The 231,407-nt window shown below is 41.0% G+C and overlaps 13 protein-coding genes across 19 annotated transcripts; 8 read left to right on the forward strand and 5 right to left on the reverse strand.

Moving 5' to 3' along the window:
* Window positions 1–2,411: 2,411 nt before the first annotated feature.
* jam3a (junctional adhesion molecule 3a) lies at window positions 2,412–11,424 on the forward strand (the record flags this gene model as incomplete). The annotated part of the gene is given in 10 exon segments (XM_079165706.1): window positions 2,412–2,498; window positions 2,502–2,565; window positions 8,015–8,086; window positions 8,169–8,282; window positions 8,489–8,641; window positions 9,337–9,539; window positions 10,021–10,120; window positions 10,396–10,525; window positions 10,616–10,667; window positions 11,389–11,424. Coding segments are annotated over 10 exon segments (1,011 nt in total).
* Window positions 11,425–13,797: 2,373 nt separating this feature from the next.
* On the forward strand, window positions 13,798–19,395 carry LOC306700674 (vacuolar protein sorting-associated protein 26B-like). The gene is made up of 6 exons (XM_079165754.1): window positions 13,798–14,467; window positions 15,219–15,375; window positions 15,557–15,721; window positions 16,590–16,765; window positions 16,870–17,012; window positions 18,251–19,395. Exons 1-6 carry the CDS (start codon window positions 14,245–14,247, stop codon window positions 18,386–18,388), a joined length of 1,002 nt encoding a protein of 333 aa, XP_079021880.1. The 5' UTR covers window positions 13,798–14,244; the 3' UTR covers window positions 18,389–19,395.
* Window positions 19,396–20,275: 880 nt separating this feature from the next.
* thyn1 (thymocyte nuclear protein 1) lies at window positions 20,276–22,567 on the reverse strand. The gene is made up of 8 exons (XM_079166289.1): window positions 22,364–22,567; window positions 21,542–21,609; window positions 21,289–21,449; window positions 21,140–21,208; window positions 20,929–21,021; window positions 20,755–20,850; window positions 20,514–20,664; window positions 20,276–20,429 (listed from the first exon to the last, which is right to left on the reverse strand). Exons 2-8 carry the CDS (start codon window positions 21,585–21,587, stop codon window positions 20,383–20,385), a joined length of 663 nt encoding a protein of 220 aa, XP_079022415.1. The 5' UTR covers window positions 21,588–21,609; window positions 22,364–22,567; the 3' UTR covers window positions 20,276–20,382.
* A 743-nt stretch (window positions 22,568–23,310) lies between these two features.
* acad8 (acyl-CoA dehydrogenase family, member 8) lies at window positions 23,311–27,183 on the forward strand. Its single transcript, XM_079165701.1, has 11 exons — window positions 23,311–23,445; window positions 23,947–24,047; window positions 24,150–24,319; window positions 24,625–24,734; window positions 24,843–24,919; window positions 25,014–25,151; window positions 25,280–25,415; window positions 25,922–26,019; window positions 26,128–26,280; window positions 26,373–26,475; window positions 26,622–27,183. The coding sequence occupies exons 1-11, from the start codon at window positions 23,328–23,330 to the stop codon at window positions 26,675–26,677; spliced, it is 1,260 nt and encodes a 419-aa protein (XP_079021827.1). The 5' UTR covers window positions 23,311–23,327; the 3' UTR covers window positions 26,678–27,183.
* A 944-nt stretch (window positions 27,184–28,127) lies between these two features.
* Window positions 28,128–61,691, reverse strand: esamb (endothelial cell adhesion molecule b; the record flags this gene model as incomplete). The annotated part of the gene is made up of 8 exons (XM_079165857.1): window positions 28,128–28,599; window positions 29,651–29,780; window positions 29,882–30,004; window positions 32,896–32,940; window positions 34,438–34,593; window positions 35,046–35,247; window positions 36,410–36,555; window positions 61,637–61,691. 8 exons carry the CDS (start codon window positions 61,689–61,691, stop codon window positions 28,128–28,130), a joined length of 1,329 nt encoding a protein of 442 aa, XP_079021983.1.
* A 13,965-nt stretch (window positions 61,692–75,656) lies between these two features.
* LOC306701427 (roundabout homolog 2) lies at window positions 75,657–120,903 on the forward strand. The gene is made up of 26 exons (XM_079166731.1): window positions 75,657–75,769; window positions 84,617–84,943; window positions 94,411–94,568; window positions 95,943–96,063; window positions 96,141–96,279; window positions 97,643–97,770; window positions 100,732–100,856; window positions 102,402–102,573; window positions 103,502–103,707; window positions 105,572–105,653; window positions 105,863–106,031; window positions 108,284–108,450; window positions 108,784–108,905; window positions 109,108–109,324; window positions 109,864–109,982; window positions 112,579–112,756; window positions 113,561–113,773; window positions 114,779–114,821; window positions 114,907–115,046; window positions 115,143–115,427; window positions 116,333–116,471; window positions 117,803–118,125; window positions 118,887–119,003; window positions 119,715–119,894; window positions 120,228–120,349; window positions 120,871–120,903. Exons 1-26 carry the CDS (start codon window positions 75,715–75,717, stop codon window positions 120,880–120,882), a joined length of 4,059 nt encoding a protein of 1,352 aa, XP_079022857.1. The 5' UTR covers window positions 75,657–75,714; the 3' UTR covers window positions 120,883–120,903.
* Window positions 120,904–125,153: 4,250 nt separating this feature from the next.
* Window positions 125,154–128,668, forward strand: lim2.3 (lens intrinsic membrane protein 2.3; the record flags this gene model as incomplete). Its single annotated transcript, XM_079165858.1, has 6 exons — window positions 125,154–125,490; window positions 126,708–126,911; window positions 127,513–127,705; window positions 128,141–128,290; window positions 128,382–128,516; window positions 128,607–128,668. The coding sequence occupies exons 3-6, from the start codon at window positions 127,531–127,533 to the stop codon at window positions 128,666–128,668; spliced, it is 522 nt and encodes a 173-aa protein (XP_079021984.1). The 5' UTR covers window positions 125,154–125,490; window positions 126,708–126,911; window positions 127,513–127,530.
* A 1,364-nt stretch (window positions 128,669–130,032) lies between these two features.
* Window positions 130,033–135,470, reverse strand: hspa8b (heat shock protein family A (Hsp70) member 8b). The gene is made up of 9 exons (XM_079165988.1): window positions 135,335–135,470; window positions 133,500–133,709; window positions 133,205–133,410; window positions 132,629–132,781; window positions 131,582–132,137; window positions 131,284–131,486; window positions 130,995–131,193; window positions 130,667–130,899; window positions 130,033–130,558 (listed from the first exon to the last, which is right to left on the reverse strand). Exons 2-9 carry the CDS (start codon window positions 133,702–133,704, stop codon window positions 130,343–130,345), a joined length of 1,971 nt encoding a protein of 656 aa, XP_079022114.1. The 5' UTR covers window positions 133,705–133,709; window positions 135,335–135,470; the 3' UTR covers window positions 130,033–130,342.
* A 2,765-nt stretch (window positions 135,471–138,235) lies between these two features.
* Window positions 138,236–147,145, forward strand: LOC306701257 (zona pellucida-like domain-containing protein 1). 2 transcript variants are annotated; one of them, XM_079166515.1, is made up of 11 exons: window positions 138,236–138,360; window positions 143,456–143,571; window positions 143,661–143,887; window positions 144,084–144,268; window positions 144,357–144,429; window positions 144,518–144,615; window positions 144,701–144,781; window positions 144,938–145,109; window positions 145,234–145,333; window positions 146,657–146,686; window positions 146,783–147,145. In XM_079166515.1, coding segments are annotated over exons 1-11 (1,218 nt in total). In that variant the 5' UTR covers window positions 138,236–138,358; the 3' UTR covers window positions 146,917–147,145. The 2 variants fall into 2 exon arrangements, with proteins under 2 accessions (XP_079022641.1, XP_079022642.1); XM_079166516.1 differs by lacking the exon at window positions 138,236–138,360 and adding an exon at window positions 141,644–141,652.
* A 3,062-nt stretch (window positions 147,146–150,207) lies between these two features.
* On the reverse strand, window positions 150,208–166,295 carry sytl2b (synaptotagmin-like 2b). Of its 3 annotated transcripts, none has more exons than XM_079166174.1 (20): window positions 166,175–166,295; window positions 165,057–165,190; window positions 163,686–163,837; window positions 162,949–163,060; window positions 161,886–161,934; window positions 161,672–161,774; window positions 161,143–161,572; window positions 160,874–161,055; window positions 157,440–159,851; window positions 156,563–156,676; window positions 156,422–156,472; window positions 156,232–156,326; window positions 156,036–156,137; window positions 154,687–154,856; window positions 153,700–153,802; window positions 153,407–153,568; window positions 153,116–153,200; window positions 152,873–152,975; window positions 152,064–152,269; window positions 150,208–151,747 (listed from the first exon to the last, which is right to left on the reverse strand). In XM_079166174.1, the coding sequence occupies exons 2-20, from the start codon at window positions 165,155–165,157 to the stop codon at window positions 151,599–151,601; spliced, it is 4,881 nt and encodes a 1,626-aa protein (XP_079022300.1). In that variant the 5' UTR covers window positions 165,158–165,190; window positions 166,175–166,295; the 3' UTR covers window positions 150,208–151,598. The 3 variants fall into 3 exon arrangements, with proteins under 3 accessions (XP_079022300.1, XP_079022301.1, XP_079022299.1); XM_079166175.1 differs by having other exon boundaries at window positions 165,057–165,171; window positions 166,175–166,292; XM_079166173.1 differs by having other exon boundaries at window positions 165,057–165,168; window positions 166,175–166,288.
* Window positions 166,296–168,229: 1,934 nt separating this feature from the next.
* Window positions 168,230–185,260, reverse strand: picalmb (phosphatidylinositol binding clathrin assembly protein b). 4 transcript variants are annotated; one of them, XM_079166074.1, is made up of 23 exons: window positions 185,054–185,260; window positions 180,119–180,261; window positions 179,948–180,023; window positions 179,745–179,847; window positions 178,924–179,017; window positions 178,632–178,743; window positions 178,428–178,534; window positions 178,298–178,339; window positions 177,092–177,177; window positions 176,752–176,875; window positions 176,527–176,660; window positions 175,477–175,577; window positions 175,149–175,301; window positions 174,705–174,788; window positions 173,951–174,034; window positions 173,634–173,741; window positions 172,323–172,439; window positions 172,178–172,208; window positions 171,925–172,024; window positions 171,723–171,782; window positions 170,506–170,658; window positions 170,049–170,154; window positions 168,230–168,918 (listed from the first exon to the last, which is right to left on the reverse strand). In XM_079166074.1, the coding sequence occupies exons 1-22, from the start codon at window positions 185,181–185,183 to the stop codon at window positions 170,062–170,064; spliced, it is 2,235 nt and encodes a 744-aa protein (XP_079022200.1). In that variant the 5' UTR covers window positions 185,184–185,260; the 3' UTR covers window positions 168,230–168,918; window positions 170,049–170,061. The 4 variants fall into 4 exon arrangements, with proteins under 4 accessions (XP_079022200.1, XP_079022197.1, XP_079022199.1 ...); XM_079166071.1 differs by lacking the exons at window positions 174,705–174,788; window positions 175,149–175,301 and having other exon boundaries at window positions 170,554–170,658; XM_079166073.1 differs by lacking the exons at window positions 170,049–170,154; window positions 174,705–174,788; window positions 175,149–175,301 and having other exon boundaries at window positions 170,554–170,658.
* A 6,405-nt stretch (window positions 185,261–191,665) lies between these two features.
* On the forward strand, window positions 191,666–197,671 carry zpld1b (zona pellucida-like domain containing 1b; the record flags this gene model as incomplete). Its single annotated transcript, XM_079165644.1, has 10 exons — window positions 191,666–191,804; window positions 193,094–193,314; window positions 193,433–193,614; window positions 193,931–194,003; window positions 194,911–195,008; window positions 195,350–195,430; window positions 195,645–195,816; window positions 195,895–196,000; window positions 197,277–197,306; window positions 197,499–197,671. 10 exons carry the CDS (start codon window positions 191,666–191,668, stop codon window positions 197,669–197,671), a joined length of 1,275 nt encoding a protein of 424 aa, XP_079021770.1.
* A 3,059-nt stretch (window positions 197,672–200,730) lies between these two features.
* LOC306701170 (zona pellucida-like domain-containing protein 1) lies at window positions 200,731–204,686 on the forward strand (the record flags this gene model as incomplete). The annotated part of the gene is given in 12 exon segments (XM_079166424.1): window positions 200,731–200,827; window positions 201,153–201,257; window positions 201,260–201,369; window positions 201,708–201,886; window positions 201,992–202,064; window positions 202,186–202,283; window positions 202,676–202,756; window positions 203,070–203,081; window positions 203,083–203,236; window positions 203,326–203,419; window positions 204,405–204,425; window positions 204,592–204,686. Coding segments are annotated over 12 exon segments (1,119 nt in total).
* Window positions 204,687–231,407: the final 26,721 nt, after the last annotated feature.

Genomic DNA, 231,407 nt, shown 5'->3' on the forward strand with positions numbered 1-231,407 from the left:
AAATAAAATGAAGACAACTATAGAGTCCTCCATTGCTCTTTGTTCCCGATATTGTTCATATCTGGTTGACAAATAAAATCTGATTCTGATTGCTGATTCTATTGCATTTTTTTTGTCAACTAAATTGACCATGTTTTAAAATGGCCCCATTCGAGTTAACTTTAACACACTGCCAAGTAGGACAACATTTCTTTTGAAATTATGTATCATCATGAAATTGAAAGTTATCGATAGTAGAGGCTGCTCTTTAAGTTTGACTTGTTTCTACCTCCATAGGATGCGCTTGAAATAAGTTAGCTTCCTAGAGGACAAAGTCAGCTCTTCAGGTACAAGTTCTGAAATGGTATATTTGGTGCAACTATCAGGCTATTTCCGCCATATTTTAGAAAATATGAGCATTTGAAATTTGTATTACTTTCCATTCCTTGATCTTATCAAAATGTATCATTTAAATGTAGGAGAGATATCGCGGTTCCCGTGCAGGTCCATGAAGTGCTACAGGGTTCAAACAAAGATGGCCGCACCCTATTTGGGTGTGGCAACAACATGGTAGAAAAATCATGGGCTGTATTTATAAAGCTTCCATAGTGAAAAGAGTTGCTTGTAGTGATTTTAAAATGATTTCCTCTTACAGGTTTGGCAAGATCCTGGTAAAGATGAAAGTTAATTAAAAAAATCTTAGTATGTAAAAGAGCTTCTAAGGTGGAAAACTTTTCGAAGAAGGGAGGAGGAATTTTAAGAGGCTTCAGAGTTTCTTAAGAGGGAATAAATGGTGGAAAGACAAAGCGGTAGGAGAAATAATCTCCCTACGCTGAATGACAGTGAGTTAATAAAACGCTACAGATTAGATCATGCAGGGATAATCTTTGTGGTCGGCCTCATTAGAGATGCGCTCACATTTTCCACCCAGCGTAGTGACGCTTTAACGCCAGAAATGAAAGGGATCACAACACTAAAATATTTGGCAACTGGAAAAATGTCAGTGTTGGTTTATAGATTTACATGCCATGGCAGAAAGTCTCCTATTTGCCCCCCCCCATATGGCCAAATGCTTTCTATTTGTCCGACTGGAGCGCTGTATTCCACGGCAGAGCCATATGCCCAAGTACCTGTTTCTTCCCCATACCACCAGCAGGGGGTAAGTAAGCTGTGATGGTTTATTTGGAGTCCAAAAGCTTTTATTCAGAATTCCAAAAGTGAGTTGTGATTTTCCTCCCTGTGAGAATTCATAAAATAATATTTGTTTTCCGAACAACCACCGTCAAATAAACAAGCTACAAGTAAAAACATCAATGAATGGCATACCTGGAAGCCACAAGCTATGGTGACCAAACAATTCAGCCTTGTGTGATCATCCAGCCCGTAACCTGCAGGCAACCTGCGTCTGCAAATATGCCAGAGATAACATGAATTTATAACATCTACGAGGGAGACAGGTACAGCGTTTCATTTAGTCTGAAATAACGCTCCCTTACCAGTGACAACGAGGTAGTCCACCCAGCATTGTTCAGGTTTAGCACCAATTTAAGGGCAGCCTAACCCAGAAGTAAACAAGTTTCACCTTGTCAGGGGCTAAGCAATGAATTGCAACCAATCGTTATAGTTCATGTGTGACATCTCTTAAAAAAAAATTAAATTTCTAATAAAGAGACAGTTCTATTGTATATGTATGTAAATGGTATTTGTTGGATTGATCGAGAAAAATGTACCATTGTATTTAGGAACGTGTCCTGAAATGATTGAGGCTTTCAAACTAGATTGTAAGTAAGGGCCCCTCAACAAGATGGGATCAAGAGCAGATAATTAATCCAAGTTTTGTCTTATGGCTTTAATACTGTGTAGAATATTAACAAATAAACATGCAATGAATTGAATTATCACAACCTGCAAGGTGAACCCGGAGCCTTTGGAGCCGCAGGGCAGTTGTTGACCAAACCCAGTTGGTAATCCAGCCCTGGAGAAAGTGTTTTTCATTTTTTACAAACTATAGGACATAAACTAATTTGAATCTTTAGATAATTTGATTTTACTTTCCAATAAGACACAAAGTCTGCCGTTATAAATCGAAGTATGTAGCCTATTTCCATACAGTATAATTAAAACTTTTTACATTTATGAAACGTGTGATGCTCTTTTCAGACCACTAGCTGTTAACATCAAATGATATAGACATACATACAAGATAATAATATAATTAAAGACTTGAATTATATATATGTATATATAATTCAAGTCTTGCTTCTTTTTACATGGTTTTCTTCCAATATATATTTTATGAACATTGTTGAAGGGAGGCTAAATTCATAGGGTTTTTGTTTTTTTATCCTGGAAAAGGAGGAGTACATATTTGGCCCCGCCTACTGCCTGCCAGGCACGGTTGAGGGCGCAACCCTCCGCTCACGCTTGTAGCTATGGAAACTCGTCGATGGCAACATCCACCAGTCTGTCCTCCATCCTCATACCTCTCAGAGGTGCTGAGTGTGTGCAACTGTAACCGATAGATGAGACGCTGCAAGATGGCGATTCCGCGGCTCGTGGCTTGTTTTGTTCTGTACACCAGCTTAGGTAAGTTATCCTTCCTTTCCAACAATGCTATTGTGAAAACGTCGCTGTGCTGGGACGAGGTGCGGCAGCTGTGTAGCCTTAAAATCACAGCTGTACCGGAGCTGTCAATGCTAACGGTATAGACCACAGACGTTAGCTCGACACGAACAGGTTGTGAGATGTCAAGAAAGCTTTATCGTAATGCACGGTAGTATTTGGGAGGTTTCACCGTCAACGTTGTATTTCCCCCTTAACGGTAACGTCACGTTGCTGTTGTGAGAATTAATCCTGAAAAAAAAAATGACGTAGTTTTAAGAGCATCATTCACGTTTAATTTACGTCAACGGTGCCGTTATGCTATCCAGAGCCCGTTTACAACAAGCATAGTGTTAGCGTGAAGTGTCGCTGTATGAGAGAAACTAACCAACTCGCGACATCATGCTCGTGTGTTTATTTGTCACTGAGGAAAATGTCTATCCTTAAAAAAAAAAAAAAGAAAAGCAAAGCGTTACTTCGGGTGAAAGAAAAAAAGCAACCACATGGCAACATAACGGGACCTGTCGTGTCAGCCATGAGACAACGGGTATAAATCACAGGGCCTGCAAGAGCATCTCACATAACATGCATCTCCTGTACGTATTGAGCATGCAGCACATAGACTGTGAATAAACACAAATAACATGCATCTACTGTATGTATTGAGCATGCAGCACATAGACTGTGAATAAACACAAATAACATGCATCTACTGTATGTATTGAGCATGCAGCACATAGACTGAATAAATACAAATAACATGCATCTACTGTATGTATTGAGCATGCAGCACGTAGACTGTGAATAAACACAAATAACATGCATCTCCTGTACGTATTGAGCATGCAGCACATAGACTGTGAATAAACACAAATAACATGCATCTACTGTATGTATTGAGCATGCAGCACATAGACTGTGAATAAACACAAATAACATGCATCTACTGTATGTATTGAGCATGCAGCACATAGACTGAATAAATACAAATAACATGCATCTACTGTATGTATTGAGCATGCAGCACGTAGACTGTGAATAAACAGAAATAACATGCATCTACTGTATGTATTGAGCATGCAGCACGTAGACTGTGAATAAACACAAATAACATGCATCTACTGTATGTATTGAGCATGCAGCACGTAGACTGTGAATAAACAGCATCACCACTGACCCATACATTGAGTTCACACGAGTCAACTCTAGTGTCCAAATGCCATCTCACTCCCTGACCAACTGAATCACCATCCGAGAGTGTGTGAACTGACCTTTTGTGATCACGTACACTGATTGACGATGATGAGCGGGGTGCTATTAGTGTGTTGAAAATGAAGAGTGAGACATGGTGTTGTTGGAGATGACACACCTCATCATCATCTTTGCCCAACAACAACAACAACAACAACAACAGCTGGAGCTTTGGAGCTGATCAATGTAGCTGATGCTGGGCGATGTATCCACCCCTGGTGTGTGCACTCGGCGTGAGGTCACCCTGCTGTGGAAAATGTAAAATTGGCAGTGGAGTGAGTTATTTCCAAATGGCAGATTGCATTAGTAAGGGTTGAACTTTTGACCCCCACTCCTCTGCAAAACTTGTGAATCAAAATGACTAAGCGACCGACGACGCAGCGCTTCATTTATCATGTTCTAGACGGTGTGTTTTGGTTCTGAAGCCCTGTGGGTGAATGTAGCTCACCACCATAATAGCAGCAGGCATGATTCAAATGTTTAGTCTGAAATTCTGCCCTCCAGCTTTAGTCTGCCCTTAGGTTTAGATAATGAATAGGATTCATGTTGTTTAATTCATGCTTTATATGACTTGCACATTTACATTTAAATAATTGAGTTCAAAGTAAGACAAAATAAATGTTTTTGCATGAAGATTATCATGTTATTCCACACTGACAGTGTCGTATATATACTTCATCACCTTGTTCCTGCTGTTAATTGAAGCTGTATAATGTTACACTAGGGCTGCTATATATTTTTCTTGATTGATAGATGATTAGTTCTGGAGATCCATTCATGACACGATAAATCGATCTGCAGAATGATTCATCTATCAAGGACGTGTATTCAGATTGCTTGTTGCATTTGTTTTTATTAAAACTTGGACTCCACGCTCTGGAAGTCACATTTGTCTTAAACTCAGCATAGTCAGACATATTTAGGATCGTGGAAAATTGTTGATATCTCTTTGTTTATTTAGTCTAGGATCCTGCAGCGGAGGGCTTGTTTCCTCACCAGTGTCCTTTTAGTTGGCTACGATGGCTTTAGAAAACAGAACACAGTTCTCGTGACCCCTTTCTTACGTTTCCTCAACATGATTGTTTCACACTGATCTACTGGAGTGATTAGTTACAGTACACGTTCACTCCAGTGGTCCATGGTCCATACAGCTCGCTAACTCTGCCTTCAGCATATTTGCGGCGACTGCACTGGAATGTTTGGGAAAGACGCTTTTTATAGATGCACTGGTTCAACATTTATTTTGTTTTTGTTCCAGGGGTGGGGATGGGTAGCCGATTTCATATTTAGTGCATAAGAGGATTGCAGAACGTGGCCATTTAAGAGCACATTTCTCTCAGAACAGACTATAGACCTACTTTGTCTATTCATTACAAAAACACAGGGATTAGGAATGCGCCTGTGTTTGCTTTCCAGCAAGCGCTGAGATTATTTTCTCAAATAATTCAAAAATATTGTCTTCTTTTCAACCTACATTGTGTCACCGGGGGACCAACCATTGTTGTGTGGATGCTTTTATTCTAAGCTCTAAGTATTAGTAATTAGCTACACATTGTCATGTTAATTAACTGTGGTTATACTTTCCCACGGCCTACTTCTTTTTAAAAGAATCATGTCAAAGATGTGCCTGGTTGTGCAGTTGCTACACTATATATATATATCTTTTTCAATTTCTGTTCACTAAAGTGTGCATGCACCATTCTCTCAGTATGAGTTATTATTTGCTGTGAATAATAAGGACTGAAGACTGTATTTATGGAACAGTTTCTTATTTAGTAATATTTTGCCAAAGACAGAAGGGGGGAGGGGACATATTACAAAGGTCACCCCCAAGGCGTGTTTATCAGATTTCCCGAGTGCTTCAGCACAATTTAATTATTAAAGATAATTTCCTGTAAACGTAGAATAACACATTACACACTGCTATGTTGAAAGCCATGAAATGATGGGAGTTTTTTGTTGTTGTACTGTAGTGCGATACTTGTGCAGTGCAGTTGTAGCAGATTCGATCAAACGTCTGTATTTGAAAGCCTTAGCGCTGCAGGTTTCACTTTTGTCCCCCCCTCTTGTTTGTGAACTTGCTTCCGCCTCCACTGTAGAAAGACAGAGCTCCTCACTCCGTCTTGCATATGCCGAGGGAGCGTTTGTTGGTCGGAGCTCTCCGTGTGTCTCATGGGATGTCCAGTCACAGCTGGGCTATAAATAGCTCCTTGATGTACAGGGTGGGAAAGTCAGCAACAGAGACGGAAGCTGAGACCTGGAAGTCAAATCCCATCAGTGTCCGCAGCTGTGCTCGAGCCATGGCAGGACCCGCGTTTCCATCACTTTCAGGCCGAGCGTCGGCTATATGTTAGCCGGATAAATGTCGTAACGAGGCCGCTGTGAATAGACAGACAGTTAGTCAGAGTGCACGGGGCCTCCTGGCAAACAGGAGGGGGGGGATGTCTTGCGGTATTCAAGGCCCGCTCAGATAATTATCGTTATCTAATTTCAGCCTTCATTTGAAACCCCCCTCACACGGCCTCCACTGGGAGCGATAATGCCTTCATTACTCAGCAGGGGTGCTGTTAGTCGCATGTGTACCCGGCGATTATTGCATTTGGAAGCGGCAGAGACACAATGGGTTGAGTGGAGGGTACCAGTGGAAGGTGGAAACGTGCTTATTTGCCCTCAGCCTTTTAAATCACACACACTGTGGAATTATGTGTGCATTTGGCGTGGGTCATTTTTACATTTTCCTAATTTGTTGTTGCACACCCCCTCGCTCTTTGCTCACTTATTTTCCGCTCAAATTGACATTCTGCTGGCCCAAGTTTGACAAAACTGGTGAATTATGCCCCTTGCCATTACGAGCTGACATTTGCGAAATAACACCGATTGCTTTAAGGAGTGCACTCAAGCAAGGAACTTAAGTATATCTCATGTGTTGTTTGTGCCGGAGGGGAACAAGACGGTTGATTAAATATGCTTCGAATTTAAAGCACATTCCCACTGTCAAGTTATTTTTGTGCTCGTGATTTGTTTTGTTCAGGGATTTTGATAAATTATTTATCCTATACAACTCAGTGTTAATTAGTGTCACAGTTTAGCGAAGAAGCTCTTTCACTTAACTTGAAAAACAATTAAATAAATCCGAGCTCTTGTAATGTTTTAGGCTTTCTGCTCTAATGAGTGCCACATCGCTCACCAACTCCAGCTGTTCCTCAGAGGGACATTGTCACCCAAAAAGTGAGACCCAGTGAACTAGCGATGCAGATGTTCATGTTCTAACATCAGACAACCACGTCCAATCTGTGTCCGAGGGCATTGTCTCTACTTCTACCTCTCATTATATGAGTGTCTGTGGTTAAAGAAACTGATACCCCTGTGCGGTATAAATACATAACCCTCATGAAGTGCTCATAGATCATTTCAAACCCCTTATTTGTACATTGCTGCATGAAACTATCTTGAGATTTAACTTGTTTCAGGAGCGTTTTGCCTTCAGTCTCGGTCTTCATTAATTGAAACACATGCTCAGTTAGAACGGGGTCAGGGGATTCGTTTTTGGCCTTTAAAGACTCTGTGGTTGCCTTGCCGTGTATGATTATTGTCTTGCTGCATTGTCCTAAAACTGGAGGGACTCTGCATCAAAGTCCTCCCACGTTGGCTCTCCAGGGTGTGTCAAACAAAAAGAGCTGAAAGTCAGCACTTTAACTTCAGTCAGGTTTTCATTTAAAATGCAGAGCACAAGAGCAAAGCTGAAACTATAAACACATCTTTATTGCAGCAATTTAACATTTAAAACCTGCTCTCCCGTTCAATGATTCATCACCAGCCAAATTATTTAAAAAATAACCATTATAAAGGACCCAAATCAAATAGTATTTACTCTCAAGAGTCAGTTCTTTTCTTAAAGCCGATCCCGTGCAGCACACACATTCATTAAGAATGCATGTGAAAACACATTTTGGCCCCAGGTGTTAATCCTCTTAAACAGAAATGTGAAGTGATTAGTAAGAAACTCTGAATCAGATCCCAAGGCTGCCTGAGAGGTTCTATATTTATCACCCTAATCCACTGTTTATTAGGAAACATGCCCAGTTGATAATGTCCACTAATGAAATTGCTTGTGTTTTTGTGTGCCATCAGGGTTACTCAGCATTCAGTGTCTTGCTTCTTTTCTTTTTTTTTCTCCCTGCAGGTCACATCCCATCATCACTGGGGGTAATCCTCCGAACCACAGACAAGATTGTGTGGGCAAATGAGTTTGAGCGTAAGTTGCTGGAAAATCACTCTAACCTATTTAGCTAAAGTAGCTTTTCTTTTCCTGATGCGTTCTGTTTTTCCCCCCACAGCCATCGAACTGACCTGTTTAATAGAGTCCATCTCCACAAACAACCCGAGGATTGAATGGAAAAAGATTAAGAACGGTGTCCCCAGTTATGTGTACTTTCTAAACAGGATAGCAGGTAAACCGCTTGCAAACTCTCCCTTTTTTTAATACCCCGTCAACCAAAGTGATGTCTCAGGACTCGAGGCTTAGCTGAATGAATGGTACCTTAAGAGAACTTGGCATTGAATTCTGTTTTTCCCCGGACTGTGAAGTCCCACTGTGTATGTGAATGAGCAATTGTAAAGTGTTTTTTTTTTTTTTTTTCCCCTCTCTCTTGAAAAGGGGACTTGGAGCACAGAGCTCAGCTCAGAGAGCCGGCCAACATCATGATCTTTAACGCCACTCGGTCAGACACGGCAGAGTACCGCTGCGAGGTGGCCGCCATCGACGATCAAAGGGACTTTGATGAGATACTCATTAGTCTTGCAGTAAGAGGTACGGTGAGCTGGTACCACATGGGTCCGTGACTGAAGACTTATATATATATATATATATATATATATATATATATGAATATATATATTCAGTTTATACTAAAGGATTATCAGTTCATTTTACATTTATATTGAAGGGATAGTTTGACAGATTTTGCTGTCTTGCCAAAAAATCTACACCAATCTTACACCTGGGCCTTAAATATGAAACTGCAGCCAGCAGCCGATTAGCTTAGCTTAGCATAAAGGCTGGAAGCAGGTGAAAACAGCAAGGCCGACTTTAAATGGGCTTTTCTTTTTTTATTAATGTTTTTTTGTTTTGTAAATTCTTTGTTCATTTTTTTCTTCTTCTTTTTAATACTTCTTGATATTTAATGCTTTTGTTGTGACACACTTTGTTTTGAAAAGTGCTATGTTACTAAATCTTTACGTACCTACTTCCAGTGATTCGCATCATTATGATAAACTATATATATCATATGTAAAGGACAGGGACTGTATTGTGTGATTTCCTAAAATGTCTTACCATTCCTTTACTTCAGACTCTGCTAACCTATAATGACGATTTGCCATATTTAGACGGTTTATGCATCAAGTGATTGATTACATTATATATATATATATACGCATACATATAATTGATGACTAACAGTCAGTGGTTGCAGTAGCTTGATGTGTGCCTGTGTCTGTGTGCAGTGAAACCTGTGGTACCGCGGTGCAGCGTGCCGGAGGCGGTCACAGTTGGAACATCAACCGAGCTGCGATGTCTGGAGAACGAGGGCTTCCCTGCTTCTCAGTACCGCTGGTTCCACAACAGCGAGGAGCTTCCTCAGGACCCCAAGAACAGCCCCAAGTTGGTCAACTCTTCATATAGCATCAACCCTGACACTGGAGGCCTGGTAAGAAAGACACACGGTGTGACTTGTTTATTTTACAAAAACAAGCACTAAAGAAATGGCAACGAAGTTACTATGTTATTAGAAATCAACTTATCAGATTCTGCCTCAGTCAGATGTGGAAGAAGTAGTTGACATTCTGTTCTGTTTGTGCAGCTTATCTACAGTAATGTAAATGTGATTAAACAAATCCATGCGTGTAAAGATAGCCACAGGCGAAGCTAAACCTTAAACCAGCATATGAAAGAGGGATAATGTTGCATTCAAAGCCAAGGGGATGTGTTTATGGTGTACTTTAAAGACACGATAACAACCGTGGTACTAAACACATTTCCATATCATGAAATGTTACAACACATTGGAAGACAATCGGTCTTTAGGAAATGTCATAAGATCTGATCCACAGCCAAGCATCCTTCAGCATTTTGTTGACAACGCAGCAGTCTGTCATTGCACTGAAAAGTCTCTAAAAATGTCTACTCAGAAATTTCGAAGAGTGAGGAAGGAGGACGCAGGGGAGTACTACTGCCAGGCGAAGAATGATGCCGGACATGCACAGTGTCCTTCACAAATGATGGAAGTCTGTGAGTGTCTAAACGCCTGAGTCACTATTTTCTATCCAAGATATAAGAGTTTTATCTAAAGCTGTCTTACTTGTGTTGTGTAACGAGGTGTGTGTGTCATAATGGTATGAAGCTTCCTATCAGAAGAAAGCGTTTGATATCTTTACTTGAAGTGAAGATTTCAGCCCCATGTTAAATACATATAATCAAAATATACAAGTGCACAGATCATAATACTCGATATCTCCCATGCCGCCTAACTCTGTGAAGACAATCATCTCTGTGTCCTGTTGCAGATGACGTCGACATCCTCGGGATTTTCCTCAAGTCCTTTGGCGGAGTGACTGTTTTCTTCTGTTTGGCTGCTTTCATTTGTCATTCCCTTAAACGTGGATGCTTCTACAAAAAAGGCCACAATGAAAATAAGTGAGTACAATCTCTGAAGAACGAAAGAAGCAACATTTTGTAGGATTTTCGTATTTTATTGTGTCTTTTTTTTTAATCTGTTTATTTCAGCTACAATTGGCCAGCACAGAATGATGGTGTTGAATATGCCGATGCAGATGAGGTAAACAAAATCTTCAGAGCATACACAGTATTTGTTGCATGTCTTACTGTGAAGAAATGAAACTATTAAAGGATCTGTTGTGTAAAAACAACTTAACGAATTGAGTTCGAGGCGTTTACTTAGATTCAAGCAATAGTTTTATTTATCACAGAGATATTAGCCGAGCAGTTAAACGTGCACGGTCCTGACAGTTCCACTCCGATTGAGAGCAACGTGAAAAGGCGCTTGGACACGGCAGCGCGGTAAGTTTTGTTGGTTCTCCTTAAAGGAGCCATTGGTCAAAGTCAAGGTGCAGGCGGGATCGATTTTAGCAGAGCGACGGCCTGGTTGGAGCACTGAGCATATCCGCTCGCACCGGCTCTCGTCCGGGATCCTCCTTCGATGCGTCATCAGTGTGTGTGTATGTTGTGAAAGCCTAGCCTAACAGGCTCCAAAGTGTGTAATCTACGTTTTGCTATCCCAAGCTGTGGTACGTACTGTTCTCAGCTGGCAGTTTACTCCAAGATTTGATATCAGTGTACAGTTGCCCAAGCGTGGCCTTCAGAGTTACAGTTTTCTCATTCCTTTGTACAGGCGAGTGCTAGAACGCCCCGCTTGGAGTTTTAAACCTTCATAACCTGTAACTCGCAACTCCGCTAATTAGCACATAAAGCTCTGATTACATTTATTTACATAACAGATCAGTTGTGCATACATGTTTTATAATCCCTGTTTTTCACAGGGTCATTTTCGCCACAAGTCCTCATTCATCATTTGAGAGTGGAGACGGAGGACAAGACTAAACCAAGACAAGAGCAAAGAACTGTTGAGGTTAAATAGCTACAATGATTCTCCAGACGGTACAGTTCGAGGTGTAACATGGCACATTATTCTCTGATGCACATCAAAGTCAAATCAACAAACTTGCCAAAGTAATTTTGATATCATTTTGTGGCACTGTTTCATGTTTTTTTTAATATAAATCTTCTTCTCTGTTAGTGTTCACATTTTTTTACTCCATCTTGAGTTTATTTTAACTCATTTGCCACAATGTTTTTATTATAGAATAAAACCATTTCAAAGCTGTGGAATTTGATATTTGGCCCACGGTGTCGTTGCAAAAGATGCTGACATTCCTCTTTTGGACAAATCTTCTTTTATAACTCTTAAACTTTTTACTGAGTAAACTGAAATTGTTTGACAAAACTCATTTACGTTATGTTTGTTCATAAGATAAACATGTTCTTATTTTGTTTCACGTGGGGATAATTTGCAACAGTTTTTTGTACATACTGTAGTTTTACAGGCAATAAGCAGCAGACTGTAAAAGACTGACGAGCTCAGATTCATAAGGCACAATTTACCCACCTTTCTTATATTCACAGATAATAACAAGTCTATACAAGTACAGAGTAACCTGTGAGTTTGAACAACATATATCCCACTATGCTGCAAAGTCAATATGTACTATAAAGGTGGTGAAGTATGATTTTTAGAGTGCTGTTTCTGTGTATAAGTGACCTTCTATGCTTTACTAATTATTTTGTGAGTATTGGACATATTGTCCAGTTTTGACTCAGTATTTGATGTACATAAATACATACATCTTTGATCTTTTAATTTGCATATATTGCACTCCATACCTTATTGTAAATACTGCAATAAAACTGTTTGTTCGGAAATAAATTTACAGTATTTACTGTTCAGTGTGTATCTGCAGTGTTGAGCCTGTCATTTCAAACATGAGTGTCAATGATTTGTGTAACAACTCAGGAACTGTTGTAAAATGTCCACTGTTCATTTGATATTAATGCTATATGTTCATGTTATTTTGTTACGATTAAATACGTTTGAACTGTAAATGTTGTGGTTGTGTGTATTGTCAGATTGATTTTGAGAAAGGACTAGGAACTAATCATACAGCGGCAGTTTTAATGTGTGACAACATATATAACATTTCTATTCCACTACATTCTAGAGATAACTAGTACTATACTACATATGTTGACAGCTACTAATAACTCTATATGAAGATGCCATTTTACAAAAACTGTGATGAGCTACTAAAATATACATTATTATTAATATAAACTATAAAGCACATGAATACTTCTTCCACCAAACATATGCACTTTTGGTAAATACACTTAGTTTTCACCATAGACTGTGGTTTATACCAGTGGCCAAAAGTATAAAGAAGTTCAAATCAGCTTTACTTCAGCCAGCTACAGCAATAAAGCTGCTTAAAACCATCGGGAATTATAATATAATATTATAATATCAGATTAATAGGTGCAATTGAAAAAAGACTTAATATGCAGGAAGTCATCGTAATGGAATATGCTTTCCTTGTGGTGCCGCTGCTTACACTTTAGTAAATAACTTTACTCCCCGTTGCTTTCTAAATAAATAAAATAAATAAATTTGGTACTTTGTTTTCACCTTGGTTAGAAGAGTAGACAAAGCATTGAAAAACTCTCACTTCTGGTTTGGAACCAGAACAGTAGTAGTACATTATACATGGTATATATCATATGATATATATATATATATATTACATATCATATAATAGTACATTATATATAGTAATATATATTATATACATTATATATATATTATATAATAGTACATTATACATAGTGTATAATATATAGTATCTATACTATATATATATAATGTAATAGTACATTATATATAGTAATATATATTATATACATTATATATATATTATATAATAGTACATTATACATAGTATATATTATATTATATATATATATTATATATAGTATATATAGTATAGCCTTTGCCCAATGTCAGCTGGGATCAGCTCCCCGTGACCCTGAATAGGATAAGCAGTTTGGATGATGGAATGGAATGGAATATATAGTATATATATAATATAATAGTACATTATATATCGTAATATGTATAGTATATATATAATACAATAGTACATTATATAAAGTATATATTATATATAGTATACATATAATGTAATAGTACATTATATATAGTGATATATATATATATTATATACATTATATATATAGTATAGTAACAGTGGTTTGGAACTTCAACCCAAACACTTCTGGATTTTGGATTTTTATTTCGAAAAGCCCCACCCGGAAGTAGTTAACCCAATGCAGGTGGCGTACATCCTGGTTATTTGACAACATACACCGTCGTTTCTTACAGAAAACAAACATGTAATATACATTCACATAGCGAGGATTGTGACCGTTACGGAGCGTACTAGTGTGCACACGGTGTAACGTTAGACTATCTACTGTAAAAAGTCACCAGAAGAAGAAAAGAAACGGCTCATCTGCTGATGGACGTGTTATTGTTGCGTTTTCGCTGTGCCGTCGTGTTGCTATTTTGCTTGGTCGGTATGGACATGTAGCTAATGTGGAGCTATCTCTAAAACATCCAACATCGACTTTTTACACGTTTAATAGAGTATCTCGTGGTCCGACAGGGAACTGAGGTCGCACAACCTGCAGGCCTTAGTGTGTGTGTGTCTGTGTTGTTTTACTTTGAAACATTAGCAGGTTTTTTTACATTTTTTTATTAGTTTGCTAACAAGAGTTTACACAAGATGAGTTTCTTTAGTTTTGGACAAAGTGCAGAAGTTGATGTAGTCCTGAATGACGCGGAAACGAGGAAGAAGGCTGAGCACAAGACTGAAGATGGAAAGAAAGATAAATACTTTCTGTTCTATGACGGTGAGACAGTCAGTGGAAAGGTGAACGTGACGCTGAAGAACCCCGGCAAGAGGCTGGAGCACCAGGGCATCAAAGTAGAGTTTGTTGGACAAATAGGTAGGTGAACAAAAAAAATCAATATGTCGTACACAATAGAGACGTTTTTACATGTGTTCACCAAAGATTTCACAAGTTCACACAGAACAGTCTGGCCTCTGTTTATACCCATGTTATGGTGTTATGGTTCATATAATACACATTATTTGCTAATCCCTGGAGCCAGAGTGACATATTTGTTGTATGATGATGTGACATATTTTGGAAAGAACAAATTAACCGAGGAGATGTGTCATTTCTAGCTCGGGGAAACGGGTTAACAATGTGTTTTTTTTATGGTTTAGCAAACAGGGTAGTTAAAAGAGTCTTTGAGCACTCTGTTAAAACAACCCTCTTCACCCTGAGACTTGAATGTAATGGTCATACATGAGCGGCACCATCTGAACCACGGGCTCTCTTAAACACTATCAATAGTGGCCTGGGACCCTTCCCTTGACCGAGAGAGAAAGAGCAACACCCTCCCCAAAACATCTCAAAGTAACAGAACACTATTGAATAATCTACTAACAACTAAAATTGCAACAAACGTTTAAGGTGATACTCTAATTTAAACCCTAATATGTGAAAATGGCATAATCCTATTCAAATAAAGACCAAATATAAGTGGAATTAGCATTTGGCAGAATCATAGAAAACACAACAAATGATGGACAACATGGCCAGTTTGAATTAAAGTCCATCTCTGTACATCCGTCACACACTTAAATCGGCAACATCAGCACTTATTCTGCGTTTGCGTCTTTTCTTCCAGAGCTGTATTACGACAGAGGAAACCATCATGAGTTCGTTTCTCTGGTGAAAGATCTCGCAAGACCGGGTGAAATAACTCAGTCGCAGACCTTCGACTTTGAGTTCACTCATGTTGAAAAACCCTACGAGTCGTACACGGGCCAGAACGTCAAGCTACGGTAGGTTTAATCATTCGCTCCTCTCTGTTGGCAGTGAACTGAGGGACTTTAGGTGTCCCTCTGTAACCTTCAACATTTAAACTGAGCGTTTTGATGCTTAACGTTGCCCACATTTACTTTGAAGTGTGTGTTTTATGGCTTCGGTGTGATAATACTGTCTTCATTCTCTGTCTGTTTGCAGATATTTTCTGCGGGCCACGGTGATCAGACGACTGAATGACATCAGCAAAGAGACGGACATCGTGGTGCACACGTTGAGCACTTACCCTGAACTCAACTCCTCCATCAAGATGGAAGTAGGAATAGAAGATTGTCTCCACATCGAGTTTGAGTACAACAAGTCCAAGTAAGACTGGTGGGGCTGCAACAAACCGTTATTCTTTCATTAATAATCAATCCCTAGACATTTCTTTGTCAGTGATTTAACATTTTAATTTATATAATGTCAGAAAATAGCATAAAAAACAAAGTCCGTCACAATGTCACAGAGCTAATGGTGAGGTCTCCAGTTTGCTTGTGTTGCCTGACCAAAAAACTGAAATAATGTTCACATTATTATAATGATGAGAAGCAACAAAACCTCACTTTTGAGAAGCTGGAACCACAAAACGTTTAGTTTAACCATTAATGGACTGTCAATGAGTCTAATTTCCTCTTGATTGAACAATTGATGAACCAACTGAACATGGCAACATTCTCATTTTAAACCAAAGTTGTCAAAGTGAACAAGCGAGTAAGAAGCATCTTTTATGGCACTTTTCAGAACTGAATTTACAAAGTGTATTTTGAAGGAAGGACATCCATAAATCCCAGGTTTTATAATGGTAACACATTCAGTTATAAAAAAAATGAACCATATCCAGCCAAGAAGCATAATGAATGCAGCGTCTCTGAATGCCTTTTGGAAACATTGGCCTCGGTGTACTCGTGTAGAGCAATAGTGTGAGTGAGTCGAGCACAAACTGCAGTGAGACTCAGAGTTTAGAGCTGCAACTAACTGTTATCTACATCATTGATTCATTATTTGATTAACAAATCGCTGGATACATCAAATTAACAGTCTAAAACCCAGAGAATACTGCCATCTACTATCACAGAAGACAAAGAGAAACCATCAAATGCTGTCCAGTAGCCAAATACTAAAAAAGATATCAGTGCTCTGTTACTGAACGACTTCTCCTTTCTGCTCGTGTCTTCGTTTGTCCTCCGACAAGGTACCATCTGAAAGATGTTATTGTGGGAAAAATCTACTTCCTGCTGGTGAGGATTAAAATCAAACACATGGAGATCGACATCATCAAACGTGAGACGACGGGCACCGGCCCCAGTGTATACCACGAAAACGACACCATCGCCAAGTACGAGATCATGGACGGAGCTCCGGTCAGAGGTAAACGACTACCTACGCATGATTTCAGTCATTTTAATCACAAAACATCTAACTCACGATCTACTGAACATTATCCGACCTGACACGATTATTCCATGTTTCAGGAGAGTCCATTCCCATCCGGTTATTTCTGGCCGGCTATGATCTGACTCCCACCATGCGAGACATCAACAAGAAGTTCTCTGTGCGCTACTACCTGAACCTGGTTCTGATCGACGAGGAGGAGAGACGCTACTTCAAGCAGCAGGTAGGCTGCTGCAGGAACGAGGCCATGTGTAGTGATACTGCCTGGGATGTGTCACGGTCTCCTGAGGAAGAGACGGGAGAGAAACGTCAAGTGCAGTGAAATGATTGGACGAATGCTTGTGTCCCAATTCTATACTACAGTTCATACTAATACGCAGCTTTGAGGATGTGGTTTGAGTTTTGGACCGTAAGGCAATTACATTTGTGGAACACATTTATCTTTAAGTGAAATTGGCGGGGGGGGGGCATTTCAAAGGTGCAGTTTAATTATTGTGTGGCGCACATACTGCGTCATGTCCTGTCAGCATAGAATGGAAGGAAGTGGGTCGATTTTTGTATATTTACTGCAAAAAAAAAACAGCTGGTTCTGAAAGAAATAGTTGAATAATTCACAAAAATTCCGGCAATGCGTTAGTTGTTGGTATCATTTGTCGAGCAAAGAAAACGAGAAAGAAATTGAGAAAACAAGCAATTTGAAAATATCATTTTGGCTCTGGGAACATATTTTTCTCTTTTTACCAACCCTCTGACAATTGACACATATACATATATATATATATATATATATATATGTATATGTGTCAGGTGTAACTGATTGCATTGATAACGAGCGTGTTCTAGTGTTAGGTGATGTAGTTCCATGCTGCCTCACTGGTACACTTGATGGATTTAATCCCTCTTTAATGTTATGAGCATAAGCTTTGCTTTTCCTGCTACGACGAGTCAAACCAGGCTGTGAAAGAGTTCTGTTCACAGCAAAACATATGAGGTGGCCAAAGTTGAGATTTACTAAAGGAACATCCTTAAGGAAAAGAAAACACTGTCTGATGTGAAGTCCATTTGTAAACCTTTTCATAATCTATCCGAGTAATCTCGTTTTGTTTACGTATAATCCTAGTCAGTGTCACTCTTGGGATGTACAGTATAGCATCACTGTGATGATGAAGCTAAGAATAAGTATAGCAAATCATAAAGTTGCCAAATAAAAAAAATGAACAATAGATGACAGTAACCCCCTCTAGGTAATTATAGCATGCAGGAGTTTCTTATCGTCGGCAAAGGAGAGCATCTTGCTGACGATTTACAAACGTTACTAACGTGATTTTTTTATTTAAGTGGCCACTTACAAGAGCACCACCAGAATTACTGTCATGGTCTTGAGCTTTCCAAGTCAATAGACAGTAAAATAAAAAATAAAGCACACAACGTCTAAAACCCTCCGAACTCTTCCTTGTGCAGGAGATCACGCTGTGGAGGAAAGGGGACGTGGTGAGGAAGAGCATGTCTCACCAGGCGGCCATCGCCTCGCAGAGGTTCGAGGGCTCGGCCGCCTCGGAGAGCGCACTGGAACAGGCCGCCAGGGAGGAGAGCGGGTAGAGGTCTGCCGCCCGCCTGTCTCCTCTCACGAGAGTAATCGGCGTCCGCGTCGGGAGCCGCCCGTCAACTGTACATCATGTGGTGACGCAGCTGCTTTTTTTTTTTTTTTTTTAATTTGTAGCCGCTGCTGGTGAAGGGAGGAAGAAGGGAGACTGACATACAGTCATACATACAGTATGTGGACAATGCAAACCGTTTGCATGAGGCATTCGAAGTGGCTTCGGGCCGCTGGTCTCGTACTTCCTCATTAACGCATTTGTCTTTTCTTTATGGGAATCAAACTAATCATTCACTATGTCCACTGTGTTAAAACCTTCCATGTGTGAGATTCTGGAATTTTTAAGCCTTCTGTTGGTTACTTTAATTAACGCTTTTTTTTTTAGGATAAATTAATTTCTGATCTCGTAGTTAATGCGACTCGACTGTCATGAATTTTCAGAAATGTATCTCCAACATTCCACCTTTAACGAATGCATTCCTAACATTGTTGGTAGGTCAAGAAATCTGAGATCACTTTGCACTGCTTTATCTTGCTAAACACATTTTCTCTTTGTTTGTTTGTTTGTGTGTGTACAAAAAAAAAAAAATGATCGAAGCGGAAACTTCCCATTTTGAGGGCTTAAGTATTATCGCACGTGTTTTTTTGTGTTTTGATCTGTAAATAAGACCAGCTAAAACCTTTTATCCTGTTCCAGCTTGTGTACGTTGATGATACAGTACGCGGTGCCACAAGACCACCTTTCATGTTCACGGGCTTTGCCTCGGCATTCCAGTGGCTGTTAGGAGCGGGTGTTTGTATTAAGGTCTGATAGTATGAAGTCCACTGTATCCTCTTCATTAGAGACTTAAAAGTTGTGCCTCAGTGTATCAAGCAAATGGAATCCTCCTGCCTCTTTAACATGATTTTAGTCTTTTAACCAGAGAAAGAGTTACAGTAGAACTATCTTTTGCAAAATGCTAATTAATTATTCCTTGTCCCTGAAAGTCAAATAAATTGATGCCAAATGAAAAAAAAACAACAGAAGTCTGACTTGGTTGTTTTACAGCAATGAGTGAGAGTGATATTAATAAATACACCGACTACATCATACTAACACTGCTACGCACAGTACACGGCTGAGTTGTGTTGTCACTGAGCAATTTAACACTTGGCAGCTTTGAACATGAGTGACGAAGTCTTCACATTTTTTAAATACATGAGCATCATTGGGAGCTTCAAAGAGGCCAAGTGATTGGCTCCCAAATTGCTCTGCAACAATCACAAAACTGGAAACTCATAAAATGATTAATCAATCTGTCTTGACAAGAAATGTGCAGCTATTTGGCCGCACCGATAACCCAGAATTCAGCTGAGCAGAAAGAAGCCCGAGAACCATTTCACAACCACATAATACAGAAATATTTATATATATATATATATATATATATCTATATCTATCATAATGAAGAAATGCCTCTTTCAATAAAAATAAATGAAATACATTCATTCAGGTTCAGGAGCTGTGTTCTTAATATTCACTCCAGCTGAGAACGCTTCAAAATCCCCCTCAAATAGAAAAGACATCAAAGAAGACAGAGTTTCTGGCGAACAATATCTGCTGAAAGGAGGTTTCCTTTTAGTCGAGGAAGAATCAGAACGCCCCGAATCCCCCTGTATGAGGAAAGCAAAAGACAGCAAGGAAGTTTCAAAGGAGCCTGACGCATTTCTGGCAGAATTCTGCTCAAATGAGGTCTGCAGTAAGTCGAAGGAGGATCAGAAAGATGTGAGTGTGATTCCCCACCTCTCTCTTAAGGTGTGATGGAAGCAGGACTTTGCCATTTAAACATAAGGTGTCGAAGAAGCTTGCTCTGTACCGTTCAGAGACTGGATGCGAGCCATTATTTGACAAAAGCACATTTAATATTTGTGAACAAAAGAACGTAAACAATACAGTGCCGTGAACAAGGTCTCTGCTTCACGATTTCATCGTGTCAACAACATCTGGTCCAAATCCTCACAAAGGCTCTTCGTCTTCCAAACTCAGGACGAAGTCAAACTCCTCTGCAGAGGAAAAGAAGAACAGAGCGAGGGTTCAGAACCAGTAAACACTGACAGACGTCACAGAGGGAGGACGTCCTCACTCACCAGGGGTCAGGGGCTGCACAGAGAGCCGGGCCCTCGTAAACAGGGCCGCGTCCTTCAGGGGCCCCCCTGTGGCGCGATGCTGCAGGTGGTACTTCTTCAGCTCAGACAGAGGGAGAAACCGCTTCATCATTCTTTGATACTGGACATCTACCTGAGAGAGAAGAAAACAACATCAAACACCCCCCCCCATGCTCCATTGTTATCATCCTGCATTGTGCTTTTAACTCCTGAATGAGCTCACCATGCTCCATTTGGGGTTTTCCGCTTTACTGTTTGCATCAAAGTGGACATCTTTCTTGTCAAACTGCGTGTGGTCCACATAAGCTTCCTTCACGATCTAGAAAAAAAAAGGAAATACAGCGGATAATGATGCCTGTAGCTTTGTTTAAATCATCACAATATCAGCGTGACTTACTTTCATGAGTCCCGCTATCCCCGGTTCTTTGCAGTTGCTGTGGTAAAAGAAAGCCAACTGCCCGTCTTTCATCTGCCTCATGAAGTTGCGCGCCTGGATGATTCAGAGGAACGAAACAAGAAAGAAGAATTTGCACAGGGCCGGTGAGGAAAAAGTGCCTTATTTGAGGGAAACATCTTTTTCATTACAGGAGTCAGTTTTGTGGCTCTACCTGATAATTGCGGACGCCGTCCCAGCAACCAGTCTGATCCGGCGAAGCCTTCAGATCCTCTATCCCAAACTACAGAATGAGAACATCAGAGGGCGGCCCACTCACATTTAAAAAAACAACAACAAATAAACTGTGTTCAGGCTCTGTACCTTGACGTCGATGCCGTTCTCAAAGCGGCTCTCTGGCTCAGACTTCATCAGCCAGTGACAGAGCTGTGGACATTCTGAGCTCTCCTTATTTTTTGCAGACTCAGCAGGAGCTGCATCAGCTTTCCTCTTCCCGCCAGCCGCTTCGCCGTCATCGTCCTTGCCTGTCGTTGCAGCAATAATCTGATAATGATGAGTCCCTCAGAAAACGCCCAAACCAGACGAGAAGTTTCACTCTGCAACTTCGTTTGCTCACCTGAACTCGTTCTTTTACTCACTCTGGACCTCGTCTTTGGTGGCATCGCTCACAGTCTGTGAAGACACCTGTTCAAAACATCCACAACAGGGTTGATGATGTCAAACTATCTCATTCATGCAGAGGTAGCTTTCCTTAACATCTCGATGTGTATTATGTATATTTTTGCATCGATGTATTACAGAACTTTGATTCATCAGGTATTTGTTTTTGGATGGATTTGAAAAAAACTAAAGTAATTCCTGATTGGTCATTTTATCCATTAATAATTATTAAATGTATTTATTTAAAAAAATAAAGTCCCTGATCACAATATAGATTTGTACTTGCTTTAATACATTTCTGATCATGTTTAAGATATCAATTGTCTAGACTCTAGTCTTACATGTTTTTGTTTAATGTCTTATTTTAACAGTTAACAAATATTTTCAGTTTTAGAACCTAGAATAATAATAAGGAACATATTCATATTGAAGCTGGAAACAGAGGATGAGGACATTTCATATTGCTTTGTTTTTTTCAGTAGACATCTAAATTCAGTGGAATGACTTATATGATGTTTGATTAGAAGAATATAAACATTCGTTCAATACGTTGATGAAACAACAAAACTAAAACAAACTTTTCTTTTAGGTCCACTTGAAACTTTGAAGATAATTCTTCCTCTAAGCATCACCATGCACGGACATCAGAGACTAGTTAGCTATAAACCCTGAGCAGCACGTGTGAACTGAACGTGCCTCTCAATTTAAAGTAATGCAGATGAGGTTACACTGCAGCTCTGGTCAGTAGATAACCTCTTTAACGCAGATTAAAAAGTACCTGTAGCAGAGCTCCACAGGTAGGTGGACGACACGTGATGTCAACAAAGTTGTCGTTGCACTTGATTTGATTACCGTCTACTCCCGTCTACGTCCCGTAGAGAAGCTCAGGGAGGCGGCTGTGAAGAGCTCAGTAACGGAGACGAGGCGGTGAACCAGACGTACATTTAACACAACAACCGGCTGATGTTAGTCGTCTTCTGCCTTGAAGTGTCTCCGCTTTACGGCAGATTATAGGCGCGTGTGGCGCTTGGCTGCCTCACTGTGGTTGTGGTTGTGATCATCACTACATCTCATATAGATCCTGATTGCGTTGGTCCTTGGATAGACGGCCTGTGGTCAGAACAAAGCCAATGATGATGTTTTTTTTAGCACTTTGGCTTCTATATTCAATCTCTCCCAAAAGAGCTTGTAAGGAGTCAGTGTTCACTCTCAACATGGATCCCTTCCCCAAACAAGGTCATCCCTTCTTCTGAATACAGAGCACTGAAGCATCGATAGCAAATATATTATTACATCAGTAACCATTGTTTTGTTTTCCAAAGATGTTGTTTTTATACATATATATATATATATATGGTCACTATATGGACACTAATGTGATCATGTATATATGTATATATGTTTTATATTGCATTTATTTAATTAAATAAATACAATATAAAATATACATAAATGATCACATCAGTGACCATTGATTTGTTTTTCAATATATATATATATATATATATATATATATATATTGAAAGAGAGAGAGAGAGAGAGAGAGAATATAAAATCCTTTCTTCTTTTCTCATTGTCTTTATCATCACTACTGAAGAAAGAGAATCCTGATCCAGACTCCATACCAGCTGGTGGCGGTAATGCGCCATAATGTTCATTTCCAACCGCCGTAAAACACCAAAGAAGAAGAAGTGACGCTCGGCCGTTCTCTTTTAAACATCCGTACCGCTGTGGAGGTAAACATGGCGGCTGTCGGACCTCTGGGAAGAATCGCTCGACTGGGCTCCAGCATCTGCAGGAACCATCGTTTCCTTTCTAACAGAAGTCCACAGAGAAGAGGAATAGTTTCTTGTATCGACCGTAAGTCCCCAAAATAACACGAGTGAACAGTTAGCATCAGTTTAAACGACAGAGGATGTGTGTTATGAAAGAAAGTCTCAATGGCACCGGGTGACAAGTGAACGTGTTAGATAACCGCTGCTTGTACTCACTTCTTACTGCTCTCTAACACACACGCACACTTCTGACTTTGGATAAAACAAGATAAAGTAAACACACACACTGTCAGGGTTTATTTATTACGTTAATATTACGTTTACCTGTGACGTTGTTAGCTGTCATTGGCTAGCTTTGCACCGCCCCTCTCTTTAGGCAGGTTGTATGAAGTGTGAGGGAATTTGAGCAAACCTGAGTTTATTAATTTAATATTTCAAAAAATGATTCAAAATGTTGGACATATAAACACATCCTGTCACCTTTTTAGGATGTATTTCAAAGCACACCATGCACACACTACACCTGAATCTGTGCGTTCTTATATAATAATGTGGGACCATTGTGTTCTCTGCTCTTTGTTGACAGCTGCTCATGGACTCACAGATGAACAGAAGGAGTTTCAGGAAGTGGCCTTTAACTTCGCAGCCAATGAAATGGCTCCGCACATGGCCGAGTGGGACCAAAAGGTGTGTTGGAGCTCATGTGCGCTGTCGGTACTGTCACGTTAGAATGTCCAAATAGCTTAATAAGATCAACTGTAGGTATGTTCATTTGTTTTTGCCCCCCAGGAAATATTTCCAGTGGAGACCATGCGAAAGGCAGCCCAGTTGGGGTTTGGCGGGATCTACGTTCAGCCGGATGTCGGAGGAACGGGTCTTTCTCGGCTGGACACGTCCGTCATCTTTGAGGCCTTGTCCACGGGATGTGTCAGCACCACAGCTTACATCAGTATCCACAAGTACACACCCCCAATATCACACTAATGGCATGCACCTGCAATCAAAACAAGATGGAACGATTAATTATTAGGTTCTTGTTTTAAGTCAAGAGGATGGATTACTCTTCAATAAGTCCAAACTACATATAGTAGAACACAGTGATATGTTTGGCAATTCATCCATACAGATGATTTTTCTTTGCAGATATATTAAGTTTTTTGCTTTTTCATCTGGTGAAAATAAATGGGTAAATGAACTCCATTGTGACCACTTTCCACCATAATGGGAACTATATTAATAGCTGTGATGTATATTTTCTTTGCAGCATGTGTGCCTGGATGATAGACACCTTTGGCAACACTGAGCAGAGGGAGAGGTTCTGTCCAGACCTCTGTTCGATGGAAAAGTTTGCTTCCTATTGTCTCACTGAACCAGGTCGGTCTTTATATGGAAAACATTGAATAAGGAAAAAAAAACTCAGAAATGTATTGCAAATGAAAGTTTGTCAGTGCAGCCTATCAAACCTGTGCTCTGTGATTCCAGGCAGCGGCAGTGATGCTGCTTCCCTTCTGACCACCGCACAGCTGAAAGGAGACCGATACATCTTGAATGGTTCTAAGGTGACTGCAGCCCCGTTCATGCCTACGTTGCTGTGATTCCGCTCTTTTTAAACAGTGAGCCAGAAACGCGTGTCGTCTCTTTGTGACCCTGCAGGCCTTCATCAGTGGAGGAGGAGACACAGACGTCTACGTTGTGATGTGCAGAACGGGAGCTAAAGGAGCAAAAGGCATCTCCTGTGTGGTGGTAGAGAAAGGAACCCCGGGCCTCAGTTTTGGCAAAAAGGAAAAGAAGGTAGTTGTTCATCGTTGTTGGATTTAATAGTTTCGCTCTGTAGCTAGTGTTCGCAGGTAACCACTAGATGGCAGAAGTAAGTCACCGTCTCTCGGATTCAATCTTGAGTTTTTCAATCTGCTCTCCAGGTGGGTTGGAACTCGCAGCCGACCAGGGCGGTGATATTTGAGGATTGTGCCGTTCCGGTGGCCAACCTGCTCGGTGCGGAAGGGCAAGGATTCAACATGGCCATGAAAGGCCTGAATGGAGGCAGAATTAATATTGGTGAGGAAGGAACCACTACTCAAGTGTACTGTACTATAGTTAATGATACCCAGATGTGTGATGTATTCCCGTAGCTCGAGAAAATGATTGGAATCACACTAATCATGGAAATTATTAAATCAAAATGTGTTTTTCTTCAGAGGTGGGAATGAGCCGTTTGGCATCAGATGTGTGCATATTGCTTAAATGTGAAGGATGTTTGTAGGAAGCTGAGATTAAAGAGAAACCATGTAAGAAATGACAAATTCTTCCTCTTCATAAATTCAAAGTGTTATTCGAAAGCAGTAAAAGGCATCTTTGCTCTTGGTCTGGGATAAGCAGCATCTTATGGCAGCTTGAGTTCGCTAAAGTTAGCGCACTTTAGATACGTTAGCGCACTTTAGATACGTTCCTGTGTAACCCACATTACGAGTCAGTTTTCCAACTATATGAAGACCGACCCGCATTAACGTCGCCTGTTGTTGGTCCAAACGTCAGCCGCCTTTAAACAAACGCTCTTCCAACAGCGTCCTGTTCTCTTGGGGCGGCTCATGCCTGTGTGCAGCTAGCGAGGGATCATCTGTTGGTACGCAAGCAGTTTGGAGAGACGCTCTCCAACAACCAGGTAAGAAGCTCCTTTTAAGGATCCTACATTCAGGTATTTACAAACTGTTCATGCATGTTATCTTGAATTCTTCCTTCCCTCTCTCCCTGTGCGTGTTGATGCGAGTAGTATCTTCAGTTCAAGCTGGCAGAAATGGCCACCAAGTTGGTTGCGTCGCGCCTCTTGGTGCGTGAAGCTGCGACAGCGCTGCAGGGGAACCGGCCCGATGCCGTCTCGCTCTGCTCCATGGCCAAACTCTTTGCCACAGACGAGTGCTTTGACGTGAGTAATGCTGAGCAATGAAAGTAAGAGTCAAGAGAAGTTTGTCCTTATTTAATTTGTTCCCTATATTACTGCCTCGTCTTGCTCAACAGATCTGCAACCAGGCTCTTCAGATGCACGGTGGTTACGGTTACCTCAAAGACTACGCAGTGCAGCAGTTTGTCCGAGACATCAGAGTCCATCAGATCCTAGAGGGTGAGGCTGTCTGACTGTGTCCTCTTACTGTCTCGTGTATCAGATTTAATGACTCCCTTATATTTTAGGCAGCTGTCATGCTCTGTTTAGTAACAATTACAGTTTGTGTGACTCTTTTTATTCTTGTTTTTTTTTTCCCCCTAAAGGCACGAATGAGGTGATGAGGATGATCATTTCCCGAAATCTGCTGACAGAGTCGTGATAAGTCTTTCCCCTGGTTGCTCTCGTGACTTCAGTAGGGACCACATTGTAGTGGTCTTCATCTCTGGTCCGTTACTGTGTGACTGCTTTCCTGAAATGCCCTCCGCATCGTAGGCTTTGGGGTAAACCGGGAAATAAAACGTAGGTATTTCTAGAATAATTGTTTAATTTTTAGCGACACTGGCGGCATGGAAATCCACAAAATCACCTTTTTCATCTAAATGTTTTCATGTGCAGCTGCTTGTGTGGATACAAATCATTGTTTAAAAGGGTTGAACTCCAACATCAGTGTTAACACCTCGGAATGATTGCTCTTCTGTATATTACATATCTACCGGTATATCACATGCAGCTGTGCCTAAAGTGGCCTTTTAGATCTTATTTATATTCATAGTTACTGTATTGTTACATGACGTGTGTACTGCCACAGATAGAAATATATGGGTTCTGTATTATGTAATTAAAATGTAACACTCCAATTTAAATAATCTGTTTTCATAAAATGAATCCCACTCTACTGTGAATGATGTACATTTGATATGGATTGTTTGCGTGAGTGATACGTGAAGTTATTAGTCAGTCGCGTTAAACTCAAACACACCAGAACACTTTATTGAAAAATGATCAACAATCAAAACTGTATTAAAAGTGCTACATGTAGCCTTTCAGCCTCAATAACTCACCAACACATTATAGTATACTTACAAGAAAACCACAGACCATCTTCAGCAGGAGGGTTGGTCTAATATCATCCCAGCGAATAATGGCCTTGCATGTTTACAGTAATTATATCGTGTTATACCAAGCACCTTTGAACAGAATAGTAAGAAACCATTAACTTCAACACTATTTTCGGTTACATTCCAACTACCGTAACAGGCAACAGACTCCTAAATGTTCTCTCAGCAGACATCGACGTCATGGAACCAGACGGACAACCTCTACGTGAACAGAAGTGGGTCAAAAGAAAGCGACAAAATAAAAGGTGAAATACCTGAACTGTGATTTTGAACTAGTGCAGTTAGCCTGAGAGAAGTGACTGAAGAGTGATCCTTACACAGCCACACGGATGGAAATATAAAAGTGTATATATATATATATATATTTAGTTATATAAATGTCCAAAGCACAACTGTTTAGCAGGAACTGCAACAACTCTAAACTAGCTGTTCGTTATGGTTTGACAGCATCCAGACACACTGTGTTCAGTTCAAACAACTCTCTCAGAGTTTTATTTATATTGCAGAAAAAAAATCATAACGTTATTGGATATCCTTTTTTGAAAGTCTCTTTAAAAGAGTGGGAATAAAAATATATTTCTTACAAAAAGAAAAAAACTGAAATGAGCAAACCGAAGGGGCCCTGCGAGGCGTCTTCTTCTCCTCAGGCGTTGGTGGAGAAGGTGCTTTTCCATTTCAAGGCATTCTGTCCCTCCATGCGGAGCCGCTGTCCTACACCAGGGAGCCGGCTTGGCTCTGAGCAGGCACCATGACGGCTACAGCTCCCATGCGCGTCAGAGTGGAGGAGCTGATCTGTGGGGACACAGTGAGTGGGGGGGGCACCTGTGGCTGAGCCCCCTCAGTCCTGTTGGGGATGGCGACCACGGGGCTCCTCAGGAGCTGCGGGGGCCCCCCGTTTGTGCTGGGGGGTCGCTTGTGTTTGCGCGACGGGGTGCCCCCCGTGTTGTAACCGGGAAGCCCCTGTAGCGTGCTGGCTTCTCCGGGCCGCAGCTGGTAGGCGTTGATCACCGAGCCGGTGTCCGACGCCGACGTGGGCGAGTACGGGTAGTGGAAGTTGGGCGGGAGGGGGTCTCGGGGCTGCGGACTGGTGGCGATGGAGGACAGCGTGCCGTTCTTGGATATGATGTCCGAGCCGGTGTTGCTCTTCGCCCATGACACTCGCTTTGGCGCCTGAGCGTCCTCCCTGTGACACCGAGAGCAAAGCAACAAGAATTAATTTATTAATGACAATGAATCAAATCAAAAAATGACAACGAGGAAACAGGGCGACACACATTCAGCTTCAGTGTTTTACACTCGCATCGAGTTCTGAGAAAAAAGCACTTTTTTGTAGATTTCAGAATTACCTCATACAGTATTTATTACAGAATACACAATATGAGAGCAAAATATTTTGATACTACAAGTAAAACTAGTTATAGCACAATAAATATACTTTTAAATAGAAGTGCTGTGTGTAAATGTATTGTCAACAAAAGGAACTATCAAAAGTAAAAGTACTAATAAATAAAAAAATCTTATCAACTCCACAGCATAATTAATAAATGTAGAGGCATAGACTGCTGCTTTTGATTTAAAAAAGGGAACAATGCAAAAAGGGAACCGTGTGAGTGCTCGCCCTACTTATTATTGAATTCAATGGCTCGACGCGTCTGTCTGGTGGTGCCCTCAAGAAATAAAGTTATTTTAATATGATGGCAATGAGTACAGACACTTCACTTCCTTCTTTCTTTTTTGCCTTCTAATATAGAAAAACATAGAAATGCAGTACTCAAGTAAAGTGCAAGTATCTCAAAACGTCCATATATCACTTGAGTAAATGTACATTTTGATTGTCTTTCCAGCGCTGCAAATAAACAACTTGTATAGCACACACACACACACACACAGTCCACTTTATTAGGTACACTTGTACAATCGAATACACCTGTACTGCCTCAAAGTACTTCTACGATGCCACCGTCATAAATGTGTTACATCTGTTTTATCTTAGATCCAGAGGTATTTCTAATATTCTGCCCCACTCATGTATGTAAATAGAGGACAAAATAAACAACCTCTCCGTATAATGTAGTCCAGTACAGCAACACCTTTAACCTTTACACATCTCAATGTCACCAAAAGAACAGAACCTAATAAACTTGGTGAAGGTTATTGTTGTATTAAATTGCATTCGATTGTACAGGTGTACCTAATAAAGTGCCCACCCTACAGCGTATAGTTAAAACTCTCACTTGATCTCGTTGGCCATCTCCTCCTCAGTGTCCCCTCTCCTTCTCAGTACGAATATGAGGAAGAGCCCCATGGCCACCAGTCCCACTATCGACCCCAGTGTAGCCGCTGCAATCATGACTGCATTGGAAGCTGGGAGACGCATCACAGATCGGGGGTTAACACCGAATGGGAGTCACAGCTGTGTGATGAATACACGGGTGTGTAGCGGAGTAGAAATACTGTGTGCTTACAGGTGATAACCTCCAGGTTAATGGAGCAGCTGTCGGAGCCGGCGGTGTTGCTGGCTCGGCATATGTACTTCCCCGACATGCTCTTAGTGAGGTTGCTCAGCCTCAGGGTGCCGTGTCGCTCGTCTGCGAAACAAGCGCACAGTTACACACAAGTCCCAATCATATATTTATGTGATCTGTGCAAGAGGGCTTAGTAAAACTAGAAAATTATACAAGTCGACTACGCCACAATATCACACACTAGGGAGCTACTTTGCAAAAGTAACACACACAACTTTACTGCAAGTGTGCTGTGAAGATTATATCGAAACCTCTTATTGTTTATACAGGAAATTAAATACGTTTTTTTTTCTTTTTGAGAGTTCAGCTAGTTTTTGGCTGTGTTGGATTAACATTTTGACTCGGGTACATCTGCATGTTGGCGTGTTTGTTAATAATATAATATAGAATTGTGACGACCCCTCTGCTTGGTGCGTTCGGTGCGCTCTCTGTCTCCAGGCCTGCAGACCTTTGGGGGAGTAATCAGTGTGATTGGACACACCTGGTGTGCCTCATGCATGTGAGCCAGAGCAGCAGCAGTCTGTCGTTAGTGGGCAGATCTCCTCTCACCGCACATCTTTATGTGGTAGCTGTTGGTTCCTTTCTTTTGTTGCAGCACATTTCCACTCAAACACAACTGACTTTACCGATTCCTCCCATCTATTGGTTTGGCTCGTTTTGCTCCTTTTGTGGTGAATAAATTAATATATTCTTTAGTATAGCAGTGTGTCTGCTGTTTTTGTCCACCTCTAAGAGTCGCGCTGTGCAAAATGCATTAAATAAACACACTGATTCCTAATTCACTTATTGAAAAATGATTATATTTTCCTATTAATTTACAGATATAATTATGTATTGTGTAAAACAGAGTCATCTGTATCATTATACCATCAATGTGTGCAACATATCATGGCGATGTTGAGTCATTAGTTACTGCTAATAATCCAGAATTGAATCCACCATTGGCCCACATCCAGTACGTACAGTATGTAGTTTGGGATGGGTTCCCTGCAGAGGATTCCGCTACACAATAATGTTGGTCAGCAGTTTTAATATCTTCTCACTCCAAGGTTATGGCACAGCAGTAAGTGTGTGTGTGTGTGCATCTGTCTCAACTGGGTATTTCCATTCAACACAATCTGTTCCTCTTAGCACACGTGGCTTTCAAATGCTGCGTTGATGCAAACACAGGCTGCGAGAAATAAACAAGCTTTATGAGGGACTTATCGCAACAAATCCTCTCAAATCCAATCGTAGACGTCACATCCCAGCATGTCTTCATGCGATGTGTGTTTTTTGCTTTCGTGGGGAACGTGAGGAAAATGAGGTTGGGTGTGCGCCTGTTTTGCGGGATCACCCTTCTTATGTGTTGTTTGGGTGGGTTGGCGTCCGTGTCCGTGCACGTCTGGCACACTCTGAGTCAATCACTCAAATCATCCCGGACGAAAAGTCAAGGTTCACGTTGTGCCATCGAGCAACATTTTAATGCAAGAGACCACAACATCCTGAACAATCATTGTGGCCAAAGTTTGGGTGTTGGGTGGATTGAGCTTCTTGTTTTTTTTCTGCACCATCTGCCACCGCACCACCAGGAGCAAGGTTAAAGTAGGCAGGTGCACACACAAAGCACTGCCACCAGTAGAAGTGCAGTAAATCTCTACAATGAAAAAGTCAGAAAGTATTCGTTATAATTTGCTGCTGATGAGCATTACCCGTCTGTGTTGGTCTGATTAGTAAGTGTAATCGCACCCTAAAATGATTAAAAGTGAAAGTAGCTGGTATTCATAAACAGATCATCACTTTATTGTTAACCTTTTTGACCAGAGTATTAAAATCGTGCCTCAGATATCAAAACAAAAGTGGGTGCCAAATAAAACAGTGGCAGATGAGAGTGATATGCACTTATCCCTGTCCGATTATTTAATCCTCTGGCTCGAAAAACCAGCTGTGAAGAACCAAAACCCAATTGTGACAGATAAGCAGCTGGACCAAAATCAGCTGACTCGGAGCTTGGAGCGGGTTCAAGCCTGCGCAGCGATCGGATACAGAGGGTGCTACCTCATATCATGACGGGGGCGTTGCTCATAATGACGCCGCTGACGCTGCAAGGTCACCGACACATGACGCGTGATTAACGTATATGAAGCTCACGGTGGAGTCTGCTGCCTCACGTGACACCCAAACGTTCCGAGCTGCGGTGGATTAGTTTTCATGATTAATGTAAAAGACCACTCACAAAAAACAGAATGCGGTACCAATTTCTCTCATTTAATTTAGCTCGCTGTATGTACTGTACATACATGAGTGGTATTGATGCTCTAATTCTAATCCAACCAGTTAACTCTCAGCAAGAAATTAGCCTTTTTTCCAAAATGTCAAACTGTTCCTTTGAGTTATTATTTTCTGTCACCAATAAACTGATAGTTTCAGCCATATACGATGGACTTGTACTTTTATTATCTTATTATGTCCTCTGGTTGAAAAAGGATGACTGAATGGGACGACAGCTAATTCTAACACAACACACATACCACAAATATTAAGAACAAATTCAACCCTTCTTTTAATGTTCAAGTCTCATATTATTTTCATTATGGATTTTTATTTGCAATATGAAACAGCTGTTTCAGATTACAGCGGGGATGAACTGCTGCTATTCCTTGAGAGTTTTAACATCCACATTCTTTAATCAATGAATGTGCAAGGAGATAGTAAATGTTTAAGATTTAAGAACTTTTACATGGTTTGACAGCTAGGCTCAGCTTTTTTTTTCTTTTTGGATGTTAATCATAATCTTTTTATTTTTTTATTTAATCCTATAAGCATTCATACAAATTGGATTGATTTGTTTTCCGTCTACAGCTCAGTGGCTGTGATTTGAGGAGTGACATGTTGACTCCTCGGGATGTCACAGCCGGGAGGTGGGATGGGAGTTCAGGGAGATAAGTGGAAAATGTGTGAGTGAAAACCCTTACCCATGAACCCAAGGACAAGCATGGGCTGGGGACAGGCTCTCCATTCTTTTTGCAGAAGGAAAGATGGCAAAGAGAGAGTGAATGAGCATTAATGAGAGGTAGGGAAGGAGTGGTGCAAACAGGATGGGGAGGGGGGATGGAGTCAAGTCCCAAATCCAACTTATGCCTCTTAGAGGGGTTGATCAAGTAATGACATGGGGCTTGTTAGATTAGGTACCAAGGTCAACAGGAAATGAGAAGTGCCGAGAGAGGATCAGCAGAGAGGGAAAACAGAGAGAGAGAGAGATTGTTGAAAGAGATGAGAGTCATGCAGAGTCACAGAGAGAGCATACATCAGCGAGGGCGGATAAAAAGATGGGTTTGAACTCAAGTGTCCATGGCATGTAAGAGGGTGAAGACGCACATGGGCGTGTGTGTACTGCATTACAAAAAACCCCTGGGTCAATCAGAGGAAGTAGTTTTCATGTTTTGAGTCTCAGGACTTTTCTGCCATAAAGAGATAAAGGGCCAAAGATCAAAGCAGTTAAGTCAATACTCAATCAATCAGGCTAAGTCCCGCCGTTGTTCATAAACAGATGGTGCTCTCTTTGCAGCGTCATCTGGAAACAAACATCTCCCAAATAATGCAACAATGGAAGCATGCAGGAGCACAGCATGCACACTGGGAGAGGAGCATGCTGGGGTTTGAGTTGTCTCAATCTGTAAAGAGGATTTTGTGGCGTATGTTATGGCCTGACCAAGGATTGTCCTTAGTGCATCTATGAGGAAAGCCCACTGGAGAATGTGTCCATCTGCATGTAAGGTGTTAGGGACAGCAGGAAGGTGCGTGACATTTAGACCTGCACATAAACAGGCTCACAGATAATCTCTAGATTATTTTTGCTTCTGTTTGACACACATCTATGTTAACGAGGAAATGAGGCTGGCTGGCAATAACCTGACTAAAGACCGCCTTTTCTCTCCAAAAAACAACCCAATTAATCGGGTAGAAATGTGACTAACAAGCTTGCCTGAACAGGACACAATGAGCTGTAAGATTTGCCGCAGTTGTTGTGCAAGCGTTCTTCAACCCAAAAAACGAATGAAAATTGCAATTCTTTAAAATCTGCCTTTGTGCGCATTTAAAGTGCTTTCATGCAGAAGAGGTAAAAGTACATTTGTTCAGCCATAAGTAGTCTGTGTGGTCTAAGGGAACCAGCATTTAGTCTGATAGTCAAAACCCAGGGGGAATAAATCACGCCCTACACCACAGCTTGCTGCTCGTTAAGCTTAATTGCTGTGATAGTGTGGTAATGAGGGGATTTAAACGAGCCGTTTTTGTAGGGACTATTTCTATGACAGAAAAAAGTAAGAAAAATTAGTTGAATTACATGTTTTAATGCTGCAAGCAACACAACCCTACATTATATCTGGATGACTGCAGGGATATCACAACCTGTGCAAATAAAACTATACCAATAGATACGACTCAAAGCACTGTAAGTAAATGTGGTTTTTTTTGTAATTTGGATGAACTGACCAATGTGCTGAGAAAATACTCACTCTGCATTGGGGCGAAGAAGACCTCCGACATGGGTGCAGCCTTGGTCCATTTGTACTGCGGGACGGGTTTTCCATGACTGGACTTACAGCTCAGAGTCACGTTGCCCTTCACCACTGAGTTTCCTGTCATGGTGCACACTGGGGGAGAAGGAGGGACTGTCGAGAGAGACAGTCAGTCACACAGACAGACAGACAGATAGACGGACAGAGTGTTAACATAAGAACACAGTATCAATAAGCGTATAATTAACTTGTACATAAGGCTTTATTCCACTGCAAACAAAGTGGAGATTTTTTTTTTCCCGGGCTGCAGCCCTATTGCATAAAATTAAGAAAGAAGTTTTGATCCCACATTGTTTCCAGCTGTTGCTGGAGGATGACATAATGACTTCAGAGCCAAGTGAATCCCTAAACAGCAGATGAATAATATTTGGACATTGCTTGCTTTCATAAATACATATTTAACAGACCGGTCCGATCCAGAATCCTTTAAAGTATTTACTTTGCCTGAATTTCCCCCAATCCAAGGAAACTGTGTGAGCCGTGTGTCACGGACCGCTCTGATTAAATCTGACCTTTGAAGTTCCTCTGACGATGTGGTCCATTACCTTTGACATTTAGGTGCATTTGTCCGAAAATGCCAGAACTGCCGGGGATGATGACAGAGCATAAGTACTGCCCGGAGTCCGACTCCTGGGTGTTGTTGATGTAGATGGAGAGGTTGGCTGAGGGCATGGCCGCACTGAAGCCCACTCTTTTGGTGAACTCGTTCTGGCCGTGGCCGACTTCGCCTGCGCTGAAGTTTATCACCTGAACCGAAAGAAACACATCCAATGGTGACACTGCACATAGCATCATTGGCCCTGTTAATTATTAATACTCATAACTAGATCAACATTTCTGAGTCTGACACTTTTTATGAAATACAACACATTCTTAAAAGAAGGTGCTAGAGAGACTTTTCTCTCATTTGAGTGAAATATGTATACATGTATTTGTTTGTGGCCATATTAAGATGTGCAGATTAACCATATAACAGACATCAACGTCCTTCATGAAGATAATCCTGACGTACAGATGGTGGATGTGGAATTTTAGCCTGATTTTCTGTTTGAGATAAGCTTGCAGGCGTCAGACACTGAAATTGTTTAGATTATATTAATCATGCAAAAGACCCTACACACTCTGACTGACACACACACACACACACGTGCAAATATGTACAGTTTCACCAGCAATTCGTGTCACGTTTAGGAGGTGCACTTAAAAGAGATGAAATGTCATTAGTGGCATCCTTTCCTGAATGACATCCGTCTTTCCGGCCACTATGAATTAGATATCAGCAGTGCTGGCAATAAATCTAATCTCTACAGATCACTGGGTTGATCAGCATATATACTGCATATGTCATGCAGAACAAAATGACGTAAAATTCAGAGGCAACATATGCCTCGTAGTACTTGGCCTTGTTCATAAATAAGAATTCCTCAAACACATTTTTTAATTGATAGTACATAAAAGGTTACTAAAATAGCTTTGCTACTCTTTGCAAGGCTGCAACCAACAATTACGTTCTTTACCAATTTGCCAATTATTTTCTCAATGAATCTATCCCCCCAAAAATGGCAGGTGAAAAATCTTACTAATAGTTTAAACTCAAAGCTATTTTAAATTAAAATGATAGAAAACAGGAAAGCAGATCTTCACATTGGTAAAGCTAAACCAGAGAGATCTCTGGCAACAACTTAAACAATCAATCAATCGTCTAAATAGTTGTCCATTCATTGTTTTTAACTGTCATATGTCTTTGTTTTGAAGGTATAAGACTTCCATGATAGTAGTAGTAGGATCAGCAAACACACCGTTCTTTATATTAAACCCTTTAAAGAGGCTCTCCTTTCCTTCCTCCAAAGGTCAGAGCAGGGTCAGCTTAACAGCAGATCACTGCAGACTGATGCTTTGACCTTCTCACCTGCTTGGATTCTTTTCCCGTGAAGAGCCAAACCACAGAGTTTTTGGAAATGTCTGAGATGGGGCTGTACCAGGCATGTAACACCACCATCTGGCCCTTGACCACCTCCATCTGTCCTCTGGGGATCTCCACCTCCTTGGTGTCACCTGGAACAACAACAACAACAACAGAAACGGTTAATCACTGAGCTCATCCTGGGTCATGCTTCAATCGTATGGATAGAAATGTTTGTTTGTGTTTATTTTAGTTTTTTTAGATAAAACAATCAGTTTAAGAAAAGCAGCTAATCCTCACGTGTGTTACGTGTATTCCTTTTCAAAATCAAATGAAATATTGCAAAAACAAACCTAATTAATGACATGGAAGTTTACTGTAGATGTCTTTGTTGGAATGTGTGCATTTGTACAAAACTGATCAGACAGAAGAAAAACATAACGCAACATTGTAAATTGGAGAAAAAACAATAACTCAAATGAAATTCCTAACTGTGTCATCAGCCAATCGGATCAGTTCTAACCACCAACAACCTCAGGGTCAGTCGACTGCCCTTTGACATCTTGACATGTTGTTCTTTTTGCTTCTGTACGTTCAGCGACCCGAAACCAAGGAGGGCAGACTTATCACATCATATGGAAGCAGCCAAAGGAGACTTAAGAAGACACGTGCTTCAGTTGCACATTTAAATAAAGCTGCATTTGAATTGGATGATGATCTGATAAAGTACATCTTTATATCCATGCATTTTACAGATAATAAATGGTTCATTTAGCTGCAGAGGACGTAGACGTTTCCTAAGGTTCACCATTAGCTTTTACAGTATTGTATTCCAAAACTATACTGGTCTGCATGTCACATTCCGTTTGCTAAATTACTTCATTCTCAATTATTTTCCAGACACAAATAACGCTCAACACACAAAGCAAGTACATTTGATTTCAGCTTATCTTAAGGACAGAAAGTAAAGCGAGGGCAGTTTAGGTGAATGGATTATGAGACAAATAACCGTAATCATGTGGGCTTTAAGGACTTATGCCTGCAAATTCCAAGAAAGTACAAAGCAACTGACAAGAAAAATGCTTAATATTATTTTCATATTGGGAACATGAGCAACAAAAGGAAGGAATGAATGGAAGAAGACAAGATGTCCAACTCACAGGGTGTCCAATCACCCGACCCAGACAGTGGAAGCTGGATCAGCTGATCCCCGCAGTCGGTGTCCACTCGTGTCTCCAGTTTGATTGGTGAAAAGAAAACAATTGAGGCAAAGAAAATAGTATTCTTGCCACTAAATCCTTCCACGGCAGAAAACACAGTGAGAAGTGTCCTTCATGTGCTCGGATGGATATTTGGATAAAAGGAGAATACACAGAGGAAGAGAGGGAGCGTTATGATCCATGGACGGCTGGCCAGATGAAATCTCCACATCTGTTCAGCCAGTCACGCCTACCTTCTTTTCCACGCGGACAGCACGTAGAGGCAGGAGAATTAGGAGATTGGATGTGGGGCTGCGGAGTGTACATGCGAAGAGTAGAAAAGTGTGTATGTGTGATTTTAGGGCACTAGAGAAGGAAAAACTAGTTTTTTGACCTATAGGTTCGCTGCGTTGACTCTGTGCTTTTGTTATTCCTCCCGGGACAAAGTGACCCCGGCGCTGAGGAGCTCCTGTCCCTTATTTTCTGAATCTCTGAATCTGGTAAATCCTGCTGACTAATCCCGAAACAATCCCCGACTAAATCCTGTCACCTCACGTGAGCAAAAGAGCTCAGCGGGACATGGATATGATCTGACACATGGTCACTGCCATCACCATCATCATCATCATCATCATCATCATGGCCACAGCATTTACATTCAATAAACGAAGATTAGCAGAACGCTTTGCTTTACATTTAATCATTCATGTCATGCGACGCTTGTGGAGTCTGCACGGTACGAGTTTGAAATGAGGCATCCAACATGTGAGCAAAAGATGCACTTAATAAAAATACTTAATAAAAATTACTAATTATACAGTGGATACTGTGCGATAACCTTTTCTTTAAAAGTGCAGTCAAATTAGTCTTCCTTCCTACAACCCTGCCCCAGCACAACAGATGTTATGGTCACACTGTGGGTAATGAATACTTTGTTTTTGCAGAGCAATCGGACTACAAACAGTGTTTAAGAGAGGTGCTGCTTTTTGTAGTCATGTAATAGTGTACACAACATATGGATGGCACATAATTGGAATAGTGAAAATCCATGGCAATGCTTTCATCATCTACACATGAGAAGATGTCAAAGCCTGTGAGACATTAATCCATTCCTCTAATCATAAAACATGTCTTCATATCCAGCATTTCCTCATGTCACAGGACATGCCTGCGTGAGATTAATATCTTTATCATCACCATCGTTCCTGCAGTCGCCTGCTTTTCATGCATAATACATAGCAGCTCCATCTTTTTTTTTTCCAGATTTGAAACACAGTTTTTTCCTCACAAATCCTGTTAGCGCTCCAATTTCATCTCCAGGAGCTATTGTGATTGCTGTGAACCGGCGTACGTCTGCTGTAACAATTACGTAACGACACAGAGGGAAAAAGGCCATGCTTGGGATGAGGCTGCGATTGTGTCTACATGAGAGTAAATGCTATAAAGTGCTGCGCAGACGTCGCACGCCGATTAACATGCATTGTGTACTGGAGACACAATCAGAAGGGATCAGGTTCTTCTGTAGGTTGATGAGAGTTCTTCATATGAATGATATTCCATGATGAAGCCGGATAATGCCCCCATAGTCTCCTCACTCCAGACTATTCTTGTGCTTCTTTGACCGGGTTTATCCTCAAAACTGTGTCATTCATTTGTTTAATAAATGAAGGAAAATCTTCACTAATCCGTGGCTGTCTCCATCTGGGACGTGTGTGTGTGTGTGTGTGTGTGTGTGTGTTTGGCTGCAGACACAGACAGATAAAGGCGGTTCAAGATGTGGGTATGAAGTCAATTTAAATCCTTCAGAACAGGAAAAAAAACAAATAGCAAGAAGAAAATCAAAAGTTGCCAACAAAGAGGATGCAGATATGCTATGTAGCCTCAGTAAACTGTCCTAATTAATTTTTGCCAAAGGCGGTCATTCAGCCTAGCCACGCTTTGTATCTGCTAATTGGATTCTTCTCTTTAAAATAAACAGTAGTTTTTTGTTGTTTTTCTTTCCTGCAGGGCTTCCTGGCTTTGAGATATTGATGTAGTCTCCGCTGCAACAGCAATTAAAACGGCCAAGAACTGACCTGCAAAGACTAATCAAAGAAGAGTCGAGCCTGTCATGCCCGTCTGGAGCTGGGGCGCAATTAACAGATCACATGCGAGTCTGCTGTGGTGCCGTGAGTCGCCCATAGAGAGCAGCACACTCATGTGAGATCCCAGATAAAAGCACAGTGGAAATCTTCTTATCGCCAATAATCTCTGACTATATGACTCAAGGAAGCAATAAATTAAGCGTAAACTGAGGCAACACAGGTTGGCGGTGTAAATGAGGGTTTAGGGCAGGTGTATCCAAAAATAAACGAGCGTCTAGTTTATTGCTGAAGTACGTGTGATTTGCATGTCTAACAAGGCCATCTGATTGTGTTGTGATCGAACGAAGGATAAAAAAGTGAGTCCCTCTCTCGATGCCCTCGGGGAGCCTGTGTGAAGATAAAGTGATCCTCTTTAACCAGCCCCACTCTATCTCCCCGAGTAATCTCTGCCTCCACCCATCTCTCGCTCTCGTGCGAGTCCCTCACTGCAGCTTAAGCTTTAGCTGAGGCTCAGATTTACCCTCCATTTACACCTCTGCCCCTACACTTTTCTCCATCGATACAATGGGGTGGAACTGCCGCTTTACAAATGTCCTGATAATCTAGAGCAACGACGGCGCCGAGAGGTTAAAGGCCTGATGCACTTTTCAGCGTCCAAGTGATGCTGTAAAAGTCTCAACTTTGAAGTTACAGAAAGTGTTTCATGTCATAATACCTCTACAGACCTTGTATTTACTATCATATGTCATTTTCTGCGATATTGACCAATCCCGTGTTCTTGTTAGTAACACGGCTGATGTGCGCGGAACAATGCTCGTCTGATCTCTCCGGCGTGTTTCGTCTGTGCTGAGATGGGATCTGTGTCAGAGCAGCGAACAACAAAGTCTTAAAAAGGACCCCATAAACGCCGAGCTGTGCAAAAACAGACAAACATAATAATGAATTATTTAGGCGTCAGATTTCTTGTCCTCATTATAATCGTTCATTAGTCTTGATGATAGCTGGATGACCTTCGGTTTTGCTTTTATTAAGTGAAGAACAAGTGTTCCAGATTCGTTTGATTCAGAATGAGGACAGACGTGAACAAAGATTACGACTGAGCCAAAAAATAAATAAAACTAAAACGGGGTTATTGCCTGACTTTTTGACAGGCAGAATGAGGAGAAATATAGGACAACAAAATAGCCTTGTTGCTATAAAACCGCCTATTGGGCTAACCCTACAGGCTTCAAACAGATGGTGCTTCAATAATAAATATTTGGGGAAGGCTCCTTTAAATTGGATTACATTAGTGTAATCTCTGCAGCTATTTTAAACCATTTGGAGAGTGCTATCTCATCACAGTCGCTTTAATCCCCCTTAACTTTTGATTGTGTTTAAATTGATTCTCCTCGCACACATGGCTCCAAACTCCCACAACCTCCCTCTGGTTGCCGCCGCAAACTCATCAGCTTCCACACGCACACGCACACACACACGAGGGCACACCTCATTTGTATTTGTTGTTTACAGTGTCACCTTCAGGACACAGGAGATCTACCAGCCCACTCATGACAGGGAAGTGTCACTTTAAATCAGCGCTAGAACCGCTTTACTGAACTTCGTGGAAGGATTTCTGTGCGTCACTGACTTTATGGCCACGGTTCAGTTTGAGACTGAAGTAAAGGAAAAAAGAAGGTAAAACATTAGCATCTAGGTTGGTAAGGAGTACTGAACATGAAGTGAACATATATGCTTCTGGTTCTGTTAGTGATTCACATGCAGTTGTGAGAGACCTGAGGATGAATAAAGAGAAACCTCTTATTTTGAAGGGCTTGTAAAATCTCCTGAAGCGGTCAGTTTTCTTGACACAGAGGCTGATCATCAACAATAAAACGATGCTAGCCTACTTTGGATTAGGCCTCTGAGTTGCAGCCACCAACCTGCATTTTTTAAGGATATCATAACCGATCACAGACACTTGTCCTTCGATCGGTAGAAGACTGCTGCAGACTCATGGGGAAGAGCAAATATAAACTAACAAATCCATTATTAGAAACACAACGCAAGGAAACAAAATAAAAAAAGAACAACACAGATTATTCATTTCCTCACAGCCTCGGACCCACTGTTGTCTCTGCCTGCACCACAGTGGAAGGATGAGGCAAACGTTTCTCATAGCTGACACTATTTATAACCTTCATTTCCTGAACATTAAATCATCAGAAATACGATTACTTCCATCACAACCTCTTAATAATCATCTTTCCTGACAAACAAAGCAGAGACCACACATTTAGTTACAGCACAACTGTCTGAATGTGTCTCGTGTACTTTCCCTCAAGGAGTCCACGATAGTTCATCAACCTTTCAACGCACTTCCTGTTTGATCTCACGTCATGGTGTTTTCTTGCATGCACGATTCTGCAGGTAAAAGCCACGGAGGCGTGCGTGCTTGTGTTCATGCTGAACGCCTAACATGTCATCTTACAGCGCTAACATCCAGCACATGTAACTACAGTGCCCTCGGAGCTAAAAGGAAAAGTAGGAAACAGAGGAACCGGTTTCTAGTGAGCGAGGGAAGGAGGGAGAACACACACACACACACGCACACACACACACACACGGGATATAGGTGTTTATGTGGGAAAACAAGGGCTCTTATTGTGGTGCAACTTCTTTGAGTAAGTTGGGGGGAAAGTTTACATGTGGGTATTAATTCAACGCTGTGGGAAAAAACCCGTCTGACAGTGAAGCGGCTGAACAACAAGTAGCCGATGCCAGTGGCCCTTTTTATCCCAGCTGTCCATCACAAGCCCCACAGTGCTCTTCCTAACTCCCTTCCCCTCCCTCTCCAGCCGGCTCCTGGGTCCTCGTGGCAGGGAATGAAAGGCAAACTGAGAGCTTAAATGGGTCTGCAATGTTGCGCCACGACAGAGCCCACATCCACCCCGCCACCCCTCACACAGTCTCGGGTCTTTGAAGAAGATATTTATAAACCATTAGTGTGGCAGCGGGGCGAGGGTCGGCTGTTTTATCTCCCAGATCTGTCATGTGTTACCAAACACGCGGCGGGCTGCGCTGACAGAGTCACAGAGCGAGGGCCGATATGGCCGCTGCCGCACACGTCCAGGGTCGCACCCGGCGGCTGATGCCTCGCCGCTTCACTGCCTGTGGGACACGGGGAGGGCTCAACGCAGCGAGGCTGTAATTAAGAAGTGGAGTGATCTGATTTCAGATTTTCACTGAGCTCTCATCAGAGAGGAGATACAGCGTGAGGCTTATAATCTGTATACAACAACATCAAACACTCTAATGCTTCCCGAGTTCATCATGGGAGAGGTGAAGCGTACGAGTGCTTTTGGCATCAACGTGCAACATCTGGAGCGTTAAACAGCTCCCTGTGTGTGTTTTTAGGTGTCTGGTTACTGTCTGTTTATAAAGGAGTAGTTTGACTTATTTATTTTCTTGCCAAGTTAGATGAGATCAATACTACTCTCATATTCGTAGAAGAACACAGCCAGTTACCTTAGCTTAGCATAAAGACTGGAAACAGGTTGAAACAGCTCAATCCAAGAGACAACCAGACAACCATTGACACTGAAAGATTAAGAATCTTCAATTAACCTAAGTTGCATGTCTTTGGACTGCGGGAGGAAGCCGGAGACAACCCGCGGGGAGAACATGCCGAAGCCCCTCTTGCTGCGAGGTGACAGTGCTGTCCACTACGCCACCGTGCAGCCCTCAGCTGGACATTTTACGGTTAGAACTGGAATTACCGCCTCGTGGTTGTGTGCCTCCGCCAACCAGTCATGTTGCGGTTTACATCCATGTCTGTCCAAAATGTCAACACTTTATACTGTTGGACATTTGTGGGAAATGCTCATAGTTAGCATATTCATTCTTTAAGTCATGAGTTAAAACATGGTTTTGTGAGGTCACAGTGACTTTTGACGACTAAATTGTCATCAGTTCATCATTTTTGTCAAATTTGAAGAAATCCCAACAGTTGTTCCCGAAATATCACGCGTTCACGTGAATGGATCGGGCGGCCGGAGAACGCAAACATAATGTGTCCGGTCACGGCTGTCGCCTGCGTACTTGTGAGCGCTGTTTGGTGGACGCGTCATGGAGACGCTGATTCTGAATTACTTCAAAGCTAATTTGGGATTTCTGTTTGGCAATTTCAGTTGAGACATACACGCCAACACCCTTCAGTATTTACCCGTCATCAGTACCGGTCTGGTAGCCTAACAATTGTCATTTTAACACTTTTGTACAACCAAAACACACAAGATATATATTGTTAGTGAGCTTTAGAGCTGATAGTAGGCATATTTGGGGTTTTTTGGACAGTCGGGCTAGCTGTTTCCAAGGGGGACAGCTAAGCTAACCAAATCCTGGATGTAGCGTCATGTTTATCCAACACTTATGGGAGTTGTATCAAATCTTCTTATCCAACTCAAAGCAAATAAGTATATTTAAAAAACGCCAAACTTTTGATTTCAGGCCATTAACAGGGACAGAGAATTAACCAGACACTCTAAACTCTCGTCTAGTCTTGTGCCCGTGTGTAAAAACCATCAGTTCCCACAGCCAGAGCTCCTCCCAAAGCCCATGGTATAGATTTTATAAAGTGAAATCCATACAACTTACTTTGAGGTTACTAATCAATATGATTCAGCAGGGTTCTTTTCATGGATTGAGCCATCTGTTGTAAACCTGATTTTCAGAGCTTTTGTCTGCTGAGAGTGGTGGGAATGAAGTAAAACCATAAAGTTGTGGGTTCAGAAACCAAAACAATAAGCGGAAATACTAAAGCTAAGGGGGTGTCGGACGATAAATCTCTGTGCGTTTGTCACTACAAACGATGCTTTATAAAGTACACATTAATTTGATCCAGCGTTAATGTAACGATGTGTTCATGCAACTATCTTAAAAATCTGATATCCTGAGACTCAAAAATGAAACTAAGGTGTTTCATGAGATGAAAATACATTTAAGGCTGGATTTGTGGACTCATAAGACCTCTGCTTCTATTTTTCTTTATTCCAAATTATTTCTAAATACCAAACAGTTTTTATTGAGAAAGAAAATCTGTCTCAATAAAAATATTTTAAAATATTTAAAAAAAAATCTGTTTTCAATTTAAGTTCAGAAAGTAAAACACAGCATTGTAAAGATTGTTTTTTTTAAATTAATAATATAATATAGTGTATATAATATGGTCCCTTTGGAGTCTACTACTCTAAACCAGGTCTTGATCACATTGAAACTACAGTGAAGTACATGTTCACCGTACATCTTTACCTTGAGCACAGAGATGAGGTTATTAATAATTAACATTACCTGGTGCAGAAGCCATTACATATGAGAAATCAATATTTAAAAAAAAAATCCTAATTATAGACTTCACTGCACATCTAATAGAGCAGGGGGGGAGGAGCCTTTATATTATGTGACGTCTTTAGAAGAACAATAGCCTTAAAGTTAGAGATGCTGAGTGCTTTGCGATGAAATCAGGACTCGGGGCTCAGATGGTCAGTAGAGTCGTGCTGGCTCTCATCTCCACCGTACGTTACATCCAACACCCCTGATACACACCCATGAACCCACACGCCCACCTACAGTAGGTGAAGGTGTTCTCATTAAAAGGTGAACGCTGCAGCTGTGAGGCAATAGAGACCAGAGGAGAGAGCTTAGCCCGTCATGTCTCCCACCTGAGCCGCTGCTCTGCTCTCCGCTTTACTCCGAGGACACATTAACGGGGTCAAGTCCATTTTGACGGAGAGATCCATGACTTTGAAAGCTTAGGAGACCCCAAAATATCCTAATAACGTGATGTTGTATTAATGATTTTATTGCTCTGAAATGTTATCGCTGTGTTAATCGTTTGTTGGACTGAATGTGGCCTGAGCCCTAATGTTTACCGTAACAGATATCTGCTGTGAGACTTGCCATCCATACAATGGAGGAGTAATGGTGCTCAAAACTGTTAATTGAATATTACGTCTGAAGATCTCAACCGAAATACAGACGCAATGTCCCAGTTACATTGGATCTTCAACGGTTACTTTACCTTTTTCCCCCCCATTTCACCCAAATGACACAGCTGGTACAGCTACCTCAGTGCAACAAACTGCACATTAACACACACGTACAGTAGCTAAAATCGCAGCTGCATGGTTACCCAATAAAAGTGAAATAAAAAGATATTTTCCCAACCAGGTTAGCAGATATCCGTTTCTGCAATGGTTAGACTTGGGAGTCAGAAACATCTGGGTTGGCAGCTGAAAATATTATGAGATGCCATAAGAGCAACTATTATGCAGTTATGGTACAAAAAGTACCATATGGTACTGCAGTGTCCGCGTTACCAGCCAGCTACAGCCATGTGTGACGTTTTACCGCTGAGCCAAGTGGGCTGTAGATTGTGTGTTTGGCACGCTCGCAAATCACAGGCATGATTAATGTGGCGCAGTGATATTGTACAAGTCATTTCGCTCTTGCTCTTACTTCCCCTGCTGTGCATTACCGCGCTAATGTGACATTTTATTGATCCCCGTAGGGAAATGTTCTCTTGCCAGCGCGGCCTAAGTGCTGGGTCAGTAACAGCAGAGCGGCCGTGCGAGCCGGTGAAGATTCAGTGTTGTGTGGAAGGAGGTTTGCCGACACGGGGGCTCAAACCGGTGGCTTGTGGTTGGAGGACGGTCACCAAACTCAATATGCTGCCTGATGACTGTTGTTTCCACTTCAGCATGCTTCCCAACAAAGAGAACATAAGACTCATATGGACCATCTCATTTATACAATCACAAATCTTTCACACTTTCTATTTCCAACAAATTAAACAAAATGAGGCACAATATAGAGAGAAACAGCAATGGTACACAACAGGAGAGATAAGCCGAGTCGCATCCAACACAATGGAGAGCGGCGGTAATTGAACCGAGGTGAGAGGGCTGTAATCAACATGGATTATATCAAAAGTGTAAAAGGGATTTGATGGCTCCCAAACCCCGACATGATGGATTTAGCGAGGGAGGCTTTTAAGGCCTCTCGAGGGTCTGCTTGTGAATACATTATTAACTGTGCTTTTGTAAAAGTGCTCCCTTCAGTGTTTAGATAGCAGCTCCCCTGAGACGGACTGTGTGCCGCCTCTGTGGACTGGTCAGAGACACACGTAGGAGATTTATTTGGTGTAATCCTCTTGGGCTACTTTACTTTTCTCCACATTAAGATAAAACGCCGGTGTCTTACTGACTTGTGGAGGCCCGGAAACAAACTAGGTAAATGAATGGAACACTCCGGTCTGATCAGCAGCAATATGAAGTGTATTTCATTTTATTGAGATATGATACGCTGCCTCAATAAATTAAATGTGTCAGTAACAGAGAGTATGGAAAACTAGTGAGTACTGAGTAGGGCTGCACAATTCATTGACATTTTATTGAAATCCCAAGATGGCTGACTGCAATTTTCAAATCGCAGGAGGCAAAATATTTAAGATGAAATATTTGATGTCATGAAGATCCCATACCAGTGCTAGAACAGCTACTTCCTTCATTGATTTCGGACACAGCCACCATTTGTTTCCGGAGCTGTTTATGGAAGAAGCTAACGAGCGTGACGTCTCTCTTCTTACTCATCGCTGTAGAGTTGCCCATGAGCGGTACCGACCCAGCAGGCCGTATGGATCGGGTAGCAAGGGACACGTGTCGCGGAAACGAGCTGATAAATGAAATGATAACGTGAGATCATTATGTGATATGAATGATATGTGAATCCTCTAGCCCTATGTTTGTGTTAATTAATATCGTTGGATAGATGAATCTCATTTTGAACCCAATTTGAAAGGTGGATGGAGAAATAACTTTAAAATCCACTTGTCAAGGTTGCTCTGGTGTCCTTTTTATTTAATGTGTTTAAACTTCACGGATCACATAAATCAAATGAACTGCAGGACCATGTTGGGGCTAGGGAGTGTGTTATCTGGTTATAAAAACACTTTACATGTAAACAAATACTCCACAATACGTATCTGACTGCCTCCTCTAAATCTGTGCTTGTTAAGATCTGTGTGGACTGTCGGCAGTAAGGGGTTAAGCCTTTAATTCTGCCACAGTTCAACAGAGCATTGATTGGTGTGGATGGATGAGGCCACTGATGGAGGCGAAAGTCGTGTTTGTTGTGGAGGAGGCGATTATGGATGGAGAGGTAAACGTGGGGGGCGTTTGTGTGCAGACAAAATAAAAAACGTCATTTTGTGCAACAGTCGTTTAAATGCATGCGAGAGCTGTGAGGACGAATGTACTCCGGAGTGTTCAGGCACACGGTGTCGTTACAGGCACATTTCTGGCGCGTGTTGCCCTTTAACCTCTCTGCTCCAGAGACTCCTTTCCCCCAGTGGCGTCCATCCGCAGCAGCCTCGCGGATAAAACCATCACCGTTTCTTAGGTCAGGTCGCTAAGCCGCCTCTCTCTACGCTCTAATCTTATTATCAGCCCAAGCTGGCTTAAGCAGGGAGGGAGACAGGATAGACAAAAGTCGCACACAAGAAGACATCGTGATGTGACCACTGTGCTTCGACTCACGAGACAATCGCATTATGCTGTAGTAGACCGACAGACCTGGTAGTAATGGGCATGGCGACTGTGTGTCTGGTCATGAGGGCTGTGAACTATTCAATAAATCACTATCGTGTAAAACCACAATGTTTCCCTGCATAATACTGTGTTGTTGGTTTGAAACCTCAAATTAACTCATTTATGTGGAATCAATAGAGTTCTGTAACTTGGGAAATCGAGAGTTAAACGGCGTCTACAAGTAGTCCATAAAAAGCCAGCTTTACATTCATGTTTCATATTGTCAGTTATCAAATGGCTGAAATAAAAATTTAAAAAGCAGTAATTGCTAAATCAAAATCTGAAAAATCAAATGCAACTGCTTTACTGTTTCAGATATTTGGGTTGTGTCTCTTTATGTTTACACAAAAGCACAAAGAGCATAAATAGTAAAACTTTTGGATTGTGCTGCAGCTTATACAGTATGCATGATCAAAACGCAGCATGTGCTGGTTAAAAGGGAGTCAGAGACTTTTATCAACTCCCACATATTAGGTTGCAGCTGGTTTGACCCTCAGGCTTGTGCTGTGAAACACTAACGTGGTGAAAACGGTCTCACCTTTGTTTTAAAGCCATTTCAGAGAAGGAAGAGAGGCGCGCTCCTCAGGGCACAGACCATCGTCGCTGCCTTCAGCTAAACCAATTAGGTCTAAGTGTTACACAGCTGTTGTCCCGTCACCCACCAGCTCTCTCAGAAGAAGTATAAATACACCAGGAACTGATAGAAGGATTCCCTTTTATATATATATATATATATATATATATATATATGTTTTGAGTACAGAAAGCTTAAGGCCTTACTCTACTTCAACCCTCCTCCTCCTATATTAAACGACCTATCCAGATATTCCTTTTTGGACAGGACTAGTTTATATTTTAACTGCATCAGATGATTCTCACTCAAAATGGCTACTGTATTTGTGGAACAGATGATTATTATGTGTTGCTCTCTATAAGGGGAATGGATATCCAGAGACAGAAAACTGGTGGGCTGACAACAAGCAACGCCAGCCAAAGTTTAAACAGGAGTCAACTGATTTTAAAGAGTCACAGGCATAGAAGGGCAGAAACTTGTAAATTGATTCTACTGAGTAGCTTTTCAAAAACTTATATTTCTTGCATTTTCCTTGACTCTTCGATTTATGCTTTTAAAATAAAAAATAGTATTGCACAAAACACTGAATTGTAGTACTGCTGGGAAAGTCCTTTAATCATGTCGCTCTATAATTTGTGGGACTGCAGCAGTTTTCACTCATTTTCTCATTTCAAATCAGCGAGGACACAAGAGTGCACTGATTAGAAGATCTAAATGCACGGCGGCCGTTGCCAGGATTCTACTTAAGACTCCAGCAGGGTGTCTGTCCACACTTTGTCCTTCTTTTGGGTAATTAGTCCGTTTCAGCGCGGAGGAGAACACATAAATAATGGAATAGTGTCTTAAATGCTACAAAAACCAGGCGGTGTTTTAGTCTGAATCATTGATTAATCACAAATTGACTTGCTGCAATATGAAAATGGAGCACTGGTAATTTTAAAGAGCATGAAGAGCTATTTTCTTGCCGTGATATATGTCTGTGATAAGGTTATTTGCAGCAACTTTATTCTTTTAAGCCGTTAAAAGATGTTTACGTCTGCTTTGTTATGGGTCAAAATCGTGGCTCTAAGGCTCATTCTGAAAAACACAAGTGTGAAAAATGTTTCACTTTTATCTCTCATCTGCAGGCATTTCTTTAATGAACTGAAAGAACGACAACAATCCTGTAGTCTGTATTTACAATTATAGCTAGCATTGTGTATTTTACACTGTACCATCAGAAAGCTTTATATGAAATACAGTTAACTGCAATTAACAGCAAGCACATTAAAGATAAGATGTGACAAAACATCACTTTTATGTTTATCAACTGAAAAAGAAACCACAAGTTCCCAGAACCCCAGAGGAAGTCTTTAAAGAGCTCGTTTCTTCCAATCGTTAGATCATAAGTGGAAGATATTCAAGACACAAAACAGGAAAAACTACCAATCAACACATTTGAGAGGCTGGAAATATTAATAAAGATTAGAATAATATAGATTTCTACTTGATTAATGACTGAAATGATTAACACTGTACTAATCAATACGTTTTTATTAATGGATCAAGTGACACAACATGTATGGAAGCGGAGTCGCTCGTAGTGATAAACTCACAGAGTCTTTCAGCTCGTTGCTTTGGCGTTACCGACCCCAACGCTAAAATGTTCTGGCTGACGCTCTTTCTCTATTTAAAAAGGAAAAGGTAAACCTGCTGTGCCCGACCTGCTCGGACGGCGACTCCCTGGTGAACAGAATGCAGCATTTCGCCGCCACAGAGCCGGATACTCCTCTCAGGAGTCGGTGGAGACCAAAAACAGAGCTAAAAGTACAGTTAATGTAGTATTTGGAAATGATTTGCTGGAACACTAACTCAATCTTTAATTAAAGTTGATTTGGCGGATTACCAATTAATGGTGCTTTAGTTGCTGGCCATGGATGGATTATTTGTCGTTTCCGTTCCATACGTCTTCACAGACTCCAAATACAGAAGACTTTTTGAAAGCTTTGAGGGAGTTCTTCTGATCTTGTAATCTCATACACGCTTAAGATAAGACTAAAGGGGCTCAGCAAAGATCTATTACATGTTCACAATCTAAACTTGGTAAACATACTTAGTACACTGCTTGGTCCTTTGAAAACATCAGTAGCTCTGCTGAGAGAAGTCAGTGTCGGCAACCTTCTCATCCCCAATCATCCTCTGACGGCCGTCACATGCTCCGTACTTAGGTGGCTGGACACTATGCTGCTGGTGTAACATTTGTCACGGTATGTATTCCTCAATACTCTGAAACTAGACGTGTTGCGTGGACCTTCAATATCTTGACTGTCGAGTAAAGACGGGCTGAAGACAATGTACTCCGTAGGTGCAGGTTTCAGGGCCGTCATTTCGCCTCCTCACAGGTTTCTGAGACGATTCCGTATTTCTCTCTCGGCAGACTTGATACCGGAGAAAGTTTAGGACTTCCTCCTGAAATGAAGCCCATTTGAAGTCTGAGCTCTGCCGGTAAAGAGGTGCCATGGTTACTGGGCTTATCAGGTGTGAGCAGGTTTCTTAGAAGCAGCTGTGTTCGCCAGAGCAATTTAGAGGACCAACCAATCTCCGCTGGAAATAGAAATGAGCAAATTCTACTCCTGAAAAAAAACCTCTATGAGGCCAGACTCGCTCCATAGACCCTAATATATGTAACGTAATGCATGACTGCCTGCTGACACATGGCTGACACAGATACAGGAAAGTGCTTCACAAAGCAGTTCATTCTTTTGGTTAATTTAATTTCAGAATTGCTAAATATGACATTATTTTAAAAAAAGGCTGTTTTCAGCACACGTGTGACTATTTCAGGGTTGTTTATAAAACTGATGATTCAAACAGCTTTGCCACCCATTGACTGTGTAAGCAAATTGTCTGTTAACACACTCTAAAATGATTTAGTCAGACGTTTATATGTACTTGGTGCCAAAGATTGTAATGGAGTTTAAATGGAGCTGCGTTTGTGAAAACATCACGACGTGTTTATGTTCGGTCTGTTGTATGCTAACGGTTACTAAACCACTTCTGAGCTATGTTTAATGGAATAGCTTTTACATTGATATTGAATAAAGCTTGAATGTCAAACAAAACAAAAATGTCATTAGGAAATAAAATAGTCCTCAAATAAAGTCCTATAAAATCAGTCATGAAGACCACATGGATAACATTAAAGACCGTGTTAGAAATGCACTGGTTGTACTGGTGCGTAATGTGCATGTGTATGTGAGTCAAGTAAGTGACCAACTGATGAAGTTGTTAAAAAAAATCCTCCAACAAAAACATCTCTCTCAAACAATTCTTGCTGCAGGAAGTAGGACGACTGCTGCACATGTATTTTGGGAAAAGCGTGAATCAAGGACACCCCAGGCTAAGAAAGTGTGTTAGTGACGACATGAATAACAGTCGCAGGATAAATAACTGACTACATCTCACTGAACTCCCACATAATCTGTAAACTACAGTTCCATGTAGAAAACACTGTTTGATGCAAAATGCAAAAACCTGTTTTTTATTAAATGCAGCAGCCTCTGTGTGTGTTGTATAATATAGTTCTGTTGATCACTAAATCAAGAAGAAGTAAACGTATCCTTTACTTGAGGGTAGAAACCAAACTAATATGGTTCTCACATGGACAGGACTCCAGTCGTTTAACATTAGGAATGATGGTGAGGAGAAGCCTCCCATGTCACACTAATGACATCTGGAGCGGCTTAGAAGCAGGAGCCACCTGTTTCACCTCTGTCCTTACTCTTCTCAGTCATCCCAAAGAGCCAATTATTCCAGCGTTTGACACATCACCGAGTTTATAAAACGCAGGTCGGCCTCGTGTTCCGCTCGGTAGGTTCTTTCTATTTTGAGCGTCAACATCCCCAAAGGTATTAATTCTAATGGCAATCGCCTCACCACCAGAGGGGCCAAATAGAGTGAAAATATGAGCCGCAGAGTAAATTGATGTTACAGCTGCAATAAACACTTGAGGGCTGAAAAAAAAAGGAAGCGAGGGGATTTAGAGAAAGCACAAAAGCCACCGCCTGAGGGTTTGATGGAGGCTGTACACACACGGTGAACACATGATGTCCAGCAGCACATTAAGTCTTTATGCCACATTCATCTTTAACGGCTTATTAACGTTTCGTGTAGGTTTGTTTGGACTTTTATGCATTAATGGCCCTAAAATGAAATAAGGAAATGTTCTATCTCCAAAGTCACTCTGTAGCTTGGTTCTATAAAGGTTCTACCTGTTCTAAAGAAACAATCAGTGCTCAGAATGAAGAAAGGAGAACCAATCAAGTTCTCCCTCTTTACCGTGTCACCCCCCCTGCTCTGTGACTGGGCTTAAAAAAAAAGCAGAAAGAAATCTTGAAATGTTGCTCAAAATGTATGAAAACATGAATGACAGTGATGCAAATGTCAACTAAGTTGACCGTTTTGGCAGCGCACCAGTTGTTATCAGCTGTGGCATGCCAGTCGGCTTAGCCTGATAAGTCAAGCTCAATGGATAACACTTTGTGTCAAACTGTGTGCCGTTCTACTGATACACTTCAAACACTTAATGTGCAACGGCATCTTCTAAATGTGTAAGTTAGCTATTATTTTAGTTTTTTCCTGCTGTACCGAAAACAAATCGAACCGTGACCCCAAATCCAATGTACACCAAAGTAGGGGGGTGGGGGGGTGGGGATTGATGCTTAGATGCATCGTGATTCTCTCTCCGATTATGACTCGATGCAGAAAACTCAATAATTGGAAATTTCAAACTCAATTCTCAACGTTATGATCGCCTGTAACAATTCTGTGACACCGGGCTGTCCGTTCCTTACCGCTGCCCCTGAACGCAACAGATGTAATACGCGTGCTTCTTGTTTATTTTCTACACCAGGCTAAATACCAGCGGAGTTTTAGTGAGCTTGAGTATTGAACGAGTTTCGCTTCTTCCTCCGCCCAACTCGGAGAGGGCGAAGCCAATCACAAAGTAGATTCACACTTTTTTTTTTGCCAATGATCAGTCATTGAGAATCATACACACACAACGTTCATCTCAAGTTAAAGCTAACGTCATGGAGTCACAGAGGAAAGCGGGTCGGATAGAAGTAACACGCTGTACGTGAACCAGAATATAATGTCACTGTAACCGCGCACGTTATCCCTGTATGTATAGTTTTACCACATGTTCCAGAAAGCATTATTTCTGTATGAGAGCTGAATGCTCATTGCCTATAACAAAGGGGTTTGTTTGAAGAGAAGTCTGTATTATTTATTTGTAAATGAGGGCAGCTCAGAACATAGTAAATGATGTGTTTTTACTACGAGGATGCTGCTACAGGCCCGGTGTTGTTTATTTTCCTGTTAGTTCTCTTTGCAATGCTTGGAAACATTACCCTCCTTTGACACATCTCTTCTATTTGCTATTGATATTGAATTAATAAAAGATAATGGAGGTTAATTCATTTGTTTTTTAATTGCAAATATGCAGTGTTTTCAAAATAACATAGTCCCAGTGAGAAAATAAATCATGGATATATTTGATGCATCAAGAAGACTCGATAATCGTTTTATAATCGCATCGTAGCCCTCTGAATCGGAATCAAATCGTGAGGTGCCAGAGATTCACACCTCGACACCAAACCGTGACTTTTGTTCACCGTTCCACCCCTAGCCACAATGCTAGAATGCTAGCTTTCTAATGTTAACTTTCACAGCTCATTCTACTGGTTGCTAGCAAGAATTCATTATATTATCACTAAATTAAGTTACTGTGGCATCTACAGAAATGACTGAAACATAGGACAAAAAGCAAACAGAAAAACATTGTGTCTACAGTCAGGCATGCTCATAATGACAATGCTAGCAATTCATCCCCTGAGGACCACGTCATTTTGGTGCCAAAGATAAAGTCCGAGGGTCATTAAAATCGATCTACTAGGGACCCTGAATGTCTTCAGCAAATTTCAGGGCAATCCATCCAATAGATATTCAGATATTTCACTGGGGAACATGAATGTCTAAACAAAATTATATTCAATAATTGTTGACACATTTCAGTCCAAACCAAAGCAGTGAACCAACCGACACTGCCATGGAGAACAATGTGATATGATTTTGAGATTATATACAGTTTATTCAAAGCGCCTTTAGGATGCCTGGAAGGAAGGAAGGAAGGAAGGAAGGAAGGAAGGAAGGAAGGAGGGAGGGAATCTTCTAATTTTAAGGGCATAAGGAAAACTGTTTCATAAAAGTAAATCAAAGGGCAAGCTTTCCTTGAAGAGTGAATGAGAGGGAGAAACATTCCAGAGACACACTTTTAATCTGTGAGGAGGGTGTGTTGCCTCGCCACCGCAGGATTGACCCGAGGGACCTTCTTTAGCCTCAACCGACCACGCCTGAAGCCTGTGAGGCCAGGTTACACCTCAAACCAGATGACACCATTAATCTGGCCACAACCCCCCCCCCCCCCCCCTCCTTCTCCTCCTCCCCCCTCCATCTGGCGAGACGGTCGAGCAACAAGAGAAGAGAAAGGACCGAGGATGCTTCTCACTCCTCTACGAATATTAATCTCTCATCTCTGCGCTCCAATTCTGTCCTTTCACAAACCCCACCAGCTTCACAGGGCTATCACCTAGCATTTTAAAACTAACCTATCAGGAATACAGCATGGCAGAAAACCCATCCAACCCTGTGACATCCCCTTTTGCTTCACTGTAATAGCCGAACGGGACTCTAATCCTCCAGCGTCTGAGAGGGAAACTCATCTGCTGCCACCAGTTCCTACCTGCACTACAAAGTCAAAAGAATAAAAGGGAGTTTTTTTCTATACAGACCAGCAGTTTTCACGCATTGTACCCCTGAAAATCTATCTTCCTCTTTGGATAAAAGCAAACATTTTAAAATGCTGATGAAACGGGTTTTTTTTAACAAGTCATATTGCTTTAAAAAGGAAAAGAGCCTCTGCCAGAGTGTGGCAACCTCTCGCAATAACAATCAACGCTTCTTTTCAGTTAAAAGAACTGATTAATTGTGATGAGTCGTCTGAAAATGAATTCCAGCAGTGTAACACTGCTTTCACCAGCATTAATAAGACGTCTTTGTCTCAAACCGCAGGATAAATGTCCCTTGGCCAATCAAATGCCGCTGGAGACGGTAGTTAGCGGCCTTGCTTTGTGTTTGTATGCCTGGTCTCTGAAGTTCACACAGGTTTCTACCCAGAGCAACGGTCTCATTTAAAGAGGGGCCGTACCTCATTAGTGGGTGCCATTTTCCCAGGGTGCACCTCGTCTAAATCATCTAGACCCGCGCCCACGCCTGGGGTGTAAATGACTCCTCCGCTGCATCATTTATGGGCTCGGATCAACGGGGACATCAACCTATGGCTAGCAGACGCAAACACACTTCCTTTGGAGGCTTTTTCCTTTTTTACGCAACGCTTGTGATTCAGACACTGTGAGACTAAAGAGCAAAATGACGGTCTAACTGGGTGAGTGGGAAGATTTTTAAAAAGTGTCCTGATAGACAAACCGGACTGGACACCGGCGGCCACATCATTAGCCACATGAAGATGGAGCGTGGGTGGAGAGGTGACAAGAGGAGACGCTTACCCGTCAGGCTGCAGCACCAGCAGCTTGTATGTTTAAGGTTAATTATACCGCAACCTGCAGGTAGGCTTTAAGGTGGATTTAATCAACTAAATGAACAGAATATAAAGTCAATACAAAGTGTGCTTGATAGTCATACAAATCGCAATTGAAGTAAGTTTTGCAGCTCTAGGTTTACTAATGATTCCTGCTGAGAGGATCCATCTCTTGCGTGTCTGTGACGATATATTGCCCCTTAAACACTGAAGGAGTATCTAAAGATGCCGACATCACAATCAGAGAAACAGTCTGGACTGCTGAAAATAAAACGTTAACATCTGAGTGTTAATGTAAAACGCCTCACTGGAGACAAACCAACCATATGATAAGCATACATGAAACATTAACTCAGCATGAAATCAACAGTTAAAACATCATTTCAGTACTCAGCAGGCGCTACGTGGGTTTCCCTTGGTAGCTACTGCTGCTGCTGCTGGATGTACGCATGTCTAAATCAACTTGACTGTTTTCATACTCAGTATTTAAAGATGTCCGTATGTGCTGGTGTTTAAACAATTTATTTTCACTTCCTGTCACATTTCTCGATGTATTCGACAAGAGACGGCCATCTTTTCTTCCTCTAATCCATTTCTCCTGCAGATGAGATATTACTGCTGCTACAGACAACAAGTGGAGTTTTGCACGTTCTCCTGGTGCCAGCGTGGGTTTCCTGTCCTCCCACAAACAGATGCAGGTTAGGTCAATGGACACTCTTAATTGCCCGTGGGTGTGAATGGTTGTCTGTAAACTCACTAGCCTTATCTTGAGACCCTCAGCTCCTTTAAATCAATATTGAAGACTTTTCTGTTTGCTGCTGCCTTTAATTGAACCAGATTCAAGGATATTAATACATTTCTGCATTTTGCTACTACTGTATTTTACACAGCTTTTTAGTGTTTTAATGACTGTTCTTAATGTTTCAATCAATGTTCTTAATTGTTTTTAAATCTCCTTTTCTTTTGCCTTATGTTTTGATGCTTTTAATGGTTTTATGTGAAGCACTTTGAATTGTCTTGTTGTTGAAATGTGCTATACAAATAAACTTTGCCTTGCCTTGATATCATGCTGGAGACTGGCTAATTGGCAGAATTGATAACTCTCCTGCTCTGTTAAAGAACTTTTTTACAAAGATTTTTCACAAATGATGCCTCGTCTTCTGGAGAGAGTATTATTGGACTGTGTGTGTGTGTGTAGCAAATGACTAATGCAGCACATCGGCAAACATCAAAGCAAGCCATTCAGCAAGAAAAATGCTGATGACTCGGTGCGTCTGATGTGGGCGAAACATGGACGGTTCATTTAATTTGCATCAGCTAAAATGTGCAAAATTATTTTACCTTCATAACAGCAAAGAAAACACAACCTGCTGATACAAACGTAATAGGAACATTAATTAATTTTTACTGTAATTGTGATGGGAAATGCAGGACAATGGGAAATCTTGTCCCTCTAATAAACCTCAGGAGTTTATACAACTGACTGTAAATATCAGTGTCAACATGGTCGCACATCCATCAAAGTTAACTCCGCACATTCAGATTGTTTTAATCACCTGCCTCAAAGACACGTTAGCTCAATGAGCCGGCACGCAAAGCTCCAATAAACACCTGTCAACCTCCACTATTGTAGCTGTCACTGGGTGAATAAAGTTCAACGTGCAGCAGCTGTTGTGTGTAGGAACAAATAATTTTGCAGCGAGTGTGGCGAGCATGAGCCAATTAATTTGACCTGGTTTTACATAAGAGAAGCCTTAATGGGCTGCACCGGCTCTTTCTGCCTCTGTGCCCTCTGCAGGGGTCTCTCGGTGCGTTTGTGACACACACACACGCACACACACACACACAGTGGACCGGATCAATTAGGCTCCCACACACCGAGTAAAGTCTAACAAATGTAACCGCTCCGGAAACTGGTGGCAATTTACCAGTTTGAGTCAGAGAAGATAAATAAAGTGACTCACACGATGTACAGCGTCGTCGGGATGTTTTCTCAGCGGCAGATTGTTCCGGTGACGAGGAAACGAGATCACCAAAGTGTTCGTGTGAAGAAATAAACAGCACCTTTTCCACTACCAGGTGTGAAAATGAACACTGGTGTCATTCAGTGGCACCACCGGGGGGGGGGGGGGGGGGGGGGGTTCCACGGCTACCCTGATACAAATCGCTGGCCCCCCCGTCGTGACTCACATATGCATTACTTTTCTCTGTGTGGTGTTTTTAAACTGGAGTAGGCTTTTCCCCAGTAAATGTTTCGCTCCTACAATCAACGCGCTCCTTCAAAGTAAAGCTGTAGATGTGTCTTTTAAAAGTAAAAAGTACCACCAGCCTATTTGAAGAGCAATGAATCGCCAACACGTGCTGAGGGCCATTCACTCCGTCTCTCTCCCATCTTTTCCTGTCACCTCTTTACTGACTAGACCTTTTTTTGACCACCTTTGTAAATCCTCATTAATATTAAATTTAGCGACATTCCATACCTGGATTACATAAATAACAAAAACATTTCTATGACGACCGAGCAAACTCTATCTCACCCAAGTCACGTGAAAAAAACATTTATTTATCAAGCAGTAAAACTACAGTTACTTTTCTAGTTTACTAAAGCTCCTTCAAAAAACGACTATTGACCTGCTATTACACACAAACGTTGGTATCTAGAAGAACAAACACTCGAACATGTGCTCCTCCAGATATCTTCCTCATCTCTACATGTCTGAGACTCTTGATTGCCGGCCAAAGGGAAGCTTTGCACTAATAGTTCATTCTCATGCAGCCCTCTGCCGGGAACGCTGTTTGTTCCAACGCTGGATGACGGCCGAACAATTTCTTGTTTAGCTAATCACGCTGTAATCAGAATTACCCTAAGCTCTGTGAGTTATTCTGTCAAAAAAAACCAGGGATCTAGCTGGCTCGCAAACATCAGCTTACACCAGAGCCTAGTGGCCACCGTCTCATTACAAACCAGCCGTCACTGAACACAATCAGCAGAGGACATGACAGCATTTTAACAACCCGGCCAAAAGAGAAAGGCATTTTTACAAGAGTGTGTGTGTGTGTGTGTGTGTGTGTGTGTGTGTGTGTATATGTGTGTGTGTTTGTGTGTGTGTGTGGAGGGGGGGGTTTGGCATGAACTAATTCCACATTCAGACTGCTCGGAGCCAAATCACCTTGTCACTGTCCTCAGGCACATTTGGGCTATCTAATCGGCAGCAGTAATGTGTTTGTGTGGTACAACTAGAATGTGACTTATAACAACAGTCAGTTATAAAATGTTAAGCATCCATCTCAGAAGTGAAACAATCCTGCAGGCAGCCGAGTATTTAACGGATTTATTTTAGCGTTCAGTAGCCATTTAGCTACGGGTCTTGTCGTGGAAAGCCAGTGAGCTGCTCTGTTCCATCAATTACAGCTGGGTCTACGTTGCTCATGTGAAGTCGGTCGTGCGTTTACGGTTTTGTGCTGCAAGTCTCTTGGTTTGCTAATTATGACGATTCTGACAGGCAGGATTGTTTTGTTTTTGTTTTTTTCCAACAGGCTTAGCTGTTGTCAGAAATGTGAAAAGAAATCATGCAAATGTTAAAAAATCCATTCGATCTTCAGAACAGGAAGCAAGTGAAGCCGCAAAAAAAAAAAATGAGTTCATTCATTTGTTTCATTCCATTTAGCAGTTGCACCGCATCAAAGGACGGCTGATGTGATGTCACACCACAGTGGTTTCCATACAGAAGCCCATTAGAACAATGCAGAGAGTAAATCAGGTGTCTTCTGCATTGTTAAAGGAAATCATACACAACTTTCTCAGTATTTTCAGCACTGAAAAGTGAGTTATAGATGGACATAATGTCCCCTCTCTGTATTTTCCAATGCTGCTCCTCAGTGAAACCTGAGTTTGAACCAAACAAATCCTGACATAAAAGACGCCAGCTGTAACAATCTCTAATTTCCACACTAGAGGGAAGCCAGCATCGGGTCGGAAAAGATGCAGCAGCACGGTTTACAGAAGCAGGATTGGCCAATTCAGAAGAGCTTCAATGCAAATCTTTGAGTTCTGAATGATGCAGAACGAGTTGATAAGAAAGAGAGAAATTTAGAGTATTTAACACATCTCGTCAATATTGTTTGTGTTTGTCTGTGATTATGTAAAGTAATAGCTTCCAGCTGGCTCTTAGTTTTGGCTCCGAACTGAAATGCTTCCACTCCAAACAGACGTTCAAAAAGCGTTGACGAAACGCTTCCAGAACATTTGGTTTGTCTATTTTCTTTAACATTTGGTGTAAATTTGTGGCATTATTAATGAGTAATTCAATGTGTTATCAGTTTATCAAAGAATTCAAAGTCAATACACGATGCTTTGAACCCGCATGACCTACGTGACCCAAAATGTGACTGCTGGGATTGTCCAGAATTATTTTAAAGGGCATCCCAACTCTTTCAGGTATATTTTATGTTATTTCCAACCTCACAAGGGGCAATAACCATCAAAAAAAAGAGAGAAAAAGCTAACAACACGTCCTTGAAATATATGTCAGGGCATTCAACCATGCAACAACATTATGCCCTCTTAAGAAGAGTACTCTGCTGTGTGCTTAAAAGGAGACCGGTAAGATCCAAGAGCAGTAGCAGCAGCCACGGCAATAAAAAGTTACATATTTCATGAATTGTCAGCGTGCTTGTTCCTGCATTTAAATTCAAAATTTTGCTGGATGAAGAAAGGATGAAGAGGAGGCGAAGGAGGGGCTTTTCAGATTGACACATCGACAGACTAATCTGCTCCTACTGCTAATAATATGAATCTGAGCAATGCGTTTGAATACACTGTTAAAGGTCATGTAGCTACAGTACATGTAGTAGGCCACTTATTGTAGTGTGTCTTACATAATTGACTTAATTAATCGAAATTAACCCTTAAAACGCACACCAGCTTGTTCTTAAATTGACTAAGTTGGTTAAATGAGAAATTGTGTTGCTTTTCTTGACTTTTCTCGTGTAAATATGGTTCGAAACCCACTTTCCATGATACCAACAGACGGCCACCGAACTCCGGCTATACGCTCGCGGGCTCGCGGGCTGCCACCTGCAGCAGCACCTGCAGCACGCGGCCTAATTAGCTTACCTTGAAAAATCCATATTAACATCAGCGTGGCTCGAAGTCTTGTCTTTATCTCCATGGCGCAACATCCACCGGCTGCTCCAGCGCACACGGGAGCTCCTTTAAAAGTTGACACCGAACACACCTCTTCGCTCCTCTAACCGCGGTCTTAATTGTCTTTCGGGTGTGCAATTAACTGTCCGCAGTTAAACCGGCGCGGCGGCAACGTGTGCACGTGAAGCTTCCTCTCCTCTCCCTATCACGCAGACAGACAGCGGCTGACATCGCAGCGCGCGCCGGCAGCTCTACTCGCCTTCACTCCACAAACCTCTGGGAGCATTCAGGTTGTCTTTTTCCGTCCTCGTCTATGTTTAGTCAACGACTTGCTTCACTTTCTGCAGCTTGAGTGCGTGTCGCTCCCTCTCTCGTGCTGCTGTGAACTGTAGGGGCTTATCGACCCGCGTGAGCTGCTCTGTGACGCCCCCTGGCAACGAAAACCTCGACTGCACAAATAAATGTCCCCTAATAAGCAGGTGAACTTAACGCGATTAACAGGCAGAGTCCTAAAAATGACAGCATGTTATTTATTGACTGTGGGAGTGGTTCTGCCAACAAAAATCTGTACTATAGTACTATTACAGATTTATCTTTTTCTTTCTTCACTATTTTACACAATTATTACTGACAAACATGTTCATTCAATTCATTCAAGTTTGCATTGTTTCTGTGATTGGTCTTGTCTTTTTATACAGTGAATGATGTGAGTACAAAACTCACTCTTTTTCATTTCCTTAAGAAAATACTGGAAGAAAAGACTTGTTTTGATGACATGAGGACAATCATACTTTTGTTGGTTGCTGTCCTGTTTTCTCTCACCTTTTGTAATCAGTAATGTGTGAGTCAGAAACGGAGCCTAACGTGGCCCAGTATATAGGAAGAAGAACAAAGAACGGGCCACCACAGTGTGCTAAACACTCATACATGTGGGTGCTGTAAAGAGTGGATATTGTAAATTGTACTTGTATTATATTGTTCTGGAGCTGACAGTAGGCCTACTTTGGTATTACTTAAAGAAAATACACTGGTGCAAAGGGGCACCAAATCACCACAAAAAAAAGAAATAATAGGTAGCAGGTTACATTGTTGTGTTTCCTCTCTCAACAATGTGTTTGCAGATTTAAAGTTAGCTTTACAATGTGAAAAGGCACCTAAAACAACTTCACCGTCGCTGGAGGTTTTTCATGTCTGCAGGTGCTTCTTCAGTCCGAGTCCAAATCCCTCATCGTGTGTGAGATGTTGTTTGTTTATGTGTTTGCCCTGTGATAGTCTCACACATCCCCGCACAGGACAGATGAAAAGAAAAATGATAGAAGTGTGCTCTGTTGCTCTTATAGAGAGACTTATATATAAACCATTAAACCTGCTTTATGTGATTTTTCTGTCCACTTGGAAGCAGCTAAAACAATCCGTAAAAACAGCACCAACGTGTCATCATCTTTTAAGATGATATGGCAAAATTGTTAGCAAACACTTGCCAGCAGATGCAGAGAGTGTTTCTGGTCTCCTGGTGAAGTCCAGTATTCACTCTCCTTTTAGCTCCGTTTTGGTCTCCACCAACTCCTGAATGAATTATGTGGCTCTTTAACTGTTGTTCTCCAGCTCTGTCTCTAAATTTGTTTGCCCGTTGTTTGGCGCTGAGCAGGTAGTGTACAGTGAATTTTTAGATTTTTTTTTTTTCTTCCAAAACTGTGCTGCTTCTGGACCGTTGATGAGAGTGGTGAGACAGAACCAAAACAGTAAAGTTGTGGGCCATAAAACCAAAACAATGACATGAAAGACACTAAAACGCTCTGTCGAGCAGAGGGGAACGGAAGAGTCTGGTGGTACTGATTAAATTCTTAAATTGATAGGGGACTCTCTCTGCTAGAAAACTGTTAAACTTCAATCCATCTCTGTGACTTTGAAGTCAGCATCAAGGTGAAGCGATTCTGTGTTGATGGTGGCTTTAATTTGACTATTTTACGGGCACATATTGCATCCTATTTCATCTGCAAAACATCAAAATAATGAAAAACTCAGCCAGAACAACTCTAACATACACTTAGTTCCATATAAATGTAATGTCAACTCCATTATCATGCAGTACCTGATATATTACAAAGTGTAATTCGGAGCAGGAGCAGGAGTCACAGGTAGTGAAGTCTCACAGGAACACACTGTGCAGCCACTTAAACAAGAGAACAGGAGCTGCCGTGGGATTTGACATTGTAATGCTAGTCTCAGGTCCCGGCTCGGCTCAAAATAAATGGGTCATCGGGTGAAATATTAATGTAGGTGGGTCGATGTGTTGTATTTTTAATGCAATATAATGGATTTTTTGACATGATATTAAAGCTTCACATGTTTTCTGAGAGCACTACCTGCACCTTTGCATGCACTGAAGTTCACAGTTAAGCACCATGAAGTGGCGACGACCTCATTCAAACATGAAGATGTATTGTTAGTTCTTTTGTTTTTACCTAATCTAATTTATAATAGTTACTGTCTGACTGACTATTATAATCCTGATTTATTCATGTCGCTCTCATATATTGTTTTCAAATAAGGATAATAATAACTGGGTGCCTTACTGTGAGAAAGACCTATGGGATTAAAGGGATATCAACTTTGTTTAAGAGGAAATTACACTGTGCTGTATTTATTTTTAATTGCTGATTACCTATATTAATTATGGATTGCAGTTAAATGTTATTACTGGGTACTAGGGCAGGAAAATGGAGAAAACAAAGTAACAGTGTTGATATTGCAATCAAGTTAGATACAGTCCCTTGGGAAATTACAATGTAAAACTCCTACAATGCAGGTCTGTGGTGTTAGACTGCAGTGGTATGCATGGAAATAATATTGAAAATAAAGACCTGTACTCTCTTTTCTGTCAGGTCCAAGTGCCTCCAGTTACTCAGCTTCACAGTGATAAAGTCAAGCTCTGAGGAAATGGTGCAAAACAAACACTCTGAATGTTTTCTTCTGATCTCTACAGCCTTCGTAATGGAAGTGCAATAGACTCACCCTTGTCACTTTTTCTATTTCGGAGTAGTTTTTGTGTGTAGTAATAAAACTAAAACATAAACAGTAGCTGTAGGGCCCCTGTGTGTATCAAAATGTGACTTTTACATCTATATGTGTGTGTGAAAAATGTGTAAATCTTGTACATTACAAATTCGATGTCACTGCTAGCCGTGAATAATTGATTGCTTAAGTGTGAAAGAGGCAGCGATTGGAAACTGCACAGCTTGCATATGTTGAAGCCTCTCCGACCCTGTTCCCCATTCAATAAGCTACATTTCCAGCAGGTCAGGTATATTTTACCAAATTAATTCAGCAAAAAATGCTACAGACTACTTCCCCACCTGCCCTTTCATGCAAGGGCGCACATGATTTACTGCACAAAGGCGATAAGAAATGTCTGTGTGGTGGACTTCTTCAGTATCTCTGTGATTTGTGTCACTTTCAGCAGCTATCTATATGAGGAAAAACACTCCCCGCAGTCTTCCTGAATACATTCATTGTTAAAGTTCATGGAGATGCTGTTATCTTGCTGCCAGCTGGAGGAAGAGGAGCGTAGCCTTGACAGTCTACTACCTCTATGACTGGACTTCTTTGTGGAGATCATTTTCTACTCGTCGCACTTTGCTCCACTGTATTTTACAGCGTGTGAAGACATCAACATGATGGATTACTGTTATTTATACAAAGTGCAAAGAGATCAGATTTTTATTTTTTTGTATTCTTTTGTGCCATCTAGTGGTCGACACCTGAAGCACTGGTTCTCTACCCGCTTTTCTATTTCTATTTTTAGGGGTTGGTGTGCTGCAGGTAAAAACACTGCGAACAGGTCAGCAGTCCCTCGCAGGGCTAATTCAGAATGACAGACACTCATTCACACTCGTGCTTGTGTACCGGTTGGCAGCTTTGGTCTTCTCTCTTGACCTGCGTGGCTTTGGACAGAGGGAGGAAACACCCAGAGGAAATCCATGTGAGAGCACGAGAACTCGCAATGTCCTCTTAGAAAAGGCCACAGCAGGGAATCAAACATGTGCCGTTATTGTTAATTAACAGCCACCATGTTTACAGAGGGTACCACTGATTAGAATGAGAAATAGATAAAGAGAAAAAAAGAGGATCTTAATGTAAAGGGGAAAAAAATTAAGTATGTTATCAAATGCTGAGGTGGTTGGATTTTTTATTTAAGGGAAAAGTCATGTTATCAGGCATTGACACTTTAGTTCTGCTGCTTTTTAAAGGATATTGCTGCCGCAGTTCTCTATTTTTATCCTTGCCGATCAAATCCCCAAACCAACCATGTCTCTCACACACTATGTCTGTGTCATCCAGCCCCAAGAGTGTTTGTGCCTACAGAAAACCATCAGTTTTGCAGGAGGACTTCAGTTTGAAATGGGAAGTGACACCAAGTATTCATAGTGTGTGACCCCAGTATTCAGGTCCACCGTTATAGAAAATGATGGTGCTCAGGAGGAAATTGCTGTCAAGAAATTAAACTGGACTGACCTTGCTCTGTGAGGCTGTCCTTTGGCAAAGTGGGGCTTGAAGCTAACTGCTAACATCATTGCAATGCTAACGTACTTTGGTTGAGCAGGTGTAAGGTTTACCATGTCCCCCCATCTTAGCTAAGCATGCTAATATTTGCTAATTAGCACGGAACACGAAGCACAGCTGAGGCTGATGGGAATGTCATAGTTTTGTCATGGCTGAAAATACCAAATATATCAGGCTGCATTTTGGGGAAAATGTATAAAATGAGGAATAACACGGCTACAGTGTTCTCATCTGATTTAACAGTGTAAGCAAAGTGCTGTCTTGGCTTTGAACATTTTACTTTGTGCACAGTGAGCATCCACTAAGCAGCTTCAATAAAGTGCAGAAACAAGCACAAACATGTTTGTGATACTCAAATACAGAGAGTGAGAAATGTGTCTTCTAAGCTACTTGATGTGAAATTCAAGGGGACAATTAGGCGTTTCAGAGTCTAATTAATGTTTCTAGAAAATCTTATGCTCTAAATTAACACAGGATCTCAAAAAGGCGACAGAGCAAATATGGTGACGGTAGTTCGTTCTGAATCGATGCAAAATCTAATTTACAGTACATTTTTATGTCTTTCACGCCTTATTTTGGATTCCTTTACCAAATTTGGTAACACATCTTGTACACATTCTTGTGAAACAGCATCCGAATATAGTTTAGGTTTGCTGCTAGAGAAGCTGGTTTACATTGATAAGTGTTTTCTGACAAACCCTCACCACGCTGCAAGAATGAAGGTTATAATAATGATAATGATTAGATAATGTTTTTTTGGAAGGATGTGAGCCATTATGAAGGTTGACATTTAGATGAATGACATCAAAATCCACCTATACGAAATCTGAGCAAACGTAGTTACTTCAGTGACCTCTTAAATCATGTCTCTTGGTGAATACAGCAGCCGGGCCTGAAGCTTTTATTTCCCCCTGCATGGGGCATCTTGGACGCCTAAGCACGTAAAAAACCACCAGTGGCATGTAAGCAGAATAAAACAGAAGTAAATTAGAGATTTCAAAATGCCAAAGAAATAAAAGCATGAATCATTTCTGTACCCAGTGAAGTACCTGCATATCGTTTAAACCGAAATGTTCTCTCTCGAAATATCAAAGTTTATGGGTGACACGAGGCCTCACTGTGAAATCGGAGCTATTAGTTTGCTCTGGACGTTGACTGCTTCCTTCCTGCGTTTCCATTAAAAATGTAGGAATCACACTGACACGCTCATATTGTGCAGCAGCAAGACTCGCAGCAGTAAATAATCTCAGATGCTACTTGTGTGCGTGAGGCTGGATGTGTGCCACGTGTTTGGTGATGTGAGCCCTCTGTGTGAAGGGGCCTCCTGTCATTTATCGCTCTTTACCTTCATTACAAAAAGGAGATTAGATTTGGAATATGCAGCACAAGGAATATGAAGATGACCTTGGCTCGTTTGTTTTGTTGGGGTTTGTTTTCCAGGAGGAGATAATGCAATTCTGCTTGTGCAGCACAAAAACACCGATGACACAATTAATGAACTGCTCTTCCATGAGTTTGAATCTGCATTTTGGACAATTATTTTTCGTCAGAAGTAAACATCAATCCTTGCAGGCTGCTGTGTAACGTGACTCAGCAAGACCATCAGCTGCAGCTCTGCACCATCCTCGTCCCGTTTCTCTTCAGAGTGATTCTGATTCAATTCTTAATTGCCAATTTGCTTCACGCCAGCATTGCATCTGTTTTATGCTCTCTACGTTGATGCTGCGAATTACAACTGTTTTAGTAGCTCAGCACGAGAAAGAGCCTCAAACAAACCAACTGTTATGTGAGGAGTTTTATTTTCATCTGAGACACGCCATCCTGAAACTGAACCACGGTGTCTGTGAGAGCAAAATGTTTTTTTCTTCTGCAGCTGGATCAGGATTTAGCGACAACAAAACAAGCATGGGAAGATGTTGAAGATATGACAAATCACAGCTGAGCCTCGTCAATATCATTGTCCAGCTCAGACGAGACTCTTCTATTTTCAATAACAACAGCCAGAATGAGGTGCTGTGACTGGCCCTCTCATCCTGCATTTCATTCAGAAGAAGGTGCCTACAAGCTGAGAGAGATAATGAAAAAAGAAATAGGATGCATGTGGACAAAAAGATGTTTTGCTGTTGATATAATTCTGCATAAGATACAGTGCTGCAACACAGATGTTGCTCCACCAACACCTTTAAAGAGGCCCAAATGGCCCTTGTGTGTGTGTGAGTTTATGCCCCGCTCTGATTGTTGTCACCTGTCCCTCGTTAACCCTGCTGTCGCCTGTCCCTCGTTATCGCCCTCCTTTCATTGTGTATTTCGTCGATGCACTCCACTTTGTCTGTGCCAGTTTGTTCGATCTGTTTTTGTGTGCTTATCAGCTGTAAGGTACTTGTTTATGTCCCAGTGTTTATTTGACCATTGTTCAGTATCTTTTGACCTTGTCTTTGTTTTGGACCTGTGTGTCGGACACTGCCTTCGGTTGAAGACATTTTTATTAAACCTCTCTGTGTATCAAGTCCTTTGTCGGCTGGTGTCATTGTGCTGCTATCGATTGATAGTGGAGAGATGCATGTGGGAATAATCACCAACTTGTGACTCTATCATCTATAATGGTTCCGTAGAGCTGACTCTAACCCATTGATAAAAGTAAAAAAAGAAAATATATGTCAGTTGTGGTGAATTAAAACAAGTACAATACAAACATTTATGCCTCAAAACTGATGCTCATTTCTGTTAAAGACAATTAAGTGATTAATCATAGCAGCAATACCGTTTTAGTATTGATACTGAAATTCAGGCATAATTTTGGCAAAGATATTAAATGTTTTCAAATAATACCCACATAGTATCATTCTAAACCAGCCAGTGAACCAGGCAGGGTTGAATTGATTTGTCCAGAGACAGAGAAACTGTACACACAATGTGAATATTTGCTATTTCCTTTGTCTTTTAAGATATTAACTGCTTAATCCAGTTTACCTGCTTCTGTAACTTCTGAAGAAGCTTTGCGTTTGGGAGAAATCCTCTTTTGGATCTGTGTGATGATTGCACCAAGTGAAATATTCAAATCCAAATCTTTATCTTTTCATGGCTGCACAAATCAAGTCATTTGAATATGACAGTTTGGGCTATTGAACAATTTGAGGTGGGTACTATTTCTAGTTTCTGAATTTGTATGGCCCAAACCTATGGATTGATTCGGTAATTAAGCTAATTGTTGGTTTCATATTTTCTGTATGTACATTGTTTCCATGCACTTGGATTTGTCTAAATAGTGTTTATCTCCTGAATGTCTCCATTAGATACTGTTAAATACATTTTTATGGAGCAGACATTTGACATCTGGTGTGAGCAAGGTGGCCAACCTCCAGGCTAAAACTCAATTTAAAACCTGTATCAGTGCTGACACTTCTGCTGACCCATGCAGCTCTGATACGTCCCAGGAAAGATGTGCAGTTATGACATCAGACCAGCAGAGGACTCCCATGAGCCTCGACTGCAATCAGTCGCTGCTCTGAAAAAGGATCATTCTAAAAATGATCCTTTTTTCCTCCTCTGTCATCTATTCTTTTCAATACTCCTTTCATAAGCATAAGGTCATTGCAGATGTCCACAAATGAAACCAGCACATGTTACATGCAAGTACAAAACATGAGGAATGTTTCAATGCAATCCAATTCCAATAATGTCCTCACACAAACATTAGGCAGAGGCCAGACTTGTGACGTAATGCTGCAGAATAGATAAATGGGCTCTCGAGAACAAGTGGCAATTACATGAGGGATCTATTTGTACTGAGCAATCAGTGGCTGAAGATGTGGAAACCGAGAGGCCTTTTTTTCCTCTTCATTTCTGGATGATGTCGTTTAAAGTGGACCTCGTCTCAACCAATCTGTGTTTCACAATCCCACAAAACAAGTAATATTTTAATTCCCATGAAATGCATTTTCTCCTGAAACAACACATAGAACTATCAACAGCAAACGCAGCCGTCTGAAAATACATACATTATCATTGTGTAAATAACAAAGACACGTATCATAGCAGTACGTTGACAGATCATCCTGACTTGACAGACGTGAGAGAGGGTTGATGATTAATTCAGTCATTTAAAGTTGTGAATATGCATGCATACATAAGTCAATTGTGATTTACTGTGTTTGATCTTCCTGCTTTTGCTTACTGCATCTTGACAATACCAAACTTATAGAAGCCCATTTCTGCAAAAAAAAAAAAAGCTGTCAAGATCAAAAAATGGTCATTGTAAATCTTAATTATGTATATCAGAGTTATAAAATAAGAAATCAGATTTGGACTTACTAATTCTAGAGATAAAAAGTCAAAATTATGAAAAAGGAAGTCAGAAATGTAGTATAAGATTATGAGAATTTCACTTACAAAGTAAAAACTATAAACTAAAACATTCACATGAGATAAAAGTTAAAATGATGAGGTAGAAATTCATAATTTAGAAGTAGAAAGTCAAAAAGTGAAAGCATTACTGAGTTAAAGTTTTGATTTTGATCTATTCTCAACAAATATTGAGCACAATAAACCAGCAGAACGGCACTTCTGAAACAACTTTCCTTCTCTAGTGGAAACTGTCTTCGGAGCATAAATCTACATTTGGAAAAGAAAAAAAAAAAAATCAAAAGAGTTGAGGGGAACTGTAATATTTATCACCCAGCGTGCTGTACTGTAAGAAGCCTCATACAGGCTCATTATATTGGTTTATCAGATGCAGCAGGACTCGGGGCTCCTCAGGGCTCTTCCAGCTCTCTGCACAGATCTGTACAAACAACTCTTAGACAATGTGACACCGCCATTTAAGAGCCTGACTAAAGAGGGGCACTGTGTGCTCCCTCTGCTGGCAAGGCTCCAGAAAAGCATTAAAAAAAAGCGAAGCCTTCAAGCCAAATGTTGCAGCGATAGTAGCTGCTTACCTTCGCACTCTTGTGCATTGGATGTAAATGACTTGGTGCTGTTGGCTCTACGCTGCTGTGACTCTCGGCCTATAAATAAACTCCCCGGCCCTCCTGGCTATCTGAAGGTCCTTTGCACTTACTCACACACATATGCACACGCACCACTGGGAAACAAAAGCCCCGCTCATGTGACTAATGAAATTGCCGACAAGGTATGTTAGCAGGTCAACAGCTAAGACCCTCGACCATGTAAAGAGAGGTAGCAGGAGCTCAATTAGAAGCTGACGTATGGGAGTTATGGGAGTCTCTTTTTAAAGTGTTTGGGAGTTGTTTTTTGTCTAGTAATTGTTAAGACTGGTGCTGTGAGAGAGAAGCAATATGGAGTTTGTCATAATGAGATGGAGCCAGACGGTGTTCAGAGACACATAAGGTCAGAGCCGGGGGGGCGAGAGGCCAACAGCTGAATCTCACATTCTTCACCGCAGTCAGACAGACTGCCACATCCCACCATCTGTACCTCCCCTCCCTGTTCTGTCAACACACACACACACACACACACACACAAACACACACACAAACACACAAACACTAACCTACCGAAAGCTTGAATACTGTTAAATCCTAAGAGTCAGCCACACACATAAAAAGACAGAAAGAACAACAAATAAATAATTGAGCTGGCTTGAGCTGCAAATGTTTTCATGATTGTTCACAATGCTTTACAAATGCGTATGCTTTAAGGAATAGTTTTAGGGAACATGCGTCTTTGCTTTTTGCCGAGAGACTCCAGGGGTCGCTGCACCAGGCCAAGCTAAAGCCCGGTACATAACCCCAACACCACCATTGTGATTTTCACACTTCGGTTTTCCTACAAATTAAACAAATGATGTTTAAATTTGTGAACTTTTAAGGCCGGTGGAAAGATATTTAACCACTGGATGAAGCCAGGCTAGCTGTTTCCAGGCTACATGCTAAGCTAAGCTAACTGTCTCCAGACACCGGCCTCACAGGGGGAGATATTCAATTTTCTCATCCAACTGTCAGAAGAATGCAGAGACTGTCCACCCAAGAACAACGATAGCTTCAGTTGTTTCGCCGAGTAACCTTAAACAACCTCTGTTTGGAGCTCTTTCCCAAAATGTCAAACTAAACTAAACTCACTCAATTGTGAAGATTTTATTGATCAGTTATTGAAACCCAGTTCACTTGCGATTCAGAGACAAAAGTTGGTCAAATGTTAAATTTAAGCTCACACAGTCTCACGTTACAAATCTACTTTTAAGAGGAAAGAAATTGACGAAACAAAGGAGAGTTAAGATGCTATTTTGAAACATGTAAAGGAATAGAGAAGTGGAGCTCTGTAAAACAATTGCGGAGCCCGACTCTTCATACATCAAAACAGGCAGAGGCACATTAAGTGATACCAGAGTCTCTACTGAGGACTTCTCTGAGGTATATAGTTGAAGTTGAAAAATAGCCCATTCCCATCCAACACCTCTGAGACTCCACTTGTGAGATGCCTCTATTTTATGCCTGTTAAGCCTTTGTGGCCCTTAATAAGCTACACACTTCCACCGAAGCCGAGATTGAAGCCATTGTGGGGCCCCTCTTTGTGTCGTGCCTTGCAACAGACATCTGGAATCCTCTTCTGTTGCCCAATTTTCAGTCCCATTCAAGACGGACAAAGGAGAGCAGGCGCCAGACCGTCCAAAAGTCACTCTCCATCATGTTGGGCTCTCGCAGCTTGACTTGGAGACAATAAGGTGGAGGAAGAAGAAGCAACGGCACAGAGGAGCCGGTCTGGTCTGTGCTGAGAGGAGGAGGGGGGGATGAAACGGAGATCATACCCCCAAGAGAGCTGTGTTTGTCCACAGTAAGGAGGCCGGAGGCCGGGCACCGGAGGCCAGATTGTGGAGGGAGGAGTTGGGTGTGAATCGACAGCTGCTTGATAAATCAGAGAGTGGATGCTAAACAGCAGGACCGCACTGATCTGGACTGGCGAGGATGCAGAGCGACTGTCAGCATGCACGCTCTCCATCATCGTCGTCAGCAGCCGAGATGATGGTGACGACGATGATGACACTGAGAAAGCGATGATGGCTGTGCGGAGCTGTCGATGCTACTTTGCAGTGCGATTATTTAGAAACAATGGCCGACGTCAGCACTTTAGAGCGTCGGGTTATTTTAAACCTCACACATTTGTCTTGACTGAGAAAAAGAAAAAGAGGATGATCTCACAGGCGAGCTTGTGGAATATTCTTCCCTTGTGTACTGCAACTTATTGCATATCTTATACTATGAATGTTCATTCAACAATATAATAATCATCAAGAAAAATACATATCACACTCGCATCCTCTAGGTGTGTTAGGAAAGGGAAACATTTTTGGATGATGTGACGAGCAGCGTTGAAAGAGTTAGATTATGCAAGACTGAGTGTTGTGCTGTAAAAACACAAAACATATACAGGAACAATATATTCTCCCAGCAGACACGAAGAAGGCAATCACAAGAACACACAGATTCTGGTGGCTGGATAATGTTGAACAGAGATATGATACGAAAAGCCTCACACATGATATGAGAATTCAGAAAATTGAATAAAAATGAGCTGCTTTTGAATAATATAATATACAGTATGACTAATGAGACATAAAGAAGAGATATGTTCTCTCACACTGTTTACCTCACTGACACTACTGTTGGTCTTCCTTTTGATTCAACATTTTGCAAACAAACCAAAAACAATTTACAGATATAAACGGAAGAGTGTAGCTACAAAAAATAACTAAAAAAGAACTAGCACCTTGTATGCAAGCCATAGCTGCCATTAGTGTAAGTGCTCCAGAAAAAAAAGCCCTACATAAGTGCAGTCCATTTACTATGATCAGGGTTCTTTCCAAGGACTACACAGTATCCCTTTTGGACTCCGTTGACGTTGTTTGCAATCAGGAGTTTTGCTAAAACAAAAATATTTAAGACATCCAATACCTAAAACTTGAGTTACATCAACTGTAAACCCAACATTTAACCTCTAGATCAGTGCTTTCTCAAACCTGCTTGTGGCCACTTAAAGTGATACAATACCAACTTGTGACCCCTCGTCACAGTTTATTGTTTTGAGGCTAAAAAACATTCAGTATTCAAACCATTTTATTAAGTTTATTAAGTTAAAACTTGCCGTAAAGTCAAGATAAATTTATTTCGGGGTAACCTTTATTTTTTACTTCTGAGCTGGAAGGTAACAGGTGCTTACAGCGCTAACGTGTAAGCACCGTTAGCTGTGAGCTAACAGCCAGCTCAGCCGTCGCCATGTTAAGTGCTGTATGGAGGCCATGCTATGGATTTTCGTATGTAACACCTAACAGTCCCTGTGAAACGGAAGTTAGGGCATCTTAAGCTTCTGTCCAGTGACAATTCCCGGGAGAAACGGAATATGTGAGCGCTGTTAAATCAAATCACCGCTAAAAAGTGGACGGCTAATTCCTTGTTGCTAAAAGTTGCAGATTGATTAATGACTGGACATCATATTATTGCCTGAAATTGGTTTGGAAGACTAGCTTACATAAGAACACAACATTTTTTGTTTTACGGGAAGAAAAGATGCTTGGATTTTGATAAAAAAATACAAAGAAATAGATTTTTGTTTGATTTTTTTTGGTTATAATTGCACAATATGACCATGGATGTGATCTTAAATATTGTAAAAGGCATTTTCATTCATCTTGACTTTAAGAAAGTTTTGATTTATGTTTATATAAATACAATTTCCCAAAAGCTAAACCATGAAATCTATTTATTATTCACGATACCTCTCAAATCCAAAGCTCATTTTATATATAACTTAAATAATAACCCTGACCCAGAAATAACTCTCCCTTTTTATCTCATTCCACTGGGAGGACTTTTTCCTCATTTAGCTCGAGATTTGCCACACACGCTTACACACAAGCGCGCGTGCACATGCACGCACACACGGCGCAGATCTCGTCGCTGTCTCTTTAAAACACTCACTCGAGGTTGGCGTGGATTTGTTGCGGAGGAGAGCAGGCAGTGCGGACGGAGCTCAGCTAGGCATGTGCAGCGCTTCATTTTCGCTCACACTGAAGCCGCAACCTGCAACTCTGCCCGGATCAGAGCAGACAGAGGGAGAGAGAGGGGAATTATTTTATTTATGACCGGGCTAAATATAGTTAAACCTCTCATTTTTTGTTTGTTTTCAGCAGCAGCAGGGCATCTTGGAAATAAATCGTGTGCATGTGTATGTGTGTGTGTGTGACCATGCGGGAATGAAGAGTGCTGCTGCTGAGTTTTGTTATTAGGTTTCTCCGGGGCGGTGCTGCTGCTGCTGCTGCTGCTGTCATGGCTCTCTGGGAGCGACATGAAAGTTTTTTTGGGGGGATGACTTCACCCGCTTGAATAATCCAGTTGAGAGTCAGACTCCTGACACGGTGCAGTCTTACCTGGTTTTGGTATTAATTAATCTGGGTGATTTTTTTTCCTGTCTGGAGGTTTGATTTAATTGATAGTGGACTGTCAAGAGGCTGCAGACTCGGGGAGAGTGTGGAGATGAACTTTGGGAATTTACTTCTTGTGACTGTCTCATTCATCACCATCGCATCAGGTAAGATAGTATGTATTTTAAAGGTGCCACCCTCTCTCTCTCTCCCACACGCACACACACACACACACACACATAGTCCATATGGCGTGACTGACTCCTCGTGTATTTGACTTGTCGTGTTTTCTGTCCCTCCAGATGGATGTACTACATGTTGTGTTTAGCTGGGTTTCCCAAAAAAAAAAACAGAGTGGGAACATCCTCCCAACAAAAATGAATTGTAAAATGGAAATGTCACACATGCATTCATTTGTAATATTGAAATGCCAAGAAGATTCACATTTTCCCAGAGTGGCCCCCGGAGCACCGAGGGTGGTCACACTGGGAGCCCATTAGGCAGCAGGAGAGGTCAAAGGAGGCTCGTCTGTGGCCAAAGTGAAACCATTTAACTGTCACTTTTAGTTCAGCTGTGAGAACATAAATTCTCAGGGACAGTGTCATAGTCTGACAAGCCTCCACCTCCCCCAAAAAAAGGATGCACACATATGATTATAAAATGCTTTTAAAAGCTCATTTTGATTACCTTAGAGAAAGAGATTATATTTTTTTAACCATTGCTCTGATAACAGATTACATTTCTGAGCCTTCATCTAAACCACAAATAAAAGCAGGGCTCAAAAAATACAATTTATGAAAGTGCAGATGTTTTTTTGTTCAAACTCAGAGTAGTTAATGCAACTCTTGACAGTTTGTTGTGTATTAAAGGTCTGAATGGCATATATTTCTGAAACCAACACGTATATCCACCACGTGGCACCTTTACTACACATCCAGCTACATTAGCAACATTAGCATTCATTTGAGTCATGTTCTGCTGCCACTCGCAAAGTCCAACATCACTCTCTTTTAGCTTCTCTTGGTCTCCAACAACTCCTGAGGAGAAGTATTTCTCTCTTTAGCTACTAAATTCTCCACTATGTTCACCTGCTAGTCGCTAACTTTTGCCCGTCTGCTGTTTAATGCTGAGCAGGTAGTCGACAGTGCTATTTTAGTGCATTTTAAAGGAAAACATCTGCTGAAAGCAGCGCTGCTAAAAGCAGGTACAGTGAACCAAAACAATGAGCTTAAAGATGCTAAAATGGTTTGTAGAGCTGAGGGGAACTGCAGAGACGGGCGCCGATTCTTTGAGAAACCGTCACTACCGTCCATTTCACATGCATGTAGTCATGTGATCTAGTTTCAATATAACAATATTGATTATAGCAGCTTAAAAGAATTGTGACAGTTGAAACTTGCTAGTCTTCTCTTGTGGACAAACCGTGTGTTTCTAAATTTCCTTAAATATACCCGTGGCATTTCAGTACTGCAATTCATTGTCACTTATTAACGTTATTACCAATCTATCTGAAATGAGATAATAACAGCTGATGCATCAGTCCGGCTCTGTTCTACATCTTCTCCAGTGATACTATAAATCCTCTGTGACTCCTCTTGTCACTCGCTCTGCTTCACTATTATAAACCGGGTGCAACCTCTCAACATTAAAAGCAGTTTTCAACACCCACACCATCTGCCTACATCCATTAATGTGGAGTGGGTATTTTCTCTCATTCCCACCTTTATTATGCTGCACATACCCAGAGGGTGATGTGTATTTTCTTAAAAATACTTGAGAGAAGAGGATTCAAACAGGCTTCATGACCTCTGCAAGGGCTGTTTTGTACCACACTGGTAGATCTTTGTCCACGTTTTTTTCATATTAAAGCAATAAGGAATGTGAGAGTTATAGCGAGACATCTTTGTGCCGATTCAGCCAATAACTTCTTCTCTGTTGGTCTGGAGATGCGCGGTGGGGGTTTAGTTTGTGTTCTCTCAATCCTACGTGTGTTCCAGAGCTAAGACAACAACAGTCTCCTTCACAAATTGCACTCGATTCAACACAGCAGCTCTCTCTCTCTCTCACACACAAACCAAACCTCAATTATGTCTGCATCAGTGTTGACCCTAATGCGTCTCATTGAAATGTCAGTTATCTTGTATTCAGACTCGGCTTGTTGGCGTGCTCGGCGTGGAACCAATCAATGCTAAGCAACCCGTAGCTGTTGATTTGTGTCCAGTCCGTCCTCCTGCTCATTACTTAGTGACAAATACGGCTGAAGGATGACTAAAGCCTCTCAAAGTCCCTCTTGACGAAACGGCCGTGAATGATGAAACCACTATGTACCTCAAGCTTGAGTCATTTCGCCCGGATGTTGATGATGCTCCACTGCTGGTACAGTCGCCGATGACATCATTTAGAGATGAGATTACGGCCGAGGAGGACAGTTGCCAAACAAAAGGCTCAAAAAGCCCAGACTGTTGCCAGAAGAAAATCAAACCTGACATCTCCACTTTGAAATCCCCCCCCCCCCCGCAGAGATGACTTGGCAATGTCACAATAACTCCTTGAGTGTTTTTGGCCTTTTTAAGTATGTAAATGAAATGAAATTGAAAAAGACACACGTAAATATCAGCAGACAGCCACCAGCCCCACAGATAAGCTGCCAGCCTTCTGCTCCTGTCTCACTTTAACTTGTAAAGTTAGTCTGCCTATAGGCCGTTGTGTTTTCCACCAGATATCAACAAGCAGTGAGCTCAGACAGGTCCAGCTTCTTGTATGCGTTTCGCTCTGAGGCTGGCTGTCGCTGAAAGGCACCGAGATCTGAAGCAAAAGGGAGACGTGCCCTCCGCGGCTTTGTTGTTTTCACACATTAGCGTGACAGCAGTACGCTTCTTCCTCTGGGGAGGATCCAAGGTTGATATGTCGAAAATACTAACTAATGAAAGCGCCCCTCGTTATGTAACTCCAACGCGAGGGGCCAAGAAACGCCGAATGTAGCCTGAATCAACAGGGTTTTCAAGACATGATCCTGATCCCCCCCACAGCACTTACCCCGCTAACTGTGTGTGTGTGTGTTAGATGAGGCAGAAATGTATAGACGCCGGGAGCAACCATATGGGCGTGTGTCTGAGTTTGCAATTAGGACAATTCCAGTAGCTTGTCAATCAGAGCTGTGCTCTTCACTAATGGGCAACATTTGACCGCGGTTGGTTGCTTGTTTTGGATTGCTTCGTGAATAAGCGAAGACATTATCACAGATCACAAGCAACCATGACAATTACTACATCTAATCACCCTCATACACACGATCAGATCACAATGAGTTAAGTTATATAAAGTTCATGTAGAAAACAACGCCATACATACAGTACAGTAGATCAGTGAACGCCAGCTTCCTTGGTTACTTCCAAATCAAAGTAACTGTAGTCAATATTTTCATTAAAGCAATGTATTTATGGGGCTTTATTGTGAGTTTCAGCTCGTTGTTTAGTTGTCCACAACTCTACCGTTTTGGTTCACTCTCACCTCCATCATAGTGTTTTTGGCCAAAACAGGCAGCTGTTTTCAGCAAAGAAAAAGCTCTAAAACCGCACCGTACACTAATTGTTCAGCACCAAATGGTAGACAGACAAATTAGCAACTAGCTGGTAAACAGAGAGGAGCATTTATCAGCTAAAGATGAGTCCAAATGAATGATAATGTTGCTCCTTTTAATGCCGGCTGTTTGCTAACAGGTGATGATTTGTCAGTGCTGTTGTTTTCACAACTTGTTTCAAACCCGCCTTCAAGTGGCCAAAAAAACCCACACAAAAAACAATGATGCATATTTAAAGCCAATGAGCTCTTCAAATACAAAAACAAATGAGATACAGAGTTCCTCCAGTTGTGAACAAACACGGTAAATGTACCAGTGTTATAGAAAGTAGCTTTACGTCACACAATGTGGCTCTCAAATCAGTCCCATATTACACAATGTAGCCTTCTGAAGAAAAGGAATTTGAAAAACTTATAACCACAAGATTCTAAAGTAATTCATGTCAACAAAGAAAATGTACAAGAAATACACATTTGAGTTGTTCTTGATATCAACAAGTGTAATATGTCCTTCACTGAAATGTAAACAAAGCCCTTATCTACACAAAAGGCTACCGAGGGAGGCGAGGATTGGAGGCCCAGTAAACATCGGAAGACGCCTCACCCATAACAACATGGGGCTAAAAATGTTGAAACTGAATTTGCTATATTGCTCCACGAGAAGCACCTGTGCCCCTCGTCCTGACACAGTCATATGTCCTCAGGATAGCCTTGAGACCGCACAAGAGAGTGATAACCTTGCTCGACACCCCAGGCACCCTCATTCACAAAACTCCTTCTTTGACGCCAGCTGAAGGAAGGATGCCTGCTTTTCTCTTTCGCTGCTCGCGCTGAACGTCTGTGAGGTTCCTAGAAGTTCAGATGTGTTTAAAAGGCTATTATTGATTCGTCCTCTCTGACAGGGCTCCGGCACAAAGATGATGTGTGTTTCAGAACTACCGGGGCTTTAACACTGATTTGTTTTGTGTCGTAACATTCAAAGGAAGCCTTTTGAATCAATACCTGTTGAGTTGGACATTTTGCCTCATGCTTGGTAAAAATTGTTGCGCTGATCTCCTGTGTGTTTTTTAATACACCCAGCTGTGTTTGTTCATTGTGAAGCGCTACTTTTGCTGCTGAGCAACAACTAAACGCAGTCATACATGACTCCAATCTCTTATTCTGATGTCTCCAAAATAATACTTTCATGAAGTTGAATGTGCAGCAAATTGAAAATATTCTCCCGCTGTAATTTGCTGCAACAAATTGATCAAAGCTGTGAATTTGAGGATTGGGAAACATTTCTTCCTGTGTTTATGTAATTTGCTCTGAGGCAATGTCCTTCTACTTCTTCTTGTTCATCTCCTGTAAACATGAAAGTCATTTCACACCAGAATGCCCCAGATTAATATTTTTCACGCAAATCAAATCGCACTCTAAATTACCATAGGCGCTGGGATATCTCCGAGGACCAACTGCCAGCACTAATGGGCCGTGTTTATGATCTGACTAAAAACATACCTTCACAGAGGTCCCCATTATCGCCCGTGATGTTTCTTTTTTGCTAAAAGGTGCTTTCAACCAATGCACCACAATCTTCCTGTCACGAAGCAAGGGCGACTGTGAAAATGTTCTTTCTTACAAAGAAAATGTGCGGCTGACGTGTTCAAGGTGGCGCAGACTTTTCACTGATTGCACACTTGTCACAGGAGCAGGTTGTTGCTTGTCACTTTGGCCACCTGAAGCTGTTTGCTATTCTGTTTCTTTTTCTAGACTACATTTTCCCTGTAATACATGATGGCACCACAGTGATAGTGTTGCGCTATAGCTTTAGCTCTTGTTAGTACCCACAAACCAATATTTATAATATTAAATATAATATAAAAAATGTGTTTCTGATGCACTTTTCATTCTCATACTGGACTGGAGTGCAAAGTTGGGGGGGCGTTAAAATCCCTTTTGACATCTTTCGAAGGCGTCTCGTTCAAATACACTCTCAGTACAACGAATACACAAGTATTTGTCACGTGACATTCCTGCCATTCAAACGAACTGAAAGCGAGCAGAACTTCACAGTATGTGCTGACATACCGAGCTCAAGGACAGCCGGATCTCATTAAACTGGAGAGAAAACATTGCAAAACAGAGAGCCTCGACTACAGCCGCGGTATTATAGTCAAAGGAGGAAATTGACCCAAAATAGTTTATGGTGTTGTTAATGGCAGATTGATGGTTTTATTAGATGGTTGGAACGGTGAGGTACTCATCAGAGGAATCAATGACAATAAGAGACAAAACAAAACAAATAAAGATTACAATTTAAATGCATTAGAAGTTGAAACTAAATCAGTTGTCTCAAGAGAGAGCCATTTGAGTGTTTTATAGGCTCATACAGTGATAAGTAAAGACAAAACTCCCATCTACAAACGGTTGCATAATATCAAATAATTAATGCATGAAATCTCATTGAGATCAGCACACAAACACAGCCGCACTAATTAGAATAATCACATACATTATTAAAAACATGAGCAAGTAAAACTTTCAAATCCCTCAGAGGAATGAGTGTTCATTCCTCTGACATTACATTAAAGCCGTTTTCTTCATGTTAACGATGGATGTGGCATGAGAACGGGGACGTTCCACAGTGATCTGCAGGACTCTGCACCCCTCCCTCCACTCTACGGAGAGGTTTGGTCCACGTCTTAACTGTTTTGGCTTAGCCTCACAGCTCTCATCCACTTTGTTTTTCTTTAGCAGGCAGCTGAAAACGACTTAAAATGATAATCCTTGAGATTTCAGTCCTAGTTGATTTGGCGACACCCTAATTACTGGTGCTTACATCAGTCCCAGAACACTAGGGACAGCAAAACACACTATGGCCATTTCATTAAAGACGTTAGTCAATAATTGTCCTTTTTCCATCGTTCTGTGAGCAACTGTGATCTGATTTCATGCTGCACAAGGCATGAGTCTGAGGACAGCAAAAATGAAGGTTGTCGGTGACCATTGCTGAAAAGTTGGAGGTGTGCAGCCTGTCGCCCGCAGCGCTTCATCTAACAGCTCACTGTGGCTGCTCCTTTTTTCTTCCATGACTCCCCGAAATATTTCAAACTGATCTGCTGTCAAAAATGGCGAAAATTGCCGCTGTCTTGTTTTGGAGACTCTGTTGTGTTGCTTCATTCAGCGACATAGTGACTTAACAGACATTTATTTGAATGAAGAGCTTTAAAATGATTACTTTAAGTATACCTCAAGTATGCGACCTCATAGTGGAGCATTTAGCAGCTAAAGAGCCAGATATTTCCCTCAGGAGTTGGTGGAGACCAACAACAGAGCTACATTAGTCAGGTGGACAGAAGTGTGAGTCTAAATGAATGATAATCTTGCTCCATAACTGCTGGACGTGTAAATAGAAAACTGTAATTAGGATAATTTGTTAGCTGACAACCACTTAAAGGGGCATTCCACTGATTTAAGACATGATTATCACTTTACTTCCTGTGAGTAGTGCTACTCAGCCTGACAACAGCTGTATAATGTCTTGTGTGGCTTTGGAGGAGCTTTGCCAAGTGTGAGGAAATAACCCTCATGATGTCTTAGTGATGTCACCTCGGTTTATAAAGGTTATTTTATTGTCATGGTACAAAAGAGTTGCATTACAAAATGCAGACTGTTGTCCCATTTTGCTGCATAATGAAACAGATTTACAACAGATTGTATGTGGATTATACAATTAAATGCATCAAGTTGCATTATGGGAAGTGTAGAATCCAGTGTTTGCTGTTCATTGCCTCAGTTCTAGTACCAGATATTTCGGACTTAGCGGGATGGATTTAGAAAGAAAGTTCATGGAAATGCAGCATTAAACTGCTGTAAGTAATCTCTTAAGAAGTCCACTCTCTCGCAGTATTTGTTTTTGTGATAAAATCCAGTTATGATAGAAGACGAAGAGTTCAGAGTGATGTAACTGTGTCACATGAGCTGGGATTTGAAACCGCCAGTGAATCCTTTTTGCGTGCTTTAGACCACGGTTCACCACCAGGACATCACTCAGCTGTGGACACGATTCTCCAAAGTCAAAACAAATTGTCTGTGGACAAACAGTCACATGTGTCACTATATGCACTCTTCACACATACCACAGGGATGTGATAGAATATAATCTAAAGGAAAGTACATTATAATATCTTTCAGGATTAGCAGTACAGGCCTAGCATGACATGATTTACACTAGTTCTCTTTTTGTGAACAAACTGGAGGTGCTACCGCACATTTTAATGGCTCGATTAGTATTCATCCGGCATTAGTGTTTTAGAGCTGTCCTGGTGTGTGACCCTGGGGTCTTTAGCTGAGAGCGCTCAGATCGCTCTTTAGATGTTTACTTCAGGTTTGTGCCATGATGGCGACTCCTGGCCCCGCGTGGATCAAATCAGTTCATGAAAAGACATAAATCTGCTTACAGCTGAAAAGTGAGGGTTTATCCTGATGCCTCAGATTTAAGTATAATGTAAGCGAGGCATGTGCAACAACATGTGTGTCATTGGGTTACTCCTGACTGCTCCTCTCCGATGATAATGAGGGATTTCATGCAGTCTAGATTATGTGCTGAAAATAATGCCTCCGACGGTGCAGCACAATAATCAGTGGCACAGTGACCATTTCTTTTTCTTTTTTTCAGAGCGAGGGAGAGACCATCTGTTCTTAAAAGCAGCGGCATTTTGAATTATTCATTTCCCCAACTGTAACACACAGACATTTGGTCTTCATCTAAAAGCTCACCTTAGGATGTGAGGCGGTGTGCCTTTCTCTCGCAGCTAAGGGAAGGTAGTAATGGAAGCCCAGAGAGAAGAATAGGGTAGTTATCTATATCTCTGACTCATTCTCTCAACACCTTTCTCCCATTAAAGGCTTAGAACTGCTCGTCTTATTATCAGCCTTTCAACAACTATTGCACCTCTGCAACAATCCTGATTGACAGAGATTGTCCATTACCATATCACATGGCTGATTGAATCCTCTGTACAGGCAGAGTCTTCTGTGAAAATACTCTGTTATATAGGTATGTACATAAATATATAGGTACTCTCTTACGGCAATGTGGAGTTACTGTGTTTTGCTATTTGCAGTATATAGCAAGAACAAATAGACATCAAAGTTAGTGATCTGAAAAGCACAGGTTTAAAGGTTGTTTTTTTTTATGGAAAATGTGATGTCTTCATCTGAATTCAGAGTTGACCTTCAAAGAGAGATTACCCATGATTTGATGCTTCGCTGCACACACATTTATCCAACACAAAGCCGGTGTCTTTGTCCAGCAACCTCTTAGGGAAGGTATTTTTCCCTTTTGAAATGGCTATGTTGCTGTCTGTTCTGTCACAAAGAGATTGTATGTTTTCATGAATGGTAGGTGGCCAGATGGATAGATAACATCTGCCGTCATCTCTACTTCACAGGGTCCCGGGCACGGTTTGAAGACAGCGCACCTCGGATTGTGGAGGACCCCTCGGATTTGGTCGTCTCCAAGGGGGAGCCTGCCACCCTCAACTGCAAGGCAGAGGGCAGACCCGCTCCCAGTATAGAGTGGTATAAGGATGGCGAGCGCGTGGAGACAGACAAAGATGACCCCCGGTCTCACCGCATGCTCCTGCCCAGCGGCTCGCTCTTCTTCCTGCGCATCGTACACGGACGCCGGAGCAAACCAGACGAGGGCGTCTACACCTGTGTGGCTCGCAACTACCTGGGAGAGGCCATTAGTCGTAATGCTTCACTGGATGTTGCCAGTAAGGCGCTACATTATTGATCATAGTCCTTAACGTGTGTTTGTGTTGATGTGTGTGCGTGTACTAGTACACAGATGCTTCACAGTGGTGTCCCAGATCTTTTTCGCAGCCGTCTGGCAGCTTTATGGAGGTCCGCTGGAGATTTGGGCGCGCTTAAGAATAATGATGTGAAACAACCAGACTGCGGGAAGCAACTCCTAAGAAGATGGTGGTGCCGGTTAAGATAAATTCAGTAATAAGTAATAGTCTGTAGATTTGTTCCTAATTTTAGACTAGTGAGACAATTATATATTTTGTCTTTAGCCCCTAAGTGTGTATTTCCAGCTTGAAATTTAAGCTAACTACTGATTTAGCAAGTCATACATTGAAATATGTGACTATGTAGTTAACAGGGATATGATAACAATACCACGTAGGGATGCACTGATCGAACTCCCAATACTGGTAGTGATACCTGGGCTTTGGGTGTCTGCCGGTACCCAGTACCGATCCGATACCAGTGACCAATGAATAGGCTGTATGCCTCACTGTGTGGAAGGGACTGGGATCATTCTTTTATGAATAAGACCACATCAGGCGTGACTTAAAAATTGCTTTCCTAACTTTCTAAAACAAAACATAACAAAGAAATACATAGACATAAATGTACTGAATTGTTATTTATTGAAATATTTGCAGTCAGAGATACCCGATCCAGCTATTTGAGTCAGTATCTCACCGATATCCGATGTTAATGTCGGTACTAGTATCTGTGCATCTGTAATACTATGACGTGTTCAGTTTAGTTATCGAGATTTTTGGTTAATGTAACATTTAAATAACAAGAAGATGTCTTCTCTCTGGTATTAGAGGTTGTAAAGTTTTCTTTAGAAGTTTAAGGAAAATTCTGTTTGTTTTTTGTTTTTTTACCTGGGTGTGTATTCTCACATTTTATTTTGCAGAATATGTTTGGGTGACGATACTGACTATAGTAAAAAAAAGCAAAATTCTGCTACCACTATTCACTCGATCCTTAAGACAATTTGAATTAATGTGTGGTATGCAGATTTTAAATATAGGAAATATGTATCAATAGTCTAGGCTTTGGATAAATCAGGAATCAGTATCAGGAGATAAAAAGCTGGATCGGTTCACATCTTAACTCACCGCCTCTACAGCAAAGATTTGGGAAATACAGCCACTGGCAAGCTCGACATCAATTGGATGTTTTAGGAGCGCAAGCTTCCTAAAACATTCAAAACACTTAAAATTCAACAGAAAAACCATGACCTCAAACGCTTGTCTTTGTGTAAACCACTATGCTTTGCAGCTCACTGCTACTTTCTGTGTTTACTGTCGGTCGGGCTAAACAACAAGTTTTTTAGATGATTTCTGTTCATCTGGCCACATCCAAGTAATGCTGCACGTATACGCTTCAGTTCATATCTCTAATCAACTTTCACGGAAAAGCTCTTCGTCCTTTTGCAAAATGACAATTGATCAATATTCCAAAACCCAAAGACATTCAGTCATATGTCAAATAAAGGCAGCACATCATCACATTTGAGTAACTGGAAACAGTGAAATTGTGGCGTTTTTGCTTGATCGTGTCTACAGACAACAAACTGTCGCATTGAGAACTGTAACACAGCTGTTGCCTTTCTCTATGACAGGCAGATAATCACCAAATCACCTGCAAGTTCTCTCCATGTGCATCAACAGGATCATGTGTGTGAGCATGTATGTACAGCTGTGTGTTTCTTCGAGTGTTGTCTGCTGCCGCTGAGTGCAGCAGGGGAGGGTGAGCTTTCTGCTATTATGGTGAAAGTGCACTGAAGTAAAATGCTCAAGCCGTGTCTTATTATTTTCCCTCCTCGGCCGAGGACACATACCATTGTCTTTCTTCGCTCCTAATTGTGCCAGTGTGACTCGGCTCCGGGCTGAACTGCAGCTTCTCTTTGGCGTGAGGAAATGGATTACTCACTAGGTTGATTAGGAAAAGAACCACAACAGATTAGCGAGGTTGAACTGCCCTCCTTAAAAAAACAGAAAACAGCAATTTGAGCACAGTCTTATCTTCCGCCATATTGAGGCTTCCTTGCTGGCGAGGGTGTGCAAGTGCTCATGGCGAGCTGACCTCATATGTAGCTCGCATCCAAAAATAGGGATATACAGATATACTGTATATCGGGAACCATGTGCGGATGCAACTCATGCAAATATCCAAGCTGGGAGAAGATATGATGCGTGCACTGTCATACTGCCTCCTTTAAATCGCTGATAATGGAATTTAGTGTTGTGTGCATCTGGAGATTACAGTGCAGTCATATTGGTAAAGGGATGATTCACCTGCAGGCACTGAGTGACTGACGGTATTAATAAGTGCCTGTTTTTGCTGCTAATCTCGTTGCCTCCGGCTGGAGAGGGCATATGCTCAGGCAGCATGGTGGTGGTCTCAGACTCCCCCCTCCCCACTGCGTGAGGTTGTGCTGACTGTGGGGTAAATTGTGACCCAATTAGCTCTGGCAGGGAGGTTGTGGGGGGGGGGGGGGGGGGGGGGGGGCAGTGTTAATGAGAGGCCAGTTTTTAAGCTGGTGGTCTTGCAGAAACGTGTGTGTGTGTGCGTGTGTGTTGGTGTCTGCGGGACAACAGGTGGGAGGAGGAAGAGCTCAAAACTCCCACTGAGCAGTAATTAATACCGATGCATCTGTTCGACTGTTGTGCTGTGCTGTTAGGAGTGCTGACACTAACCTGGCTTTAACCACATTAGTTACACATTAATTGCCAGCGAATGATGGGTAATGAATTGTGCTGCATGACGAAAACTTTTCTCTGCAGTGCACTTGCAGATTTCACACTTCACTCGCTCTAGCCGTGTATGTCTTAGCCACAGGATAACAACTTTTGACTGAACTGGCGGCTGCGAGACTTAGTGAAGCTCTACGCAGAAAAGGGTGTTATGGGTAATGGCAGATTGCAAATGGATCGCGGATGAGCCAGTGCAGCCACCTCCCAAATCTCAACAACTAGCAGTGTACTGTATGCCAATCAAGCTGATTGGTTGAGCCACATCGTGGGGATATGTTTTCTGTATTAATTCTTGCAGGGTTTGGGCGTACACTTCCGTATTCCTCTTTAAGGCACTTAATATCGTTGCAGAAATGTTTTCACCGATGTAGTTGTTTGTTTACACTGTCACTGTGGTGAAATTGATTCCCTGATATCAATCTGTACGCTTGCAAAAGAAACTTGAGCGTGTCCGAACCACATCCGTGTAAGTGAAGCCCGGTGACTCACAGTTCCAGCTTTAATGGTACGCTGCAGAGCTTTTTGAATAATGTGGACACAAACTGTCACACCTTAATTGGATTAATGGGATCATATTGACTCATGCTACAGACAGTAAAGAAGCAAAGAACAATTTAAAAAGCACTGAGGCTTATCAGCACTTCCACAGTAGTCACGAATAATACGGTTGGGCGTGTTTTGGTGGAGGAGGTGGGACACTATTGACTGTCCACGAGCCAAGTCATCTCTTTTGGATTTGTCCTCTTGTGGTAGCTGAAAGAAACGGTCCCATTACTGAGAGGAAGCCTTCCAACATATTGTTGTTAATGCTACAACTTTAGTTTAGCTTTAATATTCAAGTGTACTTATTCAAATGCCTTGTTTTGTCCAACTCGCAGTCCGAAAACCAAAGACATTCAGGCATATATGACCACAAACAGCTGGTCATGTATGTTGAGGAATCCACATGGACTGTTTGTAAATGTAACACAGCTATTAGCTTGATTGTTGGTGCAGCCGCAAACAGTGAAATGTGTCCCTGAAATGCAAAAAACTTTGTCTTTAAAGCTTCTTTGTCCACTTGTCCAGGTTGTCCTACTATCCCTCAATAGTAGAGGGCAGTCATGATCATATTAAGGTGTGACAGGTGGTGTTCCCACAACATTTATTTCCCCTAAAAAGCAGAGAAGACACCTGTAAGCGCACAGCTAACTCTCTGAGACGCCACTTCAGTCAGAGGAATAACCCGAAGGTATCGTGGGCTGGAAATATGTGGAAATGTGGATGTGTATTTGTAAATAGAAGAAAATATAGCTCACACAAACGTTGACTTCACCGTTGAGTCATGGAGGTTTGTGTAAAAACATAAAAGGCATTCAAGAACTTAGATGGATTTCTTTGTTCTGTACAGTCAGTCCCTATTTGCTTCACGGCTGAGGTAATTTTTTTTCATGCTCAAATGCATTTTGCGCACCCTGAGGTCCACACGTTGTGTTTTTTGTTCTGCCACTGTTGCTCCCTTCCGGAGTACCTTCCAGTAAGGAGCACACGTTTGCCTGGAAATGCCAGCAGCAGTCTTTTTTTCTTCCCTTATTATTATTGTAAGCTGCCAGTGATCGGCTGACTTGTCTGGCTGTTGAAAAAGACAGAATAATGAGACAGTGGGAGTGGACTGGAATCCATTTCTCCAGCCTCCCAAACTGTGTTTTTTTTTTTTTCCTTCTTTAAAACAAAACAGAAAGGGGGCAGAAACAGTAGTGGTGTATATTTCTAAATCATGAATGTGAATGTCTTCCAGTCTCAGCGAAGAGACTCAGCCACATGGTGCAGCAGGATTAGAATAAAGTAGGACAAATAAAAAAAATGAAAGTTGCTTAAAAGGCTTTAGAGCCAGCTGTTCCTCTTACTCCTGATGAGGGATTATGAAGGAATCAAAGTTCTGGTTGCAGCTTGTTTCTTGGCTTCTTCTGCTCTACGTTCATTTTTCACTGTGGATATCGGATACATGTGATCCCTGATGAATACGGTTTATATGTGTAATTTACAATTTATCCGTACTTGGATGCAAGAAAATTGCCAGCTGAAGTTTGACTGAAACTGTATAAATCACCTCTGCTGTGGTTTATATGAGCTGTGCCAAGGCTCTCTAATGAAGCAAAATGTGTTGCCTGCGTGCAATGTTTGCTTGTAATTGAAACATCATCACATTTTTGGCAAAGTGGATGAATTTATAGCCATGAGTTTTTCATAAAGACCATTTGCTCGTGAGTCTCTTCTCATCCTCCATCAACACAATCAGACAATGGATGGATTAAAGCAATCTCTCTTCTCTGTAGGCAAAGCATCCATTAGCTGTGACAGGGCAGTATCAATGGGATTAGACCACCTCCCTAACGGGTTTACTACTCTCCGGAACAAAAGAACAATAGGAGCCATGCAGCGGGTCATATAAGACTCTCAATAAAGTGCACTTCTGCTGTCCTTTAACCTCTTTGTCCACCCTCCTACCTGTGAAAACACAGAGGCTGGTAGCCGTTCACACATCTGTCCGGCCCACGCTGCCTGCTCTGCCTGCTTCCCACACTGACTGTCACCTCGTGTTTAGCACAAAAGCCTTTTCTTTTTTCCTATCCTGTATGTCACACTCACCCATCATGTTTCTTTCTTGCTGGGTATGTAGATGGTCTTTGAACTGTTAAGTAATTTGCCCCGTGGCCGCTTGATTTTTGACAAAGTCACATGCAATTAACAAGTATACAACAACATACATTAATCAGCCCTGTGCATGTAATACCAAGTGCGAATGCCATACATCAAGCTTTCTTGTGATTAATCTGTCTTCCTCCCTCTGTTCATTTTTCCAAAAACACCAACAGATGGCCTTTCTGCGGTCCGAGAACTCCTCTCTGCTAAACACTACAGATAGATAGATAGATAAATGTCACTTAAAAATCAAGTGATGGATATTCTCCTGGAGATTAAATCGCCTAATCTGTATATCCCTGAAATATTAGAGTTATGAAAATGAATGGGTGCTCTCTAATAGCTCCCACGGAAATACTGATGAAACCGCTGTAAGTCATTTATCCCTGCTTTGCCATTATTTAAGCTCACAGGAAGTGCCTTGGGGAAAAATGAAGATTTGTCTCTGCAGAGGCAGGGTCAAACCTCAGCTGCCCTGCAGTAACCACGCTCCCTGTCTGAGCCCAGCGTGGACGGACGGAGGCGAGAGCGCAGGGCCGGGTTTAAGAGATTATTTGACAACCTAGTCTTATTATGTCTGAGAAGTTAAGTTAGGGACAGTAGCCCCTCAGGAGGGGGAGGGAGGATTCGTCTTTGTGTTTCCGAGGCGATTGGTCAACTCTGTGGTGGGATCATCATCACACATAAACATCCGTGAGAAACTGGCCTGCTTTTAAGTCGCAGCAAGGACGGATCACATTAACTTGAACACAGCTTCAAAGAAAATGTCGGAGCTCGTGTTGCACAGTGTTTGGGGGTAGTGATGTTAGGAATATATTCTGCTCTCTGGTGTGCGTTTCAAACCCTCAAATGTCCCACTTTCTGCGAGTCCGTGCCCGGGGACGCTGGGTTTCAAATGCTAAAGGTGTGTTCGTGCATGTGTGTTTGTGTGTGTGTGTGTGTGTGTGTGTGTGTGTGTGTGTGTGTGTGTGTGTGTGTGTGTGCTGTTCTGGGATTAGCTCTCTGCCCATAACTTTTTCACTTCAGTCACCATGGCAGTGAAACAAAGGTTTCTGTGCGCACATCTAACCAGACGGATGTCTAAAAATAATGCAGTGCTTTCAATTAGCCCCACAGCTCTGCAAAGCATTTGAAACAGGCAGCCAAGTGAACAGGGTCGGCTTGTTTGGTGAACAGACCTTTGGGAGGAGAGCAAGTGTCTTACTGGTTGTAGTCCACACATGCTTTTGCTATAGCTCCCGCAAAGGCTCCTCAATTCTCCTGGTTTGTGAGGCTCTTTAAGGTGTTTTACTTCTCTGTTGCAGATGTCCACACTATGTCTACAAGCCACCCTGTCAGTGAGGGTTTTCCTCCGTTGTCACAGTGTTTGACTACAAATAACAATGAAACTATCACTGCAGCGTAATAAAAAGATAAATAAAAGAGGTTAGAAGTTCTGAGCGAGTCTTTGTTTTATAAAGACTTCTCACTTTTCCGTATCCTAAATGTCATGGCATTAAGAATCCCACTCGGTGAAGACAGTAACCTTCCACATCCATTTCAATAAAGTTCAGTTAACTGTAAGAAGACAGGAAAGTGTGATTGATTGATTCATATCAACGACTATGTTGAAGAAAGGGGCATATAATATACAGATTGACTGATGTCTACTTCACACCTGAGAGGAAACTGTCAGCCGCTTCACTTAGATTTGTAAAATCATAGTGGTTTTACCCAAGACAATTATGGCAGTCGAACTAGAGTGAGGAATAATTTTCTGTCTTTAAACAGCTGTGATAGTCATTTCAGATGAGATTTTATTCAAACCCACTGGATCTGAATATTGATGCGGTCTTAAAGGTCAGAGCAGCCATGTTGACACAGACCTGTCAGACATACTGATGGATAATTAATATGGCTTGGATTTAATTATGTATTTAAGGTAATTGGCTTAGAATGAAATAAGTTCATGGTTTAGTTGATTTAAAGCGGATTACAGTAATGTCAGTAAATCCTAATGAGTAAAGACTATAGATTACATCAATTGATTGTTTCCGGTTGCAATGTTAAACTTTTAGTTCTTGCTCAACTAATGTATAGTTTACAGTGATTTACCACTCAGAATTTGCAGTATTAATTTAATTAAAATAATGAACAAAGTAATCATAATCTAACAGAAATAAACAGAACTTCTTATCTAGCTAATGGCTGTGGGGTTTGCTGGCTAAAATAGAAATGCTATCATTAGCAGATTTTCTAAATTGTAAGCTAATGCTAATTCTGATTGAAAAATGTTTGCTGACAAACCAGAACCCTGAAAATATATGAAATATGCACTTGGTTGTTGCAAACATGATTTAATGCTAAACGACTGTGACCTTTTGTGATTTTGTTTTCTGCAGCAGGCAAACAGTGACTGCAACAAAGAATTTTATACATTTATGCTAATGTTACTTTTCTTTAATAAATGCTAACGTTACTTGTGTGATCAGGTTTCTTTGGTTTTAACCCCATGTTGGACACCCACAGTTCATCTCCTGCTACCGGTAGAGCTATCTTGACAATGGTGTTGTGTTGGTTGGCATCATTGCTACTAAGAGAGTTCACTTAGTCATGAATACTGTAAACGCCCATGATTAAGCTTTCATGACATCGTAACGATGTGTTTTCTACCCCCAAGCTAATTGCGTATCTGTCCATAGAAAAACGTAATTATACTAGCAAAACAATAGCCAAATTTGTGTGGTAGTGTTCGTAATGTCATACATTTTTACAAGAGAAAAGGATTTCTGGATGAAGAATAATCGATGAGCTTGGCAAACATAACGGCAGTTTGGCTGCAGTGTAAACTTCCCCAAACCAAGGACAGAGCCGCTATTATTACTTTAAACTTTGATATTGTAGCTTGCAACCCAACTCACAGTATAATAATCCATTCCTTACACTTTTTACAACCCTCAAAACTCCTGACTTGACAGACCTGCCGAGCCTTGTTATTGTTGGTGAGCTATGATTGGATGATTGCTTTTGTGGGTGGGGTTTTAGGGATTGCTCAATTGATGATAAAGTGTGTTGATTTTTAGTCCATTGCCATGGATCGTAGATAGCAGATGATCTTTGTATCTGTGAAAGATCACTAAAATATTCATGAAGGTGTAATAGGAGATTGTTTTGATGGATTATGCACGAATGATAACAAAAAAAGCCTGTAGGCTGTAGATACAGGATGTGGCCCACCATGAAGAGTAAAACCATTTGGGTGTGTGTTTGAAAATGTGAGCCTGTCAGCATTCAAGTATGAGTTTCCATTGTACAGGAGGTTTCATGAGAAGGCTCCATTTCACAGTTCACACTGAGACTTTCATCTGTCAATCACAGTCAAAGATTAGATATCAAACGCCGCCGCGTCAAAGTCCTGTCGTCATCCACAGGGCTACGAGAGTGCAAACTTCAGGGGTGACATGAGGATAGATTTTCAGTTCAGAGCTGATTTTATTCCAGTGTGAGTGTTTCAGATTTGTAAGATAGCATTTGGAATCAGAGACACAATCCCTTCATTAATGCACAGGCCATTTTTTTTCTCCCTCACACATGGGCTAAATTATGGATGTGCTGTTATTTGTTTACTCCATGTTGGACTGAGAGATGTGCATTATTCATCTGCTCTGACAGGAGAGACAGCAGCAGAGTAGGGCACAGGCCTGGGAAAACATTAAAAGAGAGCGCAGTCTAACAAGGACGTCGCCAGGATTTGAGTAGTCATGCACATGCAAACACAATAATTGACTTTCTCTCGATAAGCTTGTTTTCAGCCAACCGTCTGCAAGAAGACGTTTCACTCAAGAAAACAAGTGGAAATGATTTCCAAGACGAATATCTGTTTCTTTTGAAGATATTGGTCATGTGTCTGTGCTGCTGCTCACCGATCTGTGGGTCTGATTTGCAGGCTTTGTTTTTGAGCACATCAGACCGACAGGGCGTCTGAAGCTAATTAGATTTCTTTGTGATTTTCTTCTCAGTCCTGAGAGATGATTTCCGGCAGGCCCCGAGCGATGTGGTGGTGGCTGCTGGCGAGCCAGCGGTGTTGGAGTGTGTGCCTCCACGTGGTCACCCTGAGCCCACCGTGTCCTGGAAACGCAACAACGTCCGCGTCAGCACCAGGGATGGCCGCATCTCTGTGAGTTCAACATGAGCCCTGAACAAGGACTGACTCCAGCTTCCAAAACCCCGCCATTTAACCTCCTAAACCCTCCATGCTCAGCCAAGCATCAGCCAAGTTTCAATCCAAATTCTGAAAATGCCCCACTAGAGCAAATGTGTATGAATTCATGACTGAAATCCCCAAACAAATTCACAATGTACTCCTGCTAAAGTAAACCACAGTGCCCAGCTGTTTTTAGAAATAATTTTGCCTTTTTTTAAATGATAGTATGTGACACGTCAGATTTACCTTTAATAGTAACAAATAGTCTTGTGGCTGAGAAGGTAAGGTAGAAAGTATTGAGACACAGCCTGACGCATTGTTGGCTTTTGTCTTTTCATGGGATTGTTTGACACTAATAGAAATATAGAATATCACCATCTTCATCTTTTAAGGGGAAAATCAGGAGTGAACATGGCCAAAGAATAGAATTTTTCTTCAGAGCTTCTTTATAAACCCACCATTTATTCAGCATTCAGCATTGCTGGGCAAAGGCAGAGACACTCTTGTACCTTGACAATAGTTTTAATAGACCATAATTCAATTCAGACATCTTTGATTTCTATAGACTGGAAAATGTCTCGGATTTTGCTGTAACTTTTGTTCTCTCCTCTCATGTGTAAAATCAACAGCTGGACACCATTTCTGGTGGCTTTTGCATTGTAGGAATTCACAAGCTGCAGTGTGTGAAAGACAATGTTTACATCAGTAATAGAGGAATGATGGAGGAAGTATTCAACCTTTTGATTAAGCAAACTAACAATTCAATACATCAAAATACTCGATATAGAAGAAAACGTTTTGGATTGAATGTGTTACTTAAATGAAAGTACTTATGTATTACTAGTAAAAGGTACTAAAAGAATCAAAAGTAAAAGGACATTTGTCCCTGTGAGTGTTACAGTATTAAACATATTATTGGGTTTTCATTACTGATAAATTAAAGGGTAATTAGCATTTTCCTCATACGTTTGTATGAAAAATAAAAATCTTCAAAGTAACCATAGCTTTTAAATATATGTAGTTGAGCCAAAAGTACAATATTTCACTCTCTATTGTATTGGAGTAGAAGTGTAACATAAACATTGAATAGGTATTTACATTTAAGGTACTTGTACTTTACTTGCGTATTTCTAATACTAATGCTTGAGTTAATGTACTTAGTTACATTAGACCACTATCCAGAAATGACTAGTACTTTGAATATGAAGGATTTACAGTACATAGAGTGTCCAAATGTGTGTTATTTGTCCGTTATAGGAGTTTATGATAGCAATGAGTATCTGTCTGTTGTCTTCACTCAGGACACCTGGAAGACTAATCTCTTGAACGGTCACTGCTGTTTTTCAGATGCGTGGGGGTAAACTGATGATCTCTCACACCAGGAAGAGCGATGCTGGCATGTATGTTTGTGTGGGCACTAATATGGTTGGAGAGAGGGACAGCGATCCTGCAGAGCTGGTGGTATACGGTGAGTAAAGGGCAGCAGCATTGGGCCCTTTACGGAACACAAGATGAACATGTTTGATGTCTTTTCTTCTCCTGCAGAGCGCCCCGTGTTGGTACGGAGGCCGGTGAACCAGGTGGTCATGGAGGATGACACCGTCGACTTCCTGTGTGAGGTCCATGGAGATCCCCCTCCCACTGTCCGATGGCGCAGAGAGGAAGGGGAGCTTCCCCGCGGGAGGTGAGAGTGACGGACATAAGCACAGACTAATAGAGAGTCAGACGGGTAATGCACACGCGCCTTCTTATGAGGCTGAATAAGAAATACAGCTTCACCAGAGGAAAGTGCGTTTGATTATTAAGACGTGTGACCCAGAAATATGTGGAGTAATTGTTCATCAGACCAAAGAGGATTAGAAAGTTTGCATAACTCTCCTGTGACCAGTTTTATCCTTTTTTCCGTCTAAACTCAACATAATATATATTTAACTGCATCTGTTAGATAATTACATTTTTTTTCAATTTGCAATATTATATTACTCTAAAACGTAATACTATAAACTCTAATAAATAACACTTGCATAGAGTTATTTACTCATAGGCCAACATATGTTGAGCTGAGGTTATACATTATACATGTAGGTGTTCCGTACTTATACTGTGTTTATTTAGTTGATTAATAATGCATTTTCTCCCTGCAACGCTGCTCTACAACAGTTGTTGAATATATTGTCCTATTATGGTGCTGACATTGATATCAGATTTAATGCCAAAAATAAAGTAATGAAATAAAAAAAAAGGCAAAACTAAGTAGATTATTTCAAAGTAAAAAAAAAAGTCAATTTGTGGTTTTACAGGTTCCTTGTTTCCTCTGTTTCCATGCTAAACTAAGCTAAGCTAACCATCTCCTGGCTTCAGCACCAATGTGCAGACATGAGAGTTTATTTGTCCACTTTGAAAACAGGAAATTGTGATGATGGCAAATCATGAAATAGTTGTTTTTCATGTTTGTGAAAAGCTAAATTATATTCTTTCTTTCATCTTTTCCTTGTTGTCTTTTGTCTTGTATTTCTTTTATCTTTCCCTACTATGGTTTATGAGTCGATGAAATTAAGTGAATTATACCGGTTTGATTCATTGTATCCCTTGCATAGACAAAGACAGCTGAATTAGCTTTCTGTACTCTGGTTGTATTTGGTCTATTAAATAAGTTTCTGCAAAATCCATCTTAACTTCATATTTGATCTACTGTGAAGAGATAAAATGCTGTTTTTCCAGAATCGCGTGACAAATCCGAAAATAATAAGATGAGATATAAATAATCTTACTTGTTTCTAATTGATTTTCAACTGTTCCAAGAAAATTCCAGGAACCAGTGACGATATCTAATGCAGATCATGCACATTGTTCCGGTTGTTTCAAGATAATGTCACTTGATTGAAAAAAAAAAAATCCTTGCAACAGGTTGATTGACAAGGAAAGAAATGACATTATATTGTACAACTGGCAGATTTTCTTCGCTTTTTGCAGATTAGTACGGCCAAATTAGTTTTGCTATCCTCCTCTGTCAGATCTTTCATTATCTCTCATTTTCTCATCCCCAGGTTTGAAATCCGCAACGGCAACAGCCTCCATTTGTTCCGCGTGAAAGAGCAGGATGAAGGGACGTATACCTGCACATCTGAGAACAGCGTGGGCAAGACAGAGGCCTCGGCCATGTTGCAAGTCCACGGTAAGCACTACGTCATGCATATTGTATATTCGCGCACACACACACACACGCGCATACTTAGGCATGCATAAAAAGGCTCATGTTCATGCATACAGGCACATGGCAACAGAATTATGCCAAAGCCGGCTCCCATTTCATGTCCAATGCTCTGTGTTTTTGTATCAGTGAATCTTTGCGAGTCCCTGTCCAGCGGTGCTGCCAGGAGCTTATGCTAAACCGTATGGATTACGCCATTTGACAGATGTTTGGTAGATGTGTGCTTTAACTCACTGCCAGAGAGCAGTCCCAGTATTAATAAGACATGACTCCCTCCCTCTCTCTTCCTGTCTCTTTATCTCCCTCCTCTCGCCTCCTCCCTCTCTCTCTGCGCCCTTTTTCTTTCTCTGTGTGTGTCTTGGTTTAAATAGTTTCAGACGACTTTATCCACTAATGCTTTTATCAGTGTAAATGAAATCCAAACCGAGCAGATTTTCATTCATTCTGCTGCTGCTTCTCCTTTTTTTTTTTTTTTTTTGCTATCACCGGTTTGGTTTTGTAGCTCAGCGTTTCAGATATCTCATTAATTTTCCATTTCTCTCCATCCTGTTTCAAACCCTATTGTCATTCCAGTCGGCCCTTTCCGTAAGTTCATTTTCCATCTCATTTTTCTCTAAAACAAGGCATTTGTTGCTCAGTTATTTCTGAAATAGTGTTCTTGTGTGTATGGTATTCTTAATGGTTTTAAAACAACAACCAATGCCTAATGGTGTAAATAAGTTCCTCCATTAGGCACCGAGTTGTTGACAACATGCCTGTTGCTGCAGTTAAGCATCAGCCTCAGACACAGTGACTTAATGCACAGCAGATTACAGACTCCTATCAAACGCACACATCTGCTTTGTAGAGAGGAGTGTGTCAAGATAGTGTGGCACCATTTCAAACCCTTCATCATTTGCAGCTGCAGTCAGTCAAAATGCAGCTGCAAGGTTTTTAATTACAATCTCGTCTTGGTCTCCTTTTTGTAAGTAAACACATGATTTGTTCTCAGGTTACATTACTGATACATTTAAAAATGAAGCGATTGTTGTATTATTATAATCATTTTGGGTGGATTTCATGTCCTTTCATGTCCTTTGGGTGGATTTCGTGTCCTCAGATATTCAAATGCAGGTGTTGAATGATCTGATAATCATCAGATAACATCCCAAAACAGCAGAGAAGCAATAAATCCGAGACAAAGTCTGTGGAAACTTTTATTAATTCCCACTATTGGCACCATTCTTTGTTAATATCTCCCCTAATGACAAATCTTCTCTCCCACACAGTCTATATGTAGCTTCTTCATATGAAGCTATTTCACACCAGCTGCGAGACTTCCAACTTCCATCTAAACCACCAGCATAAAACAGATAACTCAAAATGTATAGTATAATTTATTCATTTTCAATTTCAATTTATTTTGTATAGCCCAAAATCACAAATCACAAATTTGCCTCAGAGGGCAAATTAGATTCCACTCAAGAATCATCTAAAAGACCTAAATAGATGAGACCAATCTAATGCCATAAGTGTATGAGACTAACACGTTGGATTTGTTTGAGCATTACAGCATCTCAAGAAAAGAAAATTCACAAAAACATAATCAAAACACTTTGAAGTGTGAGACGTCTTCAGTGTTTGGGAACATGCTCTTAGTGAGAACATTACAACACAACACATTGTGTGCTGAGCCAAATATGTGTTTGCATTATCTGTCTGTCTGTCTGTCTGTCTGTGTGTGTGTGTGTGTGTGTGTATGTGTGTGTGTGTGAATATGCGCTGCACAGAGATTTGTAGCGAGCGTGAATCCTGGCTGGAGAAGCTTCTCATGCGACGGGCAGCATGAGCTAATTATTGAGGTGGGCGGTAGAAGGTGGTGGTCAGTGTAAATCCACAGAGGGTGTGATGAGGTGGCTAACGCAATAATCTGACCCGAGCTGGAAATTGGGAACTCTGCCCAGACCTTTCCCAAAATAACTGAGTAAATGTCATCTGAACGCCGGCGCTCAACGCCGTGATGATTTGTTGTTTTCAGAGGACACCGAGGTGATGTCTCTCATTAGAGATGAGAGGGCGGTGGAGAGTGTAGCGATGGATCAAAAAGCTCAGAAGGTTAAAGAGGCAACTCTTAAATCTTTGCTTGTTAGGAGCTGATGAATGCTTCATCAAAGATGCAGTGCAAAGTATCTGAGTACATTTTCTCAAACCTGAACAACAATCAATGTCTCCACTACAAATGGAGGTTTTGGTTACTTTTGCGATTTAGATTTTACATGAAAAGTATATTATGCGTTGTTACAGATTAGACCAGGGGTTTTCAACCTGTCAATACAAAAAAAAAAGGCTCCATGCCACATGGCTCCGTGCCACATTTCAGATGTCTATGAGTTGTCAGCACTTCCACCAAAGAGTTATTCCCTCTCTAAAACTTTCAGATGGTTTCGAGGTCCAAAGAGGTAAAATTATCAGTGTTTCAGAAAAACAAGGATCAGCGAAAAGTCTAAAGATTATTAAAAAAAATGTCTTTTCTTTTTATTTAATTAATTAAGACCCCTCAGATTTAATCTCGTGACCCTTGGTTGGGAACCACTTCTGTATATGATTTAGTTAAATATAGCTCCATCTCGACCAGCTACAACAGTAAAATGCTTCTCACACATTGATGCATCAGTAACAATTTAATAATGTTATATAAAATAACACATAACTCACAGCAGACATTTCTCTGTCGCATAAGTTCTTTTAAGAACTTTAACTTTTGACACTATTCTGCTGATAATACTTCTGTACTAAAGGCTTTTACTTGTATTGGAGCATTTTATATTGTTTTGCTGGTACTTTTATTCAAGTAAAGGAAATGAATACTTCTTCAGAGGACTTTGACACGGTTTCATGCAGACGTAAGGGTTTTAATGTGTGGATACGCCTCTTTCCCTCCTCCAGTACCACCTCAGATTGCCACGAAGCCCCGAGACCAGATTGCCACCCAAGGGAGGAGAATCACCTTCCAATGCGGCACCACAGGAAACCCTCCACCTGCCATCTTCTGGCAGAAAGAGGGCAGCCAGGTAAGGGGCTGGTGCAGGGAACAAGAGATCCTCTACTGCTGAATATTGCAGCACCATCCTGTACAGTTAATTCCTGTGTACGAATCACTGGATGAGCACGTATGAATACATTTGTTCTCCAACAAGCCTCAGGTTGTTAATTAAGTGTGGTTTGGGGGGATTTCTTTTACTCATCCTGTATTCATTCTTTATATACCAACAAGCACAGTTTCACTTTGTCTTTGTTTCAAAGGCGAGAAAGACTCGCCACAACACGAACAGGTTTTGTCCGCTTTAGTCTTATTTTTTCTGACACTTTTAGTTAGCTCACACTTTTTACTAAGAGAAATGGGCAAGAGGCAAACAAGAGAGTGTAGCACATTTTGCATTTTGGCTCAGAGATATGAGTAGACACAAAGTGTTGGAAGGCATTGCTGTACTGCGTTGGCGAGGAATGTTTCTCCCGCTTGCGACCGCAGTGTAAGAGTGTAGTGATGAGGGTGAAGGAGGGAGTAGAAAAGAAGGAGGGAGAGGTGGCAGGAAGTACACCAGGTGTGGAAACTGCTTCTTCAGGGCAAACCTGCCGACAAACACTGTCCTCCTTCCACATTGTACTCAACTATAAATACCCTGTTGCTCAACAGCAGCTGGGTTCAGTGACTTGGAGGAGCAGCATCAGATGTTTTCAGAAGCTTGTCGGAGAGCCAACAGGAAGTTCAGCCACAGATTTTGTGAATAAGCTTCCGTCTGCAGGATGGTTGAGGCATGGCTTTGCTGTTTTTGGAGCTTTTTGCTGTATTTGGGGGATTATCTGTAGCCTTATAACCTAGGTCCCTCCACCAAAGTCTAAGCCTCTTAGAGGAATGAAATGTATGGCTGAATGGATTGATGGATCCCTTCCCCCTTGTTCACATCCATCTCACTTACAATAAAAAAAAGAATGGGACAGATATAAAATTCTGCTAGTGGGCATTATCCCCCCCCCCCCCCCCCCCCCCTTTGAGCCATGCTAGTGTCGGTCCACCATTCTGGTCCAGACTGAAACATCTATCTACTATTGGATGCTTTTTTGTAAAGACAATTTTTCAAGTTGTCCTCTTTTACCACCATGAGGTTGACATTTGTTGGAAAACAACTGCTGAATGGAGTGCCATGAAATCTGTTACAGACATTCATTAGAGTTCACTTTTCATTTAGCGCCATAATTATTAAGTTCAAATTTCATTTTGTCAAATATTTTTGACTAAACACTTAAAAAATCATTACCATCAGCATCGGCTGTATGTTAGAATGCTAACACGCTAAGCTAAGAAGGTGAACTTGGTTAACATTATACCTAGACGTCGACATTAGCATTGCTAGCAGCTTGTTTGGCTATGTTTAGAAGTTGATGAGATGAGCCCTGGATGGGATAAACATCTAAAGTGTGAAGAGCTGTACACACAATTACAGACTTACAAAAAATGTCCGTCCACACAACCTTCCTTTTACAAACTAGAATGCAAAAACAAATCCAAAACGGTGGTCTCTGTATTCATTTTTCTGTTCTGCTGTCTGTCTGTCTAGATATTGCTGTTCCCCGGCCAGCCACCATCACAGTCTGGTCGTTACTCTGTCTCCATGAGCGGAGAGCTGACCATCACTGATGTCCACCCAGACGACTCTGGTTTCTACATCTGCCAGGCCATCAGTGTAGCAGGAAGTGTGTTGACCAAGGCGCTGCTGGAGGTGGAGGGAGGTGAGACCTCAGTTCACACAGTCAGGTTTAAACCAGGGGGAGGTATATTCTTTATTCTGTACAATCAGCTAATGAGGAGAAAACATATTAATTACTAAGTAGGTGCATAAACATAAGGCTCATAAAGACCAAGAAAGAACACAGTTACAGACCTCATGCTGGATGAGCAATGAATTTCAGGCTTAATGTTCATCCTCAGGCTGCTTGTAAGCACCAGATTTAAGCTTTTTGTTTGCTTTTGATGCAGCCTATTATTTTCTGCCTACTAAGCATCTAATGCAGGGGTCCCCAAACTTTTTCCTGTGAGGGCCACATCACTGAACATATCGTTTGACCTAGGGCCGCACGATTATGGGGGGGTGCTACGTGCGTGCTACTCGCAGGTGAGCGACTGTTGCATCGTGCGCGCGGATCGGGGCGGAACACCGCCGTGCGCGATACAGAGAGCAGGGGAATTGAAAACGCGCGACCATGTAGTGACAGACATGACATGCCGGCGTGTAAACAAATTAAGCACAAGTACTCGTCCTTCAAGCTCCCGTCTCTCTGCTCTACTACTTCTTCTACTCTTCTACTTCTACAGGGTGCGCGCATGACAGCTCTCATCTCGTTCGCCCCCTGGTGGTTGGCTGATTCAGGAAGCGTTCAAATTCGATTAATTGTGCAGACTGAAAAAAAATCATAATGCGTCTCTGGTATTGTTCAGGGGGCCGGACCAAATGTGGAGGCGGGCCGCATCCGGCCCGCGGGCCGTAGTTTGGGGACCACTGATCTAATGTATTTTCCCCCTTTGCACTCTTAACAGCTGGCTACATTATAATCTTATTTTCTATAGGCTTTTTCTACTCTCTCAAGTATGTTTTCTCCACTGTATAGTTAATCAGAAGAGGGACTTAACGTTCTGCCTCCTCTCCCCTCAAACTGGTAGGTCCTTCAGGTCGTGTCCCGCCGATTATTCGCCAAGGTCCGGCCAATCAGACTGTGTCTCGGGGTGCGACGGTGCAGCTGCACTGTCGTGTAAACGGAGGGCCCTCAGTCAAGATTGCATGGGAGAAGGATGGAGAGAGTCTTCTGGGAAATAAACCTCGACTGATCTTGATGGAGAATGGCACTTTGCAAATCACAGACATAAAGGTGTGTGTGTGTGTGTGTGTGTGTTAAGTGGGTGTCATGTATTGGAAAGGGCGTGAAAAGGATGAGTTTAGCTGTTAAACTGAAGAAAAAACGGACTGCACGTCCGATGGAAACAGCACAGAATACTGTGAATCTTCCTGTCTGATCTCTTTGAATTTCTCTGCAGCCCACGTGGCAAAATAGTTTTTTCCTTTTCCATTACATATTCCGTTTTCGTTGGTAAAATTAAGGTGAGACTGAGATTCAAAGACCAATCTCTCTAAGGCAAAGCATATCTCTCCAGCGCAATTATGTGCTCATGCGGTGTGTAATTGTAATGTTAATGAAGGCGCTTGTTTGTAAACGTTAATGTGTTCTGCTTTGATGGAAGAGCAGTCAGCAGCCCCTTTGTGGTATAACCCCACCTGGAGGTCAGCGAGTGCACGCAGGACGGAGCTAAAGCAGCATCGTTTTCGTTAATCGACTGGCAATAGATGATTAATCATCTGACCGGCTTTTAATTGCTTCTCCTGCCCCGCCTATGCTTATTCACTTCCTCTCTCATCCTCTTTCTGCGGCCGTGGTGCCCAAGCAAACTTGTAGCATTAAGGTTTGGTCCAGTGCACCACTGAGGCTGGGGAAATCTGCCATGCCAATGTGCTCAACGGAACAGAAGAGATGCATTAGTGTGGCATCAAGGGGATGACAAGGGAGAAAAAAAGGAGAGAGATGGAATGGAGATGACGAGTGAGGGACTAAAAATATTTACCCTGCTGATGCCCCTACCCGCCATCAATATTTTAGCAGCAGTTGAAGTCATCTAAAGAAGTTCACCTGCCCACACGCCGTGCTGTCTGTCAGCCAGAGGTCAACACTGCGGCGGATGATCTCATATGGTCTGATGATGGTTCCAGCAGACTGGCTCTCAGCCAGGACAGGGCTGGAGTGAACACCGGGAGTGTCAGTGAAGCATGAAAGCATATACAGGTCTTAATGTAAACAGGAGGGCATGGCACAGTAGTGCCTCAGGGTTTGTAGCAATGGAGCTTTTAGAGCGATTGAGGCTGAGGTGAAGAATACTGAGAGAGTTTAGGTATGCATGGGTTACATTTGATAAGAATGATGGCAAACCACCAGACAGCAGTGGTCAAAGAGGTATTCAGATCCTTTACATGAAGCTGAATTATAACCCGACTGCAGTCCCCCCTGAGCTCTACTGAGTCAACTCATTGTTAAGGTTTCACCACCTTTCATGTTTTGGTTGTTCTCACTCTACTGCTCTTATCTACATCAGGCAGCCGTTTGCATTGAAAAAGCACCAAACAGCAGATAGACAAAGTAAGCATCTATCTGGTGAACATAGCGGAGCATTTAGCAGCTAAAGAGACTAAAGAGCTAAAACGAGTTACGACTTACATTCATCAGGTGTTATTTGGAATTTACACTCATAACATAAAGCTTTACCTACCTAACTTAATTATAAGTATTGTGTTTTTTTGATCCATTAACCTGTAATCATCATATTAATGCTGTAGCTACATTATACTTCTTAAAAATAAATCTGTAAAGTAACTAGTACCTATACAGATACATGTCAGATAAACCTAGTGGTATCAAACATGCAGTATTTCCCTCTGAAATGTAGGGGAGTAGAAGAACACATTAGCATAATATGAAAGTACTTCAAATTGGATGCAGAAAGCACAATACTTGAGTAAATGTATACTCTTCTACTGCCAGATTAAATGTTGCTGTAGAGATTCTTGAACTAAACATTCTCAATAGATCCAAACCATCCTTTGACAAATTAAAAACAGCTTGCAGCATTTGTTCTCTTTCCTTTTCTTCCCGGCGTCTGTCTCAAATGTTAACTGCTGTTCCACAGGACACAGACTCGGGGATGTACACGTGCGAGGTATCCAGCGCCACAGGGGAGTCGAGCTGGAGTGGGATGTTGACTGTCAGAGGTACTCACACCAAAACTCTCCACACTCTGTCTTTCTGTTACACTTCACACTCTGTCACTCTCACGCGACACCTCCGTGCTCAAGAAACTACACACGCTGTTCATAAGAGCACAGTCCGTAGCCATAACTGGACAGAACCCGCTCAAGTTTCAGCAAAGATGTTGATCACAATCCATCTATTGTTGTGGTTTTTCCTGTTTGTGTAACAGAAGATGGAGTTTTCTCTGTATCCAGAGCTTCTGAGTTCATCCAGCTTCCGGGGCCTCCGCAGAAGCCGGTGGTGACGGAGGTGACCAAAAACACTGTCACCCTTACCTGGCAGTCCAACCCTCATGAAGGAGGGGCCGCTGTTACCTGCTACATCATCGAGGCCTTCAGGTGACACACTGACACAGGATGAACCAACACCTTAATGTTGTTTTTTAAAGACTGTTCAATGTACAAGAGTTTATTTTGAGAGAGTTTGAGTTTGTAAATCCAGCTTCAAATGTGAAGCTACTGCAGCGTGTTAGCTTAGCTTAGCATGAAGACTGGAAACGGGGGGGAAACAGCTTGCCTAGCTCTCCTACCCAGCAGCTCTAAAAGTCACTAATTAACACGTTATATCTTGCTTGTTTAATCCGTAATGTTAAAATGTTTACGGGGAGTTATGTGCAAGTATCTCTAGCTATTTCAACTCTATCCACGCTCTTCTCTGTTTCTGCTTTATTTCGTTTGCATTCTGACTGCTCCACCATAATGAGGTCTTCTTCATTTAAAGTCATTAGAGTACGGAACATGACTCATCCCTGCCTGAGGGGGAGACAGTTCTGTTAAGTGACGTCCTGAAGTGAAACCGTGACACTCACTGCATCAGTATTTAGCCGTGGCAATCCCGAGGAGAGCCATAGCAGCTCTAACAACCAACCAGAGGCTTTAGTGAGACGGACAGTGAGTGAAAGAAGAGACAATTACTGCAGTGGTCAGCTCGACAGCTCTGTCCTGTCCTGGGGCAAAGGAAGGAGGGGATGCAAGCCCGGTTGGACAGAACACTCATTACAGAAGCAGGAGAGGAGGGTGCAGGCTGAGTGTGCACGCACAAACACACACAAAAGTCGAGTTAGACAGAAAGCTCAGTGATGATGAAGATCCACTCACTGCTGCACGCTCCACCACCAACAAATTGTTTGTTTTCAGGCTTCAGCAGGAACAAAGAAAGACGTGCAAACCAGTATTTTACACAGTAAATAAATAACAGCACTAACATTTCCGTTTCCAATTTAAAAGAGAAGAAATCTTGAAGGGGGATTAATGTTAAAGCAGCCACTGTTTCCAAACCCATTTACAGATGCAATTTCTTTATAAAGAAAATAAAAGCAGGATGGCTCTATTTAAATGGAGAAACAGTTTCTCTGGAGAACATTTAGTGGGAAAGGTGGCAGAGGAAGAAACACTGATGATAGGAAAATGCTGTGGCCTGCTTGTTGTAATTACTTCGCCATTTTTACCCCTCCACGGAGTTGAGGGAAATGTTAAATTTTGCTCATGCTGGTTGATAGTCATCCATCTCTGCACAGCGTCTGGGCCGTCGGATCCTCGCAGGACCCATTCGTTATAACCTGCTGCATTAAAAAGAAGGAATAAAAATCGTCAGTGTATCCGTCCGCACGCTGAGACCAGCCATCGGTTTTTAGATGAACAGAATCTCTTCGGTCCAAGAAGTCAGCTGATATATTATTCATTCATTCAATAATGGCCCTTAAGGCCCATCAATGTTGTGTGAGATTGCTTTGCATGCCTGACGCTGCCCTTGTTATTTAAAGGACGTGTTAGACATTTTTTGTTTGCTTTCTAGGAGAGAGTTGAGATGAGAGAGATGAGAAAATCAATACCACTCTTCTCATCTAACTATGCAAGAAAGCCAATAAGCCAATAAGTAATAATAGGCACATTTCCCAAAATGTCAAACTATTGATGCTGAAATTTCATTTTAACTGACATCAAAATTGCCACCTTGTGCTCCAGGAAATTGTGACCAAAATGTGCCACAATTTTCTGACCAAACAATTTATCAATTTATAAAATTTTAATCAACAACTGAACGAATAGTAAAAAAAGAAATAGTTGCAGCCCTTATCCCAACTAATTGATGTCAATACATTGAGATAACACACTTTGTTTTCTCATAATCACAAGATTGCAACAAATGTTATTATATCTTAATAAAAGTAACCAGTTGTATTATTACCGTATATGTGATCTACTGGATATGTCGAATTTAAATCTCTCTAGCTGACATTGCCTGCCCCACTTCCATCAGTCTGTCAGGCTATCAACAACAAGCCGAGAGCCGAGCCAAACCAATTGTTATCTCAAGAGAACATGACAATGAAGCCGTGCTCAAGATAACAGAAATGAATACAATGTTCAAACAGAGGGCCGCACATTTGACTATTGAAACTGTGTGTTCCAACATCCTCCTGATTAAGATCTTGACCTTCAATTGTGATGATATCATGTCACTTTCCCCTAAATATTTAACAGGTAAATAATGATCAACTTCAGTCTTTTAATCTGACAACAGGGGTATAGTTAAACCATTATCACGAGAAAGACATTTTAAGAATTGTTTTCATTTCCTTTTCCTTCAGCCAATCAGTGGGCAGCACCTGGCAAACGGTGGCGGACCATGTGAAGCAGGAGAGGCACACAGTTGTGGGACTCTTCCCCAACACCGTTTATCTCTTCATAGTCAGAGCGGTCAACTCTTATGGCCTCAGCGACCCCAGCCCGATCTCGGAGCCTGTCAGGACGCAGGGTGAGTTATATAAGCAGAAACTCATCTTTTTCTCATTAACACTCTTGTGTAATATGAGTCCTTTTGTACAATCTTGATTGCAGTTCATATTTCTAAAGAAATACATCAGAGATACTGAGGCTGGCAGCAAGATAATGAGCTACATGGTTTAGAAAAACTTGCTTTTCATGTGCAATCTCAAAACTAATTGCCTGCTCAGTGGGAAGCTCTTCTGCCTTGAGCAATGTTGAATTTCATCTAAAAGCTTTGCTTTTTTTGCTGAATAGTTCCTATTCAGCTGTCTTTTTGTTTTGTTTTTTTGGCCCGGCCTGACTGTGTTTCTTGTTATTTTAGATGGGAGTCCAACAGAACAGGGTGTGGACCACAGACAGGTGCAGAGAGAGTTAGGAGAGGTGTCTGTCTACCTGCACAAGCCTGTGGTTCTCTCTCCTACCAGCGCCAAGATTTCTTGGACTGTGAGTTGAATACATTGCTGATTAAACAAAAATAGTCTACTTTTCAAAGTCGGCTTTGAGAGTGGGGAGGACACGCTAATCTCCAAACATTAACTTCAAAAACCCCCTCAAACATTACGTGACGCAAACAGATTAACTTGAAGTACAAACACAGCTGGTTCTGCTTTTCATTGCTGATGTGAATGTGAAACTCTGTTCTCAGGTCGCCCTTCAGTCTCGCTACGTTCAGGGTTATCGAATATTTTACCGGACTATCGGCAGCTCCTGGTTGGTCCAGGATGTGGAGGCCACGTCTGACCCCAGCATCATCTTAGTAGATCTGTACAGCAGTACAGAGTACGAGGTCAAGATACGCCCTTACTTCAATGAGTTACAGGGACATGACAGCCTCATGGTTCTTGTGCGAATGCCTGAGGAGGGTAAGACACGCTTATCAATAACTTTGTCCATAGCATAGGACTGTAATTATCAAGTAAAGCTGAGGAATTATTACAGTAACAGTTGATATTACTGTCCTTAAAGGAATTCTGCATAGTACAGTAGGTAACACATGTGTTTATGATCCATAATTATTACTTTCCAAAAGGTTTCCTTGAAATAACTTTATGATTTGGCAAGTTATACAGAGACAATGTCCAATTGGTACACTTTAAATGAGTTAATTTGCAAGAGTAACAGGTCAGCTGAACATGCAAAAATGTGACATTGAGAATAAAGTTTCCAATAATAAATTAATAATGGATGAATATTTAATTGGATTTAAACGGTGCCTGTCTTTCCAGCACACTTATTTTCCTAAAAAAAGAAGTAGCAAATGACAGTTCTTTCAAAGAAACCTCTTGGACATGATTAGGAAATTATCAGGAAATTATGGACCTGTAAAATCGAGCGCTACCATAAAACTGATATCAGTTATTAAAAATAGAAATGTAATTTTCCTTCTTATCTCATTCTGCAGTTTTAAGTGCTCCACCACAGGCTGTATCAGTGGTTCAGCTCACCAACAGCTCCAGTATCAGTGTGTCCTGGGAGCCTCCGCCTCATAATACTCAGAGCGGCATCATTCAAGAGTACAAGGTGAGACTACAACCTTCTTCCCGAGGTTTCTACCATTTTTTTCCCCCTAAAGTTTTTTTGGACAGTTCTTCCTAATCTGAATTGAGGGCCTAAGGACAGAGAGTGTCGTATTATACTGTCGGGATTATAAAGCATGAGGCAAATTTGTGAAATTGGTCCGGTTGTAATGAATTTTTTAACATTCGAAGCTTCTATTGAAGTTTTTGAATGAATCATCCATCATCTGTCGTCATATTCTATGACGTCATCGCCCCCTTTTTTACATTTTTTTTTGTATTAAGTCCTCGAACAAAATCCTCAAAGTCTTTTAAATAAAATTAACTTTCTATATAGCTTGTCACTTTTGTCAACATAAATACATGTAGGTGCAGACTGAGGCTCTGTGTGTGTGTGTGTGTGTGTGTGTGTGTGTGTTTGAGAAAGAGTAACAGAAAGGGGGATAGTAGGTGGGGGGATGAACTATTACATGCAATGTGTCTGTAAGTTATTAATAACCTACTCGGAAACCTACTTTGTCCCCCGTCCTCTCTAACCCGTGATATTTTCTAGTAAGCTCCACAGTTGTGGGTGAACCCGTGCATCGCTACTACACCACCACTGGAATCTAATTCTATCTAATTCATAAAAAAATAGTAATAAAAAAATAGTATAATACTCATAATATTAGTGTTCTTCGATCTTTATCTGCAACTGCGCCGGAATACCCGGCCTAAACAGAATAAAAAAGCTGTGCAGCCTTTAAATGTTGATTTAGAATTTGTTTTTTTGTCAATGTTTTGCCTCCAAGCTTCCCACTATTCAGTACAGCCCTAATATGAATAACATTGACTTGGCTGCAGCTATCCGCATATGACTACACCTGACCATCTGTCTTATTGTCTGATGTTGATTTCTGCTTTTAAGTCCATCAACCGGTTTGCAAAAATACAGTGGAACTCTAATCCATGGTATTTTTACACACTCACTACTCAGTGTTGTCCACATTTGCTGTTTAGATACTTATTATGAAGAAAAAAACTGATTTTAAGTACCAATTAGTAATTCCTCATGCCTCTTATCTGCTGCCAGTACATGCGCTGACTCAATTTGGTCATCAAATTGAACACTGACTGTCCCTGTCATCTGTTTTCTCTGTGAAAAAAAACATGGAGTTCTGATCATCTGTCTCTTAGTATGAGCACAACACTGATTACTAATCATCATCTATTCTAAGAAAGAAAAAAAAAGAACTCGCTGTGCTATTGTTTTGATTTATTCTTCCCATCTGCGTCGACGTGTAGAAAGTTGTAGAGAAAACCACACGAGTCTGATCATGAAATACCAGATCCTTTTTGTGTGTGAAAGGCTCATCAGCCGAAGGCAAGGATCACACTTAATCCCCTTAAACTTTCAATTTGCTGAAACTGCACACAATGTTTTATACTAGCCTCCCTGTGGCTTAAATGTTAAAAGGTAAATGTTGAATTGTCAGTACAGTGTAACAGGATACATTTTCATCACAAAGACTTGATTGATTAAAAAGTTAATTCCTTGTACATTATGCAGATTACACCGCAGGTGGAAGGTAAGAACATTTACTCAAGTGCTGTACTGAGGAAAATATTCTACTTTTAGGCCACCGTATTTATCAGTTAGTAATTTCCAGGCAAAGATTTTAGCTACAAAACAATCATTCTATGAATGAATGATCCATTGTTGTTGATTAATTTAGCCAACAGTAGTTCAAATTAGCTCCACATTGACCAGCTGCAACATCAAAACCCTACTAACATTCTGCATTAGTCCTTTTATTTTGAAACATTAAATACATGTTACATATTAAGTTGAATTCGTAAGCAGTAAAATGCTCAGAAAATTTCAATTTGATACATTCATTACTGCTTGGTCTGGTATGACCAGTAGTTAATGGTCAACTCTCTGGTAATCTACTAGTTTATTGATTCATAATTTCATCACTAAAATGATCATTTATGATAATGATTTGCAAAGTTGTTTGAAAATATAACTTTAAAGAAATACTTCACCCCTAAAATGATGATTTCTCTATTAATTATTAGCTTGAATGCTAAAGAAGATTGAAGTAAATGCTTCGATTAGGAACAACAAAACATCCATTCACAAACTCTCACACAACTCGTGCACTATAATCAACCTTGATTCACACAGAATGACGTTGATGTGAGGAAAAGAGGACTTTTACTAGCAATAGAATATTGTAACATGATGTACTTTTACTGAAAGAATCGGAAAATGTCTTATATAAACTCATTTTTTATACCAACCTTCATGATCTTTCATTGCAGAGTAACATAAACTGAATACCTAAAGGCACGCGCAAGCCAGGATTTAAAATCTGGCTTTTAACTGTCATTGCATTGGCATCCCTTTCTCTTTCTCTTATCCCTGCCCGATCTTTGCTGTCATTCTCCGCTGCGTGCTACCAGATAAAGCTTCAATGCCAAAATTTAAAAAGCAAGTTTTTTATCAGAGTGTCTTATTACAATAACAGGTCACATTTTGTCACAGGGGTTGTCTTTATGTGTTTTCATGTTTTTAAGACTCAAACATTAACCCCTCCATGTCTGGTGTGGATCAGGTCTGGTGTCTGGGCAGCAGCACGGAGCAGGAAAACCAGATAAACCGAACAGTGGATGGAGCGGTTCTGTCCATCTTGCTGACTGGCCTGTTGACTGACGTCCGCTACTCCGTGGTGGTGGCTGCTGTCACCAGTCTGGGCGTGGGCGCTCAAACCCCACCTGTCAGCCTGCTTCTCAGTGAGTCACTCAAACTGTTACAGCCATTACAGATTGATATATGGCAAGATGTGCTCTCAGCGGGCTCAGTGCACCACAAATGAAAATCTGTATGTGGAATGTTGATTACTCTATGCTGTGCGAATGACTTTACGACAGTGGCATCATCAACACTGATGTTCTGAGTGTGAAAAGTAAAGAAGTCACAGTAAAGCAAAGATGTTTATAAGAGCTGTGTTTGAAGTCAGCTAGTTGTAGCCCAGAGGAGGTGAGTTGTATTCTGTGTTTTCTGAAATCTTTTTATTTTCCTCTTTAATTCTGCTGCAGATTCTTAGAGGAATAATGTGACATTTGTGGTAACATGCTTATTCGTTCGCTTGCCAAAAGTTAGATGAGAGAAATTATGCCACTTGCATGTCTTTGCTGTAAATGTGAAGCCACACCCAGTTAGCTTAGCATAAAGCCTGGAAACAGCTAGCCTGGCTTTGTCCAAAGGTAACAAATTCCACCTACCAGCACCTCTAAATCTCACCAATTAACATATTGTATCCTGTTTGATTGACTCATGCAAAAATCGAATTGAAAAAACAAAAACAAGTTGTGATTTTACGGAGGGCTATGTGCCACACGCCTAGTGTCACGTCACTCGTAGGGGTTTCTACATATTGAACTAACGAACATATCTCATCTAACTATTGACAAGAAAGCGAAATGTTTGCCTTAAACTGTCACCAGATCCTTTTTCAACAACCTCCTACAGCATGGCTTAAAAACACAACAAAAGAGCAACTCTCCACAATGTCTTCTTTACTACTTTTCTTTCAGCTCTGCCTCTGGGCAAGACACCTGTGAAGAAAGGCGGTGACCTCAGCATATCAGAGCAGATCACAAGCGTCGTCCGGCAGCCGGCCTTCATCGCAGGACTCGGTGTGGCTGCGTGGTTGGTGCTGATGGGCTTCAGCGGTTGGCTTTACTGTCGACACCACAGGAGGAAGCAGCTGGGACACTACACCACATCATTCGCATACACACCAGCAGGTTTGTGTTTCTTAACTAAGTTTCAGCATCATGACAGGTGTTGGATGTTCAAAAGTATTAACTGGAAGATATCTGTAAGTTGCATTTCTGGAATTTGACATTTGTGGAGTTTTAGATGTTTGATGTTGGGAAGATTTCTCCTTTAAGAAAGAACTGCAGCAAAAAGCAGAAAAGGCCACAATGACGTGCCCCAGTATGGGTTTTCAGACACCTTGTTCATTATAAATCTCTCTTGTCAATGAAAAGGAGAAGTTACAGAGAAAAAAAAGGCCTCAGTTGTTGTACAGCAAACCGTCAGCTTCTAGGTGACAAGCTCTTAATAGACCGCTGGGAGGATATCTCCAGCGGTGATGAATGTTTTCAATTTTAGTTTGTACGCACTTGCACTGCAAATTCAATTAAATAAAATGTATTTATCCCCACTGGGCAGTTTGCATTGCAGGAATAAAGTAAAACACTGAAGACACACTGAAGCAAACAGTAACCACTGTAGGCAGTTTAGTTTAGATTTTGGCACATATTAACATGGAAACACATCACAGTTTATGCTAACTCCAGGCTTTCTAACTTTGAGAGATATTCATGTATATAAATACACAATGGACGGACCAAAGCCTTAAGGAAAAACATATGCAATTTGATTTTCCCATAAATATTTCACAGTGACTATTATTGCCACACTAATGACCAAAGATTGTTTTGTTTCACATTTTAGAATGGAATATGTTACCTTCTTCATTTAGATGCCACAGACTCATTCAAGAAACAGCTTCATCGATTCATCAAAAAACATTTGCATTTTTATGTATTGCAGGCATGATGTATATAGATGTGTTTATGTAGGTCATCGGAATATCTTCGTAAAATATCGATTTAAATCTGCACTCTTAAACTCTTTCTATTTTTTGGAATGGAGCAAAATTCCGTTTGAAATGTATTCATCTTCCTGTGAATCTTTCCTGCTGTAAAACAAGATGGATAACTGAGAACTTGCTTTTTTTCCAGTTGGCTTTGCTCACAGTGAAGGATCTGGAATCATCAATGGAGGGTAAACTGAAGATCATGATTTGATTCAGATAATGTTTGTGTATTGGATGTACAACGTTTGGATATAATCTCACCTCTCTTTCCAGGCCTGGCTTGTTGGGATCAAACATGGGCAACTACCCCTGGCTGGCTGACTCTTGGCCCACTTCAAACCTCACTCATAACAGCAAGGAGTCTGTCAACTGCTGCTCTAGCAAACTGGACTCAGACAGATATTATAGTAACAGTAAGAGCTGTCTGACTGTGAATGTTTGATGAAATAACTCTCAGAATACAAAATATATATAATTGTTGTTGTTAATGAACCTTCGCTGTTCAGCAGTCGGCATCATAAACTACCCGAACCAGTCAGAGAAACGCAGCACGGCGTCCAACGACAGTCCCATCTACAGCACCATCAACACGGCCGCTGAGGACGACCTGCTGGCGTACTACGACACCTACTCCAGCACGTCCTACAACCAGGGTCCGGATCCGTACAGCAGCAACCCAGTGCTGTCAAACGGTGGCCTTGTGGGTCTGGAGCTAGACCTGGACCAGTGGACCATCCAGTCTGGTCAGTCTGGGTCTGAATATGCCAAGCTCCAGTATCCTAAGAAAAGCAACGGTGAGGGCTATAATCCATTTTTTTATTTCATAACACAGTGACACTCTGCACAATGAGTCCAAACTTTGGTTTTACTGATGACTGAAGCTGTGTTTGATGCATGTTGACTCACAGTTTGTATGCCTGCTGAACATTATACTGTTCATTGTGTGAATTTAAATGTTGCTACTCAAAGAATAGGCAGGTTAAAGTACAATACTTGCTATAGTATTGTTAAATGTAGGCTTGATTCTAATGGATATATACAGCATGTATGCCTCCATGCTTGTATTTTTTTTATCAGTTTCAAATAAAATATGCAGCAGAAACCAGAACTGAAAAATGCTAAATTCATTTTTGCACAATAAAACACAGGAATTGCCAGAAAATTGCAGGTGGAAATGATGACATATTGATAACGAGGATTTGATGAAGGCGAATTAACACAATTAACAGAGATGTTGCACAACTTGCTCCTGCGTCTTTCATTTTGAAAGCAGCATTAGCTTCACACTGCCACTTATTGTACCCTGCCGCTGATCTAGGAAAGCATCATGTAGTGTATACATAGGCATTCAAATATTAATAAATGAAGTGCAAAAAAATATGTAAGGGGCTATAACTCACATAGAGTATCACTCACATACAGTGACTGCCATGAAAGCCATGCAAGGTTTAATATGCAGAAATTCTAGGACACCTCAGAGGGCTCTTGAATATACAAAAACGTCAATGAAGAGAAATGTCCTTCAGGCACTCATAAGCAGAGCAAGGAGAAGCAATGGGTTTAAAAGCCTTTATGTACTTGAGCATATTTATCACTTCAAACGGCCAGCAAATTCAACCTCAGGGTCTGGGTGGAGATGATAAGAACACAGTGATTATACCTTGTACACAATATGACACATTGCGTTTTGTGTTTATAGACAAACTGGTAAAGCAGAGGTCCACCGGGTCCTCGTCCAGGCCGGTTCCGCTCACCTGGGTGGATGTTTTGTCGCTGCCTCTTCCTGCCAACAAAGACAGAGGTCACACAAAGACTGACAAAGAGGACGATCAACACAGGTGAGACTTATTTAGACTTATTTGAAGTTCTACATCAAGACCCCCTTTTTTCTTCTTCTAAGAACACAATTGCTTTTTATGCTATCTTAATACTCAGTTTATTTATAGCATCAAGACATCTGAGTTCACCTACATGACAGAGAGAGTTAAAGCAGATGGATATCAAACCTGCCCTGTAACTCTGCCAAGGCTGTCAAACAAATCTTCAGTGAAGTTTGGAGTCTGGGGAGTTTTCAAATTAACAACGGTTGTGTCTGCAGGCAGTGAGTAGATTGAGCTGTGGGGTTTCAGAGGGGAGTGTCTCCTCTAACTATTTCTGACAGATTAGATTGTGGACATAACGGGGTGGGATCGGACGGCTGTTCTGACTGTGCCGTGTCTTTTGTAATGATGTTAGCCACCATCTGACAGTCTGGATTAGTACTTTCCGTTTTCAATGACACGTCCATCATTAAATTAGCGCTGCCGGCACTGAAGTGACAACACAAATCACGAAGGGTGGTTCTCTCCAACTCTATGTTCCTTCCCCTTTTCTTTGAACTTGGAAATAGATTTTTTTTTTTTTTAACAATACCCCTTTTACTTATAAACATCTTTTCATAGATTTAGTCATTTAGCCATGTCAGTGGTATGTCTCTATGGATGGCAGTGTTGGTCCATCGGTTTTGGTCCAAACTTAGATATCAAATAGATTGCCATACAATTTAATACCGACATTCAAGTCCCCTTAAGACCGATTTAAAGGGTGATCCCTGAGAGGAAAACTTATTTTAAACCGGCTTTGTATCGTTGCAAATGACCGGTGTTGTTTGTTGTTTGTGCAAATGAACAAATGTTCAGCTTCTCGCCGTGTTGCCGGCGCACGGAGCTCCCTGCTCACCCACCAGACGGTCCACCAGATGACGTGAAACGCGTAATTTCGTGTCATCCATTAGACAACTGCGGACGGGTGAGCAGGGATGCGCCAGACGCCGGTAGCACATACCACCCACATTGCAACACCAGTTGTTCCTCTTTAAATTTAAATGTAGGGCCAATATCAGGTACTAAATTTGAATTAGGTTTGGTTCATGACCAAATACCTGAAAAGCAAATTCAGCTATACCTTTGTGTTTAGTGCTAATAAACAAATGTTAGCATGTTAATACTCTAAACTAACTCACATTGATGTTAGCGCTCAAAGCACCGATGTACAGCCTCACAGAGCCGCTAGCATGGCTGTGCACTTGTTTTACTTACATTTATTATATATAAGTAGATTTCCCAAGTGTTCAGTGTTTTTTTTCCTCTGAGGCACACACTCATGTTGTTACTCACTGTCCATCCTCTAGCTCTGGGGAGGATGACAACTGGTGTCCTCCGCTGCCTGCCAGAACCTACCTGATGGACACTTCCAGGGAGGAACTCTCCAGCCTGCCCTCCAAACCAGACAAGCTGTCCTACGCAGCAACACTGATGTCGACCCCCCAGCGAGACACACACAAGCCCAGCGACAGTCCACGGCTGCAGCACTTTGACCTGTTGGCCCGTCACCACTCAGGCTCCCATGTTTCCCAGTCCAACCCAGATCTGTTTAACAACACCAAGGCCCAGGTGGCCAGGGAGATCTACCACGCCAGCCAATGGGCAGAAGATTTGAAGGGGGAAAGCCTCGGTAAATGTACAATCATATTCAGTTTAAAAGTGCAATGTGTAAGATCTGGCCACACGCTCCAAAAAACAGGGGGCAGCATTTCACCTCTTCTTGTGGGTACATACAATCTACATTTACAATCACCAAAAAAAAAGGCCAAATACTTACTTACTAGCCGGGCAAGAATACGCAAATTTGACCAAACTGCTAACCCACCCTCCTCCAGGGGAAGTAGTCTCATGGTGGCGGGAGGGACCAAACAAAAATATGAGTATCTTCTATTCATACCCTGTACCTCGAACATGATTGACAAGCTCTCAGGGCTGCTCTACTTCTTTGTCCTCTCATGTTAGACTGAGGGCAGACTAGACCTTACAGTGAAGCCGATTGCCTCTCGAGGTACAAGTGGTATCACAAGACAGGACGGGGCTAGCAGGTTTACATGCTCACTTCAGTAGATATCTCTTCAACACAATACATAGACGTCTTTGACATAACATCAACACTGTCAATTCTTCACCTGGAGTTGCTAATTACTGTTTGTTGAATGATTTAAACCAAAATTCAGGCCAGATTTTACACATTGCACCTTTAAAGCCTTCCATCTTTGGTAGTGACTTCCCAAGAGGCAGCGCACAACCACACAGTGTCATGTATAATTTAGTTGATGATGTTATCCAGCAGAAAGTAGTTGTACGTGAAAAAATAATGTCATGCAACTCAGTGTTCTTTAGTTTGCTCTTAAGTTTCCTGAAGATGACATCAGCGTGCTTTCTTGTCAGAGCAATCTTCTGCTCCAGCTGCCGAGTCCAGCCCTGCAGCCCAGGCACACAGATCCAGGAGTAAGAAGAAAACACTCAAGGATGGACAACTCAGACGAGAGCTACACAACCAAGCAGGTGTGACGCACTCTTTGTAACTCATCTAACTTCTGTTTTAGTTTGGGGGATAAAGGAAAGAGGAATAATACTATTCATGTGATTCATTCATGAGCATTTTACACCACACTAGCAGCATGGCTGTATTGAAAAATTCATCTTGCATTGATTGTGGTCTAACAGTTTTAAGCAAGTCGGGGTATTGCTAACGTCAAAGACTATATAAGGAACTGTTTGACTTTTTGGGAAGAGTTCCTATTTGCATTCATGTGGTGGGTTTTACAGGGTGTTGTGTGCCAAACTCTTTCCTTGCCAGAACCAGTAACATCCTTTACTGGTTGCCTGGCAGTTGTTAATAGCCAGAAAAACTAGCTTGGCAGATAACCCCTCATAAAACGGACAATTGATTTGTTTTACTCTGCGTCTTTTGTTCTGATTATATAAACAAGATATAATATGTTAATCAGTGTGCTTTAGAGGTGCTATGAGGTGAACTTTGTTACATTTCGACAGAGCCAGGCAAACTGTTCCCCGTTTCCAGTCTTTATGCTAAGCTAAGCAAACTGCCTGCAGGTTGCAGCTTCATATTTAACACACAGGCATTAAAGTGGTTTCAATGTTTTCATTTGACCCTCAGCAAGTAAGCAAATCAACTTTCTTTTAATGGCAAACCATTACTTTAAAGCGGTATTTATGCCTGTAGTTTATAATCACCATTGCATGCATATGCAGAACTTCCCCCTCCACCAGCCCCTCCCCCTACAGATGACTCCTTGCTGCTCTTGGCTGATGTTTTGAGCCGCAGTCGAACAGACACTGAAAGAAAAGAGGGGAGCGACTCGCCAACTCTTCAGAAGAGGGGAGAACATTTCTCACCCCAAAGGAGAGGAACTACAAAGTTGTTGTCACAGGGTACGAACAGTATGTGATACTCACCTCTGTGGCATCATTCTGTTTCTGTCAACAATAGATGATAAAAGAACAATTTCTGTCCCAGCAGCACATGCCATTTGCTTCAACAGCTGGAACCCAAATAGATGTGTATTAATCTTATTGTGATGCTTCCTATAAATCCCCTTTGAGCTTAGAAAGAACCAACTGCCACCCGTGTATGCACATTTATTATGCCATAGTAGTAACTCCGCTTTTAGTAGCAGGGGGTCTATTTTCAGTCTGCTCCATCACTTAGGGTTTAACCTATATAAATACAGCTGTAACTTGGAGTGATTTGTTTGTCATCCACAGATGAGAATGTAATCCCATACGGACAGCCCAGCTTTCTGCCCCAGGTCCAGATGTCAGGCTACGGGTCCCTGGGTGGAGGAGTTCTTTCACGACCCTCCACCGCTGGCCGGAGGAGAGATGAGGTATGTCTAGACTTACGGTCGGAACTGCTGAACTAAATTGTGTCTGTATAGTGTGGGTCACAGTCAGTTCAGCAGCAGATTGAGGGCATTTTGAGCTGCTTGTCAGATTCCTTGAGACAGCACATAATGTACGTTTCCCCTGGATTTTGGGCAGAAAGTATAGTTATCTAACATAGAGAGTCACCAGAAGTCTAAAAGTCTGAGTTTGGGTGCTGCTCAAGTTTTCTTGTGTGCAAGTATGCAAGCATTCCCATAAGTGTGGTTTGAAAAAAGAAAAAATGTCCATGTCAGAATGTATCTTTTAAGAATTTAAGAATTAAAGAAGTTACGTGTTTATGAATTTTAAAACAAGAATGGAGAAAAATATCCCCAAAATATTGATATTGGTATTTCATATAAAAATTCAGTACTGGTCAGGCTCTATACTGTTTATTAATCTCCATGTTTCTGTTTTTAACCTATATTTAAATGTAACTCTCAGACTCTTGCACTGTCTCAATGCTCTCTGTGTTTGTTTCCAGAACCTCATGTAGATGGCCGTCGATGGCATGGCATCCTCTTGTCCTCCCCGGTTTCCTGTCTTTGCAAAGCATCAATCTGTTGCCATTATGAAAAACTGAAGACTAAAGGGAAAGCGTCAAGGCTTGCCATCTGGCTTTTCACAAACTATTTTGTTTTATCTTAATGATTTTATCTTAATCGTCACCCTTTCTCCATGTATATAGCCATCTTTGCAATTTTTTAAAAAATGTGATCAGATGATGTATTACCAGAAAGGAATCTGGGGTTTAAAAAATACTGTATTTTTAGGCATTGGGAATTTGATGTAACAATTACATTATTGTACAGCAGATTAATGAATGTATATTATGTTTACTCCCGACCATGAAACCATGATGATGTGTGTGTTTGACGAAAAACTGGAGAAGACACAAGGCTGAACAAGTGGTGATTAACCATCGTGAGTGTGTGTGTGTGTGTGTCTCAGTGCATGATGTGGTGTTTGTGTGTTTCTCTTTTTATCTCTCATTGCTGTGTGACTGTGTACTGTGGTATTCCTGTAGATCACCAGTGTGTTAGCTCTGTCAAGATTAATTATTATTTTTAAACTGATCAATAAAACATTTATTACAAAAAATGCCTCCGTGCATGTCTGAATTAAACAGAATATTATGCTCTAGACCTGGCAATGTCGGTCGGTCCTCTGTTTTGGTCCAGACCGATATTTCTTAAAATCTATAAAATAGTTTGCCATGACAATTTGGTAGAGCCACTCATGTCCCCATAACTGTTACAAATTTGGTGAGAAATATATTTTTTTCCAATTGGTTTATGACCTACGGAACATTTTAATAATAATAAATATATAATTTGTGTTCACATTAGTAATTTTGGTGGTGGCCAACATGCCAAACTCTAGGCGTCATACCAGCAGTTTGGAAACCAATGGGTGATGTCACAGTGAATATGTCCACTTCTTATATACAGTCCATGGTTAGCATGCTGATGTTAGCATGTAGCGCAAAGCAAAGCCTAAGTACCTCTTAGTTCTGCAAGAATTACTCTTAGTCTTCTTCATAGAGCCAGTTAATAGAAATGTTTGATTTGTACTGGAAAATACCGACACACGCTTTAAATTTATCCTGAAATAATTCTGGTAGGCCTGCCTACAAACCACTTGAGCAAAGTAAACAAAATATCTTTCTTTATGACATGAAATTAGGTGCATGTGTGTCGGATAAGTCAGATAACTTAGAGGAGTATGAAGAGAAGCCGGATAAAATGGGGGGAAAAAGAAGACTGAGCTCACATTTTTCCATCAGAGCTGTCTCTGAGGGGTTTGTTATCTCGTGTTCCAGTAAAATGGCTCTTCTGACACAAGCTACTGCGAAGGATTTGATGCCTTCTTCAGATTGCAGAATTTTAGGAAGACATGTTTGTGACTATGACTTAATGAAAGGAGGTAACCTTCACCTGACTGTGAACATATGTGAAAGTATGATGGGATATAAAAAGGCTTTCTTCGTGCCTGCACCTTCACAGCTCTTTTGTGCAGATCTCATTGGTTTTCAGTGTTTTGGCAGGGAGGCAGTTGGATGGTGAGGAAAGTGAGTTGGACTCCACTGCCTCTGGCAATGCTCACTGAGTCCCACCAGGCTAGGAGAAGGATAATGGTAATCCGATGCAATTTAGAAGGGTTCTACAATGTTATGCTTTTAGGCCTGAAGCATGGATTAAGGTCTCTGTGGTTCACACACACACACTCCCACACACACACACACACAGGGCAGCCACAGTCTGTTACTGAGGCCACTTCATATATGTTCACAAATGTACTCAACTGGATCAACAGGAAGATCTTTTTCTTCTACTGCTATATAAACTTATTTCCTTGAACCAATGTGTTTTAACTGTAATTTAGCTGACTTCATAAATCCCCTCCGGACACTTTTTAAGACAGAAGATATAAAAGTACTCTGCTTAGAATAATACAATTTAAAGTTTCCACATGAAACTGTACGTTTTTGGATTGGTCCCCAAACAGGTTGTGATTTACCAGCAAAAGCAGCTCATACCTACACGTCTTAAACTTAAACCCTCTTCAGCAGAAGAGAAAACAGCCTTCTAGTGGAAAGTGAAATCACAATATAAGCAGTGTTTCCCACAGGATTCTGTGAGAATATGGTGGGTGGATCTCAGACCCCCTAGGGTGTCCGTAACTCAAAATAAAAGGGAAAACTAATCCATAAAACATTAGTGGTACAAATTTAAACCTGACCAATATTGAATTAGAGAAACCATGCCTAAACATCGACACTTCCAGGATCCCAATACATTATGAGCTGAAGCCCTGGTGCCAGTAGGGGATTATCCTGCTAAAGTGTCTCCCTACCTGCTCTACAGGTGTTCATCTGTGTCTGACCCTGTAGGATCAATACACTAAGCAGGAGCTGCTGGTGTCATTATCATTATGGAAAGGAGATTATTTGCAAATCCCCCTTGACAACAACACGATTCAAAATGCTTTACATAAGACATAAAAATGCATCCAACATACAAACCAATACAACAACACAGGAAACAAGCTGAAGTATATCCCAAATACAATTTAATCAAAAGGTCTCAATTTAAAAAGGACAGATAATTATGTAAAGCATTCAAGATAGAAAATGGATTTGGGGTAAGATATGAAGATGATATGGCTGAGCATGTAAAAGAAACTAAACATAATCATCATTTAAATCAGAATCTCACAGTGAGTAGAGATTGTGATTCTTCGATCGCATCATGGCACACTGGCCACAAACCCATTCATGTGAGACAAAATCCAACTAATGACTCAGTCGTTACTGCACGACTGAATAAAAAAGTCCCCATCTAGTGGTCATAAATGAGACGCGCATGGTGACTGTGACGCCCAGTGACCCCATTACATGTGCTGTATTTTGCCTGCTATCAGTAAACCCTCCAGAACTTAAAGCTGCAGCACTTCTTTTGGAATTTAATGCAACGTACCAGGACAGCCACTGATATTTGAAGTTTCAAGCTTTTAGTGTGACTCTGAAATCATCATCAGAAGCAGGTAGATGTGTCAGTAACACGAGTAAACATCAGGGGTAACCAGGTTTAAAACATTTAGACTCGTCCTAGCAGGAATAGACAGGTGTTACTAATAACACTTAACTTGCCGATAAGCAGATATGAATCTTTTCTGAACAGTGGTCAAAAAGCTTCCAAGGAACTGAATGATGTGGAGAGCATTGTGCTGAGGGTCTATTTTACTGGTTAGGCCTGTGTACTGTACATAATCTCCTTTAAAGGTGCAGTCAGCGATTCTAATGCAATTATTTATTTATTTTTGGCAAATTCAGCGAAAATCTTTCAGTCTGCTTGTTGTCAGTGTCAGTGGGACACTTTCTTTTTTTCATTTGTTTGGGTGTTGAGTTCAAATATCAACACGCTTTCTCCAAAATCACTGACTCTCCCATGCACACAATGCTTGGCGATCAAGTCATGAGAACACCGCTGCTAAATCAGACATTTACAATAATCTATCAAATCTGCACGACTACGATGACAATAGATGACCTTATTATGCATAAAAAAAATGAATTTCCATGGCCTCCGCTATTTCTGACAGACATAACATATTTTAGCCTAACCAGTGTGAACCCCTGCTATTTATTAGCTGATAGTGGTTTTTCATTTAAAAAAAAATGAAAGCTTGAAACAGCAAATACAGCAGACTTTTTGATGGCAACTCCTGCTGCTCTTAGATGTAAATCAACTGTTTTATCAGATTTATTCCAAACAAACTTTTCACAATCATGTTCCTGATTAAAAGATCCTCTACCATTCTTCCATGACTCTTTCAAAAGCTTCAACTCTTCATATATAGTGATCTGTGTTCAAGGGTCATTTAGGGCAATGCGCCACCTGCTGGCAGCAGAAAAGAAGTGTACTTTACTGAGTAATTTGGAAATGAATGTAACTCTGGATTGATGCCATTAACCCTTGTTTGCTGCTCATATCAAGGTGTTTTAAATGCGCTATATAGACATACAGTATCTCTGCTATGGCTGAAGAAGTAGGTCCACCTCCCATTACCAAGTGCTGCGAGTGTGGGAAAACAACAATGCGCAAAGCCTTTGGCAATAAAACCGGATGGCACAAATTTGAATCCAGGTGAAGCAGATTAACTGCAATTAGATTGGCTGGTTTCCTGATACTGTTGGCACCATTTGCTCGAAGTTGTCAGAAATGATTAAGTAACTGACGTTGCAGTGAACAATGTGGATTATCTTCTACACAGCGTGTCTGTCTTTTGAAAATCTTGAAATTAAACACCTTGGTGACATGAGCCGTGGGGTATTGCTAAACCAAAGCTTTGTGAAAGATATTGCGATTTAACGTGGAGTGGTTGTGCTGGGGGAAATGGCTAACTGCTAGCTTGCCTGGGCTTTTTTAAAAATATGTTCGTGTGTGTCGACATGATAATGTCAAGAACAGGCTTTCGGGATCTCAAGCGTTTTACTGGGAGGATTACCTCACGTGAGAGCAGCAGGACAACATGGTACAATTGGGCAAACATGGCAACCCAAACTACAAAATGGAGCAGCAGCCTACAAAAGCAAATTAAGGTATGTAGGCTATATATACCCACATGGGATTGCCACCTGTGTGAATTGTGAAACAGCGCACTAAGGTTGTCAGATTGTAAAATCCTGTTATATCTTGTTTTTTAGTTTATTTATCTGAGCAATGTTAGTAGTTGCCCCACCATTGTTTCCACCTTAAACGAGTTTGCTACCATCAAGAAGAGAATTGACTTCTCACCCACAGGTCTCGTTCAACTTCCACTCTCTCCACAACGTGCTGCAACAAAGTTAAACACTTCTATTGCAGCTTCTTCCCTGGTCCGTGTACGTTTTTAATCTGTTTTATGGTTTATTTGTTTTTTCTTTTAAAGAACGACCCAAAGCAAGACGGCGATTTAATATTAATGTATCCATGTACACAGCAATAATCAACTTTTCGATTAATCTGTGGATTGTTTGATGTAATACAGTTTAATCAAAATCCTATCGTAGCAATGGGTGTTCTCAGGAAATGTGTCTCTGCCCGCTCAGCTCGGCAGCTTCTTGACGGGCCGCTCGCTTGCCACTGTTGTGGCCCCTGACTGACGCCTGACTGACGGCTGCCTCAGACTAGTCACTGCGGTGCCAGTGCCACAAGGAGGATCTCGCTGTCGCTCGTATATTAGCCGCCCACCATCCAGCTCATCATACTCTCTTCTGTCACGTCATCTATATGCATCTTGTGGTTGTGTTCAAGTTCACTATATAACATGTTTTATTTTATAAATGTTTGAGCAGTTTTTTTTCTTCATTAATATAAGTTTGAGACTACATGTAACATTAATGAATCAACCTTCTATTTGTCTTTCCATTGAGGGATGGAAAGACATTAAAGGACTCTGTAGTGATGGGAGCTGCTGTAGAAAATGATTGACTTAATGTAAATGAACACATTGCACAACCTGAATCATAATAATGTGTAGTCAGCGTGGTACAGAGAATAGCTTTAAGGCAGAAATGACCAGTTTTTTTGATAAATCCTTCTGTCTATTATGCTGATGGAAAAGCAACATCAACTGGAACGAATCAAAATGAGATCAGAGTTTACATTTCAGCACTGATCTCTGCTAAATGCACTTTTCCAGCCATGGCCATGGGGGAAGCCTATTGCAGGCCATAGGTCTACTGTGTGTGTGGTTGTGCTGCATTTTGAATTAAAAGCCCTGTGTCATCAGTATTACCGAGTTGTGTGCAGCGCTTTGACAATTTTGTATTTTCAGCAGATTCCCTAAAACACAAAACTCATCCTCTGTGATTGGTTGTGGCTCAGCATGCTCCATTGTTCCATCAGCCCGGTTGTTCGCTTGGTTTCCTACGCACAAACAAAACTTTCCTGCCTGCCCTGCGCAATATTGGGCTCCTCTGTGCTTTGATAACCCGAAATATTGGAATCTCTGACTTTTTCTGAGGGAAGAAAGATAAAGGTAGGTCTTTAATATCGAATGTGTGCAAAATGTGTGTTAAAATGGTTTAAAGTTCTTTCTTACGATTGGTAGTTAACCTTCAACCCTAAATGCCCCTTACATTATCTCTTTAAGTAGCTTAGGGGTTGGGGAAACTCAGTTCTTATGAACTATTGAAACCCAAGATGGCATTCATTTATGGATGCAGAATTTAATTTTAAGAACTATTCTAGATATGTTGTTAACCATTCTATACGCTTTCCCCCATAGTTCAGCATTACATGAAAGATATCTTTGAAAAACCCGGTAGTCTTGCTATGAACTGCAAATTAAATTCTGAAAAAGGTTTTTAAAGATGGACTGACCTCTCAGTCTGGCAGGTTAATGACTGTCAGACTGAGCTGGCTGCTTGTTCACCATGTAAATTCCCTCTGTCTAATGAGTACCGTTTCTATAATCAGATATGTCACGCTTTTGGCATCTTGTTGAATATGTTTAGATATTGAATTCATATTCAGTGTTGCCCCATGCTCTGTAACAGGAAGTGCCTGCTTTAATTGGTGTAGCAGGGGACAGATGTTTGCGAGTCTCTGACCTGCTCTGTTTTCTCTCGACGTGTCAGTCCGTGTTTTTTGGCAGGATGTACAGCTTCATGGGAGGTGGTTTGTTCTGCGCCGGAGTCGGGAACATACTCCTCATTGTCTCCACGGCAACTGACTACTGGATGCAGTACCGTCACGCCAGCAATTACATGCACCAGGGCCTGTGGCGGTACTGTGTGCCCGGGAAATGCATGACACACACAGACAGCATCGGTAAGACTCACTGTCTTCCACTGCATGTGCACTGGCAGGTCCTCATTTTTATTCATTCGTTTGCTGACTATCAGTCTGTGAACTTCCTACTAACCCCAATCCAAACTGTATTACACATAGTGTACAGGTTATGTTTGTGACTAAGGAATGGTTTAACAGGAATAGTTTGTACTTTCATATATCACAAACATTAGGTACAATTTTCAGTTGTCTGTCATAAATGTAATCAAATTAGGTGCAAATCCATTCCCAAACACTAGATGGCAAACTAGAGCTGTCTCCTGCAGATGTAGAAACTCATTGTGAAAATGACACGCATATACCAGCCCTGTGAACTACACAAGTTGTGTGTATCAAATCTAAGAGACCTTCATAATTCTTCATTTAGTGCTGGACATACTTTTTAGCTTTGGTTTCGTCTCCTCTCACCCACAGCGTACTGGGATGCCACCCGGGCCTTCATGATTCTTTCCCTGCTGGCTTGTTTCATTGGCATTGTGATCGGCGTCATGGCCTTCATCCACTACTCCTCCTTTGACGGGTTTGACAAGACATTTGCAGCTGGCATCCTCTTCTTCATCTCCTGTAAGCGTCTCCACTATGGCTTCATGCAAGCCTCTCTGATGTAGTGCAAACCTTCATCAGTTAAACCCAAATGTCTGTGTCTCTTGTGTAGGCTTCTTTGTGTTGCTGGCCATGGCTGTGTACACAGGAGTGACCGTGAACTACTACGGTAAACGATACGGCAACTGGCGATTCTCCTGGTCCTATATAATGGGCTGGGTGTCAGTGGTGCTCACATTCTTCTCAGGTATGCATCCATGAACTAAGGAAAACGCATAGGTGTGCTTTATTCTTATGTTTATTATATACATTGATAAATCTGATTGTTCTCTTCTAGGTATCTTCTACATGTGTGCCTACCGGATGCACGAATGCCCAAGAAACTCTAACTCACGCTGACCTGCCAAAGTCTTCAACACACACACACACACACACACCAGCACTGGTCCATGATATATGGCCAAGAAGAACCAATACTCTATGAACTTTCCAACTACTTCCTGTTAGCCTGAATATTCATGAATAAGCAAAATAAATGATAAAGAAGAATGTTGTCTGTATTGTTGTCGTCTCTCTCTCTACATTAATACAACTTTCAGAAGAGGTGCACAATGTTGTACACTAGGGTTGGAGCTGATAACAGAATGACGTGCATTGTTACAGTAAACCATCACTTAGAGCAGACCTGGGCATTGTACGGCCCGCGAGACGTCAATGGGAAAATAGGAATAAAACCTAAATAATTGTACATCATGCACGGAATGCAGCTGCTTTGCTTTTATTTTGAAGGCGACTGCTACTGTTTTTTTTTTTATCTCAATTTACGCACGTTAGTACGTTCGTGGACGTGTGCGAGCAGCAACGTCACTGCAATCCCAATAATAGGAGTGTTGGCAACCGGACTTGGCCCGACGCGTTTCTTCCGGCATGCCGAGTTTACGCCGGAGCTGGGCCCACGTCATGTTGGCTACCTGGGATGTGTTGGTGATGCAGAGCGGACATCTGAGGCTTTGCTAGCTAAGCTGCAAAAGCAACATGCTCAGAACATTCCGTGATGGGAGTTTAATTAATCCAGATCCTCCCTCACTGATGATCACCTGTCAGCTGTCCTTCACATCTCACATTCACTCAACTGAAACAGAAAATGAGGTCATTGGACTACAAACAATAGTAATAAAAGTACTAATCTATCAAGACACTTGAGCCCTGTCAGTGTTTTATCATTATATGGATATTACAAATTATTAGTTTGGATCATTACTCCTGCTGCAGATGTTTTAGGTGGAGATCATTTGAACTCTTTTATACTCTGTTCAGTTTGGGTGGCGTTGGTGTTGCCTCCCAGCTGGGACAAGCAGAGCAGCGAGGCAAAGCTCCGCTCCCGGCCGGAGGAGACGCCGCTGCCGGGGTGCTGAGCTCTCCTCCCATTGGCGCTTCCAGCTGTAGGTGGCAGCCTGCATCTTAGTCGGATCTGGGTCTGCACCAGCAGCGTGGTGTCTGCATTGGCTCCCAGTGGGGAACAGCGAGGAGGAGGATCAGCTGCTGCCAGGCAGGGAGCTCTCGATCTCTTGCCTGAGTGCCGACTGAAGGACGAAGGCAGCTGCTAAGCCAGATCTGGGTCGCTGACAGAGGCCCTGCTGGATTCTGAGCTGTGGGAGTTTGGCGAACCTGCATGATTTTGCCGGAATCGGACCCGGTGGCACCGATGACGAGTATTAAGAATACTAATAAGAATTTTATTATTGAGATTGTAAAAAGAGTCATTTCAAAGTTTAAAAAAACCCTTTTTATTTAGTTTCATTTTTGCAAAGCACTCAGAACAAATTGAAAGAAAAACACCGTGCTAATACAAACTACTGGATGCAACACAGCCGCTTGAACAGACCGCCTACCAGAAAAGCCACAGTGGAAGTGTTGCAGTAAGCCTCGTTCGTGTTCAGACATTATCAAAACGATCCCAAAGAAGCGTCGTTAAAGACACTCTAGATAACTCAGAGAAATATTATGTGATCAACCCTCACAGTAACCTCAAAAGGAAAGAACGAGCTCATGCAAGTTTGGTAAACCTCTAGTTTAGTCAACCTCCTCGATGGTGGGGCCGGAGGATGCTCCCCCTCCAGGAGCACCACCGCTGAAGCCGCCTGGCATCCCCCCCGGCATCCCTCCAGGCATCCCTCCCGGCATCCCCCCCGGCATCCCGCCAGCATTTTGGTACAGCTTGGTCACGATGGGGTTACACACCTTCTCCAACTCCTTCTGCTGATGCTCAAACTCCTCTTTTTCTGCAGTCTGAGAAAAGGGGAAAAAAGGGGAAGTTAAGTATCGATCTGATGTCAGCCCGACATATATTTGAACACCTATGACGCCGACGACCACAAAACTTCCTCCAATTCCCACCTGGTTCTTATCCAGCCAGCTGATGACGGTGTTACACTTCTCCACAATCTTCTGTTTGTCCTCGTCGCTGATCTTGTCCTTCAGCTTCTCGTCCTCCACAGTGGATTTCATGTTGAAGGCGTACGACTCCAGACCGTTCTTGGCAGTTACCTTCTCTCTCTGCACATCGTCCTCAGCCTTGTACTTATCTGCTTCCTGGACCATACGCTCAATGTCCTCCTTGCTCAAGCGACCTGATGGGTTTTTTTTAATAAAGAACACAAAGCTGAATATCGTACGTCACATTTCACAATTAAGATACAGCGTTAAAAGTTGTTCTTCGGGTTACCTTTGTCGTTGGTGATTGTGATCTTGTTTTCCTTCCCGGTGCTCTTGTCGGCCGCGGACACATTCATGATGCCGTTGGCATCGATGTCAAAGGTCACCTCAATCTGAGGAACTCCTCGGGGTGCAGGGGGGATTCCAATCAGCTCAAACTTCCCCAAAAGGTTGTTGTCTTTGGTCATGGCCCTTTCACCCTCAAACACCTGCGGAGGTCAACTCATTAGGATTCATTTGAAATGCAAGAGATCATCTATAGTAATAGTGTTCTTTTTAGCTGAACATGGTGGTCAAACCTGAATGAGCACGCCCGGCTGGTTGTCTGAATAGGTGGTGAAAGTCTGGGTCTGCTTCGTGGGAATAGTGGTGTTCCTCTTTATGAGAACCGTCATGACTCCTCCAGCAGTCTCGATGCCCAGAGACAAGGGGGTCACGTCCAGCAGCAGCAGATCCTGCACATTCTCAGATTTGTCGCCTGACAGGATGGCTGCCTGCACAGCTGCAGAACAAATGGGGGGGAGACACTTCGTCAATCTCTTTATCAGGATTAGTATAAATGTGTTGCCGCTATATCTACGGACTTGAAGGGGTTACCTGCACCGTAGGCCACTGCTTCGTCAGGGTTGATGCTCTTATTGAGGTCCTTCCCGTTGAATAAGTCCTGCAGCAGCTTCTGGATCTTAGGAATACGAGTGGAACCTCCCACCAAGACGATGTCGTGGATCTGAGCCTTGTCCATCTTGGCGTCACGGAGAGACTTTTCCACAGGCTCCAGGGTTCCTCGGAACAGGTCTGCGTTCAGCTCCTCGAACCGGGCCCTGGTAATGGAGGTGTAGAAATCGACGCCCTCGAACAGAGAATCGATTTCAATGCTGGCCTGAGTGCTGGACGACAGAGTGCGCTTGGCCCTCTCGCAAGCTGTGCGCAGACGACGCACCGCCCTCTTGTTTTCGCTGATATCTTTTTTGTACTTGCGTTTGAATTCGGAGATGAAGTGGTTGACCATGCGGCTATCGAAGTCTTCTCCACCCAAGTGTGTGTCGCCTGCTGTGGACTTCACCTCAAAGATGCCATCTTCAATAGTCAAGATGGAGACATCGAATGTGCCACCGCCCAGGTCAAAGATGAGGACGTTTCTCTCTGCTCCCACCTGTAGTTTGAAATCATTATGTAATTTCAAGTTTATTTGAGGATGGGATACGTCCACCTTCACCCCACATTCAAAGTACTTATATCACATGTTGTCACTTCAAGCTCAAGTCGGGAGTTTCAAACACAAATCTTGAGACACAAATGGCGGAGAAAAACAAACAAAGAAAAGAGGTTCAAGAAGAGGTGTGCATGATTGAGATGATGCGGCTTTATTTTGATATCGCTTTGATTCATTTTCAGGCTGTTGGAACAGTAGAGGAGTCCAAGTATTTAAAAACCTTTTTGGATTGCACTTTTACATTTTACAGCCAACACATTAAATGTTATTTACTGTCTGTATAGTGCAAATTGTGCTATCTATTGTATGTTTTTTGATGTACTATGATGTGTTTTGACCAACCTGTGAAGCCGAAGGCAAATTTCCACATTTGTGGACAATAAAGATGATTATTTTCTTATAGAAAGCTGTAAAGAGAATAGTTATTTCACCTTTTTGTCCAGGCCGTAAGCAATGGCAGCGGCAGTCGGCTCGTTGATGATACGAAGCACATTGAGCCCAGAAATGGTCCCTGCATCTTTGGTAGCCTGGCGCTGAGAGTCATTGAAGTAGGCAGGCACAGTCACTACTGCATTTGTTACAGTCTGCAAGAAGAGTTGCAGCAGTTAATGAGACATACATTCTCAACATTTCCAGTTTTTTTGTATTATCATGTTAACGTTAGGCCTGGGTGTCCAGCAGCCAGGTGTTGGCAAGCTGATGGTGTCGCTTGCTTACTTTCATAACCAGTTAAAGGTTCCTCAGTCAATTTAAGTTAAATTATAGCTCACAGATCCATAGTCTATCTAAACAACACTATAATTATAGTAAACGGGACAAATACGGCAAGGTCACATTTCAAATTCAATGTTTTGCAGAGGACGTAGCTGGTTAGAGGTAGAAGCAGAGACAATTTGTCTGTGCACTTGATAAATGTACCCTGCGTGAGGTGTACATTACTCGTGCAAATGTTCCCTTTTGTAAAGTTTCTGAGAGAAATTTTGGACAAACACAACACACAGGCGTACCTTCCCAAGGTATGCCTCTGCAATCTCCTTCATTTTAATCAGCACCATGGAGGAGATCTCCTCTGGGTAGAAGCTCTTGGACTCTCCCTTGTACTCCACTTTCACTTTAGGGCGTGTTGCATCATCAATGACTGTAAATGGCCAGTGCTTCATGTCTGACTGGACAACCGCGTCATCAAACCGACGTCCAATGAGGCGCTTTGCATCTAAAAAGGACAATAAAAAAGAAATGCAATGAATATGCAGAATAGTCAAAGTTAACTAATCATACTTGTTTAACGAAGACATTTCCTACCAAAGACTGTATTGGTGGGGTTCAGGGCCACCTGATTCTTGGCTGCATCCCCAATCAGCCTCTCGGTGTCGGTGAAGGCAACATAACTGGGTGTGGTCCTGTTTCCCTGGTCGTTGGCAATGATCTCAACTTTGCCATGCTGAAACACGCCTACACAGGAGTAGGTAGTGCCCAGGTCAATTCCGACTGCTGGTCCTTTGGACATGGTTCCTGACGGCATAAAAATTATCAGCTGTTAATCATATAGTGGCATAAACTCACAAGGCAGATAATGTAACTGTGGGTGAACACCGTGATGCACATTTGTAGTATGGTGTAATGAGGCTATTATCGGAGTCTGAGCAGCTCAAACAGAAGTGGAAACGTGTCTCAGTGAAGTGGAGGTCCGCAGCACCTGTTTTCAAGCCTCCCACGTTTGACAGCTTGGCGAGGGCTTCTTTTATTATGGCAACAATAGACAACAAGGAGGAGAGGGCCTTCTGATGCAGGTTGACTGTAGCCTGACAACCACACTAAATTAACCCACTATTTTAATTATTAATTCATTAATTGTGTTTGTTTTCAAGAAAAAAACCACCAAATTTTTTATGATCTTTGGGTGCGAGAAAACCTGGGCTGCCGGACATCGTTACTTGCCATTTTATTATAGAATATTTATATTCAATACCGTGTGAATTGAACTATATAAATAAATAAATAAATAAATAAATAAATAGTCACCTAGAGCTGGGTTTACTAGATACTAGGATAATTTGCTGAGTTACATCACATCAAATCTGGAAAATGAGCGAGTGCAAACAAAGTTATCAAGATGAGTCAGTTATCTGTAACTTCTTGGAATGGGCCCTATGTTTTCTGTTGCTACAGCAGCAGAATATCAATATAATGTAACGTTATCTTAATGTTAAGCCACATGGGAGGCCATTGCAACAAGCCTAGGCAATGCTTCTCACACGAGGCTCCTCCACTGGAGCACACTGGAGGGGCCCTGCATGCAGTGCACATGACAGGGAGAAAAGAAATGCAAATCAGAGCTGAAACTATTAGTTGTATAACTGATAAATCAATCTGAATATTAATCTGAAACGGTTTTCACTATCAGTTAAATGCTTTAATCATTTTTACAAAAAAAAAAACAGCATTATTATCATATAGAAGAGAAAAAAAATGTGAATGCAGGAATTCTGGCTCTGGGGACTTGTGGTGAGCTAATTATATTGATCATGAAAATAATGTTTTTTTTGGTCAGGGAAGAAAAAACCAACACGTGGTGCTCAGAAAGCCAAAATGTCAGTCAAATCGGAAATATGAGGAAATCGACCTCGCTGCCAAGACTCGCCCTTTGAACAAACTCTAACCTGCATCGCTATTTTAATTGTGCAATAGAAACTGAAGGGAAACGTGCACGTGCATGCTCTGGATAAGCCTAATGCAGTACACCTTGGATCCGGTTAGCCCAGTAAGCTACATAAGGGCGTGCCATTGCACCTCGCTGGAGGCTGAGAACTTTCTGGACCTTTCCTTTCGCTTCTTTCGAACTTGCCCACGATTTACAAGGCTTTACGTAACCTCTTCCGCAGATTACGTGCATAACTTCAACGCACATTAGCTTAACTTTGCAAACCAAATTGCGAGCCTGTTTACAAGCATCATTTCATACCTATTGTTTCGCTCTTTTCTGTAGCTCTGGTGCTAAATAGGTTAGCATTAACATGCACTGTAACGTAGCAAAGTTAGCTAAACACTGATTGACGAACCGTTAACGGCAGTTAAACGCAACGAATATAAAGTCTATGACCAGCAAACGTTAGTACAATACATCAGCGAATACTTACCTCCGTTAAACTCGGAATCGGTCGTTTATTCGGTGTAACGTTAAAGCAGTTGTTAGCAATGCTGCAGGCTGGGTTCACCCTGAGTGACTGTCGGTGTTACAGCTTCCCTGGTCCCCGCTGTCTCTGTGTGCGGGAGAGGCCGCGCCTCTTCCGCTTCACTCCCCCTCAGAACTCTCCAGAACACGGGAGGAGCGATGCCGGCCAATCATCCTCCGTCACAGCCTCTATAAACGGTCCAATCAAAAGAAATGCTGTTTGCAGATTTCGTCAGCAGTTGCTACCAAGATTGCGGGCGATTCAAGCGTCTTCTAGCAGTCACTGTCAGACACTGCTCGATTAGTAGCCTAGTAAAGGTGTTATTCCACCACTGCTAATGGTACAATATAAAATACTTCATTACAAGTAAAGGCCCTTTTAGATTTTATTTTTCGTCTCGATAACCAATTTCAGGAGGAGTTACATTATCTTAAGGAGGGCAGGCCTTATCATTAGGAATGGGTATCGTTTGGTTTTTTTCCGATACCGGTGCTAAAACGATACTTTTAAAACGATACCGGTGCCTAAACCGATACTTTTGTTATTGCCAAGGCAAATTTTTTTCTTCAAATTGAACAATATATTTAACTGTTTAAAGTATACTATACATATTAGTGCTGGGCAACGATTACAATTTTTAATCGCAATTAATCGCATGGATTTTTTGCGATTAATCGCATTGTTATGGCAAAGTTCAATAATTAATTCAAAGGTAGTGTATTGTGCACTTTTATTTTAAAAGTACTGCTATATGAACAAAAGGGCAATACCATTTGGTTTGCAAACACTTCAAACAAATAAGGTTCTTTTTAACAGCAGTATTCCCTTTACACAGTAGCAGATATATCTCTTCACTATCTGTGCTCAGTGTGTGACGTCATGTGAAACGTTCCACTGCTGTGCAACAGGAATAACATGTTTCACACGTTTCATCAAAATGTGTGTGTTGTGTCTTCATGAGTCAGAGCATGTGAATGCAGCTCTACTGTTCATCAATATAATGCTGTAACTCAGAGGTGATGATGGTTACCCAGCGATAAAAAAATAAAGACACTTTACGCACAATTTAGGTGTATTTTCCCTTTACGAGATGCAGGTAGCATTTTTTATACTTAATGTGAATTTAATTCATACTTTGTTGGCATCTTATTCTGAAAACCGGATGTTCCTCTGAAGAAACCGGATGTTGTCTCACGTTAAATCTTTCCGCTAACTTTCAAAGTCCTTCGCTCGCTCCCGATCTGTGCCGTTTGAATGCGTTTACCGTGAATTTCAGCATATAGGTGCACTAACATGTAAGTGTCTGCTGAGTTGACCACGGAGATCTGAGTGTCTGCTGACTTTACCGCAGCGATGTCCAGTAGTCTCCATTCCTCCACCGCTGTCAGTGAGCAACAGACTTTCAAAATAAAAACAGCCACACTTTTGACCGTTTACCTTTCGGCATTTTCTCTGTTAAAAGGTTGATGGCTAACTAGCTACTGTAGCTATACAAACGGTAGCTATCGTTGATCGAGTCATCAGAGTAGTGTAAAAAAAGTATTTCAATCGGCTCAGGCACCGAAAGGAAGCATCGAAATCTGCGTTGCGTTTCGGGCCGGTAGGTACCGGTCGTATAGGTACCGGTGCCATATTGGCACCGGGTTTCGGTACCCAACCCTACTTATCATGCTACTATATCATATATTTCATCTGAATGTGTTGTCATTTTGACAGTGCAGCTATGTCCTATAAGTATACCTGATTGCGCTAAATCTGTACTAGCTAAAACTACACATATTGTTGTCGAAGGGAAAATTGATTGTTCAGCCTATTTCTTTTCATGAGATTTGTTGAAACAAAAAATATTATGCCTTACTAAGGTCGTATCCCTTAAAGCCAAGTCCAAAAACTGCACAATACAGCTTACTATTAGACTAACAAAAAATTACATTGAAATATTTGTCTAATAACTAATAAATTGTGTGTGCAAATTACCCAGTTCAATTTTTTTAATTAACTTAACATTGCAATTAACATGAAATATTCCTGAAAAGTAATCTGGCTGCCGTATAAAGATAAAATAATTCAACTTAGTTGAGCAAACTTTTATTATTATGTTTTCAAAACTAAAATGTATACATTGATTCAACAAGATACTTAGTTTAAAATACTTACATTTCCATGTTTGTACAACTCAAGCTATCGATACAAGTTTGTTGGTTTGACTAGTTATTTTATCTTGCCTCAATTAGGATTACGGTTTATACAACTTTTGGTTTATTTCTTGTTGGTATCACAAAAAAACTGAAGTTGATAGAACTATTTTATCAGCTTCCCCTTTGTCACCTCAACTATTTATTCTAAGTTAAAGGAACTAAAGCTCTTTGCTTGCCTAACTCAACATTTTAAGGCAGCCATGTTACAAATAATTGTAAGTTGAACAAGCTTGTTATTTTTTACTGTATGGCACCAACAACAATGCCATGTTCACTTACATCACCATTCTTCCCCATTCTGACATTCTGATGCTTGGTTTTAACTTCAGTAGATCTACCTAAGCTTAACCGCACCTATGGGTGTTGGGTTTAGAACCTATTAAGTCTCTCGCTGTGTAGTGCAACACCAAATATTAATTTGAGAACCGATACTGATATTATAGATTCCCTCCCAAAAAAACAGCAAGTGGGTCACAGATCCTCAAGTTTTAGGGATTGGTTTACCATTTACAGTGCAGTTCATGCAAGGATTGTGTCCTGACATGACTTTAAAATAAGGGCTCCTCCTATTTTACTCTTGTTCTAACATGTTTTGATACTGCTCAGGTGTTGCATGTGTTTGATAGTGTGACTCCCAGCATTCACTTACAGTCAAAAGCTGTTGTTGAAGGGAAATCTATTGTAAGGTTAGACTAAATAATTCAATACTCTCCGGTTAATTTTATTCTATAAAGGTGCAATATAGAGAAGAAAAGAAAAGGAAGTAAAAGATCATTTCTGATAGAGCACAATGTAAGTACAATGTATACAAATAAGATATACATGCGAACTAAATGAATTCTAGCATATTTCACATTGATTTCTGGGATTTACTTTGGCAATCAAATTGTCAAATTATCCTTTATTGCAAACTTGTTACGGTTGTCTTGGCCTGCACAGGCTATGAGGCTGCTGACAATTCCTTATTGTTTAAATTGCCAACAAAAACGCGATTACAAATTTCAGATTTTATCAAAACATTGTCTTTTCAATGTGGCCTTGTGTTGTGTAATTTAGGCTGTTAATAAACCGTATTTTTCCCTGCAATGTTTCCCGTCAGTGGATGTGTATTGAATTGTCTTTACTGTCACAAGCCACAGAGACAAGACACTTGTTTCGTTCCCTGAGACTTAACCTGACCACTATTCTTGTTTCAATGTAAACATCCATAGATGCCTTTGTTCCATTAAGAGTGTAGTATTCAGATGTCTGTGAGTCACATTTACAGACACATTAAAGTGTTTTGTACAGACTACTGGCGTTGTTGCAAAGTGTAAGGGATGCGTGTTGATAAAATATTGGAGTTTAACAATGATGATATAGACACCAAAATCCCTCTTTTCTTTACGGTTGTATGAGAAAAACAGCAAGTACACACATAACTTAGTTGAATGATAATACCCTTTCACTTACAATTATGTGAATCATTGCTAATACAGAAATATAGATTATTGACCTTTACAAATAGACATTTTGAGTTCAAGCAATCCATGTAACAGTTGTTTTTCCCTCAATTGTCCTCTCAATTGTCACCTTTCTGCTAGTCATAGTGGAATCTATTAAAACCCCACAGATACTGAACTTTTGAGGCCAATACCAATATCAGTATTGATATTGGAGAGTTAGAAAAATGTGATTTTTAACACAAAGCCTTAACATAAGCATGCATTGTTCATACGAATTCCTTATAAGAATAACCATTTTGGAACACACAATGGGGAAACATTTGACTGACTGACTAACATTTGCTTATTTACACATCGAGCTGTTGCGGTTACAGAGCAACATTATCATTCATTTGGAGTCTTGTTTCTGGCCACCTAATCAATGTACGTCCAACATTCACTCTCTTTTAGCCTTGTTTTTGGTCTCCACCAAGTCATGATGGAGATATCTGTCTCTTTAGCTGCTCCACTATGTTCACAAGTTGCCAAATGTGTCTGTCTGCTGTTTGGTGCTGAGCCAATAGTGTACAGTGGGTTTACAGTGGATACACTTTTTCTAAATTAACTCAAACATATTGTCATTTCTCTACTACAATTTCTTGTTACTTATTGACTAACATATATGCTGATACTGATACATCTGGGATAAACCAGGCTTTTACCATCCATGCGTCACAGCAAAGCAAACGATATACGCTCTTGGTCTACTTTATTCCCAGGCAACACAGAGACACACTACAGCGTTATCCTGTCTTGTGTATCCTTTTTCTAATTGAGGTACGATTTGAGGATAAGTTCATCCTCAAACAATCAAAGTCATTGTTTTTCACATTCACCCTGAGTCGTTAGTCAGATTTTGGAATCTTTAAAAAAAATATATTTGTGTGAACTGAATTTAAACAAACTTCAGCAAACACAACTTTATCCTCTTTCTTTTAATGTGAAACATTTGTGTTTTTGATTATTGCTACTGACCTTAATCTGCCTGTACCAGGTTACTCTAATTATTTCCCAAGGGTCCAAGTTTTGAAATGTGCCTTTAGTAACCCTAATGGCATGGCTTGCAGACAAATGTTATTTAGACCACAAAGGGGATATTAAAACTGGCATTTGACACTGGATACCTCTAAAGTAATCTAACAAGCACCTTTTTCAGGCTATATCGTCATGTTCCGTTCTTCAGAGACCTGAGTTACCCAGGAGTCCCTTTCATGTTGTGATGCTTCACAAAAGACTTTGGCTTTCTCTCAGATAGGTGTGTCTTCTATCCGCAGACTGTACAAAGCAGCACCGTCATTTTCTATTTACAGTTTACAGCCTGAGGCCATAACAAAGACTGATCCATTACAAAACTTGCTCTCGGAAGAACAATATTGAGACTTTTATCACACCATAAGATCTTGAAAGAGGACATTTGTGATTAGATTACTGATCCTGCTCTTTCATAGTCCAAAGAATAATAAAACACTGTTTGTGAGTATACATTATGGCTTCCTGTGCAACGCTCACCCTGCCCATACCCAAGACAGCAATCAAGTGTTTTCCATTGCACAGCATCAATACCATCCATTAACCTTGCATTTCCCTACATATAAAGCTTTATCGTATGCCAGAACAAATGTGAGATGGTTGCTAATGCATTACTGGAAGTTTAAAGCTGACAGCTGTAAATGTGGCAACAAGAGGAGAAAAAGTCAGAATCAGTCGGTCACCCTGCTGAGAAACATCACTATTCCAGGACATAACACATGACAAAAATAAACTATGGATTGCACCGTTTTGTTTTTTGTACATTCAAGAAATATTTGTTTTAAATGCTATGACTTAACAAGGAACTACCAGTGTCTGTCTTTAAATAACACACTGACCTCATTGAAGACTGGAAGAAGCTAATGAATTCTCTCTGCTGAGATCAAGATCATCACATTGATAATACAACCAAGCAGGCATTGACATTTATCATTTCAAATGAAGAAATAGCACCACAAACAGGCTGTATCACTGGAAGCGTTCTTTTCCTATTTACATTTTTTTATATAATAAATGTTAGTCAGTTAAAAAGGTCAACATTTGAATCCAGAAAGTGTGGTTAGAGTTATAGACTGAACTTGTTTAAGGCCTTAAACAATACATAACAAAGATGATAAATGCTTGTCGACATCCTCGACAGATTATTGTTTCCACCAAGAGACAAATTACTTTACTAAAAACCCTGCTCTGCCATTTCCTAAGACAAATTCTGCTTTGCATATGTATAAGAAACAAACAGTATTTCTTATTACCCATAGCTTAACACCAGTTAATTGTGGCTGAGAGCTGGCTGTGGCTTAAAAAAAAGCTTTAAGAAACTACAGGTTACAATCAACAGAAGATGAACTGTTTAAATCTTAAACTGTGTGAAAAAAGAGCTTATATAAGATTCATTGCTGTTCAAATACAACATACACGTATAATATTTAGAAAAAATGTAAATTATGTGAAAAACCCAACTCATGTTACACTATTGTCGTAAGACTCCCTCACGCCCCTGTGGGAGAGACAGTATAAATAGAGAGGCTTGTCAGGTAGCTGATAGCAAAACAGAATATGGAGACTTACAGGTGAGTCCCTGCAATATCTTTATCACCTCTTTTTCATTGTTGTTCCATAGTTCTATTTTTTTAGAATGCTTATAATGAAAAATGCTAGACGTTATTACTTTATTTAGTTATGGAAAATTATTTTTAGATGTTATTACTACATTGATAATGGAGAAAAAAATGCAGTTTTCAAATTTTGTCTCTGGATTCATTTGGTTTTTTAAATCAAACTTATGAGATATCTTTACGGGTTCAATAATGGCAGATTTTTTCAAATTGTCTTGATATGCAAAATACAGGATATGTTAATGAGGAAGTACAGTTAGTATTATGTATTATATTCATAATTGTGTCTTGAAAAGAGTTTTTAAATGTAATGTTTAAATTTCCCCTGAAATTATGCATAAATCATGATGTAGCCCAGGTTGAAGCATGTATTTCCTTTGTCTTTCAAGTGACTGCTTGTGATTGTTGCATTCGGGGCTTATGTTACTCTATAACAGGGGTCACTAATAGGCGGACTGCGGTACGAGTCCTGACCCAGACGTCGTTGTATCTGGACCCTGGACCTCAAACCGATAGATAATGGAGAATTCTTAAATGTTGACTGAGCGCTTCTATTTTAACAGGAGCAGCTTTTCTAACCTTTGCGTTACTCGTTCAGCTGTGCAGGAAACACACCGACCAACTACATGCGTTGTAAATCGCATCATGTGATGCTACTCAGCCAAATCAAATTTCGATGAGCTTCTTGACTCGAGTAAGATTTACACACACGAGGAGACGAGGCGACCGGCCGAGTAGTCGGAGAATAATACGTTAGTCAGAGAAGTTATTTCACATGGCGTTCTCCAAAATGAGAAATGTGGTCAGTGAGACCAGAGCCTTTGACCAAGAATGGACAAACTCCTAAATGTCCCCGCGGGCAGTTTTAAACCAGTTTGTCTCATATGTTCAGAGACTGTGACGATTATTAAAAGCCGTAATGTGAAGCGCCACTATGAGACAAAGCACACAACTTTTGAGCAAACGGACCCACTCACGTATGAAATGAAGGCACAGAAAATAAACCTAAGATCCCAATATGATCAGAATCCTAACACATGAAATCACTTCCCAACAATGATGTTAACGGAGAGGAATAGAGCTGAAACAAGTGGTTTCAATAACCACAGATAGAGTCCCTGCACACTAATTTCTCTTATTAGAAGATGACAAGAGTGTAATATCGCGGCTTTTTTGGTTGACATCACTTCACACCTGAATGACCTGAATTCAGAGCTGCAGGGCAATGCAGTTCAATTGATTTTTCTAAAATGAAGTACTTAATTTTAAGATGTACATTTAAAAAAAACTTTCTGTTATATAGTTTATTCTGTGATGCAGCCCTTATTTTACTTGAAACAAGATACCAACTTGAATTTATTATTAGATTATGTATTATCTATAATTCATCCAGTTCAATTTGAAAACAGACAATAAATATTTTTGAGATATTCAGTTGAATTTTCTTTATTTGATTTGACAGTCAGTTGTTGACTACATACAGACACTGTTAGACACAACTGTTAGGCTACTTGAATATATATGGGATTAAATCATAGCTCAAGTTAGATATTATTGTGATGTTCTGGACCTTTGCGTGAGGAAATTCTCTCGAAATGGACCTCGTTGAATTGTAATTGAATACCCCTGGTCTATAACCTTAGTAGGCTTCTCTCTCTTTTTACGTAAAAAATTTAGAACAGTTTTCTTTCAAAGTACTTTCATTTGAAAGAAGATGGCGAATACCTTGGATCTCATAGTCTTTCTGTTTTCTCACAGGTCCACTCAGAGAACAATGCGACTGGTAATCCTTGTGTGCCAGCTTTGCCTCATTCTGAGGATCGAGGCCCAGATACCAGATGCTTGCACTCTTAGCCCTACAAACAGACCTCCAGGTTTGTGCTCTTTTCATTCATATGCTCTTTAATTACTGTTATTTTCACTCTTCCATTTACATGCTCCCTTTTTTTTTTATCCCTCCCAGAAAATTCTGACATAAATGTGACCTGTGGCACTGAGTATATGGGCCTGAGCATCTACCTATGTCCGATGTACCAAGCTCTTTACAATGAGTCTCAGATGGTCCTCAATAATCAGATAAGCACACCAGAGTGTTATGGGACCGCTGACTGGACCGTGGACCCACCAGTTTTAAAATTCAGATTCCCCCTGAATGGCAGTTCTATCGCATCCTGCAATAATGACTTTAAGGTATTCTTCGCAATAGTGTTCATCAATTAAGGTACTTAACATGTATTAATAGATATCATGCTATGACGGTTAAGAGGATTTTAGTGCCATGCAGTACATTTCTGCTTTTGATTCATTTTGATGAAATTCAATAGCATTAGATGAAAATTCATTGATTCAAAGCAATTTCAGTCAAATATGTCTGTTTTTTCAATAGATAACCGACCAGGTTGGGACTGGACAGTTTTCTGACTTCTCAAGCGTCCAGTATGTCAACATCTCTGGCACTGTTACCTCTCTAGACCCCTCTGCGGGTATGATCACTTATCGCTCGCAGATCCTGTACAAGTTCTCCTGCTTCTATCCGATGCAGTATCTCATGAACAACACTCAACTGGACGTGTGAGTATGCCATGAATAACATTGCATGTAAAATATTCAGAACTGAGCTAATTTTTTATTCATCCAGGTGTCTTCTCATTTAATACAGATCAGGTGTGAATATTGCCATAAAAGACAACAATGGTAGCTTCATCAGCACACTGAGTATGGAGCTCTTCGAAGTAAGACCTGCTCCACAGTAGCTTTTAACAACTGGACAGAGTTTTTTTTTTACATAACTTGATTTTATTCATACTTTTCTGTGAACAGGATGAGGACCGAAAGGTGAAACTTGATATCCCAACATCAGGACTAAATCTGAAGACCAAGATTTATGTGGCGGTTAAGGCTACCAATCTAACTGAAAGGTATTTAAGTTCTGACAGTTTACAGTTAACCACAAGTTACATAAATAAGAAATTACACTTAAAATCCACCTGTCTGTCCTCACAGGTTCAACGTGCTGCTGGACAGATGTTACGCAACAACAGCTCCATATCCCATGTTCGTCACCTATTATGACCTCTTTGTAGGGTGAGTCTCATATATACATATATATATATATATATATAATAATAATAATATATATAACCACAGTAAATAATACCTTCCACTCTTCCACTCACCTCAAGGTTAGCTCTTTGTACTTCCACACGTGCAGTAACATTACCTTAATCCTTTTCACCCAAGGTGTGAACGTGATGCTCAAACTAAGGTGGAGATAAATGGGGTGTCTCAGACAGCATACTTCTCCTTTGAGGCCTTCAGATTTGTGTCGGATAAAAATAAGACAATTTCCACTTTCTACCTTCACTGCGTCACCAGGCTCTGTGAGGTGTCCTCATGTAGCCAATTACTGCCGGTGAGTAGAAACAAGACTTCCTTAAAGAGTCCTAAACTTCAAGATGTCACAAATAGGTGCTTACTATACTTAATTTATTTAAGTTGTGATATTTTTCATTTATTTCTTTATTCATTTCAAACAGAACTGTCCAACCACCGGAAGGAGAAAGAGAGAGGCACGAGATGTGTTGGCCAACGCTACAGTGACCTCGCCTGTCATTGTTGTGGGGAAACAAAGCAGCGGTGCGTCTTTACGGCAAAATTCTGCAAACAAAGATAACCTTTGTCCTATCACTAAAACAATTTACATGGAGAATAAATATACAAATGGTTAAGACGGACCTTTTGGCTTCACTTGCACGACAGCTGGATTATCTTGATGTCACAAGATCACACAAGAATCAAGCCATCTTGTCAGACTTCAAATAATGTGTTTGTGTCCTACAAGCCAGTGACCGGACCAAACAGCGAGCGTCCTGTTAGCTACAAGCGTGGCTTAGGTGTGTGAGAGACACAGAGAAGCACCTTGTTTGTTCTAAACAACAATGGCGGCTCCTAAAGAGGTTAGCGTAGCTGCCTCAATAGCGTCAGTTAATCAGAACTGGAGTATTGCATCATTGAAAGAGGAGCAAAGAATGCCACTGAAGTCTTTTCTCAATGGAAAATAAGTTTTCGCTCTTCTGGCAACTGGCTTTAGCAACAATTTGATTGATAGATGGTTCATCCAATGACCTGCCAAGTATTTATTGACAGTGACTACCTTTTTCCCAAACAGTATCCAATGACAGCTTCTCAGATGGTTCTGTACATCAAACCATCTGGCGAGTCAGGTTACCTATCGACAGGACAATTTATAATTTCGTTGTGCCTTCCAAAACCACTACAAATCACTGTTGAAACATTAAAAAAAAAGGTTTTATCGTGTCAAAACGCTGTTATTTAGCTTAAGTTAGGTTTAGGTACAGAAAATGACAAAAATGTAATCGTGATTTGGTTTAAAATAAAACACCTTGCTTCCTCCTTCACTCCCGTCAACACATTACTTTTTCGGGCACTTACTGAAGCGATTGACACTGTTGTTTTTCTTTGGAGGACACACAACATTAACCAGGTCCATAATGTCCATCTTTCCATGTGGTATCTATTCTTAAAAGAATAGCTTGACATTTTGGGAAATGTGCTCATTTGCTTTATTGCCAAGAGTTTGATGAGAAAACCGATACTAGTCTCATATCTGTACTCCACATATGAAGCTACAGCCAGTGGCCGCTTAGCTTAGCTTAGCATAAAGACTGGAAATCGAAAAATTGTGATTTCTTTTTTTAAAATACTTTTAAACAAAGAAGATATGGCTAACATGTTAATTATTAAGGCTCGCTGTTTCCATTTTTTTTATGTTAAGCTATGGCTGGCGGTAGCTTTATATAAAATGTTACCTCTGATTCTCAGCAAGAGTGCAAATAAGCGTATTCCTCAAAATGTCAAAATTGAATCAGTTAATTTCATCAATAGTAACAAAAAGTGAATCCTGTCATTTATTGACCATACTTTTATTACATTTTTCAGGAGAAGCTCAAACTTTCTCTGCTTCTTACGGTAAGCATCTTGGTTCATCACGACTTCAATGAACATACCAATGAAGAATAGCACTGTGTGATATCATCTTGCCTTTCTTCTTCTCTGCTCACACAGGCTTGTCATCTGAGAGCAACTACAGCGGCCCCGTGGTGGCTGTTATTGTCTGCATCGTCATCTTGTCAATTCTCCTCGTCGCCATGGCTGCGTACTTTGCGTTGTATGTCAGAAGAAAGTCATTCATCCAGTAACATGTTCTGACTGAGAGCGCACTCCCCTCAACTATCTCCCAAACTGTCAGTGGAGTACACCATCATCTAAAAAGCATGATCATTACTGTAGCTGCAGAGATAGTAAAACAAGTCATAACAGACAATATATATCATACTGTCTTACTACTATTTTACATTTCACAAACAGCAAGGTGCTTTAATCTATACTTGCAATCTTACAATCACTTAGTGTATTAATGTGGAGATAAGGGCACAGAAGTTTTACTATAATTGTTTATTATAATTACGTGTTAGTATTATGCATGTTGTCAAAGTCATATTGAAATATTTAATAAATAATGGTATCTTTTCTTTTGTAATCAGTTAGAGTTGGTGTATATTTTAAATGTTTTCAATAAGAATGATGAAGAAAGTTCTCATGCTTTATTCTTTGATAATAAATCATTAAACTAAACTTGAAGCAATTGTGACCATGTCTTGCTGTGTGACTGGATGCATGTAGATTACACTGATCCAACCAACAGTTTCTGCTGAACTCCTTTTCCGTTTTTTAAGACTTTGAAATACATTACAATATGTAATTGGTATAGATGGCTAATACCGTTTATATACTGCACTGTTGTATATAGACAAGGTTGTGTTCACCATGCAGGGCTCAACCCAAAGCTCTGTGTTATCTGTGTGTCATTTAGACTTCAGGTAGCTCACATTTCTACCCACTCTTGACAGACTTTCTAAAAATATTGGGTGTCAAAATCTATATTCAAGTTTTAAAATCTTTTCTATTTCAGTGAACATAAACTTCACATGGTAAATATTCAAACCCGCACTAACTGATAGGCTTTCCTTGGGGGCAGCGAAAAAAAGTTTTCACATTTTCACATCACCTTTTAAAGGTGATATGGCAAACTTGTTATCGAACAGTTGCTTATTTATCAGCATCCAGCAGTGACAGATCAACATCAACACTCATTGGGAGGCATGTTTCTGGCCACCTGGTGAATATAAGTCCAATGTTCACTCTTTTGTCACAATCTTATTTCCGTATTTTGGTCTCCTCCAACTCCTGAAGGCAATATTTGCTTTTTTAGCAAATGCTCCACTATGTTCACCAGCTAGTCACTAACTTTGTCTGTCTGCTGCAGTGGTGGGTAACCAAGTATGTTTACGAAAGTGTAGGCTACTTAAATACTATTTTGAGGTACTTTCACAAGTATATTTATAGCCTGACACCAACTAAAAGTTGTGGCTGGACTGCTCAAATAAATGTTTTAAATAAAGTTGTATTTGTTCGTGACAAGCATAGATGTTGGTATGACACCTTCAGGATGAATCGGAATAGCTTTTTCACAAACCAATACATGCAAGACTAATGCATTTGGACTAATGCATGTATTAGTCTTGCAGGACTGAACTAAATTGTGATTCATCCAAGTTTTTTTTCATTCAATACAGATCAGGTGTGAGGCTTGCCATACAAGACAACAATAGTAGCTTCATCCACACACTGGGTATGCAGCTCTACAAAGTAAGACCTGATCTATAGCTTTCAGAATTGAACTAACTATTTGTGTTGCATTTTATCATGTTAATAACCAATTTTATGATTCTGATGTTGTTCTGACTTCCACTATGAAACAGGATAAACTGTGCAGAGAGACCCTTACTATCCCGCAAACAGGACTCAACCCCAAGACCAACCTAACAGACAGGTATTGAAAGGAATCGTTTTACATTTTGGCAGATATACCTTTTCACTTTATTGCAGAGAGTTCGATGAGAAGATAAATACCACAAATATAAAGCTACTGCCAGCAGCCTGTTAGCTTAGCTTAGCCTAAAGACTGGAAACACAGGGAAACAGCTAGTCTGGCTCAGTCTAAAGAGATACTTTTTGTTTTCTAATAATACAAACAAGATATTATCTTTTTATTATGAGCTATAGAGGTGCTGAAAGGTGGATAGCTTATACATTTAGAGCCAGGTTAGCTGTTTCCAGTATTGTCTATGTCTCCATGCTAAGCTGACGGGCTGCTGACTCTAGCTTTGTTTTAAACGGACATATGATACTAGAGTGGTGTCGATCTTTTCATTTTCACTTGTATTTGCCAAATGTTTGAACTTTGTGTGAGCATGCAGTTTTCCATAAGTAACAGAAATGGTAATAAATAACACTTAAGATCCACGTGCTGCTGGACAGATGCTACAGATGCTACGCATCAACACAGCCATATCCCTTGCTCAACACCCATTATGACCTCTTTGTAGGGTGGGTCTTCTTTAATTTGACACTCAACTCCGAGCTACCTCTTTGTATTTTATCCACATGTGTAGTCACATTACCTTTCTCCCTTTCACCCAAGGTGAGAACGTCACACAAACAAAGGTGGATCTCAATGGGGAGTCTCAGAGGGCACACTTCAGATTTGTGGAGCATAAAAATCAGTCAGTTTCCAGTTTCTACTTGCACTGCTACAGGCTCTGTGAGGTGTCCTCGTGCAACGGATGTATGCCTGCGAGTCACCTCACAACAGCCACTTCACACTCTTAAGTAATGCTTCATCACTAAAACGTCTTTTGCTCAGTTTTGTGGATATTTACTTGATTTTTGAGCTGGTTTCCCAAAACCACATGATCTAATTTCACATCTTTTTGACATCACATATGAAGCAATAACTCTGATGAACAAATCCTAACAGTGTCGAGCCCAGAAAATAAAGGCATCCTATGCATGTATATACAGAAATAAACGTAGTTCAATTAACAACAATACTGATTAAGTCTGACCTTTTTCCCGTATAGCTGTGTCTTAAAGAGATTTATCATTTTGATTGCAATCATCACAGATCACAAACATACTTTTAGGTCATTAATAAAGTTTTCTTTTTTTTCTTTTCAACAGGACTGTGGATCTTTCGTGCGCCTGTGGAAGAGAGAGGCCCAGTACACGTCAAACAGCACTACAATCACCTCGCCCGCTATCCTTGTGGGCAAACTGAGCACTGGTGTGACTATCGGGCTGAGACCCACAGATATTCCCCTCAACCTAAAAAAAAATTTAAAAAGATATTACCTTAAAATGTGTACATTTCCTTGGTGTATTTGATCTAGACCTTTTTCCCAGTTTCACTAATGTATTTCTGGGTCTAAAGGGTAAATTATTGGGGGTGGAAACGGCAGCTGAACCTTACCTGCAACACCCTCTCCACTATTATCTCAACGTAACATCGACAAAGTCGTACAAGTCATTTAATCAAGTCAACTTCAATTGCATAAAGAAGGTCAAATCATTTGTTTGTTCTGGAGCTTTCAACCATATCACATGGTCTTTATTAACAAATTAAGTTGGCTTAGTTGTCATGAAGCTGTAGATGTTCAAACTCTCCATCATCACTTTTATGACTTTTGATGTCTGCTTAAAAGTTGAGCTTATTTCTCCACTCGAAGTCCTCTTACAATATTATTTAATGTCACAATTGTTCTCCTTTTGACACAAAAGTGAAAAAGTGAACAATATTACCTTAAAATATGTACATTTGCATGGGTCATTTCATTTTATATATCTGTGTGTCTGTACGGCTGTGACAGTGAAGTGTGATGACTAGTTCTACGAAGTTGTCTTGATTGGACAACTTACACAGTTAACAGCTCTAATTCAAATATGCAACATTTAATAGTAGAAACATGCAGCATCATAACCTGAAACGTCTTGATTCTTCTTGTCTTCCTCTCACACAGGTACATCATCCCTGAGCTGCAACAGCAGTCCTCTGGTGGTCGTAACTATTTGTTTCTCTGTCTGGAATCTCTTTATCCCTCTCTGAGACTCTCTTTATCGTCTATAATCTTAATTAAGTTGGAGACATAACAAAAACAAGTCATGGGGAAACTGGACAGGACTATTATGTTGTGATACTCTTTCATCACCATTGAAGAAATAGTTATTCAGACAATCTGTAGGATATGCTCTATGCTACCCTTGACTTTTATCATCATTATGCCAAATGATAAAGAAAAAAAAAAATGGACTTCTGCATTTAATTCCTTTAATCCCATTTGTTTTTTAATATGATTACGTGCAACAGTTCATCACATGATGTCACATATGCTGTCAAATTAAATTTAGAACAATACCGTCAAAATAAGAGTTAGTCTGACAAGATACAGCCGTTTAAGTGAATATTTACATCTGCTTTTTTCATTGTTACTGCTGTTTGCTATCTCATTTTTGTTAGTGTTAGCCTTACTTAACAACCTTGATAATTTGGCTCATGAGATATTTAGGGTGTATATAGCCAACTATCAAAATGGTGGACATTTAGACATACTGCATATCGGATATACATCTAGATCCTGGTACAACTGTGGGTATTAACCCTTTATTCACATCCTTGTGTGCATATTAATTAAAGCCTATCAACAGATGTTCAGCCAGACTTGCCTGGTACTTTTTGTATGTTACCTATGTGTGAGTCATGTTTTTATTTGGGGTTTATTGTATTTGGATTGATGTATGGTTTCTTGATTACATTTTGCAGTGTGCCTCAAGGCTTCTTCTTGTCTGTGATATTATTGTCACTAAAAGCAAGCACAAGGAGAGGCAGACATTTGAAATCCTTAGACAGCTTTTCCTGACTGAATTTAAATCTTTAAAACTATTAATTGACGGTGTTTTTATACTGTGTTTGCACTAGTTTTAGTTATTTGAAACCAGTTTTTGTAGAGCTCAGCACTCTTAATGGGAGTATGTCCTCCACCCATTCATTTGGGGTGGCCATCATGCGCTCCCACAGGGCCGCCTCATAAGGAGTTGAGTCCATCCAGTCCACCGGTGCTCCGTAACTTTTGCCTATGGAGAGACAAAAGAGATACAACAATTAAAAACACAAGCAACCCTGAGGTGGCTTCATTTAAGTTGGTGTTTAAGGCCCAAAGAGGTCAAATTATTCAATATTTTAACGAATAAAGCTAGAGAAAAGCCTAAAAAAGAAATAATATAATTTCATTCATATATAGTTTTTCATATCACAGCAATTGCACCACATTTGTTCCAGAAAGTGCAGTTTTCGAGTTGATATATCCGTTAAAAAAAAGCGATTCTCCAGCTGAAGATCACTTCTTTTACATGAGTCAGATTTTTTCGGTTTGTGTATTTTGACCAGTACCTTTTCCAACACCAATCCTCAGGCCCCCCAGCAGGTTGCTGGCCAGCCTGTCTTGGTCCCAGACAGTGAGCTCCACGCAGGCTTCTGATAGATCGGCCTGTCTGATGCCGTCGTACACCATCGTGTGGTTAAACGCTGGGTCTACTGTCCTCCGCACCACGCGCGTCTTCTGGCGACTCTTCCTGCTCGTGTCCGGCAGCACAGAGCTTGGGATGAGGGGGAAGAAGGATTATTTTCACCGCTACAGCAGAAAAGTTTAACTAATGATGGAGTCCTTTTGGGAGAGTAGCTAATCTCTCTCTGGCTGAGAGTTAAATGAGAATATCGATACTGATTTTACGCCTGTTCGTCACAGCTAGGAAAGGGTTAGCTTAGCTTAGCATGAGGAGGTGGAACAGGGGGAAACGGTGGCTCAACAAAATGCACCTCTAAAGCTTATGAATTAACATAGATTTTGTGTAAAACTTGTTTTACACGGAGTTCAGTGGAGACATCAAGATATCACTGCAACTGGTCACAGCCTGGCTACCGTTTTTGTACATATTAAATAAACAATATATAATATGTTAACTAGTGAGCTTTAGAGGTGCTGGTTGGCGATTTCTTTACCTTCAGACAGAGCCGTTTCCCCCTGTTTACAGTCTCTATGCTAAGCTAAGCTAACTTGCGGCTGTCTTTAGTTTCATGTTTAAAAGACAAACTTGAGTGGTATCAATCTTCTCATCTAACTCTCGGCAAGAAATCAAATCAGAGTATTTCCCATAAAGCCAACCAATATCTTGAACTTAATATGAATGTAATATGCATACCACTTAACATATGGGTCGATGGTGGCCCTGATTGGAAGCAGGTTCTTGCAGTCTTTCACCCAAATGTGAATTTCTCCGGTGTTTGGACCCTCCTTAATTAATCCTTAGAAAAAGAAATGACAAAATATATACAAAAATATTCAAAGAACCTTTTCTATACAACGGGTGGGATTGCGGTTTACTAAAATACGCATCAAGAAACAAAGCCTGGTTTTAAATAACAGAAAAAAAGCGTGTGCAGACCATCACTGTGGATGATCTCTGGCAGGAAACGTATGGCTAGTCTCATCTCTCCTTGACCATGTGATGGCGCCAGAGTGGGTGCGGTCTGAAACGTTTGACAGAGTATAAAATATACATAAACAGTAGATCCCAAATTCCTTTGTGTACAGGTTATACAACTGCATGTGATATCACAAGCTCAAATAGACTCTGGGGAGGCGGATGACATTGTTAGATAATCCGCTGTTATTTGATGAGAAAACAACTGCTGTGGTTAAAGCCAGCCTGTGAGCGTGTTTTTCTTCTTCTTACCCTTGCTTTCAGGGCTAAGTAGTTCATCGGGGTGTGGTCAAAGTCCCACTTGGAGAGGTCCACATCTACCTCGCCCAGGAAACTGTTCCTGCCAAAGGTGTCGTGATGCCAAACAGACAGAATGAGCGTCTGGGTTCTGAGGTACTCCATGCGAACACGATACTGTAAGGACAAGTAAAGAGCACGGTGCTTTTGTTTGTTGATTATCATGCATGCCAAGTATTTGGCATCGCAGTGTGGGAAAGTGCCTTTGTTTGTTTAGCACTATCAGCATTATATCTGTGGATTCTTACTCGGAGGATCTCGTTGAACGTTGGATTTCGTGTCTTCTTTTTCACAGATGTTTTCCTCTTTCCCAGATTAGCTTTGTCAGGAACCAGGTAGCTTTTGACATACCTTCAAAAGCAAAAAGATACACCCTCTGTACATAATACCATATGGAAGTAAATCTAGTCAAAGTTAGTGGACAAAATGTACATTCTGACTCAAGTGCCAGAAAATTTTACGCATTTTTAGTTATACTGTTGTAGTATATCCTTTACACATCGTAGAAAAAGGCATTGAAAGTTTACCCTTCTTTTGCAGTGGGTCCAGTTTTTAAAGCATAGAGAGAACACCGGTGATTGAAAACGTTAAATATTTATGTATTACTCGTATCATAGTGTTTGTTTTTACCAATAGCGTGTTGTGCATTTAAATATCATATATGTTTCGGCCCTAATCCCTGCATTGAGAAACCCAAATGTGCTACCAGGTGTGCTTCCATAGAAACAGATATGTACACGCATTATCCAGGGTTTTGATCCAACTCATATTAGCTTAAGTTATGTTAGTCAGTAAAATAAAATAAAAAAAACAATGATAAACAAGGTGATGATGATCTAAATGCTGAAATAAAAGGGAAAACCACCAGAGACAAATTTCAATGGCTTGTTAGATGTAGTGGCAACTCGAGTTCTGGTGTAGCATTTAATCTCTACCAGTTGATGATCAAACAACAGCAACAGGTAGCAGAAATCTTTCATCATTCATCTTTTCATACATTTAGTATAACACTACAAGATCTTTTTCATTTGAATTCAGACACTATAAGCCACATTAAACAACTATTTTTCCTGCCTTGTTTGCCATTCTGCTGGTACATGTGACAGAGACAAAAACAGTGTTAGCCTGTGACTCTTCAAGTTAAACTTAACAGTCATTCATTTTATTTAGCAGATAATAAACAGTACATACAGTATAGAAATATGATGATAGAATATTTCAAGTACAGTACTCACGGATCAGAGCGGCCCCTCTTTGGGTCGACTGCTGCCAGGTCTTGGCACTCAGTCACAAAGATGTGAAACTCTTTGAGCTTCTTGACGTAGTTGATGGAGAACTGGATATTTCCCTGAACTTCCACATTCCCAAAATCGCCGCTGTACATGGTCATCACACTTCCACTCATCTAGGAGCACACACACAAGCAAGTAGGCAAACATTTTACATCATCATTCATTTCTTTAATCTTTTTATTTATTGGATGATTTGTGGTTTGGGCTTTTTGGAAATCTAATCTATCTCCTGGAGATAAAAGTCAAGGACAGAGCTAATTGGTTCCACTTCAGAGGGGAACTCCACTGATTTTCGACATCTTAGGGAAAACCTACTAAATATATGAAATAAGTTGTATGAAGCCTGCGTGAAATTTGATTGCCTCAAATCATGTCACTTGAGACAGCGTTGGTTTGGACTAAAGGCTTCAAGTTTAAACGTGAATACAAACGGAGGGTCTCTGTAGACCGCTCCTCTTTTCTGCTTGAGTCTAGCAGCTTGAGGCAGGAGTGTGTCTACGTTTCCTCAGATCAGTACCTCCGCTGATGCCCTGCCATTGTCCCAACGGTACGTTATTTCAAAGCCTTTATTCTGAAGGTCCATTGCTCCAAAACAGAAGCACATGGCTAAGTTGCAATCATTTCTTCTCTACTATGGCAAAGGCATGACCTGCCCACCTCTGCCTCTGATTGGCTCTCCACTTGTCACGCCTAAACCCGACCAACAAAGGCAAGGAGTTCTAGCCACACTGTCTAAGCGAGTATTGTTAGTATATCTAAAAAAGTACATAGATTTTAACATGGGCCAAGGATGATGCTGAGGGAACAATGAGCTGACCCCCTTAAGGGAACATGAGCTGCCACGAGCATAACACTTCCAAAACCTCGAACAAACTGTCAGCAGCCGAGTTGTCTTGTCGGCAATGTAGGCACCAGGTTTGTCGAGCAATGAGCATAAAAAAAGATAATATTTCTTCGGCATCGATATTTATCCCTTTTTTTTTTCTAACTGTCAACTCAACATTGTGTCACAGACAATGCTATAGGAGTGCAATGCCAAATAGTTGGAGTACTGTGGAGTAATCTTTTTTTGTGGTTGTGCCTGACCATCTGGTGCCAACCACGAGTCTGTTGGGGATAGGAAGCCCATTGTTTCAAAGAGCAAAACATGTGATACCACTCCTAACAAACAAACAGACAAATAACTAGGTAAATGTCAATCTCTGACAAACACAATTTAATTGTAAAAGCCAACAATCAGTGCAGTTTAAGAGAGCAGTGTTAAGCATGCTCATGCATTAGTGTGAACATACATCAGACAAAGACGACATGCCAGAGGAGCCGGTGAGGTTATTCAAAGAGCTGCCCGTCATTAGTCTTCCCTCGCAGGTGGAGTCATTGTCTCTGCCAACGTCCTGAAACACAGACAGCAGGCACAGAAAGCTCCGTGCTCAGGGATGCAGAGCATACTTTGACCTACTGGACTAAAACATGCAGAGGTGGTTTTACCTCCTCCTGTAAAAACGAAGGAACCGATTTGCTCATCTTCTTCAGGTGCTCCCGATCCGAAAATAGGGACGGTGACGGCGACGGGATGGATGAAACTAAAGAGTGGTTGATTGGGAAGCAGAAGATTCAAATCTTTACTAATTTGCTTGCAAACATGTCCGTAATGGAAAAGATCAGGCATTTTTATTACCATCACGAATGCGTCTCATGTCAGCTGTTGGGTCTTGTCTGGTTTCTTGTCCTGTGAAAAACAAAACCAAAGAAACTACAATCCCCCAAAATGATCTGCGTATATGAACAATCTGACTTGGAGGTTAAAGGACATGCTCACGTGGTGATGAAGATGCGGTGATGTCCTCCATACTTTTAGTCAGATTTTTAGGCCTTGCTTCTGCTCTCCGCAATGCTTTCCTCACGAGGTTTTGACCCTCGACATCATTCTCACCTACAGTATGTATTGGAGAGAAAAATCAACTTACAGGCTCACAGTATGGGCAGTTGCTCATGCTCAAATTGGTTGATGAGTCTTTGTTTAAAGATATCATGAGTAAAAATCAGAGTAACGAGTTGGTATTTTGAGCTTTACATTATTTTATTAAGCAAGTTTATTGCTCACATAGCTTGAAAACTAATGTACTTGTCTGAAGGATATGTAGGTACAGCCCCTGCCTCAAAGCTTTTAAACTACTGTGAATTTTTTTGTTTTTAATGTGTCAGTGAAGTAAGAGGAACATATTGCCCATCCCACAAATTAAACATGGGCAGCTGACTGCAGGCACATTGTGTATTCAGAGATTTGCTTCTGCCAACACAGACAACTCGACAGGGACATGATATCACGGATACTGCTGGATAAAACCCATAGTGATAATAATAAGAGACAACAGGAGTTGGACTGCTTCAGTTCACTTCAAAATAGCTTATTCAAGACATTGTTAGAATTATGTACATATGAAAGAGCTACGTGTTTGTTCATTCTTGACTTTTAATAACTTAATAACTTAACAAAGAATTGCCGCGACTGGGAATTTGCACACGTGTGTCAGGGGTGTTCACGTAGGAATTAAACTGTGGCAACCGGCACATTTAGGAAAAAAACTAAATTTCAAAGCACCCTCACTCATAATTCGAGCAACCCCATAGCACTAGCACAAGAAAATCTCTGGTGTATCGCCCTGTTTATAAAAAAAAGTGAAGTTGGTGCTTACGGTTTGAACTCCTCGAGTTGGACCAGGTTTCTGACGTGCTGCTCACAGATGATTCCTGACCTGCGTCTGAACTGCTGTAGTTTGCCCACAGGGGACGCTGACTCGTCTTGCTGCCCCCTCTGCTGTAACTCTCCTCTAAGCTCACCGGAGTGCTGGCCCTCACCGGCCCATCCAGATCAAACTCATACCGAGACTTTCCTTCTGACCCGTCGTCCTTCAAAGATGGGGCGAGAGAGGTGTGCTCGCTGGTCTCGCTGGTCTCGTCCGTCATGCCCAGGTAATGCCGGTAGTCTCTGGGAACATATGACCGTGCACGTGGCATCGGAGTCGGAGTCTCAGTTTCCTCAGGTGATCTTCTTGGTGAAGCACCTTTTTCGGCGTTCTGCCTCTGCTTTCTGCTCTGGGAGTGGACGGGGCGTACGTCCATTTTAAGCTCTTTTCCATCCGGGTCACTCAGAGAAAACATGCTAATGGAGCGACGCATGGAATTTCCACGACTGCTCGATGTGCCAAAGCTGTCTTTTCTGCTCGTTGGAGAGCGAATCTCTTTTCCTGATCTGATTGGGGATTTTGGGGGTTTCTCCTCTCTATTAGCATCTTTTGGGCTCCTTTTGGACACTGCTGTCGCATAAATGGACAGGTTGTTTTCGCCATCATTCGCTACTCTTGACCCTGGCTGTCTATCATGAGGTGACTTTGATCGATTCTGATGAGGTGGAGATGATTTCATGGCAGCAGGTCTTGGTTTCTCTGATACGCAGTAATTCTCCGGGTCACTGCACTTTAACTCCTGAAATGAAAGCTGGGCACTTATTGTCTCTTTCTTTTTGGGGCTCTTGGGTTTGTCGAAGGAAGATGATCCCTTGGTCTCACCCCAGAACTCACGCAGAGTACTGAATTGTGTTCGGCCTGTGCGTAGGGTAGGAGACAACTTGTCTATTGTCTGATTCAAAGGAAGAATAGTAAGATTGTGGTAATTCCTATCAGAGTGTCCGTCATCGATGTCTGAATCATTTCCAATCGATGTCAGATCGTACTCCGACTTTGTAAATCTTTTATTCAGTTTTGATTGACTTGCACCACGAGCAACTTTACCATCACCAAGAGGTTTGGGTTTGCCGGTGTAAAGTGGAGGCTTTTGCAACTCCTGCTCCCAGAAAGACTTGAGCTGCTTTATCTTCTCCGTAGTACCTTCTTGTTGTGGTTGACCTTGTCCGTTGGCATGCGGGCTGTTAATTCTGTCTTTGTTCGACGTATCCTCCTTTCGTTTCGGAGAAATGCTTGACTGCATACTTTTATCCTCACTATCCCTCATCTGTACTTCTTCACTTGAACCTCTACGCATTTGTGTTTTAGAGGTGATTTGCTTATCAACTTGCTTGTCGTTCGTATATGGGCTGTTTCTGGACAAATGGAGCTTCTCAGAGTCTGGATCTGTATCCCGGTGAGACACGGGAATAGTCTTTGACAGTTCATCTTGCAGTGAGGTTTCTCTAGATCGGGAAATACTGTCAGGTTGTGCACCGGACTGGATGGGTGTCTTTGACTGTAGACTAATTCTGTTTACAGATAAAATCTCTGTGTCTGAATCTCTTCTGTTGGCTACTTGGGGACTGGCTGCTAACTTTAACAAATCTGAGTTGTATGTTGAATCATTGTTATTCCTCTGAGTTGAAGTATTGATCACCAGACTAGGTCCAGTATCTTCCTGTTGTTCTCTTGCATCCCCAGGATTTGAAGCCGACTGATCATAGATTCCCATTCCGTTGTAAATTCCAGGCACAGTGGGCATATCAGGCGCTATCTGTGGTGTGTTTACTTTGTCCTTGTCTTTTTCTGCTGAGACTTGACCAGGTTTTTGTCCTTTGCTGATAATTATTTTATGTCCCGTGTTGCTTTTCTCCCAGAATGACTTCAGATGAGCGATTTGGGGGGGTTGGCTTTCATCGTTATCATCTTCAACTTCCTGTGACCGAATTCTTTCTCTGGTATTCTTCTCTTCCTCTTCTTGGGTTTCTTGTGTGTCTCTGTCTGTTGCTCTGAACTCTCTAGCCACACTGGACTGTCTTTGTAAGGTATTTCTTCTCATTTGAAGAGTTTCTTTCTTTCTGTCACTTATAATATCCCCAGCATCTTTTCTAAGTGAACCTTCACCTCTTGATTTACTGATTTCTGTCTGTTTATCAGAGCTCTGCGTTGCCTTTGGAACATCTTCTGTCTTTGGCCAATCAAGGCTGTCTGTGCTGCGGCTAAACCAGTCCAGTACCTTAGCGATGGAGTCCTCCTCATCACCAGTGGGACTGGTGGTCTGAGCGGATAATTGAAATGCATTTTTTTGATTTGATTTCTTCTGAGCTAGCTTATCAGACTTATCAATGAAGTTGAGATCATAAGACACTGGGGGATCTGGATCTGAAAAGAAAGTAATTAAATACGTCTTAGTGTAGTCAGAAAGCTAAGGATGTCTGTGCTGCAGCAGGTTTGCCTGACCTCCCATGGGCCCACCGTTTTTATTAAGAGTCAGCCATGCTAACTGCACTGTGAAGTTACGCTAAAGGCCGAATACTAACATGCTCACAATGACAATGCTAACATGCTGATGTTTAGCGGTATGTTCACCACATTCACTATTTTAGTTTAGTTTGTTATCATGCTACCATTTGCCAATTAGCAATAAACACAGCTGAGGCTGATGGGAATGTTATTAGCCCCCAATGAGGACTGTAACTGGGGATGCTTAGTTACGTACGCCACCAGCTGCTTTTTTCTTCATTCTCTGGCCTTTTGGTGAAATGGACTTTACTAAAAGAATATAAATGCTTTATCCATAGCAGAAGAAACAGAAGCAGGTACTTCAATTTCAAGGTGTATTTATTTAAAAAAAGATCTGTCAGCCTGTATTACATCTTGTTTTAATCTCTATCAGGCGTAGGCCTGAGAAGAGGTTATGTGTCCGGCAGTGTGTGTGACTGTGGGCGTCCGTGACTGAGTGAGGGTGCACCTCTGTTTTCATCCTCAATTTATCTCGCAGTTTGCTGCATCATACTATGTCATACTTTGGTGCCCCACAATGGCTGCATGCAAGGACCTCTCATTGTTGCGGTGACTCACACCTTGTCTTATCTGTTTTATATTGACTGATCATTGACTGCCTGCTTAATCCTCACTCACCACTCTTATCTGAAGGGTCACAACACAATTCTGTTACCCAGAAGGCTGTTCTGATTTAGCGTTTTCTTAGGAATATGGCAAATTTCACCTCTTTCGACCTCTAAACATCTGAGAAGAAAAAGTTAGTCTAAGGTTGAATTGTAGCAGTTGCTTCATTTTAAGATCCAAAGGTTAGGAACTATTGCCTCGGTTGAAATTCGATGACTGGTTCAGAAGTACTTTTCACTACAGTAAGTAGAGTTATTCTTTGTAACTGAACTCACCCGCAGTGCATTGGGGCAGACTCAGATCTACCGGTCTCGTTGCTGTTCCCACACTGCTGTTGTTTTCGCGGTCTGAGTCCTGAATCCTGACTGTGTGCAGAACAACATCTTCATCTCGTTCAATGTTCTCCTGTGGGATCTCTTTGTCAGTGGATGCATCACTCCTGGTGGATGTGGCAAGTCTGAAATTATGCAGGTTGTGAGTTGCAGTGGAAAGAGGAGAGCGCTTAATTAAAATGTCGGAGTTGTTGGAGGAATCGTCCACTGACCTGTCACTTGTTATCGAAGGTGGGTTTCTTTCTCTCTTCAGACTGGAATTAGATGAAAGCTGAGGCACATCACAGAGTGGCTGCTGGGAGTTTTCATCCACAGGTTTGGATGGTTGAGCTGAATGAGAAACTTGATAAGAAACAACACTTTTCTGCGGTATTTCATCTTGGCCCTTAAGGGAGGACTGGTTAGAGTTCTCACTGGACCCTCGCTGGAGGCTCCGTCTTGGGCTGGGAACAATCCCCGCTGTCTCTCCCAGAGCGTCTACCGCCGGGCCGCTGCTCTCTGACTGACTGGAGGTATGTCTTGAGAGAAATGTCCTCTTCTTTGGCACCGGCCTGTAACCGACAGAAGAGCCCTCTGATATGAGGGAGCCCCCTGAAGTCTGACTGCTCTCTGCCGGGTGGCTCTTCAGTGGAGATTTGGGCTCTGAGGCAAACAACGGAAGAACGGCTCAGTCTAGAGTATCGATTCAATATTGCTCTGCTAATGCTTTGCACATTGATTTTTGTTTGTTTCAGTTCAAACCTGTCTCAGGTGACTCCTGGTCCCAGTTGGTTGACATGTCATCATTATTTTCAGGTGGCTCAACAACAATGAGGGAAGCCCGGTTGAAAGGGTTTTGCCTTGGCTTAAAGGAAAATTACTATAATTATTGTTTGACAATACAATATTTGCAATATGATTGTGACAAGGTTGCGATAAAGAAAGGAAAACGGCTGATCTGTTTTGTAACACATACCGTTCTTGGAGAGCGGACCGCTGAATTCAGATTCTCTTTTTCTGCATCGCTGTGGAAAAAAAGAAATTTAAATATTAAGTTAGAAAAGGTGAACTTAAAGGAAATACGAGCACTATAAAGCATGATTAGATGAAGTGCAGTTTAACTTGATGTGCCTGCTGAAAAACATCTCAGCAGCAAATGGGTTTTTTTTCCTCAAAAGTATACTGTAATGTGCATGACTGGAGCTTGCTGACTCGTAAATAACGCTGGTATCAAAGAGAAAGAACTCTACCAAACCTAATCAGCCGGAATATCAACAGAAAGTAAGAGAGCATTCGATAAGATCTGATTTGTAGCTGAATAAGAGGATTTGTAAAAAGCAAAGCAAATCTTTGAGTAATTGATTGATTGCATTTAGAAATGCATGTGATGAAACACAGGAATTACACTGCAAAGACAGTAGAACCATCAGGTTACAAACAGAGAGTTCAGGCCACTGCATTCCTGAGTGTACTGTGTGTTTAGGAAGTGTGTATCCCTCTGCTCGAATTACAGCTTGGCAAAATCAAATATTGACCCAACTTCCAATGGAAACATGTTGAATACAAATTATTCTCCACTGGAAGAAGTTGCACACTGTAAAAGTATTCGTTGTTATAATCTCCTGGCAACGGGATACCTGGGAACATCCTGATTCTTTTGCTGGAATTCCATTCCTAAAATAACAACCACAGGAACATAAACAGCCACCTCCCATTCAGTGTCATTATGCTGAGAGCTCTGCTGAGTTAATCCCTTAATATGTCAAACCACATCCAGCAGTGTTGTGAGCAGTAGCTGCTGCTGGGCTATAAAACAGTGCCAGTAAGCACCACCTATGTTTGCACAGGCTGAGTCACAAGACACACACATACACACACACACACACACAAATACTGTATACACTGACAAAGTGAGAAGAAAGAGATGCTGTTCCAGTGTTTCAAATTGATAGAGTTATTTAATGGATTCTGAAGACAAAAAATAAAGAGATTAAAGACGGACAGATCAGTAAATCTATGAATAAGAAAGGAGTGTGTACTTGATCTCCTGTGGTTGTAGTGTTTCGAAACATCTGGCTGGTTTTGGTGGAGCGACAATGTCTGAACCTCGACTGCTGGCTGTCTTGGATCTTTCAATTCGGGGAGAACCATCTGCAACAGAAAGGAGCTGTGTTTACAGCAGCCTATGAATAACAGCAATCTAAATGTTCTGTTTTAAAATGAAATGACGCATTATGTTGATTTAGGGCAGATGTTTAGGTTGAGTTCTTTCCTAGCCCCATATTTGGACCCCAGCTCTCTGTTACTTCCTAAGAAAACCTCCGAGGCAGAATCTAAACGTTTCTATTTTCACAAGTTGTCCTCCAAAGTGTTTTTGTGATCCCACAGATGTCAACAATCTGCACAGAAGTATATATCTTTGCTCGCGGCAAAACCAACGTTTAGATCCAATACTTTAAATCCAACTGTCACTTCACTCTGATCTTCTTCTCTTCTGTCATATACACTAAGTCCTCTGTTTTAGGCATTGGCAGGGAGCGGCGTAGTCGGTAGAAAAGGTTGGATTTAAACTTTGGTGTCACCGTGGGGAAACATTGTATCCTTCAAGGCCGACAGAAGACACCAGAGGGATTTAGAAAATACCTCTGAAGATACAACCTGCTGCTGGATAACAGGTAACAGTAAAAAAAAACTGCCAGGAGTGCTGAGGTCACAAATGGAGCTATAACATGTGCTTTAAAACAAGCCCTTTGTCAACAGTGTAGAACGAACACACCTAAACCAGCCTTCCTCTGTTTCATGGAGGCCAGGATGATCTCCGAGCCGTGGATCTTGTCCATGTGTCTGCGAGACTTGGCCTCATAAAACCACTCTCCAGTTCGGTACTTCAGCTCGGTGTCTAACAGCGACCTGCTGTCAGGTATTTTCCTTGAGGGGAAACACAAAGGAAACATGTACAAATGCTTAAGTCAAGAGGTTTTTCCGTGCCGTCATTCATTGTCTGTTTATGCAATATGTGAATCCTAGTTGGGTGGCATTTCTCGACAAATGCTTTTAATCAGGTACTGCCTTTTTTTAATCTCCTGACGCACTTTAAGAACTCAGTTTAAGGTGGTAAAATGTTTCCTCCACTTCACTGCAATTACAGTTGCACATGAACTACCTAAAGGAAAGAATTCGGAAAACATTCCCATCAAGTTCAAATTGAATCAAAGAGATATGGCCGCTCCAACTCATCTTTCGTCTTGATGGAGAAACACAGCGGTCATGTGAATAAAGGGGCAGCACATTATTACAGGCTGTTGGCTTAATCCTTTTACACCAGACCGGCAAAGACACAGCAAGCATTCAGCCTCCCGCTGATAAAAGAAAGAAAGTTGGCCGGCCAACTCCATTAAACTCACAATGAAAAGCACATTGTGTCATTGTATTCTTGACTCATGTTAATGTAACAAAACACCTCTTCAAAAAGGACTCTTCTTTTCTTAGTTAACATGCATGACTGCATTTTTATTAGGGATATAGAAGTTTCTACTTTAATTTCTGCACGTGGGAGGGATCAGAAAAGATACTGGGCCTTTTGTTTGTCTCAACAAGCCTTGAATGTACACTGAGAGGAATGTTTGACCTCTCCCACAGGTTCAATGGAGAGCTTAGCTGCTGATTTTAAACGTTTTTCTAGAAGGAGGCAGTATGAGGCATCACGCTCTTCACAGTTGAGGTGTCTCTCATCACTGAGGCCTTTAAGGGTTTCTATTCTTGTCCGTCAGGGCAGCATGACCCTCTCCCATGTGTAGACTTCATCTTGGCTTTAATCTAATTTGCCCCTCTCACATGGAGGCTTCTCAGCCACGGCATCTGTATCCGGCCAAGCTGTTATTGTGTTATTCCATTATGACCAGACGAGTATTATTTTGACTGTCCCACAAAGGCCTCTTCTCACAAAACAGGCGGTGGAAGGAGTACTTATTTAATCATTAAAATTACATTAGTTGCATAAGGGGACATTTGCTTAAATGCTGGCCAAAAACATTTCTGCTCATGTAAAAAACTAAACGATGTTGGATGCCATTGTCATCTGAAGCATTTACCACAAAAAATCCAGGGATGTCCGATGCTGATTTCTTTTGCCTGATTTTTTTCCTACCTGATTCTCTCCTCCTCGGCCTTCTTCAGATCGGCGTCCCTCCTCAGCACCGTCATTATCGCCCCTTGCTCATCCTCCGTCAGGTAGCTCAGGTCAATCATGGCTCCTCCTCCTGCTTGACAGACAGTCTTTAGCTGTTGGTTGGCGAGTTGTTTATAAAAACAAATAAGTGACCAAAACCACAGCATGCCATTCTTACACAACCACTACAGTGGCTTCCATACAACAGGCCTCTAATTGATGGAGAATGCAGTGACTCCAATTAGCTCTATTTCAATAGAGACATCTGCAACACTTGAAGCCGTTCCAACAATACCGCTTATTAAATGTAAAGTGACCTGTTAATCACTGTAGTACAAGTACAATTTTTTCGGTACTTTACTTGTGTAGGCAATATCCATTTAGTTTATCATTATACTTCTACTTCACTACATTTCAGAGGGAATTATTGTCAACTATCAAAATCACTTTACTTTAGGTACATCACTACTTCCACACCATAAATGTATCTACACCAAATGTATCTCGTGTGCTCCTTTTGCATGTTTATTTAAGGAACTCTTTGTTGACACATCAGGTAAGTGCTCTATAGACACACTCACTGGCTGTCATGCCACACTGACATTTCTACTTTGACTTGGTTATAAAGTACTTCTAAAATACTTGTAAACTGATACTCTGTCTGGGTCCTACATGTTTTTGTGCAGCTGCAGATTTCGAGATAAAAGTGAAGAAGCTGCAGGACACTGCTGGAAATGTTTTCTTGTCCAAATTAATGAAGAGAAGCACTCCCGCACACTGTCTCAACCATTCAGGTACGTAATGTAATGTTTTTTATGTATCCATATTTACAAGTTTGATAATGTTTCTTAGAGTTAAATTTGAAATCTCTACCTTCAATTATAGTCTATATATAATAGTCAGACATCTTTTTATAGAGGTTCTAGCAATGCATTGTCAACAGTAACGGTTAGAAATAGTGATATCAGGCGACCGATAACATTTTGTGTTTATTTCTCTATTCATGAAATACTTTATAACGCAAGCAAATGTTTGTAAAACAAAAAACAAAAAAATAACTGAAGTTTTCCTTTAATATGTCAGAGTGTGTCACCTACCTTACAGGACGCCTGCAGGCTCTTCACAAACTGCTCCAGTAAGTCCCATCCTGATGTGTTAACAAAAGAAGCAGGTGTGGAAGTGTTTGCCTCCTCCAAAGATCTGCTGCTGCTGCTGGATTGTGCCGGACTCCCCGGTCAAGAGCTGAGGAGAGAGGGATGGACTCTCTCTCTGTGTGTGTGTGTGTGTGTGTGTGGGGAGGACCTGACATGTGCCGCCAGCTGAGGAGTTACATTCTTGTTCTACGTAGGTGTCATCTGTGCTGTAATGGCAGCCGGCGTCCAGCAGGTGTCCTCAGTTTCCACACGTTGAAGTCTCAATGTAGGTCCATTTGTTGACATCATCAGTGTGTGTTTGACAAAAGGGTGTGGACACAGGCGGGCCAGAGGAACCTGAGGTATTTCAAACAGCAAGAGCATGATCGCAATACAAACAATAAGACGTTTTAAGCCCTTAGAATGGTTTGGACTGTACCGGCGATGTCATATCCCCAGTGTGACCCTGATGTGACTCTCAGGGCAGCTCCATGGTTTTAACAACAGGCTGTTCCCGTCTGGTTTGTTGATGATCAGCCCAGAAAGAAGACAAACAAAGCCAGCTGGAAACCAGACTGTGGCTGAAGCTGGGGAATCCTCTGTGGTAATATCCTGGTGACCTACTTGTAAAATGATGAACCCCATGTGGGACACCCCCCTCTAAAGTCTTCTTAGGAGATGTGTTCATCTCCTGGATGAGTCAAACATGAATTATGCTGCTGGCTGACTGTGCAAGTGGTTAAAAGAGTGGTTGTGAGATCCTGTAAGCGGGTCGTGTCTTGAGTTATTTCAGCCGTTTGACAAGGTGCCGTTTCCTGAATTAAGTTGTATTTAATCACCACAACAAACCAGGAACCATGCAGTATTCAGTGAAAATGTTCAGAGTACACTGAGAGGGGGGTGAGGTGGGACCCAACAGCTCATTTTTGATCTAGAGCCCACAAGCCAGGTTGAACACCAGTGCACTACATTCAATGGCAACAAGTGCCTTATGCAGTACGATGCAGTTACAGTATCTTAAATGAGTAATAGCCTACTGTAAATCTTACTGTTTATAAATTGCCTATAAAAAGGTACAAGACCAAACTAAAATAATTTCCAGGTTCATATTGTATCAAATCTCCCTCTTCGCCGCTGTGTTTGCAGTTAAAATTCAATAGATTTAACATTCACCTTGAATAAAGAAATACAAATACTGTACACCAGTTTGTGGAAGCTGCTCTTTATTTGTAAAAGAAAGAAAAAGACGTCAGTCATTGTCTGCTACACGTTCTAATTACATAAAGAAAATATCTGCGGAGACAAACGCAGAGAATATCCTGAATCAAACTTAGGTAGAGTCAAATTTGATTGAATTGCTTTCATATTTCATACATCTTTCACTTTTGTAACTCAAAGAACAGTCAGTGTTTATATACATGAAGCACCGATCAACAGTGCTCCTCCACGCCACCCTGGTCCTCTGGATCGTTTTTTATACAATTCATTTACATCAAATCTGTGACCCTTCCCCCCCCGCCCCCCCCGTTAGCGTAGCGACAGCTAACCGACAAGCAGACACACTCCGCCGCCTCGACCCCGACCCCTGCCCACCCCCGCTGAGGAACTGTAGTGTGGAAAGATGTGTGCAACATGAAGACAACTCTTCCACATTCAGAGTAAAGGCAGCCTTGAATACGGTCAGTGAGTCAACGGCATGCCAAGCTTAAAGCAAATGGAGCCCACCACCCAGTGTGACGCTTCAGATTCGTGGATGAAGTGTTTTTCAACTAGACAGGAAAACTGACCCATTGCAAAAAACAAAAAAAAACCCTAGGCACAGAATCGACTACATACTGGTAACTGACTCGTACTCTAGCCCCTGCACTTTAAGTACAATGGGGATTGTGAAATCTTTCCTCTAGTAAAAAAGTTTCTTAACACAAAACTCGTAGAATATTTAGTGCTCTATCATTCCGCTTAATAGGTGTAATTTATATAATAGCTATTTTGAACTCTACCTCTCGATGATAGTCTGAGATCCTTGTTTAATGCTGACGCACTCCCACAGGTGTTCAATGTACTGTAGATTTTACATTATTTTTTTTTCTTCCTCCCAATCTTAAACCAATAATCATAAATAAATACAAACAACACACAAGGAATGTCTACTGTAAACACTGTAAAAAAGACAAAAACTAAACAGGTGTAAACGCCATTAGCTTCACTACTTAGTGACAGTTAAATAACTGTAGGGAGCGGATGACTGATGATCGGATCAAGAAAGGGAGGGACCGCTCTCCTCTTCTCCTTCCACCCCCCTCCCCTCCGCTGAACATCGAGCCTTTACATCCAACCACAGTAGTTCCAAATACATAACATCAAAGTTTCTCAGCACCCATATCTACCTTTACAGATCACACTGTAAAATGAGATACGGAATCCTCTTTTTAAGGGGGTTTAGAAAGCAGCATCGCTCCACGTCTCGGACAAGTTACAGAATAATAGGTGTGAGCTCTCGCCAAACGTCATGTGGACATGGTTACCATGGTTTGTGACAGTCGCCGCACCGTTGTGTTCTCGTGTCTGTATTTGGGGAGGGGGGGGGGGGGGGGGTGTTGTGAATGTTTTCTCCGAGGGGTTAGACTGCAACGAGGACAAAGCTTTTTTTTGCTGCAAAGTGCTTCATCTTCCGAGAGACACTTTTCTTCAAATTACATGAACTGCATCTGCAAGAAAAGGCAACAGGCGACATGTTAATGAAAGGCTAACATGTCAGTAGGTCTCTTTTCCTCATCATACTTTCAGGACTAACTAGCTCCACCGTAGCAGTAGCGTGAGAGAAGAAGGGACATGTTTGCCGCGATCATTTGACTAGTTCAAGAAAATGGCGCTCAGAGGAATGTTATTGTTGTCTGGGATTTGGGACGGAAATACATTTTAGTTTTGAACAATTTCTATCACAGCGTGCTCATCACAGCCACACATCTACTTTTATTTCAATTAAAAATTTTGCAAATGCAATGGTACACACAACAATGGCAGCTGCTCTGACCATCCAGCTGTGTCGATTTAAAAAGGGAATGTCCGTTCTGCTATCGTTCTATTTCCTATGAACTAAATACTGCAATACAAGAACAAAGGTGCCTCTTATTACATCGACCATCAACTGAGCAGGATGCTGAATTCCCCCCTGGGATCCGTTAGCTTTAGCCTCAGTTTTTTAGCATGGTATCATACAGCCCCCAAGTGCATATTTAACACCCTTTTTTCCCCTTTGTTTTGAAACGAGTCCACTAAAAACATTACATATTTCAGCCACAGACAGCATGTTGAACCAAATCATGGAGGGAGTGGACTTTTAAATAGCTAGCGGATCAAAACCCGTCAGCAGCAGTTTTTACTTTGTTCTTCATTTCAGATTACGTCTGACTACATTGTTTCTAATATTAATGATGTCAAAATAGCCATCTTTATCATTATAAACTGCATGTGTGCAATGTGGGAGCGAAAAGCTTTACAGTAACTTAGAAGGACAGAGCGAAGCGAACAATCAATTAGTTAAATTCAGCAAAGGCTACAAGGTTCACAGGAAACAGGTTTGAACAATCAACGATGACAGTGGAAGACAAAAGGGTCAGAATGAGTCTGTTGAAGTTAAAGATGCAGCAAATCTGTCAAAACAAGCAAGAAATCCAAGCAAGGAAGGTCAAAATAAAGCTGAATAAATGAGGAAAAAATACATCTAATTAGATGGTGAAGGCATCAAGTATGTAAAGATAGGAAAGAAACAAGAAGGGTATTAGCATTGGGCGTGCAACACATGCAGGTGCACCCGCTAGCAAAGAGCATGCTGTACCTAAAGAGATGCTCTACAAGAAATCCTTGAGAGAGAGGTGTGCAAACGGGTCCTGTCCCGGGGCTCGGAGAGGACTCTGGCTGGAAGGACTAGAGGCTGCGGAGGGCTATTTCAGGAAGAAATACAGGAAGTAGGAGGACCAGAGGAGAAGTCAGACAGTCAGTACAGAGACTGAAGGAGGGATGAGATTAGTTTGGAGACGCTGGGATGTATGAAAGACGGGTTCATAAAAAAGGAGTTGTTGGGGGAGGGGGGGAGTCAAGACAAGGGAGATGATTCACAGTTTTGTCCCTTTCAGCTCATGAGAGTGAAAGGGGTCCATTGTTAAAACTGTCATCATTTTCAGCAGTATTCATACTGACAACAACGCTTACACGGTGACTAATTATGGCACACGTCACAGCACAATGGATACACCTATTTACCCAACCTGATAACTGCGCAAATAGATACTGACTTCATTGTGCATCAGCTCGGTGGCGTGGTCAGACTGCCGTGCACCCACCTGAGCACTCGACACAGAGCCAAAGGGGTTGGGTGGCCTCATCACAGGCTGGGAGTACATCATGGTGGGTGGATTCATCATCCCCATGGAGCCCATTGGTGGAGGCTGCAGCGTGGTGCACACAGATGAGAGACGTCACTTCACTGATGGTGGATTTAGGTCAGTTGCTTTACAAATTTAAAGCCACTATGTGTTGGATTTATATGTGTAAAGGTTGTTTTCATTGTTATCAATAAACATCATTAATCTGCTGAATATTTGTGAGATTTACTGATTTTATCATTTGGTTTGTGATATGTCAGAAAATAGTGACCCAACGGTATTCAGTGTATTATTATGGATGTATAAGAAAAACAGCCTAATTTGTGGAACTGGAATCAGTAACAGTTGGATTGTTTTGTTAAAAAAGGATGAAAAAAATGAATTAATTGTTTCAGCTTTAACTGTGAATTTAGAATTGAATATTGGCCACTAAGGGGCATCAAACTCAAACAGTTTTACTCAAACTCTTAGTCTCAAGACCCGCACTAAAGAATATGTTTAGCGTCCACAAGTTTATTTCCAAATAAAAAATCATAATAATTAAGACAACCTTGTGCCTGCCAGTAAAATGAAATGTTTAGGAGTGTGCTTTAAATAAAAAGGATTGAGAATCCTCCACCCTTCAATTTGTTTATAAAACGTAAGAGAATATTCACGAGAGCAAAACAACGGCTCACTTAAACCCAGTTTGAGTGAATTCAATTAATTCTCTAAATAAAAAGAGCAGGTAAAAAACTAAAGGCATTAATCTGAAATTAACTGTTTTAGCAACATTCATAATGTAATCTTCTTCAAAACAGGTTAGGACTGACCATGAGCTACACACACTATACACAGATATGTGTCGTCATACTGAACATGAGCTACACACACTATACTCAGATATGTATCGTCATGCTGACCATGAGCTACACACACTATACTCAGATATGTATCGTCATGCTGACCATGAGCTACACACACTATACTCAGATATGTGTCGTCATACTGAACATGAGCTACACACACTATACTCAGATATGTGTCGTCATACTGAACATGAGCTACACACAATATACACAGATATGTATCGTCATGCTGACCATGAGCTACACACACTATACACAGATATGTGTCCTCATACTGACCATGCCATATCCCATCATGCCTGTGGGTGTGGTAGCAGGGAAGGCCATGACTGACGATGGCTGAGGAGACACAAACAGGCCAGTAAGAACACAAATGACAGCATACTATTACAAGATCCGCAATTATTTGGGCAGTAAAATTAGACAGAAATATAGCGGGAGCAGAACTCATGAGGACTACAGTTAGAGATCTGTGTGTCACCATGGAGACAGGGTTCCAGGTCGTGCTCGGCGCTGCTTTGGGCTGCCAGTTGGTGCCGCCGGTCATCCTCTTCTCCCCCGGCTGGCTCCAGTGCATGTCACTGCAGATTAAGACAGTTTATGTTAGCACCAGCTTGTGACTGCCCTGAAAGCACAAAGCTGCTGCTGTTTCTGTGCAGCTGTGTGTGTGTGTGTGTGTGTGTGTGTGTGTGTGTGTGTGTATTAAAGCCACAGAGCGCTGATGCATCACTTACTTTTTCATAGTACCGTTCCCAATGCCGAGATCTAAAAAAAAGAAAGACAATTTATAGGTGTTAGCTGCCTATCTGCTGTCCTTTTTGTGCATGTGTAAACATGTGCTTTCATTTGTGCCGCTGACGGGCAAAGCATCACACTCACTGCCGACAAGGTTGGCCAGGGAGGAGTCAAGGTCGTCTGACACCAGCTTCTCTGGCAGCTGACCAGATGCCTGGCTGGAGCCAGCAAGTGTCGGTTTCAGGATGCCCCCAGAAATATCTGACAAGACACACGCAGATAATAAACCTATTGAAGGCATTCTGTATTCTGTCAGCTGTAGTTTCACAATAAAAAATGATGGAAATAAGTCCAGGACTTTATCTTTCTCTCCCTGACAGAGTTTCTATGCTTTATTGTCTTATCTTTTGTGCATTCTATGCATCCATTCTAACAGTGAGATGAGACAGGAAATGAAAGGAGAGAGTGATGGTGAACGCTGCTCAACTGTTATGAATATCAGCGCTATCAGTCTTCTGATGCATGAGCTTGAATACATTAATGCTACAAAGCAAAAATATCAGCTTTAATAAGTTCCTTCTTCAAGACCTATCTTTTATTAAAACCTAAAAAAAATCAGTGAGGAAGAAACTGATGCCCTTTCTGTGTTTCAGGATATTAATGTTAAATAAGCCTTCTTATTTTGGTACGGTTGAGTAAGATCACGCTTACATTACATTCATTTGGTTTTTGTCCTAAATGACTTACAATAAGCGCATTTAAGCTCAGAAGGAACAACAGCTAGATGTTGCAAAAACAAGAGTGCTACTTTGTGCTTAAGGTTTATTTCATCCTATTTTTATTAAAGGTAATGAGACGTAAGTAATTTTTAGCATGAGGTGACAAGGTGTAGACTGAAAGCTCTATTGGCAATATTCTAAGATCATTTTTGATTCAATGATAAACTAAATAACTTGTTTAGAGATTCTTTTGCAATGCAGCAATGGTTTTAGTTGAGATTAGTCAGCATTAAATGGTGACATTATGTACATTTCGGCTATTTGCAGAATCTGATATAGGTGGTGCAAATAGTTCTTGTGCTGGCAACTTATGAGACAGTGTTGCAGGTGTGTCAGCTGTATCTGACGTCAGGGCAAGACACAGCGCTCTGAAACAAACCGTCACACATGCTGTTGTGTACCTCTCTGTGGTATGTGGCCCATAAAATCACTGGGCCATACTAATTTGTTTCTTAAAAGCTTCTATGTTTGATGTATTTTCTGCATGACCCCTTTTTCAGCTGAGTGACTTTTATTAGATGTAGTTTCTCATCAAATATTGGAACAAAGCTTCATGCAAGACTGGCCTTTGATCAATCATTTACAGAATACAGATACTACGTCTACCGCACTAAAACACAGACACTCATTGCACAGGTATTGCATGCTCACTTATATGTAAATACAAAATCCTCACCATCAGAATTGAGGCTATTGCCTGCTGCTTTGGCTCCAAAAACGGACTCAAAGTCCACTTGGAGTCCCCCTGCTGACTGTGGGGGAGGGGCCTGTGGCGTCGAGTATCCTTCATTAGAGATGAGAGAGAAGACGTTACATGAGGTCAAAACGGACCACCGCTTGGACTTTTGGTTTCTGCACTGGCCCGCGTGTGTACAGTGTCTATATATCAATCCCTGGTTAATCAAACAGAGAGCTGAATACCACCGCTTTCCTTACAGGACAGAAAACTAGCATCGATCTACTGCTGAATGAGCTGGAGAGAGCCTTCAGTACCTCTGAATAGACCTGCTACAGTAGAGGGCTCAGTGGGGAAAGGACCCTGGTGCTGGGCAATGGATGCTGCACCACAGAAGGAGTCTGACACGCCACAGGAAGCAGGATGAAGAAGACAAAGAGAGAGAGGAAGACAGAGAGCAAAAGGAAAAAGCGTTTCAAGGCCGAGCCAGAGCGACAGGTTGGAAATGACAGCAATACAGGCAGGAAGAAGACAGCTAACATGTCTAACAATTTTGTAGTTGTTAAATTCTGTGTGTTTTAAGTCAAGTTTAAGAGATGTAGAAGGATAAAATAGTCCAGAACAGTGTTGTAGCAACCAAGAGGGAGGGATTAAAGGAATAGTTTGACATTTTGGGAAATATGCTTATTGGCTTTCTTGCCGACAGTTAGACGAGAAGATATCAATCATGAAAGCTACAGGCAGCAGCTAGTTAGCTTAGCATGAAGACTGGAAACGGGCAGAAACAGCTAGCCTAGCTCTCTCCAAAAGGTTTAAAATGAAGCTGTTTTACTGACTGGTGGTGTGTACTAGCAGATAAAAAACAATAGATATGAGTGTTATCAATCTTCTCAGCCCACTCTAGGCAAGACAGCAAATAACTACATTTTCCAAAGAAATGTTCCTTTCTATTAGTTTATGACCACATTTCTACAATACATATGAAAATAAGAGCCCTGGGTGTATTGCATAGGATCCTATGTTTGCCAGGGCTCAGGAAACATAGGCTGGGATGGTGAGCCATCATAGTACCTGAGATGGAGTGTTCTATCCGCACTGTGCGTTTGTAATTGGTTGAAACGGACGAGTTTGTGTCAATAAAGGGATTGTAACGATCTGGAGAATCAAAAATAAGGTTGGTAAAAGTAGAACAGGTATCAACTTAAAAATCTCTACGGCATGTTTGTATTACAATGCAACATCATTAAAAGAGAGGATGAACTGTGAAGCAAAAATGGTTGTATGGCCTCTATAGTGGGACATGGAGGGCTCTGGTTGATATATTAAGAGGTGTTCTCGCTAAAAACAAAACATCATTTGAGCTTGGTATGAACAGACAAAAGAAGATAATTTAGAGAACAGAAAATCAACATTCAGCACAGTAAACATGCAAGCTAGTCATGCTCATAAGTGTGACAACAGAGAAATGAACAAGTGCGACAAGACTTTTGAGGAGAAACAAAAATGAGTCGTTACCACCAAACATTTCATGACCGGATGTCCTAGAGGAAAAGCTAACACCGTCTGAAGACACGACAGGTAAGTGAGTGGCATCGACAACGAGTTTTGAGAGGAAAGGGTTAAGGTTTGGCATGGATTCATCTTCAGCTTCAGCAGAGGTGAAAGGATCTAGGCAGGCGGAGGAAAGAGAGACAGAGAAAAAAGGACAAAGACAGAAAAAAGAGTGGAGAGGAAGAGGTGGGCATCAGAGTCAGACAACAACAACAAGAAGAAGGAGAGCATGCAGAAAAAAAAGATCCAGAAAGTCCAGAAACACAGATGTTGGCTGGAGGCAGCTCTTTACCTGCCCACGCTGTGGCCACTGGAAGCCCTGCTGAGCCTGATTGCATGGAGGGCTGGAAAGTTGACTGGAGGTCAAAGAGGTCGCTCTCCATCTTCACTGCCCTGCAGAGAGATAAAGAAAGCAGACAAAATATTTGACCCCTTTACAAGCACCTTTTCTGAGCAAAAGCCTGAAAAAGAAATCCAAAGTACAATGGTTACAGTCATGAGTCATAAGTCTTTGTCTCAGGCCTTGTTCAGACTACCAGCCTGAATCCGTTTTTAGCATATACAGATTGTATCGAGACGGATTTTACAAAGTCTGGATGCAAAAAAAAAAACATTAAATGTGATTTTTGCCAAATGGATCCAAACCACATCTGGAGGTTTGAAATTGGATATCTACGAATGCGTCTCAGTCCAAACGTTCTGGCCGCTCAAATCTGATTTCAAAGTGTGAAAGATGAGCAGAATCCCTGCTGCTACCAACCGAGGACAAGATGGAGAACAACCAAATTAAATGAAATCGTCTGCTGGCCCCTTTTACTTCCCTGTCACAGGGCGAAGGTTTCCTCGTTAGAAAGGCGCGTACTAGAGCAACCAAAGGCAGATAGGTTGGTAATGTCTGGACGCACAAATCCGAGCTGATAACTTGCAAATAACAGTGCAGACAGTCCGTCTTAAAGATCCGATTTATGAAACAAATCGGATTCGCCTGCAGTCTGACCACAGCCTAACAGACACTAAAATATATTTAGAGAGATACAAACATGGTTTAAATGTGGGGGTTCTTCTTGCCTGTGGTTTTAATTTCCAAACTTTTTAATAATATATTTGTATTGCTGTGTTTTGCAGGCACTATAGCTTCGATGAAGAGTTGGAACAAGTCAATACAGAATGTATTTATGACCCTTTCAGACAGTGTCAAGAAAGATACATTTTATAACTTTAAAGCAGCAATAATCAAAAGGAGATGGATGATACGGGACTAACAACATGGGTATAAAACAGTTCAAAATGATAGCTGGATAGACAATAGAGAGGCTATATATACTGTAGATGTAAGCCGTACCCGTTCGAGCAGCTGGGTGTGGAGAAAAGGTCGATGGCTGGTGCCGTGCTGATAGTGCCCCCTGTGGTGGAGATCGGCGATGTGTCCGTGGTAGCGAAGGAGGGCCTCTTGGAGAGCTCTTTGAGCCTCTGTTCCTGAGTGAGAGAGAACCTCTAGTTCAAACATACAGGCAACCCCAACGCATCCTTAAGTGTACAGCCTCTTTGGTTAAAACAGAAAGGCCACCTTCAGAGCTTTGAGCCGAGCCTGTTCCTCTTCGAGAGCTGCCTGCTTCTCCCGCTCATCCACTTTAGTGAAAGACATCCCCGTGCTAGCCAGTGATGACACCGCATTTGACAGAGTGCTGGCCCTGCAGGAAAGACACACATTTTATTGGATTATTACATCTCCATCCTTTCTATACTGTTTATCTTATCATCAGCTTGTCAGAAAGGTTTGGCTGATTTATTGACTAGATGCAGCACGATCTAATACAACTTTAAAACATGGAAAATAAATGGAAAGGCTCAAGATTCAAGGAAAAGATGAGAGGAACTCAGAAACAGTGGCGGGAGGATTGATCTACCTGCTGGCTGCGGTGGAGTCTTTGACCTTTTTGCCTTCTAAGGAGGCCAAGTGCTGCTCCAGAGCTTCTAGAAGGCTACTGGGAGCCTGCCGTGACAGAAAACACACAGTCAGCAACTTCCTGAGACACAGAGAATGTAGTCTGCTTGGACATCAAGACCATAAAAGACAGTGGTGGGCAACCAAGATAGACAACACACTATGAAATGCATCAGACAGACAGTTAAAGTCTTTCAAGAGGAGGTTAAATTTAGCTCCACAAAGGTAAAACTACCAACTTTGGACTATCAGTTACCCACCGCTGATCGATTACTGCATTGCATTCCAGCACCAAAAAAAGCTACTTTGGATGAGAGTAACATCTGTGTGGGATGACGTACTGCACCACGGCACTTTTCAACAACCTGGAGTGTTGTTGAACCGGCCGTATCTAAGCACAACGGGGAAGCCACGTCACAGGAGATGAGCTACAACTGGTTCACACCTCAACAACGTGACCAAAGTGATCAGAGTTTACCACAGCGAGTGTTTTGTCCTTCAACTGGTTTTCACCATCGTGTAGGAGACAGGAGTCGGAGCAGAGGCATGCAAAAAGACAACACTGAAGCAAGTCACGGACATAGAGGAAGAGTGAAATGATAGTACTTACACAAACTGTGAACTAAAGTGGAAAGATAAAGGGGAAAATACAGAATATAAAGGTGGTGACAGTCAGAGGGGGAATGCGTTTTAGTTGCAGTTCTCCAGGGTAAAATATTTCGGTTCCCCGCAGCACAACACGACAGTTTGTGCAATTTATTGTTTAAATAGGAAACGTCTAACTGTCACTGTGCAGGTTTACTGGGTAGATTGCAATTACTGTGATTAGTTTAAAACACTTAGTGTGGACAACACCTTTATTTACTGTAGAAAGAGGGAGGAGAAGTAAGGAAGGGAAAGAAGAAAAGCAGAAGAAGAAGAAGAAGAAGAAGAAACAGGAGAAGAAGACCACCTCCTCTGGCAAACATGCGCTCGAGAAGGAAATCATGCAAAGTGTCTCATCATAAAGAACATTTGTGTTGGTTGTGCTACTCTCTAGTTGGACAAAGACAACTGATGATAAAAGAGCAATTAGAGCTGGAAATAAGAGAAAGAGAGGAAGGGAAGGCTTCCTCTAAAGAGCGAGGCACGCTGTGGCTTCATACTCCTTTGACGGGTCGGAGCTTACCTGTGATAGATCTGGAATGTCTCCTCGGTCGATGCCCACTTGCTGTTAAAATGAGAAAGAAAACCAAGTTACAATCGTGTCTCTGCAGCATTCGTTCGTGACAGCAGGTGCATCATTGAGTGTAATTTACCTCCGCTACTTTGAGGAACTCTGATATCCGGGTCATTCGGGTGAGAAACTTCTTGTAAATGTCCAAACCTTCTTTACACTGAATCTTCTTCATGTCAAAGTATTTCTCTATTTGGTGAAACAAAGAACTTGTGAATGACCAACCACGAAACACTGGGACGAAATGGACCGAAAGAGAAAGGTTTCTAAGCCAAAGTGGTCTTACCAAGCAGGTTGATAATGCCTTCATTATACGCAGCAAAGAGCCTGATGGAGTCTTTGAAGAGCAGCATGAAGGCTGCATTGATGACTCCATTAGTCAACTCGTTGGCATTGACCTGAGGGAAAGCAATCATTTATCTTACAGCTTCTCCACAGCGGTTTGTTGACGTAGAAAAACGAAGCCTGTGAACTACGATAATGCAGCCTCGGTGCGGTGTGAACACTTCAGACCAGCAGCTTGTTGTTTTTTTTCTACACGAGCTGCAGAGCTGCGGGAGGCTTCACCTTAAACTCACATTGAAATCAAGGAGCGCATCCATCTGGTTCTGAATAATGGGGATAGTCTTGAGCAGCTTCTCTGTATTCATGGTCCTCATTACGCCATCCACCCTGTGTGGACACATGGGGAGCCGGAGCAGAAGAGGGCACCGAGGAGAAGGAGGGAAGGTAGATAGGAGAAGGAGGGAGGGAAGATAGAGAGGAGAAGGAGAGAGGGAAGATAGAGAGGAGAAGGAGAGATGGATGAGCAAGCGGTGTAGCTCTTTATACACGATAACAGACAGAATTAATTTCCTTTAAATGTCCACAGTCCACGGTGACGTCTTCAGATGTCTTGTTTAGTAGGAAGAACAGTTCAAACCCCAAAACATGTTCAGTCTACATATGAGAAAGAACAGCACCAAATCCTCACATCTGAGAAGCTGAAACCAGAAAATGCAACGCATTCTTGCTTAATAAAAAGGATAAAATACTTATTTGATTAACCAATAAGACAATTTTGATAACCGATAATCCTTGAAGTCATTAATCAAAGTGATTGAAATGAAGATGCTGTTTCCTGCCTCTTAACATTTCCTGTGTTTCTATCATTGTAAAGTGAATATTTTGGGGTTTTGGACTGTTGGTCAAACACAACGAGTCATTTGAAGACATCACCTTAAGCTCTGAGTAATTTCAAATGGTATGATTGACAAATATCAGACTAAACGATTAGTTGATGAACTACTGATGATCAATAATCAACATGATGACCATTACTTTTTCAGATTTATAAAAAAGGAAATACATATGTTTAAAACTGTATAATAATAATAATAATAATATAACTACTCCTTACCCGCGTTTAACTTTTGTGAAGTCAAATGCAACCTGTCTGTACGAAACGGCTTTCTCGTTCAGGTATCGACTGTACCTCCTGATAAATGTGGACATGTCATAACCTGGAACGTAAAACGGCAGAAGCAACATTTACTTCTTTACATTGTGCATAAATTCAGAATGACTTAGAACTGATGTCAACAACCGCCATAACATCGTTACCTTGTAACCCACTTTTGTCCAAAAAATTACTGAGGTTGAATAGTGTATTCCTTGAAGCCAAGTACTGAACGAAACGCTGCAAGAAAAGAGACAAAAGGTTGACCCCAGACTATTACTTAGTGATGCACTGATGTAATGAACAGTCTGCTCGTGTCTGCTGAGGCGGCTCACCTCGTTGCCGTAGACCATGAGGTGGTGTGTGGTGATAAGAGACTTAAACACAACCACCCAGCTGGTGCTGGTGGTCCTCTCAAACAGCGAGTCAGCCAGTTGGGGAATGTTGACGTTCATCTCGTTGGTGCAATGGATCAAATCTGAAGCAGAAGAAGAGAAGAAGTTCATGAGACCACGAGTGTATTTGTAGTAATCGATCAAAACGAATGTGTAATTGTCCTGGGCTGCAAAACAAGTCCATCAAGATGTAATAAGTCACACAGCTCTTCTTCAATATAACATGCTTTATTCCTCAAATATATTAAATGTAACACAACACCTGCAGGACTGCTGCTAGAAAATGTTTTTATTAAAAGACGATTAGTCAATGAATCAGTCGATCGAGTATTAATCAACTATTTTGATCATCAAGTAAAAGTCTAAGTCATTTTTTAAGAAGAAATAAATGTCCAAAAAGTACACCATCAAGATTCCCAACATCAACATTTAAATCTTTGGACAAAACAAACTTAATTAATTTAAGGTCATCAAATGATGCGGTTGTAATTAGAGGTCATTTTCCCCTATTTTCGGACATTTTATAAAGCAAATAATTAACTGATTCATCAAGAAAACAATCAGCAGATGAATCTATGATGAAAATAATCGTTCACTGCAGCCCTAAATATATAATACAAATATATTACTTGGGTATTGGCCATGAAGTTGTGATATATTGTATCTTCTTGTTAAAGATCAAAATGTCCAAAGTTATTTCAATGTTCCTGCCAACTGAAATAAACTGAAATAAACTGAAATCAACTGAAATAAGACGACCTACTTTTTAGCATTTTACTGATTCATTGATCTCTTATGAAATCATCCACCAAGCTTGAATCAGATATTGTGTGAAACACAAACAGTCAAAACCTCATCACACGATGAATGTTGAGTCAACGTCATTGTGATATTTCATTGTAATAATATCGTAACATTGGGTATAGAGCAGACAGAGCCGGCAGATATACCGTATTCTCTATGCCGATACAAATTTAAACTTCATTCAGAAACCAGTTTTCATCTGTTCAGATACATTTAATCACAGATAACACGACGTATTGTGAGTTACTGACCACGTTGAGCTGGGAAGCAGAAGAAAAACCTGCTGCTGCCAAAGTGAACAACTACCACAGAGCGTCTGAACCAAAAACAGTCTCTGAGGTGACTCACGCTTGTGTCGCCCACTACACGTCACATACGTGCAGTTTGGTAACAACAAAATCCCAAAAGACGGCTTCTCATCACTATCTTTGACTGGATATTCTACAAAGACAAGGTTGGTAAAGACGAAACTGAATACATGTTTAATGGATCTTTAGTTCACAACACAATCAGTTCATCAGGAAACTGGAATAAATTAAGGCCGAGACAATTAGTTGATTAGTTGATCAACAGAAAATTATTCAGCAACTATTTGAAAAACCTACTTAAGTGATGCCAAACATTTGTTGATTTACTGCTTTTCTCCATTTTATACAACTGTAAACTAATGTAGTATATATATATATATATATATTCATTTAACAGTTTTTTCGATCAAAAAAATTAGAGTAATGCGTTTTAAAATCCTGACTTGGTAATATGTATGTAATTGTAGAATGTTAACTCCTCATGTCATAAATCACCAACATGTATAAAACTGTTACTGCAGTGCAGACGAGACCTCAGTGTTCCCAAAGGTAGCTTTAACGGCTATTTTTCATTTCATAGTCTAAATGATTGATCGACTAATTAAAAACATAACGACAGATTAAAGATAATAAATATAATCATTAGTGCCACCTAACTACACAATATATTTGAGTCACAATAACGCAATTATTCTACTCAAAGTAAAATGCTGCAACGGTGTGTTAAAGAAAGAACGTTTTCTACATAGAATTAACATAATAAACAGAAGAACCCCGATCAATGCAATCAAGGATCCCTGTAGCACAAGCAGATATGATATCATTCATTTAGTTGTTAATTAAAGGCAACATAACGTGCTTTTGACAGAGCAACATGAAGTGCATTAAGATGTTAACCACACATGTTCTGCCCCACTTCCACTGCTAACATGTTCACCCTACATCACTGTGCTGCCTCAATGATGTCAGTGCTGACGACCAGACCGACGAGCTAACTGGGCCTCCTTTTCTGTCCTATATTTGACTTTTCAAAAGGCGGAGGGACTCTTAAGTAGGACAGGATAACCTTCCAGGGAGGCAGCAGCAGTTAGCATGTTAGCACGGGGCGGCTGAAAGAAGAAGATGACGGAGAGGAGACAAGTAGGAGGGAGGAAGTGGAGGAAGAGGAGGAGGAACACGAGGGAGGAAACTACACTGACGGCTCTGTCATGCTACAATCAGCCCCGCTAAATATTCACAGTGGTTGACATGAATGATTTCTAATCTAATTAATTCATGTGTTCACACAGTGTGTCAGTCACCATTAAGGCCGGTTTTAATGGGGATCAATATACATCACAATTAATCAATTCAGGATTATAAATATGTCTTCAGGAAAATATGTGTTCTATTGATGAGAATGTTTGTCCAATATATGAAAACTATTTACATGTGAAACAGAAAATATCAAAAACTTACATTGTTTCTCTTTAATAGATACTGTAGTGTGATCATAGAGTCATGATACGACTCCAATCTCAAAGTAAATATAATAGTATATAAAAGTATTGATTTATCACACAGCAGCTCTAATTATGTGTCGGGCTGGGTGTCAAACCGTAATACTGTTTTGGTAACACAAAGTATTTGTAGCACTGATTCATAATCTTATTCATTTAAAGGCTCTCTGTGGGTTTTTTAACACGACTTCATGGATCAACAGGTGGAGGGAACACGACCACATACACAGCAAGGAAAGGAGGAAAGGAAGGCAGGAAGAAGACCGCAAGCGAGGAAACTAACATGGATGTAAACAATGATGGATTGAAAATGCTTTAAAACATTGGCTTTGTAAATGAGGAACGAAATGTTAAGCTTTTGTTTGTTCATTAGAAAACTATTTTCTCAAAATGGGTTTGTATGATGATGATAAATTGAGAAAGTAATTGGCAGATTATTAAAAAATGAAAATAATCGTTGGTTGGCTTGTACTCAGGTTTAAATATGATTGATAACAGTGCATTACTGCCCAGCCCTCACTATTCACTGAATAAGTCAGATGCAGCAGGTATTAGGCCTTTAGCCCAACCAATACGGGATTTATGAGGCTGACGCCAATATTGACATTTGAGAGTATAAAAATTAGATCATTATTATTAACAGACTTTATTGATTTTCCTGATTTAAATCAAGATTTTGCCCATTCCAGAAAAAGTCTCGTACAACTGCCTGAGACAACATTTAACATTTGAGAATCTTGTGTTTAGTTATTTAAAAAAACATGTTTCCCACAGCAGGGTAATGACAAAAGGACAGGAACTTATGTGTTATACTGGCACTAACATCACAACATTTCAAGCATAGCCAACGGTCATTATGCATTCCTATAATTCCAATACTTTCTTTAAGCTCTGGTTGTTCTCAATCTCTCTCTCGCCTCATTTACAGTATCATCATCTCATCTCCCTACTGTCAACTCGCTATTAATAATACTTATAATCCATTAAAGAACTATACAGAAACAATTACGTCTCTGCTGTCAGAAGGGGAAAACATTAAGCTGAGATAGAGAATGCATCTAAATGTGGATAACAACCCATCCAGCCTCCATTATGTTATCACGTGTTACTATCCGTGTACACATGCTGCTCTGTTGTGTACTGAGACACCTCAGTCACACTGGACAGCTGGCTGAGTGTCACTCTGACAACTTTCACTCATCTCACCTCAGGGGGAGTCGCCTGAGCAGCACAACAGGTGTGGGACCTGCGACTTTTACCATTAAACCAAAATATGCACCACAAGTTTCCATTATTCCCATTTTAAGAAATCAGATATTTGCTCTATTCCACTCCACAAACCACCACCAGTCTGTAAATACAGTGTGCACCTTTTTCCTGGACTATTGTTGAACTCTCATGATGACACAGGGCCTTCATAAAAGATAAAAAAAACACTTTAATTACTGCCACCGTGCCTTTGCAAGTGCAGATCGATACGCAGAAGATGTACCACTGCATCTCTTAAGTACAGGAGGACAGTGAATCCTCTGTGAGTGCATCAGACTAATGATCACACTCTGAAGTCAGGGTACCTGCAGAAGTGTGTTTGAAGGAAAGCAAACTCACAGACTCTCTGTGATTTACCTCCAGTGTGTGAAGCATCATGACCAGCACCAGGACGAACAGCAGCTTCTCACATTACTCAATCACTGTGGCTGAAACTGACACTTGTGCTGCTGCAGGTGCACCAAGATGGGAGATGAAACTGGATTCCTGTAAATGTTCATCCCCGGGCCTGTGAGAGGCCCACTACTCGCTAACCCTGATTTTAAAAAGGTTTAAATGTTGGATAATGCTCAAACAAACATGTGTCCCAAATGTGTTGCTGAACATTCAAACTGTAAACCGATGAGTAGACTGAGAACGACACGAGAGCGACAGGGGTGAACAAACCCAGACAAGCTAGACAAGCTAGTTTGACTATTTATGACAAAGAATGTGAAGAAAATGATGTAAAAGCCTTAATAAAGGGTGAAGCTTCTCTGGACGCCTCTTAGCTACGAGTAGCAGCATGTCAACAAGGCCTGAGCTCGATGTTATAACAATATAATCTCTCTGACATGAACAAGCGTTAGCAGTTAGCCTCTCGTGAGGCTTTTGAGGCCTTGTAGCCCCTCCACCGCTTTAACTCAGCTAAACCGGCGCTGTCGCGTGCGATTAGTTTTAACACTCGTGTGCTGTGTCGTGTGTTTTTTTTTTTAATTTTTAAAGAAGATACTCACAATCCAAATGTTTCTTCTTTGGGCCCATTACTTCGTGAGTGGTGGCCTTGCATACTGTTTTCGACACGGCGGATCCCGTTACACTGTGCTGGGCTGCAGTTATCCTGTCTGTAATGCTCTGCCCCGACATCTTCTCTCACTCAACGCAACAAAAGACCTTAAAAGATGTAGTCTGGGTTTATCTTCGCCTTTTAGGAAAAAGTAAAGAGAAACCTCCACCTCCTCCGCAACCTTGCCGGACCCTCCACCCCCCCTTGTTTCCCCCCCACCTAGGTGGAAATAAAAAATAAAAATCAGAAGTAGGCTATGGCAGACGTGGACCAGGGGAGGGCGGAATAAAGAGAAGCAGAATCCGACAACAATAACAATCAAGAAAAATGTTTCGGTTTCGGCTCCGTTAGTCAGATTTCTGGGCTGCCGTGATTGCAGGGTCCACGCGCTGACTCATCCGACCCGGGTCTATGTCTCGCGCTCATCCCGATGTGGCACACCGGATCCCTGCGTCTCTCCTCCTGCCTGCCTCCGCCGCTCCGCCAGTCGTCGCCGCCGCCGCTGCTGCTGCCGCCGCTTCGCCGCTTCTCCTCCTCCTCCTCCTCCTCCTCCTCCTGCTGCCGCTGCTCCGCTTTAAAGCGCTGTGAAAGAAGAAAAAGACCACCGAGGAGGGGAAATGGCGGGCCTGCTCTGCTGAGCTCTCTGGGTGGAGAAAAAAGAGGCTGCACGCACGACACACAACGCCCCTGCAGAGCCTGAATCAGATGTTACACCGCTGAGCTCCGCTTGAGTCTGTTGTGGTGCAGGTGCACACTAACTGACCGCAGGCCAGCTGGAGGGGGGGGGGGGGGGGGGGTGATGCACAAATGCTCAGTCACAGGAGTGCTAGAGGCCTGGATGAGAGGATGAAGCCTGTATTGATTGAGGAATGAACATGCTGGAGTCAGAGCAGGCTGCAACAGGCCTGACAGAGTGAAGCAATGACACTTTTTTGGATGTTTTGAGGTGTCTCAAATTTGACTTGAAGTCACCATAACAATACTGTAATAAAGAGTGTGTGTATAAAACAGAAATGTGACATGTTTGCAGCTTTGTTTCCGTGTAAAAGCTGCTCAGACATCCTGGTGTGACAATAATCCAAAGAAAAATAATCCCGACACAGAAAAATGATGTCGTGGAACAATTAAATTAAAACTCTCTTGATGAGAATACACAGAGACGATTCATTCTAGGACGATAGGAAGTTGTAAAAGAATTAAGCAAGTAGATGATTAGTTTTGAATTATCTATTTGTCAGTGTATTCAGATTTGTAATGCAAATGAGTCTGTATGCTTGGTTTTGATGTTATCTTTCTATTCTCTGCATGTGTCCTTTTATGGATCAAACCTCTTCCTTTAGTCCCAATCATCCCTGTTTATTTGATTGTTTTGATCTGTGTTTTTTGTCCGTTCTCCTGTGATGCAGTTTTGCAACTTTGATTTGAAAGTTCTTGTGCAAATAATGATTATTATTGGTTTCTTAAAGTATATCCGGTGCCTCACACCCCTAGATTTTGTGAAGATCTAAATAATACAAGATTGAAACTATATTTAGTCTGACGGGACAGACATTTGTTGTCTTTAAATAACTGTCAAGTTCTGGGAATATGTCTATTCTTCTAATGCATTATAGTTAAAACAGTCCATAAGTACAAAATGAGGCAAGGGGGAAATGGAGACAGAGCAGTTAAAACTGTAATGAAAGCATCAATATAATGCTGACTGGATGTCTGAATACATTTTCTTTTGCATAAGATTCATTCAACCTTTATTTCAGCAGCTTAAGATAAACTCAGTAAAGTCAAACATTTAAAATGCAAACGCAATTTCCATTGGCACTGACATACTTAACGTATAATTCAATTTGACAGGAAACCAGTGCAGAAAGAGCAACAATACTCTGTAACAAGTAAAGTCCTGCATTCAAAATGACTAAAGTAAAAATGTACCAAAGTCCCAAACACCTGCAATGCAGAATGACCCATTTCAGAAGTTTGTTGTTATTGATGCATTAATGTGTAAGCATCCCTTTGATGTTGCATCTGGAAAAGGTGGCGCTAATTGTAAGTACTTTAAATACTATCTATAATAATACGTCATAATTTATAAGTTGATTATATTGTGTATTCATAATTTGAAAGCGGTCAGATGTTCTGCAGCGTGACACAGCGAGCACAGGGGGGCAGCACAGTGCCACGATTATCTCCAAACATTAAAGTCTGTCATGTTGCTCACTTACGGATTGTGGATCCGATCAAATTGTCAAAACTTCATGTATTAATGAAACTGACTCTCAAGTTTGGAATAACTGCTGTGACAGAGAGTGTACAGTAAATAATCCAGTCCAAAATTATGAATTGAAAATCCCTCCAGTTCTTCCTTTGATTTCTCACAATCACCTTTTCTGCTTGAATATTAATTTAAACCACATTCAGTTTTCACGTAACGTATTCAGTGTATTTTTGGATACTTTATCTAGTAGTCTGTATCTGATCTTGAATTCCTTGGTGTGTATGCGTGTGGATACATGAACTATGTGAAATATATCAATACAGTTTCCTCTGAAGGTCATGTGAAGAAAAGCAGTGCTCCTCACTGGTTGTTCTCTTAGTGCATGGTTTGGGTCTCATACATAAACAATAGGCCAGGCCAGCCTGTTGTTTCTCACCTGGGAAGTTTCCAGCCCACCAAAAGATGCAGAGAGAGACTTCAAAATCATCTCACTTTAAAATGAAACCAGTTTTTTTATTTAACATTTTAGAAGAAATCACCTTGAGAAACAAACCTCGTTCTTTAAACAATCTACATCTAATAATCTGACATCGAATAATCATAAACCACAACAAATAAACTATCTTAAAATTGAGCTTTCTGGCTTTAGGCTTTTGTCGCAGCACTGCCTTTGATGTGGGCTTCACTTTCCTGCCAGTGTTAAAACTGGAGCGTCACATTACAGCCGGCACTCTCACGGGGTTTTGTGGTGCAGCCCAGATTGTGTGATTTGATTGAATGTGTGGATGTTTCAGGCTGATCAGAGAGAGATGGCTCCATCAGACACATCGAAGTGTGGCGGTCACTCCTGAGCCATCAAAAGTCTCTGAGCACAGCGACATTCAGGAGACATTCACAGAGCTCAGTGGGGTTGCACATTGTATGATAACAAAAGTTATTTCCTGCAAACATGACAACTGGGGGATGAAGTCCAACATAAGGTGAAATAAGGGAGCTTCTAGTGGATGTTGCTATGGTTTAAATGCCAAATTAACATGTAATGCATGAGGAAAATTACTGCTAAGACATTGAGAGCTGTTTTGTGTCTATGTGCAAATGTTTTCCACAGAACCACAAGTGTATGATTTCACCTCACATTTTAAAGACAGTCATGTGACTGAAACACAAGCACAAAAGTAGACTAAACATTGGCTAACTAGGTCATTTGCAGGGTGGGATGTGTAAAATATACAGCATGGCAATTGTTTCACCACATGTATTAATGTCATGTGTATGTGGCCATCTGATCCTGTTTGCTCTGAATGGCACTCGTCTGCTTGTAAACGTTTCATATTTGAGTTCAGCCCTACCTCATCAGAGGGGCAGGTCAGCGGCAGTGGAGAGCAAACACCTGCAGCCAGATGTGTTTCTCACGGCTCTGTAGGGCCATGAGGTGTCTGGTTGGCTTCAAGTCCAGATCTGTTTCTGACACGCGAGGCAACAGCATGAGCGAGCGACACACAGGAGATCTTTTTGATGAAGGCAATTGCAAGGAATTTAATAGATATACACAGATATATGTATGTATATATATAAAAAGACAAGTTTCAGAAAGATGCACTATGAAGCCCCAGGCCACATGAGCTGTGTGCTTCCCACACACACAAATATTCCCCCAAATTATTTTGCCCAGAGCACCAAAAAACAACCATTATTTCTCAATAATAGGTATTTTTCACTGCTGAAGTTTTGACTTGTCATAGTGTGAACAGCACAAGCACAAGCTAATAGCACTGACGATGGTATCGTTTTATTAAAGTGACGCTTTAGTCACATGCTTCGTGTGCTTCCTGATAAATGTAAATCTGTTTCCACTTTCCACTTGCTCTCCACTGAGGTTTTTATTTATTTATGTACAAACTGGAAATGCACATAAAACAGATGGATAGAAACGCCAGCATGCACAAAACCATGAACCTGAAACTGAAGCAGCTAAACGGTCATCAGTCAGTCATCATTCATTTTATCATTTACACCTGCATTCTACTGTGAAATGCCAGTGTCAAAGTACCCCATATTTTGTATTATGTCAGTTAGTTTCCACAATCTTTTCCTAATCTGGACAAAGCATTCTAGTTGCACAACCTTGACTCCACAGCGTTGCTAGCGGATTGTCAGGCTGTAATCCTCATTGTTGAGAAAACCAAACTGTTAGGAGATAAACACCAGTACTGAACACATGTTGACCATATTGAAAAGTCAGAGATCACCAAAGTTCACACAGACAATGAATGTCTGCACCAAATTGCTGTTTTTACTCTGAAGAAATCAGAGTAATCTGGAGTTTTGCAGAATTTCAGGTATCAGTATTTTGACATAGGCATCAAAGACTAAACAAGCACAACAAAGAATACAAAAGAGCCTCCTAAGGGCCCGTACCTTTCCAGTGTTGTGTTCCAGTGTGTATTACCTACAAATTTGTAATTAAACAAATTAACACAAAGCATTTGTCATCCAGACAACCTGGGGCCTTGGGGAAGATGCCTATTTTTCCTTGTTTTTTAATTCAACCTTGGTCCTGCAGATGAGTCTAATGTTACATCTGTTTTCAGAGAACATAAGAGAATGAAGACAGTTAAGAGCAAAGAAACATTGAAACTCCATCTGCAATGGAAGATCGTGTGATTCGACAATGTTATACGAAGCTCCAGAAAAGCTAATAAACTAAAAACAAGCTTAAAAAAAGCTAATAAAGCTAAAAAAAAAGTTAAACTCACTAAGCTTGAGTGGCGTACTGGTAGTTCCATTAGCTGTTAGCTGTTAGCTGTTAGCTGTTAGCGAAGTGAGGAGTCAGTGGCAGTAATAAACAGGTAAGAAAAGGTGTTTTGAGAAAGTGCGAGTCACCCCAACCACGAGAGGACCTTGAGTATGCAGCCATAACTGGCCACTAATATATATTGAACAGTTTGCTGCAGCAGAATGCAAGATTAGCAGTGGACACAAACAGATGTGTACACCCACTCAGTCACAGGCGCACACAGTCACACACACGGCCGGACACATAACCTCTGCCCAGGCTTACACCTGGCGGAGATAACAAATGCACTATTTACTCCAGTTTGAGTAACATTTGCTAAAAACTACAGTGCTCAGCTGCTTTATGAAACTGTTGGGCCTTTATTTTTTATTCAAACATTTGACCTGTTTTTAAAGATGTATGTCCTCAGTAGGAACCAATGTGCTTTGAGGGAGGGCCACAGATCGTATAGTGAAGCTGGAAAGTTGGTGTTGGTCTTTTTGTGGGATTTATTGACAAAAAGACATTAGTTTGAGGCTCCAACATCTCTTTTTACACCTCTTTGTGTAGATCAGTTCTTTCTTCTAATACCAGTTGAATATATTGAAACAACTTTTGTTTGGTAAACTGCAGTAAAACAAAAGGTGAGTTTGTTATCTCGAGGCAGAGTAACAAACCATAAAACACACACAAGGTTCCATGTTTACCGTCTGCACCGCTGAACACACCGTGCTGGAGCTGTACACACCACTGAATGTCTTTACTCTAAGTGATGCCTTGCGCATCACAATTACCCACACACAGCCCTGCATCAGACCGTGAGTTGACTTTTATGTTCATGTGAATGTAGGCCACAGCAGCAGCCGATGACAGCTTAATTCAAGGGATGGGCCCCCCCTGCTGAGGCCCACCGTTTGTCTGAGCTGACAGACGGAGATCAGACCGAGGAGAGACGAGTGGGAACCCTCCGAGTATGCTCAGGTTTCTGGGCACTGTGAAAAGATTTGTCCAGGCCATTCATATCTGATGGAGTTTCCCATGTTCCGCACTGCAGCGGGGGTTTTGTCAAAGTGTTTGGATAATGAGTCCCTCTATCTTTCTCATCTGTGCACACTAAACAGATACACGTAAGGCTGATGTTGTGTTTAGTTTAGGCCCCCGATGCCACCAAAAACTACGTACCTCAGTGTTGAACTTTTCTCTCGTCACATACCGGGGGACGAGGGGGTCCATCCAATTACTTTGGGAAAGGCAGGAAACAGGTGCAGAAAAAAGAGAAGTGGGGATGAAATGAGCTGGAAAGAGGGGTGACCTCAGTTTAAAAGGGGGTTGGGTAATGTGGTTTGAGCCAACATGAGCGCCTGAGTTAAAAGGGGGCAGAGGGAGCAGGATAAGAAGGATCAGAGGACCTGAGGAAAGAAGGTTGTACTACTTTGATCGAGGTCAGAGCGGGCAGCAGTCAAGCAAACGGCGAAGCTTGGGGGCATTGTTTTTGAACATCAAAATTTGAGATAAGGGCTGTTTTTTAACCCGAAACTGAGTAATGTGGGTAATGCAATGTTGACCTTCTGAAGATGACAATGGGCAAACCTCTCTCAGGTGCAGAAATGACACAAATGTGCTTTTTCTTCCTGCTGATGAGTAACGCCGCTTCGGTCTCCACACAGTTTAACGGATACAACTGTGACGCCAGCTACCACAGCAGGTTTCCTGGTGAGAATACTACGACATAATATGTTTTCTCTTTCCAATACAGACAATCCTCTGCCTACTGGTGTGAAACACAGGTTAATGCATGCTTTAGAACACTTTATAACACATTGTAATTGTAGTTGTAAGCAAATATAAGGCAAATGTAATATCATTTTCAAAGGGAATTTTGTGTATATTTTGTATATATAACTATTATAGTTATATAGAAATAACTTCCTCCTACAATGCATCTATATCTGATGTTTAAACAGTTAATGGATGCTTAATAACATAACATATGATATGATTACACACAAACAGGGCTTTCAGTGTGATATAAAGCCTTTATTAACTGTATACGCATGTCAAAAATCAATGTTTATGAATGCATTTAAAACTTAATAAGACAACTTATTACATATGATCAACTATGTTACCAACTACAACTACTGCAGCTATGTTATATTACATTATCATACATTCATCATATCATTCATTCTCCACTTTAAGTAGCTACAACATTGAAATGATGCTTATCAACAAGGTAATTCTGTACGATGAGTACATTACTTTTGATACTTAAAGTATATTTCCTGATAAGTACAATTGTTTTACTGTTGAGGATACTGAGATAATCTCCTCCTACAAAGTTTCACGAAATTGAAAAGCTACCTAAATAGATTGATGAAAGAAAATCTAATAATTAAAATATTTTATAGACGATAGACAAAATAACATAAACACTTCATGGATAAGGACAAACTTTGAGTTAATTATATTCTCTTATGGTTGCTTCTCTAATCTGGATGATTTTAGCTCCATTAGGTGTCTCATATATTCAGTTTAAAATGTACATATGAAAGTGCTGATTGTCAAACTTCGTTAACAGCTAGTGAACATCAGTAACTGGACTTCAGGCTCACATGCCTCGCCTTTGAGCAGTGGTTGTGATTTTAAGTATTTTTTTTTCTGAGCCCACTGTATTTAAGTTACAGGTCCTGCTGGGGTTCAATCCCACCAACTCATCAGGGACTATTTTCCTCCTGAGATGTCAGATGAATGCTTGTAGCTTGGCAGCAGTGCTCTGAGTGACAAAGACCGGGGGGCCGCTTCACCAAAAAAGTGGAGTTCTGGCCCATGCACGAACATGTGATAGCTGTTTAGGACTCACAAATGTATCTGCAAATGTTCCAATCATTCCGGTAGCAGTGTAATTCCTTCCATTGCTCATGTGTGAATCGTAAACCACTGGTCAAACAGCTTTTTTGTTGTTGTTTTAAACGTTAATCCCTCTTCCTCTGTCCCTCCAGGCGAGCGGGACGTCAGTGTGTACTGCGGGGTTCAGACCATCACCTTGAAGATCAACTTCTGCCCCGTGCTCTTCTCCGGCTACACCGACGCAGATTTGGCCCTGAACGGTCGCCACACTGACGCCCAATGCCGTGGCTTCATCAACAACAACACCTTCCCCACAGCGGTCCTGTTTAGCATCAGTCTCAGCACTCTGGAGGCCTGCGGTAACAGCCTGGTGGTAAAGAATACACGAACACGAGCAAATGGTGTTAATATAATCAATAGGCCATTTCACCACGTTGTTTATTGACTTGGGAGAAAGCAAAGTGATGTGGCTGAGATGTTCCTCTCTTCAGGTCAGCACAGCCTATGGGGCCAATGCTTATGGGAACATGTCTCTGGTACAAATTGGGAATGTCTCAGGCTATATCGACACTCCTGACCCGCCAACTATAATCAGCTACCTGCCCGGTTTGTTGTACAAGTTCAGCTGCAGCTACCCACTGGAGTACCTGGTCAATAACTCACAGCTGGCATCGTAAGTTGAAACCAAAAACATTCCTGTCCTAAAGAGGGCTTAACTGTCAGGAGTTACTCAGTGTATTTCATATTAAGATTTATTCATTTAATCAGGAATTAATAAAGATTTGTTTATTGTTCTCCTAAACTGCAATGACAATTAAGCGCCTGGTTTTAAAGCCTGAGTGGGTTTGTGTCATATGGTATTCTGAGAAACATTTATTTTAAAATATGCTTATTTTCTTAATGATTTGGATGCTAATTTACATGCATACATTCTTCTACATGTTCAGTCACGTAAAGCATTGAAATAAATGTCTTGAATCTATTCACAGGTCCTCTGCTGCTATATCTGTCAAGGACAGCAACGGTACATTTGTGAGCACGTTGAGTATGATTCTGTACAACGTGAGTACACAGCTGCATTCAGCTTTTTATATGCAATAAATTCCCTTGCAATGCGTGCGCTTTGAAGTTTTGGATAAGGATGTTAATATTCATAATCTTTGAACCATGATATAATGACATAATGAATCTGTAAACTGTTGAAACGGCTGGCTGAAATATCATTAGATTTATCCTCACAAAATATCTTTTCATCAACAAATCCCATGAAAAGATTAGAACCAACAATTAATTGAATGTTGTTGTTTTTTTTGTTACAATGAACATGGACACAGTGGTTTATTTTGAGTAAATGAAAAAAGTAAAAAGAATTGCTGCTGCAAATACTCACCATCATATAATGCACCCTTTTCTGTTTGAGTCATGCAATCACAGTGCCCAGCTGTTTTAGGGAATAAATAAGCCTTGAAAAATAACGATGAATAATATATTTTTGTGACGTGTTTTTAAAGGTACTAAATTTAATTATAAGAGCATTTATCATATAATCTGATATGTTAAGATAGTGAAGTAATGTCTACAGAATGAAGTCACGCTCCTTCTGTGTGTGTTATAATCCAAGCTTCTCTTTGCTTTGTTTGCGTAGCCGGTCCGACTGCACATGCATGTTTCTGCAATTTGGGAATTTGCACCTTGAAAGAGTTACGTAGAAACAAACGGTACTGAGACAGAAAAAGGTTGGCAAAGTTAGAAAGTAACGAGAGACAGATTAACACGCTGTTGGTTTTGGTGTTTTCAAGGAATTAATTGGCAATAACAAAAATATAGAAAATCCAACCTTGGAATATCGCCAGCCAATGCTCATTATGTCAAGACTAAGCCCCTTTGTTCATTTCAATTGTCTCATTTCATGTATTGAGTGGACAAACTACCCTGTTTTTCTTCACTTTGACTTTTTGTTTCTGTACAGGATTCAACATACAATCAACCTCTCGCTATTCCAATGGCTGGACTGGCTCTGAAAACCAGAGTATTTGCTGCTGTGAAATCCACAAACTTAGACAAACGGTACAAGATACCATTGCGTTTTCCATTACTTAATCTTTATATCTAAAGATGTAATTTTCAGATCTTGAATATTGCTCATGTAGCAGACCATTTTTCCCATTACAAGAACAACTTCAACAAAGTAGAGACAATATTTTGGTCAATCACAGCATCTTTCCCACCATATTTCTTTTACGGATTTAGTCCTTTTCTTCTATGGTTTGCCTACATTCATTATGCTATTATGTTATTATTCTACATGAAGGCGCCAGTCTGCAGCAGAGAAAGCCCTGATCTGTGCTTTCCCATGTGCAGTTAGATCTCTATCCTCCATCCCGGCTCATAGTTTTGTCCCTCTGCAGGTGGAACATCTTGATGGACTACTGTTACACAACCCCCTCAGGGAATCCTAATGATGAACTCCGCTATGACCTTTTCTTTGGGTAATCTCGCTTTTTCTTTTTTTCAAGATGATGACTTGATAAACCACAAAAGGGAGTCATTATCTATTCAGGCTCTCCAAAGGGCTGATCTCGAATTATTTTTTTTCTTCTTCTTAATTATTGCTTTTAGCATAAATCTAGACGTCAAATCTGCCATTGTCAGTGTGTGCATGTACATATATGTGTATATGTAAGTTGTTCTCTTTTGACACAGCTGCTACAAAGACCCACAGACGACAGTTTTCGAAAATGGAAAGAGTCAGTCGGGCCGTTTTTCCTTCGAGGTTTTCCGTTTTGTTAAACACAGGCACCAGAAAATGTCTACCGTGTTCCTGCACTGCGTCACCAAGCTTTGCCGGGCAGACGACTGCATAATGCTCATGCCGGTAAGGGTTAAAATCATGAACCACAGTTTGTTACTTGTGACCTCAATGAGGACTGAAATCTGATGACGTGATTGGCAGATTTGTGGGCGAAGGCGCAGGCGGGATGGAGAGGAGAGCCTTGATTCCCCACCAGCGGCATCTGGGACTGCTGTCATCACAGCTGGACCAATCATCACCAGGAGTGGTACGAATGATAAACGGACTTTTAAAGGAATAGTTTGACATTTTAGGAAAAAGGCTTATTGGCTTTCTTGTTGAGTGAGATAGAAGACTGATACCACTTACTGTTAAATATGAAGTTACTGCCAGCAGCCAATTAAGTTAGCTTATCATAAAGACTCAGTGAATGCTCACTAAAATGTCACTTATTAACTTGTTGTATCCTGTTTGTTAAATCTGTACAAAAAATTTTCAAAAAAAAGTCATGTTGTGTTTATTAGTGAGCTTTAGAGGGACTGGTAGGTGGATTTTGTTACCTTTGACAAAGCCAGTCTTCATGCTAAGCTAAGCTAAACGGCTAGTGGTATTCATATTTAACATATAGACATGAGAGTGGTATTGATCTTCTTATAAAGCTCTCTGCAAGAAAGCTTAAGACTGGAAACAGGTCCAAAGGTAACACTATCCGGGACCCTCTAAAGCTCACATATTAACTGCTTTGCTTTTTGTCAGAGAGTTAGGTGTTGGTCAGTTTAGTTCAACTTTAAGATTGGAAACGGGAATATCGCTTGCCTGGTCCCCTTCTGGTCCCTTCTCTCACATAATCTCCTCTACAAACACAACTTGTCATTTTTGCACATTGGTTTTCTTTGCAGATTAAAGAAACCTAATGTGATCTGACAGAAATATGTTGCATGACCACAGCCTCTTAACAGCAGAAGGCCACCACAGAAACAATTTAAAGTGCTTCAACACCCATGTCCTTTGTTGAATGTTTGCTGATCCATCCACCTCCTCTCCCTGCCAGCTACAGTAGTCCTCTGACTGTTCTGAGCATTGCATATTCAGGTGGATGCGTTTCATTTGTGTGTCCACCACGTCAAAGGATCCTAATTGTCTTTCCACTTGTTTCTGTGGTGCTGACATATAATTTGAACACAGGATGTGCCACCACCAAGTGATGCGCTGTCAAGAGGTCGTGGTCATTATTTCCCATATTTCTCTGAGATCAGACTGGGAGGCCTGATGTATCGCGTCAATAGTGGGCTTTAGAGGTGCTGATAGACAGACTTTTCTTACCTCTGGACAGAACCAGGCAAACTGCTTTCCTTGTTTCCAGTTTGTACGCTAAGCTAAGCTTCTTATCTAGCTCCAAGCAAGAAAGCAAAGAGGTGTATATCCTAAAATGTTGAACTGTTCCTTTAAATTAAATAAATAGATCAATACATCCACAGAGCCATTTAAGATTGAAATATCTGCAAAATATTATAACAAAAACTATTTAAAATATTTCTTTTCAGATGAAACTCCTGCCAACAACTCCCAACTTGGTAAGCGCCCTTCTGCAATGTTACAAAGCAGAGAAAGGTTTAAAATATCATGTGTGACTAAGTCCTGACAGGTGTAGAGATACTAGATACCCATGGAAATTGATGATTTAAGGCAACAACAAAAAGAAACAAACTGGGATCATGTTAAAGAACATGTCTGTTTTAAGTTTCTGCTTTTTTCCGCCCCACCAGCATCTGGAGACTCCACCCATCCCATAAACCCAGTGACCAGTGCGCTGATCTCAGGCGTGGTCATCCTGGGTGGGGTCAGTGCGGGCTTCTTCCTGCTGTCACTCCGCCTCCTGCAGAAGTCCCGCCTCCCAACAACCACAGCCTCAGGTGTTTGGAACACCACCTTTAAATGAGTAAACATCTGTAAATAATGGCATCCTGGTATTGACAACATATGCAGAATGTTTTCACATGTTGGGTACACAAACTGAACAAAGTGTACATGTGTGCTTCTCTTTGTAAACGCATTATTAAATGTGTATATTGTATTGTTGTAGGTGTTGTGTATTTATTGCCTTCAGTACCTCATTATTCTTGTCATTCATTGTCATCTATTATTTTGTCAATCACAGTATTTACAGAAGATTTACACTCGTAAAAGTTAATTTTTAGATGTTGTAATAAAGTTGTGTTTGATGAAAATGACTCATTTTGACAAATTTGATCTTATTCTTTAAAAATGTGGCTAATATCAGATTCCAGTGTGAACTGGTCACGGTCCTGAACTGACCTGCATGACTCTGCAAAAGAACAAAAACAAAGATGCCACAGGCAGCACGCTGTCGTACGAAATAAATCACGGAGGCCACTGAAGTCGGGGTTTACAGTTTCATGTATAAATTGATTTGCAGTGGAAGCCAGCAAAGTCGTGGGCAGACAATAACAGAGAGACACATTTTCTAGAGGGATCTAGAGAGACGTAAAAGTCGTGTGAATTCCGATATGACTGTTTAGACTGAGGTCGCATTACAAACAAATATCAGATTCCATGTTATTTGTACTGTTCACACCGTTAAATAAAATTATGAAAGAAATCTGATTTTGGCCACTTTTGCCTGCAGTGAGAATATGTTCTCATACAAGGAATTTCACTATTTTGTTTTGTTTCATAGAAATGAATGTCTTTTGTGTTGTTGTTTTTCTGTCTGTACATTGCCGTATTGATAGTTGTATTTCTATTTTTTTATTTATTCAGTCAACCCTCTGTTATGTAGTGATTGTGACATATGTTGGGACCCCCTCAAAATGAGATGGTGCATCTCAAGGGGTTTTATCCTAATACATATACATTTAAAACAACAGAAATAGACAAGCAGATAAAAACAAGTACAACAGAGCTGGACACGGGTTAAATATCAACATTTACATACTGTGTGCAGATAACCTCTCCAGAGTGCAAAGGGTACTGGAATAGATATGGGATGATTCATGTAACAAACTGCTTTATATTAGGTGATATTAGGTAGGTGATTATGACAGTATATACAGCGTGCTCATATCTGACCATGATGTTATTTACATGTGTAAAAAAAAAAACAGTTTGTATTCAAACAATACAAATATGTACTTTACAGGTACAAAAAGGATAAAACTTAAAACATACAAATTTGACGTTTTGGAGATTTCACATGACAGCAACCACATGTAATGCTTGATATCAATATAACAATACATTTCATTTGTACACTTGTATGCACAACCTGACTTTGACCAGTCTTTACAATATCAGTAAACACAAACTACCATCTCCTAATGACACACATTTGTATTGTGAGCAATAAATAATTATTTTGTTTCATGCCATTTTCTCCATTATTTATCTGACTCCGACCACGTTTACTTATTCCTCTTTAATATTGACACATATTTGTGAACGTTTTTCAAATGTCACGACCTCATTGATGTCCAATCTCCAGGAAAATGAACAAAATACCAAACAATGCCAGAGCTCCTTTGATGACTGCCGGAATTAGTCTTTCAATTTTTGCCGTATTGATTTTCTTTTCCGATGACCTATATAAATGTCTGTTGGCGGCAGTTGCATCTCATGTGTCTGACTCTGCGGCTGTTTTTGTGACCCACACGGCTCTGCTGCTTTCACTGTTCTTTATCACTCTAATCCTTCATTTCAACAGCCATTTTGTGATGTATTCAGCGTCCACAATGGCCACAGATACCTGAAAGGAGAGGAATAATCGCTATCATTCCTCCCCTCTCAATTTACTACCAGCGATAATTGATTCCACCTCCCAAAATGGAAATGAGGCTGGGATTTGGCTTTGAATGCCGAAGCCAAGTTCAGGAGAGTCAAGAGCAGAGAAAACATATTCTTTAAAGACCTGAGTGAGGAATGTATATGAGGGTGTGTGATTGTGTGTGTGTGTGTGTGTGTGTGTGTGTGTGTGTGTGTGTGTGTGTGTGTGTGTGTGTGTGTGTGTGTGTGTGGGCGACAGAAGGACTCATGGGAATGTTTAAGTGTCAACTCGTGACAATAATGACGTGTCTTGTATTTGATATAATTCATACGTTTGACAAAACATTGACGAGGACGCCCATCCTCCACCTTGACCCCGATCAGAGCTTTCTCTTCCCAGGTGGCTCATGTGACGAGATCAGGTTTCCAACTGTCCTTCAATCATTTTCTTTCAGTTAAACCTCAACATGAATCTAATGCTAATTCAATGTTTAAATGTATGAGACATAGAAATAAGACATTCACAAGGTTAAACATGATGAATGTGAGTCACATCGTCAGTCTGACTAACATGTCTGTTTATGATAACATGTCACGAGATTATGAGCACCAAAAGCCTTCGTATAAAAGGTCTATTGTGTCAGATTTTCACATTGAACCACCATACACTGCGGAAGACAAGAGGTCCTCTTTCCTCTATTAGGCCCCAGGTGAATAGAAACCATACATACTTACTTTATTATGTTTCATATTAGCAGGAAAAGGGGGCTGCATTTCACACACAAAGTCACAAATCTATATATGGACATTGTTGAAGCATGTAACTTAGAAGGGGATTGTGTTGGGTTTCATCATTTCCCTCAAGGAGAGGATGGAAAAAAGTGAATTGTTTACGCAGACTGAGGCAGCCCCACCAAAGTACCATTGACCCTGTTTCCATCCAATCCTAAAACAGCATTGTGACCAAACGACGGAGATGCTCACCATATATAAAACAGCCCACTGTTCTCTTATCCTAAGCCAGCAAAGAGACGGAGGAGGTAAGGTCCAAGAGGCAAACAAAGTTTCCTCCATTGACAGGATTAAGCATCTTAATGTGGATCCATATTGTTAAGATGGCCCCACTGGACTTCTGCATTGTGCTGCATTTATTAGGAGTTTCTGTGATTGACATCTGTGTGTTTGCTTCAGCTTTTTCTCAGAGGGCAGAGCAGTGAGATGGCTTTATGCAGCTTCCTCATCCTGACCTCCCTGTGTATTGCGGGCCGCGAGGCACTCAACACATCTGACTGCGGAGCGTTTGCCAGACGACCAGGTAAGATTAGCGCGACCTTCAATCTTAATTACTTGTTTTGGACTGAAGGGGTCGGATTGATTTTATTTCAGATAGGGAGGCCATATTGACTTTAGTTCACGCCTTATATTTAACTAACACACTTGAAAGACTCTTAATTGCGCTGGTCAATATGTTTCCAGAGGAAATATTTGTAATTTTTTTTTTACGATTTTTAATATGAAACCTGTAACACAATAATTTTTCAGAATTCAGTCTGAATTTTGGTGCTGAACAGTAGTTTGGATTGGCACGACTCTTTTCAAATCGGTACCTTTAGATAACAATGCCATCTTACCGCCATCAGAATACACTGATAGTACTGTGGTGTGTGGCACATCTGCCATCGACCCGGCGATTCAAATCTGCCCGGTTGTCTACACCGGATACAACTCAAGCTTACTGATCCTCGACAGCAGGACAATGTGGACTGTCAGGGGACGCTGGACACCTCAGTGAACCCTCCTGTGGTGAGATTCAGCTTCCCCGTCAGAGAGGGAAATGCCTGTGGGAGTAACTTCTTTATTGCGTCAATAAAGTGTCCTGATTTCATGTTATGGTGGTGGTTGTGAGACATGTTAACCTTTAGCTGAGAGAGCAGATCTAGGAAGCTGAAAGGGTATCTGAGTTCTGTGTTTTGAGCCAGATAAGAAGATATGAAAAGAGGGTTGAAATAAGAGAATTTCAGACTGCTTTTTGACTTAATATAACACAGACACAACTCTCCTTGAAGAGAATGAAAGAGTTGTTCCACTTCCCTTCTGTGATTTCATCACTGCCGCCTGCTGTGCCTGAGACGTTGGCCAACATTTATTTTTAAGCATTTTTGAAATAATCATGCCTCCATTAAATAATTGCTCAGACCACGCGCGCACCAGGAACGGGAATATTCTCCGACTTCTCCAACATCCAGACGGTCAAAGTCAGCGGGGTGGTCCGATCCTTTGACTCCACCACCGGGATGATCACCTACAACGCAGAGCTCACGTACTGCTATTCATGTGCTTATCCACTGGAGTATGTCATCAACAACACCGAGGTGTAAGTGTAAGTGCACAGTTATAGTATGTGGGTTAAAAAATACATTACGGCTTCTAACATTTCACTTGTGTGCCAAGTGTGATCTCATTCTTTTCCTCCTCGTAGGTCATCCTCCTACATTGCGTTGAAGGACAACAATGGGAGTTTCATCAGTACCCTCAGCATGGTTTTGTACCAGGTGCTAATTTACACCTTTCCCACATACTACTCATGTCTTCATTTATGCCTGGCACCGACACAATGTCATCAATCTTATGTAAGAGAGTGTAAAATGTTTTTATATTCCCTTCCTTTGCCAGGATATAAATTACACCCCACCCCTTGTCTTGCCACCTCTGGGCATTGAGCTGAGAACAAACATCTACGTGCAGGTGGTTGCATCAAACTTGACATCACATAAGAACCATTAACATTATATGACACCTGCAGCTTATTCTTTGTCTGGTTCAGACCTGGACCTCAAACTTCAATTTAAAAATATTTTTTAGTAGTAAGAAATTTGGTAAACAGCTTTCACTCTCAAGTGTGCGAGTAGGAGTTAAAGTGAAGAAGTTATACTTTCATCTTTCCAAAGTTTAACTTTTAGCAGGTCGATCAATACAAGTCCTAGATGTCGGTCATGGATGGCTGCATTCATAGAAACTCGGGTGGATGTCTAAATTAAAAGACATTTTCCAACTCCTTGTCTCCAACCGTGTGACCATGTCTTGATAGATTGCAAATTTGAGGATTCCACCTGTGACCTAGAGTCCCTGACTCGGTGATGGGGACCTCATTGTGTCTCCACAGATACTTTGTTCTTCTGGACCGGTGCTACGCCTCAGTGACTCCACAGCCCTTCAACGCCACCATCTTTAATCCGTTTGTCTCGTAAGTCAGAAAAAAACGTTGAAACATATTCTTTTAAGAAAAAGTGTAAGCTTCCCACAATTAGTTAATTATTTCCAGTCTTTCAAGGCTTTATAATAGGTTCTATCTCTCGGTCCAGCAGTTTAAATTCAAACTTTTACACATATCTACAGGTTTTCCTCTCTTCCATGAAATAAGTCCACCACAGCTATATCTCTATATCCAAAGTGGGCCCTTGTTTTGATTTTGCCTCCCCGTATTTCTATCACACTGCCTGTATGCATCTGTGTGCTGTGCAAATGGGGCCCTTGTGAGATAAGCCTTTTATTGAAAGGTGCTCCATAGATGCTCACCACCATGCTAGAGAACGGGGATAGCCAAAAGGCCCGCTTCTACTTCCCGGCTTTCCGCTTCATCGAGCAGCAGAATGAGACCATCTCCACCTACTATCTGCACAGCATAACTCGACTCTGCGAGCGCAGCACCTGCAGCACCTTCAAGGTGGGAAGGCACTGCATGCATTTCAAGCAGACATCTCCAATTCCAGCTGGATCACAAGCTCATGTCTCTCCGTTTGGTTTAATCCACAGCAATGCAACAGGGAGAAGAGGAGTGTGGAGAACACGGTTGTCCAGCAGAGCATCACTGAGCTCACAGTGGCCATAAAGACCAACACAGACAACTGTATGTCCCACAAGCGTCTTTTTTGTGTGTACATATGAGCAGTTAAAGGAGTCAGACAAAAGATCTGCACACTGTAATATTAGCACCCACTAGACCTTTAAAAAGCAATGTTTCTGCAACAAAGTCATTATTAAACGCAGAGACATTGTGATATGCACAATCAAAGGAATAGTTTGACAATAGTTTAGGGAATGCACTAATGAGCCTTCTTGCTGAGACATAAATGAGAAGATCGATACCACGAGAGAGTGGAAGCTACAGCCTGCAGCCAGATAGCTTAGCATAAAGACTGGAAACAGGCTCTAACCAAATCTATCTACGTCTAAAGCAAAGAAACAAAGCGAAAAATTAATTCCTGGTGACTTTTTCACTTTTGTTTTCACCCCAAGGTTGGCAGGACGTTGCTGCTCCCAGCACATCCTGCGTAGAAACCACAATGTTGATTATTTTCTGTTCTTTATGGATTAAACAAACAAGATTTTACATGTTAAGTAGTAAGCTTTAGAGGTGCTGATGGATGGATATTTGTTCTACTTTGGACAGAGACAGCCTAGCTCTTTCCCCTTGTTTCTAAGCTAAACTAAGAGGCTGCTGGCTGTAGCTTCCTATTTAGCTGATCTGTTGATCTATCTCTCGGCAAGAAAGTGAATGAGCCACATTGTATTGAAGAGAACTACTGTTCACCAGAAGTCATAAGTGCGTCTCCTTTTTTAAACAAGCATCTAAGAGCATAAACCAGAGCAAATGTACAGCGCAGAAACAAATAAATACAATAAATGCAACAAACTAATACGAATACAGTAAGTGCTAAGTGGAAGGCTCAGGGTAGCATTTCTTGAAGAGGTGAGTTTTCAGCATACATACTGACTTCTCTTTCCTGCTTTAGCTCTCTTTCCCTCTGTAATTTAATTAACTTTTCCAATATTTTGTCAAATATAAGAATCCCTGCATAATAAGACACTGACTCTCCCTGTCATTCTTGCAGCCATTCCATCCAAAGAAGAGGGTAAGTATGTTATTTATTAACTTGACTGCCATGAGAACAGCCTTTCACAAAATGTTACTAATTACATTCCTCCAGAAAGGAAAAGCTTCTTTGCAGCAAGTCAATAATGTATTCTGTTGTACGCTGGAACAGTGCATCCCATAATGTCACTCTCATTTGTGCACAGTGCTGTCTGGTGGCCAGTCTGATGGCAAGGGCACGTCTGTTGGCCTAGGAATTGCTGTGGCCGTCCTCGTTGTGATAGGTGTGGGAGCCATTTAGATGGCGGCATCTTTTTATCGAAACTGAAACGTTTAAGCTAGCGGCGGCCCTTAATGTTGATGCACAGAGGTCAGCACAGGCTAAATTACATTATGGGTTTGACAGGCTGACATTCACATACTGGTGGAGGTGCATAATGTATGTATGTAGGACTCTGCTGTACTGAATCAAGCTATTGATTGGAGCACTTTATGTTTCCTTCCAATCCTTCACAGACTGTTAGCCGTTATGGAGGTTGAAGTCTGAAGAATGCACCTATTATGATGGTAAAAAGGAAAGAAAGAAAGACATTCACTTGTCATCTTAAAGGAATAGTTTAACATTTTGTAAAATATACTTTTTTGCTTATCTCTAGGAAGTGCATACATGAGAGTGCCAGAGATTATGCAAACTATACAGAATGTCGAACTCTTCCTTTAACTTACGCGGTCAAAGAAAAGTTAAATTATAATTATCAGTCTTTTGTCTCACATTAAATATGGTTTATTGTCAGTGCGGAAATATTCTTTGATTCAAGTACTCAGACGTCTTGTTGATAAATGAATATCTACATCTGTGTATGAATCATGAACATCAATGATACAAACAGTGGAATGCACGCCTCGTAACAATCTCGAATCTACTTTTGATGGTTCTACAAGCAGCGTAGATTATTTATTGTTGTTGTGCAAGCCAGAGCTGACATGTTGCATGTTGTATGTAGAAGCACATGTGCAATCACATGAAAGGCAACCGTACCAAGAGAATGAGTGGGTAAATTGAGTTATTTATTTGGTTGTTTAAATAATGCATTCAAGCCTGCATTATATCAGGGGAATTTACTTAGTTGCAATACTTGTAATAATGTATAATCCACTGTGGCAACTGTTCTTAGAACGTTTGTATATTCCCACAAAGTGAATGACTGCTGCTGTATATATTTGTGCCATGTTCCCATGTCCCGCGTGCATTATTATTACGAATAAAGCTTGCAACATATGAAACAAGAGGTTGTGTCTTCCAACAGCCACCTCAACTTCAGTCGACAGTATACTATCCTATGTCAGAGTCCACACGAAACAATTCCTGACATACAAGACGGCTTTGGTTGTCTTCTGTGCAGTCTTGGAATTTAGAGGAAATGAAACGGATTAATTCATCAAACTGAGTATAACTGGCACACAAGCGCACTGTGCTGTTTTATAACTGGAGGAATGTAGATCGTACAAAAAGTGGAGCTGTTCAATATGAATATTGTCTTTCAGGAGTTTCCTTCAGTCGGAGGTTTGATGTGCTTGGCTTTGGAAGCACAGAGGATAAAAGAAAGTTTCTGTCGATGTCTGTGGAGTGATGTTTTTGTAATGACCCTCCACTAGAGGGTGTCTAATCACCATTTTTTTCATCTTATGTTTTTGAAGGCTTGTGATTGTCAAGTAACTCTGTCTACAGTTCCATTAATTAATACAGTTTGTGGAAAGTTTACCACCCAGAAATATTCAAAGTAATACCTTAGAACCTTTCAGTCAACCAGGATGAGTTTAGTTTCATTGCTAACAAGTTACAACACACGGTTATTTATCCTAATATCAGCTTTCTGAAGGGCGGGAAAGTTCACAAGATGCCCACATATCAAGTTTATGTGGTCATCGGAAGGTAAGATTGATGGTTTTCTATGTAACCCAGCAATAAGCGAGATGTGTCCTCCTGTACATCATGAAAATAACGAGCAAAGCAATCAGCTGGCTTGACAAATCATCTAATTACGGGTTCCTGTATTGTTAAGTAGGCCATGACAAACTCCATGACAAGACGACCCACTTTGAAACGTGTTTGGGATAAATCAGCTGAGCTCCATTAGGACTGCAGTATGTATGTTTGGGATAAATCCCCCCTTTATGACTTCGCTGTAATTTAATTAAACCAACAGGGATAAATTCATGCTCTGTCGCTCTCTAATGGTGTGGACATTAACCTTTGCATCCAGCTGCTTTGCTCTCTATAACGGTAATAGCCTTGGGGGAACCGGAGTAAAGAGCTACTAGAAATTTGCTATGCCCATTATTGCAGTATGTTGCTCCGGACAGTGCATATTTTCTTGTATATTATCATATTTGAAGTCTACTCATGTTGTGATACATCTTTGTTGTCAGCCTGTGTATAGCTGCTTTCAAAACTCTATTTATTTCAGACTATTATCTGCAAAAAACAAGAAATCTCCGTCTGTGAGGGCTTAACATTATGGCCGGTTTTGTCCTCAGCTGAAAGAATAATTGCCCTGTAATTTCCATTCTAATTTATATGCATATGAGTCTGTCTGTGGGCTATACATTAGGTTTAGTAGACAGTACAATCATGAAAAAATTATGGATCAGCTTTAATTTGGGGCTGGCATATGAACATGAAGACTCTTGGAATATGATGACTTTGAATAAACAGTGTCAGGGTGGTGCCATAGGGCTGATGATGTGCTAATGTGCCAACAAAATAAATAAAGCTGGGCTGGGTTCAAGGCAGGTAAATGTGGGAAACTTAACAAAGGTATACTCTGCTGGACTGCTGAGCAGGCAAAGTCACGCTGGAAGGTCCAGCTGTTCCATTAACCTTTTGTAATAAGACAGTGAAACTGTGGGCAAAGTGTAATGTCATGTACAAATCATATCAGACGAAGCAGAAGAACAGCGAACAGGACACCATTTCTGTGCTACATCCTGCACGTGTTTAAGGGAATACTTAAACAATATTAGGAAATACTATTATCTGCTTCCTTGCTGAGTTATGTGGATGAGAAGATACTGTCACATCAGTTTGTTAGCTGAACAATTCGCTGAGCTGGAGCCACTGTTAGTGTAAAATAAGGTGAATGTATAACACCAGAACATACTGGTGAGCCTTCAGGGGATGTTGTGGGATAAATTCAACAAACAAGCCAATGTTGGTGCTCGCTTGACCTTAAAATCTCACAAGAGAAGGTTGTTTCCTATCATTGATCACTGCAAAATGTAAGACAGAAACAGCAATCCAAGCAAGGGAAGAAAGTCTGAGTTTACCGTGAAGACAGTTTGATTAGCATGTAGCTTGAAGTGTAATGTGTGATGTGTGAATATGAGAACTTGAGCCTCTGATTAGCATTCATCTTGAAAAATAAATCAGTTGCTGTGGAGTAAATCTTGATTTGTATGATTTAAGGGATACAGAGTAAACTTAGAGCCAATCAGATTCCAGTGAGTTCAGTTCAGTTAAATGCAAATACTGGAATTAGTTGTGGAAGTACATTCTTATGTAAGCAAGAAAAGTTTGAGTCATTATATTTAAAATCACTAACAAAATACTTTTTTGAAAAGTGTTTCAATTTGTGGATTTGACAAGCTTCTTGGCTCTAAATCAGGAACTCTGATTGCCAAAATGAGCAGGGAAATTTGGCAGTGACTCAAAGCGCTGATGATTGTTCAATTGAGCAATACATTTTGAATTTAGTCAACTTAAACTTTAACTATATTTAATGCCCCTGAAATACATTTCGACAACTTTAATTTTTACACGAGACACCAAATGTCCTAAATATAAAAACTCTGATTAGACATGTTCATCTTCTGATTATAAATGGGCACAATAAAGTGCAATATAGTGAACTGTATTGTGAAATAACAACAACAATTTTACATAAAAACCTTAAATAGTAAGCCTGCTGTCATTACATATTTTTTTATAATTGTAAACTAATCCCCAACAACAATAAATTGATCCAAGGATTGTCGGTGTAGCCAAAGCCTGATAGCTTATTTCTCAGTGCCAAAGGCAATAGCCATTTAAAACACCAATCTGTAATTTATTTTGAGTCAGTCCCACATACACCATCCTGCTGACGCAAATACCTATTATCGCCCCAAAAGTGCATTAATCCACGGCTTAAAATATACAGTATTTACTCCTGTTTGAGCAACGTTTGCTAAAAACTTCAGTGCCCAGCTGCTTTAGGAAATGATTTAGCTTTTTATATATTTTTTAATTAAAGTATATTGATGACCTGTGTTTAAAGATTTTATCTTCAGTAGGAACCACTAGGCTTGAGTGAGCCACACAGATTGGGGAAGATGTAAAGTATTGAGAGACGGACTAACTCACTGTTGTTGATGGAATTATAACCTTTAATATTCAAACCTGCGTTACGTTTTTGGCCACTTGGAGGCCCTGCAACACACCACATTAACATATAATCACCTATTGAAGTTAGAATGTTGCTTATCATTATTCATTGAAGTCATTTCTGTAAACCTGATGAATGTAAGTCTAATAAACTCTCTCTTTTAGCTCTGTTTTTGGTCTCAACCAACACCTGAGTGAAATATTTGACTGCTTCACTAAGTTAACCAGCTAGTCACAAATTTGTCTGCCGTTAGAAGCCGGTCAGGTAACGCACAGTGGGTTTATCAGAACTTTCTCTGTGACAAATGATGACAATGCTGATGAGAGCATTGAGAGTGAAACAAACCAATAAAGTATAAGAAACCAATTAACTGAAGGATGCCAAAAGGATGCGCAGAGCACAGGGAAACTGCAACATTGGGTAATAATTAAGTGACTCCTTTCCCATTGTACTTGTCATTTGATACATTGCACTTTAAATATGAATGTTTTATGTCTATTTCGCACCTGATTACACAACTCATCAGGTAAAATTACAAGTAGGTGCAGGCTTTAGGTGTGCTGACTGAGGACAAACACATTTGAGGTTTTGGTCTTCGTGCAAACTTAAGTCAGAATAAAGACAGCTAAATGTCAAATCCCTCCAAAAGGGGGAATAATCCTATTCTGGATGAACGACTCCAGTCCTTCTCTGTACCTTCAGTTAAAATTCCCTCAAAGGTTTCTTCAGGACTGCTAGATTATCAGATTATGCATCCCTTACACCTGGGTGAGTACAAAAAAAATCACTGGAATTCCTCTAAGAAGAGCTGGCCACCCATGACAAAAGTATTAAGTTTCGTCTGTGCCAGAGCACTTCAGACTCTCTCTCTGAAAACGTCTGCAAATTCGCTTTAACAGTTCAGTTTAGTGGAATTTAAAGCTCTCTGAGAGAGGACCCATTATTATCCATTTTTTCCTTCCCCTTAGAATCATGGCAATTTATATTCAGGATCATTTCATTGCCTGCTTTTGGATATTTTTATTGTTGTGGCTCGAGTAAATTGCCTGAAAAGTGAAAAAGGCCAGCATCACCTTGTCCCACTTCATCTTAACTTATTTGTCAAGCTGTCCATCATCCTTTCAACAGGGGGCTACTTGTTAATGATTGATGCAGCGCCTCTTAATGTGATGGATGAATCTCCTGCTGCATGATGGGACGGGGGTGAGTCACACACCCCTGCTCCCCTCCCCCAGCACTCACCACTGCTCTCCATGTAGGGGAGACACACGCCTTGTGTCCATCGATGGAGGAACAAAGGCGTGTTCAATTTAAGCCCCATCAATAATGTACAGCTGAGGAGGCCTTTTGCTAAAAGAGCCTTGTAAAAGTCGGGGCATTGTAGTGGTATAGCAATGGTCTTTCTATTGGTTTATTATCTCTGGATCTTTACACTGAGTCATGTATGGTATCATCCTTGTATTCATTGTCGCATGGCAGCGTCATTGTGAAGTCTGAGAGCCCCGCTGAGCTGTTTTGTTCTCTGGATCTGCAGCCCTGGCACTGCAGAATATGTCAAAAGCAAGATAAGAAGAATGCCATCGGTTTTTTTTTGTTTATTTATCACCCATGTCATACATTTACACACACTGTCCCTAAAAAATGTTTTTGCTTTAAGTAGAAGTCGAACTGAAGCAGAACTGTGTATACAATCTGACATTTTTCAGAGTTTAAAATAAGACCTAGATGGCAAAACAAGATTTCGACTTCACGGCACCCAATTTAAGAATCTCTAAACACAATATCTAATGGGTATTTTAGAGGTCATGCACATAGCTCGTGGAGAAACTCAGATGGGCTTTGGACTTTAAAAGTAATCAATATCTACCTCAAAATGGAAAGAGAAACAGTCGCAAGGATTTACAGGTTGTGGATGATGTTATCTGTTTTGTACCAGTAAAAACACTTGCACTAACATTTTGCTCAACAGAAAGAGAACAGAAAGCTGCTGTGATATAAATGTGACGAACACTTTCTGAGTTTTTAGCAGATAGAAATGCTTTACAAGTGCTAGATCTGAGATTGGGAGCATTTCGAATGCCTCTCAACGGCTCTCAACATGGCTAACAGCGCTCACAGTGCAACTACGGCAAAGGGTAGTAGGTGCTGAAGAGCCTACTACCTACTAGGGACGGCATTATCAGCTGTAATCGCCTGGTGAGAGCAGTAGAGAGCAACGGCCATCGGCTAACCAGTGGGGCATGCTCACGTGCACAAACACATGCACTAAAAGCATGCACAGATGGGCTATGTAAACAAAGCAAGGAGAAGCTGGGACAACAGCAAACACAGCTAATTAGCACGAAGCACTATCTGCAGCTGAGGCTGTACTTTTGCAGGTATAGTCTTAAACCAAGACTATTACAATCCATCCTCTGAGCATCATGGATATGCCAAATTTCATGGCAATCCTTCCAATAGTTGTTGGGATTTCAGTCTGGACCTAAGTGGTGAACCGACTAAAATGGGAGACAACATTACGTGACATCTGTCGGAACCGTCTGGCATTGGTGACAATCATATTATTGAGTCCTACAATGAGGAGCTCACACTTATCTGTATTAAGCTGTGACATTCAATTGTAATGGTCATGAAGAAAGTGAAGGAGAGAGTCAACAATGTCTCTGTTGCTCGGACCAAAAAGAGTTGAAGGTCTTTGAGTCAAGTGGGTTTCACAGAAATTGACCTAAAGCGGAAAGCTGGAGAGTCTTTTGAACTGGGAAGGATCTACAATTTCCAGTTCTAAAAGAAAAAGTCGAACTGCTCTAAAGCTGTTTCATGGCAGCGCAATGTTTGAGCCTGTCAAGGTGAATCCCATGATCAGAGGTGTCAAAAGGTCTAAAAAAATCAAAACAGATGTTTTTCTTCCGTCGGCTTGTAAATCACGACCATTTACAACTTCCGTAACAGTGAGTTTGAAAGCGAGACTGAAACCTCCAGAAAAAAGATTGTTTTTATTCCTGAATGCAATCAGCTGATTAGCAATCTCTTTCTTCTTTTTTTAAAGGAGCATAATTGAAGTTGACTCTGGCTCAAGTGAGGCTGGACGAAGAGCTTCACGCTGGTCAGACATTTGAGTAGTGACCTGGAATAAACCTAATATCAGGCTCACTATCAAAAAGCCAGGAAATATTTTTACCCACATCCTTTTACCAGTGCAAGCTAGGGGCAAACAGTAGTCACACCTGTTCCCATGAAGGAAGCTCCAGCCCATTTAACCTTTCTTATTACCCGACATCAACGCGGCGCACAGAGGGCAAGGGGGCATGCAGCTCCTTTACACAAACAACAGCATCCCCTCATACAAGACAAACGTCCTTCGACACCGCCGGCTGAGATGGGCAGCTTTGCCCCCAATCCATCTGTGGCCACAGGGGAGCATGTGGGGATCATGGTTCATAATTCATAAAGGGAGCCATACATATTGAGAGAGACAACCCGAGGCAGGCCCTTTTCATTATGCATTGGATCTCTGACACCAAGACTCAGAAAGCAAAAGCTGGATGCTCTGTGATTTTTTGAGAGCCGTGAATGTGGGTTATTAGCTGCGTGAGATGTGCACACAGTCACACTCTCTGGGCAGGCAGGATATGCAGAATTTGCAGTAATTGCATAAACTCCTAGGTGAAGTAGACTCCACTTGGCGTATGCATAGGTCAGCTGAATGAGCTTGCGAACTCCCAGGATGTAAAGCAGTCACAAACAGAACTGCACTTAAGGTTTTGATAAACCCCATTAGTGAAGTCAGACTCACGCTTCTTATATCCTGCAGAGCTGCATTCTCAGGAGTTAAGTGAGATGGGAAATGATTTGGAGGTTTGAGTCCGGAATTAAAATGACGCTACATTTTCCACCTAAGTCATGTCTAAAATTATTGTTTTGCATGTTGTCTCAAATTGTCTGAGGTATAATCAAAGACAAATATCCACTGCAGTGGACAATAGAGTTGTATTGTATTGAATTTATATTTTTGTCTTTACCAATATAGTTTGGGTGGTAGAATAGCAAAGCAGGTGAGGTCCAGAGCTCTGCAACCAGAACCTGACAAGGTTAAAGGCTAGGGGGTTTGGGTTTGGTCATTTTCAAATCTAATTAATTAAAAAATGTCTGTCTTTTTTTCTCTGACTATCCAAATGTTTGTCTATTATGTGTTGGATGTCCTGTGGGAACAGGAAGATAGACGGAGTGTATAGTCAATGCGTGAGCTAACCATCAGTCATGGATGAAATAAAGCAAAATATAGCTTTAGGTCTCAAATTTGGCAGCTGGTACAGGTCTTAAAGCTGCTCTAATCAATACTTTTATGTTAACAATGGATCAAATAATGATTTTGTATAATGTGAAAGGGGTCCCTCATAATGAAGAATCCAACTCTGCAGTTACCCCATCAGAGTTTTATCGATGTTTTCAGTGTCGTTTAGCTTCATTTTCTTCTACTGTACGCTACCTGCAGCTAGCGACTAGCTGTGCATTTAGCAGCTATAGAACTATACATTTTCTCAGGAGTTGGTGGAGAACAGAAACAGAGCTAAAACAAAAGTCACTGTTGAAGTTACATTCATCAGGTGGGCAGAAATGCAAATCCAAATGAATGAAATTGTTGCTCTATATCTGCTGGATGTGCAAATAAACAAGTCACTGTTTTCTTAACATCATCTTTAAAGGTGATCATATTTCAATGTATGTGATTATATTACAACTACAGCTTGTTGCACTGCCTCCAAGTGATAACTAATCTGTTGTTGCAGTTTTTATGACAGATCTTTTAGTGCTGTGCAGAACTCCAGCAAGATCAACCTCACAACTAAAAGAAAAAGTGGAACTACTCCAAAGCTGTTTCACACAATGTGTGAGCCTGTCAAGGAGCATCACATGATCAGAGGTGTCAAAAGGTCTAAAAAGATCAAAACAGATGTTTTTCTTCCGTCGGCTTGTAAAACACGACCATTTAGAACTTCCATAACAGTGAGTCTGAAAGCCAGACTGAAACCTCCAAAAGAAGATTGTTTTTATTCCTCAATGCAATCAGCTGATTATCAATCTCTTTTTTTAACGAGCATAGTTGAATCAACTTAAAAGGTGATCATATTTCCCTTTATCTGATTGTATAACGACAGCTTGTTGCACTGCCTCCAAGTGATCAAAAATCTGTTATTGCAGTTTTATGACAGATTTTCTCAGTTTTAGTGCTGTGCAGAACTCAAGCAAGATCAACCTCACAACCATGAGGACCTGCTGTAGTGTCTTTGAGCAAGGCATTGACTCTGCCAGCGCTATAGTCTGGTGGTCACTGTGCACTTTGATCTCCACATGTGCAAAGTGAAACACAAATGTTCTAGTGGGACCAATGAAATACGACATTATTATTGCACTGTTTTAAATAATTCATTGTAATGTAGAGCTCTCTGTATCTGGTTGGCATTTCCTCCAGGCTTTCAATCGATTCAATTGATGTATTTCATTTGATGATTTTGTCTGATTCTCGTGCTTTATTGGGAAGGACAGACACGAAGAAGATGTTAATGTCTTGTGTCTATCACTGCGAACAATAACCAGCTGACATAACAGCTAATAACATATTTCCATTACCGTCCAGAGATTGACAAAGTAGGAACGTTTACTTTTCTGGCGATCACACACTCCCTGACTCTCTCACACATTAAAATATTTGATTCCACCTTTAGTCGAGCAGAATGATGAATTGCGTATTATGCTCCTCATTTGTCTCTTCTGTCTTCATCAGCATTTTTTTAAACATCCTCTCATTTTTCTCTCTGATGGAGTGTGAAAGAGGGATTTCTCACTTTGAGGTGCAAACGTTCAATGACTTCCTTTTTTATTTTCCTTGTTCAACCTGCAGCATCTGTCTCTGATTGTCCCTTTCTGTTTAGCTTTGTATACTTTCTGTATATTTTAAATGTTTTTATATGCATACTAATTCTGATACAGCTTTCTTTTGGGTTTTTTTGCTTGCTGATTAGACCACTGTATATCACTTCTCCCCACAAGTCCCCCCTTTAATACTCTATACATGTGGATTGAAATTGTCCACACACGTATTTGCATAAGTACAGGGAAATCCAACCGTCTGTATTTGCTATGTATGTTCCCTTTTCATCTTTCTTATATGTAAACGTTTGCTCCTGTGGGTGCGTCTGCATATGATTTTTGCAAAAGCTAGCACTCTGAGTGAGTAGAACGCAGCCTCTTTGAAGTCATTGTTCACTTCACTGAGGGAAATGATGACATTTTATATTGTGTGTTTGAACGAATTAGTGTGAAGCAGATTATTTGCAAAGATGTACTTTTAGCAAGTTCGTTGTTTTTGAATGGCAACAAGGAGAAATAAATGTTACCTTTCAGTGTGTAGTTTGCAATCTTTTTGTGTTTTAGAGCTCCATGAAGCCTCCATAATGTGACTAAGTGCCTCTGCTTTGCAAAAATGCTTTACCGCGATGAATGTATCGTCAGTGCATCATAACACTTTACGTGAATGCGGTAATACAAACAGCACTCCCTGATGCATTGGTTACAGCATCGCCGTATCCATGTCTACAGTCTAATGAACCACATGGTTAGCTTGCTGGAATTTCCATCTCTTGCTGCCATTAACGTGTTTCATTCATAAATAATCACTTCCTCTTTTTACTGCGGCTGTAATGCATGTTTGCAAGCAGCACTTATCATAAAATCTATATACTGTCAAGATGCCGGTAATCTAAACGACTGAGAAGAGAGACACTCTTGTGGTCAGCACTCCAGGAAGTAATAAATGAAAAATGTATATTTCCACATAATAAAAAGGGTGAAACTTGCATTTTAAAATGACAGATCTGTACAAAATAGAAGCTCAGTTTAGAAGTATTATATCTGTTTTTTCACTTTTCATAAATCCTACATAAATTCGGTGTCATTTCCGTATTCAGCCCATGCTTAATCTGCTGTAAACTTATTAAACAACGTCACTTTTGCAATTTTATTTTGAGGACTCTTTTAGATTTGTAACTGGAGGCAAAATGATTAAGTATGTGCTTCGCCACCTCCTGTTCTTTACCCTTTTTAAAATGCTGAAATAGTGCAGGGTCCCTGTGGGAGTTTCTGAGGAGGGAAACCGAAACACAGCAGCTTCAGTGCACAGAGAGCTGCTCCCATGACGCATACTGGAGAAGAGGATTTATCCTGTTTTGGGGGAAGCAAGATCTGAGATCTCAGCATCTGCTCTCCAGCTTGGCACTGTGAGTGCTGGAGGCAAGGCACATCACCACCATTTGATTAAAGATTTATACCCTTTCAGACATGTTTTCTCTCATTTTTAGCAAACCATATCTCCTACGTTTTGCTGAGAGCTGTTTAAAGTGAGGCAGTGGCTCTCGTCTCCATTGTTTTGCTACTTTTTTCAGCATCTAGAATGTCAAACAAAAGAGTTGTGGATTTTCAATAAATGTATTCAGTTTGGCAGAGTTTAATATGCAGTAATAAAGGATGTAATGGAGGGCAATAGAAGTATTTACATTTTCTCACATATTGAAACAGTGCAACAATCATTACATTTTTTAATTTTATTGATTTTGAGGTTTGGATAATCTCCACTTAATGCATGATTGGGCCGGAGTTGAACTCCATTCACTCTCTATCGTAAACAAATGTTTAAAAGCCTCCATTCAGCAACATTTGCATTTGAATTGGAAAAGGCTCAGCACTGCCTGTAAACCACAGTCCACTATTGTAGCTGTTGTACGTGTGGATTTCCCCCCTCAAATTCACTCAATAGATACTTTTAATCAAGCCATATTTATGTGAAAAACATCCTGAAGCACAATATCACATTCTGAAAAATGGCAGTGCATCTCGACACATTTAAGAAAGGTGAATAAAATATGACCTGTAAGGAGCAGAATCCCAAACGTTAAAGGTGCATTTGAGGATGCACCTGGCGTTCCTTGATTCATTTTGTTGTTTTTTTCTGGTTTACCTCAGATAACAGACATAAGGATGGCCAGTTGATGTTAACATCCAGATGGTTCAGTATAGCTGTCATACAATGTTCTTACATTGGACAACATGGTAAATGTCAAATGTTTTAGCTGGTCCTTCAGAATTTAGAAGAACAGGTGTTCCCCCTAATAACAAAGGTACATAATTACGCTTTAAATTACATCCTGCAATTCATACTGTAAATCATTTTGTGAATATGTTGTAACAAACATAAATTCAGTAGGGGGGGGGGTAACTATTTTTCATTTAGAAGGGGCCTGCAAAAATAAATTACACCATAAGTACTTATTTTAATTACCCAGCACTTAAGTAAATACAGTGTACACAGAGGACCAACAGGTTTAGCCATGTCCTTTTCAAAAAAGGCATTTTTCCGAGCATACATTTAGACTTGTCATTGTGTGAAAAGCACAGGTGTTACTAAAAACATTAACGATGGCTCTGCTATTTTCAAGTGTCCCACTAAGCCATGACAGTTTGACAGTGAGTCTGCAATTACAGCATCATAAAACTGAAGCAGCTAAATGGAATTCAGCCATCATTGATTTCATAATTTACACTCAGACTCTGACTACAGTTTTGGTCACCACATGGATCCTACATTGAACTCCCAATCGGCACTAATGTTCCCCAGAATTCATCATCATTTTAAAAACAACTATTTTACCGCTATGACCGTGAAGGTTTTCTTCTAAGCATATCTTGGAATAACATACCGTAACTAATTTCATTACAATATCAACACTGTATCACACGATGTCGGTCGGTCGGTAAGTCCACCACTTTTGTCCAGATGGAAATATCTCAACAACTATTGGCTGGATTGCCATGAAATGTGGTTTAAGTCTCAAGTTCTGCAAACGAGTATCAGCATTGTTTACTGTCCTAGACCGGATAATCAAACTGTGAAGCTGATGTTGCTCCGGTATTGTTTCTCTACACTGATCCGTTTGTTTTCTGCTGGTGAAAGGGTGAATCCTTTCGGGAACTCTTAAATCAGCTGCTGCACCTTTTCCTTGCTGTAGTTTTGGTTGTTGCCATGGTCACACAATGAACCGCAGACAGAAGCATGTTGAAAAAGTTGAACCATCATAAACTGAACCTGTCTTCTACCCAGTAGCAATATTAGTGTGATCTGTAATTATAAAGTAAGTACTCAGCAATTATAAAAATAATACTTACAGTGTCATTTAAGTCATATTTGTAGAATATGTTATCTGTATTATTTATTTATTTTTCCCATTCTGTTGAATACTTCCCTTCTACTTTTATGATTTGTCATGAAAAATGTTTGCAGTATGTACAAAATATTGACACAGTAATTTGGGGGTTGTAATCTAGTGTCACTGTGTACACTGTAGCCACAAGCGTGATGTGTTACTTTCATTTGTTTCTCAACTGGAAGAACTACAGTTGTCTCTAACTCGACATGTCCGGGCAAATCCTGTGGGGAATGTTGAAAGTATATTTGGAAAACAGGTTGAAAATATGAAAGGCATAATGAGGTAAAAAGTACAACAGCAATTAAATATAAATATAAAAGTAAATTATAGCTCTGGACACAAATTACCTCCTCGAAATCATTACATATCACACCCTGATGATGCATGAGAAGAGTCCTTTTGCTTTAAAGGCTTTTGGTTAATATCCACCTGAGGGTGTCTGTCTGTGCCCTGCAGCCTTGGACAACACTGTGACTTTTAATTGGTCTCTCGCCGTCAGAGAATCAAAATGCAAATCCTGGTCTCAGCCTATTAATTATCAGCTGGTTTGCAGGAGTAAAAGCTTTGGGAAGTTCCCCTGTTTTTTTTCACAAGATATAAATGAGCAAGTACAAGATGAATATGTCATCGCAAACATTTCCTTATTAGATGTAAAATTGGTTTTGGGGGTGTCTTGCTGAGCATCGTCAGGGATCAGGCTGACCGATTTAGCTCTTTAATTAATTTAGTTTTTTTATTTGTCCAGCAGTATTTCCTCAAAGAGCAACACAGACACAATCAGCTCATCTCAGCAAAAAGTAATATGTGAGGAACAATATTACATACAGCGAACAAGCTTGAGGGTTAGCCTCAGGCTAAGTTCATTTTTTTTATAATATGTGCAGTTGTGAGTAAGTGAGAGATGAATGTGGAAACGGTGGACGGTGATTCAGTACTCAGGACACTTGATGGACTTGCTCACAAGCACATCATTGTTGCTTTAAAGCCTTTAGAAATACGAGGGCTCCTCTCTGAATTAGAGAGGGCTCTCGGCTGTCAGGATTCAGGGAAGGCTGGAGAGCCGACCTCTGACCCCTTTAAAAGGAATGTGGCAATGTCGGCAAGGAGGCCACCTTGTCTAGAGGGAAAAGAAAGTGCCAGAAGGCCATGCGGGGGCCTCAGTAGTTAAACCGCTCCTGGAAGCAGAGATACTACCCTGGGGATCGTTTACTGGAGATAATATATCGTGACATTCAAGGAAATTGCGTCTTGTTGCAACCTGTCTCATTTTGGTAGTTTCGGTCATGATTCCTTCAAGGTTACAAAAACATTTTACTCAATAACATTATTGTGGCGAGACAGCTGTAACACCACAATAGGGTCCAGTGAGACAAGAAGCATGAGCTTTGATATTATCACACAGATTGTTTACAATGTTATTTTGCCAGGAAAACATAATCACCGCCTGTGTTCACCCTCTTTCCATGGAAGAGGGTTGCTAGTACGCAATTGAATAGTGAAAACTGTTGCAACAAAGGTTGAGATAACCTGATTTTTAATCCCAAAGATGGCGGCATCTTTCATTCGACTCTTTGAAAGCTTTTCAAAGCTCGCTTGAATACCACAGAAAACATTGTAGCCTATACTGCAACACCCCATGAGAAATAAACCAATCTCAAGGTGTAAAATTTATGAATTGTCCCTTTAAAGATAAGATAAAACTGGGGATGAGTTTAGAATTTGTCTTATCACCTTCGGGGAAATTTCAAGCCCTTACATGTAGCAAAGCAGCTGGTTAGTCAAATGTTTCATAACCAACATCATTGATGACAAAAACTGTAAAAGTATGACTCAGGTCATCAAAAAGATAATGTACTTTGAATCAACTCAAGCTCAAAGTAGAAAGATCAAAGTAAAGTAATGTTAGACATTCGTACCTGTAGCAGGAGCCGCATACACAGGAATTGTATTTCGGACAAATATATATTTCAAATATATTCACACTATTTTCACTGAAATAAGTTAAAGGACAAATACAGACCAAGGTTTGGTATTCTGGTTAATATCAGACATTATCGAGAGCAGAGGCATTTGTAGGTGTTCTCAAGAATGTAAACAGGCCATTATGCTGCTCACGTATCACACCAGATTAATGGTTTGTTGTCCTTGTGGCAGTTGCCAAGGCTGCTGGAGGATGAAGGAAATGTGACTTGTGCCTGTAGAAAATGGACACTGGAATGCACAAAGAAGGGCTTAAAGAGGTTGTCTAATTAGAGACAGAGATATGCAGTCCTCGACATTATCAATCCATACAGACACCCGACATGAAAACAGGGTTGACAGTGGTGAGTAATTGGATTACCCCTCAGCCCTATCTCCCATATGTACTGTAGCAATGTGCAATAGGTGTGAGCAGGACGTAAAATGGACCACTTCAGTGTGACAAGCCAATGAAAATACTGATGGCTTTTATTGTATTCGGCCCCTTGTTGTAGCATATAGTTAGCATTACCATTTTACCAAAGCAGTGTTTTGGATATTTGAACGTGTACTCATCAAGCAATCTTTGGTTTCCATTTATTGTAAAATGGGAACTAATTGCCTAAGGCTACGTCCACACTACTCCGCTTCCATTTTAAAACACACACCTTTTGCGTATACGTTTACACTGAGCGTCTACACTACTCCGGAGTTTTCGAGCACCGATAACAAAGGAGTTTCGAAACAGTAACGAAGCCGGGTACGTTTGAAAGCTCCAGGGTTACCTCGTAGCGTGGGCAGGCAGAAACGGATACATTTGAAAACAATGCCGTACACACCCGCATTCGCTGCTTGATTGGGTCTTAGCAGTAACGACGTGTCCTTCCCTGATTCGTCACGCCCCAATCACTATCGCTTTTCTGTAAGAAAGCAAACAGCCAATGACCACCAGTGTTCCTGGCCGGTTTGTTGTCTATGCTAGCAGCTGTTGTGCAGTTGAATTCAGCATTTTATAATTTTACTACGTTTACTTTCAATATTGATTAGTTTACTGAAGCCACAGATGATTTTCTAAAATTGCCACCTTTAGTCCAAAATATAAAATGTACACTTACACAAGACTATAAGTCTACAGCCACGCTAGCATCTCTTTAAAGCTGTATTTAAGTGGTGGTAAAATCACAATCCATCCAGACGAGGCCGTGGACATTAATGTCTGTAACAAATCTAAAAGGCAATCCATCCAATAGCTGTCAAGACATTTCACATTAGAACATTTGAAACCAGCACATATTTGTCTTTTCTATTTGAAAAATTCCTTCATTAAACAATTATTCGATTATCAAAACTGTTTCAGCTCTAGTTCACCAACCAACATGTTAAATATCAGATATCAGTGTGTCTTTGATCGTACAAATGGTCACTTTTCAAAATAATCTTTTAGCACCTCAAGCAAAATCAGAAGCAGCAAGCTGTTGTGATGGATTACCGGTCTCAAGCAAGTTTCAAATCTCTGCAATTTGATTTTAATAGTCCACTGAAATGAATGGAAAATAATGGCTGGCTGGATAGAAAATCAATCTGCTTGTTTGTTCTGGAAAATAGTCAGTATATATGATTTGTGGCTCATTAGACGAAGGATACAAAACAGCCATTATGATCCTTAAAGGAGAATCTCACTCAGCAGCAGTAAAATTAGTCCTGATGTTAAATATTTTGCAGTGTTTGGAGGCGTGGCAGGTTCACAGGAGGCGTAAGCAACCCATTATCCATGAGAGCAACCCAGCCTCACCAGAGATGGCTAATCTTGTTTTACTTTGCAAATGCATTTGCTTGCACTTAATTGCAGCAGTAAGCTGCCTGTGAGTGGATCAAAATACAAATTTGAGCGATTGTTTGGCCTGTTTTAGACCTTTCAAAAATGTAGGGTTAAGCTGTTTGAATTACTGGCTAATTAATTCAATTTAGAAAATGTGGTTATCACGGAAATAAGTCAGGGACAAAGCCCATGAAGGTTTACATTTAGCAGTTGTAACGGGCACCTTAAAAGCAGAGCTTTTAATGGATATCTCAAAATTGTATCCTTCATGTCAAGGACCTTTAAAAATAGGACTGTTGAATCTTCTTTTAGAGACAAATGGTTTGCTTCCGATTACTGACATTTGCATGGCTGACTCAGATGCTGCAGAAACTTTCTCTGCAGTGCATGATAAGCTGCACCTCCTGATTCAGCCTGACAGCAGCTCGACAAGCCTTTAGACACTCAGGTGTCCTTAAATGTTTTCCACTTCAGGAATTCAAGACTTGCTTTTGAATTGCAAGTGCAGAATGCATCAGTCGGAAATGTTTTTTTAATGAATGTAAAGATAGCTGCAGATATGATAGCACATATATAAAACCATTTTAAATAGTCTTAAAGCTGCATAAATCAGTATATTTGTATTCCGATCAAATCGTTGCTATTGTGAAAGGTGTCACTCATGATCAGTAGTGGACTCAAGCTGTCTGAGAGGCCAAAAATATAAAGAGCACTGAAAGGGCACCTACGTATAAGGGCAACTCAAAGTTTTCTACATTGAATGGACACCAAAGAGGGCACTTCACCATGTTTTCTCCACTGGAAGGGAACCCTGTAGGGCACCTCATCGTCATGTTTTATCTACCATAGGGGCATTCAAGAGGGAATCTCTGCTGCAGTTTGTTTAAACGAAGTGCTGGGTGTTTTAACTAAAGAACGGGTTTGGGGGTCAGTTTTAGTTGGCGGTAACAGATTCATTAAAAAGTTTTTACTGTTTTTTTTAACGTCTATGTGAAATGAAATGGTTTCCAATCAATGGGTGCTCATCAAAAATAATATTATGTAATCTAGAAGTTTAAGTACTGGCTACAGGAGCTGCTTATAAATGACAGTCATGCATCACAACCCAAGTGTTTCAAATAAACACCGTCTGTGTCTAGTCTAGGATGATCAGATTTTGCTGCCAATTGCTTTACTTTCCAAAAGATTATATAGAGCAAGCCAGCCTCAGTAATAAGAAGTTATGAAATTCAGAGCTGTCTTGCCAGAGCAGGTTTGGAGTGAATGGCACAGCTAGCTAATATACATATGAAATGCATACGACAAAGGGGAAAATTAGCGGCAAAGAGTAATTGTTTAGAGTAAGGCATGGAGAAAACAAGCCCGAGAGAGTAAGGGCAACAGGGCAGGGACACGCCAGCTTGTGTCAATAATGAACTACACTGTAAATGTCCCACGAGTTCACACACAGATGCTGTTTTGGCCCAAAGTGGCCTAATATATGTATTTTATTTTTTTTTTCAAATCCACAGTACGAGCTTAGCAGGATGAGTTCCATGTTGAGTTCATAAATAGGATCAGATTGAGATTTGAGAATGCAGAATCGAGCCTGGAGTATTTCAATTAAAAAGATGAGTCTTTCATGTCGTAACCATTTTTAGTCATTGGAGTAATTTGATCTTAATATTTCCATCACATAACAGTGAATACATTCACAGAGAGACTAGCCAAAACAACATGATGTCATCAAAAGTACACCCGAAAGCCAACACAAATCCAACAAGTTAGTTTTACCTGAGGCACGTAACAGTTATTTACATGTAAACATGAACGGCAGAGCGAAAACATGTGAACACTAAACAGAGACAGAGGGAATGTAAGCAAGGCCAGACTTTAGATATGTGCTGTCTTTTGCCCTCGGGTAGATTTCCGGGTCATTTGCATTCTTTGAACTAGTCCTAGAATAAAACAATCCCAAACACTAGCTCTGCTCTACTGCGAGCTAAAACTCTACAACGCTCTACTACGCTACAAGCTCTGCACCACCCAGCTGTCTCTCTCTGCAGCTGAAGTTGCATTGTCATGGGCACGGCATGAGGCAAAGGGAAAACTTTTTAGAAGCAGAGCCGATTGTTATGTTAACATCCGTTTGTTTCGAGGTGTGTTGTAAATGTAGGTGTGGCTAATTGTACTAATGTTCTCGTAGGTCACCGCTTGTGAGCATAAACACTATGGCTTGTTATTCAGAGCCCGAGGGCGTTGAAGTGATAATGTCAGCCCGGAGTGGGCCGACAAACAGACCACTGCTCCTGACCCAGACCGGCATTAAACCTTCAGGGCAAAGAGGCTCCAATCCCTCCACATTCCAGAGTCAGGGGGCTTTAGTCGTCTCTCTTCTGCAGTGCAACCGCCTGTGTTTGAACAGTCTTAATCAGATCTATGTGTTGGACTGTTGATGGTAGGGCTGGATCTGCATTGTTGCTGTAGACAATGACCGGCTTTACAGCGGCGGTGTGAGGTGACACCTGTAAGGTCCTTCTTTCACACCCTGCAAACAAGGTATTAGGAAGTCAGTATGCAAACTTTATATATGTGGTGCTTTTCTAAACAGGAGTTACAAAGTGCTCTCCAGACCGAGGCCAAAGAAAGGACATCAAGATTGACAGATAAGACAATATGCAAAGACACAGAGACATTAAAACCAGAAAATATAAAAGGTATCATCTCAGCTAAAAGCTGATGTGATTACAGTAAAACACTGTTTTGATTAGAAGCTCAGTACAATCCCTTGTTGCCATTCTTATAGTTGGAAATTCTCAGGTAATGCGACATACTTCAATTCAGCTCTGTCTGTAAAATGATCGGTTGCTTGTTTAGTTTCTGTCCCTGGCATTTCAAACTGACTGGTTTGATCACTGCAGGATGCGGAAGATGCTTCATTTGTAATTGTTTTGCGAGGGATTCACCTCAGACATCTCGCAAACATCTAGCAATTAGAAAGGTTTGGGGAGAAATCAAACAGCATCTGAAAGCAGAGATGTTTTGGAATCACAGAAATCAGGAAACTGTATCCTCATGTTAAAAACAGGCACAATGAGTAAAACTGCTTTGCCACTAGGGAACACGCAACAAATTAATTCAGTGAGAAAAAGAAAATGCAAGAGTATAGTCAATGAATGCAATGTGTTTGTATTTGTGTGTGACTGTCACCAATTGGGACCTGCACAAGGATTGTGAGCAGTGGTGCATTCAGAATTCTGACACCCTCTCAGAATAAAAAGACAAGTCCTATTCTCAGTTGGAGACAATCATAAATTTAGAGAAGGTTGGGGAGCTACATATGTTTTTCTTTCACTGCAAACCAGCTTCACTGGAGATGAATGCAGGCTATTTTGGACACAGCTCCATATTTACTTCATGCCAAACTGGAATAAATCAAGAATGGGTGCTATAAAAGCATCAACCTCCCTGTAAAGGTGGAGATTTAAACTAATACAACAGGAATAGGCTTTAATCCTTCCTCTTTCTATTTGTATTTGAAGCATACACCCCACAACATTTTCTTGGATGCTTCTTAGGATTTACCGCCATACTCTGCTGCTTCAACGCTATCATCTCTCCCGCGTCCTGCTCCCCGCCCCTTTTAGTTCTGTCTGGCTGGCATAAAACGCATCCCTTCTGGCACGCCAGCACGGGAAAGTCGCCACAAACACCAGACAAAACATCTCTGGTGTACTGCGAAATACAGAGAGATTTCCCTGGTGGCGATAGGCCTGATCAGAAAGTGTGAACTTGTTCGGGGAAGGGCTTTAATGTAACGGACGTTCATTTATATGAAAAAGTCTCGCAAAACAGCTTTAAGTTACGATGCAACTTGTACATGTCGCTTCTTAAAATTTGCCATAGATCAAGATCTCACATCATTTGAAATGTGCTAAAATTAAACTATTAAAATATGTAAATGTCAACATAACCAGGCTCCTCAGGCACTCAGTGACACGGAGAAACCTCTTGGGCTTCCTGGCGCTGTCCCTCAGAGGCATCTCAGGGGAATTGTGGAACCATATTCTAAAATATGTGTTATCCGTTTGCATGTTGGAATTTAAGTTGAAGCAATTCGTCAGGATTAGATATGCAGTCATAGATGATAGAGTGCTTTCAATCTTTCTTGTATTACTGTGCTGTTTTCTTGTGGGTATTTGTATGAAGTCCCAACTAGCTCCGGCTGTAAAGGCTGTGGTACGGGGAATTTGTCTAAGCTATGTTGAAAGAACTCATTTCGAAAAGTGACAACAATCAATTATTATATATAGCTACTTCACAACAAATAACCTTCCAAACTCAAAATGTCGTCTGGTGACACATTTTCCAACGGCTGAATGAGAGCAGGATTATTGTAATGTATGCAAAGCTCAAAACAGAACTTACAGGCCTCTGTGTCAGAAAGCAGGAGTAACTCTTCTTCTATTCTGTACAAACTACATTTCGAAGAAATCTCAGCAGTCTTTACTACCGGACCATAAATGGCACCACCTGACTCATTTGTTGTTGGAGAATTCTTTCCCCAATCTTTTATATTTAATTTCTTTGTCGTCTTTTTGATATCTCTGACATGCCCTTTTCACTCCAATATATCTAGATTGTATCTCAGTTCGGCTGGTATCTAGCCCTTCTGCTTTAAAGATTAACCAGCTACAGAATGTCAACCTGCTTTCACTACTTTATTGTAAAAAAAAAAAAAAAGAGAGAGAGAGAAAAAAAAATCACAAGCAAATGACAAATTATTAACTTTGCCTTTGAAATCCCTACACAGCGAGGAGTTCTAACTTTTTCAATTCTAATAACAGAATTGCCATAACATGACTTATCTTTTGTTTAAGAGTTAATTTCATGGAACATTTGGGTGCTGCGCGTCATTATGAGGAAGTGGCAGAGGATGTATTCCCGAAACGTTTGCTGCCATATTGAAGAGGGATAACAAGAATCTGCCATTTGTGTTTATTCTGGGTTGTTGCTCAAAGCATCAGCCTGCAGCAGGCGACATTTAAGTACTGCCGATTCCACCGGCAATGAGCTGCCATTTACTGACAAACCAAGAAATAGTTTCAGGCTTAGGTGAGAAATAAACAATACTGACAGGTGACAGATGCCTGAGTTGTAGCAGAATGGTCTACAACGTCATGAATAATTTTTCTATTACATTTATGCATTCACAACCAGGTGATTGGGCAAAAAAAGACACAACTAGCAGCCAAACCTGCCAGACGTTGATGAATATATATCGCACACCCACATCTGCATCCAACGCAGGATGCAGGCAGAGACAGACTGTGATCATTCCACCTGTAATACATCTGAACTCTATTTCTTCCCCCACAGCCCTCGGTGTAATTGATTCTGCCTCGCGGATTTTATCCACAATCAGCCGAGTTGGTTTCCTTGCCCTAAAATAATCCATGTTATTTGATTTAATGTTATCAGTTAATATTTTTGGGCTTCCTGTTCGGTAGGAAAGTGTTAAAACACAGAAACTGGTTCAACAAACACGACAAATATGAATATGTTTTCATCCGAACCATCACTGTTGAGCGAGACTTGGCAGTCTTTGAAGTCTTGCTTGTGTGCCTTGATCTAAATGTCAGGATAAAGCAAATGTCTCATGCAAGTGTTTTGTTTACTCCAAATATAAATGTGTGTAATTTCCTCTTCAGAAAAACTATATCATATGATTAGTAAATACAATTAAAGACTAGTCTCAGAGTTGTTGTTTATTCTATTAATTTTTGCTCCTAATACTTGCGGTAGTTTCTCTGGAGCATCTTTCCATTCAGGGCCTGCAGGAATCGCTTTCTTTCACCAAACACAATAGTTTCACAAGGAATTTGTCTCGGTAAATTTGCGCTGACATGCTGCAACATGGTTCCACAGTACAGGATTAACTGACACGCAGGACAGAAAAAAAAAAACCCCACACACGTGGTGAAAAGACAGTATGAAATTAAATTCAAAACTAAGACACTGTACCAGTGTGACATCAGGTTTAAAGGCTAAATATGCACCAACAACACATCAAAGCACTAATGCAATAATATAGCGTAGTAAATAATGTAGTTTATCATGTTTGTGATTTGAAAGATATTACACGCTCATTTTCAACGCCTTAATGCGCTCAAAAACACTTTTCCTGTAATCTAAAAAGGAAACCAGTGTCACAAAACCTCATAAATGTTTTTTTTTTTACAATTATTGTATTGTTATGCAACAGCACTTTTCTCTATTCAAACTGCCACTGTTCTACTACAGTATTAATAGATTTGACAATACACTGTTGAAGAACCGTGATAGACAGAGAACGAGTATATGAAAGCCAATGCCAGCCGACCATCTAAAAAGCCAGATATGGTGGAGACCAAAATGGAGCTAAATCAAATGGAATTTTGAACTTACATTCATCAGGTGGCCAGAAACACAACTTCTAACGAGCACTAATGTTACTTGCGGTACTTGTGAAATAGGCAACTGTTAACTACAATGTTTGTCTCGTGAATGTCAGCTTACTTCGGTTGCCTCCAAGTGGCCCGTAGCATATCAGTTAATGCAGCTTCAAAGGTCCTGCATGATAACTGAAACTATGTGGTCTGAATGACACCCGTTAGTAAAGTGATACACGCACAACATCCATCATTAGCTCCCACTCAAATTATACCATGGTTTACGGCTTAGAAATACACAGAACATTCTGTGCATGCTAAACACTGTTTACACAGTTGCCCTTTTAAACCAGCAGAAACATAACAACCTAGCAACATAAGACATGCCTTTTGGTCTCCTCGTTTGTTTCACTGTTGCTATCAAGAAGCAGTTTCTATTGATCGGCTTTAATATAAGTGAAGTATGGACGGCATGAGGAGCTCACACAAAGAGATCCATTCTCCTTCTCTTCGTGTAAAAGTGAGGATCATTTGGGGGGAAAAGTTAGTCTCTGCAGAGAACAATGAAATCAATAAAGCGCAGACTCCTCACAGAAAGAGAGGTAACTCTGCATCGACTACAGGCTGCTCACTCACTCAATCAGATTAACTAATGAAGCAATTATCGATCCAAATTGCGGCTGCTGGCCGACACAGGACTGGCCATTAAGTGGATCTTCCCCTCCCTTGGCCATGCTGAAAATGTCAGGGTCACTGTGTTCGCTGCTTGACACAGTTTGCTGAAGCCCAATCTGTAGGAGACTAATCACTTGTCTGCCTCCCAGGAGCTGTTGTGAAGTGGCCAACACCTCCTAGGGATAGGGGAGGAATTTGATTTTCACAACACCTGAAGAAGAGCCAAATTAACCTGTGCCATATTTGGCTGAGTGAGAAGGACACATTGGAAAAGAGAACTGACCACCGCAGGTGTGTAAATGAGTGGTATCCTGTTCAGTAACCTATGCTGCGCCGCCATTTCTGGTTACTGCTGTTGTTCCATTCATTCTGACAAAGCTGAATTTCATTATTTTTATACTTGAAACACAGCTATGATAATCAGTAGACCTGCAACATGAGCCAGTTGGGGTGGGGGAGAAAGAAGAAAAAAAAAGATTTCCTGTCTGCAGCATCTCCCGAATGTCAGAAATATGTGCTTTCATTGCCTGAGTCCATAGCAATGCGAGGTTTGTTTCCATGCTCGTAGCAGGAGCAGTGTCACGAGATGTCTCACAAGATGTCAAAATAGGAGCGCTCATTCTTTCATCAAATAAATAAAGCTGGAGCCGCTACAGTTCCTCCAATGTGACATGATAAATTATAATTCATTAGTCTGTGTGTAATCTCTTTCTCCAGTCATGGGGACTGATGGAAAATGGTCTCCTGAGAATACAAAGTAAACCTGAGCTTCAGCTGCATTTATTCCACTGAAGTTTTAGCACAGCTTTTTTTCACAGGTTTAGACGTGTTGGTGTCATGGATTTGAGGTTCTGTTTTTTTTGCTGTTTTTCAATATGTACTCCTTGACCAGCCTCACCTGAACTCCCAATTATGACCCAAAGGTTATTATTTGGTAATTTCCCGCCGCGCTCCAGACTCGGTCATCACTCAGTCTCATTCACTTTCACCGACATGGAAAATAAAAAAAAAAAGAAGCAAAGTAGTTCTCTTTTGCACTCGGCGCGCCGAGGCAGGAAAAATATTGCTTTGCGGTTAACTTCTAATCAAATTGCATTAGGTTTTCACAGCCTGTGCCCTCACTCCATTTGCACAAGCCATCACAGACCTACATGAATTTCGCACCCAGGGTGAGGAATACTTCTTCACCCCAATAGACGTCCTCCCCCAGCCCAACACACATTGTGCGCAGACGCACACATTTTGTGATCAGACAAGCATGATCATGCAGTTACAGCACAGGAGTAAATCATTTTATTTGCAGCGAGTGTGGTTTAAATGACATTTGACGTGCTCTGGTGTTATTTTTACCAACTTCTGAAATAGACTCGATGAGACTGTCACTGTTATGACCGTTCTAGAGCGTGGAACAGAAAACAGCCCTCATCTATCGTCTCTATCTAATTGTCATCACACGGGAAACCACGACTTGAAACCACGGCATGCATGTAAATACAGACACCTATGATATTACGCAGAGCCGTAAACGAGCGCACGTGTAGAGAAGTCAGTGCCAAAGGACTCACATTAATCCTAATTAATAACACAGTTATTGTATGGATATTAATTACTGTGGCACTGCTCTTGAATGTGCTCTGTGAAATAATTGAAAAGAAAGAAGATGTGGGAAAGGATTTGAATAATTAATTACAGCTAAATTATTTATGTGGAAATTTCCTCATTATAATTAACCTTGGACCCACATCCTATAGCCTGCTTTACCATGAACCTTCTGTCCTCTGCCTGTGAGGCACAAAGCTCTATGTCATTTGTTGCCTCAAGTCTGGAGCGGGGGCTGATTGAAAGTATACCCCAGTGTGTGTGTGTGTGTGTGTGTGTGTGTGTGTGTGTGTGTGCATGTTGGAGACAGCAGAGGTGGAAAGTAGCATTTACATTTACTCAGTTACAGCAGTTTAGTACAATTTTGAGCTTCTGTCACTCTCAATCTTGGCAGACATCTACTTTTTCTACACTTCAGATGTAGACTCTGTACTCGGTATACTTCACTGCCTTTCTGTGATGGATGTGGGAACTACAAGTTACTTTGCCAGATGCAGATTTCTCACTCTGATAAGCTCATCAAATGTCACTGTCGTCAGGTAAAAATAGCGAATGAAAAAAAAAGTAAAAATCTAAATGTCAACTTTTCTCATAGTGTAGCTTTTTGACATTGAACTGACATTGAATTGAGGAGGAACGCAATCGTTCCGCTCATCTGGAACAAGTAATCTGCAACTTTAGAGAGAATTGATTAATTGTTTAAAAGCAGAAATTATACATCCTTTGGATCCAGCTTCTCAAATATGAGAGTTTGCTGTTTTTCTGACATTTAATAGACCAACTGATCTTCCCATTGATTCATCGAGAAAATTCATTTCAGGTTACTGCTAAATACATACATAGGCCTACATGTAAATATGTACATCTACTACTACTATA

This window comes from Pholis gunnellus (genome assembly GCF_910591455.1).
Source record: "Pholis gunnellus genome assembly, chromosome: 9".
NCBI lineage: Eukaryota > Metazoa > Chordata > Actinopteri > Perciformes > Pholidae > Pholis > Pholis gunnellus.

Coding starts and splice junctions, on each gene's coding strand:
- thyn1 (XM_079166289.1), bottom strand. CDS start 21,587: ATGCCACCAAAGACGAGGTCCAGAGTGAGTAAAAGAACGAGTTCAG. Junction 21,450..21,541: donor GAGTAAAAGAACGAGTTCAG/GTGAGCAAACGA, acceptor CTGCAACGACAG/GCAAGGACGATGACGGCGAA. Junction 20,851..20,928: donor GGATAGCGGGACTCATGAAA/GTAAGTCACGCT, acceptor TTTTTTTTCTAG/ATCGTGAAGGAAGCTTATGT.
- LOC306700674 (XM_079165754.1), top strand. CDS start 14,245: ATGAGTTTCTTTAGTTTTGGACAAAGTGCAGAAGTTGATGTAGTCCTG. Junction 16,766..16,869: donor GGACGGAGCTCCGGTCAGAG/GTAAACGACTAC, acceptor TCCATGTTTCAG/GAGAGTCCATTCCCATCCGG. Junction 17,013..18,250: donor GACGCTACTTCAAGCAGCAG/GTAGGCTGCTGC, acceptor TTCCTTGTGCAG/GAGATCACGCTGTGGAGGAA.
- LOC306701427 (XM_079166731.1), top strand. CDS start 75,715: ATGAACTTTGGGAATTTACTTCTTGTGACTGTCTCATTCATCACCATC. Junction 108,906..109,107: donor GCGCCAAGATTTCTTGGACT/GTGAGTTGAATA, acceptor CTCTGTTCTCAG/GTCGCCCTTCAGTCTCGCTA. Junction 109,325..109,863: donor TGTGCGAATGCCTGAGGAGG/GTAAGACACGCT, acceptor CTCATTCTGCAG/TTTTAAGTGCTCCACCACAG.
- acad8 (XM_079165701.1), top strand. CDS start 23,328: ATGGCGGCTGTCGGACCTCTGGGAAGAATCGCTCGACTGGGCTCCAGC. Junction 24,048..24,149: donor TGGCCGAGTGGGACCAAAAG/GTGTGTTGGAGC, acceptor TTTGCCCCCCAG/GAAATATTTCCAGTGGAGAC. Junction 25,152..25,279: donor TTGGCAAAAAGGAAAAGAAG/GTAGTTGTTCAT, acceptor TCTGCTCTCCAG/GTGGGTTGGAACTCGCAGCC.
- hspa8b (XM_079165988.1), bottom strand. CDS start 133,704: ATGTCCAAAGGACCAGCAGTCGGAATTGACCTGGGCACTACCTACTCC. Junction 131,194..131,283: donor AGCCGGGCGTGCTCATTCAG/GTTTGACCACCA, acceptor TGACCTCCGCAG/GTGTTTGAGGGTGAAAGGGC. Junction 130,559..130,666: donor GCTGGCTGGATAAGAACCAG/GTGGGAATTGGA, acceptor CCCTTTTCTCAG/ACTGCAGAAAAAGAGGAGTT.
- LOC306701257 (XM_079166515.1), top strand. Junction 145,110..145,233: donor CATGTAGCCAATTACTGCCG/GTGAGTAGAAAC, acceptor CATTTCAAACAG/AACTGTCCAACCACCGGAAG. Junction 145,334..146,656: donor TGTGGGGAAACAAAGCAGCG/GTGCGTCTTTAC, acceptor TACATTTTTCAG/GAGAAGCTCAAACTTTCTCT.
- picalmb (XM_079166074.1), bottom strand. CDS start 185,183: ATGTCGGGGCAGAGCATTACAGACAGGATAACTGCAGCCCAGCACAGT. Junction 180,262..185,053: donor AAAGAAGAAACATTTGGATT/GTGAGTATCTTC, acceptor CTTCTGCTTCAG/ATTTGATCCATTGCACCAAC. Junction 172,440..173,633: donor CAATAGCCTCAATTCTGATG/GTGAGGATTTTG, acceptor GTGTCTTGTCAG/ATATTTCTGGGGGCATCCTG.
- sytl2b (XM_079166174.1), bottom strand. CDS start 165,157: ATGATTGACCTGAGCTACCTGACGGAGGATGAGCAAGGGGCGATAATG. Junction 153,569..153,699: donor CGTTCAACGAGATCCTCCGA/GTAAGAATCCAC, acceptor TTGTCCTTACAG/TATCGTGTTCGCATGGAGTA. Junction 152,270..152,872: donor ATCGACCCATATGTTAAGTG/GTATGCATATTA, acceptor CCTCATCCCAAG/CTCTGTGCTGCCGGACACGA.